The 288,358-nt window shown below is 41.8% G+C and overlaps 1 protein-coding gene and 1 long non-coding RNA gene across 5 annotated transcripts; one reads left to right on the forward strand and one right to left on the reverse strand.

Annotated features, from left to right (window-relative positions):
* Positions 1-748: 748 nt before the first annotated feature.
* Positions 749-216,372, reverse strand: LOC310754396. Its single transcript, XR_014543797.1, has 4 exons — positions 216,271-216,372; positions 200,081-200,188; positions 4,235-4,315; positions 749-998 (listed from the first exon to the last, which is right to left on the reverse strand). It is a non-coding gene; the product is annotated as an uncharacterized lncRNA (long non-coding RNA).
* Positions 44,532-123,941, forward strand: LOC310754334 (uncharacterized protein). Of its 4 annotated transcripts, XR_014543708.1 has the most exons (5): positions 44,532-44,598; positions 44,764-44,916; positions 45,036-45,068; positions 56,724-56,816; positions 58,235-58,567. XR_014543708.1 is itself a non-coding variant. In XM_083596185.1 (4 exons), the coding sequence occupies exons 1-4, from the start codon at positions 56,322-56,324 to the stop codon at positions 123,038-123,040; spliced, it is 357 nt and encodes a 118-aa protein (XP_083452311.1). In that variant the 5' UTR covers positions 55,398-56,321; the 3' UTR covers positions 123,041-123,941. The 4 variants fall into 4 exon arrangements, 1 of the variants encoding a protein (XP_083452311.1); XM_083596185.1 differs by lacking the exons at positions 44,532-44,598; positions 44,764-44,916; positions 45,036-45,068; positions 58,235-58,567 and adding exons at positions 55,398-56,364; positions 119,350-119,438; positions 122,909-123,941; XR_014543709.1 differs by lacking the exons at positions 44,532-44,598; positions 44,764-44,916; positions 45,036-45,068; positions 56,724-56,816; positions 58,235-58,567 and adding exons at positions 86,634-86,854; positions 119,350-119,438; positions 122,909-123,941.
* Positions 216,373-288,358: the final 71,986 nt, after the last annotated feature.

The following is a 288,358-nucleotide window of genomic DNA, read 5'->3' on the forward strand; positions in this document are numbered from 1 at the left end:
CCACTGTATAACACTTGAGGTGCCATTATGATACTGAAAAATTAATGCAGAATATTGGGAATGTTGCCCCACGTTCCTACACAGGAATGCAATTCTCTTAAGAGTTCAATTTTTATGCAAGTTCATTATCATTTATCTACTGGATATGTGAGCTTTTGGTGCACTGGGCCGAATACTTAAATGCCTCAATCAACATACTTTTGTCTCCTCTCCCCTATTAAATCGTTATGGACTGCTCTACACCAATGCATCATTTAACACTTAGATCCCTTACATTCCATATTATGCTCCTTGATGCTTTTCACAAATATGTCGGGGCTACACCATAAACCAGCCATGTCCTATTGAGCTTTACTGCTCTTCTGATTTTAGTAGCATCTGCAATATTTATCAGCATCTTACATGTGTTGAGTTTAACTAAATCAATAATTAAAGTATCGAGGGGTAAATGGCTGCAGGATAGAGAGCATGTGGAATTCCTCAACCTTTTAACCACAACACATGGCTTGCTTTTTCGTCTCCTGTAAAGTGTTTCATCAAATATATTCACCTCTTGCCTATATTTGGAAGGTTTATGCTATGGTCTATTTATGTGAGACATTATCTTAGCCTTCTGCTTTCACTGAATATTGAATGCTGGTTCATATATATTAAGGAACAAATCGTGTTTCCTTGACTAACTTTGTATTTCCAATTCCTTGGCTTGCTTTCTACAATTGATGCTGAGGTTTCTAAGAATACTAAATACCTGTAAAGATACCAAAGTTTTCTCAAGCTGCTAAACAAAGGAGGGGTAGTTGACATGGTACCCTCCAGATGTTGCTGGACTGCAGCTCTGAACATCTTTGACAACTGGCCTTCCTGAGTAAGGCTAATGGGAGTTGTTGTCCACAATAACTGGAAAATACCATGTTGATTACTCCAGGCATGGAACATAGACACTGGCTAGCCCAGGACTGAAGGGCTTGCAGGGATTTGAGGAGTCTCTGGAGGCAACACTGGAAAGAAAAATATGTAGTAAACTTTATACACAAAGAAAAAAGGAGATCCTCCCCCCACCAATATACAATATACAGAAAGAGTCTATGAGGCCCATAAACAACGTAAAAAATTACTATTGCTATTTCCAATAACATTCACTGTACAGTGGTACCTTGGTTTGCAACCATAATCCGTTCTGGAGGTCCGGTTGTAAACCAAAACAGGTTGTAACCCAAGACGCGCTTTTGCCAGTGGGGCCTCCCCACCCCCAAAAAGGGTCGTAATATAAAAAATGTTGTAATCCAAAAAAAGGGACACGCACTTCCGGGGTTGACGTGGTTGCAATCCAAAACGGTTGCAAACCAAGTTACCGCTGTGTATATATATTTGTGTGTGTGTGTGTACGTGTGTATGTATATATATATATATATATGTATATATACATATATACATATATGTATGCATATATATATTAATCCCACAATATTCTCATCTAAGATTCAGCTTCATAGGGGAATTCTGTATATTCAGTTCATTCAGTGGCCTTTTGACTACAATATGAGTCTCTCTCGCATGTGTTTTTATGTAGCATTGTTGCAATTTATATCATACAGTACACACTTTTATGCATTCCTGTTACTATAGATTGTATTGCTTTTTCCAGCAATAACATCCACTGTTTATTATATTCTTCACGGTCCCCATTGACTTTGTGTGTGGTATTTTTGAATAGCTAGCTTTATAAAAATGAGTAAACACTCTGTATGAAGATAGAAAAACTTCAGCTCCCATTGCCCTCCTAACTAAAGCGCAAGTCCAGCAAAGAGTTACTCTTTCATCATGGTTACAGCTAAATCTTTGTAACACATGCAATAATGATTAGGAATAGTAGGCATATCTCATTAGAAGAAAAAGAAAAATCAAAGTCACACATCCTGACCATTGGACAAGCTTTATAAACATTTGGAGAAGCTTGGTAGTTATCTACTAGGAAGCTAAGATCACGCTCCTTTTTATCATTTTCATCATTCTACTGCCAAGATCACATTGCAATGCCTGCATGTCAAACGATGAAACACTGGGCAATATGGTGCCTCAGTGTTACGACTGCCAAGGGGGAAATTTCATCAACCTGCAACAGTTAGCCATCCCTCTCCTGGCCTCCCCTTTATTGTTCATCCCTTGGAACTAATGGAAACAGCACATGGTGCCACCATCACTTCCAAAGGAAGAAAAGAAGCAAAGACAGTCATTAATAAAACAAACAAAAAACAAGACAAAACAACAACAACCTAACACCAGTCATTAGAGAAAATAAAAACTGGAGACTTGAAGGCTTTCTTTTCTCATTAGACAGCAGATCTGCAGAAAACTCAGAAAAATCTCGACTCCTCCTCTCTCTCGGAAGAACACAGTTGATGGAGCAAAACATTTTTATGGATGTGAGTTGTATGGGGTGCAATCTTCAAAGAGGATCATGAGCAGCATGACTGCTGCTGCTGCTAGAAACCTGAAGTCACATTGTGAATGTTATGCTGTTTGGTTTCTTTCTTAATGTTAATGGTTCAGATTTTTTTTCCCAGAATCATGGAATATGGGTGGGCAACAATGGGCTGTGAGAAGGACCTTGCTCTTCCCCGTTTTACTTTATCTGCTGGAAATGACTGGTCTGAAGATGATAGCATGGTATTGGATCCTGGAGGCAGCTGATCGTAGATAGATAGCGGGATAGGCAGGTAAGTGCAGTAGGCAGGCAGGTACTTCTTTGCATCAGCCACTGGCCTTTGAAATGCGAGTTAGAAGAAACAATACATACTCAAACAACCTAAACAGGTAAAATTGCCGAACGAAATTAAAACACCAGTCACTGCAATCTGAGTAAAAATACAAGCGTAAGAACACTACTGAGAAACTGAAATTACCAAGCTCAAATAGAATTTTCAGATTAGCCACCTAATAAACTATAAGTAAGAATGGAGTAATTAACTCTTTAAGTTACTCACTCTGTACCAAGAGCAAAATGCTGATACATGAACAACAGTTCCAGCACTTCTCTTTCTCTCTATCTGGTATCTGAAGAAGTGTGCATGCACACGAAAGCTTATACCCAGAACAAACTTAGTTGATCTCCAAGGTGCTACTGGACAATTTTTAATTATTTATTTTGGCTGCATCAGGCCAGCACGGCTACCTACCTGAATCGCTCTCTGTATGTATGTACACATCTGGTTTTGCAATGGGATTCTCTTACAATGACCTTCCAGCCAGTGGCATAGTGTGTGTGGGGGGGTACTAAGGGGGCCATTGTCCTGGGTGCATTTTTTGGAGGTGGCGCAACCAGGTGGCCCCACCATCAGAGCCTAGCTTCGGCGTGTGAGGGAGCTGTTGAGGCAGCTTCCTTGTATCCAACTGCAGCTTCACTCCCAGGTCAGTTCTGACCCGGGGGCGGAGTGGAGAGTTGGCAACAGAGAGCTGCTGCCCCTCTCCTCTACTGGGCTGTGGCAGGCTGCAGTGGGCTTCTTCCATGCCTTGCGCCCCTTGGGGATGCTCCCTGCGAATGCACCCAGGGCAGCAGAAGCATACGCTCCGCCACTGCATCCAGTAGTGCTGAAGGAATTCCATTCAGTCATGCACATATATGATCAGTAGTGGTGCATTTGGTAGAATGGTGCCACCTTCTCATCACCTGTGTCACAGCTGTTTGCCTGGACTGGGGTGGCAGCAGGGAGGGGCATGTAGCTGCACTTGCTGTATTATCTGATTGACAGCGGCTGTCCCACTTGTGCAACCATGTTGCATTGGCTTCACCATCACCCTACTTTTTATTCAGGAAGCAAGAGCAATAAAATAAAATAAAATGCTGCCCTACTTCACTATGCACTGCTACTGTCTACAATGCACCCAAAGAGGCTGTGAATCATGGGTGACAATGACATTCAAGTATACGCTAAGGGAAAAAGCATAAGGCATTGTATAATCATTCTATTAATTTCTCTTGATGTCATTGTGTAAGTATCGTCTCAAGGATACATTTAAGTGGGGAAAATCTTATAGCTGTGTTATAGAAATACTGTTTAGGAAGCTGATAACACTATACTTATGCCTGTATCTGCATCACCACCTACAACACAGCACATATTGAAATCAATGAATGCAGTGTGTGTGTGTGTTTGAGTATAACTCCTGTTATTTCTCCCCCTCTAGTTTTCAACCATTTCAAATTCTGACCTTACACTGGTAAATTTAAGGTTACCTCTTTTCATTGTGCTTTCAGGTATGAATTTCCAACCTGTTTCAACTTCAGATCCAGCTTCAGAGACAGAAACTCTTTTTCCTGAAGAACATAACAATGAAAACGACATGTTGAGAGAGACTCCATAGTACCAGATTGCTTTCAAAGCATCTTTCAACGCTGTAAAGTGAGAATTTGCAAAGTAGTTTGATTCTACAACAAGTGGGTCAGGAGCAAACTCTGTTGAATTCATTGGGGCTTATCCCTGGTAAATGAAGTTAGGATTGCAGTCTAAGTCAGCCTCCTCCACCCTGATGCCCTCCAAATGTTTTGAATTACAAGGTCAGTCAAACATCTGGAGGATACCAAGTTTGGGATGTATATCTAAATGTTAGGCAATGTACACATATATTTAGGTGGCACAAATTATAACAGCTTATTTTGTGTTTATTTAGAAAAAGAGGGAGTAGACAGTCCAACTTCCATGCTGTGACCCTCCAGATGCCAGTGGTTTCCAACTCCCATCAGCCACAGCCAGCATAGCTAATGGCCAGGGAAGATGGGAATTGAACAATATTTGGAGGGTCACATGTTCCCCATCCTGGCAGGATAATCAGGGAAAGGGTCAGATGAATCTTCCAGATCAGAATTCCATAGGCTGAGGACACTTCCAGACTTGCTACCTTCAGATGGGATTCAGCCACAACCAGAAAATTCAGGCTGCAGAATTATTGGTGATTGGGAGGTCCTCTGCAACAAAACTACTTGCCCAAAAGTTTATATTTGTTGTGGTAAGGAAAGTGAAGGGAAAATGCATAGCAAAATTCATAACCTATGTTATGAAGCAACATAATCTAACCTCCTTGCAAACAAATCAGAAGGAATGCTAATTATATAGCCAACATCATCTAATAGCCCTATAAATAAATAAATATTTTCAGGACAAATACTTACTAAATAGCCAACATCATTTAATCTCCCTATAAACAAATCAGGATGAATGCTCAATAAACAGGTCACCTGGAAGCATTCTGGGTGCTATAACTGAGGTACTCTGTCCTGCCTGCCAACAAACCATGCATTGGTGAGGCTCAGAGCAGGGCCTGCACTAAAGATCTGAGTAGGTGGGTAGGAACACATGGTTGGAGGTGAGCCTCAATATGTTGACACTAACTACTTAAGGCTTCAAAGATAATGGATGGCAATTTGAATTGCAAACAGACTCAGAAACAGACCAGAGACTGGCATTACTGTTCACCTTTAGACAATGTACACGTAATCTGAAATATTCCGGAAAGTGGGTCAAACAGCTTCCATCTGATGGCATATCTGCTTCTTACTTTGTAACCATATATTCACAGTTTTTTAAAAGTCAAAACCTTCCACATGGACTGGCTTACATGATGACTTGTAAAGTGTAAAAGGATGCACAAAGTGGTATCCATATTCAGACACTGAGCAAGGACCCATTATTTGGGTCTGATGAACAGAGAGAGACAGACAAAGACAGAAAAAGTTGTGGCCTCATCACCAGCTAGCTGTCTAGAGCATAAATGGTGGAACACCAAACCCAAAGTTCCTAAATAGCATAGAGAATTATGTTTCAGCAACCCACTATGACATGTCTGCTAGGGATTTTTCAGATTGTCCGGAAACATCTGCTGTGTGCATAATTCTTTAACTATCTATCATCACCATCCTCTATTACAATTATACTTGAGGATGCTGTGAGTAATAAAAAGAGGAGCTTTTGATTGCTTATGGAGAGACGTGAGTTGAACATGGCTCGACCACAGGCTACAGGAAGAGCTTGAGCACAAGAAAAACCCAGTAGGACCAAATCAAAGGTCTATCTAATTCAGCATTCTGTCCCCACAGAGGCTAGACAGATGGGAAGTCCAGAAGTAGGGGGTCAGTACAATGCGCTCTTGCTATTGTTCCCCAGCAACTGGCAGTCAAAGACAAGCTATCTTTGACCCTGTAAATAACATACAATCATCGTTAGAAGTAGCCACTGGGCACTTCAAGTGCCCTCCATCACTTCCATAATAGCCTTTCCTTTTTGTCTCCCTCCCCAATAGCTTTCACAATGCAAATGAACTGAAGTGGGATTTTAATCTGTGACTATAATGAAAGGTTTCATTGCCCCACTCCCAAATGCTGAACAATTTTAATAATTGGCAATTCAACACAGGCACATTAAAATTAGGGGATCCTACACTTTACATTTTGGCATTCCTTAAGTGGGATCCATGAAGGATAAGGAGCCTGAAGTCAAGAGTGTGATCTTACGGTATTTCCATTGCAATGACTTTATCTCTTAGGCTACCGAGAATAAATTCCCAAGTATGACAGATGGAAGGCAAGCTAGTCATACTGAATATATGTGTTTGATGATGTCAGCAATACAGATTATGGCTTCTATCCAGAATAAAAAAGTGTGATAAAGAGGTTCATTTACAAAGGGAATTCAAGCAAGACCTTCTCAAGTCCACAATCACCTTCTGTCTGAATTGCTTTTCAGTTATACCTAATGCAGTTCATACATTCTTTCTTATTAAGTCACACAGAAAGAGGGGGATATTTTCCCCCCTCTTTTCTCGAAGGGTGGTTAGTTAGAGGTGTAACTGTTGAGAAGGAGTTATTGGGACATTTAAACAAAGCTCAAGAATTTCTGGTCAAAGGTGTCATAAGTTAATGAAAATCACACAGTTGGACAAAATGACTTGGAAATGTGTCCTTGTGAATAGATTGATAAAAGCCAGCCCTCAAGAGGCTGTTGATGGAATACCTTTTCAAATCACAAAATGTTGTTTTAGAGGCTTCATATTTCTTCTGCTTATGTCAGCACCACCATTGATGTATTAATGTTCCCATTTTAATAATAGTGTATAGAAATTGTAAAAGGAATTTTGCATGGATGAACGAATCAGTCTATTACACATCTGTGCAATTTTCAGTTTTTAAAAAGCAAACCCATCCCTTCCCATTTCTATATTAATCTGATTTTTTAAAAAACAACAACAACAACAACCCACACAAGCATTCACTTTTATATTTAAATAGGCATCCACATAAGCACTCACATTTAAATAGGCATTTTACCCACCTCACCATATGCATTTCTATACAAAAATCATCTCAAAATAATAGATTCTTAAAACATGCTGATACACTTTGTAACCAGGAACTGCATCACAACATCTGAAGAAATGTGATATGCTATGGACAGCTCCTTTCTGACCTACGCTTTATACTCAGAGTTGTAGTCAGATCAGTTTAATTATGATAATAATTACATTCCCACCCTTCACTATAAGGTCTCAGGATGACTTACAACAATGTAATAATAAAGTAATAGTCAGTTAAAACAATTTACAGTTCGTTAGTATTGGAATTCACAAACAGCAAACTGCTCAAGCGTCATTAGAATTTTGCTGCTTTAACCACAGTCCGATGTTTAGCTGAAACCCACTTTCCTGCACTTTTCACCTAATGGTTTTGGTTAAGTAATCACATTTCATTCCTTTAAACACCACTTTTAATTGCACTAATTTTCTGATAAGTAGCTGCAATGTAATGGTGCCCTTTCCCATTTAAAACTTATTTCTGTGTTGCTTTGGCAGAGACTAGAGGAGTATTTTTCTTTTTACCAGATTACCCATCGTTTAATAATAAATAACACTGGACACTCATTAAATATAATAATAAATAACACCGGACACTCATTAAATATTTACTGCCTTTAAAGCAAGAAATCAAGCATTTTTGAAGAAGACACCAAAAGATATTGTATTCACTGGTATTCCTCAGAGTGATGGAAGACTCTGTCATCCATTGGATGGCCCTATTTACAGAACAAAAGGGAAACAGATTCTGGCAATTTCCCCTCCAGCTAATGCCCCCCTTCTGCCCCCCTCCTCTAGAGAGTTGGGGGAACTGTCAGAACTGTGTGGGAGATGACATGAAGGAGGGAAGTTAGCAAGATTTGTCTCCCCCTTCCTTTTAATGGAGGCTTCCCCTAGATAAAAGAGGCTTCTCTCAACACAGGAGACACTACCTGAGCTGGGCCTGTCATGAACTGCACTGAAGAACATGACTCAGGGGCAGATTGATAGGGGCTGTGGAATAAATATCTCCCATGTGCCTTGAGCCTACACTGGCGGAATAAGTGTTGACTCATCACACAGTTACAGACTCATTACTCAAGTTCTGAATGGCTAGCAGCAGCTGTTTGGCAGAGCTCTAAAGCAAAAAAAGAAAGAAAAAAAGGACCTTCTTGGTGGCTGCTCCCAGACTCTGGATTTTTTTTTTTAATAAAATATTTATTGAGATTTTAAAAAAAACATAGGTTTACAGAATACAAAAAAAAAAACCATAGAAAAAGAAAAAGGTAAAAAAAGAAAACATACAAAAATACATAAAAAAGAAAAAAGAATAATAAAAATACAAAATACAAAAAACGGATAAATAAATAAAAAGTTAAAAATAAATCCATTTTTTATAACTTTAAACTCATTAGCTTGTTTCCTTGACTTCCTCACACCTCCCCTTTTCGTATTCCCATTTCAATAATCAGATCAGCAAATCCTTACCCTCTTTCATTTATCTTAACTCTATATCTTAACATATTATAGCTCTATATTTTCATCCCTTATCAACTCATTTTTGCATATTCTCACTAACTTTGTTGCTAGTGCGTCTTGTTTTCAATCCAACATCATTTTTAACATTCATTAATTTTACAATGTTTCTGAAGATAGTCTTTAAATTTCTTCCAATCTTCTTCCACCAACTCTTCTCCCAGGTCTCGGATTCTGCCAGTCATTTCCGCTAATTCCATATAGTCCATCACCTTCATCTGCCACTCTTCCAGGGTGGGTAAATCTTGTGTCTTCCAATACTTTGTAATGAGTATTCTTGCTGCTGTTGTTGCATACATGAAGAAAGTTCTATCCTTCTTTGGCACCAACTGGCCGACTATGCCCAGGAGGAAGGCCTCTGGTTTCTTCAGGAAGGTATATTTAAATACCTTTTTCATTTCATTATAGATCATCTCCCAGAAAGCCTTAATCTTTGGGCACGTCCACCAAAGGTGAAAGAATGTACCTTCATTTTCTTTACATTTCCAACATTTGTTGTCGGGCAAATGATATATTTTTGCAAGCTTGACTGGTGTCATGTACCACCTGTATATCATTTTCATAATATTCTCTCTTAAGGCATTACATGCCGTAAATTTCATACCGGTGGTCCACAACTGTTCCCAGTCAGCAAACATAATGTTATGACCAATATCTTGTGCCCATTTAATCATTGCAGATTTAACCGTTTCATCCTGTGTATTCCATTTTAACAGCAAGTTATACATTCTTGAAAGTATCTTAGTTTTGGGATCTAACAGTTCTGTTTCCAATTTTGATTTTTCCACCTGGAAGCCAATTTTTTTGTCCAAATTATAGGCCTCTCTTATTTGATAATAATGAAGCCAGTCTCGCACTTTATCTTTTAATTTCTCGAAACTCTGCAATTTCAATTTATCTCCTTCTTGTTCCAATATTTCCCAATATTTTGGCCATTTGGCCTCCATACTGAGCTTTTTCTGAGCCTTCGCTTCCATTGGTGACAACCACCTTGGGGTTTTATTTTCCAGTAAGTCTTTGTATCTTATCCAGACATTAAACAATGCTTTCCTGACAATATGGTTTTTAAATGCTTTATGTGCTTTAACCTTGTCGTACCACAAATATGCATGCCACCCAAAAACATTGTTAAAACCTTCTAAGTCCAAAATGTCCGTGTTCTCAAGAAGCAGCCAGTCTTTCAACCAGCAGAATGCTGCTGATTCATAGTAAAGTTTAAGGTCTGGCAGGGCAAATCCGCCTCTTTCCTTTGCATCAGTTAATATTTTAAATTTTATTCTGGGCTTCTTGCGCTGCCAGACAAATCTAGAAATATCTCTCTGCCACTTCTTGAAACAGTCCATCTTGTCCAGAATTTGCAATGATTGAAATAAAAATAACATTTTTGGCAATACATTCATCTTTATAGCTGCAATTCGACCCAACAAGGAAAGCTTCAAATTTGACCATATTTCTAAGTCTTTTTTCACTTCTGTCCAACATTTCTCATAGTTATCTTTAAATAAGTTTAAGTTCTTAGCAGTCATATTAACCCCCAAATATTTAACTTTCTTAGCTAATGTTAAACCAGTCTCCTTCTGAAACCTCTCTTTCTCAATCGGTGTTAAGTTTTTCTCAAGAACTTTAGTTTTTGACTTGTTCAGTTTAAATCCTGCCACATGACCAAATTCTTGAATCAGTTCTAATAGTCTCTTCGTACTAGATTCTGGCTCCTGTAGCATCAAAACTAGGTCATCTGCAAAAGCTTTCAATTTATATTGTTTGGCTCCAACCTGGATACCTTGAATCAGACGGTCCCTTCTAATCATATTTAACAGAACCTCCAGGACTGAAATAAAAAGCAATGGGGAAATTGGGCAGCCTTGTCGTGTCCCTTTCTCCATCTTAAATTACTCTGTCATCACATTATTGACTATTAACTTAGCCTTTTGTTCTGAATAAATTGCACTTATACCATTTTCAAACCCTTGACCCACCCCCATCCCCCGAAGGTTTTTCTTCATAAAATTCCAAGAAATATTGTCAAAGGCTTTCTCCGCATCTATAAAAATTAGAACTGCTTTAGTATTAATGTTCACTTGCAACTTCTCCAATATGTTAATTATGTTCCTCATGTTCTCAGACAAGTGTCTACCTGGGAGAAAGCCAGCTTGGTCCTTATGTATCTCTTCCACTAATACTTTTTTAAATCTATTAGCCAAAATATCGGCAAAAATTTTGTAATCCACATTAAGCAGGGATATGGGGCGGTAGTTCTTAAGTTGTGTCTTCTCAGACTCTGTTTTCGGTATAAGTGTAATGTAAGCTTCCTTCCACGACTCTGGCGCTTTTCCCCCCTCCAAAATTTCATTACAAACTTCCTTCAGTGGCTGAATTAAGCAATCTTTCAAAGATCTATAGTATTTTGAGGTTAAGCCATCCGGCCCTGGAGATTTACCCAACTGCATATTCTGAATGGCACCTTCTACCTCCTGTTCTGTAATTTTGTAATTCAGCATTATCTTATTTTCTTGAGAGATTTTTTGTAATCCATTTGTTTTTAAAAATTGGTCTATATCAAACTCTTTCTGTGGCCCTTGTGTATATAACTCTTTAAAATACCCCTGGAAGCATTTTCTAAGTTCCACTGGATTCTGAATGTTCTTTCCTTCCACTTCCAAATTAGTGATAGTATTAAGCTTTTGTCTTTTTTTCATTTGCCAAGCTAACAATTTTCCACATTTATTAGCTGATTCAAATGTCTTTTGTCACATTTGTTTGATTTTCCATTCAATTTCCTGGTTCATCATCTTCATATATTGCACTTGATATAACTTTATATCTCTCAGAATCTCTTGTGACTTTGGTTTCGCTCTTAGTCTCTTCTCGCCCTCCTTTATTTTTTCTAAAATTTTATCTTTTTTTTCCATTTTGGGCTCTCTTCTTTATTGTATTCTGTTGAATCAGAAACCCCCTCATAACTGCTTTGCTTGCGTCCCAGATTATTCTTTTATCAGTAGTAGTATTCAAATTTATCTCAAAAAAGTCTCTCAAGGTTTTTTGGGCCTTCTTGATAACCTCTTTATCTCTAAATAAGGTGTCATTCATCCTCCATCTGAAGGAACTGCTTGGTGTTAGTTTCAACTCCATTTTCACAGCATTATGGTTGGAGCAAGTTTTTGGGCAAATTTCCACTTTTCGAGTCTTAGATGCCAGTCCTCTAGTTATCCATATTTGGTCAATTCTTGTCCATGTCATTTTGGCTTCAAAGAAGAATGTTCCCTCTCTTCCTAGGGGGTTCTTAATTCTCCAAATATCAACCAAGTCCATATTGTCAGTCAGTTCAAAAAAGGTTTTTGGTAGTCTGCCATCTTTAGTTACAATCTGTCTCTGCGACTTGTCCATATTTGTAGATACCACTCCATTCATATCTCCCATCATAATGATGTTGTGATCCATATAATCTAACAATGTCTCGTGCAATTTCTTAAAAAATTCAGATTTCCCCTCATTTGGTGCATAAACTCCTACTATTAAAATTTTTTCTCCTTGTGATTGAATTTCGATTGCCACAAATCTTCCTTGATCATCTTTAAAAATAAATTTCGGTGACAGGCTCTCTTTGGCGTAAATTACAACTCCTCTCTTTTTAACCTTATCCGATGAAATAAACTCTTGTCCCAATCTTTTATTAATCAATACTTTCCTGTGTAGCCTTATCACATGTGTTTCCTGTAAACAAATTAAGTCCAATTGTTCCTTTTTCAATAAATGAAAAACTTTCCTCCTCTTCTCCGGGGAGTTAAGTCCATGAATGTTCCAACTTAATAATTGCAGAGACATGATGTATTTATTCTACTTTCCTCCGACTGCTCCCAGTAATTCCTCTTGTTCTGACGGTGGTATCACTTTTTCTAATTTGTCCAATCCCGAAGGTGGTGGTACTATGCCTAGTACTCCTGGTTTTAAAGCTCTTAGCTCTTCTAGAACTTCTTTTTGCAAGTCTTCTTCATGGTCTCTCAGGAATTTTTCCTTGTCTTCCACTGATCTTATTTTGAACTTTTTTCCTTTAAAGGCAAAGGATAGGCCTTGAGGGAATTCCCACCTGAAAGCAATTCTGTTACTTCTCAACAAGGCCACCAAATCTCCGTAGTTAGTTCTAAGATCCAATAAGTATTTCGGAATATCCTTGAATATCTCCACTCTTGAATCTTTTATTTCCAAGGTCTTCTGGACCAAGGTCTTCTTTCGTTCGGAGGGTAACCAAACAGTCTCTCGCTCTGTTCTTTCTCCCTCCTCTTCCAAGTCTAAAAGCACTTACTATCTTGAAGTCTTGCTTAGCATCCAAATTCCAAAATTCTGCAAATTCCTTCGTAAGAAAGTCAGTCAAACTGTCTTTTTTCCAATTCAGGGACCGCCCTGATTCTCAGATTAATCTGTTTTTCCTGGATTTCTCTCCCTAGAGAAGCTAGACTGGCTCCCTCCTTGCTGTCCTTTTGCCGGCAGGTGAAGACCTTCTTGTTCCAACTGCTTTTAATGAAAGAGCTGGTGCCACACTGTTTATATTGTACTCATTTGTATGTTCTAAACAGATTTTATATATGTATATAGGTTTGATTCTGTTAACATTTAATTGTTTTTAATTATTGATTTCCCTTTTTCTTTTCTTTTTACTGATTATTGTTTTGCTCTGTAAGCCATACTGAGTCCCATCAGGGGAAAAGTCAGATTATAAATAAATATTTAATAATAAAGTGAGGCCCCATCTACACTGTACATTTAAAGCACCATCATGCCACTTTAAACAGTCACAAGGCAGTCTTTGAAACTGAAGTTTGCTAAGGGAAAGAGATTGCTTGTAAAATCAGTATGGGAGCTGAGCACCCCTTTGTCTTCCTGGTATCTACCACCCACTGCAAACATTTCATGTTTTGGCTGAATGAGGAACAAAGCCCGTCTTCCAGCCCCAACTCTCCTTACATTTTTAGTCTTGTACTGGATTATAAGATCGAGGGTGAAATCCAAGACTGTAGGGGTGAGGAAATGATCTCCAATATAATTAGGAGCTGCTTCACTTCTGTGGTCATCACGAGAATAAGTCACCATGATTCTGACAAGGTGAGAATTGGCTACCTTTCCTTCTTTTATTTGCTATCTGACATGCTGTCTCTTTCCCACCAACTGGGAATGGCCTGCAGTTATTGCTTAGTAGTGAAGTAACACCTGAAAGAGCACCTCAGCATGTCTTTCCATAGCTTCTAAGAGGGCAAACAAGCCTTTAAGTGCCCTTACCAAACTCAGCCGTGGTGCTGTTCTTTTTCTTTAACAAACATTATGCACTTGCACAGCAAGTTTACATTTCCTATTAAGATAGCTGAGAGGAATAAGCCAGCAATCAGTGAACCACATACAAACATTGTGTTGTCTATTGCATTTAGAAGAGCAATGCAGCTTCTCAGATTTACAGTCTTAGAGCAATAGTAGCTCTGAGGAAGTTACGGATCCACTCCCCAGTCCTTTTGGAATAAATCTGTCAACACTTGAATCTGAACTCAATCCCCTGAACCTCAAGGAGGTGCCTCTGCCATTAGGCTCTGATTAAAGGATCTCAGTGTATCAGTAAAGCCTTCCAGAGTTTTCTCCAAAGACGTTTCTGCAGCTCAAAACCCTGTTGCATAGAAGGAACCAATGACTGCATAAATTGGCACTGGACCTTTAACTATCCAGACATAGGACAGCACTTTGGTAATAACTTTCTAAGCCAGGCTATAAGATCCATGATCTTATAGGCTCTGATTAAAGGATCTCAGTGTATCAGTAAAGCCTTCCAGAGTTTTCTTCAAAGATGTTTCTGCAGCTCAAAACCCTGTTGCATAGAAGGAACCAATGACTGCATAAATTGGCACTGGACCTTTAACTATCCAGACATAGGACAGCACTTTGGTAATAACTTTCTAAGCCAGGCTATAAGATCCATGACTGTCAAAATGTTCCTTCTATCTCAGCTTCAGGGTTGTTAACTATGCTCCTGAGCCCCAGCTCCTGAACTCAGTACCTCAGTCCTAGCCTTGCCTCATTACTAAAAGAGGCTTTGAGACCCTGGGACTACTCATTTCCATATTGCTTGGGCCTCCCTGCAGTTGTGGAAATTCAAATTTATTTGATTGAATGCTGAATATATTGATATGGGAAAGACAGGAGTCTCTCTCATGCACACACACACACACACACACACACTTCAGAATGGTAATATAACTAGAAACTTGGGGTGCTATCCAGTGTTAGTCATATACAGATTAGGTTTATTGAAATCCATTGACTTAAGTAATTGATTTCAGTGGTTCTATTCTGAGTACAGTCATACCTTGAGTTGAATGTGCTTCGGGTTGAGCGCATTCGAGCTGCATTCTGCGGCAACTCGGAAGTACCGGAGCGTGTTACTTCTGGGTTTCACCACTCGTGCATGCGCAGACGCTAAAAATGACGTCACATGCATGTGCAGAAGCGGCAAAACGCGACCCATGCATGCGCAGATGCGCCGTCGCATCTTGCGTTCCATTTGGGATGTGAACAGGGCTCTGGAACAGATCTTGTTCGCATCCCGAGGTACCACTGTACAACTTTGCTGAATATTTCTTTTTTCAGTTGTCCACACCTGCCTTATCTGTAAATACTTCTGTATTTTTACATATAAAAACCATACCTTATTTCTTTTTGTTAATAGGCTTCCAAATATTAGCCCTGAAAGTGTTGGAATGTTAAATTTTGAACAGATCTTGTGGCAGAACTCTGAAAGCAGTGGTTCAAGATGACATCAGGGGAAGTTGATGCTGCTCTTGGAGATTTTGATTAAAGAATCAGATTCAATTTTTAGAAACTTATGTGTCTTGGTGTGTATAACTCACAGAAGTTGAAACAGCAAGAAGATAAACTGGAAAGCTCAATCGCTCTGTGATATCTTATCATAGCCAGCAGCATTATTAATGTCCCTCAAATTAAGTGATTTAGGAAACCTACAATTGCATTTCAGCTGGAAAATTTGACCAAAGAAATCAGACTTCTCAAGGACCCTTGAGTGCCTTTGAATATTATTGCTATCTATCAACTTTCTGACAGTTTGCATATTAGTGTCAAATTTTAGTTACCAACAGCATCACATTTTAAAAACTGAAAGACACTATGGTTTCTATTTCTTTTGATGGACAGGATCTTAGCGAGGATATTTCTACCCCAGCACAAAAAATGTTTTCTACCTTTTTTAAAAGAAGAAGAAGCAGCAGCAGCAGCAATATCCCAGTTCCAGCCATGCTTCATTTTTTGTAGCAGTGTGGTCGAAGAGGGTAGACTGTCAGTCATGGATATAAGAAACCGAGTTTCATATCTCATAAGCACAGTGACCCATAACAGATATTGGCAAATGACTGTCCATTAATTTGGACATTTACACCATACCCTTGAAATAACTTTCACAAAGTGGCTTGCAACAAAATAAAACTCACAAAATTAATGCAGTAATAAGACAATCAAGCAGCAGATAGGATCAGTATATCAAACATTAAGAATAAAAGTCTTTGGGACCACAGGTCCCAAAACCCTGAGCAACAAGTCTACAGAATCCCTTTTCATCACAATAGTGACTAGAGGTACTCACCAAGAACCCAGGAGGGCATTAAATTTTAGTCAATTTACATGACATAATTAATTTAGGACTACACCAAACAGGACTTAGTAGCATACAACCCACTGAAATTAATAGACATGACACTATTTCAGTGAATCTCCTCCAAGAAGAAATTAAATGGGTACAACTTTCCATTTGTAAATCTATGTTCCCACAATACTCTGCCACTGTGACCACCCTGCCTAATTATTCAGTGCCACTCAATATAAAATTCTTGTCCCATTGAATTAGTATGGTGTAGTGAATTAGTATGGTTATGTCCATGAGCCGAACATTCCATAGATGACAAACTGCTGTACCTACTTTACCACTGTTGGATAGATGGATAGGTAAGTACCATGAAGAGGGCCAATGAAGGAATGGCTTGGATTCATATAGCTCTTTTGGCCCTGCCACATTTGCCAGCTTGTGTACAGATAAAACATGACTTCCACATGGTTTCAGATGCCCCTCCAGCTTGGACACAAGTCCGTCCCGACCTGATGCTCTTGCTTAACTGACTACTGACAACTTTGTTGAGGAAACGGAATAATGGAAGCCACCAAGGTTGAAAAGGAGGACTTGCTATAGGTTATTTGTTTTCTGGAGTGTACTACTAGGTGCCAGTAACTTGACACTGTCTACAAATAACTATTGGTGGTTTCAAAATGAAAGAGCAAGTGTCAGAATAACCTGTATCAGTACTGCAAGCAACACACATATATTTAATACCAAATTGTGCAACTCTTAAAAGTGATCTACAGATGTCTCTGTCCAGTTGGAAAATATTGGCTCTTGGTCTTTAACCAGTTTATTGCTAGCTTGGAAAATTACTGGCAATGGACTCATCTGTCTCCTTCTGTCGGAGAAGGTCTATTTATAATTACGGACTCATGGCCTTTAGTGGATGAAATATTCATGTAAACTCAACTGCCAAACTGCACTTAACAGCACTGTAAACTGCAAGCATTACCATATTAAAAGTGATTCAGCAACGCGCCCCATGCCAACTTCATAAAACTATCACTTTCAATGTTGTTTAGGAACACTAATTCTAACAACTCTTCAACAGAAAGACCACCAAAATATGTTTATTCATCCTGATATATTTGGTGACACTAGAGTTTAAATGGGAAAGAAAAGGTTGACGCCAAGCATATCACTTCCAAGTCATGAAAAGCAATAAGGGGAAAGCTGTTCTATATGGGGAGGACATCCCTCTCTTCAATTGCCCCTCAATGTAATACTTTATCTTCTTTGTTTATTTTTGAAGAGTTCTCTACTTGGCAGACATATGATAAGAATCGCTTGCCATTTTCTATGCACAATAAATTCAGACAATGTGGATCATCCAGGAGATATATCTACAATGTGTTGTTTACACGAAGCATTCATAAATCTGTATTTAGTCCACATGTCAACTGTCAAGATCTGCTATCTCTCTGAAAACCAACTAGGTATAGAGAAAATGGGTGAAAAGAGTGACATATCTGATGCCAACTGAGCCTGCAGTGGAGGCATGTAAATAAGGATGAATGGCACACTGACCCAGCAACCTTAGTCTGCCCTCAACCAGCACCTACCTGCTTACTTATGTGCAGCTCAGGTGTTGACTTTGGCTGTTAGGTTCCTCCTCCTTGGTCTTGATGTTTCCCTTGTAGAAATAATTAGGGAGGTGGATGGAAACAAAACCAGAAATAGTCGGCTCTTCTTGTCATTGGCTCTTGGCTCTGTCTCTCACTGGCTCTGGCTCCACCTACTCTTGGCCTCTCTGGCTTCTGCCCTACCAGACCCAATGGTCACCAACCACCAGTGTATGCTCCATCCTGGGTTTTTTGTGTCAAGCAATACTGCCTTGCAGATTCAGGTTGTCATCCTACATACCAGGGCTAGGGAAACTTTATTCAGCCTGAGGCTCACAATATCATGGCCAAAACATTGTTTGGAATGGTTTTCGAACCTCCAGAAATACCATTTTTTGCTACTGTATCCAACAGTGGGATAGATGCAGAGCCATAGCTAGGTGATCTTGTGCCCCTGGCAGAACCGTCCAGACTGCGCCCCCTAGCCACGAACAAATTAGCTCTTCTTTGTGCCTCTCCTCCAACCCGCCCCCCCCCAATTCAATTCACCCTCTATTTAAAACTGTCAGGGAACTGCCATCGGAACTAGCGGAGGAGGCGAGGCTCCACAGCGATGCTGCAGAGGGGCCAAGCAGGGAGAGAGGCAGGTCTCCGGCTGGGGAAGAAAATCAGCGCAACACCAGGGATAGAGGGGGGGTCGATGGGGGGAGCAGAGAGGAGGCTCCAGGACTCTTCGCAGGAGACCAGTGAGGAGAGCACAGGTCCTCTGCTGCCCTCACCCACCCTGCGCAGAAGACTTCCGCGCGGGGAAATTAGGCGGCGACTTGGCGTCAAAGAACTTCTTTGCTGGAAGAGGTTCAAGAAACACCCACTGACGGATTCTGCCAGCGACTGAACAGCCATGGAGTGGATGGCTGTCCAGCGAGAAACGGTTTAACCAGGCAACTTAGCCCAGAGCGGCGGTAACTTACGCACAAGCAACCCCTAAAGCCATTACAAAAACCATTTCTTATGAGGCAATAATCAATATTTATATTTATGGACATATTTTTAGCCGATTTTGCACACACACACCCCATCGCCTGTGCCTCTGGCGGGGGCCCACCTCCACACCCCCTAGCTACATCCCTGGTTAGATGGACTCAGTTTGTCTCTGAATACCTGTTGCTCTGAATGACTACTGTGGTGCTCAGACCCTGCTTTTGGGTCTCCAACATTTCTGGTGCCTGTATAAAACTTTATTGCTTAGGCAAGCCTATTCAGGCACATAGATGCTGATGTTTTAGTCTCTTTTTAGTCTACTGTTAATTTTAATTATCTTTTAAACATATTCGTTATTTCTTTAAAACTTTTTATTGACAATTTTAATATTTACTGTAAATAGGTTTTGTTAATTAATTAAAAAACCACATACAGAGACACAAAAGTTTCTGGGGAACACATGGGGAGGAGCTGGATGTGGGCACCTCGCAGGTATGTTTGGCCATTGTGAGAATAAGATGCTGGATTAGATGGGCCTTTGGCATCATCCAGCAGGGCTTTCTTTACATTGTTAACCTCAAAAGGAGACGCTAGGGATTGAACCTTGACCTTTGATATCCAATGTGTGCACTCTAGCACTGAGTTTTTGCAGCATGGACTGGATATGGGTGCAAGTATATTTTCCCTTGTGCAGCTAATAACAGCTTGAGGAGAAAGAATTCACAATGGTGAGTAAGCATCAAGAAAAAATTAGATTGTCTTCTCACTATATAGTGGTGGATTTTGGGGCTTTCAAATTTCAGTGTTCCCCTGTGCAATGCCAAAATTCAGCAACCCCCACCTCTTGCCTTCCAGTCCACATCATTGTTGTGGTATACCCTGTGGCACCCTCTTGGCTTGGCGGGTAAACCTGTTGTGCTTCCCTAAATCTGCCTCTGACCTCTACTTCAGATCACATCCAAATCAGGGATCCTCATGGCTGCCTTTGGAATAAGTAAATTTCATGTACTGTTTAGCTGGGCCCATAGTTCTTGCCCTGTTTTTGGTGCTACTGTTAAAACTTCTATGCTTTGTTTTGGGGTGCATTGCCCTTGTGCACTGTTGATGTCCATATGCGCAGGCATAATCAGAAACTTTTTGTTGTTGCTTGAGTTTATTATTTCTGTGTGATGCAAGTCCACTTCCAGCATCAAAGTTGTATGCCAAATAATTCCTTTGAGTGTCATCATGACTTTAATTTAATCACAGCAGTAATTGATTTGGATAGTAATCTTCATGTTCTTATCACTTAGCTGTTTTGGAGAAGCTCAGAAGGAACCCTTCCTGGCTTGTGACAATGAAACAAAAACACGCTCTGCTCTTAAATACCACATTCTGTTTCAGATGTTCCTGTGTTATTGGCATATTATGAGGCTCTGGAGTTGACTACAGATGGCATTAAAAGTTGCCAAAAACCCATGACAATGAAAAAGAACCCTAGTTCAAAACTTTAAATGAACCTGCTCTGTTGTTCCATAAAGCTAGTTCGTGCAGCAGGGTCAAAAAGCGATAGCATTCCCATAGAAAAGTATTTTCATGTGATGGAGAACCGCTATCCATGATGAAAGATTTTGAGAACAAGCCTATCTTTTGATAATTGCAGTTCATGAAAATGGCAAAAATAGCAAAAAGAAAATAGAAACATATTTCAGATGCTGTTTATCTATAAATCTATAAATCTGTACTTACGTATTTAGTTTGCATGCCAACTGTCACTGTATGCTGAATCTCCAAAAATACAGGTGAAATGGTTGAATTGTGCATTGTGGAGAACAATGCAGTTATATTGATCCATCTATTAAAAAAATAATGTATTGCCCACCTTGCCTAGCAAGGACTGAAGAACAGGTCCCACTGGCAAAACAATAATAGTTGTAAAAATAGTACTGAAATTTGGGAGGCTTCATACCATCTGAAGGGGTGACCATGCCTGTAAATTATATCGCTCTGTGTTTGTGATATAGAAAGACATTTCCTTTTAAAAAAAAAATCCTGATCAAAATCTATAGGTGACTTGCACAGAAATCACCCAAAATATGTCTGTCTGCAATATGGCAGGCTTAATCCACTCTGGGGTGGCTCCTATATCTGCAAATTTCACCCACTTCTGTCAATAAGAGAAAAAGCTATAGCCATTATTGAGTCCCTATATTAGTAAACAATGGAAACAGATCTTCATTTTTAATGAAGCTGATTCAGACTCAAAATACAAGTTTAACCAACAGATGTCAGAACTCAGAAACTGATTGAACATTCTATGGCCTTTTAAATGTGTAATGGTAAGGCTGCTTGTTTGAGAATGAATTTTTACCTGATGACCTGATTGCACTTGGGGTAAAGGTAAAAGGTAAAGGGACCCCTGACCATTAGGTTCAGTCGTGACCGACTCTGGGGTTGCGGTGCTCATCTCACTTTATTGGCTGTGGGAGCCAGCGTATAGCTTCTGGGTCATGTGGCCAGCATGACTAAGCCGCTTCTGGTGAACCAGAGCAGCACATGGAAACGCTGTTTACCTTCCCGCTGGAGCGGTACCTATTTATCTACTTGCACTTGACGTGCTTTCGAACTGCTAGGTTGGCAGGAGCAGGGACCGAGCAACGGGAGCTCACCCCATTGCGGGACTCGAACCGCGGCCTTCTGATCGGGAAGTCCTAGGCTCTGTGGCTTAACCCACAGCGCCACCCGCACTTGGGGTAGGAATGGATAAACTTGTCAATTTCTGTTTCTCTGAGTTTCTAGTTTTTCTAAGCTTATGATCAGTTAATCACATTGCCACATCAGTTTGTGATTTATTTATTTTTAGAAAAAGATGTTTTCATAAAAATTCATCAGCATTTTATTGCACATTTTACTACACAGTTTTCCCCAATATAATGTATGTTTTGTATTGTATTTTCATCAATATGTGTGTTTTTATGCACACTTCTTCATAATATAGACAGTTCTTGTTTGGAGCACCGTATCACAATATTTTCCAAGAAGTGCAGATTTTGAAGGACAGCAGGCATTGTGGTTTGTTTGTGGTTTTGGGAAGTGTAACTAGGTCACAATTTAGGCAGGGCCATAAAATGACTAAGCAGGGTAAGATGATCACCCTGAGGAACCTTTATAGTGACAGGGCATTGCCAAGACTTACCCCTCAGTGCAATAGGAGCCATGGGTAGTGGTGGTGAAGAAACGTATTAGAAGCCTAACCAGAGTACACAGCCAAAGTTGTGGAGGTTGGGAAAAATGATTTGGTAGGTCCTCTGTCAACACCTGAAAAGTGACACATACTACTCAGGTCACATCCTACTCCTACAGATGTATTATTTGAGTGTTGGGCAATGCTATATTTACTTAGGAGCACAATTGCACTTTTTGGCCATGTCAACAACATCCCACCAGCTTCCTTAAGCAATTAAATATTCCATGTGGACATCTGTAAATCAGCACAAGGGCATCATTCACTTCCAGTGGCCACATGCCAGTGAAGCAGGAGCAAAAGTGAGTGGAGCAACCAATGGTAAATTTCACTTTTGTACAGTAGGTTAGCTTCTACGCCCCTCACACAATTCTCTTTAGTCTCCATCCAGGCAAGCAAGAAGCATCATCATAGTTCAAGGTTTAGCCAGGCAAAAACACTCCAGGAGTATGTGAAACAAGATCAGTGAGTGGTGTGGTCTGTGAAGAGGGCGTGTAGCTGGGGGGGGGGGGGAGTAGCCTGAGGAGAGTCCCAACAGTCAGTTAAACAAGAATGGGGAGATACATTTGGCCCCCAGGCCTGAAATCCCCCATACCTGAACTTGGTCATGTTTAAAGGCTCCAGTTGATCCGGGCACCCAGTTGTGCAGGTATTGCCCCCCACACTTTGGGCAATGTCTTCCCTACACTGCACTGCCATACACTTGAAAAATGCATGTATCCCTTCTGGCTTGGGACAGAGCTAGGTTGACTCATACATATGTGAAGAGAAGATTGACCAATATATCCATCACTAGTGATGAGCATAGGGACGCGGGTGGCGCTGTGGGTTAAACCACGGAGCCTAGGACTTGCCAATCAGAAGGCCGGCGGTTCGAATCCCCGCGACGGGGTGAGTTCCCATTGCTTGGTCCTTGCTCCTGCCAACCTAGCAATTCGAAAGCACATCAAAGTGCAAGTAGATAAATAGGTACCACTCCGGTGGGAAGGTAAACGACGTTTCTGCGCGCTGCTCTGGTTCAACATGCTGGCCAACATGCTGGCCACATGACCCAGAAGCTGTACGCCGGCTGCCTCGGCCAATAATGTGAGATGAGCACCGCAACCCCAGAGTCGGTCACAACTGGACCTAATGGTCAGGGGTCCCTTTACTTTTACCTTTAGTGATGAGCATAAGTCCATAGGTGAGTTATGTACTTATGGTGAGTTAGACTATTGGCAATGTATAATTCTTAAAATGGCTCTCCGTGGATTGAAGGAGGGGTCTAACCTAGCCCTATCTTCAGATTCAGCCTGAGACTTTCTGCATGCAGGGAAAGTGCTCTACAACCCCCATGTTGAAAAGAGTGATATATGCCAGGTGACTAAGTAGTTTTTGCATCAACGTATCATTCTGGACTTCAGGCAGAATCAAACTTGCACCTGGGACAAAGCTGAAATCAGTCTCCCCTCCTCCTCAAAGTGGGATCAGTCAAAATAGTAACATCCCTTTGTCTCAACAGGGTGACTGTGACAAAATCTGAGAACTCTTTCTCTACTTATACCTAGCTGTCTAAGCTGCCAATTAAGTGAAGGGTAAAATAAATGAAGGAGGAAAAAAAGAGTTGTAGATATTTCTGAAGTGTTGGCGAAACGGCTTTCATTTGTTTGAGTTCACCAGAGGGTGCTAAGCATGATTCAATACCTCAGCTCAAATGCCCTGTAAAATGGCCTCGTCATCTCCCTCCATTACAGACTGTGAAATGGAGTCCTAGATTTTCCTAAGCTACTCTTAAAATTGTTCCAATCTTCTTTAGGACATATGTCAAATAGCATATTCAACCTCTGCCCAGAGCAGTGGGAGATTGAACTCATTACATACAGTATTGCTATATCCTCTGATCCTTTTAAGGTATTCATAGTCAAATAGATCAAAAACTGAATGCACATTCTCTCTCTCTTGGTCTGATTTGATCCTTGACAGCAAACAGTTATATTGTGTGGACTGCCAACTAACCAGGATTTCTGTAGTCTAACCAGCTGAAAAAAATACTATAATATTGAGTTGTGGGTGATGCAATCAGAATACTTAATCAGAATGAGAGCAGGGGGTTCCCTCTCCTTTAATGAGACAGGATTCGAAGGGGGAAAACCCCCACCTTAAGCAATATTATTGTTGTTATAATCAAGAAAAGCATGGCTGCTGGCTAGCAAAGAAAGAAGTTCTATTACTTCTGCTTGGATAGCTCAGTTGGTTAGAGCATGATGCTGATAATGCCAAAGTTGCAGGTTTCATCCTTGCATGGGACAGCTGCATATTCTTGCATTGCAGGGGATTGGACTAGATGATCCTCAGGGTCCCTTCCAACTCTGCAATTCTATTATTCTCCCAGGGCCTTTTAACTGGGGACTGAAGCTGGGACCTTCTGTTTGCTAAGCAGATGCTCTATCACTGAGCTATGGCCCCTTCCATAACCACGCCCCAAATTATTATTATTTCATTACATTTACCCCCTACCATTCAAGGTGGGTTTATTCCATTTTATTCTCCAAACAACTCTATGTGTTAGATTGAGAATGTGTGACTGGACCCAAGTCACTTAATGAACACCATGACTGAGCATATTCAAATCACCATTGTTCTGGTTATAGTCTGACATTCCAACACAGCACATTGAGATAAATATTTTGTGCTCAGGGAACGCTATAGGCTTCTGGGAAACAGGATAGGGGGACACTGACAATTCTTGGGCTACAGATGTCCTATTCTCCACAAGATTGGACCAATAAATATGGGCAATGTTCGTGCTAACCGACACTATCTGAATCCCCAAAACAATGAAAAACTGGCCTTTGGAATTGCAGCTTCAATTTAAATACTTTCTTGTTTACACCCATCAAGTTGTGTTTTGTAAGTTTTATGATGGCAGTAACACTCTTTCATGAAGTATTTCAAACCCTCTATTCATGGGGTTAGGTCCATCTCTCATTTTGTAATGTGACGGTTGGGACACATTGTAAATAAAATGATTCTGATTTGTGTGATTTACACAGTATAATCTGGATTTTGCAAATTTGTCTTTCCCAGTGTCGATATGAATCATATCACAAGGTGAGTGTGTGTACATTTACAGCATTGCTACATTAAACTCACTGATACTGCAAGAAGATTCAGATGAATGAATGTGTTTGTCCCTGAGACATTCTGCTGATCAACTACTTCGGTTTAAAGCTCTCTAGCTGTCGGATTTGCTTCCCTAGTTTTCTGAAAACAAAAAGACACTCTGGAAAGAAACTTAAGGAGAAATAAACATTTAGAGAGAAAGAAAACAATGAGATTTGACTGAATTTAATTATATATATGGAAGCTGCCAGATTAATAGAAATGGTATGTTCTTCTTGTTGTAGGGGAAGGGGGCATAGCTAAGAGGTGCAGCATCTACCTTGCGTGCAGATTGTCTCTGGTCCAATCCCTGGCATCTCAATGAGTGGGTAGAAGAGAGCCCCTTCTCGAATCCTGGAGAGCTGCTACCAGTCGGTATAGATTATACTGAGCTAGGCAGATCAGTTGGTTTGACCTGGTCTAAGGTAGGGTTGGCAAAAACGGCACTACCAATGTGGGCTGCCATACGTCCAGATTTTCCCAGACATATCTGAAATACTGCTGTCTGCAGCAGTATTCGGACATATCAGACAAATGTCCGGGAAAATCTAGACGTATGGCAGCCCATATCGGTAGTACCATTTTTGCCACACACACCCCCAAACAGGTCAGAAATGGCAAAGTTTTCTTTTGCAAATTTGCTAGAAAAGCTCAACAGCTTTGGGCAAAAATAAAAGCTCGACAACTTTTCTGTCCAAACTTTCACTGTTTGAAATATGGCAACCCTATCTACAGCAGCTTCCGATGAAGCCCACAGGTGACATCCAACGATGTCCCTTTGCAGCAGAATAGACTTCTACTTCCTCTCCTCCCTCTGAAGCCCTCTGTTCAATGGCTTAGTTAGGAAGTCATGAAGAAATGATGGTTTGGTTGATTAGGCCTCCCCTGGGATTTCATACTCCTTCCTCTCTCCTTTTTTCTCCTCCCCTTCTTTGTATGCTTCAGTTCCCTCCCTCTGTCCCTAGTTTTCAATAAGGATAAGTAGGAATGGAGGAGAAGTGTGTTTTAAATGGATTTATATATGGAATGTGAAAGTTCTGACCTAATCTAGTTTGACTGCATAGGACTACCTCTTCCATTGTGTGCCTACTTAAGTCCAAACTGCTCATGCACCACTTTTTTAAAAAGTCCAATTTTATGCAAAATTATAAACAAAACATGCATTTTGTACATATAATATGTATGAAAAGTCAACCCTGCTTTATTTCTGCTGCATAATATTATAAATTTTAATGCATAAGTATTTTTACAGAGTTGTATGCATTGCACTCTGCATCTGTTTATGTGAGGGTTACTGTAGGAAATTTGTATATGTGCGCAATATTATATGTATAATAATGCATATCATAGGCAAGAATTGTTCCTATTTTAAGCAGATCCAGTTTAAAAAAAATGATCTAGTGTTTTAAAGTTGAGAAGTGAAATGGAAACAAGGAAAAAAAACAACCTGTGCTACAAGCTTAACATTAAGATTTTGAGCAAGTTCCTTCCCCAAGATATATTTTATCTTACTTGGGCAGACTATGCTTACTGCAAATCATAGCTCATTGCCAAACCTGAATTGGTAACCCAGCCCAAACTGCATTTCAAGATTGCTTAAGACTGTGCATAGTTGTAAAATAATGATAATAGTATGGTATAATATGCTTGGGAGGTAGACTGATCATGCTTAGTAGTCTTTGTTTTTGTATCTTAAAATTTAAAGAGTCAGTTTGGTGTAGTGTTTAGGGTGTTGAACTATGACCTGAGAGACCAGGGTTCAAATCCCCACTCAGCCATGAAGCTCACTGGGTGACCTAAGGCCTCTCCCTCTCAGTCTAACCTACCTCTCAGATTGCTGTGAGGATAAAATGGAGAGGAGGAAAACTACATATGCCTTCTTCAGCTTCTTGAAGGAAAGGTGGGATACAAATGCAATAAATCAAATCAAATGAACATGAACATGAAAATTCCTATATACAGAAGACAATTCTGTGCATCTCAAAAATATAAATACCAACAAGGAAGACAAAGAATCAAGGGGATGTAAGGGGCCTTGCAAGAAATTCAGCACGGGAGCATTCCTAACAGATGGCTGTCCAGTGGGGAGCCTCTGTTGAGGGGTAGCCTTCCCCAAGTATTGTATTTCAAGGATACAAATATCTTAACTAAAACCCATCTCAACCTGTTAAGTTCACTTGTTCAGTACAAATGTTCAATTGGTGATCACATCAAAAATGTTATAATTACTTAAGAAATTAATTACTGTCGCTGCAGTGTTCAGGGACTTTGAGTATTCCCCAAACTAAGTAATGTGAATGCAAAAGGGAATCCAATCTAATTGCAAAGTCAAAACTGTTAAGATGTCAGGGCAACCATTCTATATGCATCTGTTAATTTCCTATCTGCATTGCAAACATCAATTAATTAACACCAACCCTTGCGAGCATGCTCCAATTTTTGGCTTCAGTACTCAAACCACTTCCACTGAAGCAGGTCCACCAATTTAAGAGAGTTTCATCTTCAGCCAAAGAGTGTTAAAGGTTCAGTGTAAAAGCAAGTTAGTGCAAATATCTAACACTTAATGCTGCAACCCAAATCCCAAACCTACTGTTCTGGGTGGGGTGGAAGTCTCCTTCCACTAAGCCCAAACAACTCTGCCATTCCCCACTCATAGAATCATCACCCATCCAGGGTGTAGTTGCTTGTTTCACCCGCTGAAAGTGCAGATGGTGGAAGTACCACCAAGGAGATTCCAAATGGCAGTATCCTATGGAAAGCCCCCAAATGAGACATTCATTGGCAGGGAGGTGCTGAGCTAGCTCAGGTTCCACTGGATCCCAGGCCTGACCCATAGTTTGATGGCACTGATCCTCATAGGGCCCTGATCACTCTGTCAGCTCCAGTATGCAACTGACTTTTGCCTCCCTCCCTCCCTCCCTCCCTTTTACCCCAGTTGGCATGAGTGGCATGGGTTCAGATGCAGTATTTGCTATGCCACACCTGCTGCTGCCCAACTAAGGTTATGTTTGCTGTGTTAGTCTGGTTTTCCCAAAAAGACCTATTGAGCCTATTATGCTTCATATTACCAACATTTTTTTGCACCAAAATCTACCAGTAATTTTTTATTTTATTTTAATGATGGGTTCAAGGTTCATTTAAGTTAGTGGGGAAGAAGTGAAATGCCTATAATTATTAAATAATTTGATTTTGCTTCCTCAATTTACTTCCTTGCAATTTCAGTGACTTGATTGCTCAAATTATCTTGTTATGTTGAAGTTTGCTAGCAAATAGTAGGAACAGAATTAAAATTTGGATGGTGAAAAAAAAGGTGTTGCTTTTGGGGGGCAGCCAAGTGAAGTAATTCGTCAACAAAACATGGGGGGGGGGGCTGTTTCCTGCCGGCTTTGGAGTTCATTCTTCATAGGGCAAAATTGTCCCAGAAACCCTAGTGAAGGATTTGCTTTATCAGCTCTGCAACTTTTACAGATCAATGATCATTTTATTAGTTATATAATATAGACTGCTTTCTTGTAGAGAAGAATTCCCCATCATATATCCTTTGCTCTTAATTGATTCTTGCAGCACTGCAACCAAAAGCTAAATGGGTAACTTTTACTACATCCCTTGTCTGCAGGAGAGAGGCTGGGTATTAGAGAAACATTATCTACTTGGTGTCTCAACGCTGCAGGAACTATGTGTCTGCAGCAGCAATAGTAGTTTATGTTCCAAAAATAAATAACTGGCACCAGCAATGGTGCATTCTGGGCCAGAATGACAGTTTTACCCCCCTGGTGGCAATGGCAAGATTCCAAGGGTTCCAGGCACTCACCCAGGGTCTGTGTTTACTTTTGGAAATGTGGCACAGCCAAGACTGTGGTGTCTTTATGATATATGGTTTATGTGTGCATATATATAACCTGGACATATAATGGAGGTGTTCACAGTACATTGGTACCTCGGGTTACATATGCTTCAGGTTACAGACGCCGCTAACCCAGAAATAGTGCTTCAGGTTAAGAACAGAAATCGTGCTCTGGTGGCGCGGCGGCAGCAGGAGGCCCCATTAGCTAAAGTAGTGCTTCAGGTTAAGAACAGTTTCAGGTTAAGAACGGACCTCTGGAACGAATTAAGTACTTAACCCGAGGTACCACTGTATCAGCATTCCAATAGGGTCTTGCTTCCCCCATAGGCACAGCCTAGGATTCAAGCAGAGATCCAACATCATGCTCTGCCTCTTCCTCTCTAGTGCGCATCACAGCTCTCACCTTTGTCGTCCTAATAGCCTCTGTTGTCCTAATGGTCCTAAAGGAAACCTGGTTTAATTAGCTAATTAAAGCCTGGTTTAATTAGTTGTTAACACATGGTGATTCCAGAGGATTTAGAAGTATCTAGTTCACAGCCTAGTACACAGGATCTTGCTGTCATTTCACACAGTGTCAGGGACTGGACTGAGGAGGAATGGTGGGGGTCGCCGCCCCATTCCTGAACCTTTTCTGAGAAGAAGGGGACAGTATAGATTTACAACAGTGATTTGCAGAAGGTCATAGTTCTGAGGCTGCAGAGGGGAGAAGCTGGGAAGAAGCAGCAGGTAGAAGGCTCACCAGGGGAGAGACAGCTGACAGACTCAGTGTCTTTAGAAAGCATTTGTGCTGGTCCCGGGAGGTTACTGTGTGGCGTGGTCCGAGTCCAGTCCGAGGTCAATGGTGTGGTATGGGGGCTGTCCGTCATGGCTGAAGCAGGGTCCAAGGCAAGGAGTCTGGTGAGGTCAGAAACTCTGGCAGAAGAGCAGGACAGGGTGCCAGCAGGAACAGGTTACCAACAATGTTGCTCCCACAACCTGGGACTGGGGCTGACTGGCTTTTATCTGCCCCTAGGCATAGGGTGGCACCGGTCCACAGCTGACTCGCCTCTCCTGGCCTAGAGGTGAGCACTCCTCCTGCAGGAACTTAGTTCCCTCCGCCTCTCTGCCCTGAGCCTCTGTAGCTCAGGAGAGGCTGGAGGGTTACCGGACCCAGAGGCAACCTCCTCTTCTCCTGACGGGGCTGAGAGTGGACCACCTGCAGGCAATGGGTCCTCCATCACCTCAGGGGCCAGAGCAGACTCAGCTGGTGCCTGCACCGGAGGATCCAGCACAGGTGAGGACCCTTCAGGCTCAGGCCCCAGCCCCGGCTCAGCTGGTTCTGGAGGCGGGGACTCCTGTGCAGGCTGGGATTCCTCAGGTTCAACCTCTGAGTCCGAATCCCAGGCCTGACACCCCCTCTCCCAGGACTAGGTATGCATGAGAGTAATAGAACAGAAAGCTCAGAGGCAGAAAGCACAGATCATCCGATGCAGGGATGACATATAATAGGAGAGATGGAGGGGGTGGCACTTTACTCGGAGCAACGCCATTATCTAAGAGAGATGGCATTTCGATGTTCTCTGTGAATATTGAATAAAAGGCTTGGTAAGAATTCTTCTTGTTTATCTGCTTCTTGGCTGACACTGTGGGAGGGATCAGATTCCCTGAAGCCCAACACATAGTGTAGGAGGCTAGGCTAGCTTAGCTTTTTGACACCCCAAGCCTTAATTAAATTATAGCACCTACTGGATTAGGAATTTAAGGGAGTCTAGCACCCGCACACTCCTAACAGTAGTACTGTACTGATGTTAACATCAAAGTTTGTAGCAGAAAACAAAATCTGAGTCAGAGTTCATCATTCAGTGAGGCATTGAGATATACTCACCCTACACCATAACAGGATGGGCCTGGACTCTGGCTGAGTGGTGTAGCACCTTATTTGTATGTAAAGGGGGCCCTGTTTCAATCTTTGGATTTTCCAGTCTGTTTATTATCTCCTTAATTTACAGTCTGCCTGTCAGGGTTGGTCCTCTCAAGGTGGCTCCCAACATACAAAACAAATCTATAACATTACAAATCATCAAATAATAGACACATCATCTAAAACAGGACAATACATCGACAAACCAACACGGCAGGAGCTCAAAACCATACCAATAGACAAAAACTGATAGAAGCATCTAAAATAGCACATCCACAGATCCACCAGCAGAAAAGCACCAGCATAAATGCCAATTAAAAACACTTTGGAATACTACTGAAAGTCATTAGCGGAAGGGCTGATGTAGTGCAGTGTTTTTCAATCTTTTTTGGGCAAAGGCACACTTGTTTCATGAAAAAAATCACGAGGCACACCACCATTAGAAAATGTTAAAAAATTTAACTCTGTGCCTATATTGACTATATATAAAGTAATTCTCTTGAATAGGAATCAAATACGTTGCGGACCGTTCTCTGCTCAGCGGGGATCGATCCGCTGATCCCCGCTGAGCCGGCGGATGACAGCTCCGTCTCCGCACTGTGTGCGGAGAGGGAGATGTCAGAGCCCCGCTGCTCTCTATGGGGAATCAGATGAGAGCGGACCGCCTGTCCGCTCTCATCCGATCCCATCCGATCTGATCCTCACCCAGGACGGATGGAAAATAGGGTGGACACAGTGCGGCGCCCGCCTAGTGGGCGAAAATTTGACATTTGTTAAAAAAAAAATCTTTCAAATTTTTCAATTTTTCCCACGGCACACCAGGCAACATCTCGCGGCACACTAGTGTGCCGTGGAACAGTGGTTGAAAAACACTGATGTAGTGGGTGGGGAGTTCCACAGGCACAGGGTGTCAGGGTGAGTGTCAGGAGCAGGCCAGCACAATGTGTCAGTGAAGGTAACTTTATTCAAAGAAACAAAACAGCTCAGGCCTGCTGAGCAAAGGAGCTCCTCCCAATGAGGGACTTGCGAGGACTGAAGGTCCTTCTCCCCTGGGTCCTTCACAAGTAATCTGAGATGGAGGGGTGGGGGAAGGAAAGCTGATCACAGCAGGAGGGGGAAGACCCCCTGGCTTCTTCAGCAGCCTGCCTAATCTCTGCCTCTTAGTCTCACTCTGCTTCTGCCTCTGCCTCAGACTGCTCTCTGCCTCAGAGTCTTCATGCTCACTAAACTATGTTACAACTTCTGACACCTCCTCCTACCAGTTTTCTCCCTCTGACCACTCATTGTCATCTCACCACCAATCCCCTGGCTCTCAGCCTTCTTCCCCTGCATTCAGCCAGTCCATGACAGATGCTCAGTTAGGTGTGGTGTACTGGTTAGGGTGTTGGAAGAGAACCTCACTCACCCATGAAATGGACTGGGAGAACTTGGGATAATGACTAGGGTTGTATTCAACAAACCTTTACTCAGAGTAGCCTCATTGACATTAATGGTCCTTCTTTAGTCATGGCCATTAATTTCAATAGGACTGCTCTGAGTAAACATCAGTTGTATACAACCCACTGCCTCTCTTAGCTTCATCTAGAGATAAAATGGGGAAGATGAGAATCCTGTATACCACCTTAAATTCCTTATAGGAAGAATATGTAAATGATTGGTTGCACTATTGCCAAATTAATGAAATGTTTAAAGAGGACTTAAAGAAGAAGGCATTTGGTTATACTAAGTCAAAATTTGAAATGGAAATTTTAAATAATAATTTTAAAACATTGTCTAAAATGTATAAATTGCTGTTGGAATGACATTTGAAAGATGAAAAGGTTAAGTTGGTTATGATACATTGGGCCAAAGATTTTGGTTATAATATAGAGTTAAAAGACTGGGAGAAATTGTGGAAAGAAGGAATAAAATTTACTGTATGCAATACCTTGAAAGAAAATATGATGAAAATGATGTACAGATGGAATATTACACCAGTGAAATTAGCTGAAATGTATAAAATAAGTAACAAATGTTGGAAATGTAAGGAAAAAGATGGTACTTTTTATCATCTGTGGTGGGAATGTAAAAGAGGTGAAAGGTTTCGGGGAGATGATTTACAACGAGATGAAAAAGATGTTGAAATATACATTTATAAAAAAGCCAGAAGCATTTTTACTTGGGATTGTAGGTATGGACATTAATAGGCAAGATAAAAAAGATATATGCGACAACGGCAGCAAGAGTGTTATTGGCACAGAAATGGAAGCAGGAAGAATTGCCGATGAAAGACGAATGGCAGATGAAATTAATGGACTATGCAGAATTGGATAAGATGACAGGAAGAATTCGAAACTAGCAGGACCAGAAATTCTTGAAGGATTGGAGTAAATTTGCGGGTTATTTGAAAAACAATTGTAACCAGCTGACTATGCTTGTAGGACTACAAGAAGTTTTGTAAGGAGAACTATATGAAATATTACAGGAAAAATTTAGGAGAATGGACTTTAAAGTATGGATTATTAAAAGTAATTGTTAAGACTAGGAAATGCAAGACTAAGAGAGGAAGGTCGAAAATCACTAGACATGGTTGATGGAAGTATTAGGCTTATAGCCAAAATGTAGTATAAGATGAGAGATGTTATTTGGAAAATATATGTAAAAACCAATTAAAATATTATTATTTTTAAAAAAGAGTTCCTTATAGGGAAGTTGGGATATAAATGTTTTAATAATGACAGCTGCTTCCACCATGGGGAAAAGCACTCAGGATTTTGTGGTGGTGATGAAGGCTCTAGCCAGTGGTGACTGGTGCTTACTGGGGTGGACCAACAAGTGAAGGCAAAGCCAACAACAAGTGGAACAAACTAGTTATTCTCTTGTCCCTATCCTCTTCCCTGATCAGTTCTACAAAAGCAACTCAGAGACTAAGGATGAGGAAGCTGACAGACAGTGGCAACCTCTGGACAGGTTGTAAGTAAGAAGGCAGACAGGTAGGGGCAGGCTGAGGTTGTTGGGGAGACAACTGTCAATGTCTCTTGCAATAACTGGATGAAGTGTTACGATATTATAAATGAGTTCCTTCACATTAAGAGAGGAACTGAAGCCAGTGTTACCAGAACTACTTATAACAGCCATTTTGGACTGCCTCATATACTAGAAATGTAAAACATTTTTGCCTGGGGAAATTACTTACTTAAGAAATACTATGGAGAAGATGAATGGATGAATTGGTCAATATATGGTCCATGCCGCTTTCCCATGTGTTCATTCATAAATTTGTTCTGTTCTGTTCTTTTCCAGCGTTAATGTGATTTTAAATAAATGCTTATTTTTTTAAAAAAAATCTGCATCAAAAGTATTTACATACATATTTTGGAGTGTGTTCCCCCACCCTTTTAAGTACGTTTGGATATGTATGTATGTATGTATGTATGTATGTATGTATGTATTGCACTAAGAACTGTGTCACAAGATCTGGAGCAGTATAAAATCTGACAGACAGCTATGTTTCAATGCTCACATTAGCCTAGCAGGCAGGGGATCAGGTCAGTTCATATCACGATTCGCAAATACTGAATTCCTCAAGCTTCCCTACTAAGAACTACAGGCCAACAGCACTCTATGTATTGTTAGAAGTGACATTTTACTCTGACACGAGCCCGTTGTTATAATTACGACCTATTGCTGAATGGCTTGTTTTGCCTAGGATATGTCAACATGAGAGCAAGGCATAAAAGGAAATAAGATGAGTACACATTTTTAATTTTTTTTTTTTTGCAGGGCTGGGCTGACATTGGGAGTGCGGCTTTAGGAGCCAGACTTCTCATCTGTTTCCCTTTCTTTGCTGCTGTTACCTGCAGTGACTTCAGTGCTCATTGTGGTGTGCAGAGCCTCCATTTCTGCCTCTAGAATAACAATCTGTACATTGGGAGTTGCTTTATGCCAGGTCAAACCATAGGTCACTTTTGGCTCAGTATTGTCTACATTGGCTAGCACTGGCTCTGCCACTGCCAGCTCAATGGTCCATCTAGTTCAGTACTGTCTACACTGACTGACAGCATCTCTCTAGGTTTTCAGGCAGGGAGTGCCTCCCATCTCTAACTGGAGATGCCGGGGATTGAACCTGGGACCTTCTAAGCAAAAAGCAGATGCTCTGCCACAGAATCGTAGCCCATCTGGGACCTGCAGTTTGTTAAAGGTGCTGAGAGTTGTTTTCCTGTCCCAGAGCTACAATTCCTAGAGTTCCCTGAGAAGACTGATTGATTATTAAACTACTCTGAGGTCTCCTCTTAGCATGCTTAATGAATGAGAGCTCCCACGATTCATTGAGGAACATCAAGACTGTTTAAACTGGTAACATACTGCTTTAAACGTATGGTGTTAATGTGGCCCAGGTGGTGCTGGGCAGAGAGATATTTGGTAAGAGAGCCACTGCTGGTTGGTACAGTGGTACCTCGGGTTACAAACACTTCAGGTTACAAACTCCTCTAACCCGGAAGTAGTACCTTGGGTTGAGAACTTTGCCCCAGGATGAGAATGGAAATCGCACGGTGGCAGTGGGAGGCCCCATTAGCGAAAGCACACCTCAGGTTAAGAACGGTTTCAGGTTAAGAACAGACCTCAGGAATTAATTAAGTTCGTAACCCGAGGTACCACTGTATAAGCAATGCTGCATTTAGGATCAGTATAGGACCAATGATCTGACTCAGTGTCATCTGACTCTTGTGTTCTTAAATGTGACATTGATGGATGCATTTGTTTATTCATGTGTCTATCCCATTCACATGTAATGCCTAGACAAGAAAGAGGGCAATATTCTTCCTTGAAGAAAAAGGGAAAGGTGATTGGAACTGAACCCTCCGCTTCTTCTAAACATGTCTTTCATCCCAGATAGAGAAGGATAGATCTGTGCATAAATCATTTCTCTTATTCCTGGATTGATAATGTTTCTATTTTTCCAAAAACAATACAAAACAAAAAACCTGCCCGAAAACATAGAATCATAGAATCTTTGAGTTGGAATGGACCCCAACAGTCATCTAGTCCAACCCCCTGCAATGCAGGAATCTCAGCTAAAGCATCCATGACAGATGGCCATCCGACTTCTGCTCAGAAACCTCCAAGGAGGGAGAGTCCACCACCTCTTGTGGGAATCCGTTCCACTGCTGAACAACTCTTATTCTTAGAAAGTTTTTCCGTATGTTTAGTCGGACTCTTTCTCGCAACTTGAAGTCATTGGTTCAAGGCCTGCCCTCCAGAGCAGGAGAAAACAAGCATGCTTCCTCCTCCATGTGACAGCCCTTAAGATATTTGAAGATGGGCATCATATCTCCTCTCAGTCTCTTCTTTTCCAGGCTAAACATACCCAGCTCCTCTAACCGCTCCTCATAAGGCTTGGTTTCCAGACTCATGATCATCTTGGTTGCTCTCCTCTGCACACATTCCAGCTTGTCAACATCCTTCTTAAATTGTGGTGCCCAGAATTGGACACAGTATTCTAAGTGTGGTCTGACTAAGGCAGAATAGAGTGGTACTATGAATTAATTAGGGAAGTGGGTGGCACTGTGGTCTAAACCACAGAGCCTAGGGCTTGCCGATCAGAAGGTCAGCAGTTCAAATCCCCGTAACAACGTGAGCTCCCGTTGCTAAGTCCCTGCTCCTGCCAACCTAGTAGTTCGAAAGCACGTCAAAGTGCAAGTAGATAAATAGGTACCGCTCTGGCGGGAAGGTAAACAGTGTTTCCAGTGCGTTGTTCTGGTTCGCCAGAAGTGGCTTAGTCATGCTGGCCACATGACCCAGAAGCTGTACGCTGGCTCCCTTGGCCAGTAAAGCGAGATGAGCTCCGCAACCTCAGAGTTGGCCACAACTGGACCTAATGGTCAGGGGTCCCTTTACCTTTATGAATTAACTAAAAAGTATTTAAATGTGTAAATCACTTTCATCCAAGTCCAGGTCACTTTTAGTATCATGGCAGAAGGTAGTGAGGGCCTATTCTTCCTTCCTTTGTACTGTGTCTTTCAGGTTCTAAGTCAAATATTATCACACATCTCTCTCTCTCTCTCTCTCTCTCTGTATATATTATGTACAGATTGTTATTCTAGAGGCAGAAAAAGCTCAACAACTTGGGGGGTGTTTTTATACCTACCTTCATCTGAAGATGAAGTAGTTGCTTGGGAGAGCTCAGTCATCAAAGCATGAGACTCTTAATTCCAGGGTTGTGGGTTTGAGCCCCACCTTAAGGAAAATATTCCTGCATTACAAGGGGTTGGACTGGATGACTCTCAGGGCCCTTCCAACTCTGTGATTCTGTGATCACAGGGTGGTTCCCAAGATAAAGATACAAAACAAAAACACAAAACAAAATAATAATAAAAACAAAACAAAACAATAACACCCCTCCCACAGACATATCATGTTAATGGCGTGGCTTCTCCGCTGGCTGCCTATTAGCTATTGACCCAGTTTTAAGGTCCTGCTACTTACATAGAAAACCCAAAATAACTCTTGACCAGGTTACCTGAAAAACTGTCTTCTGCTATCTGGTAAGGCCACTACAATCAGCTGATGGAACCTAATTAGTTTTGCCAAGGCCTGATCATTATCAGCTTGTGGTAACATAGAGAAGGGATTTTTCACTGATGGCAGCTAGTCTTGTTGAACACCCTCCCTACTGGAAAATGAGAGGCCCTATCTAAGTTGGCATTTGGCTGGCTCCTATAGACCTGTTTAGGCAAGAATTCCCCTGAACTTCTGGTTTTATTGTTTTAACTCCCCCCCCAATCTGTTTAATTCTTATGTCTTTTAACTGTCTGTCTTTTAATTAAGGATGTTTTATATGATCTCAGTGCTATAAAAAGGGGTGTCAAAACTCACCATGAACTTCTCCCTTGCTCTCTTAGAATGGCAATGGTATCCACCTGAGAGGTGCTAGAACTGCGTTCTGGCTGGAAAAAAGCCCTGATTGATCTTGTAAGTTGTAAACTGCTTAGGAGCCATTTTGGCAGGTAATCAATATCTGAGGAGGATGGTATGTGCAGCCCACATCAGTGATGGACCCTGCATCAGTGATGGACCCTGAAGCAGCACTGTGGCATCAACAGAGGACAAGGGAAGCTGTGTGCTGCTGGTGGTGTGACAGATCTCAGGTGACTGCTTTAGCCATTTAACAGAGAACTTCAAGAGGAAAACCATTTTGGTGCCCATTTAGGAATAAGTGAATAGTGTGAATCTCAAGGGAATGTTGGGGGACTGCCAAGTCTGAATGTTATTTTGATGCCTGATATGAAAACCACCAACTCAGCCTAGCTTTGCATGCTTGAGTTCTAACTGAGATAGTAACCAAGGTTTTCAATGCCTTCATCAAGGCAAGGGGAGAGGGAGAGTGAAGGATTTGAAATATGAGACTGGAGGAAGCAACAGATGCACATCTGTTTGCTTACCTGCTTTGTTATTAAGAAGATTGGATTTTATCAGAGAAGGGAAATTAATGAATGAATTAAATCAGCATAACTATTGACTTTTGATCTATCCTTGTATTTGACCTTTTGATCCTGCTTGTTTTATACAAGAAGAAAATGTTTTAAAATAAAAGGCTAAAGTAAAGAGAACAGCCCCCATTCTTCTTTTCCTGGGCAATGCTATTTATTTCTGTTCTACTCACTTGAGATTATAGCTTCCCGACTAGTGAAACTGGTAGCTGTTAATGCTGCATACTCCCCAACTTCTAGGAAAAGGTTGTCACTCAGGTAGGAGGTCTTGGCCTTTCACACTGGCCCTGTGGATGTACAAATGTGCTTGCCTCCATCATGTGTCATTTGGCCTTAGATCAACACAACATGATTAAATCAAGGAATGCAATTTTAAAGTTAAATGTTCACTAGCTCAGATGTTCATCAGAGTTTTATGTCTTTGGTCTATCATTCAGTCTGTATCTATGCAGTCCATGTTCTTAAGCAAGCTTAGTTTAAAAGGAAGAACATTTGAGTTCTTAGGCACAGTTAGTTAAGGACATTTTACTTTCCCATCTCTCTGTATCTTGATTCCAGGTCCAGTCAGGTGAAGCGGCAGAAACCTTCCTTTCCATTCCAATACCCATGCCTAATCTCTCCTCAGCAGGGACTTTAATTTTAAATTTGGTATAAGAACTAGTTCAAGATTAGAGGAAACTGTATATTCAGTTAGGCTGAATGTGTAAAGTAAAATGGAATTTACAATGTGGTCTTACTTTTCCCTTAAGCACAATTATGAGACCAATGAACCAGCATTTTCATAGAAGGCTTCAAGTGTGTGCTTATTGATTTATTTCAAGGATGTATATGCCACATTTCAAAACAAATGTTTTTTCAAGGCCTTTTATAGTCAGTATCATAAAAACCCTTTAAAACAGTATCTGTAAATATTCTCCACTAGCTGAGGACTGAAGTTCAGTGGTAGACCATCTGCTTTGTATACAGAAAATCCCAGGTTCAATCAGTCAGCTCCAGCTAGGGCTAGGAGAGGCACCTGTCTGAAACGCTGGAGAGCTTCTGGCAAACAGTGTAGGCAGGACTGAGCTAAATGGACCAATGGCCTGATTTGGTATAAAGCAGCTTCCAAGATTCCTATGCAACCATCTTTAAAGGAGTATATTTAATAAACATCTCATGCAGTATGCTTCCTTGCCAGGCTTGGATCTCTATTGCCTGCTTAATCTCTATTGGCATAGTGTTCCACAATACTAGCCCAATGAAACTTAAGGCTTTATTTCTTGGTGTTATCAAATGAGTCTCACCAACTTGGGTAACACCAGTCGTGCTTCTGCAGATGATCTCAGTGATCGAGCTGGGATATAAGGGCTGAGGCAATCTCTGAGCTACCCTGGACCTAAATTGTACAAGGCTTTGTAATTAATACAAGGATTTGAGCCTGACTCGGTGGAAGATGGGAAGCCATTACACCTGTTTTAATCATGGTGTCACATGTTGTCAGCCAGTCTGGCCACTGCATTCTGCTGCATCTTCCATAGAGAATTGCTCTTTTTCAGACCATCTCTGCCCATTGTTTTTGTTGTTTGGGGGAATACACTTCCTTTACATCTATTTTCTTTTATTGCAATAGTTATTTGTGTTTCCAATTCTTGCTGTTATCTCATGAGATGTTATTCCGCCCAGTTTTCTGTCCTATGTAGTTGAATTATTGCCCTTTCCTCTGTGCACCTTGCTCTTGGCTAGCACTTCAGTCTTCTCTATTTCTACCTTCTTTCCTCACATCTGGACATACCTTTACATCGGTACTGCACAATGCAACTAATTGGTTTTGACAACTATACCTGTAAGGTGAACAGCTATTCTTACCATTTGACAGATGAGTAAAACTAAGGAACAAAGATTATGCATCTTAACAAGACCACTGAGGAATTTGCTGCTGGTACCCAAACACAGTGATTCTTAACACATTAGAGTTCCTCACTGGTATCTCTCCCTTCATTACTGTGGCTTAGCAAAGGAAAGTAGGGCTAACAAAGAATGCCAAATACACTGTGCTGCTCACAACAGCTTCCTCCAATTTTCCAATGCTCTGAGCTGTTTTGAAAAGGCTAATTAGGTCCCACCAACACCACACCAAATGGACAAAACTGCACCTTAAGAACACTCCAGGAATTCAACATGGAAACCAACAAGGAAAAAATAGCTAACTGGAAACATTTGCTTATTATTTTGAGGCAGAAAAACTAGTAGAAAATGTAAATTGAACTTGTTGCTAATAGAGGTTAAAGCTCAGCGAACAATGGAAAAACCAAAGTATAATGAAGTTTAAAAATTGGTTGCATAAGGTCCAGTTTGATCTGTAAAGCATTTTTGCACTTCTGTATGAGGCTCATATTTCCCAGGAAATCCAGACTCGGGGGGGGGGGGAGTTTCTTAGCTTTCTATTTTTAGAGAAACAAATTCGTCTGAGATCAGCAGTGGAACAGGATTGGGATATCATAAAGCAGGGGCTGGTGAACCTTTCTAGCCCAGCAGACCAAACTGTTATCTCCCTACTGCTAAGGGCCAACTTTGGCAGATGAACAGAGCCACTCGCCTGTCAATCACTTCTATATTTTTATTTACTTATTAAAAACACATTTATTCAAAAGTTAACACTTCAGCTTTGTCCACCATTTGTCCTTTCTCACAGTTACACAGATTTTAAAAGCTTTACCTTTTGTCCCTTGAACTTTTTGTCCACTCATGTTCACCCTTCCAAAACATCTCAATGTTCCCCATTGCATTTTGTACACTGCTGTAAACCACCCTGGGATCATGTTGACATGATGAAGGGTGGTCTACAAATTTGGTGGAACCAAAGTACAAAAGAGCAGTTTTGTTATCAAGTTTTAACATTTTACCCTCAAAGACCCTGAAGGACAGATTAAGGGCTCATTGACACTTCCTCTTGTCCTGTACCTCGAATATTATGTTCTGCACAACATTATGTGCTGGACAATTAGACTCCCTCGTCTCATGTAAAAATGAGAGTTCGTCATTAGCTGGCCTGCATAGCTCAGTATCTTTTGTTGAGAGCTGAAATTGGAATGGAATGAAATCTAGCTTCACGTATGTGAAGAGAAAGGAGGCTGTAAATTTCAAGGGAGTTCTTAGTCTCTGGAGAGCGAACTGGAATTAATTATTCTAGCGCACTAATTTTTATTAAAGTTAAGATCTTTTTATGTACCTTCTTCAATTCTGGAGAAGTGAAGGGCCCAATATGATAAGCCCACAATTTTCTCAGGGGTGTAATGCTCAGTTGATCCTTATGCCCTCGTTTCCAATGGCCCATTAAAAGGCCATTCGAGAAGGGGGGTGGAATCATTTTTGTCCAGAGTTTAATGGAATACATTTTCCTCTGTTGTGAACAAACTGCCCTCTGGCACAAGAACCTCAAAAATATTTGGCAACAGCCCTTCTGAAACCCATCTGTTTTTGAAATTAATTTCTTGGTAATGGATACATTATATTTACATATTTGGTTTTTATTTCTCAGTATCTAATTTAGGGAGGGAATAGTCTCTTAGGTAATTCATATAAAGCTCTTGACAGAGTCTTATATTTTTCAAAAAACAGAGCAATCTAGAAGGCATGCTAGTCTGTGTTAGACCTTTAGCACTAGAAATCTTTCAGCTGAAGGTCAGCATTAAACCAACCAACCAACCAACCAACCAACCAACCAACCAACTTCTGTTATCAAACACTGCTGGGGATCCTGGAGAGCTGTCACTGTCATTAAACCCCTGCCCCCATTTCAATTTCTCTTTTTTGTAGTAGTTTGGGAGTTAAGTTCACACAACACCAAACTATTTGTACTATTTCAATGGTGGGGAATCTTTAGGTCCAGGTACCAAATGCATCTTCAACTCTTGTGACTCCCCAAAGAGATCACCTCTTCCATAGGCCTCAGCTATGCTGCTCAACACCCTACTTTTGGCCTTATATTGGCTGAAATGTATCCCTGAACTGTGATAATTCCTATTCTGCACCTTCTTACACCCCTAATTCTGAGTAATGTAAAAGCCCTCATCCAATCCACCCCCCAGTAGGAAGGCTATGCTTGAAAAGGCAGCACAGTTGCACAAACGGAATACATTTCATTGCCTCTTCCAATATTAATGAAGGGAGCATGCGCACGCACGCGCGCGCACACACACACACACACACCACACACCGCCTTTGAAGAAGCATAAATGTTTAGGATAGTGACAAACAGGTGTTGCCACAGTATCCAGTAGAACAGAAAAATACAAAACTGAACAGCAGTTAAGATGTCACCCAGTGCTTTCAGTGGACAAGTGCAAGGCAGCAGTTCTGGCAAAAGGAAGAAAATGAATTTTGTGCTCTTGAATGCAGTGATAGGTCCTGATATTTAATTTATTTTCTGGATGCTTTAGAGAAAGGTCCACACATCATTATGGACAGATCAATGCCAACATCTCAGTTTTTATACTGATGGTCAAGCAAATGGAATATCCTGTCATGTAGGCTTCATAAGGGGAATGGCAATGAGTAGACTGCTCAGCTACTTGTTTGTTTCTTTGAGGTGGCTTATTGCAGTAGATGCCAAACATTGTCTCTACATACTATCAGTGGCTCTCCATGGTTTCAAACAGTGGCTCTCCATGGTTTCATACAGGGGTCTTTCTCAGCCCTACCTGGAGGTGACAAGAATGCAAAGCAGATGCTGTAATCTGAGCTATGGCCCCCATTGCATCCTCTATTCATTTTCTGTCAGGGGCTGTCACGTTCAAGGGAGCTTCCCGTTGCTGATTTCCTCCCACAAATGAAGTTCTGGGAGTGGGAGGCTTGTGCGTGCCTGATGGTGTACTGTATGGTATTGTACTTTAGTGTGATTGTATTATCTCCCATGAGGAGATAAGAAGAGGGCTCTTCCTGGATCAGAACCTGAACCAAAGAAATATTACCACCTGAGCTAAAGGATAAGAAAGCATTCTCAGCCCCACCACCCTTCCATGTGCAGATGGCAGCTGGTTGGCAACTGAATATTCAATTCTGACAACAGCACAGCATCATCCAGTGCAGATGTGGGCAGCTGTCTAGTTTAGGGGGTGCATGAGGCACCTCTGAAACACATTATTCTAATCTCTGGCAAAGAGGAATGTGCTGGGAAATTCGGGAGGGGACTGCCACTGCTACTCCACCCGGCATCATAGCCAGCCCTCAGAACATAAATCCATCTAGTCCAAAATCCCCATTTCTCCAGGTGACTAAGGCATGCTTCATACATATTTGAACTTTTAAATCTGTGATAGGGATATTATTATTATTATTATTATTATTATTATTACTACTCACCTTTGCAGTGAAAAGACCAGAGATAACAACATTACATGGTTTATAGGGTGGCCAGAAGCACAGGTTGCACACAATACTAGTCCTACTCAGAGTAGACTCATCAAAATTAACAGGCATGGCAAACTTAGGCCCATTAATTTCAATGGGTCTGAGTAAGACTTACTTGGACCCCCATGCTTTTGAAATCCCACTGAGCTCAGCAGGGGGTTCTCCTCAGAAAATGTGCATATGATTGCAAACTTAATGGGCAATCCTATGCATGATTACTCAGAAGAAATACACATTGCATTCAGTGAAGTTTGCTCTCCAGAAAGTAAGGAATGCACACTTACCTGGGAATAATCAGCACTGAATATGGCGGGGCTTACTTCTGTGTAAACATGCATAGGCTTGCGCTGTCAAGCTGTCATCATCCATCTGTTAAGTTTGTTTTTAGCCCATATTCATAAGCTCTAGTTATAGCAGTGGTGTGTGTCTTTTGAGCACCTATGCAAATGAACCATATTTATCCCATCCCAGCTCTTCTCTATGCACTCACTCTAGCACATATAATAAGGATAATAAATACTTGAAGATGTCTATTTCTGCATTATTCATTCTGGCTCACTACAGTATCATCAAGGTATCAATGCTTGCACTTTTATCTCCCAGTGTGACTGACAGTAATTTGATTTCTTTTGTTTCTGCTGCCCCCCTCCCCGCAAATATGCTTTTCCTTGCTGTTGTCAAATCCTTTTCATATCTACCACTTCACTCTTTCCTTTCCCTTTCTTTCTGTTATGTTAAGCTTTAGTCCTTGGCTACAGTTAGACCATTCGTTAAGGAAAACTCATGAAGGAGATGTATACCTGAAGAGGCGTCTCCACCCCCATCATTCAGCCCAGACACTGAGGTCCAGCTCTGAGGGCCTTTTGGCGGTTCCTGCACTGCAAGAAGAGAGGTTGAAGGGAACCAGGCAGAGGGCCTTCTCGGTAGTGGCGCCTGCCCTGTGGAACACCCTCCCATCAGATGTCAAGGAAATAAACAACTATCTGACTTTTAGAAGACATCTGAAGGCAGGGCCTTGCAGAGCCAGGCTGAGACCCGGGCCAGGTAGATAATGTGCCCCCCTTTTTTTACCCTGGGGATAAACGCCTCTGCGTTCGCCCCAGTGGTTGTGAATATGCTGACTGAGGCCCCCTTTGGAATCAGAGGCCCGGGCCAAGTGGCCCATATGCCCCCCCCTCTGTCTGGGCCTGTCTGAAGACAACCCTGTTTAGGGAAGTTTTTAATGTTTGGTGTTTTATTGTGTTTTTAATATTCTGTTGGGAGCCACCCAGAGTGACTGGGGAAACCCAGCCAGATGGGTGGGGTATAAATAAATTGTAGTAGTAGTAGTAGTAGTAGTTATATCAGTGGTGCACATTCATGGAACCTCCATGAGCAGAAGTAGTCTATCTCTGAATACCAGTTGCAGTGCAGAGGCAACAGTGGGCGAGGACTAGTGCCTTCACATCTTGCATATGTGATTCTTGGAAGAATCTGATTGTTGACAGCTGGAAAGAGAACACGTGACTTGATGGACCGTTTGATCTTATCCAGCACAGGCAACGACCAATTAATGTGCATTCAAAAGACACATGCACACAGTGTCAAACCCAGAGTCTCTTAAGTCAATATTTTGAGTCCAGTTATTTTTTTGGAAATCCATGGGCAGAGGGGTGAAAGGAAATAATTTGTAGAGGGATGGCGGGGGACATTCAGAGCATTTTACAAGATTGGATGAATGGCTTTTCCTTAGTTTATTGGATAAGGTGGCCTTGGGGGGGGGGAGTCTAGCTTAGACCCCATCTACACTATACATTTAAAGCAGTATCCTACCACTTTAAACAGTCATGACTTTCCCCCAGAGAATCCTGGGAGTTTTAGCTTGTTAAGGGTTCTGGAAGTTCTTAGCTGGACCCTATTCATCTCACAGATCTACAATCTACAGAGTGGTTTAACACTAGAAGATCATCTGAACCCTTATATATTTAGCTGATCACTATTCTTTGCAAGAGGGGGCCTCTAGCAGATTCCATCTCATCAGAACTTCCACTCCATATTATGTAGGAATTAGGCCTTTAGCATAGTGTTCCCTCCCCAGCACCAGCGTACGGTGCTAATAACACCAAGGTTGCAGGTTTGATCCCCATATAGGACAGCTGCATATTCCTGCATTGCAGGGGGTTGGACTAGATGATCCTTAGGGTCCCTTCCAACCAGCGGCGTAGCGTGGGTTGTCAGCACCCGGGGCAAGGCAAGTAATTTGCGCCCCCTAACCCGGGGCAAGGCAGGTAATTTGCGCCCCCTAACCCGGGGCAAGGCAAGTAATTTGCGCCCCCTAACCCCTAACCTGCCGCCGCTGCCAGCTTCTTCTTGCTGCTGCCTGGGCTGGTCTGGTGTGGTTCTCTCCCGCGCTCAGCGCTGCGCTGGGCGGCCACTGCACTGTCCCTCCCCCAGATAGTCCCTCGCTCTCTCTCTGCCTGGCACCCACCCCCTCCACAGTGGGCGGCGACCCAGTGGCTTGGATCGGATTCACACAGCCAGCACTGCAGTGAGAGAGAGTGAGTGAGCCAGGTAGGGGCAGAGAGCTGCAAGTGCGAGCGCGCCCCCCTAGATGTTGCGCCCGGTGCGGCCGGCCCCCCCTGCACCCCCCACGCTACGCCACTGCTTCCAACTGTACAACTCTACAATTCTACAAATGCTAGATAGGTACTGTCCTTACTGTGTTTTTTGTGTTTATTTCTGTTTTCAACAAGTCTTTTAAGTGGAGTTCTTTTTCTCAGTCTATATTGGAATTGAAATTGTTTTTACATATCAAATTGTTGCAATTGTTTTTATATATGAAATTGTTGTTTTTATTGTGAAATTCCTTTGAGATATTTTATGCAAATTCCTATAAAAACAAACAAACACATCCCTGGATATATATATATATTTATAAATTTTGATCTCTTGATAATGTTGTAGCTTTAACATTTTATGTTGATTTTTAATAACCTCTATCCACCTTATGGATTTTTTTTTTAATGGAAGGATGTTTCAAATAGATAAATAAACGTTCCTGTGCACACACAGAGGTGCAAATGGGCAATATGTGGCACATAAATCATGAATCCTTATTCCATTAATGTATTATAGATGAAAAGAATGCAATATGAACTTCTGAAGTACAGCTTTCTCTTGTATGAACCTGCTGATTCCTTAAGATCTTCATCTAAGGCAGAGTGAGAAACCTTTGGCCCTCCAGATGTTTCTAGACTACAAGCAAGCATGGCCAGTGACCAAGGATGAGGGCACTTACAGTTCAGCAACATATGGCAGGCCAGAGGTTCTCCATCCAAGTTTTTAGTCTGGAAACCCTACTTTCAGGAAGCTAGGCAAGTGGCAACGGGAGTAGAAACATTTCTGTGTAGGTGACCCACCCCACAGAAATGCCCCTCACCTACTTTCATTCACAATTACATCCTTACATCCTATTCAGCAGCAAGCCCCAGTGAGTTCCATGGGACTTATTCCCATTCCATGTGTGTGCACAGCTGCAATCTTTGGTACTAAGTCAAAAGAATCTTAGAATTCAGCAGGTATTTCTTCCTCTTCTTCTTTTTCCTATTATTATCTTGCTGCTGTTGATATTTCTCTTCCAGGATTATGGTACTTGGATAGATTTTAGTTTGGTTTCATTTGTATAATATCATGTGTCAGGGAATCAGGAGCAGGAGCACTGGGGAGAGAGGAATTGTAGAGCGAAGGGGAAGAATCCGAGGGAAGCGTAGGGGAGTATGACAGTGGCCCGAGAGATTCCATGAGCTTCTCCAGCGAATCAGAAGATTCCCAGAAGGGGGCGCCGATGGTCAGAGCAAGGGGGGTCCCAGGGGGGACGCACCAGAAACAAGGAGCCAGAGGGGAACCCCAAAGCAGCAGTGGGGGATCGGGACCAGTTTCCCCACCAGAGCGTAGTGGGGGGGGGAAGAGTCACATGTGTCAGGGCCAGCGTCCCCTCCAGCGGGGAGAGGAGGTGAGTCAGGGCTGACCACGCCTCCATCGGAGAGTGGGGGAATGGAGGGGAGGTCAGTTGCAGCTAGCCCAACCGAAGGGGGAAGCAGTGACAGCAGCAGTGAAACGGTTAGGAGGAAAACTGCTGGCTGGGCGCGCGCGCCAAGTTCAAATGTACAGGCGCACGGGACAGCAGGAGACCCGGATGGGGAACCAGCTCCTAAAGCCCGCCGGAGGGAGGGAGAAGGCTCAGGGGAATCAGCGTCAGAAAAGGCTAGGAAGGGCGAGACCCCGGCGGGCAGGCGGACCCAGAGGAGGAAGGAGCAGCGGAAAAGGTGGAGCAAGGCGAGGGTCTTAAATTGGTGTACAGGGGGAGGAGATTCAGAAGGGTCATCAGCGGTCTGACAGTTCGAGACGTGGGGCTGCGCGCTGCGGCTCTGGAAGTGAAACTGAACTTCAATAAAGACTTTTGTATTTAATAAGAAAGCAGCGTTGGTCCTTTGTGAGCTGGGACCTTGGGCAGCCTTGACATCATGAATGGTTTTATTTTGGGTTCCTAAGCTGCCTTGAGTGGGACACAGGTGGTGCTGTGGGTTAAACCACAGAGCCTAGGACTTGCTGATCAGAAGGTTGGCGGTTCGAATCCCCGCGATGGGCCCTCCAGATGTTGCTCGGTCCCTGCTCCTGCCAACCTAGCAGTTCGAAAGCACGTCCAAGTGCAAGTAGATAAATAGGTACCACTCAGGCGGGAAGGTAAACAGCGTTTCCGTGTGCTGCTCTGGTTTGCCAGAAGTGGCTTAGTCATGCTGGCCACATGACCCGGAAGCTGTACGCCGGCTCCCTCGGCCAATAAAGTGAGATGAGCGCCACAACCCCAGAGTCGGCCACGACTGGACCTAATGGTCAGCGGTCCCTTTACCTTTACCTTTAAGCTGCCTTGAAGGCTCAATAGAGGAGAGGACCTTACCCATCTGTGCAACTTCCACACATATTCACTCATAGGTTTGCTGCATCCCATTTCCACATGCTCTTTTTTAAAAAAGAAAACCTTTGACATAAATTTGCATTTAAATAGTGTTTTTTAATTAAATAGTTATTTTTATCATTCACTTTCTCTCAAGATATTTTAAATTCATCATGCTACTTGGGAGTGGGAGCTGAAACCCTTTGTTAAGGGTGGGGCTGAAACCGCTTTGAGGTTTTCCTTACCATATGAAATAAACAAAATAAAATAAACCTGAAAGAGAACATTCAGGAAGTATGAAAGAATGTATCGCTAAGCATTGCATCCCATGTCAGTCCTAGGCTACATACACACTGCAGTTTATTCTGCTTTCCTTTTATTTTGCACATTATATTTGAGTTTTCATACAGCGTAAAAGCCATTAGTGGAACGTAATGGATTACCACGCAAGTTCAGTGCTCATTTGGTGGTATTTGATTCAAGGAAAAATCCATTTGCAAGCCTGGAATCTGCTTGCAAGCCTGGAAGTTTGTACAAGGCAGTGCACCAACTGAAGCCCTTCAGGTTCCTCCACAGATTGTGGAGCCTCATTCCCTGCTCTTCCATTGTCTCCTCTCTTCAACAGGTGATTCTGCAGCCCATGAAAGATTCTGCAGCTGGTTTCCTTACAGAAAGTTGCTTGTGGAATCCTCCGCCCCCTGCATCATCCACTCCAAATAACTGCTTGTAGATTATCATCTCCATCGTCAGATCCATTGCTCAACTGGTGGGTCAATCCTGCTGTTGGTGGTGATGCTGCACAGGCAGATTTCCTAAAGGAATGTTGTTAGTGTGGCATGCCCACCCTGTCCCCAGGACTGTCTGAACATTTAAGTAGTTGATGGGTCGTGGTAGTGGTGGTGATGCTCCACAAGTAGGTTTATTTTATTTTATTTTTATTTTTAGGAAAGCTATTTGCAAAGCCTCACTCAGAACCTGCAGGATCACAGCTGCTATGGGGAGTGGGAAATGTGGGGGGGGGAGAGATTCTCCTGGATCTCTCTGCTTATCAGCTGTTCAGCAGAGACTGGATTCTGATATTTAATCTTCCTTTCACACTGCAGTACCTACTGGTGTGAATGAAATTTTGTGCAACATGGAGGTATACAGGAACTGCAGTATGAGAAAAACATTAGAAAATGCAGTAAACTCAGAGTAGACCCTCTGGAATAAATGTGCATGCCTGACTTATATTCATTAATTTCATTGGGGCTACTCTGTGTAGGACTTAGTTGATACAACTGTAAGTTCTGATCCGCACATTACTCTGGAGGTGCAGGTCAGCACAGCTTGGCAATCTTTGTATCAAAACCAGAACTGTCAATTGTTCAGATGTGGGGTGTGTTGACCTCTTCAAATGAATACAATCCAATGTATCTAATGCAAACTTAAAGCAACAGAGCTATCTCTCAACAGGCAAAACAAATATTACAGAGTGATGCAAACACTATCTTAAGTATTTGTATGTGTCTTCCAAAATATTTTATGTATTTCTAAAAGCAAACATCCTCACAATATTTTTTTGGGGTCGGGTGGGAGGGAGTGATCAGGGTTTTTTCAAAAGTCCCCTTTAAAAAACCTATCCCTCCATACAAATTGGTAAAGTCTGTGTTGGAGAATTCGGTCTTTCTCCCATCTGATTCACCGCACAGGCTTGAGAGACTGTAGATTTAGTAGCAGTATTTGAAGAATCTCAACATATGAACTCACCCAATGCCCAGAGGGATTTGTTTTTGAATGAACCAGATGCTCCCCTTCCTGTACTGTCGGAGACTATGAACTTTGCAGGCCACTGCGCACAAAACTACACCAGATTCTGAATTGCTTTTAATTTTAGGAGAGCACCTATTATGGTTTTTTATAATCTTATGCTGCAGGAAATCTATTCTGCAAAGATGTCCAGCAACAATTCACAAAAAATAGGTGTGTGTGTAAGTATGCCTATTCCTTTAGTGGAATGTCCTCCCATCGGATGTCAAGGAAATAAACAACTATCTGACTTTTAGAAGACATCTGAAGGCAGCCCTGCTTAGGGAAGTTTTTAATGTTTGAAGTTTTACTGTGCTTTTAATAATCTGTTGGGAGCCACTCAGAGTGGCTGGGGAAACCCGGCCAGATGGGTGGGGTATAAATAAACTATTATTATTATTATTAGGCATAATGCACAACTGCATTTTCAAATGTATTCAGTGATCAAGACATTACTGGACAACACATGTACTAAATTTTAGTTCTCCAAGTTATGGATGGGGAACCTCAGGCAAATGCAGCTCCCAGATCCCTCTATCTGAACTCTCTCCAAGGCACACCCTTCACTGGTCTTGCTTTGCACCCTGAGTGCCTTTCTGGAAAGTGCATTTAAACTCTGATAATGCTTCTTGCTTGCCTGCATGGAGGATGGATACATAAATGTTGCTCTATCCACTGTTGTGTACAACCCACTGACATGTGACTATCATGGGCAATTTCTACTCCTGTTTTTGTCAAACTTCTCAGACATCTTTAGTTCTTCACTTCCTGATTCTTGGCTGACCACACATGTGGAGGGAACTGAGACAGTCCACGTGAGTGCAGCACAAAGCCGGCAGCTTCAGCCACTTATTGCAGAGAATGGATTGACTACCCCAGATGCTGACATTGGCACTTATTTATGGTCTATTATCCTGAGATGACAAAAGAGCTGAGGACGCAGCTTCCAGTCACTGCCTTTTAACTCACATCAGTACTGGATTTATGTCCTTGATTGTGAAGCTAAATCAGATCTTGACATGAAGACTTCTCCCTCCAACCCCCAGGATATTAATGTCAAAAGGCTCTTATTGGGTCCATAACATAAGTGATGTTAATTTTCAAAGGCAAAGAGGTAAAGATGCAAAACTGTGAGGCTAGAACAGCAATCAGAAAAGGTAACTAGTGATGCTTGACGCTTTTGTGCCAAAGTTGGGGGATGGGAAGAAGACCACCTTATCACGAGCAACTCCACTTCAATCTCTAATCTCTAAAACATGTTGCTCCCTTTTCCTGATTTTTGTTGCTGCTCTTCTCCTGAGTTGCATAATAAACATTGTCATGACCTACAACCAGGGATGTAAAATGTTTTTTTGAATCAGCTTGCATTTAAAGGTGAACCCGCCTAATTCTCACTTTCTGAAACAATATGCGAACCAAAACAACTAACCTTCAAAATTCACACTCTTCCAAATTTTGCAATGCAGTTCTCCAGCCAAGTCATGTATACTAAAATGAATAAACTAGGGTGACAAAGGCATACATATGCAAGTACAGTGGTACCTCTGGTTAAGAACTTAATTCGTTCTGGAGGTCTGTCTTTACCTGAAACTATTCTTAACCTGAGGTACCACTTTAGCTAATGGGGCCTCCAGCTGCTGCTGTGCCGCTACCGCATGATTTCTGTTCTAATCCTGAAGCAAAGTTCTTAACCCGAGATACTATTTCTGGATTAGCGGAGTCTATAACCTGAAGCGTATGTAACCTGAAGCATCTGTAACCCGAGGTACCACTGTATTAGGGAGAACATACAAAAAAAAAAGGGCATTGTGTTAGGAAAAGCAGGATTGCAAGAATTTTGTGTATTAGGCAAAATGGATACATTTGGAGAAAATTGTGCTAAAATGTGGAGAACTGAACATAAGATTGGGATGCCTACCTCCAAGTTTTGCAATGCTGTTCTCCAGCCAAGTCACGTGTACTAAATTGCATAAACTAGGGTGATAAGGGCATACAAATGCAAGTATTAGGGAAAAGAACATACAAAAAAGGCATTGTGTTAAGGAAAGCAGGATTGCAAAAATTTTGTGTATTAGGCAAAATGGGTACATTTGGAGAAAATTGTGCTAAAATGTGGAGAACTGAACATAAGATTGGGATGCCTACCTCTCTCTGGGATAGGGTTATGGCTGCTGGAAACCTCATTGTTGCATGTAATTGGGCGAAATTGGATGACATGTTCCCTGGTAAGTCCCATGCATGTGCAGGGGAGTGGCAGCAATATTGTGCCTTTCCTTCATGCCTACCCATCTGAGCTACCACATTGAGTTGACTGCAGAATCTGGGCCTATAACCCTGAATGGACAGCTGCTGATGTTGCAGATTGGGGAGGCATGTTGGGCAGATAGAGGGCAAGTGTGCATCTCACTCCTGCATGAGTGATTGGCAACACTTGTGACGTAATCAGCTGTCTATGTGGATATGGCAAGCTATGTGTCTGCATGTGGTTACAGGCTCTCAGTGGTGATTGGTGCTCCTTCTGGGCACATGCAGACTTCCTTTTGCACTGCACTTTCCAGGCACAGGTCCGTGCTCTAAAGCTCTGTGTTCAAGCAATGCTTTTTTCTTTGTCTCAGTGCTTTCCTCAACAAAACCTGTGTCTTACTGCTGAATCAGAGCAAATGGCAGTCAGAGGTAAAATGTGGGTTTTCCCAGGGAAAGCACCAGGACAAAAAACAACAGCATGGAGCTTTAAATTGCAGTCCTGTGCCTGGCAACACAACAAAAAAGAAGTCTATGAGCCTAAGACAGGTACGGCAGCAATCAGGGACGCCAGTGGTAGGTGGAGCTAAAGTCAGTGCTATTTTTCTAGAAAAAGAGGTGCTGGAACTCACCATGAACACATCCCTTGTTCTCTGAGAGTAGCAACGGCACCCACCTTAGCCCTGGCTGGAGTCAATGATAGCCAGAGGTGGAGCCACTGACATAGTTAACTAATTCTGGTTTTGTTTCCATCCTACTTCCTGCTGAGTTCTATAAGGGCTAAACTGAGACTTTAAGGACCAGGAAGCTGAGAACCAGGAACACACACTGGACTAGTGGTAAGTAAGAATGCAGGCAGGTGGGGGCTGTCTTAAGGCAGGGACGAAAGTAGGCTTTATTTCACCTGGGCCAAATACCCAGTTTGGCACATCCCCACACACGTGCATTTGCATGCACACACACAGGCTGGGAGCCTCAATGGTGCTTCTCCGGAGGCAGGGCCGGATTTAGGTTTGATGAGGCCCTAAGCAACTGAAGGTAATGGGGCCCTTTATTTAGCAGGCGGGGCCCATTAATTACATCACAGGAGCCTACACAACACAAAACACTGTTGCTGTATGTAGGTTTATTTTATTTGTTTTTTACCTTATATTTTGGAAATGTACATCCACTTGTTGTTTTTCCTTTAATTTTTTCCTTTAAAGCTATATTTCCATATAGCTTGTTTAGCTTATATGTAAATCCGGCACTGTCTGGAGGCTTCACCCAGGGCAAAAAACCAACCACCACCCCCATCTCTGTAGCTACAGCACTGCTCAAGGAAAACTGAGATTGGTGGGGCAGTAACCCATCCGTCCTAACTGAACAGCCTCCACTGCACACTCAACCATTGCATAAAGAATATTCAAGGTGGTTAATAATAATAAAAACCATAATGGAAAATAACTTGTCCTCACAATGTATTAAGCAAAAAATAATAAAAATCTGATAAGAGATGATTAAAAGGTTTTTTTTTAAGCAGGCTTTTAAAAACATAATTAAATTAAAATACAGATTAAAACACAGGGCAGAAGAAAAGAACAGTAGGCTAAATACCTATGTAAATTAAAAAAGAGGATGCCTGCTGGCAACATCCATGGACAGGGAGAGAAACCTCCTTCATGGAGAGTTCCAAAGCCTTCTTCAGCTTGCAGAGAATAAATAGGGAGATTTATGAAAGCTTTGGAGATGATGTTGATGATAATGATGACTTTGCAACTCAGCGAACAACAATGAACCATGTAGTTCATTGGACAGGGGAACTGTGGTCCTGGACTGCAGCCCCATTATCCCTGACAATAGGCCATGCTTGCTAGGGTAGTTGGGAACTATAGTTCAGCACCATCTGGTGGACCCCCCGGTTTCCATGCCTGATACAGTACACCAGACCCAGACAGCCCACCAATAAAAACCTTTTAATTTTACTACACAGGCTTCCACCTAAGGTATTTCCTTCTTTGCACAACAAAAACATAGCATAAGTTCCTCATCTTTTCCCATTAGCTTTTAATACATCTCGCTGCAATGGCGTCTGTGTTCCCCTCCCTGTTGATTTCATTTGAATAGCAAGGCAAATGAAACACATTCCTATTTGGAGTGGCTCAGAATGATGCCTCCTTTTCTATAAATTCACGAAGAAAATGATTATCATTTGTTGCCTGATGGCTTGCAAATGAAACAAAAATAATAACGCTTAGCAAAATCCATTAGAATACTTTCAGCATGAGTCATACTGCCCTTGAAGGTGCAGCTTAAAAAAGCAGAGAAATAGATTTGACACCACTTGGACTTGAAGCTCGGACATGCTGCATTAAACTGTTCAAAATTAATTTAATCTGAGCATGGAGAATAATAGCCTCTCAGTTCAAGACTTCAGATAGCAGCAATTTGCACCCGAAAGTACTTCCAAAGGGAAAGAATAAATGAAGGACGACTCTCCAAAACCGAGTGAGCAAATGTATTCAACTCAATAAAAGCCACTTGATCACCCTGTAAAAAGATCAGCCGCCGAAGCATCTTTGGAGGGTTGGGTGGCTGTGTGACGGTGCATGAGCTGGGAAATTTTCTCCTTCAAAGTCTGAATCATTCCTGAGGCGCATATATAACAGATCATTCAGGGAGTTTCTTTGAATATACCCTTTCAAAACCAGCCTTTCCAACAGGTAGAGTGATACGGCTTCCTGTAACCACCTAATTTGGGGTTTCATAAAATGGAAGCAAAATCACTGCATTTTTACTGCCAGGCGAGGGAGAGGCACTTGTGCGCTTTTCTGGACCTGACCATCCTTGAGGTGCCATGCAGTTTGACTTGGGAGGAGGGTACTATCTGTTGGGGCCAGCTCTAACAACAGGCAGAGTGAGTCAGCCATCTTAGGCAACTGATAGGCGGTGTCAATAAAATTCAATTTGTTGTTGTAATTTTACTTCCTGGGGGAAGAATATTTTTGTTTCCTCACCACCACCATCCCATCTCAGATGTCAGAACAACTTGTGTCAGAAGCCTACTGCACTATGTTGATAGACTTAAGACAGGTGGGTAAAGAGTGGGATGCCATTTGCTATTGCACCTCAGGGACCAAAATGACTTTGGCTACCACTGCACACTCAGAAGCAGGGATGATGTGGGGCCTGACTTAACTGTGAGTCTAGCCACAGGCAAAGCTCCTATGGGGTGTGGAGAGGGCACTCCCCCAGGACAATTAGTTACGGATGGGCTTGCTGCTAGGGAAGAGGCTGGATCAACTGGGGTTGTCGTTGGGCATGTGAGTTAACTTGGCTTCTGAACGAGAGCTGGAATGCTGATAAGCTGCATCTGTGGTGAAAGCATGAGTGTGACTGGTGAGTATTTCATGACTTAGAAATTGGTACTTGAGTTTTGATTTTCCTCTTCCTTCTTTGTCCCCTTTGCCTTGTGTGCCATATTTTTTAGATTGTATGTCTTCAGGTGGGGACTGTCTTGTTTTGATCGTTATATAAGTTGCTCTGGGAGCCTTTTTGGCTGAAGAGGGGGTTACAAATGCTCCGGATAAATAAATATTTGCCCAGGCTTTTGAGTGACCACTAAAAAGATATGTTGACAGATTGCTCGTATTGCCATGCTGCATTTAATTTCAGTTAAAAAAAATATTTATATTTTCATTAATTTTCAGGAAAACATTGTTACAAATAGTTTCATTTCTCATGTTTTAAATCTCTAGAACCTGATGAGCTGTACTCAAGGGTACTAAAGGAGCTAGCAGGTGTAATCTCAGAGCCTCTGTCTACCATCTTTCAGAATTCTTGGAGAACAGGTGAGGTCCCTGCAAACCGAAGGTGGGCAAATGTTGTCCCCAGCTTCAACAAGGGGAACGAAGCAGACCCAGGTCTGCTGGACCAGTCTGCTTGACCTCAATACTAGGAAGGGCCCTGCATCAGATAAACAGTCTGCAAGCACTTAGAAAAGGATGCTGCGATTACTCAGACTCAGCGTGGGTTTCTCAAAAACTTTTTTCTTTTATAGAGTTACAAGCTTGGTGGATTAGGGGATTGCTGTGGATGTAAAGTAACTTGATTTCTGTTAGGCTTTTGACAAAATCCTCCTTGTTATTCTTTCAGAGAAGCTGACAAAGTGTGGGATGGATGAGACAAGTGTTAGGTGGATTTGTTGCTGGGTTGACTCACTGAACCCAAAGAGTGCTCACTAATGGTTCCTCATTATCAGTGGGATGCCAAAGGGTTCTGTCCTTGGCCCATTGTTGCTCAATGTCTTTATAAACAACCTGGATGAAGGAACTTTAGTGGATGATCACCCAATTTGCAGATGGCACCAAGCTGGGAGGGGTAGCTAATGCACGGAAGACAGAATTGGGATTCAAAATGACCTTAACAGATTGGCGAACTGGGCCCAAACTAACAAAATGAATTTCAATAGGGACAAAGGTAAGGTTAGTCAGGAATAGCCAGCTGCACAACTACAGTGGTACCTCAGGTTACATACGCTTCAGGTTACATATGCTTCAGGTTACAGACTCCGCTAACCCAGAAATAGTGCTTCAGGTTAAGAACTTTGCTTTAGGATGAGAACAGAAATTGTGCTCTGGCGGCGCAGCGGCAGCGGGAGGCCCCATTAGCTAAAGTGGTGCTTCAGGTTAAGAACAGTTTCAGGTTAAGAACGGACCTCTGGAACGAATTAAGTACTCAACCCGAGGTACCACTGTATAAGACAGGAGACATCTAGTATGTAAATGGAATCTTAGTAGACTACAAGCTTAAAATGAGTCAGCAGTGTGAAGAAGCAGCAAAAAAGGCTAATGGTATTCTAGGCAGCATCAATAGAAGTATAGCATCCCAATCAAGGAAAGTAATCGCACCATTCTACTCTGCCTTGGTCAGACAGCACATGGAGTACTGTGTCCAGTTCTGGGGATCACAATTTAAGAAGGATATTGACAAGCTAAGGTGTATGCAAAGGAGGTTGACAAATATGATCAAGGGTGCATTGTGGGGGGTGGTTACTTGGTGCACAGTTTTATGGAACACACAGTATTTTTCTATAGAAAATAAAAAGAATGAGATTATGCAAATAAGCATTCACCAGCATCTTGATGGAACAGAATGATAAAAAGAGCTAACAGCAGTTCTTTCTCCCCTTTTTACCTATTCAATGTACATGCAGAATGGTGATATATAGTTTTGGTATATTAATTGTGAAGGCTTTTCTTCTGTTCAGAGATATTATGACTCTGTGCAAATGCACAGCAGAAGTTCCATCAAGTGGCAAAGGGCACATATCATATCCACATTAAAGTTTCATTTCTAGTCCCTCACTTGCCTTTTCCTTTTTGCAAATTTGCAAGAAGGAAATGCAAAAGGTCTTTTAAATTCTCAAACACCACATAATTTCTTCCGAATTGCCTGCCACTTGCTGTTTGTTCTATAATAATTCAAAGAAGACTGGTTATGCCAAGAACCTAAGAAAAAGTGACTTTGGAACATATTAGAAAGTTAAAGGAAATTGAAAGCCTTCATGATGTTAAACTGCACAACACAGCTGGGGCTGAAGCACACTGTCAATTACAAGTACTTGTAAAAGTACAGAAAGATTTAAAAGAAGAAGAAGAAGTATGATTGTGGTATTTCCTGCTAGGCCCAATCTAGAAGCTATATCACTAACTCTGCTGGTTTCTTTTTTGCTTATATCATAGCCATTTTCATAATGAAATATCAGGTTCACCAAAAGCATTGGGTGGGGGGGAAGAGAGAAGCACCACACTCGTTGTGCCCCCCTCCCCACAACCTCCAAGTGCATAGATTCTGTATGTGGTCTTGGGGACCTTGAGAGGCAATCAGCTGTGTTTTACTCAGAGTAGACCCTTAAAAATAATAATTAATGTGACTAAGGCTGCATTCAGACATGTAGTTTAGTGTTTTACCGTGCTTTTCTTCTGGGGGTACTCAAGGGTATGAATGGCCAGCACACAGAAGCCAGTGCTTCTGTCCCGATGTCTTATTGTTCCTTTTACACAGCAACGTTTGTTGCTTTATGGAACTGTGGAACACCAGGACACATCAAATTTTAAATGGCAGGAAAGAACCGTATGTTGGGATTCTGCCCCAAAATTAATCCACGTGAAATTACAATGCTAAACTCCCATACTCTTCTCAGTTAAAACAGTTTCCCCGCCCCCGGCAGCAAGCAGGATAGACACGACAGGACAAGACAACATGACATGCAACAGGACCATAAAGAAAGCAATGCCCTAGAGACTATTACACCAGTCTCTACATCCTTGAACCAATGGGAGGGTGAATGACCCAGCAAATCCTACACTCAATCTCTGAACATCCAGAGGTGGGAGATATGCTAACTCAAGACATGGAAGAAGCCATTGTTCACATTACACCAACAATGTGGAGGTCGGGAGTGGGTGCAGTCAGTGAAGTCTGGCCCATTAGGGTGGGTAGGATGGTACGTCACAGTATAAGCCTGCCAATTTTCCAGCCCCCAACCATCTGCCCTCTGATGCTGGTTCAGTGGACAGGTTCACCCCACTGATCACAGAATAGAATATGGGGCATGTTCTTAACAGATGTGTTTCCCCCACTGCACTGTTGCACGGAAAAACAGGACCTTATGCTTTCCCATAGACATGAATGGGAATCATTCTCTATGGTGTTCACTGCGGTGAGGACTTTATCTGCTTGATGTTCCTGGGTGGTTTGCAATATAAAAACATTAAAAAATCATAGTAGCAAACAAAAACAATACCCCACCCTAGTTTAAAAGGCCATGGATTGTTTAATTAGCCAAAGGCCTAGGAGAAGAGGAATGTTTTGTCGAGTGCTTAAAGATATGTAATGAAGGTGCCAGGCGAGCCTCCCTGGGGACAGCATCTCACAAGCATGGAGCCACTGCAGAAAAGGCCCATTCTCATTTTTCTGTCCTCCAGATTACGAGGAAACATTCAGTTGCATAATAACAGGACCGAGCTCCTGACAGAACCTGAGACTATACATTTAGGCCTGTATAAGGTACTAAACTCACACACTGAAGTCCTGCATGCACTTCAGCTGACATTAAGGAGGATTTAAGCATCTGAGCCATATGCACAATGAACAGCCAAAGCCTTTAAAATAAAAGCACTGTGTAGTTCTAAAATACTGCAGCATAACACTCCCTGTTCTATTCTGAAACGTGAAATTAGGAGCTACTTTTTTATAGGTTTGGAAACATTCTTCAGTCTTGGCTTTACCTTAAGTATTTATAGTTTAGAGAGGTAAAAATAGGTATGTTCCCACTGCTAGTCGTAACACCTTAATTTTGTTATACCATAAAATTTGATAGCCCTTGTACATTTAGAAACTAAATGCTGTAACACCAGTTGTCAGGGATTAAATGCTTTAAAGGGGTTTAGTCTAAACATCATAGCTCAGCCTTAAAAAGATAAGTGGGTGCAATTAACCCATTCAGTGACCTATGGCTCTAACATCTAAAAAAGGAACTCCCTCGTGGCTCCACGCAACCATCCCTCATTCTATTCAGGTTACAGTGGCTACATTAAAGCAGGCCTAGACCCAGAGTTCATCTAATGTATGGGTGCTCGAGTAGTTAATAATGCAGGTTGCTGTGGAGATTTATTTCTCCTTGTGGTAGCTGGTGGGGTGAGGTGTGTTGGGGGGGGGTGGAATTTGTACTCTCGGGTTTGTTCTGCAAAATCGCCACCACATTTATACTCACTGGGGAACAAGATCTTGTAACAAGTTATTCCATGGGCAGGGCTATTTCAAGAGGTCTGGTGTCCATGTTGTGAGTACCTTTCTTCCTGTAGCGACAACCACTGAACAGTTCAGTTTACGGTTGTTTCTTAGGCACAGGATATTAACATGAATGCGCTCCAGCAGTTTCTTGTTGGATATAGTCTGAGGCATCACCCTGTACCCTGCCAGCCCCTCAAGTTCCTTCACAGCACCTTCTGCCTTCTGTGCTTTGGTTCAATGGTGGACACATTGGCACTATACATTTAAAGCATTATCATGCCACTTCAAACTGCATCCCTCAAGCAACCCCCAAAGAATCCTGGGAAGTGTAGTTTGTTCAGACTGCTGAGAGTTGTTAAGGTACCCCTGTTTCTCTTTCAGAGCTACCATTCCCAGATTTCCCTGGGAAGAGATACACACTGTTAAATGACTCTGTAAACCATAGTTCCGTGAGAGGAATATCCTAACAAGGCCCTCTTTTTGTCTCATGCTTTCACTTCCCGCTTGGTTACAAGAAACTCTGATGTCTCACTGTCCACAGCTGCATCTCTCCCCAGCTGTTTCTTACCTGCCTTATCAGGCCTCCCTGCATGGAGGAGAAATAACATGGTTTCTCTAGCTGCAGGCTTGTCTGTATGTTTGGACATACGATTTATTAAATGATTTATGACAGCAGTAGCAGCAAAATACTGTATTTGTCTCTGGTGGTGATCAAGGAGGAGAGATTACTTACTTGGATGGTGGTTTAGGGCCAAGCTTCACTTTATGCAGCTTGCCCATACCTCGATATCTTAATATACATGGGTGGAATTCAACATCTTGCTAACCTGATCGTTCCACATGCCTATGTAATATATGGAGAGGCTGGCTAAGCCCACTCCCTGGTGGCCCGTGCCCTCACGTGATTCGCTGATTAGGCTAGCAGGTGGGACCAATTACCGAGGCAACAAGCTCAGCCCAGACACTTCCTTTCCTTGGGAAACAGTCCCTGGGACTTCTCATGTCGGATTCCAGTGTGTGTGTGTGTGGGGGGGGGAATGCCAGTCTGCACTGGTGCCCACAAGAGAGGGTGAGAGGACTTACCAGATGGAAAACAACAACAACCTCCCTTCTCCTCCTGTTTCTCCAGAATGAATTTGGGGGAGGTGGGAGCAGGAGACAGAGAAACCCCCATTATATTTATGGGAGTGCTTCTACTAATGCACCACGTTAGTTAAACTGGGCCCATTATTTCTTTTCCTAAAATCAGCTGAGGGCACATGTGCCATCTTGCACTGAGTATTGTGGCTACCCGCAACAAAGTGCTTCAACTTTGCCCACTGACTTTGAGGAGGCCCAGCCCCAGCAAATATATTATTGTGAGTGTTGAATCACCCACGGCCCCCTGGAGTTGGCTCCAGTGGCTGAGGGAGGGGAGGTGAATTTAGGATTGTCACTTTCATGCCTCAAAAACAATAACCAGAACAAAGTAGATGCAGATTTGCATAAGCCTTGCATATGCTGATTTACATGTATAGATAAAATCTAGAAATATATACAATAATGCATATGGAGATGCAATATATCTCACCACATTGGGGAGCACTATGACCAAATATGTCTACTAAGTTTTCTGTCCAGAGGCTCACTGTTGACGGGCAACATCAAGGCCCCTGTAGGCTCCATTCTCATCATCCATCATTTTATCTGGATTTACATTGGGCAGCCCATCAAACAGAGGATATCTTCAAATGATGAACAGTCCTCCAACCACCCTTCTAATAGAGGATTGTCCTCTGTGAACTAGGGATGGGAGAAAAATCTCATTTGGCTGGCATTTTAATATGAACCCATGTAAATCTCATTGCCCGAAATACCGGTAATACACAAACTGAAATGCAGTTAGCCTTTGAAATTCACATAATGCCAGATTTTGTGATGCAATTCACCAACTAAAAATGGGTATGTAAATTAGGGGGGAAGCTCATAAAAATCTATACATTGATGAAAACAACATACATAAATGCATTTTATTAGGAAAAATTGTACAGAAAAAATATGAATATATTAGGATAAATGTCCACCAAGATGCTGAGTTCTCATGAAAGAAATATTAACAAACAGATGCAGGAATATGGAAAACTGAGCATAAGAATGAGAGAAACTGTAATGGACAGCTTTGTTCATCCTTACTGTAAACTATAACACATAGCCACTCTGACCCTACATTTTGTATCAGGGCTGCAGTGTGAAAGGAGGGGATTTATTCTTTCTGCAATGCAAATCTCTCCTTTTCCTGAATCTCCCTTGAGCCACAACAGGAAAATACAGAGGTAGAGTAATGGGTCCAGAAAAGCAGAGAACATATTAGAGAGGGTTGGGGTGTTTTGTTTTTGTTTTAGGGTGGAGGGAGCTTGTGTATCTTCGAAGGCTTCTTTCACATGCTTAAAGCCAGTAGGCAGAACCAGTTCTTAGATGGGATGACTGGGCAATTGAGAAATACATGCCAGAGTGAGCTATGCAGTAATAAAGCAATGGAGGATCTGCCTGCAATTTCTGGGTCACACAATGCAACCTCACAGCCAGCTGGGAGAAGGAGACTGATCACGCTCATCTTCCATTACCCACTTCCTCTGTGAGTCTAGGGCATGAAAGCAATTGCCATTATACTCTGACTTCAAGGCCTAGAAGTTAAATATTGACTGTGTTTTTGTATCCAACTGTAAGGGACAGGAGTCCATTTTGAATCAACTAGCCACTCATCCAGTATCAACATGGTCTCAGAAACCTCTGTCCTTGCCATCCTCCAACTCAGAAACTCTACTACAACCTGGGTCTCATGCACTGTGTTGATTAGCTGATCAGTGGTGCCTCAACCCTTCTTTTGCTCAGACATTTCTCTGCCCGCTCCACATATAGCATCAGGTGTAGGGCAGATGGGCATGACGTGGCATAAATGGCCTCATGTGCAAAATAAGGAAGTTCCTCACTCTTGCCTTGGCCAAAAGTGGTCAGGGGCAACATACCGATGGCAATGGACGGGGTCAAAGCAAAAAATATATGAATGGGACACTCCTTCTCTCCCTGCCTCCCTTTCATTAATCATCCATACAATATTTTGTCTCTTTCTCTCACACAAATGTACATTCATACCAGGTAGAGGGCCTTTTTGGTAGTTGCACCTGCCCTATGGAATGCCTTCCCAACAGATGTCATGCAGATAAACAGCTATGTGATTTTTTAAAGATACCTGAAGGGAAGTTTTTAGTGTGTGATGTTGTATTGTGCTATTACTACTTTTTGTTGGGAACCACTCAAAGTCACTGGGGCAACCCAATCAGATGGGAGGCATAATAAATCATCATCTTCATCATACACACTTATTCATTCATCCAAATGAACCACAGTCATCCTCTCTCTTCAATCATTTATCCATCACTTATTCATTCTTTCTCGGCTGGTGGTGGGGGTGAGGAGTGCACCAAAGGAAGTGGAGGGCTGTGCACTTTTATGTCATTTTTACTTTATAGGCTCCTGGGATGATGAAAAGCAAGATACACTTTTTAAATGACCACAACACACCTTTTTATGCAGTTGTGCAACATAGGGTGTATCTGGGCAAGTGTTCCAGCACTGATAGCCACTGTTATGAACAGTATGACCCCCACACAAACATGGTGTGATACTTGATGTTATCTCTGACTGAGGGATAAATCACAATGTAAGGCAGGAGATATCCCACAAACACCACAACAAAAACAACAACTTGCTTCTTGCTTGCATAAAATCTAGTTGCTATTTTTGCTAGGTATTAATTGTTTTATGATAGCTTTTCAAACTGCTAAAGAGCTGAAATGATGGGCATACTCTGTCTCAGACAAGAGGCTTAATTGTAAAATTGCACAGTGTTTATTGATTCTCCCTGACCATGCCATGTAATTATTTGTCTGGCAAAAGCTCTTGTCCTAGTAGGCATCTGAAGAACCAGCTCTCCTTGAATATTAATATGAGGTCATCATTGCAAAAATAAAAATAAAGAATCCCACAGCAATAAACCTGTTTATGCACTGCCTGCAGAGAAAGGAATATAACCACAGCTTCCCACAGCTTCTTACTCAAAGCCTTTGATCACAAAGTGAGACCCTCTTGTGGGGGGCACATGTCCAGGAAGTATATTTAGTGTGATTCTATCCATTACTTTGGAATACACTCCCCTTGGAAATTCAGGTAGGACATCCTTTTCCCCCCAACCAGGCTTTTTCAGGACAGCATTGTTAGATATGGTTCCTATAAGCTTTGCAAATGGATTTAATTTTTTTTTGTTTTAGCTCTTTAATTATTTCAATCCTTTTGTTGATGTTGTATTTTCAAATGGTGGGTATAGAGGTGGATTTAGGGCAGTGTAACTGGTCCCCCCCAGGGCACAGAGGCCAACTGGGCAGGGCGCCTTTCTGCTTCCTTCCCAAAGCCTAGTTAGTGCGTACTCTGCTTTGGGAAGGAAATAGAAGGGCTCTAGAACCCTGCCAGAGCCTCACACCTCTACGCCAAAGCCCAGACCCTCTCCTACAGGCATTAAATTTTGGCCTTGCACAGGGCACCTGGTGGGAAACTTATAAACAATGGAAGGAAGGAAAAGGCAATAAATTTGAGAATGTGGTAATATTGCAATTCTCAAAACACTGGGGATGAGCTTAGTAGTAGCCTCATTCTTAACACTTATTCTTAACACTAGAACCCGGAGTTTTCCAACGAAGCTCAATTTTGGAATATGAGCTCTGGAATTTATCACTGCAGGGTGTTCTGAGGGTCTTCAACTTGAATGACTTGAAGAGGATTAGACAAATGTGTTGGTTTATGTATGGATGAAGAAATATCTACTCGGAAATAAATCACACGGAGGGTGATTGGTCAGTCTTACTCTTGGGTAAGTGGATAGAGGATTGCAGCCCAAATCTGCTAGAGTTCTAATTGGAAACCACTGCTGGCTTGCATGAAAAATAGGGCAAGGAATGCCTAATTAGTCCTAATTAGTGAGATATTTGCCTAAAAGTCTCTAATTGAAAGCTTTCTGCAACAAGTGGTACAGTTGTTTACTTCCATGAAATATTCAGCAATCAACTGACAGTAGGAAGGATAGAGCAGGTTTTTGTTGTTGTTTGTACACAGTTCCATCACAAACCTATGAAAATATTTTCAGAAGGAGAATCAGATCATGTTGTAATTTCAAAAATAGTAGGGACCTTCTTGAACTTTTCTTACAGTAATTGGGCATGCATAGCACAAATTGGGGACTGTACTTTAATTCCTCATTGGGCCCTTTCTAGTTGTTGATAAAATGACCCAATAAATTAGCAAAAAATGATTTAGCATTCATATGGAAGGCATGCTACAGCATCCTGTCTATATAAAATAAAAATAAACGTAGCATGCAAATGTGTTTCAGAATATAATGCATAATGCAAGGACAGAGAATATCTAGAAAAGTGGTAATATTAAGATAAATAACTTTAAATATCTGCTTTTTCAAAACAAAACAAAACCTGAGTGATATTGTGGCCTTGCATATCAATCAATTTCTCAAAAGCCTATCAAAGATGGTGTTCATGATCTATTTCTGATCCCTGATTTCCCATTCTATGATTTCAAGAGAAAATTCTATTTCACCAGAGAAGGCACCCCCCCCTTCCTCAAGGACCTTTAACGTTAGAGAAGTGTTTGCTCTTCTCTTTTTCCCTCCTAGGGAAAAGCTTTGATGCCCACGACACTTATAAATATTTGCAAGAGGCTTCAAAGAACAAATTCAACCCATAAAGTACTGCATGGAAGCCCTGGGTTTTAATGACTTCTTGGTCAAGATTACAACCAGTCTGCAACCGAAGCTCTCTTTTGAACTGTGCTGACACAAGGTGAATGCAAACTACAAATAACCAATTTTAAGACCTCTGCAGAGATACATTCCTTTGACAATTGACAGAAAGGCTGCAAAATTAGCATTGTGGTAAAACCTTTATTTGTGTAAGATGCCTCTTTGCCAAGGAGAGTGTCTGTACAAAAGGATTAACCTATTGACAATGACTTTCAAAATCCAAACTCATTGAATAACAAGTACTGAATATGTTTACCTTTCTAACACCCACAATTCACAATGAAGCAAGCTTTCTCTAAAAGGTCAACTTCCATGAAGAGCTGAATCTCAATAGAAAAACACATACACATCCAAAAATTCACCGCCAGGGAAAGCATTTTAATTCAAGAGACGCAACAGTGGGACTAAATGAATTGTAACTCTCCAGACAGATGGAACATTTTCAAAATTGCAAGAAAATAAAACCCCAGACTTTTTCCTCTCTTTTTTTGCAACTGTGCTGGCAACACATTAGAAGGAAACAAAGACAAACACTTAATCACCAAGGTCCACATTCATGGTGACCTGGAGGGCTTGATTTACATTTGCATAATCTGCACTTTTTATTTCCCCATCATAAAATCCATTTGCATAATATGTGTATGAATGTAGTAGAGTGCAGGTCAGTGGATTTGGTGGAGACCCAAGATTTTCAAGGTATGAAACTGGCCTCCCTAAGGAGTCCTAGGCAATTGCTAGGGGAAGCAAAAACAAACAAAAATCCTCCTCTCTGACACTTTCCAAGCTGATGCATACTCATGACATGCACACACACACACACACGTGCACTCACTTTGAGGAATATATACCTAGGCAGTGGTATGCATTTCATCAATCAGATGTTTATTACAGTTGACCCTATCATTAAACTGTACTAAATATAAAGTACTGTTTTTATATGTGTGTGTGTGTGTGTGTGTACTGTACTAAATATAAAGTAGTAGAGAAGCAGAGCTGCAGTAAAAACAATTATTAATTATTAAGACTGATAAGCTTAAGCACTAATAATCATGGCAGGTCTGGGAGATATTGCAATATTCAGATATATTCAGTAATAGATTAGACCACCTCAAGGAAGATTCTCCAAAGGCTCTCTAAGGAGGTATGAATCTCTTTTTTAAAAAAAGAAATTGACAAACAGAAGCAATGGTATAATTTCTTGTTCTGCTATAAAGATTCTACTTACCGTAGGTTTCAGGGTTGTACCCAACCCCAAGTACCCAATACCACCAAGGTCTTCTCCCTTTGCAGTGGGACTACCTCTCCTTCCACTCCCCTGAAATCTGTTATGGGGGTTCTACAAATATTCCAAGGCAGATTGGTGGGGATGTTGGGGTGAACAGGGAGAGGAGAGGAAGTCCTTGGAATATTAGGAAAATTATATTGGATGCAACCCTCTGGGTTGTATTCAGCTAAGTCCTACTCAGAGTAGACTAATTGAAATTAATGAACTCAAGTTGGTCATGTTTATTATCTTCAATGGGACTATCCTGAGTAAGACTAGCATTGAATACCATCCTCTGTTTCCAACTATTCTGATTTTCTTTTCTTTTTGTGCCCCAACACCTGGTATTCGGAGAGCTCTTCTTATGCATGTGGAACTTCAAATTGGTTATCATCACTAATACCAATTTAGGCTAGACCTGACCTCCAGGAAACAGCCTAAACTTGCCATGTCCCATCACCATCCAGGCACCACCAGCCCAGAGCTGCTTAAGATCTCAAAAGGAGCTATTGCCACCCTAAAAGGAGACTATGAGTGATTTTGTAATGTCCTCATATGTGTGTATACTTATTTCTGAGGAAAGGAATAAGCATTGGTCAGGGTGTAGTCTGCAAGCACTATACTACACCAGTGCTGCTCTCTGTTGCCTAAATAATCTCTTTCTCCACACTTAACGATGACAATAAGTGGCTGAACGTCTTCACACAGCACGTAGTTAAACTATGGGATTTGCAATATGTAATGATGGCCACCAACTTGGATTGCTTTAAAAAGAGCTTAGACAAATTCATGGAGGTTAAGGCTCTCAGTGGTTAGTAGCCATAGATGTGTTCTACCTCCACGGCTGGAGGCAGTATGCCTCATCGTTTGCTGGGAATCACACATGAGCAGAGTGCTATTGTACCCAATTCATGCTTTTGGGTTTCTCACAGGCATCTGCTTGGTAACTGTGAGATCAGAAAGCTGGACTAAATGTGCCTTTCGTCTGATCCAGCAGGGCTAGTACATTCTTACGATAGCTACCAACTTGTGTTGCTAGAAACTTTGCATATTCAACACTGGGAATGATTACAAAAGGGATTGAAAATCAAAATGACAAGTAACATGGTGCCATTATAAGAATCTATAGAGTTTCCAAAAATTACTTATGAAATTGCAGAACTGGAAAGCAATTTGCTGTGATTTGTACATAATGTGTCCTAAGATAATATTTTATTATTTGTGAGTCATTAAAGGTCCTATTAATTGGTTCTACCACATTGCTCGAACAGTTTGCTTAACTTTATCTTATAATTCTGCCCCCCCCCCAAAGTAATGAGATATCCCTTGAGCCAGCATCACTTCTAGGATTATATATTGCTACAGCCTGTTGACTATACAATAATATCATGATTGAGAAAACTGGGAAAGGTACAGGAAAGAGCAAGTTGAATGATGGAGTACTTTCTCAAGTGACATAAAAATTAGAGACCCAAGGTGTATATTTTTGATTTTAATAATGTTTCAGTGTTTCACTTATAATTGCATTGAAACTTTTAGATGGAATGCACAAAGGGAGAGGTTTGATTTCTGTATGAGGTCCTAGGTTTTTTGGTTATGGCCTAGAGAGTAAAAGGTTGTAAAATGCAGGCCCACATGAACCTCAGGAAAAAAGGCGAAAGTGTTTGTGGCATTCTAGTTTAGGAGGTTTTTTTCCGTTTTTTTTTTAAGCAGATAGTGGAATGAGCAGTCATACCAAGACTACTAAAGAGCATGGGGAAAAATGACATAATGCAACAAAAGCCACAGAGTGGCATTACTATGTGGTTTTATTCAAGTAGCCATTGCATTCTGTGCAGTGTAAGCAAGTTGCAGTCAAGTTATTTTTTAATTGCTTAGGATTCTTTTTAATGAAGCATGTGGTGTTGATTAAAAACCCATACATGCCCCAATTTCAAAGGATGTGTGCGAATATTTATATACACACTAAATTTGGCATCTTCAATCTGCCTTTAATCTGATGTTCAAAAATAGCTGGCACATTCTCACAGATTTTAATGGAAAATACACATTTAAAGCACATTTAAATACTCATTTAAAGTATACAATTCCTAGCACCTTTAACAAACTACACTCCACAGGGTGCTTTGCAGGAAAACGTGCTTTGAATGTATGGTGTGGAACTGCCCTTTCATCCAAAAGAGCTAAAGATTAGGGGAATTACACATTTATGGCAATCCATTTCTGGTCAGGGATGGACTAAGTAGCCTAACTGAATATTGTTTCATTTTGATAGATGCTCAATCATAGGTGCTCAATCATAAAAGATAAAAATCTGTTTTATGCAGACTTTTATCTTAAAAAAAAAAATCTAATGAAAAGTCTGTATTTAAATTGTACACATTTTTGCATGTACATTTTATAAAGTACATAATTCCCAATGTATTTTCCTATAAAATATGCATTCTGATCACCTTTAAAAAAAACTTACTTATGTGCACACTTTTTTTTTGCACCAAAACTGTATTGTAAGATTGAGAGAAGTACATAATCTACCTGTGTTCTGACCCACAAAGCGTGTTCATCCCTAATGGATGGCCACAGGCAGTCATTGGGCAATTGAGTTTCTGGGGAGATGTTGCCAATTTGGGGGTGGGGCACAAAGGTTTTAAATACAGGACACCAGCTTTGGGCGTCCTCTTTTGCTGCGTGCACCAGATCACCCGCCCACCCTCCCTGAACTGGGGGTTTTCACTTTGACCTTGCTATGCCTGTCATGGGGCTGCCTGCTTTTGGGGCAGGGGCCTGGTAGGAATTTTGTCCATTTGGCTGATTTGCTGGTGCCATTTGGTTTTTGCCTACTGCGTAGCAAACCATCACAACTTGTAAGGTTTGCAGTTAGGCATTGGTTAAAAAATTGGTTGGTGGAGGGGTAAGTGCCTACCCCTCCAATGCTCGTGCTGCAAGGGAATTCCGTTAAAGGAATCCAGGGGCTCTCCATGCTTTCGTCCAAATCCCTGGCATCGGACTTGGGCCGCGCAAGCCCCTGGGAGCATGTGGGGAGAGGTGAGGGTCTGTTGCCCAGCTTCATTTCTCCCCAATATTGTTTTCCCTGACTGGCTTCCACTGGAATCCGGAAGTCAGTTCTGTCCCTGGGCGGGGACAGATAGTCATAACCAATGCCTAAGCAACCACTCACATTTGTGTATTTAAATAAAGTTGTGGCCAAAATTACGCCAGAAACCTTAAACAAAAATTCTCTGTGAAGTGTGAGTTAATTTTGGGGCGGCTTGGGAACCTTGACACACAAACAAATCTACAGCTGTTGAATCAGGTTAGTCCACTGTAAAAAGCAAACCTAGGTTTGAGGGTCTTGTCACTTCAGTCCAGGCATGTCCAAAGTCCATTTCAGGGGCCTAATCTGGCCTGCCGGTCGGTTTAATCCAGCCCCTGTGGCAGTTTATTTCCTGGGGTAAAATCCTTAAAAAAACTAAAGAATTTCAACCTGTGGCATCTGTGGTCGGCCTTCACGGCCCTTCGCTTCATCAAATCTGGCCCTCTTTGAAAAAAGTTTGGACATCACTGCAGTTTAGTCCATACGAAATTCTTACTTTACTGTTGTTGGCACTAATAATAATAATAATAATAATAATAATAATTTATTATTTATACCCCGCCCATCTGGCTGGGCCTCCCCAGCCACTCTGGGCGGCTTCCATAAAAACCAAAAATACAATAAAATATCACACGTTAAAAACTTCCCTGAACAGAGCTGCCTTAAGATGTCTTCTGAATGTCAGGTAGTTGTTTATCGCTTTGACATCTGCTGGAAGGGCGTTCCACAGGGCGGGCGCCACTACCAAGAAGGCCCTCTGCCTGGTTCCCTGTAGCTTTGCTTCTCGCAATGAGGGAACCGCCAGAAGGCCCTCGGCGCTGGACCTCAGCGTCCGGGCAGAATGATGGGGGTGGAGACGCTCCTTCAGGTATACTGGACTGAGGCCGTTTAGGGCTTTAAAGGTCAGCACCAACACTTTGAATTGTGCTCGGAAACGTACTGGGAGCCAATGTAGGTCTTTCAAGACCGGTGTTATATGGTCTCGGCGGCCGCCCCCAGTCACCAGTCTAGCTGCCACATTCTGGATTAGTTGTAGTTTCCGAGTCACCTTCAAAGGTAGCCCCACGTAGAGTGCATTGCAGTAGTCCAAGCGGGAGATAACCAGAGCATGCACCACTCTGGCGAGACAGTCCGCAGGCAGATAGGGTCTCAGCCTACGTACCAGATGGAGCTGGTAAACAGCTGCCCTGGACACAGATTTGACCTGTGCCTCCATGGACAGCTGTGAGTCCAAAATGACTCCCAGGCTGCGCACCTGGTCCTTCAGGGGCACAGTTACCCCATTCAGGACCAGGGAATCCTCCACACCTGCCCGCCTCCTGTCCCCCAAAAACAGTACTTCTGTCTTGTCAGGATTCAACCTCAATCTGTTAGCCGCCATCCATCCTCCAACCGCTTCCAGACACTCACACAGGACCTTCACCGCCCTCACTGGTTCTGATTTAAAAGAGAGGTAGAGCTGTGTATCATCCGCATACTGATGAACACCCAGCCCAAACCTCCTGATGATCTCTCCCAGCGGCTGCATGTAAATGTTGAAAAGCATGGGGGAGAGGACAGAACCCTGAGGCACCCCACAAGTGAGAGCCCAGGGGTCTGAACACTCATCCCCCACCACCACTTTCTGAACACGGCCCAGGAGGAAGGAGCGGAACCACTGTATGACAGTGCCTCCAGCTCCCAGCCCCTGAAGACGGTCCAGAAGGATGTTATGGTCGATGGTATCAAACGCCGCTGAGAGATCCAGCAGAACTAGGAAACAGCTCTCACCTTTGTCCCTAGCCCGCCGGAGATCATCAACCAGTGCGACCAAGGCAGTTTCAGTCCCATGATGAGGCCTGAATCCCGACTGGAAGGGATCCAAATGGTCCGCTTCTTCCAGGCGTGCCTGGAGTTGTTCGGCAACCGCTCGCTCAATCACCTTGCCCAAGAATGGAAGATTTGAGACTGGGCGATAGTTGGCCATCGTGGCCGCATCTAAAGATGGTTTTTTAAGAAGCGGTTTAATAACCGCCTCTTTCAGCGGATCTGGGAAGGCTCCCTCACGGAAGGAAGCATTCACCACCCCACGAAGCCCATCGCCCAGTCCTTCCCGGCTAGCTTTTATAAGCCAGGATGGGCAAGGATCCAGGAGACAGGTGGTTGGTTTCACTCGTCCAAGCAGCCTGTCCACATCCTCGGAGGTAACAGATTGGAATTGATCCCACTCAACTTGACTAGACAGAACTCTAGCACTCTCCCGCCCTGGCCCTGCTCCCACGGTGGAGTCTACTTCTTCCCGAATCTGAGCGATTTTATCTGCAAAAAACTTTACAAAATCATTGCAGGAGAACATGTGGCCCGTACTGGGCCCCGATGTTGCAGGTGGTTCCGCTAAATTGTGAACCACCTGAAAAAGTCTCCTGCTGCTGTTTTCTGCAGATGCAATAGAGGCGGCGAAGAAGTTCTTCTTCGCCGTCGCTATCGCCACTTGGTAGGCTCGACGTTGAGCTCTAACCTGTGTCCGGTCAGATTCGGAATGAGTTATCCGCCACCGGCGCTCTAGCCGTCTCAACGATTGTTTCATTGCCCTCAGATCCATGGAAAACCACGGGGCTGTCCGGGCTCCATGCAATCGGAGAGGGCGCTTCGGAGCCAAACAGTCAATAGCCCTGGTTAGCTCCACATTCCAGCGGGCCACCAGGGAATCAGCTGAAAGGCCATCAACATGGGATAAAGCATCCCCTACCACTCTCTTGAAACCATTTGGATCCATTAAGTGGCGGGGGCGGACCATCCGAATTGGTCCCGCAGGAGATGTTGCATGGATAGGAGCACATGAATCGGGTCCCCCCTCCAATATGTGACACAGCACTCCCCCTCCAAAGACGGTCACCTGGCACCATTTTTGGTAGAAAATGAGGTGTCAGTATTCCTTCATTGACAAAAGTGGCAGGGGGGCCAGCAGAAAATGGCTGCCATGAGCAGCAAAAAAAACCCCGAGGTTCTGGTGAGTAGCATCACAAAAATAGCCCTGATTAATTTTAGATAGTTGAATGCTTTTCAGCAGTAACAAAATATAGCGACCTCTGCAAATTACATTTGAATGTCATATGGAATGTACCTAAAAATACTCAAATACAAAAATACACAATTGGTTGATTGCTATTTAGATTTAGATTTCTCTGCATTCTGAATACTCTTGAGGGTATCAAAGCCAAACCCAGCCAAATGGAATAATAGTTCATCTAACTCAGTGAACTGTCGGCACTGTTTCCTAAGTAACCTATTCCCAATTCTAATGCCAAACGCCAGCTTTTAAGGTCTTAACAAAGCTCCCGAAAGGTGCTCAGGCTTGAATCTGCACTGTGTGTGTGTTATGGGGAGGAGGAGGGATGCAAGGAACCCACTAAATATAAATCTTTGTACCGCTTGCTGATTAAGCCCTAAAGTGTGGATGGTATCATTAAAGCAATTTTAAAATACACCAGCTGAGTACAAAAAAGAGGGGGGAAACCAGTTTCAGTAGTGTGAGGGAAAGCTATTTTACGTAAAAAGGCTTTCACATGTCAGATAATGCAGACGCTCTCAGCATATTATCTCATCAGTAAGAGCTGGGTTCTCACAAGGAACCAATTTCTTTATTACCTAGAGGCCTGCAAGGAACCTTATCTTGGTCAAGAGGAAAACCTTTTCTTGGTAGGGGCGGCTTTCAAATGGACTTGCAAACAGCCCCACACTATTCCTTGAAACTCTGGTTTCCAGAGGTTTGAGGAGCAGCGTTGGGAGGCAGAAGTGGCTTCCAATAAATGGAAACTGCTTACTGCTTCTGGAAACTGCTTCCCTCCCCCAGCTGATGGGTGGTGGAAGCAACTCCATCAAAGGGGCAACCGGGAGCTCACTTTTTGCCACCAATGCTGCCCTTGAAGCCTCTTCCTTACCTGCCCAACCCCTGGTGCCATCTTTAGGGGATGGGTGTAGCTTGCCCATATGGTGCCATGAGCCAAATGGGGAGGTCTGGAGGGCCATGTTTGGCCTGTGGGTTGGAAGATCCGCAACTGTGCCACATACAAAGCTGAGCTAGGGTTACCAATGGTCTGACTTGCTATAAAGCAGTCTCCTGTATCCCTGTGTCAGTAAGGCCACTTTGTCATAGCTCCATTGCAACGACAATTTCCTAAGCAAATGATTCCTCACTGACTTGGGCTCATAACCCATAAAAGAAGCCATTCATGGGCCATTTCTGCTGCTACCAGATGCCTGGATATGTGTGTGTGCGTGTGTGTACACACGCACACACACACATTTTTAAGCAAACACACGTGGTGACATAACTAGTAATTAAAGCATTTCACAGCTTGGGAGGAATTTATTTCTTAACAGATGGCTGGATATTGTATTGAGACCCTCCCTCCCAAAAAGCAAACAGCCCTAAAGCAATAACTATATGTCTTTCAAAGCAATTAAAGTCAACGCATATTTATTATGGAAATTAAGCAGCTGGGTTATATTTTATTATTAAAACAGATTTGGATATTATTTATCTTAATGGTTCTTCTACTTTGTGTTGTATTCTTTCATCCTTTGTGAAGCGTCATTTTACTAAATATTGGATGACAGGGTGAAATCTAAAGTCACTTCAATGTCAACATGCGTCAGTGAGAATGATTGATGAATCTTAACTATCCAGTACAGTAGCTAGAACTTGAGATATGCAAACTTATTTTTTGATTCTTCCCCTCCCCCAAACTACTCACACAAGTTTTCCAGCATTTTAGTTCATAGTTCCCCTAATATACGTTTTTCACAACATTTTATGTGTATATGTGTATTAACTGAAGTATGTGTTTTGATGCAAACTTTCCCGATACACACTTTTTATTTTAAGTTGGAGAACAGCACTGCAAAATTCAGAGAAATCCAAATCTTGAAGGACAGAAAGCTGCATTCCAGTTCACCTTGCTTTTGGAGGTGAAATGTAGGTTCATATTTAAGGGTGAAATCAAATATCTCCCTTACCTCAACTTCTGATCAATGACCAACCACTTGTCTGTTAGTAATGGGGGATGCCTTTTGCGTGGTCGCACACAGCCCCCCGGATCCCAGTCCGGCTCCTGATAGTTCGGGCTGGCTTTGCCCTCCCCAGGCAGGATATCTGGAGGTCTCCGCCTACCTCAGCCAATCACCCAATCCCACCTGCGGAGGCATTGCCAGGGGATCGGCCAGGTAGGGGGAGGGACCGCCTTGCCCACACAACAGAAGGTGAATCTTACCTGCAAAGCGTCAGTTGGCTCCAGAGCTTCTCCCATCCTGCCCTCCTTCAATTACCGTATTTTTCGCTCTATAACACGCACCTGACCATAACACGCACGTAATTTTTAGAGGAGGAAAACAAGAAAAAAATATTCTAAACGAAACAGTGGATGTATGATTTTTGTGGTTCATGCTGTGGCCACAGACACGTGATCTGACGGTGAGTTTGGGGTAGCCCAATGCAAAAATCCTGAGAATCCATGTGGATCCATGCTTTGTAACCATGTTTTTGCGCCATTGCGGCCCCATGAAACAGTGGGTGCGTGTGTGTTTTTTGGTGCTGGCTGCAGCCATGGACATGCTATGTGATCTGATGGTGAATTTGGGGTGACCCAGTGCAAAAATCCTGAGGATCCATGTGGATCCGTGCTTTGTAACCACGTTTTAAGTGGGGAGGGAAGGAAAAGCACTCAAGGGACAAGGAACATGTGTGGGGTGGGTGAAGAAGGAGCTTTTCGGCGAGCTAAGTGGGGAGGAGGGAGGGAAAGAGCACTGTTGCTTTAAAGGTATACATAAGGTATTTGCCCTGTGCCTGGGGTTTTTTTCCATTTAACAGTTTGCTGCCTCTTCCTTCCGCTCCTTGTTTTGAGGCAGAATAGATTTGAGCAAGTGAGGAGGACTTGGATTGCAGGGGATTCGCCATTAGCTGTGTAAAAGCGCTCCTGCTTGCAGCCTTCTACTTTGTTTGTACACGTGGCTACTGGTATCAGGTTCAGTTTGAGAGATAAGCAGCCACCAGCAGCAATAGAATGGAGCACAAAAAAGCGGTAAGGGCACTAGGACCCAGACAATGCTCAAATCTATCCTGCCTGAAAACAAGCTGCAGAAGTAAAAAAGCACACTCCAGCTCCCGTCCCCAGCGGATCAGCTGAGGGGGGGGGGATTTGCATAGTTTTCCCCTCTCCCTCATCCCTTGCCTTCCCCAGCCTTTTTTTTTTACTTCCTGGTTTTCACTGCGTTCGTGGCTCAGAGCTCGAGGTTGGGTTTTTTTTTGCTGCTGGTTGCTTAATCTTTTCCCTTCCCAATCCAACCCCTCCTGTGCCCTGCCGTCCCTCTGCAGCCTCATTGCTCCGTTTAGAGCAAACGTTGCTCCGTTTAGAGAGAGACCTTTGCTAGCTGAGGCTGCAGCAGCTGTTGCTGACTACGCAACGCTTTTAAAAGCGCCTGCTGGCGTTTAACCGCCTGCCTCCTTCCGGCTCGCTATGGCTCCCGTCTGTCCCTCCTCCCGTGTAAGCGGCTGCTTCCCGCTTTGCTGCCATGGCTCTCCTTCACTCCCTCCTCCCCGGCTCCTCCGTAGGTTGCTTTAAAGCAAGCAAAGCGAGAGCCGCGCAAAGCGGGACAGACGCTTTGCTTGACTGACGGCAGCCAGGGCTCCAGTCCAGTGCATTCGCTCCATAACACGCACAGGCATTTCCCCTTACTTTCTAGGAGCAAAAAAGTGCGTGTTATAGAGCGAAAAATACGGTAAGCCTTCTTTTGCAGGTTAACCTCTTCTTCACAGGTATGCGGGCGCTGCTACACATGGTTGCTGTTGAAGGGCCAGAAAACCTTTCCCGTAGCAAAACGTCACAACTTTGGTGGTTTCAGGCCTTGGGTGGAATCCTTTAGTCTATCTTCCTAAATGGGGGGGTGGTGAAGCGGTGACCCCTCCCTTGTGGCGGTGATCCCAGGTTTCCCCGTTAAAGGGGTCTTGAGGGGAGGCATTGGCCATATGCCGAAGGTTGTCATTGCTCTCCCCTGCGACGGCAGCGAAACGGGAGGCGGGATCTCTGCTTGAACATATGTTCTCCAGAGCCAGCCCAATCCCCACACATTCTGGATAACCCTGAAGTCTCCCAGATCCCCGGCTAGGGACTGGGAAGGATAAATGCCCCATGCCTGAGCCAAGGTTTCCCTACATCTGAAACTTTATAAAGCTGTGGCCAATTTTAATCCCATAGCACGTTGTCTTGAGTCATTATTCCACTCGGGGGTCGCCTGGGGTTGGGGGAACCCTGCCTGTCCACGCAAATGAGCCATCATTTTTATACTAAAGATAAAACAGTGCTCTAATATATAATACTCCTTATACAGTGCTTTTTCTGGGGGGATGCAGGGGTACGCATATCCCTAAATATTTTGTGAATCTTTGTACTTTTGTCCATTTACTATATTTATTTTTCCCGATTTGAACTATAAAATGGTGGTTTTCTTGAGTCAAAATGAAAGTATCCCTAAACATTTTTTTTTTGAAAAAATGTATCATAATATGTATCATAATAGGATAATCCTTCCACAAGAACATATGCAGCACTATCTAGTACAATGGTTCATCCTCAGGCACCTTCCCTATACAGAGCAGTATGGGCAATATGAAAGCTAGAGCTCTCACTCTAGCTGTCTTTGGCATATTCTTCTCCCTGTTTCTCTCCTGTGCCCTCAAGTCAACTGAAGACACTGTGAGAAGGAATGGCGGAAGTTTGGTCACACCAAAACAAAAGTGTGATAGGTCCTTTTCCAAGAGATGTTGTTTGCAGATAACGGAGCCTTGACAACCCACACTGAGGGAGCTCATCAACTGTTTTGGCCGAACCTGCTTGGAGTTTGGCCTCACCATCAGCCTGGCAAAAACCAACATCCTGGGTCAGGACATCCCCAGCACTCCACACATCAGCATTAGTGACCACAAGATTGAGGTGGTAGACAATAGTTCTACCTGGGCACCACCTTTCTATCGACACTGAGGTAGATAAGTGTATTGGCAAGGCAGCTATGGCAATGGCTCGCCTCTCCAAAAGGGTATGGAAGAACAACCAATACCAAGATGAAAGTCTACTTTGTGGAAGTGATTTCTGGACAACTTATAACCATCAAGAGTGAGGCCTCAATGCCTTCTATATGCACTGCATCAGGAAAATTTTGGGCATCGCATGCAGGGTGGAGTCTCAAACAAAGATATGCTCTCCCAAGCCCATATTCCCAACAGGTTCACACTTCTGTCTAAGCAACATCTATACTGGCTTGGTCATGTACAGAGAATGGAAGGTGGCAGGATCCCCAAGGATGTGCTCTATGGACAGCAGGCTTCAGGCACCAGGGCAATTGGAAGACCAACTCTGTGTTACAAAGATGTCTGCAAACATGACATGAAGGCTGGTAACATTAACCCCACTGTGTGGGAATCCCTTGCAGATGACCACAATGCTTGGAGACAAACAGACAGGTCATGTGTCCATAACAGTGACCAGAGGAGGAATGACTGCTGGGAGAAGCATAGAGAGAAGAAATGCCAGGGTACACCTTCATCTGCCCCAACTGCAATAAAACATGTGGTAAGGTGGTAAGGGGACAGAAAAACCAAGATAATTTTTATACTGTATGGTATGATTTTATTAAATATACACATGAAACAATACATGAACAAGAAACGCCTACAACATATACCGCAGTATGGCGGAGATAGACAGGCAATTGTTTTCCAAGATGATTTATTGAAGAATTCATTGAACTGGTTTATTGTAATCAGTTCATTATTATGTACTGTAAAATAATATGTTTTGTATTTAGCACCCTAGTGATCCATTTTTTTCCAGTCTTGTCAAGTTTTATGATTTATGTACAGTATGTACAAAGAAAGGATAGCAATTGTTTTGTTACAGGTTTTGTAACAGTAATCAATAAAAAAACTAAAAATACCTATCAACATTTGCAGAGGAACTTTATTTTATTTATTTATTTATTTAAAGTGGCAAATAAAGAAAAGACATGAAAAATCCTGTATAAATAAAATTAATATAGGAAGCAGAGTTGTGGAAAACCCTGAAGAAATAAGAGATCAATTTGTGAGTTTCTATACAGAATTATAACGAGCTAAACGGGGTAATATAGGAGAAATACAAAAATATCTAGAGGACAGTGGAATATCTATAATATCAAAAGATAAACTGACCATCTTGAATGGACCAGTGACAGTGGTGGAATTACAGCAGCCAATCTCACAGGAAAAACTTGCAAAGGCACCTGGACCTGATGGGCTCTCAGTAATATATAATAAGAAGTTACAAGATTACCTAATACAACCATTAAAGGACATTATGAATATGATTTTAAATACAGGTGTGCTCCCAGAATCTTGGAGGAATGCCTATATAACTCTGATTCCTAAACAAAATAGAGACCCTGAGCAGCTCAAAAATTATTGACCTATATCTTTGTTGAATAACGATCATAAACTTTTTGCAGATATATTAGCAAATAGGCTGAAAATGGTACAAAAAGAGGCTGGATTCCTGCCAAGAAGACAAATGAAGGACAATATTACTAATATAATTGATATACAGTGGACGCTCGGGTTGGGAATGTGATCTGTGCGGGATGCACGTTCGCAACCCACAGCGTTCGCAACCCGCAGCAGTGCTTCTGTGCATGGGCAAAGCGCAATTTAGCGCTTCTGAGCATGCGCGACCGCCGAAACCTGGAAGTAACCTGTTCCGGTACTTCCGGGTTTCGGCACGTCCATAACCTGAAAAAACGCAACCTGAAGCGTCTGTAACCTGAGGTATGACTGTAATAGAATAGAATGAGAAATGAAAAACAAGCGGCTTAAAAATAATTTAGATGCAGAGAAAGCATTTGACAACGTCTCCTGGGATTTTATGTTTAAAGTTTTAGAATAAATGAGCTGTGGAGACACTTTTATAAAAGAAGTCAGGGCAATATATACTGAGCAGTCAGCCAGATTGATAGTAAATAATGTCCTGACTGAGAATTGCAAAATAACTAAAGGAATGAAACACCTGTTGTCTGTTGTCACCCTTGTTGTTTATATTAGTTTTAGAAGTATTGCTGCAAATAATAAGATGTAATCAAGAAATTAAAGGTATCAGAGTGGGATAGAGACAATATAAATTAAAAGCATTTACAGATGTGGTGATATCTGTAGAAGAACCAACAGAGTCAATCCTGAAAGTATTATAAGAGATGGAAATGCAAAGAGAAAGAAGGTATTTTTTATCATATGTGGTGGTCTTGCAGTAAAGTTAAAGCTTACTGGGAAATGATATATGATGAATTGAAAAAGATGTTTAAAGTAACATTTGTAAAACAAACAAACCAGAAGCTTTCCTTCTGGGAATTATAGGGGTAGAACTACCTAAACAGCATAGAAATTTATTCATGTAAGCGACAACAGCGGCAAGAAGGTTATTTGCCCAAAAATGGAAAGAGGTCCTGACTAAAGGAGATTGCATACAAAAACTCATGGATTATGCAGAAATGGCAAAACTTATCAGAAAAATAAGAACTCAAGGCAACAAACTGTTTCAAAAAGGAATGGAAGTGGTTTATTGAGTCTTTACAAACAAACTATAAACAGATTAATAATAAATGATAATAATAAATTTTTATTTATACCCTGCCCTCCCCAGCCAAGGCCGGGCTCAGGGCGGCTAACACTGAATATAAATACAGTAAAAACATTAAAAACAAACAAACAAAAAAGATTAAGATACTGGCAGGATTATTGTAAAAACCTGCAGTTTCATAAGAGTAAATAATTAAAGTAGATGAATAAAAGAATAAGTTAAGTTAATTTAGAATATGCAGGAAATGATAAATATAAATTTAAGGAACAGCTGTAAATGTAGGAAGTAGGTCGAGTTTTGAAATATTTAAATGACTATTGAAATGTATATAATTGAAAATCACAAATATTTTTTTAAAAAAAATAAATATTTGCAGAGGAACTGCTCCCCAATGAAGCAGTGCTTTTTGATGAGAATCACACCATGGTTATGTGTGTGTGTATATTTGAGTGAACTATTGAAGAAAACCCCATCCTTAATTACATCTTTATAGAAAAGAAGATCAAAAAGAAAGCTCAGGTTGCAAGCCACAAACAAGTCAAAACATGATGCCTGAGCTTAAATAAGCATACTCTCATTGGGACTAACCTACTTTAAAAACAAACGCAGAAGAGGAGTCTTGCACTCAACCTGCTACACCTGTGGTTTTCTATCCCTGTGTGCTTTTTTAAAAAACTCCTTTCAGGAAGGTTAGTCTGCAGCATATACCGTATTTTTCGCCCCATAGGACGCACCGCCCTATAGGACGCACCTAGTTTTTTTGTGGGGGGGGGGAATAAAGAAAAAAAATATATTTCCCCCCCCCCCCAGGCACGGGGCTGGCGCGGGGGAAGCCTGAGCTTTCCCCGCCCCCAGCCCCCAGAACAGCCTGCTATCCGCAAGCCTAGGGAGCCGCGCCGCTCTTCAGCGCGCCTGAGGCTTCGAAATGCAGGCAGCTCTGCGCAACCCTCCGGAGCCCGGCGCGGCTTGGCGCCGGGCTCCGGAGGGTTGCGCAGAGCTTCCTGAAGCCTGTATTCGCCCCATAGGACGCACCCACATTTCCCCTTCATTTTTGGAGGGGGAAAAGTGCGTCCTATAGGGCGAAAAATATGGTAGATAGAGCATCAAAACAGTAGTCATGCTTGTAAATAGTCCTGTTTTCTTCAATGGTGTCTAAGAAACAACACAAAGATCACTCTCTTCCTATATACTCAGGAAACAACATACAATTCACATGATTACAGACCTGAACACTCTACTTTTTCAGAGATTTGACTGTCAACCGTATGTTATGAGTAACCACAAATGATGTATCTGCATAATACTGTATATCTGTGCATACTTTTTTTTTTTAAAAAAAGGATCTCCCCCTCACAAGAACCCTGTGAGGTACATTAGGCTGAGATACAATGACTGACCCAAGGTCACCCAGTGAGTTTCATGGTTAAGTGGGTCACTAAGTCCAACACTCTGACCACTGCAACCATACTAGCTAGCTCTCACCACACCAGATACAGAACGTGAGCTGCGTACAACTAAATTCTACCCAGAGGAGAGCCATTAAAATTAATGGACCTATGTTAGCCATGTTTATTAATTTCAATGAGTCTATTATAAGTAGAATTTACACTGGATAGGACTCATTGGTCCACTCATTGCGCTTCGAGGCCCCCAAGCCCTTCCCCTGAAAATAACTTCACACTGACACGTAATTTTAGTGTAAGTTATTGGGCAAAATTTAGGCCACAACTTTATTGATTACAGCAAAGTGAGCGGTGTTGGCTTAGGCACTGGCAACAGACTATAACTGACTCCTGCCTCTCTGGCTGGAAGTCTGAAAGGGTAAAACACCACATGAGGGAGCAACATTGATGAAGACCAACCAAAGCTCACCCTAGGGTTCCTGTGGTCCTGGCATGGCCCTAGCCCCTCAAGCGGACTTCGGACCAGATCCAGGACCCCCAGATTCCTTTACCGGAATACCCTTATTGATGGAGGGGCAAGTGATGGCTGCACCTCCCCTCCCACACACTTCAATAAGCCAATGCCTAGCCGCCAAACCTTACAAAGTTGTGACGATTGCTAAGGGGGTAGGCAAAAACCAAGTGGCTACAGCCAATCTGCCAAATGGAAATATTCCTACCCAGCCCCTGCTCCAAAGCAGGCGACCCAATCCAAAGCAAGGCCAAAGCAGCACTGCCTAAAATTAGGGAGGAAGGGCAGGTGATTGGCAGCACGAATCAAGTGCCCCCAGTTACGTCGTGCTGCCGCTTTTATAGGGCCCAGGAATTGCGCCAACCACCCCGATTGCCCCAAACAGCCTGGTGTGATCCTGGGGCCTAACGGTTAAGACTTGGGCCACGCCCGGCAACAACTCTCCCAGCGGGGGTGCCTTAGGGGCCCGAGCGCAACCATTAAGGAGGATCCCATTTGTATGACCAACATACAATGCAACATACACACCAGAACATGATGCGTTCTCAGGAAATCATTTGCATAATGAGTCAACGATTTCCATTGGTTCATATGGGAAAAACTATAATCTGTTCCCAACCATTGAATTTTGAACCCCAAATGCCCCCAAAACCACACACGAAAAAGGAAAACCCAAGGAAACCAAGGAGCTTGGTAAGCAAGGCACAGAGTTCAAAGCTCTTTTTGTGGCAGGAAGACCTGCTAGGATGAGAAAAAATAAATAAATGGAGAGTGAGGAATGGCTCCATTTATTTACCCTCCCCTCCCCCCTCCCCAGTATAAGACAGTGATCATGTAAATAAAGTGAGCACAAATTGCAAGCCCACTGTACTTAAGACTTTCAGAAAGCTTTTGGTGAAGTACCTTGCCATAGATCCTAGAGTAAGTTTAGCAGTCATTGATTTATTTTTTTTAAAGTTGTCCTCTTGCAAATCAGGAGCTCATTAAGAAACAGAAAGCAGATAGAACAAATAAATGAACAGATCTCCCAATGGAAGGTTGGAAGAGGTGGAGACCTCCAAAAATTCCACCTTGGGGCATCAGAAAAGGAATTGAAAATAAATTTGTTACTATCTTAATGCCATTATGCACAACTTAGGTCCAAGCTATCTAAAATACCACATTCCCTCATACGAACCTGCCCTGGTTTTGAGATCTTCAGGGAAGGCTAATCTCTTGGTCCCACCACCCTCATAGGCACGTTTGGTGGGGACACGGGAGAGGGCCTTCTCAGTGGCGGCTCCCCAACTTTGGAACACCCTCCCTAGAGAAGTTAGACTGGCTCCCTCCTTGCTGTTCTTCTGCTGGCAGGTGAAGACTTTCTTGTTCCAACAGGAATTTTGGCAACTGACTTCTTTTAATGAAAGTGCTGATACCATGCTGTTTTTTATTGTAATAACTGGTATGTTTTAAAGAGATTTTATAGATGTATATAGTTTTAACTCTATCAATGTTTAATTGTATTTTAAGGATTGGTTTTTCTGATTTTTAGTTCTTATTTTTATCTGTAAGGGGGAAAGGTGGGGTGTAAATAAGTATATAAATAATATTCAAATCTATGGTATGATCACACTTGGAATTCTGCATACAGTTCTGCTTAAGAAAACGGATATAGTAGAGGTGGAAAAGATTCAGAAAACGGCAACCAAAATGATCAAGGAGTTGGAGCAACTCCTCTATGAAAAAAGATTACAGCATTTGAGTCTAGAGAGAAGGCGAGCAAGAGGAATAAAATTGTGCATGGTGTGAGAGAAAGTGAATAGAGAAAAGTTTCCCTGCCAAAGCCCCTGACTCTAGGCATTGGGGCAGCCAATTAAGCTGAATGTTGGAAGATTCAGAACAGACAAAAAGGTCTTCAGATACTTCATAGTATACTATGGAAGTTGTTGCCACAAGATGCAATGAAGACCACCACCTTGGATGGCTTTAAAAGAGGATTAGACAAATTCATGGAGGATAAGGCTATCAGTGGCTACTAGCCATAATTGCCATATTCTGTTGTACACATTATGCCACAGAAAACCAGTTGCGGGAAATAGCAAGTGGAGCGAGCTAGTGAGTACTGTTGCACTCAGATCCAGCTTGAAGGCTTCCCTTCAGCCACTGTGAGAACAGGATGCTGGACCAGATGGGCCATTGTCCCACTTCAGCAGGCTCTTCTTCTGTTCTGTTCTGTTGGGTTTCTTAGAGAAACAGAATGCTCCAAGTAAGCAATGTAAATAAATCAGCTTTTTGTTAAATTTCAGCAAAATTTCAAGAGGCTTCACTGTAGAAATGCCTCCACGTATCAAGAAAGGTTTAACAAAATATGGGAATTACTTACATCGGCGAAAACATTGCCCAGTCATAACGTTTATATTGTGGTTTTTAAATGTGTATTATCAATTAAGTTAATCCCTGGCAATTCTGAAGAGAAAATATGTAAGTGAAAACTGGCCTTTGCATTTTAAACAAATGCTTAGGTGTAACCAGTGGCCCTTTAATAAACCCACTGAAAGGAATGAATCTAGTTTAGTCGTGTCCATTAATTGCAATGGTTCTACTACTCTGAGTAGGCCTAACATTGGCTACAACCCATTGCTAGTTTGTTCTTGAAAAAACATAAAAATGTTTATACTGTAATAACAACAAAAACGCTGCCTAACAGTATAGGGAAGTGGAACAGCTCCACATTTTGTAAAATGTTCAAATATTGTCGAGCATGAAGTTCAAGGAATACACTTCTTTGATTGCCCATCTTCATTGAATGCACATCAATAAAGTTATAAAACCTCATTCACTTCTCAGTTTGTAGCGGTTAAAATGAGTAAGAGGCAGTGAGAGGGAGAAGAGAAACTCATTACAAGTGGGAAACTGTACCTTGCAATGGCAACAGGGATGGCTGGAGGGACAGGCGATAACATGAGCTGGTCAGGGCTTTCAATTGTCAGAGGAGAAAACTGCCTACACTGAAACCTTTATGATAGTCTTGGCAGTGCTTGCCATTTCCTAGGTGGAGGGAAAAAGAAGCTAAGATTTGAGTGTTGGACATAGGTGAACAAAGTCAAGCAATGTTATTTCCTCTCTTTTTATGCAGGAAAGAATTTGAGCTTTCATTTTAGGGTTGCCTTGTCTTCTGAGTGCCATGTGCCAGTGGTGAGCAAGGCCAGAAGCAAAAGTGGGTGCAGCAATCAATGGAAACATTACTTTTGTACAGTAGACAAATTTCCACACACATTCAAACACTGCTTTCCATCCTCCATCTAGGACACATTCTAGCCAGGCAAGGATGAAGTGGGATGAAGTGAACCAAGACTGGTGAGGTATGCATGCTAGCAATGCAGTACCGTTTTCTAAACTGCATTGGAATATGCATTCAAGATATGTACCTCTGGAAGTATAAAAGACAGGCTGTAAAAGAAAAAAAAGTGTAAATCATATGATTGTTTTTGGATTGCTTTACAAAAATCTTTCATCCATATATTAGCTTTATGGGGGGTGGGGGGAGACATTTCCCTTTCATTGCCTTAACTAAATCTTAGCTTTATGCAAATAAACATCTGCTCTTTAAAACAATGCTGGATAAATAATCCAGATTTCCTGTGAAACAGTGAAGCAACCAAGGGTATTGCTATGTAAGTTTGGTTTTTAAATTATTTTCTCTGAGCGGCATCAAAGGTCTAATGGTGATTAATTTTATTGCTGTTCTCCTGACAATAAACATATTTCTTCAAAGGGTGAGAACCATAATTAGAGTAAATGCATACGAAGGGCATGCTACGAGCACCACACGGAATCTAAATGCCGCAGATCTAGTGAGAAAGAATGGAGACATAGCTGAGTGTCAGAGCACATACTTTGAGTGCAAGAGCTTCTAAGTTTAGTCTCTGGCTTCTCCATGTAGGTCTCTGAAATCCATGTAGGCCTTAGATCTTGGAGACCTTCTGGTCAGAAAGAACAGATGGATGTGCCTATTTCTGGTTCATCTCAGTTGTGAGTGTGTTCACATCCTGTTTGTGCATCATTCTGGATCTTGCATAAAACAACAGCAAAGAAACACACAAAACAGTTGCCTCTCAAAATGTATTTTGTACAAAATACTCTTCTTTGCACAATTTTTATCCTAAAATATGTACTTTTCCATGCAACTTCAAACATCCCAGCACATCTGTAGAAGTGCTAAAAATCAAGGAATAACTGTCCCAACCTGCATTAGTCTAGGAAGTGTGAACGAAGCTGGTTCACTTCAAAGTGTGGACCAGGGGTCACCAACCTTTCTGGGCCTGTTGGGCACATTTGCAAACCAGAGAAACTGTTGTGGGTACCACATGTGCACCACAACTGTCCCCTGCCAAGCTGTATTCTGCCCCAAGGAATCACGCCAACACCACACTTAGGTTTGCAAAAAAGAAGAAGAAGCCATTTGCTTAAAAAGGACTTCTTTTGGTGGAGAGAGAGGCAAGAGAATGCAGCAATGTGGGCATGGGGAGATGCCTTTCAAGGGCACATGGACATCCATGGCTGCCACAATGGTGACACATGACCAGAATAGCCCTACTATTCTGTGTTAACAATACTGGAACTGATGGACCAGTGGTGACAGCTACTTAAATGCATAATACTTTTGAAAAAAGAATGCCTCAAGAAAGGGAATCTATATACAAAAACACAGCTTGGCTGCTCTTAGTTCAAGCAGTAGTTTGGATTGGGGAAATAAATAACGGGAAATATGAAAGACGATTATGAAATGATGCAGTCTGTGTTCTTCCTCAGTTGCTGAGGTCTTCTGTTGTGGACATGTTTGGAGGTCCCACGTGCCCCTAAAGTCTGGCCAGCTTTTCCCCTGGGTCTGAACATTTAGAGTGACAGGCCCTGTCCTGTGGAACTCCTTGCCCACAGAGATTCTGTAGGAGTCATCTCTACTGTTTTTTATAGGTTTTCTAAAAACTATTATTTAGACAGGGCTTTTGAACCAGATTTTTTTTTGTCTACCATCTTGTACTAATGTGGCTCCCCTCCCCCCTTTCAATTTTAATTGACTTTTAATTGAAAGTTTTCAACACAGAATACAATAAAAGCCTAATCTAAATAAAACTAATCTAAATAAAAACAAAGAAGAGAGAAAAGATAGGAAAAGAAGAAGATAAAAAGCCCTCTATAGAGGTTGTATCTTAACCCTTATTTCACACAAAGAAGAGTCAGGTTTTTATTGGGAGCCACCCAGAGTAGCTGGGGAAACCCAGCTAGATGGGTGGGGTATAAATAATTTATTATTATTATTATTATTATTATTATTATTATTATTATTATTATTTGATTGTTTCTTAAATTTGTATACCATCCTTTATCCAAACATCCCAGGGTGGTTCACAACAGAAAAATACAAAAGGTGATGGGTTTGATCTTGTTCTTGTAATAGTGTGTTTTTAGTCTGTTTACTGCCTTGTGATATTTTATATAAAACTGTGGTTGATTGGTATTTAAAATGGAAAGATTTAAAATAAAAAATGATAGAGGAAAAACTGATGTTTTAGGTACTCCACAGTGCCTTCATGGGAAGGATTTGGTTAGTTCAGATAGATTATTGGCAATGTAACACTGAACATGAATACTGAAGCATGTGGCAAGAGCATTTCTTGTGATGGTGTCTTATTTCTGGTCAGAAAGTATTGTTTGCATTAACTTTGTATTTGAGGAATGCTAGATATTTGTGGATGTCACACACTCTGAAATTATATCATTGCGGTGTGGGAATTAACAGATGTACAACAAAAGTGAATCCCATAAGCCTCTGTGGTAGCTTAGAAACTTCTGTTGCAAAAGCTGGACAGATGAACACCCAACAGTGGTCTGCAGATGTCACTGCCCTTTCTGTTTTCGAACACATGGCTTATAATCACCAGTCTTGTTTACACTCCTGTTTGGACTGCTTTTATTAATCTATACATTTAAATAAGGATTGTTGGAGTGTTCGGGTTGTTAATGTGGGCAGGCAATGTTTTTGTTTTGTTTTTATTTTGTTCTGTTGTTCTGCTGCATTAGCTTTTTTTAAAAAAAGAAATTTAAAATAAAATTAAAAGAGAGTTAAGGATCTCTGGGCCTAAAAAATGCAAGTTCCTTCTAATCTTTACAAATATTTTTCATTACATTTATTAATGTACATTTATTAATACATTTCATTTACATTTATTAGCACAACATGTTCAATCACAGCATTTTATTTATTTATTTATTTTTAAAAAAGAAATGGGGCTTTGTTTTAAAGTTTTGTATGTTCAAGATTAGGCAAAGTTATACAACTCTTCTTGGAAAAAAATCGATGAGATATTTATTATCATTTATATTAATCTATTTGTGATATAATGAGGAGAACGGCTGACCTCATTGCCCAGCAATGCAGGATGTGTGTGAAGTGACAGACTAATTTGACTACTGGAAGTTTCACTGTAAGCTAATTACATGTGGTAATTTAGTCTGGAGGAAGACCAACTTGAAAGCGAATCCAATTTAACGGTGGGGAGATTGTTATAAGAAACATCTCATTGTGAACTCAGAAGGCCCTTAAAGTGCTAATTTTTCACTTCAATAACCAGATTGCTGCAGCTAGGATTTGAAAATTGCTTAATATTCACAGTGTATTACTGGCACTAAGAGGAAACAGAAAGTAAGAGAGTAGGGACTTTTTAAATTCCAATTTTATGTGGGCTATTAAAATGGCTGAGAGGAATTAGTAATATGCATTTTAGAAATTTCGCATAGCTTGCATACCAAACTTAGTAGGATTAATGGTAATAGTAAATAAATTATATATAACATGTCATGATGGGCAGACTCCATCTATCATGTATAGATTTGAAAGAGTCCCATTAAACTGGATTAATTTGGAGAATGTCCACTGGACATTTGAAATCAATTCAATTTTATATACCTGTTATTTCAAATCAGAGAGGCTTCCAGGCTTTGGGGGATACCCATACTTAAAACCAAACCATTCCAGATTGACTCAGACATCAAGGAGGGATGTGGGATAGCTCCAAAATTGTTCTGGGAAATGGCTGCATGAAATCTTGCATCAGACTGACCTTCACTCACTAACAGAAGAGGTAAGTCCTTCCACATGTTGATCTGTCTGTTTCATCAAAGAGGAAATATACCTGTGATAGCATCATCTTAGGATTTAGAGGTACTTAGTTCAGGTATGGGAAACCTGTGGCCCTCCAGATGCTGCAGAAGTACAACTTTGATCATCCCAAGCAAGCATAGCCAATGGTCAGGGACAATGGAAGTCGTAGTTCAGCAACAGCTGGAAGGACAAAGATTACCTACAACTGATCTAGTTGGTCACCCTTTTAGCTCAGTGACAGGGCTCATGCAGTGTTGAGATTCAAAAGAGAACAGGGATCCTGCACCTTTAATAGTGAACAGAGCAGGGAATTATAGCAGACATAGCTTGTCATGAAAACTAGACCTGTTGAAATTCCCTCTTCTGCACATCTATTACAGATGCAGGAGCCTGATCTTCTTTTGCATCTGGCCCCCTTTGCATTGTACCCAGAAGATCTCAGTTACAATCCCTGGCATCTCTTGTTAAAATAATTAGGGAGCAGATGGAAAATATATTTGTCTGCTTGAGACCTTGTGGAGCTGCTGCCAGTCAGAGTAGGCAAAACTGGACTATGTTTTTAGCTAAAGTGGTACCTCAGGTTAAGAACAGTTTCAGGATAAGAATGGACCTCCAGAACGAATTAAGTTCTTAACCCGAGGTACCACTGTACATGAAATCACATATAGTGGGGAACACTATCTAAAAAGCCAATCTCCACCAAAAAACCACCACAATCGCTCCCTCAAAACCTCCTTTTCAAACCCCAACTCTCCACAGGCCTCAAAGGTTGGTGCAAAGGCTCATGGGATGGCAGTTGCAAGGGCTCCTGGAACTGCTAGCTGTTTCACCACTCTTTTCAGTCCACTTTTGTCCTTTTCATACCTTTTTACAGTTTTAATCAATTTATTTAATTATTTCCCAGTTTTGTGCGAGTCGAACGTGCATAAGTGGTGAGACGCCTGTATGTTTTTACACTCATAAATTTTGACGCTCCTCTATTTGAAGGACTGTTCAGTCCAAGTATGGTATAAATATAACACTAAGAAGTGAGCAGTGGCGGAGCTTCACGCTCTGGCACTGGGGGGGGGGGTAGAGAGCAGGCGGGGGCAAGACTGGTGTGCGTCCCGGGGGCATGGTGCACCACCCACAGGGGCATGGCACACGCCCAGTGTGGGTGGGGGCACAGCCGCGATGGCACCCTACCGGGATCACGCTGCCAGGGTGGTGCACTCCCCCCGCACTCCTCTTCCTCTGCCAGTGGAAGTGAGAACAGGCTGGGCTGGGGTCTTGAGGTTGCCCATCAACAGGTAGGAGACTGAGCAGACTCACAGATCACCTGCTCACAATCTTTCCCACTCTGGTGAGATGTATTTCTATTTAAATTGCAATACACATAAAGCATATGCACATTTAATGACAAAACATTTTTTGTTCTCTCCAGTGCTTTTTCTTTCTTTCTGGGGGCACTCAAGGGTACATAGTAGCGGCACCCCCCGCCCCCAAGAAAAGCACTGGTTAAAAATCTGCCACTTACTGAAATACCTTCATGGTGAGTGCTGGCACCTTTTTTTTTTCCCCTAGAAGAAAAGCTCTGTTTTTCTCTTTCCCTTTTCCTAGTGATGCTTCAATGGCCACCTACTCTATACTAGACTGAACCAATGGATTAAATTAAATTACATTAATTAATTATTAAATGAATAAAAGTTCAACCTGGTACAAGGCGTCTTCTTATTTTTCTTTCATTTTTAAAAAACAAAGAAGCAAATAAGTCTCACTTGCCCTGAATTTCTTTAGAGCAGTGCGCTTTTTTTTCTTAAAAAAATGTTTAGGGGTACTCTCATTTTGACTCTAGAAAATCACCATTTTATAGTTCAAATCGGGGAAAATAAATACAGAAAATGGACAAAAATACAAAGATTAACACAATGTTTAGGGGTATGCGTACCCCCAGAAAAAAACACTGCTTTAGGGTGAGTGTCATTCTTTGAAAGCTTAGCCCCAACAGAAAAGTAGCTAGAAATTAAAGTTTTAGAGCAGCATACCAGGCTACATCATGTCAGTATGTTGAGGCTACTATGAATGTTGCTGCATTTAAGTATGCAAGTACCCTCCCAGAAACCAATGTCCCCACTGTGGAAGGACGTGTGGATCTAGAATTGGCCTCCACAGTCACTTACGGACTCATTGTTAAAACTGTGTTTATGGAAGACAATCTTACTCGGTTACGAGTGATCGCCAAAGAAGAAAGAGACCCTCTCTCAGTGGGCTATTGCAAACACTCATTTTTTTCCTCTTGAGCAAATTCTTACTTCTGTGTGTTCCGTCTTTAACTTTCGTTTATGATCTCCAAGACATATTAAATTAATTTTAATAGCACAATATTTTCATTTGTACTCCCAGGCAACGCAGATTAAACTAATTTATTTAAAAGATACAGTTTAGTGTTTTTTGTTATTAGATGCTAGCACAGGACAAATACAAAGTCATTTGTTCACACATAATGTTTTATCTTGATCGCTCCAACAAAAGGGCTTTGTTTCTCTTGGTGCAGAAGGCTTATAGAGCAATAGCCGTGGCTGCACAAAGATTCCATGGGGGGGGGACACACTCACAGTTTCTTAATTATGAGCGTATATGGCGCCTACAGGGTTACACGGGCAGAAATTAAATGTCTCTGTTCTCAAGGAACCTGCAATCTGAAATAGTCAACTGGGGAAAGCAATGGTGGTGGCTACTGTATGGGGCAAATGGGGCACTGCTGCACCAAGCTCAGTCTGGTCACAGAGAACCCCCATCTGTATGCTTCCTTCCTTTCATAGGACATTGCATGTGACACTGGTTGTCAGCCTCCTCATCCATCTGCCATTGGCTCTGCCTCCTCTTGGTCTCCCTACCTTCCCACTGGGCACCAGTCTCCACTAGTAGAGAGGGAGAAGCCAAGGGACTAAGCGGAGGAACGTGGGTAAATGCCGTTACAGGTGCTTAACAACTGCTTACAGTTTGAAATGAGGATTGAGAATTTTAGGCTATATGGGCCACATTCAGGAATTACAGTGGTACCTCGGGATGCGAATGGGATCCGTTCCGGAGCCCTGCTCGCATCCCGAACGGAACGCAAGACGTGATGGCATGTCTGCGCATGCGTGGGTCACGCTTCGCTGCTTCCATGCATGTGTGACGCCATTTTAAGGGTCTGCGCATGCGCGAGCGGCGAAACCTGGAAGTAACACACTCCGTTACTTCTGGGTTGCTGCGGAGTGCAACTCGAACGAGGTATGACTGTACATTAAACGTATATGTACGGGGCAGGGCTGGTCCAAGACATTTTGTCACCTGAGGCAAACCACAGGATGCCTTCCTGACCAGGGAAGAAGGTGTGAGTGAAGTTTCCCATCATGAATAAGGGAGGAATAAAGATCTACATCAGAAACAAGGGTGGGACTCTTGCCCAGCAGCACCTCCTATTCATGGAGAGGCTGCTGTAGGGAAAACTGTAGGCAGGCTGCCAAGGAGGCAGAGGATCCAGCCTCCAAGGACTGTGCTGCAGCTGTCGCTGCTACTACAGCAGCAGCAATGGGTGATATATTCTTTGGCGGCTGGATCTGCTGCCCCTGTGGATCCTGCCGCCTGAGGCAATCAGCTCACCTTACCTCATTGGGTGGGCCAGCCCCGGGTGGCAGAATGAATGCACTAACCCCACTCTCGAAGTTGCATGCCCCACAGTTCCAAATGCCCATGCATAGAGCAGAGTGTCTGCAAAGCCAAGGGGAACCAATGCACCAGTAGAGGTTCGTACATTAGATCAAACTGGGTGCTTCTCCACTAACCTCATTCTGCCCACCTGTCTGGCTTCTTACAACCACTGTTGGGGTGGCTTATTTGTCCTTAGTCTCAGTGTTGCAATTTGTAGAGCCCAACAGGGAGGAGGAAGGGGACACACTAGGATTACAGGCAGGCAAGCATTGATTTATGCATGTTCAATTGCTGTGTAACTGCAACTGCACACATTGTGGCAACCTGGAAGTGGCCGGAAAACTCTAAGTGGCATACAAACAGTATATCGTTCAAACATTAAACCTAAAACATAACCGAAAAACAGTAAAACAGCTGTATAAAAAGCCAGTGTGGGACAGTGGCAGCTATTCTCAACCTTGGGTCCCCAAAGGTTGTTGGACTACCTAGCTAGCAGGACCAGTGGTTAGCATGTCTGAGCAAGACCTGACCAAATTCCCACTCAGCCTTGAAGCTCACTGGGCAACATTGGCTCAGTCAATGTCTCTTAGCCTAACCTACCTCATAGGGTTATTGCAAGGATAAGATGAGGAGGGGGGTGGGGGGGCGACAACAACAACAATATGCCACCTTGAGTTCACTGGAGAAAATGGTGAGATATAAATGCAATGAACAGAATTATAACTAAATAAATAACATGGGGAAAGCAAGCTAAACAGAAACTCAGAGGAGTCAAATACATAAAACAGGGCATGAACATATGGGTTGGGGAAAGTCTGGGCAAAATGTGCAAGATTTCTGAAGCAACTGAAATGCATATGGGAGAGGGAAGGGAATTGACAGTGCAAAGGGGTAATGGCAGAACATGTTGATTCTTTGGTCCCTGTGAGATTCTGCAAGGTGTGGTACCATGAGTATTATAAACTACTTTGAGTTTTTTTCGACAATCAAGTGGCATATAAACTTTACTGAACAAACATTTATGTATTTATTTATTTAAATATTATTTCTCCAAATAATCTAGTCATTTTATAGGTCTATACAGGGGCAGGTAGTCTTCAGGTAACCTGGTCCTGAGTTGTCCAGGGTTTTGTATGTTAACAACACGGCTCAGTAGCTGACTGGTAGCCAATGCTTTTGACTCTGGCTGCTTAGTCAAGGTTTCTGACAGAGGCCTTTCCCACCACTTATGCTACTGTCACTCCACAAGTGGTGGTTGGCAGAAGCCAGCAGGACAGTGAAGAGAGATACCTTCACCCAACCCTAGAGCAGCCTGTCCTCCCCACTGCACAGAGAGGGTTTGGATTGTGCCTCAGAAATTAAAAAATTTCCTGCTCCTCTCGTTGTTATAAACAGCACTCTCCATTGGCTCCCATGAGATCAACATAAATGATGTTCTGGATAAAATGAATACAGCGATCAAAAGCTATTATCTAATGGGGAAAGGAGAAAGAAAAGCTAGCTAAGATACCAAGGAGGTAGCAGTGTTAGTTTGCTGCAACAAAAACAGAGTCCTCTTGTGACACCTTAAAATACTAGCAACTTTTAATACGGCATAAGCTTTCATGGGCTAGACTCCATTTCATACCATAATAAAATTTGTTAGCCTTTAAGGTGCCACAAGCCTCTTGATTGTTTCTGTTGCAGCGGAAATACATAACCTTAATCTCTGAGCCTGGATTTTCTTTTCTGTGAAATTCACCCAGCAGCTCCTGTCACCATGCAGTTAAAGAAAGATACCCCTTGGTAGCCAATTCACATCACGTTGGGAAAGCCACTAGCAAGCCTCCAATTCATTGCTTTCTAGTCTCCAGATCTATGCAATTTACTTGTGAGCACTGAACTATAACCACCTATCATCCATCCTGATTGTGTTATTGTGAATTCAATCATTGTATCACTTATATTTATCTTAGGGAAATTGTCACCTTCGAAAGCCGAGTGACTGGCAAGATCTATTACATTACACAAAACATCACCTGAAACGCCAAGCAATGTAATATATGTTATAGACTGCAAGTGCTCTGGGAAAAACATCTATGGACTCCTCCCCAGCTTATTGGTAGGGCACATGCTTGGCGTGCAGAATGTTCAGCATCCAGTTCCTGGTATCTCCACCTATAGCATTCTCATCTTCAGAGCAGCTGCCAGCCAGGGTAGGCAATACTGCACTCAATGAAGCAATTCAATTTAATAAAGCCATTTCAGAAATCACGTCAGCAACTAAAATGTTGACAGTATATTGCAAGTTACTGTAATTTAGATGACCACAACCTGTTAGGTTTGGGGAAACTGTCTAATCCTGAGTTATCAGAAGAAGGAGAAACATTTTGGCCCTTCATCCTAAGATGTCATGGCCTTAATTTTAAACTATCCCCTATGATTTCAATTATCGGCAAGCAGAAATAATGAGTTGAGACACCCTATATGCATAGAGCAGGGCCACAATTGAAATATGCGCAGGGTTGATATTATTTGCAAACTAACTGGTTTGTGAGTTCCCAGAATTCTTTGGGGGAAGCCATGGCTGTTTTAAGTGGTATCCTAATGCTTTACATGTATGTTGTGAATGCAGCCTAGGACATGCCTCCTCTTGCCTCTGCCTGCAAATTTACTCACCAGACACCATACAGTAGGTTGGGGAGTGTATTAATGTTAATGATAGCCTCTCCTTTTTCAAGAATGAATCATATTTTGCATTCCATGCTTGTCTCAACTGTCTCCAAGTCACTGAAATTATGCTCTCGTTTTGAATATGATCTCATATTTATTATGAAGTATCTGGAAAGATTAAAACACAATAACTTGCAGGGAAACATAAAACTGTGCTGGCATTAACTCCTGCATATGATTACAGTGGTATACAAATTATTGTTTCCTTTGACAAAAGAATCAATGAAATGGATGTTTATGTAGTCTTATTTCTTCAGCATAACAATGTGATACTATCTATATTTTGCTTGGCTATTGTATTCGTTATTAAATTTTCAAACAGTAATACCCCCCCCCCAAAAAAGTTAAAAATTCACAGGCGGTTGTAAATACAAAATAGCTGTAAGATGGAAACTCAAGGGATCACTAAATTATGCATTACTTACTGTGGGTTGCCCCCCCCTTTTGACCAGACTATTCAGTGCAGACTGTTAAGTGCAGTGCCACCTATAAATAAGTAAACTTGATGGTCCCGTTTTATTCTATTTTCACTAGGAAAATAAATCCACATGCTCAAATTTAAAAATAATATCCATTGGCTCTGAGAAGGGATGAGGAACACTACTGGCACGCCAGATGTCATTGGATGGCCAGTGATCATGGATGATGGGAACTGTAGTCCAACAACAAAGAGGAAGGGCTATTACCATAATGACAATAGGAACAGGGAGAAAATTAAATTCATTTCACATTTAAAGGCAAATTTACCTAATTCATACTTTGCAAAAACAGTACGCAAACCAAAACACAGCCACCCTTTGAGATTCTCAAATCTCCAAATTTTGCAATGCAGTTCTCCAGCCAAGTACATGCACTGTGCTAGGTTAAAGCATGCACAGAAATGCATGCATAAGTGAAAATTACATATGAAAATACATTATACAGTGGTACCTCGGGTTACAGACGCTTCAGGTTACAGATGCTTCAGGTTACAGACTCCGCTAACCCAGAAATAGTACCTTGGGTTAAGAACTTTGCTTCAGGATGAGAACAGAAATTGTGTGGCGGCGGCGCGGCAGCAGCAGGAGACCCCATTAGCTAAAGTGGTACCTCTGGTTAAGAACCGTTTCAGATTAAGAACGGAGCTCCGGAACAAATTATGTTCCTAACCCGAGGTACCACTGTACTAGGGAAAATATGCTTTACAAAAACGTGAATATTAGAAGAACTTCAATTTTCATATTTTTTTTAAAAAATTGCAAACTTAAGTTGAAATTTATTATTGTTGTTGTTGTTGTTTGAATTTATATACCGCCCTATACCCAGAGGTCTCAGTGTGGTTCACAGAAGTGTGTGTGTGTATGCATCTAGTGCTCTAAGTGAGTAGGTGGTGGCAGGCCCTGAACTCACACCTGCCTTTTTGTAAAGCATCTGAGGCAGACCTGTGCGTGTGTGTGTCTCAACTGATTTTATTCTTGTTTCATCACCGTGTCTTTTCTCGTGACATTAGCTTGCTTTAATGGCTTTCTAAAAAAACATTTTGTTAGTTGTCTTTTTGTTTTTAAAGACAGAAAAGAGGGATGTAAAATATGCATTATTTGTTACCCCCTCTCCCCACTCCCAGAGCAGAATGTTGGGAAAGTCTAGAAACCAGTATTAGTTGCATGTCACTGGTGGCGAAATGGTAAGTGGCCAGCAGAGGGAGACAGTTAGGGCTATAGGGCTAGTCTAGGCCTTTGTCAAGGTCACTGGGCCAGACACAGCTGTCCTTACAACAGATACACACATGTCAAAAGGAGTGAAAAATTTAATGTGTGAACACTCAGTAATGTGAAGAACTGGACTTAGGACTGGAAAGTTGAGAAACTGAGAAAAACTGCAGTGGATTCATGTGTTCATAATGGAAAAACATGTGTACTTCATTTGTAGCTCCAGAGAAGAAAGTAAATGATCCGAGGATCATGATCTGAGGATATCCCAGGACCCTAATCTGTGTTCCAAAGCTTTCAAAACAACATAGGCAAATATACATTGGCTTGAGATAGTTAAATTGGTTGAGCTTGAGGCTCTTAATCTCAGGGCTGTGGGTTCAAGCTTTGGGCTTTGGGGAAAAGATTCCTGCATTGCAGGGGGTTGGACTAGATGATCCTTGCGGTCCCTTCCAACTCTATGGTTCTATGATTGGATTATGATCAGTGTTATCCTGAGCTACAGCAATAAATCTGCAGTTATGTATCAAGATATGTCATGTACAATGTAGTTGAGATTCCTGCATCGCCAAGAGGTTGGACTAGATGACTCTCAGGCTCCCTTCCAAATTCTACAATTCTGTGATTCTACATGAAAGCTCTTTGTGGCAAAAATCCTTCAGTACAGTGGTACCTCAGGTTACATACGCTTCAGGTTACATATGATTCAGGTTACAGACTCCGCTAACCCAGAAATAGTGCTTCAGGTTAAGAACTTTGCTTCAGGATGAGAACAGAAATCGTGCTCCAGTGGCATGGCGGCAGCAGGAGGCCCCATTAGCTAAAGTGGTGCTTCAGGTTAAGAACAGTTTCAGGTTAAGTACAGACCTCCGGAACGAATTAAGTATTTAACCCGAGGTACCACTGTATGTCTTATTATAGAATTGCTTGAAGGAGGGGATGTGTAAGAGGATAGGGGCAAGAGAGCATGAAGCTTGCTAAATAATCAAGCCAAATACATAGCAGTCTGGAAGGCGGAATTAAGGTCAAAAGTCTAAGAGGAATGGAACCACTGGCTGAAATGAAGAGTTCATCATGTGTACTGTACCATATTTAGGCCCCATGATAGGGGAGGAGGAAAGAACTTCGATACAGGGGTCATGTGAGGGACACTTCACAGAAATATTGCATTAAGGTTGGGAAGTGGAGAAATATGTTCCTTTTAATGCATCACCCACAGTAATGGGCATATATAACGGCAACCTGTACTCCCCCCCAGTTCTTTCAGAGTCTGCTTTTCAGAGTGTAATATAATGGAGACTAAAATACATTTCACAGCAATCTTTTTTTGGTCTCACGCATCAGGATAACTGTGGTACCTTTTTGCTTCCCAATTCTCCGCCCCCACCCAACAGACACTAAGAAAATCAGTGCACAGAACACTTTGGCCTTTAACCAATGCTAGTTCTACTCAGATTAGACCCGCTGAAGTTAATGTACATGGTCCACTTAGATCCATTAATTTCAGTGGGTCTACTATGAGTAGAGCTTTGTTATAAAGTGAAACTTACTAAGAATAAAGCCCAACAATGCTGTGCAAAATGTTGTTTAAAAGGGTTGTGTATGATATAGGTATCAGAAGTCTCAGAGTGTGAACGTCAATCAATTTTGACACAATTAAGTCCCCATTGCATGAGGCTTGACTTGCCACTCTGAGAGGAAAACTTTTTTAAAAATCCACCCCCATATGGATGCAGACCTTGACCATTCAACTGAGAGCGTGTAAAACCTCCCCAATTATTTTTGCAGATATTTTCTCCTTGCCTTGAAATAGGCATCTGTTTGGGGATCTTCCAAAACAGGATATGTAGTTTTCACAAAAATAAGGGTTTCCCCTCCCCCCCAAAAATGGTTACTTACTGTGGTCTTTTGGTGTTTTTTAAGTCAGAATGCAATAAATGGCTTGCCATTTCAATTAGAGCAGGGCTATTGGGTGGCGCTTTGGGTTAAACCACAGAGCCTAGGACTTGCCGATCAGAAGGTCGGCAGTTCGAATCCCCACGACGGGGTGAGCTCCCGTTGCTTGGTCCCTGCTCCTGCCAACCTAGTAGTTTGAAAGCACGTCAAAGTGCAAGTAGATAAATAGGTACCGCTCTGGCGGGAAGGTAAACGGCGTTTCCGTGTGCTGCTCTGCTTCACCAGAAGTGGCTTAGTCATGCTGGCCACATGACCCAGAAGCTGTACGCTGGCTCCCTCGGCCAATAAAGCGAGATGAGCGCCGCAACTCCAGAGTCGGTCACAACTAGACCTAATGGTCAGGGGTCCCTTTACCTTTTTATTGCTCCTTACCATTTGACCTTCCAATATCTGACAATTCTCCTCACGGTGCAATAAAATCTTCCATAACCATTTGTGGGTGCATATATCCAGACTAACAGCGCATTATTTTCTATGAAAGCCTGACTTATACATAATAAAATAAATAAATCTGTAGCTTTGTTTAAGACACGTCCCTAAAACTAGACATATGTGACTTTCACCCCCCTTCTCCTCCCAAATATTTTTTTACATATCTGTCAATGGACTGTCCAAAGCACGTCAGCTCTGCAAAGGGAAATACCCACAAACAGAAATCTTATAATAATGATTTTATATTTGAACAATAAATGTTAGAGTAGGCTATAACTACACTCTTTTTAATTTCTTGTGAAAGGGTCTTTCTATACTTCTACACTTCTATTTTATTGTAGTATCTCTGGAGGCTGGGGGGGGGTGTTAGGAGATGCTGCCATATAATGTTGCCATCTTTCAGCAATTATGGAATCATGTGCTCATAAAACCACTTTTTCTTACATTTCTGAAATATACGGTATGCATCCTCAGTATTTTCCATTTGTGTGGAATATGTTTGTGCATAGTCCCACTTTCTGTGTGGCGGGGTTAGCAGGCACTGCCCTATGAATTTTAATCTGTCAGGCTCAGCGTTGCACTGAGAAACTACTCAGGCAGACACTGGTATTGTTTCAACATATTACCCATGGCAGCGATCACTGGCTGAAAGTAAAATGTAATCGTGATAACTTTTCATGTGCTTGTTGCAGTATTGTGAATTGAATTCTACTGCTTGGAGAACTCCTGGACCCTATGAGGAGAGTTTTTTGATCTAGCTGTTTATACACTTTCTAAACAAATAAGTAAGAACAGAAGTATTGCTGTTCTGAGACACATGGATCCTTTTCACAGCTCAGCTGAATTGCTCACATGATGTCTGGGGGTTGTACCTCCCAGACCCAGTTGCCAAATTCTGATTCCAAAACAGACTCACCAGATCAACACCTCCTGAATTAATGTGTGGGTCAGACTTGAGTGCTGCTTCACAATTCATAGCCCCAGATAATGTCTTACAAAGTGATGCAAGGGAAGGGCTATTTCCTCCCTCTTTACTTTGCTACACATTGTGAAAATGGGGCACACATGCCCGGTGGAAGTCATAGGATAGAATGAAGTCCTCTTGTTGGCAAAGACCACCATGTCTCAATAAGGATACTGCCCCCAAGGGACAGCCATATATTTCCTCCGCATACAGTGTTCCTGTGAGATTGTTTCAAGACGCACATGTTTGAATTCCCAGAGCATCCCAACACCCTACATCTCACTGCATTTTCTGATATGGATTGTACTTAAGGAGTAATTCACTGCACCTGGATGCAACACAAACTGAAAGATGAAAGTGTATCTGAAGATGTGTGCATGCATCCGAAAGCTTATACCCAGAACAAACTTAGTTGGTCTCTAAGATCCTACTGGACAATTTTTTAATTTATTTTGACTGTGTCAGACCAACAAGGCTACCTACCTGATTCTTGAAAGATGAGATGTTATTTATTGTGTACCAATAGAAGCTTCTGCCTAAATCCCTCCAAACTCTTGTAAATTAATAAATATTTCTAGTTTATCAAAGAAGTGTATTAGGGGTGTTCTGCTCATCTCAACACAATATAAAATTTCAACTTGTACAATTATTCAGATTGTGTGTGTGTGTGTGTGTGTGTGTCAAAAGGCTAAGAAGGAGTAGCATCAGTGATGTTAAGTTAACTATGTATCATCTCTCCCTCCTCTCTCCTCTCTCTCGCCTTAATAGCAGATTCTCTTGGGATTATAAACATATTAGGCTATTAAATTCTCAGCAGTTTACTATAAATAGCTCACATTACAGTGGATTCAAGACCCATAAATCCATTTCTACTGGGATCCATAATACACAGCACTAAATTGGTGTGTTTTTACTTCCACTGCGCAGTCTAATAGATTCACATGTGTACTGAGAAAGTAGAACAAAAATAGTGCTCTATTACCAAAATTGGAGAAAATGTTCAAATCACACAGGAATTCGAACCCTCACTTTTTCACTTTTCAAAATTGCAGAAGCTTAAAATGGGAGCTGTTGGATACAATTTCCAAAATGGTACACATTTTTCCCCCCAGCAACAGAACAACCTTGTAAACTTGGCTGCTGGGAAAGATAATTCCCCAGCTGTTGATGTTTTGAAGCATTGTCAGCCATTTCAGTTCACATTACATGGGAGACCAGGCATTTATAAACACATATGTATAAGGAAATGTAGTATTGTATACACACCAGGGCTAAATCAAACCCAGTGACCTCCTAGCCTGAACGCTGTCTACTTGCCATGTATTCTATAGTAGTCTGTCTTTTGCTTTGTTTTCACAGTCCCCAGGAGGAACTAAACATAGGCCGTTTATTGAACCACAAGTGCCCTAACATGGATTGAGCTTGCCTTCCTGGGTCACAGCTGTCACTTCCTGCAGATTTGTGAAGGAGAGGGGAGGGCCAAAGAGGCAGGTGAAAACATAGAATAGTAAAAATAAGAACCAAACAGCAGCAGGAGACAAACACAGAGCAAACTTTCTTCCTGAAAGACAGGAAGGAAGAAAAGAAAGTGCCCTTGAGCACATGCAGAGGTCATTTTCATTGCAAGGGAGAAACTGAAGGGAGTCCTTTGTGCAAGTGGACAATTGCATACCTGCCAGGTGCCCTGGAAAAAATGAGACATCAGAATTTTTTTGTGCAAGACTATGGTAGCCATTTTAGGTGCTGCACTCTTGCCCCCAAAATGCACTGTTTTCAGGGTGAGAGAGAGAGAGAGAGAGAGAGGCACGGGTCACATGACTCATCTGGGAGCACGTCCCGGAAGACACGCATCCCAGTTTTGGTCTGAAAAAGTTGGGTGGTATGCAATTCTGGCAGCCTTTTCCAAAGCTTTTAAAGTGTGGATGGAGGGTGACCCCCTCCAGTTAAATGGGTTTTGGGCAAGGGTACAGGCCCGTGGTGGGTGAGGCCAGAGGTAAAAATGGGCAGAGATAAACAAATGTAAGGCTAGTTTCTACACAAACATTCTCTCTATATTCTCCACTTAGACAACCAAGATGCAATATCAGAATTCAAGGAACATCCCAGCCAGGCAAAAACATTCAGGCAATGCTAGTGACACTGAGGCAAAGCTAGTGAGATGTCCTAAGAAAAAGAGGGACATTCTGGGATCAAATCAGAAACTGGGATGGCTGCTGTAAATCCAGGACTGTCCCTGGAAAATAGGGACACATGGAGGGTCTGTTAATGTTTTATTATGTTTTTATATATGTTAGAACCTGCCCAGAGTCTCGGGGCAACCCAGTCACATGGGTGGGGTATAAATAATAAAATTGTTATAATTATAATTATTGAGTAGGACACCACTATTTTCGTTGGAGAAATGTTGGAGGGTATGTGATAATGCCTCTTGCTTGTCTGGCTAGAGGATGGAAATATGTGTGGGGTGTTGTGTATGAAGGATCCTCTGGTTTTTGTGCAGCTGGAATGTAGCCTGCTGAACAGAGGCCAGAGTCACATTTATCGCTTCACTGATTCACTAGAATGTGGTCCCCAGAAAGCTTCCCTATAAAGGAATGGAGCCCTCAAGCTGAAAATCCTTCCTTACCCAGGAGCTAAGGTGTGTACATGTGACATCCTGTTGAAAGATTCCTTTCATTCCTAGGGGCAGGCCTTTCTCTCAGCCCCACCACCCTCACAGGAATGTTTGGCAGGGATGTGGGAGAGGGCCTTCTCGGTGGCTGGTCCCACACTTTGCAACTCCATTACTAGAGGTGCTAGCCTGTTTCCCTTCTTGTTGTCTTTATGCCAGTAGGTGAAGACCATTTTATTACAGCAAGCTTTTGGGAACTTACTGCTTTAAAGGAAAGGGCTTTTAATAGGGCTTTTAATCTATCATCTATCTATCTATCATCATCATCTATCTATCATCTATCTCTATTATCTCTCTCTATCTATATCTATCTATCTATTTCAGTTATAGTTTAATTACTTTTTATCTATTATCTTTTATATGTTTTAGCTATTTGTGTTCATCTGTGTTTATATTTATATATTTATATCCCTCCTTTTTTTCCAGAACAAGGACTCAAGGTGCCTCACAAACATTAAAACAATGTTTGTGAGGCACCTTGAGTCCTTGTTCTGGAAAAAAAGGAGGGATATAAATACGGTAAATTAAATAGAATCAATAAATCAATAAAACACCTACTTACCTAGAAGGAAGCGTCATTGAAATCAACGGGACTTACTTCTGTGTAGACATGTACACTGTTATTATACATTTCATCCATTAAATATTTCTGAGGGTCAGTGATTATTTTCATTGTCAAGCCGTTTTTAAATTGCAAATGCCTCTGTCCAGATCCCATGCATGCAAGCAAATTCCACACACATAAATCAGATGCATAGTCTCATAATGTCCGTCTATCCACACCACATTGATTTCAGTGATATGTGCATTTGGATGCTTATCTGAGCGCATTTTTCTATCCTGGTCCTGATGTGATTCAGGAGGCATACTCAAATGAATATAGCACTAAAATCGATGCAGCATCTGAACTCAAATAAACATTCCTATGCATGTGATTTACATGATGGAAAAACTAGAAACACTGCTCATGTCTTTTTCTGGGTCAAGGTGGTATTGTTTTAATTGGGACATATTTGTCATTTAATATGTTAGTTTGTACATTTGTAAAAGTGACCCCTTAAGTCAGGGGTCAGCAAACTTTTTCAGCAGGGGGCCAGTCCACTGTCCCTCAGACTTTGGGGGGAGCGTGTCGGACAATATTTTGAAAAATAATAATGATGCAAGAGCACCACAAGCCCTGGTGGCTGCTTACCTGTGTCTTGCGAGTGGCAGGGGCTGGCGGTGGTGGCAGAGGAAGGATGAGCGGCGCACGAAAGGGCTGCTTAAAATGGTGGCCGCTTGAGCGCTGCTGCTGCTGGCACCAACAAAGCCCACCCCCCTTCCTCCTCTAGGCAGTGCGGGGAGAAGCCAGGAGGAGGGAGGGAGAAGCTACCACTGCCACTGTGTGAGGGAGGGAGAGGGAAAGACCGCGCGCGCTGGCGATCCACGTGGCGATCCCTGGACCGTCCGTGGGCAGGATCCAGAAGGTAATTGGGCCTAATCCGGCCCGTGGGCCTTAGTTTGCCTACCCATGCCTTAAATAAATAAATAAAATGCTAAGTAAAGATTTGGACTACGTTTCTTTCAACAGTAGAGCTGAGGGCTCATCCACCCATGCTTTCTAGGCACAGGTCCCTGCTTTAAAGTGCTGTGTCTGTGTGAGTTTTTGTTATTGTTGCCCTCTGTAACCGCTCTTTAATGCTGCATCAGAACAAACAGTAATTTGGGTTTTCTGCGGATTGCCATTTGCTCCAAATCAAAGCTAAAGAGTGGGCTTCCCCAGGGAAAGCACTGGGGGAAAAGCAAAAAATGCTCTGATGTAGAGATTTAAAGCCTAGAAACACAGCACAAAAGGAAGCCTGGATTAGTGTAGAGTCTCAAGCCGACTAAAGTCACTTCCTCCTTCCTTTGCTGAGCAAATATGATAAATTGAAGAAATTAATCAGATTTATTATGAGAAAAAAGTAACGGTATAGAAAACGTTCTTTTGCATAGTCACAGCTATCAGGACATATAAGGCACCAGCCACCAGTAGATGTGCTGAAATAGATATGAAGTGGGTTTATGATATTTTCCTCCATTTTTGCACATTGTATATCCACTTCTGCAGGGAAATGGGACTACACATAGCAATGCTGTTTAAATGGAAGTGTCACGGATGCTGCTGTTATAGATGCTGGCCTCTCCAAGCCCTATCTTTTGTTAGGGATCCTGCATTTAATGGCTCTGAATCTCAATGGGAGCTAGTGGTCAAGATGCACAGAGATCATCCCATGAATGCAAGAGCTCTTTTGGGAAGGTGACTCATCCTCCCTGGAGCCCCAGTGATGGGTCTTAAGGGCTTTGTGTAAAAGAAGCAGCAGTTTGGAGAGAGAGAAAATGAGACAGGAGCTGAAGGGGAGATAAGAAGTGAAGGTAGCTGGGAAAGCTGAATAGTGGGAGATTCATGATAGACAAAAGGAAGTACTTTTTCACACACTGCAGAGTTAAACTACCGAATTTACTCCCATAAAATGTAGCTGGTCACTATTCTGGTCAGCTTCAAAAGGGATTAAACAATTAAACAAGGAAAAGGTTATCAATGGCTATGAGTCATGATGGCTAGAATGTTGTTATGAATTTTTTGGGGGGTGGGGTAGGGCAGACAGTTCCAAGCAACTCCAGACAAGAGATAATATTTGGGAAGGACAAAAATACTGAAGTATACGGGGGGGGGGGGTAATAGAAAACGATATTATTTCTAAGAATTGTCTTCATTAGTACTGCAGTTTCTACAAGGCTCTTAAAAGGAAAAAAATGGAGACTATCAGCTTATCCCAAAGAAAATCAGTAAAGCAGACATGACAGGAAAAAATTAGTTTCAGTGAGAACCAAAATCCCATTAGAAATGAAATCCTTGATGGAAAAAGAAAGGAAGAAAAGTCTTCACACTGGCATTTCTGCATTAAAAACCGTTCACATTATATTCTCACTCTTACATTATGAGATGTAGATGTTTCTGCAGCAATATTTAAAAGACAGAAGGAAAGGGTTCTCTTGGTACTTATGCCAGTGTCAGAAATGTAGGGAATTGTGGCCTTGAAGAGAGCTTTCTTTGTTGCAGCCCTTGAATTGTGAAACTCTCTCCCCACAGAGCTGTGTCTAGCATCCTCATTATACAGTTTCTGTCATATGTTGAAGATGGACCTCTGCACCCTAGCCCTTAGCAAAAAAAGTATTTTTGTGGAACCCATAAGTCTTCTCTTCTCTTCATCTCATCTCACCTCACCTCACCTCACCTCACCTCACCTCACCTCACCTCACCTTATCATCTTTACTGTGCTTTTTTGCTTGGAATTGTTTTACTTGCTTATATAATTGTGTATAAACTACTTGTATGGTTATATTGCTGTAATCTGCTCTGGGACGTTGCACTGAAGGGCTGGTGAGAAATCACACCTATAAACAAATAAATGTTATCATAAATGCACCCTCTGAGTAATGCCCTCAGAGGTGAATGCCTTTATCCAATATTTTGAAATTCTGAGACTAAGTTCTCATGTAATGCCAAGCCATAGTTTGGTAAACACTCCCTCCTACCACTGAGTGCTAAATTCAACAAATTATTTCTTGTTTAACACAAACCATAATTTTCTGCTTGCCCTCCAAGCCAGACTGGAAAACCATGAATCAATAAATAAAACTGATACAGTACAGTTAAAACTATAGGATTTGCTGCAAGTGGTAGTGATGGCCATAAACTTGAATGGCTTTAAAACAAGGCAATTCATGGAAGATATCTCTATCAGTGGCTACTAAGCATGATGCTTATGTTCTTCCACCACTGTTGGAGGCAGTAAGCATCTCAGCACTAAGTGGGATGATTGTAGATCCACCAGAAAGAAGTGGGCTGCAATCACACCACACTTTGACCTCTAGAACAAACAGATACTACAGAGATAATAGGCTGTATCTAATTGAGTTATAGTTATTAAAATTAACAGCCCTAAATTAGTTGTGTCTCTTAACTTCAGTAAGTCTACTCTGAGTAGAAATTGCATTGGCAACAAGCCAACAGCTGCAGGAAAAGAACCAGTGAAAAGTTATGGTAAAAAAATGTCACGAAATCTTCCACAAGTCATCCACCACATTTCAAGTTTACACAGTCCTTTCATCAACAAATGTTCGATACAATCAAAGGCAGATATGTGTCCTTGTCTTTTCTCAAGTTCCAGAAAGCTTTAAGGCTTATGGAAGATTTCATTATAGACATTTTTAGACTACATAAAAGAGGCTTCTTGTTTTCAGGCTATGGTACTACAAACATTTCTTGAAAAAGCATTGTGAACTGGTTACAAACAATGCTTTAAAAATAGGGACAAAGAATCTATGTATCTTTTTTATTGAAATCCTGACATTTTCAAACTTTGACTTCACCATCAAAGCAACAAAGCTTCAAATGAAACCAAGGCTGTCTTGCTCTTAGCAATAATATTTTTCAACAAATAGACTTTTACAGCATGGCTAAACTTTGAGGATTGCAGTTTGATACTATTCATCAGTCTTGGCCATAGAAATGAACCTTTCATCATAGTTATGAGAAAGTACTTCTTTAGGAGGATGAAGGGGTTCCCTATTTCCTATAGATTGCAGCCCCCTTGTTTCTTCTCAGTCCTTGTGCAAACATGCCTTAGGAAGCAGGTCTAAGTAGAAATTTATGCTACTGAGAAAACCAGTCAACTACCATAGACAGAATAGTTTACAAGAACTACAAGAACTAGAAAGAGGTTATGAATGCTCAGCAGCTTGGAAGCAAACATTATGCTGGGGGGGAGCGGGAGCAGGGAATGGAATATTGCCATTTTAATTCAATCCTAAATCGAGGTAGGCTAAATCTGTCCATATTAAGTCCTGCTTTGCGAAGTGGGGCCCATGACCTAACATTACTGCCTTAACACAGACCAGATCCAGGCACTCTTGGAGGAAACTGATTTTATATATCTTTTTCAATCAGGCTTTAGGCCTAGTTTTGGCACAGAAACTGCGTTGGTTGCCCTGTATGGTGACCTCTGTTGGGAAAGAGACATGGGAAAGGCATCCCTGTTAATTCTCCTTGAGCTCTCAGCAGCTTTCAATACCATCAAGCATGGTATCCTTCTGGAGCAGCTGTCTGAGTTAGGGGTAGGTGGAACCAATTTGCAATAGTTCTGGTCCTACTTGGATGGTCATTGGAGCCTTTAATGTGGGATTCCTCAGGGTATAATTTTACCCCCCATGTAACATCTACATGAAACTGCTGAGTGGGGTTATCTGGAGTTTTGGAGTATATTGTCAGCAATATGCTGATGACACACAACTCTACTTCTCCTTTACATCTGGAGATTTACCTGTGGAGGTGCTGGACTGTTGTTGACATGTAGGTGGTTTCCCACAGAGCGAGATACATTAACAGCAAGAACCTTTATTGACTAACAGAACTGGACAGCAGGGGCAAAGCAACTGCTTATATTCATTTCTGAAGGGCTGGGCCACTCCAACTCTCAATGTTATTGGCTGTCTAAACTCCTAAGCGATGAATCATAACTCAGAGTTTAAGGACCATTGTTCTCTGATTGGATATCATGCTTCAAATCAAAACACAGGGGCTCAGAATCCTTAATCCAGACTCAAGCTCAGGCAAACACAGACCACTGAACACATAACACCCCTCTCCCTTAGTCATGGATGCTCGACTGAGGACCTTCTTCATGTGCCTCCTTCAGGAGAGACATAAAGGGTAGCAACATGAAAACAGGCGTTTTCCTGCAGTGGCTTCCTGAATGTGGAATGCTCTCCTCAGAGAGGCTCGCCTGGCACCTTTGTTGCATATCTTTAGGTGACAGGCAAAAACATCATTCTTCTCCAAGGTCTTTGGCTAATTTATAAAAAAACCTATGGCCTTTTAAACTATGTGTATGTGAGTGGGGTGTTGTTTTTGTTGGTTACTTTGTTGTGCATTTTTGTGGTTTTATATTTTTTATGGAGCATATTATAACTGAACAATAAAAAGCAGAAATAAAAAGTGAATAAAGGGGAACAATATTTTCAATCCATTGACTGAATAGGACCATAGATTTCTCTTTCCAGTTCATCAATATCAGTCTTTTGGTCATAGTAAGGGCACAAAGAATCCAGTTATGTTGTCCAGTTGTCAAATTCCATATAGTAGGAACGTAATTCAAAAGAATATTTTCATCTGAAAATTTTAACTTTTTCCACACAGTCCTGTTTAAACAATCTAATACTTGCTCCCAATACTTAGTAAGCAAAGGACATTGTAAATCATGTGTTTCAAAGACGTCTTATCATTATAACATCTCCAACAACATGCTCTATTGGACATTCCTTTTCCATTTAAATGTAATGGAGTTCAGTAAATTCTAAATATTATTTTATGTTGTACAGGTTGTAGTTAGATACCTTTGCTACAGAAACCAAAACACTTTCCCACTGTCTACATAGGAACCTCAAATTCTTTGTTCCACTAATTTCTTAAAAGTAGTTGATGGTAAATATCTATAACAAGTAATTGCAGACCTTTTTTTTAGCTTCAAAGGATTTGACCAATTGTTCTAATATCTCTGGTGTCTCAGAACCTTTAAAAGCTGCTGTTGTTACCAAGTATTGCAGCTGCAAAGATTGCCATGGGGCTACATCTGAAATAATAGTACCTCTCTGTTCTGCCTTGGTCAGACCCTACCTGGAGTACTGTGTCCAGTTCTGGGCACCACATTTAAGAAGGATAAAGACAAGCTGGAACATGTTCTGGAGGGTAGGACCCAAACCAATGGATTCAAGTTACAGGAAAGGAAATTCTGACTAAGCATCAGGAAGAACTGATGTTCAACAGTGAAACAGACTCCTTTGGAAGGATGTAGACTCTTCTTCCTTGGACGTGTTTAAACAGAGGTAAGATGGCCATCGGTTATGGATGTTTTAGTTGACATTCCTTCATTGTAGGAGGTTGGAATAGATGACCCTCAGGGTCCCTTCCAACTCTACAATTCTATGATTCTAAACAAAACCCCAAACCCTCTGGTATTAAAACCTGATGATTACAACATTCCAACACTCTCAAAGAGGCTGACATGCTCCTTTTTCTCTTTTATTTGCCTTCCTTGTACCTTCCTTGTGAACCCACAGTTAATAATAAAACTGATATTCTTGAAAACACAAGATATCATCAAAGCTTCCGCACAATTCCTATCATAGTACATCCAGGCTTTGTGCAAAATCAAAGAACTTTTGAATCTCACTCATCCACTGTGATTTGTCAGAAACGGCATATGATTTTTAAAAAGACAAGGAGAAAATGTCAAGACTCACTTGAAGATTTCAACTGAGGGGTGCACTTCTTATTCAGCTCCTGCTTTTGGTCAAAGTAAATGATACTGACTAGATAGGGAAATAGTTCTGCGGGGGGAGGAGAGAGAAAGCAGTGGGGGGATCCAGAAATGCTTTTGCTCTCTCCTCCAGCCCCCAAATTTCCACACACCCTCCAACAATTCTCCATGAAAATAGGGATGTCCTATTTATGCCCCACCCATCTGACTGAGTTGGCCCAGCCCCTCTGGGCAGCTTCCAACACATTTAAAAGCATAATAAAACATAAAACATTAAAAGTTTTCCTATACATGCCTTCAGGTGTCTTCTAAAGGTCATAAAGTTACTTATCTCCTTGGCTCGGGGGTCACATAACTTTATACCCTCCAACATTTCATCTTCAAGGAAAGTCAGACATTCTGGGATCAAATCAGAAACTGGGACAGCTTCTGTAAATCTGGGACTGTTTCTGGAAAACAAGGAAATTTGGAGAGGCTGTTTCCTTCTTCATTTCACCCCCCCCCCCAGCCTGGCTTCACCATGTCATTTGACTTCCCTGTTTCACAGTATCATACTTAATATATTTCCAGTGTTATAAAAATATATTATGAAAAATGCTTTGCAAAATGTGTATATTAGGAAAAATTTCATACAAACATGTGTAATAAGGATACATAAAATGCTAATGGATTTTCATAAGGACTTAACATTTTAAAAAGCTACAAACTGATGCAGAAATGTGAAGAACCAAACTTAAGAGTAGAACAATGAGAAACTAAAAGAAATCCAAATAAAAATGTTTTCTCATCCCTAGCAGATAATTAAACTGTGGGACTCACTCCCAAAAGATACTGTTCATGATGGCCACCAACCTGGATGGCAAATTCGTGGAGGATAAGATTATCCATGACTATAGATCATGATAGCTATGCACTACCTCTGGTATCAGAGGCAATACACCGCTGAATGCCACTTGTTAGGAATTACCAGTGAGATCTTATTTATTTATTTGAATGTTTATATATGCTGTCTCAGAAAAAATATATCACAGCAGTTGACAACTATATGAAAACATAAAATCAAACAATAAAATCATAAAAAGAAATTAAAAACAAACGTCAACAGACCTTTGTTGGGGGATGTGTTCTTCTTAATTTCCCACATAGACCTGGCAGAATAGAAAAGTTTTCATCAGGTATTTAGAAGTTGGCACAGATGGTGCCCGCTGAATTGGCAGGGTGTTCCACAGAACTGGGCCGATGGCACTGAAGGCTCCATCTCTCATTGTTCTCCAATGAGCCTCACCAACTCAGGGAAAGACCAAAGATGCTCCTGCATATGATCTTAGTGAGTGATTGACTTGGGATCTAAGGGTTCAGGTTATCCCCAAGTTGTTCAGGGCTTTGTCAATCAATACATGAACCTTGAACCTGGCTTGGTAGCAGATAAGACAGGCAGAGCTTGCAGGTTTCCCATAGGTATCTGGTTGGCCAATGTGAGAGCAGGGTGTCGGTCCTTTCCTGCAGGGCTCTTCTGTTGTCCTCAATTAATTGTTATAAAGGAAGCATTCTCATATGCCTCCATTAAAACCTGATTACACAGGCCCAGGAAGTGTTGATATTTCTGCCAAACGAAGAAAACATTTCTCTTGAATAAGATAAATTTGACTAACCTACTCAACTAAATGAAAAATCCTTGGAGTCGGTGCTAAGAAAGCCCACTGGAGTTAAGGAAATTGATTTTTTATTTTTTTTGTTCCAAAGGGCAAAAACTATGCCTCTTTATTATTGAACTACAACCAAAGTAGCAAAGTAGCAGTATTGGAACATTCCTATTTTAAGCAAAACTAAGCCCCACTGTGGACATTTAACCAACAAATGAAAAATATTTATTGGTTTCCATAAGTTAACTACAACTCCACAAATTGCCCAGCTGTGTAATTAAATATTTTGAGTCTGTGGAGGGATGCTGCAGTGATAAAGAAGGGGAGAAAATGCTTCCATCAGACATCACTAGCAGTAACTACAAGCATCCTCAGGTGCAATGAGACTTCCATGGTTTCCTTCTACTGTTGCTATCTTTTTAAGGGTAAGGGGGAAATGTGGAAATATGTATCTCATAAAAATAGCTCTTTTGTTATTTCGAAGACAGATTGTTTGAAACATCCTGATGGCACATTCGTAGGGCTGATCCGTGAAGTGTTGGGATAATTAATACCTTTGCAGTTTCTGTGAATTGTCCCCCCCCCCAAAGAATCTTTCTGTAACAAAAAAAAAGTTGCAAGTTTTATGCCAATTATTATTTCCCTTCTAAGACTCAAACTTTCTGCTCTTTTGACAATAAATATATGTCTTCAGTTTCAGTCTAAAAATGAGTGTTTGAAAAGAACTTTGTCAATTTACCTAAATTGAATACCACTTTACAAAATGGGGTGAAAATAGACCTTAACTAAAAGCTATGCTCAATAGCTTGTCTTTATTTCATTTAACATGGCTGGCTCTCACTGTTATTCTTAGAGCACACAAACTGGGATGCCTTGTTCCTGCCTGTCAATAACTCCCTCTTTTTCCATTCTGAAAACTGTTAAATTGTAGGGATCTCAGTGTTTTGGTCGAAGATGATCAGGGGTTTCTAAGCTTTTCCTTTGAGTAGTCACAGAAACCAGAGTTTTGGTGAGTGCTGGGGGGCAGGAACTGCTCAGAGAACCTCAGGGTGCCCATTTAACTAAATGGAGAAACTAAATGTTTCTATTGATTTCAGATTGTAGGAACATGAGAAGCTGTTCAGCACCAAGCCGGGTGACTGGCTGATCTAGAATAGGAGTGGGGAAATGTTTTTAATACAAGAAGCACATTTCCTTCTGGGCAGCACTCTGGACAAAAGTGGGTGGAGCAACAAATTTTACCATTCTACACACACTCACACACCCTTCTGTATACTTCATCCAGGCAAGTAAGAGGCGCTATCAGAGATTCCAGCCAGGTAAAAGTGCCTATGGAGTGTAAGTGTCTACGTGTCCCTATTTTCCAGGGACAGTCCTGGATTCACAGAAGCTGTCCTGGTTTCTGACTAGATACTGGAATGTCCCACTTTTCCTTAGGGCATCCGTATTTTCATTTGAGAAATGTTGGAGGGTTTAGAGTTATGTGACCTCCGAGACAAGGAGATAAGTATACACCCTTTAGAAGATATCGGAAGGCAGTTTTGTATAGGGAAGTTTTTAATGTTTGATGTTTTATTATGCTTTTATATATGTTGGAAGACGCCTAGGGTGGCACCTCTCAGGTGGGTGCCATTGCTATTACAAGAGAACATGGGAGGTGCTCGTGGTGAGTTCTGGCATTTCTTTTTCTAGGAAAACAGCATAAGTGTGGCTAGGGAGGGGAAATGGTGTGGGGAGAGTCTCAAGGTCAAGACAGAAAGGCTTGGGGTCTCACTTGGGCCCCATGCCTGAGGTTCCCCTCCCCCAATCTAGTTCAATTTTCACCAATGCTACCTGGCAGCAGATCTTCGGCATTACACTCCTTCCTAACTTTTCTTGGATATGTTGGCAATTGAACCTGAGGCCTTTAAGACACAAACTGTGCGCTCTGCCACTGAGTTACAACCTCTTCCCCCATTGTGATTTGTTTTGAATGGCTGGTGAGGAGAAAAATGTGACGCATCCCTGAAGACCTCTGGGCCAAGAGGGTCTCCAGGGAAAGATTGCCGCCACAAGTTTTCAGAGCTGCAGGCTTTGTAGCTGAAGATCAGGGTATGGACATCAATGTCAGCAGCTACTATATAGAGCTGCAACAGTCAGCCATCACAGGACTGTCTAAGGAAGAGGAAAAGAGGAATGGGGTACAAGAAGAATCAATTTGGGGGAGGCTACTCAAGGTGAACCGTGCTTACTTTGATCAGGGTTGGCTCAAAATATTTTGCTGCCTGGTACAAGGGACAAGATGCACCACCATAACTCTGTACAGAAGACAGCTGAACCGTGTTTGAATTATTTCTTCACGACTGGGAAACCTCAGGCCTGGGGTGGGGTGGGGAATATTGGATAGTAAATGGTTAAAAAGTTAGCGCACACACCCTGTCAGGGATTAATGTGTGACTGACATCACACCAATGCATAGCTGGTCAGAAGTGGCTACATGTGGCACTACTAAGCGCAAAAGAAGCAGTATAACATTTGCTCTCAATGTGTGAATGACTTCACATTGTTTTACTCAATGAGGGGTGTGTCACCCAAAATGCCCATTTCCCATCCAATCCAACTTGCTTTTGTGTTTCCTAAAACTGCTTCAGTGGTTTTTTCTAAAAACACAAACCAGTGACCACTGTGATGCATTTCATTAAATACCATCCACTTCCATCTGAATAAATTATTATAAGTTAGCATTAAAATAAACTGCTGGATGGGTTTTGTATCTCAAGGCAAAAGAAAAAGAAAAAAAGAAAGAAGCCCAGGTCTGTTATCAATGCAGCTTAACTGACTCAAGTTAGAAAATACATTTTTAACAGTCTTATCCTTGTTCCCTCCAGGAATTGCTGTACAAGAAAAGATAAGGCTATATGCTTTTTAGGAGCTTCTAGCAATATTGGAAAGTGGTCATCTTTCTCATTAAAGGAGCCAAGCTTACTAGTTTATAACCATAGTAGAGGTGTGTAGAGGCTTAAAGATTTGCCTTGCATACACATACAAATATCTGATCAGTTTCTGGGTTGTTATACGCTCTCTCCACTCTAATCTGTGCTTTGGGTTCCAAACCACTCTTTATAATACAAAGCTCTGCCTTTCCCATTCACAGTAATAGGGGATCCATAACCTCCCCCTTTTTTTGACAAAAGTGGATGGAATTTACAGGCACAGGAGCCCCTTCAAAACAAAGACCAAGTCTATAATGTTTTAAACCTCTGCCAGAATTATATAAATTTACAGAAGCGGTTATCCCTTCATTTGAGGAGATGGAGCCTGGCATATTTCATAACAATAGTTACAGTAATTCTCTTGTAAAGACAGACTTTAGTGGGGTCAATAGGTGGGGTCAATTATTCCTTTTGTGTGAGAACTTCTTGTGGGTATATGGTTAAGGGTTAACACATCTGCATAGCAAACACACATAACTCTAGCAAAATATCCTATATCTCTTGAACTACCAAAAGTGTGTGAATAAATGTGAGTGGTGGGAATGCCTGTGGGTTCAGATACATTCACTGGAACAACTCCTTCCCTTGCTGTTGCTTAGATTATGTTAAATTTTCCATGCATGGAATGGGCAGGAAAGATTCCAATGCAGCAGGGCTGACTAACATCAGCAAACTTGACCAATGGTATTTTGCTAGAAAAAGAGGTGCCGGCACTTACCATGACCACCTCCATTGTTCTCTTACAATGGCAATGGTGCCAACCTGAGAGGTGCCGGAACTAAAGGAACTAAAGGTAGTATGCCTCTAGATACAGGCACATCCAACTCCCAAGAGACTGCAATCTACTCCCAGTATAAAAAAATCTGGCCGTGATCTATCCATTGTCATTGGAGGGAGGAGGAGCGTGGGTGGAAGGGGAAGACAGACCAGAGTTGTTGAGCTTTTTTGTGAAGGATAGAAAAGAGTTGCTGAGCTTTTTTTTACGGGGAAATGCTGTACATCACTCACTGAAAAATCCACAACTAACAAACGCACACACTGAAATAGACAATCATTGTATCCACAATCAACATCAACAAATGCCAAATGACCGCCTACATGATGCAACGGAGGAACTGAGAAAGGGGGGAGGGGAGCAGAGGCTTTCAACCCCCCATTTTTAATCCTGTGATCAATAAGGATTCCGCGATTGACCACGATCACCCGGGGATCTACCTGTTGATCGCAGTCGACCAGTTGAACATGTCTGGACTAGATGATCCTCACAATCACTTCCAACTCTATAGTTCTGTGATTCTATGATTCACATTTGAATGAGAAAGAAAATAGCAAGACTTGATTAATCCTTTCCATTCCAGATCACAAATCATTGTAGACTTGAATAGTTTTTTTGTATTGCTTGTGTTTTTTAAGTTTCTTCACATGGTACTTACTGAATTATTCAATCAGGTCTTCATTTTGAACCCATTTTCATTAAGATGCCCACTGAGCTTAATTCTGCCACGAGTTGCTTTTTATGTTATGCTTGGTTAGCATTAGCTATTCCACATTGCTTAAAATAGCAAAGAGGCAATGGTGAGAAAAGTCTGTACTGACATTCTGGAACGTTTGATTCCAATTTACATAAGTTCCTCATCTAAAGCACCACATTGTTTCATGTGTATGTTAGTGTTGCCATATTGGCTACAAGGATAAGATCTGGTGACATTCAGAGAACCTGTCCTTTCAAGGAGATCAGCTTGCCCTTTCCTTTGCAAAGCTTATCCAAAACATACATTAACACATTTTCGTAAAATATGCATTTTTGCATGCATTGTAATCTAAAACACTCATGTTGGTGCGCATTTCTGAGCTGAGCCTCAGAAATTTCAGAGCAATGTGAAAACCAAATAATAACTGCATTCCAACTCTCCTAGCAATTTGGAAAGTGTGAATCGGTTTGCCTAAGTTAAAATGATGCAGAACCTTCAAATACTCCATCATATGAAGGTACTTTCCTCAAACCTCTGCTGTTGTTTTAAAACCACAATTTTCTTCTCAGTTCCCTCTCTCATCCTTGTTTTACTGAAGCATCTGCCATTGTTTTAAGCCATCACTTTCTTTGGGGACTAGATGACCCTGGGGCCACATTCCAACTCTACAATTCTATGATTCTCTCTTCTCACTCCTATGCCATGGCTATGGTGTTGTGCAACCTGCATTCTGTTTTACTCATTACTCTGCCCTGACTTCATGCAAATCCAGGATTGTGATGAAGCATTACAAATCCTCCAATAGGGGCTGCATGATGGCAGCCTTACACTCTTATGTGCACATGCATGTGCAAACACACACCTGCAACTCAGGCTAACATTTCATGTGTCAGTAGAAATCAACTGCTCAACATTTGTGCCATAATAAATGTGGTTTTCTTAAAATGTCACAAACCCTCTGTTGTTTATAGTACTCAAATGCCACATAAGATTCTTTTTAAAGATACTGCCTATTGCATTTAAAGATATTTAGCTCATAAAAAATCTTTATACATATTATTGTACTGTTATTATCTTTGTGGTGTAACCGCCCCATTATCAGTCACCAGCTGTGAAAGAAATAACTGTTTCTGTCTTGCATATTTCCATTTTGTTTGTTTCATACCAAAGAGAAACAACTGGTTAAAGGGAGAAGGACAGAGGTTGTATTGCAATGCGTGCAGCAGGCTCTGCATCTCAGCTGGAAACTGGATTTGACAGTGAGTACTTGTGATTGTCTATTTCCTGCGGAGGATATCGCGAGGCAATGGGCTAGCATTCAAAGCAGCAGTTTCTCTAACGTATTTCTCTGGCTTCATTTATCTGTTCAGTGAATAGGAAATCTGCTTAAGCCGCTCTGCCAAGATATGCTATTCCTTTGGCCTCAAATACATTTTTCACTTTGCCATATAGGGACGAAAAAAGTGCTATAAACAACACAAATGTCTTTTATCACAAGGAATGCTTAATTTGTGCAGCAAAGTTTCTCTTTGCTGCATTTTAAGGAAGACCTTGAATACATCAAGCTTTTGGTTCTGGCAAAGCAGTTTCTCTGAATTATGTGGATTGTGGCCTTGCTAAATAAATTTGGTATCCCGTGAACATGGAAATTATCATATGCAAACAGTGTCTTCATTTGCTAACAATGCATACGGCTTTCATGTACTCTCCATTCATTTTCCCCATAACTTTTTCTGCACAGTGAAAAATGATTGAAGCATACAGAATTGAATCTCATTGCTTGCACACATCTCTTTCTAGAACTGCCTACCTGTCACAAGGCTGGAACCAACCACCAGTGATTATACCTCTGTCAATTCATACTTGGCTACACTGTGCTTAAGCAAAACATCTTTTTCAGAAGCTACATAGATCAAAGATTTAAATTTCTCTACCTCAGTTGCATTGCTTTGGTTGCCTTATACCATGTAAGGGTTATACTCTTTATGGCACTTAAGAAAAGATTTACCCTCTGTACTTGTATATTCAAAAGCCTTTCATGGATTAAGAGGAGGAGAAATGACACCCCACCCCCCATTCTAAGAACAATAAGTTAGGATTTGCTTGTGCTATGAGAGTTTTATGATATTGATTCATTTTGTTTATTCTCCCTCTGCTGTTCTTTGTTGTCCTTTATGCTGCATTTGCCTTTTTATTGTTTTAATATTGCATTTTCAAAAATAAAAAAATAATGGACACCACCCAGAAATCATTGGCTATGAGGTTACATTGAAATACCATAAATACACACACACACACACACACACACACACACACAAACAAAACTGTAAAAATAACAGAAATTTGGGCTGTTAGTGTAAATTTGTCTCTTTTATGAACTCAGAGCCAAAGGATGCTCCGTAATACAAAGGGACAACCAATGCCAATGGTTGTCAGGTGTACGTAACCTATAAGATCAGGACATCTAGATGCATAAAACCTGAGTTGTTATTGCGGACCCATGTGTAGGAAGCATGCAGCATGGGCAGGGCCACTGAAGGGCAGAAATAAGACGCAGGGCATTAGTGCTGGGTTGACATAGGCCACAACTATTATTGATTGCAGATGTAAGTAGGCTTTGGTGAAGGCACTGGGTATGTATCAGGTATCAATCCTGCTGGTTGATGGATCAACCCTAGACTGAGGGTCATACATTAAATTGGAGTGACCTGTCAGGGTTACCACCCAGAAGGGCACAATGGCCCATCAGTCCCTGTGTGGACCACCAGATGAGAAACCCCACCGCAATGCCTTATCCGCCAAAAGTTGTGACGATTGCTATGAGGTAGATGAAAACCTTCAGACTGGCCAAATTCCTCTCTGGACCCAAATTCAGAGACCAAGTATACCATAGCAAGGTCCATACACAAACTGGCCCATTCAACTTCGGGGTGGACACTCGGAACAGGGCAAGTGGATGGGAAGTCCAACAAAGGTCTGAGCTGGGAGGCCCAGGCACAGCTTGGATTTATAGAAAACTCACAGGCCTGAACAAAGTCAGGTCCACTGCTGTGTTACGCCTCCCAGCTCCTCCTGGATTAGACAATTCAATTTGGTGCTTCCCACAAAAATCACATGGCTGTAGGGGGAGGCTCTGGTACCCCCCCCCATGGCCGTGAAGAACACTGCATAACTTTGGGACCAGGCCATGGCCATAGAAACCACACTCTCCTGGAGAACCAGGTAAGTGGCAATTAGCTGCTCCCCCACACAGAGGCAATGCACTCCCCTAGCATTTGAGTGTGAATCTGCTGCCGGAGTGCACTCACTGTCTTCTCTCTAGAATTGTAACCATTCTTTGCATATAAATTACAAGACTAATAAACAACAAACAAATTATGATTCCCCTCCATGCACTAGAAACCACACACATTTAAACTCTATGTGTTTAAATAGGCAGCTACAGTATGTCATTAACCCTCCTCTTTCCTTGCTTCATCACCAAAACATTGACCCGCTCCTGTGGAACAGCCTGCCAATGGAGATTCAGTGACAACCTTCTGTGCCAACTTTTAAATGCCTTTTGAAAACTTTTCTATTCTGCCAGGCCTACGCAGGCCATTATGAGTACACCCCACACAATGCTCTATTGGTGTTTTTTAATTTTAATTTTAAGTATTTTAAACTTTTTATTATTTTATTGTTCAGTTTTGATTTTATATTGTTGCAAACTGCTATATCTTTATGATCCAGTTGTATATCGTGTCCTCCCTAAAAGAGGACACATGTTGCGGTGAGACCTGGAGACTGACCTCCTGGTTGTGGGTGGGTATATTGGACAGGCACAACTCCTGATTGGTAGGTCCCTTGTTGCTGGGTTTAATCTAGCCAATGGGGTGCAGTCTAAACGGATCAAGGGACCTATTTATGACCATGCACTGACCCACAGCTTCCTCTTTCGGCATGTGCATTCGGAACACACGCCCACCTCTCCCTACTTTTGGGGCATGTAGTGATTGACCTTGCTATGCCGTCATGTGGGCACATGTCGTTGGGACAGAGGCAGAAATTTCCCCCACTTGCCTGATTGGCTGTTGCCATTTGGGTTTCGCCTGACACGTAGCAAATCATCACAACTTGTAAGGTTGCGGATAGGTACTGGTTCAGGTGATAGGGATGGGAGAACGGTCTCGCCATCCCTATGTGAAGGGTATTCCGTTAAAGGAATCCAGGGACTCAGCTTGGTTTGGTCAACCCCCAAGAGGGGGTTGTGCCCGTGCATGAGACCAGGGGAGCATCTGGGGAGAGAACAGAGTCTGTTCCCGGGCTTTTCACCTACCTCAGGTGTTTACCCTTGGCTGACCTATGCTGGTGCCCTGATAGTCGAACCAGAGCTTACGCAACCACTCACTTTTCTGTAATCAATAAAGTTGTGGCCTAAATTCTGCCAAAAACCAAAACTAAAATTTGAGTCAAATGTGTGTTTATTTAGGGGGGAGTTCTCTGGGTCTGAACACACAAATAAATACTTTTAAATAAGTAAATAAATGTATATATTAACTAGTGTCTCATCACATTTTACAGTTTTGATGAGAAACTGAGAAAACACATGGTGTTTGGTAATTGTTTTTAACATTTTCAACAAAGTTTGTTAAAAAAAGGGGGGGGGATAGATATATGCCCCACTTTGTAAGTAACATTATTTTTACATTTTCATGTACGTTTCTTCTTTTTCTGTTTGTTTTTATAGGGTCGCCATATTTTGAAGAGCAAAAAAGAGGAGACATTTGCCAACTTTTACTTTCAACTATGGATCGCTATGACAACTCTACCCATGAAAAAAGAGCGTGTCCTGGAAAAAGAGGACATATGGCAACCCTAATAGAATCTATATCATCTGTCTGTCTGTCTGTCTATTGAGGGTGGGGGTAACGCAGTGTAAAAGAAGTGTTATAATGCAGGATAGAACCACTAGCATTATAGTCAGGACAAGTAACACAATAATATTCACAATAATTCTGCCAGGGCTGGACTTTGGTCTTTCAAATTTCAGCGGCACCCTGTGCAAGGCCAAAATTTGGTGGCTCCCAGACTGTCACCTTCCATTTTGCTCAGTTCACTAAGTTATAAACTGTAACACCCCGCAGCACCTCTAGGCTCGGTGCCCAGTGCAACAGAACTGGTTGCACTGCCCTAAATCCGTCTCTGATTGTGCATTCAGAAGTGGGAATATTCTGTTACTATTTCAAATTATAATGCTAGGGTTTCTGTCCCAGTTTTGAATGTTCTTTTTACATTGCGTTGTGTTGTGGAATGGTGGCTTTTTGTCCTATGTGCTGCCATGTCTCACTAAATTTCATTCAGGCTAATGGGTGTGGTATGGCACAACAACGAACATGGTGGGACAATTTCGCTACTCCTTCACCCTTTCTTCCCCCCCCCCGAATGAAATAACACAGAAATGAGAGCTAAACATGCACTATGATCCTTTAGTTTTCCAGAAGTGGTGATTTATCATGTGAAAGCTCGAACGGAATGTGGAAATGAACAGTTAGGAAAACAGCTGGGAAATGAAATAAACTGCCTGTGAATGCAGCCTGAGTGTACTTGATGTCAGTTCTGCAGATATTTTGTATTCTCCGCTACCAGGGAGTTACAATCTGGAGACTCACTACCTCCTGAGGATTTACGCTATAACCATGATTTTTGGCGGTCCAGGCTAAAAGTTATAATAGTCTTTTTAAAAATAAAATAAAATAAAGACAGACTTCTTTTTTCTTTTTCTTTTTTCTTTAAAAAAAACTTCTGTGCAAACAGTATTTTATTAAGGAAGATAATAGATTTCTCAGAAGTATTTATTGATAACCACCAACACATGATTCACAACCCTATTATAAATATACTTGCTTAGGTCAATGATGTGATGGAGGTCAACTTGTTCCTCATTTTCAAAAATCATGGGTTTGCTTCTTTGTACCTGACTTCACATGGCTGCCTACATACAAAGCAAGTGTTCAGTGCATTATGGGCTGGCATCATAGATTGTTTATGTATTTCAATTGAATAGTGGGGGAAATGAAAGCCCCCCCCCCAACTATCTTATTGTGTATTCTCTACAATTAGAAACTATTAGAGAGAGTTACTGTGGTAGTCATAGCAAACACAAAATGTGTGTTTCATTACTCATGCCCTGCACAAATCACAAAAACTTATTTTATGGCATTCCAAGCTCTGGAAAGCAAAATGGGAAATAAAACCATTTAGCAGCTTGAACTGAGTGAAGCTCCTTTCAATATTTCTTCAGAGGAATTCGAATTTCAACACTTCTTTCTTTTCTTTTGATAGAGTGCTATTCTGGTGCAACTACTGGAGAATGCAAGAGGGAGAAAAGTAGAAATGATTCAACATCTTCAGACATTACATAGTGTTTCAGACAAAATGGGGAACACAAAATCATTACTTGGACCTTCAGCAGTGAATAAGGTTAACCAATAACACAATTTTCACGGGAGGCTTGCATGGGAGAACTTTTACTGTGGTGTGTACATTTGTTTTTCAGTGCTGCAGTCTAAATCCTATGGATGCTTCTCCTTGGGCTGACTCTTCCTTCCCAGCCAAAGTATACTCTTTCCTGATCCTCTCCTTGGCAGCCATGCTTCTAAGTTATGCTGCCAGCTACATGCTTAAGTTCATTTGCATGGATTAGCTCACTATAAACAGTTTGCTCTGCAGTTAGCAAAAATCAAGGTCCCACAGAAAATCAATGACACTTGGAAATAACTTAACCTTGTCTGTGTTCTGCCCTTGATTTACAGATGGGGTATCTTAGTATGTGCTAAAATGTACATTAGAGTATAAAGGGTCGTTCCTGTGGTTATTAGAATCAACAAGTTAACTGTGGAGATATGGAACCAGCTGAGGTATGCCTTTCCAGCCCTCTGAACCAGGAAGCGGAAGCATCCAGCCATGTTAGCAGCAGAGCCACCAAAAGGAAGATACTGTACAAGGAGGTACTGATCCACGAGGTAACTACTCCTTTCCTCCAATGACCTCAATGTGTCATACATGGTTCTTGTTTTCTTTTTATCCTCACAACAACCCTGTTAGGTAGGTTAGGCCAAGAAACAGTGATTGACCCTTATTTCCTATCATGCTTCTTCCTGTGCCCTCTGCTCTTCCAGCTTTAGCATTCCTCTGTTATCCTGCCCAATCTCTCCTTCTTCCCCTATGGATGTAATTTCCTCCTTGAACAGGTATGTGGTAGCACCCCTCCTCTTATCTCTCTCTCTCTTTCTCTTTCTCCTTCCTTTCTTTGTCTCCATTAAAAAACTATTTTTACTACACAATCTTCAGCTTATCCCTCATAATTTTCAAAGGTCTTGCCAAAACAATCTTAGGAATTAGTGCTGCATTTGATAATTGTGCTATTATGCTAAAATGCAGAAAGCATCATTTATGTATGTAAGTGCAGGGCGGAGAACTAAAATTTCTGATTAGACAGGTGGTCAAAACTTACTAATTAAATCAAATTGAGGAAAGGATGATAAAAATAAAACAGAGTTTTTTCACAGCTGCATATCATATATTGAACATATGAAAAACCAAAGCATTCTTCAGTAGATCTTGCATGTATATTTAGCAGCGGCATGCACCAGATTCACTTTGTATCCTGCTTTGGAAAAGAAGAAGAAGAAGAAGAGGAGGAGGAGTTTGAATTTGATATCCCGCTTTATTACTACCAGAAGGAGTCTCAAAGAGGCTAACATTCTCCTTTCCCTTCCTCCCCCACAACAAACACTTTGTGAGGTGAGTGGGGCTGAGAGACTTCAGAGAAGTGTGACTGGCCCAAGGTCACCCAGCAGCTGCATGTGGAGGAGCGGAGACGCAAACCCGGTTCCCCAGATTATGAGTCTACTGCTCTTAACCACTACACCACACTAAAGCACTTTAGATGTTTCTGATTCAACATGAAGTCAGAATTGGAATCCTGAGTGAGCAAAAATGAAGTTTTGTGCCTTTCCATTCACTATTTTGAGGGATTTTTTAAAAAGAAAGCTTTAACTTGATTTCATGTTAGCATATGTGAATGTAAATGAAATCTGAAGGCACAATAACTCCACCAGAGAAAAAACAAAGCCTTCCAAATTAAAGACAATGAGCACTCACACTTTACATTGTGATGCCCTTTGTGGGATTGCACGCGGTGCTACAGTTCCCAGGGAGCTTAATGGCAAACAGGGGCTGGCCTGCCTCTCAATGTTAATATCTGGAGGTTCACGCCCAGCCTTGGTAGTCAAGTTTCATTGCTGGGAGGTGGGGCCAGTCCCATTAATAAATAGGGGGTGCAACCAACAGTAGCCAGGCAGTCGACTCAGGAGATTCCCCCACCCTACCCTCCTTAGTTTAATGTTTTCTTGTTTGCAGGTCAACTTTTTCTTCCTCTTTAGCGGGCGCTGCTGTGGTCTTTGACTGGTTGCTGTTGAAGGACTGGGAAGAAATTTTCCTGCATTGCCAGGTTTTGTCTTCCCCGTAGCAATTTGTCACAACTTTGGCAGTTTATGGCCTTGGGTGGAATCCTTTAGTCTTTTCTTCCCTATAATGGGGTGCTGGTGGTGGTTTTGAAGTGGTGTCTCACCCCCTGCAGCGGTGATTCCAGGGTCCCCCTCTTAAAGGGGTTATATATATATGGGTGTCACTGGCCATACACTGAAAGGTCGTCAGTGAACTACCCTGTGTGCGGGGATATGGGCTTGGCTGCCTGCTCATACATCTCGCAGTGCACCCCCATATCCTATTTACCCTGATGTTCCCCCAACTGGGGGGCTGGGAGGGGTACACACCCAAGGCCTAAGCCAAGGTCTTCCTAAATTCGGAAGTTTAATAAAGTTGTGGCCTAATTTAATTCCATAACACGTTGTCAGAGTCTTTATTCCTCTCCTACGATCCCTGGGGCCTGTGGCTGTCGTGGCCTGGTCACACAAATTTGTGTGTGTCCATGTGTGCCCTGGACACCTTTAAAAAGAAATCCTCCAAAAGTAGCCATCTATTTTTCATTATTATTTTTGGCAGAATTGTATGGTGTTTGTAGGCATGGCAGACCCTTTCGAGGGCATGAAACCTGTCGAATTTCAGTGTGCTAACTTTTGTGGTAGTCAAAAATAATTCACTTAATCTCCTTTATTCATTATGGGCAATTTGTATGAAAATGGCATACTTCAGATAAGTACCCGTACACAGTAAACCTGCCCAATTGCAGACAAATAGCTACAGGGGTTATTTGTGCTAGGACCAGTTTTTTGTTTGTAAAAAAAACATAACTGACATGGTTTTTATGTTAATTTTGCCTGGGAACTTTTCATTCTAAAAAAAGAAAACTCTGGGCACTTAAATCTGCATCACAGGAAACAGTGGATGGCAGTGAGGGGAAGCACCCCAACAGCAAAAAGGAGAAGACTACTTGGGATACTGCTTGCCCCAGGTGCTTTCTGTGCATTTTTTGTGCCTTGAAGAAAAAACAGTAACTTCCAAATAGTTGACTTCTGCAGCAATGGGGTGAGGAGCAATTACTGCTGTGCCATTAGCAACACGCTAGAAGGACTGCATGCAGAATTACTTCTGTGTAAATTCTGTCACGAAATTCTGCAGCCAACAAATGCACCAAGGGGCCTAGGGTAGTTACATGGGCTCTAAATTCATCCTTGTGTGCGCTTGGTGCCATTTTAGCAACATAAAGAAAACTGCATATCAGAAATAAAGGGAGTCTTAGCACTGAGGTTTCAGAAATACATGTCTGTTTGACCGCCCTCTCTGTTTGACCCAAGTTTTTCTTTCCTCCCAGCCAGCCTTTACCTTTATGCTATGAATGGAGTCAGTATCCCCCACCCCGTCACTTGGTTACCTTTGCAACAACCAACTGGCTGGATCCCAATGGAATTAATCATTTACCTCACAATGGAATCAATTGTTATTGTAGTTTAGCACACTCTCGTAGTTGGCTGGAGGCTTGCCCAAAGTATGGTAACCATCAGTTCCCCCGAGTCTCTCTAAAAATGACCTAATGACATGAGAGTCCATGCATCTGGTGGCAGCAAAACTCAAAGAATTGAGTGTTCTAATCCCAGCCTTCTTGTTTCAGAAGGAATTCGTTTCAGAGATGTTAAAGATGCTTCCAAAGGATTTGCGTAATGGATACTGCGTTTGGGTAACACAGGAGTGGACAGCATTTATTTTTTCTGTTGAGGGCCACATTCCATTTGGGATAACATATTGAGGACTTCATATTTTCTCTCTTTTATACAAGGCAATACAAAAGTACTTCCTCCTTCAATGCACCCTCGAGAAAGTCACTATAATTTCCCAATACAAAATTATTAAAAGCAGCCACCACTCGCCAATTAAACCTTAATTATGAGTGAAAAGCAGCATGCTAAAAATTATCCCTTTTATATTCTAGGACTACTCTAAAGTATGGATAATATTTAACCTTAGACAAGTGGATTTTCTCATTAATGTTCCTGTGTACTTATAAGAAATGTCAATTTTATTTATTTATTTAAACCTTTTTCTTTTTGCCCTGCTCTTCAGTGAAGAGGCTCCCAGGACATCTTCCAAATCAATAAGAAAATGAGATAGTCACTGATCTCAGATATACAATCGAAATTACATGATGCAAAAGAGGGGAAAAAAGGATGAAGAACAAGGGGGAGGGCAGGGAATAAACTCAAGCACCAGCTGTTACAATCACAAAGTTCTCAATAAAGATGAGCTGGTATGGAAACAATGCTGGAATAAAAGGAATCAAATTGAGTTGGCTCTCAACAGAGCTGATTTCAGTTTGCAAAAAGACAACATCGAGACATTAATTAATTTTCTAACCTATGTCTTCTGTACCACCTGGTCTTAATTCACAGTATGCACTATAATTTGATGGAAACATCATTGACTTGACATGGCAATCATGAATGCCTTTTTTTAAAAAAGAAGACTTGCAGTAAAATAAAAGAAAGGGCAATATAAACCAGGGATGAGGGACCTTTGACCTCTCCAATGGTCTGGATTACAACTAGGGCTGTCTGAGAATTCTGAAGAAAACAAAAATTGGAGCAGAAACTGGCAGTGTTTGTTTATTCATTCCATGTCTGAAACAGAAATCATTTCAGTGAATACGATCAGTATTCACTGTTGCTGTTGTTGTTTTCAGTACACAAATAACATGTAACTGATTATATTCTCCCTCATTTGCATTGTTTTTCCTTAGCGCTGAAATGAATGGGATTGCATAATGTAACAACAGCATGCTTTTTAAATATAATTTAGCTACTTAATTATGTAAATTACATAAGCTACACAATTTATCCACAGCAGAAGTCAAACTGCAGTGGAATATAAACAGTGCTGCATGAGACGAATACAGGGCAGAATGGAAAGTGATGCCCTCTTACATTTCTAGCTACCAGTCTCATAATCTCTGACCTCCGGCAATTACAGCTGAGGCTGATAGGAGTTGGATTCCAACAACTTCTGGAAGGTCAGAGGTTTCCCATCCCTGACTGCCTATGCTGAGCATATTCCATTTTGGTGTGAACCATAGACATTCCATTGCATCCTGGAATATTATTATTACAAGCATTTGATGTATTTAGCAAAAGTCCAGATAATATGAAAGTTTTAAGTTAAAAAAGGGTTGCATTGCTGCCATTCCCCCTTTGCCCAGTTATTTGCCACCATTTAATGATAAAAGAAACTGGATTAAAAAAGCACACATGGGGAGAGAAATTTTTGATGATCCTCATGAGTGACATGTGAGGTTGCTTGCCTGGCTAAAAGTACTGTGGTTAGGAACAGCCAAATCTGACAATTCCAGTCTCTTCTATTTTCTGTTTTGTCCCCCCCCCTAATCTACCACTCACTATATTTCTGCATATATATTTTTAAAGGGAAGCCCCCTGCAATTTTGTCAGGATTCACACAATTTTGTATGCAGTTTTGCCTAATATGCACATTTTTTGCAAGCAATTTTACCTAATGTAATATTCATTCATGTTTAGAAAAGTATTTCTGTACCTCCATATTTTAAAATATCAAGGCAGTGGTACAACAAAACACCATTAAAACAATGAAAATAATCACGAAAACGGTAAATGAATTAAAGCAACTGCAAGGGCCTGCCAGCGAAAAAAGGTCTTCAAGAGATGCCTGAAAGTCAAAAGCAAGTATGTTTGACAAAACAAGCCTGGAAGAGACAGTTCCACAGTACAGAACCAGCAACACCTAAATGCTGTAGAGGCTAGTGGAGGCTAGTTGTTTTTCCGTAACATGGGATACAACTAAAAGCACTCATCTTGATGATCTCACTGATCAAACTGGGATATAAGGGCTCAGGTGGTTCTTAAAGTATACTGAATCCAAGTTTTTCAGAGGTTTCTATATCAACACAAGAACGTCGAGCCTGCCCCAGTAGCATATGGGCAGTCACTGAAGAACTTTTTAGCAGATGTATCACATGTTGTTGGCTGCCATCATCATTCTAGCTGCTGCATTCTGCACCAGCTGGAGCTTCCAGGCCAGGCCCAAGGGCAGCCCCACACAGAACTCATTGCAATAATCCAGCACATGTGTATATGTAATTTACTCATATAAAGGCTTTTCCCACCACACTTTCTCCCCAGCGGGAAAAGGAGAAACCTTTTCAAAGGGGATGAAAGCTATTCAGAAAGTAGAAGGCAGATTTTGGCACAGTAATGCCAAAAAACACCAGCATTTTACTGGCACAAAATATGGCACAATGCATTGAACCCTGAGGCAATCCTTTATGAGCTGTTTCCATGGAAGAGCAGGGATTGTGCTTATCTGCAAACATATGTGCAAATCCTCTGAACTAGGTATTGACATTTATTCTGCAACTGGTAATACTAATTAATACTGACCTGTAATTTTTCAGAAAACAGAATTCTGGATTTTGTGGTGAGGGGTTAATTTTCAAGCTTCTCCTGAGAAGTTGGAGAGTTTCAGTCCCTTCCTTCCTGGAAAACTTTGGTAGACCACTTTTGGCTCAGCCCTAATAGCAATGCAGAGTTAATATCTACACTTGCTAGCAATAAAAAGAAGTGGGTGTCCAATTTTGTTTTATATTATCTCAGGAAAGAGCAAGATCTTGCTTTAAATATCTTTTCATTATAAACCCGCACTTTGGATCAATGAGATTTCTCTGAGATACCAGAAACGATCTTTGTCAGGAACAGTAATTCTTCCCGAACCTTGATATTAAATGTGATGCAAAGTAATGTATGCATTCATCTTGCTATCAACCATCTTGCCAGGATATGTGCTTATCAGGGTCGCACAGTACTGAATTAGGGCAGGAATGAGATGCATCTATGGAAAAGTAACACAGAACTAAGTTCTGGTTCCATGTGTCAGGAGTCCTGTTGATACATTTGGGTCGGAGTAGTCAGATGGGGAGGAGAGGTGGGAGATCAGAGACTTGAAGAATTCTGAAGGGTGCAGTGGGAGGAGAGGCAGTGATCTGGGGCCAACAGAATGGTTAGATCCTGGGGAGAAGCCAAACAGATTGAGAGGTTGTGATCTGGACCCAGGGATCCAGCAAAGCAACAGCAACCAGCCAACAAGGGAGCTAACATAATGACTTGGCTTCATTCATTGAAGCGCTGCTATTTAGTGACCTGTCAGCCTGGATCCCTTAGGCCAATGAGTAATTCAAGACAATGGCATGCATATTTGTTGGCAGACCAGCTCTGCATTACAAAGATGTCTGCAACAGCAACATGAAGGCTGGCAACATTAACCCTGCTATATGGGAATCTCTTGCAGATAATTGCAGTGCCTGAAGACAGACAGTCAGGTTATGTATCCACAGCAGTGACCAGAGGAAGAATGACTGCTGGGAGGAGCGCAGGGAGAAGAAGCACCATGGTGCACCTGTAGCAGCAAAACCGGATGCCTTCATCTGCAACACCTGCAATAAAAGAGTATCTCCCATATCTATTTCTACAGCAGCAGCATGCGCTGTAACTCTCTAATGGTTTGACTTTATCCCCACAGGCACATTCTTCCATTGTCTCCTGAGACAGATGGGTGCCAAAAACAATATACATTTGTTTGTCTCTCCACACTTTGCCCTTTTCTTAGTGATGACCATGGCCATGCCAGAGACTCTCTATTATTAATATATACCATCCACTTCATTCCCACTTCTCTGTTTGTATGTGCCATGCACATCTGTCCCTGCACAGCTGTATGGCCTGCTTGTTCGCCTTTTTTCCATTCCTGTTTCACCTCAACCACATGAACTATATTTCCTTTTCGGACACAACTAGCTAGCTGTGCATCTCCCTCCTCCCCTAAACACCTTCATGTGCCTAAGTCTGCAGTCTCATGCTACTGAAAGAAGTTACACATTTCTCCTACAAGACAAATTTTTCTATCTGTCATGTGAATATGTTCTATTCATGTTTACTCAGAAGACAGCTGCAATTATTTCATTGATTAGCTAGCAAGTAGGCTGTAAGGATGCAGAGGACTGCAGAGTACAGCCTCAGCTGTTCAGATGTTGCTGAACTCCAGCTTCCATAAGCCCTAGTTAATAGTCAGAGATGATGGACATTGTAGTCCAACAACATCTGGAGGGCAACAAGTTGCCCATCTCTGAATTCAAGCAACTCAATCCAGAATCTATTTTCTAGTGTATTCTGAGGAAGACATTTGCTAAACACACATTGGAATATCTATCATCTATCTATCTATCATCTATCTATCTATCTATCTATCTATCTATCTATCTATCATCTATCTATCTATCATCTATCTATCTATCTATCTATCTATCATCTATCTATCTATCTATCATCTATCTATCTATCTATCATCTATCATCATCTATCTATCATCTATCTATCTATCTATCTATCTATCATCTATCTATCTATCTATCTATCATCTATCTATCTATCTATCTATCTATCATCTATCTATCTATCTATCATCATCTATCTATCATCTATCTATCTATCTATCTATCTATCTATCTATCATCTATCTATCTATCAATCATCTATCTATCTATCATCTATCTATCTATCATCTATCTACAGTGGTACCTCGGGTTAAGTACTTAATTCGTTCCGGAGGTCCGTACTTAACCTGAAACTGTTCTTAACCTGAAGCACCACTTTAGCTAATGGGGCCTCCTGTTGCTGCCGTGCCGCTGGAGCACGATTTCTGTTCTCATCCTGAAGCAAAGTTCTTAACCTGGGTTAGCGGAGTCTGTAACCTGAAGCGTATGTAACCTGAAGCGTATGTAACCTGAGGTACCACTCTATCTATCTATCTATCTATCTATCTATCTATCCATCTATCTATCTATCATCCATCCCACAGCTTACTCAAAGGAGAATCACTTTACACAAATAAATTATAATTGATAACTGTAAAATATTGTTATTCTTTCATTGCTACTGTTTCTTCTTGTAAACTGCAATCTCTTTCTTGTAACTGTGGGTTATAAAATGTTTATGTTGCCATACCTTTGTATTTGTTCTTGCATTATACTGTTGCATTCTACATCATTGGGTTGCCTATATAAATACAGTTAAAAACAATAACAACTGAACAATAAACTGGAAATTAAAATAAGGCTACAATCCTAAACCACCCAATTAATCAGCCACATGGTCATTACAATATAAATCACATACGCAAATAAAACAATGGGAGATTAAGTTAAAACATATAAATTCAAAACTGGAAAGGATCAAAACTTAAAATGGGAAAGTTCCCCAAATCATTTAGATTATTATTTTTTAATCCCATTGGTGGTCAACACCACTTTCTCATTATTAGAGCATGTAAAAGTACACTATAGGCAACACATTTGATTACATCAGCCAGCTACCACCTAATTTTGAAATTACCTGGTTTATTTTCTAGGAAATGCTGAAAATAATAGAATAATCTATTCCTTGGTGCAAGGTATAAAGGATGTAGTGCATGAAGTATTTGATCTGGCCTGATTCATATACACAATAATTTGTTGCCCTATTGAAAGTATTTACTGGTTAAATATTCTGTGGGCATAGTTTGAAATCTAAGTCAAGTAAATGCATATGTAGCAAGGGAGGAAAGTTAATTCTCATAGATAATTAAACAGTCCTTTAAATTTAATTTGATTTTGTATTATAATCTTTATAAACTGCTTAGAGCCTAAAAAGTTAAGTGGTATATAAATTGTTTAAATAAATAACACACACACACACACACACACACACACACATGCCATATATATATGCCAAACTGAGGATTTAGAATTTGTCATATATTGCAGATCTTGTGGTCAGAAATATCAATGAGATAACATTATAGCTATCTTTAGGAAAATCCATCAAAATCAAGAGGATTTACTTGACCAAAAATATGTTTAGAATGGGTGTGTTAATAAATACTTACACTTCCAAATACAGTTTGCCATTCCCACCCCCATTGCATTTCTTTGCTATCTAGCCTGATGAAGACTTCAGGAGAACTTGAAAGCTTACGCATCATGTTTTGACATTTTTGCTGACCTAATAAAGATAAAGGTTGTCTCCAACTAAGACAGGGCCAGCGCGTACATTAGGTGGAGTGAGGTCACCTCCACCTGCTGATTTCAGGCAAGATCTCGGCAATTTCGGCCAAGATCTCACCTGAAATCAGTGCTGGCATCTTCGGCAGCAGCTGAGCAGGTGGTGCAGGTGGCAGTGGCAGGAGCAGGTATGGTGGAACTGGTGTAACAGCAGGGTAGTGCTGCTACCTGTTTCATCTCAAGCGGCAAAACACCCTGAACTAAGTCATACTCATAGTAGAGCCACCAAAATGAATAGTTATATCTATTAATGTCAGTGGGTCTACTCTGAATAGGGCATTGGATACAGTCAATTGCCTTAATATGTATATTTGTACATCTACATAGTGTCACCACAGGCTAAGTACATGTTATACCCAGACGTAAGTCAGGCTGGTAAACCCAATTTCCAAATGGAACTGTGGCAAGCTGCAACCAAATGGTGTAATGAAAGTCCTTTTTGTTTTTGTTGTTTAAAAGCAACAACAAACCTCTATCAATTTGCAGTAAAATGTTATAATGTGACATCAAGGACAATACATAGCACGATTCAGACAGGGATGTATTGAAAAAAAGAAAGGGAGAGAGTTTTATTTGCATGATTTAGAAACATCTGACAGGCACTGTAATTATTTGAGGTACTTATGACAAAGTAGCCTAATTTGTCAGTATTGCAAACATCCCTGCAATTGCAGTAGTCAAAATAATTGTGATTAAGCCACTTCTCCAATAGTGTTTGGAAGAAGATATAATGAGAAAGACAAGCACTCCAGAGGCTGACATTTGGAGCTCTTGGAAATACTTGTTCAAAAGCCCTCCGGGATAATTTGTATATGGGAAACATTTTCCCATTCTGATATTGAAAAGTTTTTTTCATAAGACCGTGTCATAATCTTACAGCAAAACCACATAAAACCATTTCCTGAAAAACGACAAAGAGGAAAACAAGATGATAGCATCCACCTGGGAAGCCATTTTGTGGCTTATAGGACTAAAATGTATGTTGCTTGCCTTGTACAAACTAATGAACTGATTGTATATTTTATTATAAACTGCACATACTCTAATCCTGGAATGAATTTTGGAATGAATCCTTGAGGAGTAGAATGTAAGGTAAAGTGAACCCATAGACAGAACAGTCCCCAGCTTGTTGGCCTGTATATGTCTTAGACTACAATTCCCATCATCCTTGATCATTGACAATGCTGTCTGGAACTGATGGGAGCTGTAGGACCAAATTTGGGAAAGCTGCCATAGTACATAGGCAGTGATGACTTTAAAAGTTGATTGGGCAAATTCATGGCAGAAAGGGCTATAAATGATTCCTAGCCATAATGGTTATGCTCTTCCTCTATGGCTCAAGGTGGCATGCTTCTGTATACAAGTTGCTTGAAACTGCAGGAGGGAGAGTGCTCTAGTGTTCAGAAATGGTTTCCTAATCTAGGAATAAACAGATATTCCTGGCTTGTTCTTTCTTCTATCGCACCTCTCCCCAACCTGGTGCTACATGAGCCCCAGCCAGCATGGCCAAGAGTCAAGGAAGACTGAAATCATAGTCTACAACATCTACAGGGCACTAGATTGATGGATGCTGTTCTATTTGTGGTTTCCATCTGCCTTGCATTCTACTCTTCATGGATTCATCTAACAAGGAGAATTCCTAGAATACATTCCAGAATTAAAACAGGTGCAGTACTTCCCTCTCTTTGTGTGCAACCATTGTGTGTGCGCACATGAATAAAACACATCTCAAAAAAGGAAATAGAAGTTCTGATGTCATTGTACCCAGTAGCCCCATTCATACTTTGGGGCCAATGTAAGCAGGCTTAAAGTGAGGGGGGCAATGGCACAGGTCCCCCCTAAAGTTTCAGCATGTGCTAGCGCCATTGCAGGTCACTGTTCCCAGTTGCAAGGAGGTGTCTAAGCGTAGTCAGTTGAATGTGCGAATGATCCCCTTTCAGGTCATTGTGCACAAAACATGAAGGGTGGAAATGGAGTTGGTACTTGAGTGTGGGGTTGCAAGGGCAGAGCTTATGCACATGTGTGTTCTCTCCCCCTGCCCCCTTGAAGTCCTCACTCATACATTATTCTGAGCATCTGCTTGCTTTACCGGTGCTTGTCCATTTTTTAAAGAAAAAATAACGGGGTTTGATTTGCTGCTGTTGTTGTTGTTGTTGTTGTTGTTGTTGTTGTTGTTGTTGTTGTTGTTGTTTTTGCTCAAGTGCTAGATGATTGACCACCTGTCTGCCATAAAAGTGTCTCATATATTTTGCCCCCTTGGCACACAAAAGTTTTGCTTCAATATTTCAGAAAGTGCTATCTCCTAAATTACATTACAGTGGTACTTTGGGTTGCATACGCTTCAGGTTACATACACTTCAGGTTACAAACTCCACTAACCCAGAAATAGTGCTTCAGGTTAAGAACTTTGCTTCAGGAGGAGAACAGAAATTGTGCTCCGGCGGCGCAGCAGCAGCAGGAGGCCCCATTAGCTAAAGTGGTGCTTCAAGTTAAGAACAGTTTCAGGTTAAATATGGACCTCTGGAACGAATTAAGTACTTAACCCGAGGTACGACTGTATACCATTTTTGTGCATTTAAACCCTTTGTGGCTTTCTAATTTTTAGCTATCAAGATTTTTGCTGACAATTTGCACAATTAATTATGTAAATTGCATAATTTACATAATTTTGCCACAGCAGAGAGAAAGTCAAATAATGTAGTTTCTGGCAGAAGACAACTTGTAGCTGAATGGAAACAGTGCTTGCTGCATATGACAAATACAAGGCGGAACAGAAAATGATGGCTTCTTACATCCATAAATAAGGGTGTCTCCAAATGTGGTGTCTCCAGGTGCTGCTGAAGTAAAACTGACTATTGACCATGGGAATTGGAACCCCACAACATCTAGAGGGCCTGACTTAGATTTTGCCATAGGCCAGAGATGGGGTAGCTATGGCGTTTCAGATGCTGGTGGATTTCAGCTCCCATCAGTCTGGGTCAGTATGGCCAATAGTCATGGATGATGGGAGTTGCAGTTCACCAGCATCTAGAGCACTCTGTGCTGGCTGTCCCTGGACTAACCTTGTTTTGAACATGGAAGCATTGGGAAAGGGGGCAGAACTCACTAGTGCTTTCTCTCTTTTTGCTTTATTTAGTCTGCAATAGAGCTTTTAAGGTACATTGCTGCCTCTCATTGTGAATGTTGGTGCTTTTGTTGTATCTGTATCTCATAGGAATGGTCTGATCCATGCTCATTGTTCACTACCATGGGATCCATTTAGAGGAAAAGCAAAATTTAAAAATAAATAAATAAAGTTATGTCAAACGCATGATGTCGCTCTCTGTCTACCACTAAAAAAGTGAATAGAGGTGCCTCAGTTCACAACTATGGCCATTTTTATGTCCCTTACAACTGTGCTCAGAAGACTACAAAGAAATTTTTAAGCCAAAGGTTTCTTAATGCACCTGAAACATACAAACAAAATGCACTTAAAGTTAAAAGGTGTGCTTCTTATTTATTTATAACTTAGCTGGAAATATGAGATACAGGTGTTCATGGAAAAGATATTGGCTGGTGGTTCATTTTAGAAGGTCACGCCATCGTTTCAGCTCCATCAAAAGCATATATACAAATAGCCTGGTGGAAAGTGCATGCTACATTATCCAATTCCTAATGGAACTGCTGTGCTCACAAATCCTCAAATTCTAAGGAGAGCAGCAGAAGTCAGAAATGCATGTGCCATTTTAGGAACGGATATCTAGGCTCTTCAGCTCTAAATACCAGGCGGAGATACTATGAAGCTGTGTCAAAGGACTATCTTAAAAAAAGAGAGAGCGAGAGCTGTAATCACTCAGCTTTACACTAAGCTCAGACATCTTGGGTGCCTGCAATTTTTCAATAACTACATTGCCAGCACACTTTCAGAGCAGAATCATGTTGGATCAAGCCATATCTTCAGAGGAATTTGGCCACTCTCCGGGTGCCCGGCTTGATACCATGTTGACCTCCCCGTCAGCGACTCCCGGCAAGACAAGGCGAGGTCTTTATCGGCCGATCCTTCTTCAAACGTGAAAGAAGAACACAGCCACTCTCCTCCTCCCTCACTCCCTGCCATCCCCAGGGAGGGGAAAGAGACAGACAGAAATGTATTTACATGCCTTTATTTCTGTCTTTCCTCAGTGCAGAGAACAACATGTCTGCACCCTCTGATACAGCAACAGCAGAGAGAGAATAACTCCACCCATGTACTTCCAGTACAGGGTCATGTGCCACTCTGAGCTAACATCCGGTGCTCAGAGCACATAATAGACTGTCCCTGGTTCCCACGGTACAGTCCCATAACATAAACATCCTGTTTGGCTTTCCAGCCATCTGGAGCACTCAGCAGCATTGCTCCTTTTTCGTAACATCCTCCCCCAAAAGAATCAATGCGTGTTGCGGCAAGCAAAGCGTGATCCAGAGAAGAAAACAAACAGTTGTTATACACATAACACTCCCCTGTTGTTTCAGTTCCACCCTTGGAACTCCCCGCCACTGGTTTCCCCAGTGTACCTCTCTGGTTGTCTGGTTTCCAAGGAACGAGTGCATCTGCATTACCTTGGCTAGTAACTCTCTGTTGTGTCTTTGTCTCTGACTTAGACACAGCTCCAACCTGTCCTCGGTTGTTTACAACAGCAACACATGCAACAGCTAAGTTAGCAAACTCTTTTGAGTACCTTTTGGGTGGTTCACCCTTTGTGACTCTCTCAGACCTGCGCAAGAGGTGCTGATCCTCTCTGCTCACTGGTTCAGTCTCAGGACTCTTAGGAGAACCAGTTCCAACAGTAAACAGTGGTTCCTCCTTCACCTGTGAAGGTCTATCCATTGTGTGAGATTTCCTCTCAATGACTGTGACAACAGAGCTCTCTGAGCTATCACTGTCACTCTCAGTACCACTGTACTCTGTGAAATCATCATCATCTGAATCGTCCTCTGTGGGAAATGTGTGAACTATCACTCTCTCCTGTTCAGGAGAACTCTCTAGAAATTTTGTGAGAATCACCTGACCGGATTCAGACAAAATTACTCTGTAGAGACCCTTTTCATAACCCACAAAAATGCCTCTGGCATTCTTTACTCCACCTGGAGCTTCTGTCCTCACATGAGACCCAAAAACCTTGAAATGGGCAACAGAAGGTTTTCTCTGGAACAGTTTCTCAAAAGGAGAACTTCCCAACTCTTTCGAAACCTTTCTCACCCACGCATAACTAAACGACATGAGTGACTCCGCCCAGAACTCATGTGGCAGATGTGAACTAAGCAATTGCGCATTCATTCCCTTTTGCAATTCTTTGTTCACTTTTACACAAACACCCCTGTTCCACGCTTCCGCTGAAACAGCAATCTTGTGTCTGATCCCCTTCTTCTGCAGGAACCTCTGGAAATCCTGTAAAAGAAAAATCTGCTTCTCGTCTGTGAATAGACAATCAATGTTAGCATCATGCATATCTTTAACTTTGTCACAAAACTCCTGAAACCTTTCTAAGGCTTCCTGTGGCCTCTTTAACACATAAACCCAGACAAAGTTAGAGAAATGATCCACACACACAAGATAATATCTTGCATTGCCTCTAGATGGTTCTAGAGGACCAATCACATCAGCATACACCCGCTGAAACGCTCTGTCGACCCTGGCCACCTTCTTGGCGCTCGTTTTGGTCACACCTGCAAGAGAAATCATGTTAGACTCAGAATTACATTCCATGTAATCACTTTGCTTAAAGTCCAACAAATACAGTCCACCTTTCTGTCTGGCAGAAAGATATAACTCTCCATCTTTGAAGATCTCGCAGCTCTTATCATCATAGGACAGTTCCAGTCCTTTCTTTGCAATCTGCGAAACACTCAGCAGATTGAACTTCAATTCAGGAACCAAGTAAACATTGTGTATTGTCAAGTTCAGACTCTTAAGATACACAGATCCAACCCCAGTCGCCTCCAGCTTCTGACCGTTGGCTTGTTCCACAGCGAAGCTTTGCTTCTTAAACGTCGAAAAGAGTCCTCTGTGCGGGGACATATGAAAATTACAGCCCGTGTCAATTACAAACGAGTTCCCAACATCTGGCGTGGTTCCTTTCGCCATCAGAGCCCTTGCAGGTTCCACCATAGACTTGGTATGACCTTTGCCTGACGCCTCAGGCTTTGCTGAGCGGCCCTTCGCTCCCTTCAGCTGGCGTGGCTTCTTGCAGCTCCGCTGAAGATGCCCAGCCTGTCCGCAATTGTAACATCGGACAACGTTCAAAGCTACAGCATCCTTTCCAGTAGCCTCATCAGTGGGGGAATTAGAACTCCGTTCTTCCCTCCCCCTGTCCTTGGCATCCATTTTGAATCCAAGCCTCAGCTCCCTCCTCTCGAGCTAGTAAAAATCCAAAAGCTCCTTTGAGCTGTTTTTCTGCCTCTCCCTCAGGCAGGCAGGCAATCTCCACAGTCTCACAGTCAAAACAACTTTCGCTTTCCCGGCTCTGACTGAGCCAGCCCCAGGTGTCAGTAGTTTTCCACTGCCGACTGTCGTTGCTTAGCAACCTTCCCCGGGACGGGAATCCTTATCTCACCACAGGAATTTCTGGTATGTAAGCCTTTCTTTCAGAGCTTGTTTTTCCAAACGCAGCTCTCTCGTGAACCAGAGAATAAATCAATCTGCATTCACACTTTTAGCCCGATATTCAGCATACCTTTTGGGGCTCCGTTGCTTGGAAAACACCCCCTCTTGGGGCCAGCCGTCTGTTCAGCTTCTGGCTGCAATTTCAGACGTTATCTTCTTTCCTTGGTGCAGAGGATGGCACACGATCCATCAACCTCTCACCTCTCATGCTGATTCCCATGGATCAGATAACCAGCAGCGTCTGCTACCATATGTTGGATCAAGCCATATCTTCAGAGGAATTTGGCCACTCTCCGGGTGCCCGGCTTGATACCATGTTGACCTCCCCGTCAGCGACTCCCGGCAAGACAAGGCGAGGTCTTTATCGGCCGATCCTTCTTCAAACGTGAAAGAAGAACACAGCCACTCTCCTCCTCCCTCACTCCCTGCCATCCCCAGGGAGGGGAAAGAGACAGACAGAAATGTATTTACATGCCTTTATTTCTGTCTTTCCTCAGTGCAGAGAACAACATGTCTGCACCCTCTGATACAGCAACAGCAGAGAGAGAATAACTCCACCCATGTACTTCCAGTACAGGGTCATGTGCCACTCTGAGCTAACATCCGGTGCTCAGAGCACATAATAGACTGTCCCTGGTTCCCACGGTACAGTCCCATAACATAAACATCCTGTTTGGCTTTCCAGCCATCTGGAGCACTCAGCAGCATTGCTCCTTTTTCGTAACAAATCATAGTCAGAAAGAGATAATAACAGAACCCTGATAACAGATATAATGCTAGTTATTGAAATCCATCTGACATGATCCTTTCTGGCTCTGCCAAGAGCCTCTCACTAAATTTCCCATGTATATAGACATCATTAGCTATTTAATTTAATAGACATTGCTGAAATACATAAAGAAAAAAAGGAAAGCAGTAGTTACCAAAAACAACACTTTGATGTGTTTGTTTATTTTATTAAATATATTTGAACACCTACAGCAGAAATGGGGAACTTCTGGCCATGGGCAAATGTGGCCCTTCATGCTCCTGTATCTGGTCCTCAGGACTTTCCCTAGGACCACCTCCTTCAGTGGATTTGCTTTGCAGCAGAAGTTTTTTTGCTTGACTGGGGTGTGTCTATGAACTGGGATGCTTCCATTCAACGGAAACCACTTCTCCCTCCCAGGGCTACTCTTTGAAGCAATCCCACATGGCTCTTTTCCACCTCCGACATTGAAGGGGACCATTTAAAGAAATGGTTTTCACTTCTGAATTATTACACACACAACAAAACAATCCCAAAAGAGGAAAGGGTAATGAAAATAGACCAGGATAAACCCATCCGGCTAAAATTCTGCTAAGCCAAATTCATTTAGGGAGAATTTTTGGGAACTTAAAGTAAATTAGAAGCCCTTTCTTCCTCCTCCATGCTCTTTTGTTCCCTCCAAGATCCTCAGTCCTTTGTCTCCACAAGTAGCCTTCTTCCTCTATATTCCATGGGTCACCATTTTTGTTATGTCCCAATACAGAAGCAAACCAAACATCAGACAAGTACCCTTTTGTTACTTTCGTGCTGTTAAATTTTGTTTTGCAATGGTCTGATGACTAGATGCAAAGAAATCTGAACTCTCACCTCCAGCACAGAACTAACTAGAGCAACATTTTGTAAGTATGCTCTTTTCTTATAAGGTGCAGGCCACATTATTATTCCTAAGCAAAAAGGCACGTGAATTGGTGGGTTAATAAAGTCAATCTGCCACCTCCCATGTGGCAACACATTCTTGCTGCTGGTGATTTAACAAGCACAGTTCAAAAGTGTAGCATATATTATTCATATTCAAATTCCTAGTTTGCAATCTGAATGTTCTTACACAAAAGTGAAGGGTGATTTAGGAGTCTGTTTGCTATAAAGGATATTCTGTGTTTTCTCTAACAACATTGTAACAAATAATAAGTGGGGGGGGGGGGGAACGATAGCTTCAATTCCTTTAGAACAGGGTTCATTGTGTTACCTGTGAGATTACATTGTCAGGACATAAATAGACCACTGTTGCTTTTGTCTTGGATGTGTGTATTTTAAATTGAGAAAAGCAAAGACTTTAAGCTCTATTTGATGTGTTACCTCATCACTATAAATGGGTTCTTACACAACATCCTGAACAGCTATGACAGCAGAGGCTATGAGAAGGTAGATAACCTGGACTTCCAGGTTGGCGCCTCTGGCAATGGCGGAGCTCCTCCGTTCGGGAGGAACTTGCTCCGTGAAAAACAGGGTCTGACCGCCACGGCAAAGGTGGAGACCCATTGAAATCACAAGCGGGAGAAGCTTGTGAACCTGGGATTCGGCTGGCACCTTTTGCGCCTCCTCTACTCTCGGGGAAACCCTGTTTTGGGGATCCGGAGCGACGTGGGGTGAGTGGCGCGGTGCATTGAATCGACTGCTTCTTTCACGGAGTGAAGCCGCATTGCTGTTGCCGGAGAGCGCTGACTTTTTCCTGTGGACAATTGGATTTTAAACAACTACCCGTGAGTAGAACGGAAAAATGGATTTTTAAATACCTTAATTTGACACTAAGCGGGAAGGTCATAAACAGGAAGTCTGCTGTGATGGGATGGTGAGCTGCTTGTGCGTAAAATCCTGATCCCTCAGAGCTTGGCTAAGTTCCCAAACCTCTGTCTGTGATGGAGCTCCTTAAGCATGGCTCCATCAATCGCTCGTTGAATCGGACAGTGGGCGTTTACGGAACTTCTTCCAGCATAAAAGCTCCTTGACGGAAACGCGTCTTCTGGACTCTCGGCGTGACAGTTTCCGCCGAGGAGTGGGTGTGCCTACGGGAGGTCCTGAAACCTCTCCACTGTTCCCGCTTGAAGTATCTCTGAGCTCTCCCTCCGACTCACTTTCCCTTGTAACTCCACTTCTCCCCCTGCTGGTCCCCTCCTCCGCTGAGTGGTCTCTCTCACCCTCCATGAGCCCTTTCACCTCCTTCGTCTCAGATGACAGTTCCCTGACATCCACCTCCCCTCTAGGGCCCCCTTCACCCCCTTCCCTCCCCTCCTCTGCGGGAGGCGAGGGAGCAAAACCCCTGAAGGAACCTCCCTCATCTTCCGAAGTTTCGAACACTTCCCTCCACCTTTTGCTGTTCCCGGTTTCCAAGTACTCCTCCTCCTCGGAGTCTGTACCCTCTTCCAACTCCGATTCCCTGAATCCCTCCAGTTCCTCCTCATCGTCGGTGGTGCCAAAGTACTCCCTCCGGAACCTCGCTACTGGTTGAGGTTTCCTGAGGAACCTTTGGTGGAACGTTTCGATCAAGACCTCGTCATGGACCTCCTCTGCCTTCACCCAGGTGTTTTCCGACTCCGGTTCCCCTTCCCATGCGACCAAATACTCCACCTGATTACCCTTCCACCTGGAGTCGATGATTTCTGCCACATAGTTGCGGCTTTCCCTTTCTTCTATGGCTGGCCCCCGTGTGGATACCCCTTCACCTTCCCCCCTGTATGGTGACAGTAATGACCTGTGGAATACTGGGTGCAGTTTCATGTGGTTCGGTAACCGGAGTCTGAAAGCCACTGGGTTGACCTGTTGGATGACCTCAAATGGTCCCAATCTTTTGGGTCTCAATTTCTTGCAACTACCCTTGAACGGCAACCCTTGGGTTGATAGCCAGACCCGACTCCCCACCCTAATTGTTTCACCTTCCCTTCTGCTCTTGTCTGCCTGCCTCTTATATTCTTCTTTGGCCCTTTCTAAGTTGTGTTGGAGTTGACGATGGATCGCTTCCATTTCTTCTACAAAAAGTTCAGCGGCCGGAACACTCCATCTCTCTCCTCCTTCCCCTGGAAACGCCCTGGGGTGGCACCCATAATTAGCCAAAAAGGGGCTCATCCCGGTGGACACATTCTCTGCATTATTGTAAGCAAATTCCGCTAGTGCCAACTTTTCGACCCAATCGTTTTCTCTGTCATTGACATAACACCTCAGGTATTGTTGAAGGATACCGTTTGCCCTCTCCGCCTGCCCATTGGTCTCAGGGTGCCTGGCAGTCGAAAAGTTGACCTCTACGTGCAACAAGCTCATAAGCTTCCTCCAGAATCTGGACGTGAACTGTTTCCCTCTGTCGGAAACCAGCCTCAAGGGGGCGCCATGCAGCCTAAAAATATGTTCTACAAACAATTTTGCTGTCTCTTCCGCCGTGACTGCATGTGAGCAAGCTACAAAGTGACCCATCTTAGTTAACTGGTCTACTACGACTAGTATGGCGGTTTTCCCCTGGGATTTGGGCAGATCAGTCATAAAATCTATCGACACCGCCTCCCACGGTCGTTCTGGTGTGGGTAACGGTTCTAAATACCCCGCTGGCGCCCGCCTTTCTCCTTTGGCTCTCTGGCATTGGTCACACCTTCTCACATACTCCCGTACATCCTCCCTCACCTTGGGCCACCAAAACTCCCTGGTCACCAACCACATGGTCTTGTGTTGCCCAAAATGCCCCGCTGTGGGATTGTCGTGCAGCTGTTTGAGTACTCTCCCCCTCAATTCCCCTTCAGGTATATATAGCGCCCCTTTGTAATACAATGCCCCGTTTCTTTCTTCAAAACCTCCGGGGTCTTCTCCCTCTCCCCTTAAACCTCTGAGCTTATCCTGGGCGTACTCATCATTTACCGTTCCCTCTACCAGTTCTCTTTGCCCCACCCAGGCCGCACCACACACCCAGTGGTCCTCTGGGATAATATGTCTCTCTTCTGGCGCTCCCTCCCCCTCCAAATATTCTGGTTTGCGAGAGAGAGCGTCCGCTCTGATGTTTTCTGGACCTGGCACATAGCAGATTTCAAAATGGAATTTGGAGAACTCCTGGGCCCATCTCACTTGTCGTTGGTTGAGCACTCGTGCCGTTCTCCAATACTCCAAATTCTTGTGGTCCGTACATACTTGTACCTTATGCTGTGCACCAATTAGTAAGTGTCTCCATCTCCGGAACGCTTCGTGAATGGCGAGTAGTTCTCGGTCATATACCGTGTAGTTCCTCTCGGATTTGTTCAGCTTACGCGAAAAGAAGCCACACGGTCTCCATTCCGACTTATTGCTCCCTGGCTGAAGCAGCACCGCCCCCACCGCGCGGTCTGAGGCATCAGTCTCCACTCTCATGGGTTTTTGTAAATCCACATGCAGGAGCTGTTCTTCCGAAGCGAATGCCTTTTTCAATTCCTCAAAAGCGTGCTCCGCCTCCGCCGTCCAAACGAATTTCTTCTTGCTGCTCAGACAGTCCGTGATGGGAGCCGTTAAGTGGGCAAAGTTCTTGATGAATTTACGGTAAAAGTTCCCAAACCCTAAGAACCTTTGCACATCTTTTTTCGTTTTTGGTGTCTTCCATTCCAGCACCGCATGTACCTTGCTTGGATCCATGGCTAATCCCTTGTCTGATAGGCGGTACCCCAGGAATTCCACCTCCTTGGCGTGGAACTGACACTTCTCCAATTTCACCCACAACTGGTTTGCTTGCAGCTGGCTCAGCACTTCCCTGACATCCTTTACATGCTGCTCCTCATTCTCTGAATATATCAGCACGTCATCGAGAAAGGCCACGCAATTCTTGTAGAGCAAAGGTCCCAGTACATGGTTCATGAGCGATTGAAAACAGGCGGAGCCTGCTTGTAATCCAAAGGGCATAACGAGATATTCGAAAGCCCCTAGGGGGGTGAACATCGTTGTCTTCCATTCATCCCCCTTCTTTATTCGTATCAGGTTGTACGCTCCTCTCAGGTCCAGTTTCGTGAATATCTTTCCCTTCCTCACCCTGGTCAAAATGTCATCAATTCTGGGCATGGGGAAAGTCACTGGTTCTGACACGGCATTTAGCCACCGGTAGTCCACGATCAATCTCGGTTTATCCGTGTTTTTTTTGTCCACCGCTCTGGACTCTCTGATGAAACCTCTCTTCAGGTTTTTGTCAATAAACTCCCTCAACTCCTGCATTTCCCTGTCTGACATGGCGTACAGCTTGCCCACGGGGAGCTGGGCCCCAGGGACCAGGTTAATTTGGCAGTCAAAGTCTCTATGCGGTGGTAGTTTATCTGCTTCCCTTTCGCTGAAGACCTTGCTCAGGTCAGCGTATTGTTTGGGCACCTTCCCTTTGTCCGCCACTTCCATCCCTGCTAGGGAGGCTTTTGCCCCTTCTGGCACCTTTCCCTCTTTGCAGTGTTCCAGGCAATGTGCTGACCCAAAGGAGACCACTCTCTGATGCCAGCCCACTAGCGGGTCATGCAACGCTAGCCAGCTCATTCCCAAAATGACTGGCGCCCCTCCCAGGGTGGCTACATTGAATGCTATCCTTTCAGTGTGCCTTGCTACCCTCATTACCATTGGGACGGTCTGTAGGCTAACTTCTCCCCCCAACAGCTCCCTCCCATCGATCGTGGTGACCTGCAGGGGGTTGCTTAAAGGGAGTGTCTGTATCTGGTGTTCAGCTGCAAACTCCTTGCTCATAAAATTACAGGAGCTGCCTGAGTCCAACAGCGCCTTGGTCTTTAGTGGGTATCCGTTTGCCAGCTCTAGCAGCACCTCTATTACTAGAGCTGGTCTTGGAGGTTCCGGAGTGGGCACTTTTACTGCTCCTTGGCCTGTCTGCAGTGCCCTGACAGCGGCAGACAGGCGCTGGCTTTTACTGGCTCCTGGACTTCCTCCTCCTTCCCCCCAACAGCTCCCGCCATCCCTTGCCATTCCTTTCTTTGTGGGCAGACTCTGGCAAAGTGACCTGGCTGCTGGCAGAGGTAACATTTCTTGGCGCTCTTTCCCTCCTTCTTCCTCCCTTCACTGGGATTTGAAACTGCGCGCGCGCGCGCTGTTCCAACTTCCATCGGCTCTCCGGGCGGGAAACTGGGTTCTGGAATCTCTGGAATGCGGAAATCCCTCCAACGCTCTCCTTTCCCCTCCCGCTTCTCCAAGGCTCTTGCCTCCTGGCGCGCTCCAATGGTCAACGCTGATTTGGTCAGCCGGTCCATAGACTCCGCCCTGGGCGCCCGGGAAAGTTCGTCTTTCACCGCCGAAGAAAGCCCCTCATCAAAGAGCATTTGAATGGGTTCCGCCGATAGGTCCCACCCCAATTTATGTATCAACATTGTAAACTCAGTCCAGTACTCACGAACCGATCGGCTCCCCTGTTTGCAAGCCATCAATTGTCTGCGCACCAGTCCCTGTTCAATCTCGCTGGAAAACATCAAATCCATGGCGCGAAAAAACTTCCTCGCGTCCTTCAGCATGTCACTATTCCCTGCCATCAGGGGCCGGACCCAGTCTCTCGCCCCCCCTTCGAGATGGCCAATCACAAACGCCACTCGCGATGCCTCATCGGGAAAGTCGTTAAACTGCAGTTCAAGAGCATACTGCATCTCTGTCCTAAAGGCTTGGTAGTTCCTGGGGTCCCCCCCAAACTTCTGCACCATTCCTGGCATCTTTCTTGCTAGTGTAGCGCCTTCTGCCTTTTCTGCATCCTGCGCCCTCCTTTCTTCTAGCCTCGCCGTTTGCATTGCTAGCTGGAGTTCCAAAACTCTGCACCTTTCTTCCAGAGTTGGACCTTCTCCAGCTCCTGCTGCTCCTCCGGCTCCAGCTGGGTTGCTCATGATGCCTCTCTGCACAAGCTGCTTTCAGGGACTGTCCGATTGCTGTGATGGGATGGTGAGCTGCTTGTGCGTAAAATCCTGATCCCTCAGAGCTTGGCTAAGTTCCCAAACCTCTGTCTGTGATGGAGCTCCTTAAGCATGGCTCCATCAATCGCTCGTTGAATCGGACAGTGGGCGTTTACGGAACTTCTTCCAGCATAAAAGCTCCTTGACGGAAACGCGTCTTCTGGACTCTCGGCGTGACAGTTTCCGCCGAGGAGTGGGTGTGCCTACGGGAGGTCCTGAAACCTCTCCACTGTTCCCGCTTGAAGTATCTCTGAGCTCTCCCTCCGACTCACTTTCCCTTGTAACTCCACTTCTCCCCCTGCTGGTCCCCTCCTCCGCTGAGTGGTCTCTCTCACCCTCCATGAGCCCTTTCACCTCCTTCGTCTCAGATGACAGTTCCCTGACATCTGCCTTCCGCTTTTGTAAATAGACTGAAGCAAAGACGTTACAAGCTAAAGTCTTTGAAAGCTTTTGGCAAAGGATTAAGTTTCCATCGGTTTAAAATACAAAACCCCCCTTGGAAGCAGGAGAAGAGGGGGAAATTTTGGACCTAGTGAGCCTGCAGGAGAGAGTGAAAAATCAAATTACCACTGCTCTGAACCTGGGAACGGGCTGCCAGATGTCGTTTGGAGAGAGTGCATTGACAGAACGGATTTGACAGCTAGTTAAATAAGAGTAAGATACTGTTTCCATTGTCCTCTTCTGCGTTTAAAAAGGAGGAAAAGTAACTGAAAATTGAAACTATCTTTAATGCTTGAGTTGTGCCTGAAAGAACTAATACAAGTGGAGACTGTTTCCCTCTAGAGGGAGCTTTTGAAACTGTTACAGGAGTGTAACTGGGGGATTTCCAGCTGCAGATAAGGATTCTGAGAACCAGAGATTGACCTTGGACCATTTAAAAATGTTGACAGGAGAGGCCATTGCAAACTGTTTTATGTAAGATAAGCTGTTCGCTGGGACAGCTTCACAAGAAGATGGATGACATGACTTTTAAAGTTGATAATTTGGAACAGAAAGTGACTAATTTGAGTCAAAAAGCGAACACCAACACAGAAATAATTCAGGACTTGGTACAGGAACCCACTTTGGCAGGACAAATGGTGGAGGAGAAGGAGGAGAAGGAGAAAGCTGCTGTTGTTGAACATAAAGTAATACAAGCGGGATCCGTGGCTTTACAGAAGCAAATTGAGGACTATAAGTTGAGGCCTTTTATGATTGAATCTAGGAAAAGTCAGACTTTGAGGATTGGATCCCAGCTTGGACTGAAGAAGGAAAGTTGGAAAGATCCCTCTATGCAGGGATTAACTGACTTCTGGGACAAGGACTTGGGCTTGGAGGAGATTGAAGTTTTGGGGGCCTTTGGATTTGGAGGAATCTTGAAATATGTCCTGAAATCCTTTATGGACTTTAGCTTCAACTATGGAAATTTGGCTGACCTGTTCAGAAGGAAGAAAAGTATTGATAGGTTGGAGTTTCCCCGAGATTTGCTCTTTAGCATTAAAGAAAATGAAGAAGACCTGCAGAAGGGACTTGGAAAAGAGTTAAGAGCCTCGGACATCAGATCACCAGGTTGATGGACTTTATGGAGTTGACGGAAAGGACTGGCAGAGTCCGAAACCAGGGAGAGGAGATGGTGGAAGAAGATTGAAAAATTTAAAGTTTATATATAGACATATGGTAAAATTAATGAGTGATAGAAAAATGGTGGAATGAGTTTTTATGGGCTTAGCAGAAATGTTATAAGGAGTTAAGCATATATAAGTATTTTAGTTTTAATGGAAAATAAGGTTAAAAAATAAGTTATTTACAATATGATAGAAAATGGAGAAAGATGGAAAGGATTTGCTGAAACAATTAATAGAAGTGGAATACAAAAAGGGAGGTGAGAGGAGGTTGAGGAAACAAGGGAATGAAAGATAGAGTACGGAAAAGGGATGATGTATGTTTTTAAATTGTTTTTGTTTTGTTTTATTTAGGGTTAAGGTTAGGGAGTGGGTTTTGTTTAGTTTAGTTTAATGTGTTTAGTTTTGAGTTTAGGTTGTGTTTTGCATTGTCTATATACTGTATTGTATTGTTTTTTTTCTCTTTTGCTTTTTCTCCTTTGTCTTCTTTTCTTTTTTTCTTTTCCCTTTTTGTAATCTATAAAAGTAATAAATATTATTTTAAAAAAAGAGAGAAGGTAGACAACCTGTACCATGAGTGGGAAGGAAGGCAACCTAATCATAACGACACACCACTTTCTTGCTAATTTCACAGCTACCACCAAGTCAATATCTTTATTATCCTCTGGTTGCCTCCACTAAACAGCTCTTCAACCTTCTGAACTTTAACTGTCCCAACCTATTCCTAATACTAGGTAAAGTGGTATAGCAAGGAAGCAGACAAGTTTAATAAATGAAAACAGGGACATTCTTTTTTTAAAAAAAATAATTTTTATTAACTGACCAATCAAATCAAATCACATCACATAAATTCTGAATTACAAAGCCGAATTTTAAATTTTTGTTGAGGGGACCCATATTTCAAGATCCGAAGGAGGATTCCGATCATCTTCTTGTTACTGCGTTCATATCCAAATCAGTCCAAATAAAGTTCATAATTCTATCCAGTCTTAACTTGCTGTTTCCACGTCTCATCTTGTTCGTATATTTTTTCTTTTTTCTTTAAGATCTCTTCTGATAATCGCCTTAAGCAGAAAAACACCAATTATATCCTGTGTGGATTTTTCCGTTCGTCCAATCCTCATATCGGGATGGTTTCCATATATCATCACTTTCATAAATAACATTGCTCTTTCCATCATTAATCTCAGGATCTGTTGTTCTTAAGTCCCACTAAGAAGTCTCATCCACAATACAAAGCCAGCTCTTTTCCTTCTCCCATACTCAAGTCCTCCGACAGAGCTTGCAAATATGGCGACGGTATTTTTAACTGCGTCATTCCAGAGCTCTTAAACCTTTCACGCTCTTCTTAAAACATGCTTTGGTTAGAAAATTTATCTCCACACAGTCGTAAATCCACAGCTTAAGTCATTAAAACAGCATTTCTGACTTGTGAGGGGGGGGGGATTCTTGTTTAATCACATAGAGGAAAGAAAGGAAAGTTTCCCCCCCTCCCCCATCCAGTCCCTTTGCCATACCGAGTCTTGGCATATCTTCTCATGATTGATTCTTGTTCCTCTGACTCGTCTTGTTTATCAGATAACTCTTCAGTTAGCAGTCTTTACTCTCCCTCCTTCCTTGAAATATGTGCATTCGCTTCTTCCTAATTGTTCCTTTTGAAGTTCTTGCAGCTAGCGGCGCGGATCAGAGACAGCATCCAGGAGCACCGAAATCCACAGGAGGGCATTCTGCCTAGTGCCCCCATCCCCACAAATTCGGGGTGGTATAGGGCACAGCAGGCAAGGGCAGCCCCCCACAACCTTGGGGGGGGGGGTAGGGAGGCTATTTACTCCCATCACAGCCTCCTAATTACCTCCCGTGGGTCGGAGAGATGTTATTGTCAGCCATCTTCCGATGCGTCCCTAGTGGCCCCTCGAAAACAGGGACATTCTAGGCCTGGGAGAACCAGTGTTCTGCCCTCCAACTATACAACTCACATCATCCTTGACCACTCAGCATGCTGACTGGAGCACATAGGAGTTGTAGTTAAAGATATTTAGAGGGTGCCATATTGACTAAACCTATTCCAGACTGAGTCCCATTATCACATCAAGAACTGTTTGGCCATGTCCTTTTGCCCCATTTACACGTTGCTCTAGATTTGTCCCTGCCCAGGTGACATTATATTATGCTACTATTCAATAACCTGCCTTCACTGTACTCATTCTTGTTTAGACAAGCCTGCCTAGATGATTAGAAGCTGAGGTAATTTAATCTGTTTTAGTATTTTAACTTTTGTATGCTTTAAAGTATGGGACGCGGGTGGCACTGGGGTCTAAACCACAGCCTAGGCCTTGCCAATCAGAAGGTCGGCGGTTCGAATCCCCGCAACGGGGTGAGCTCCCGTTGCTCAGTCCCTGCTCCTGCCAACCTAGCAGTTCGAAAGCACATCAAAGTGCAAGTAGATAAATAGGTACCGCTCTGGCGGGAAGGTAAATGGTGTTTCTGTGCGCTGCTCTGGTTCGCCAGAAGCGGCTTAGTCATGCTGGCCACATGAACTGGAAGCTGTCTGCGGACAAACACCGGCTCCCTCGGCCTATAGAGCAAGATGAGCACACAACCCCAGAGACGTCCGCAACTGGACCTAACCGTCAGGGGTCCCTTTACCTTTACCTTTTATGCTTTAAAGTATAGTTGTGGTTTATTTTATTTTAAAGTTTTAACTTTTGTCAGCCACTTTGAGGTTTTACAATCAATTGGTGTGTAAATTTTATGAATCATAGAATTGTAGAGTTGGAAGGGACCCTGAGGATCTTCTAGGCCAACTCCCTGCAATGCAGGAATATGCAGATGGCCCGTATGGGGATCAAACCCAAGACCTTGGTGATCCTTCATTTCTTCTACCAGAGATCATGGATGTGCAGATAAACTTCCACAAACTACACTGGACATTTGGTCCATGCATAACTGACTGTTGCAGAATTTACAGATGAAATTTCATCACTTGGATGTGTTTTCTGGTATCTGTCATTTGAAGTCATAAATCTCATACAATTCCAGGTCTTGCATACTGGATAACATTCTTATTGTAGAAGCACATTTTTGTTCTTGTAAGCATATTGCTATGGGAAAAGGAGGAGGGAAGGTTTCATTATTCTTGTTGTTTTCCATTCTAATACGCTTTGTTATATTTTCTCAATAAAAACATTTTTTTTTTTTAAAGAATAGGTTGGATCCCAAGAATCACATCTGCAAGAAAACTCATGCAAGGGGATTTTTCTGCATCTTATCCACTGCTACCACCTTAGGCACCTAAAAGTAATTGCTGATAATGTGAGGAGAAAAGTGGGGGGTGGGGAGTTCCTTTTAGAATTTTCCTTCCTGCATTGCTTTCACTATTATCCGGACCAACCTTTCTTAACCTTGGGTCCCAAATGGTGTTGGTCTACAACTGCCATCATCCCTGACCACTGATCCTGCTAACTAGGTGTGATGGGACTTGTAGTCCAACAACATCTGGAGACCCAAGATTGAGACAGGCGGATTTTGACAAATAAGACTTGGGGCATGTTTGGTAGGGAGGGATGCTTTGGTGGTTGAGTTTGGCTCATGTAGAACTGAGAATTCCCTTTGATTTGGATCTGAGCCAGAGAAGGGCTTGGGGGACTCTCATCTGAAGCAGGCTTTTAAGAGCCCCCAGAGACTGGGCTCACCCAGACTTCCTTTTGTGCTGCACTTTGCAGGCACATGTCTGCATTTTAATGCTCCATATCTGGGCATTTCCCCCCCCCCCCGGGCACTTTCCCCAGGAAAACCTATGTTTTACCTTTGAATCAGGATTGATGTTAACCAGTGGAAAACCTGATTGCCGTTTGCTCCAGTCCAGCAGTAAAACATGGGTTTTCCCAGGGAAAGAACTGGATATGGAACTTTAAAGTCCAGACCTGTACTTAGAAATATGACACAAAATAAAAGTCTTGATGAGCTCATACTTTCAAGCTGGGGGTAAAGGACCAAAGCACATTGGTCAAGAACTTGCTTTGAACTAAAAAAAGGCTCAATCCATGGTGTCCCTTGTTATTAATCTGGGCCCTGCCAAATGGATCAAAATGGATGACACTATCTGGATCATCAGAATAAGACAGATAGGGCTGGGAAAGACCCTTACCTGGAACCCTGGAGAGATGCTGCCCATTAGTGTGGACAGTTCTGAGCTAGGTAGACTTCAGTATAAGACAGCTTCCTGTGCCAGCATCCCTTGTTATGTTGTAACTGTTAAAGGAGCCTCAGTATGCATAGTCATTTTGTAAAATTATAGCAGCCGACAGGTATTCTAATTAAAATGAGAGCGCGAGAGATCCAAGATTGAAGTCAACCCACCTCCTGGGCTAAAAATTGAGGAAAATTTCCATAGCATATTTGCAGGCCACGTACTAATGAATGCTTACAATTTGATGCCTTCCTCTGCTGTTTTTATAACATGTTGTGGATTTATACTGCAATCACATTAACAAAAGGAGCCCATCACCATATTTGCTTATTACACTCCATTACAGTACCTGTGCTCCCTTGTTAAGGTATTCATTAACCTTTTCTGAGCTCATAATAAGAAATCTGAACTAATGGAGGTGATAAACTGCATTCTGAAAATGAGAACAGTTGTCATATATAGAAAGTTTAATACACTTACTAAATTGGCCTATTTTTTAAAAAAATGGAACAAGGTGCACCCCTTTTTAATCAGTGCTAGCTGTACAAAACAGAGATGTTTTCTGCTCATAAAGAACAATGAATATTTCTGAAGTTAAATGCCACAGAACATTTTAAATCTTTCTAATGAAAGGTTTCTCATTTATTATTTTTATGTCTCATTGTTCCCCCACCATCACATGAATTCAAACTTGATTATTGCTGAGTTCTAAGTATGTATACTTAGAATTAACAACTACAGTGGACGCTCGGGTTGCAAACGTGATATGTGCGGGATGCACGTTCGCAACCCACAGCATTCACAACCTGCGTCTGTGCATCTGTACATGTGCGGGTTGCGATTTGGTGCTTCTGCGCATGTGCGAAGCTCTGTTTAGCACTTCTGTGCATGTCCAACTGCTGAAACCCGAAAGTAATCCATTCCAGTACTTCCGGGTTTCGGCGGTCCACGACCTGAAATAACGCAACCTGAAGCGGCTGTAACCCGAGGTATGGCTGTACTGCAATACATAATGCATATCCATCTAATAATATAGACATGGTGAAAGGAAAAGGGAAGAGAGGAAGGTGATAGGGCTTGCAATCAGAGTATGAAATTTTGCCCACCATATGTGACATCAAGTGTGGGGCCATGTAGAAACATGGCTGCTTCCGTAGTAGAGAATTCACATACAAAGTTGGTCTCTGCAGCTGATGGGCAGTGAGTTCAAGCCTAATTGGTTTGGCTGTGTGGACAACCTTCCCATGAGGAAGTAATGTATGCAGCTGATCGCTGCAGAAACCAGCCTTGAACTATCTGCCTACCTGCTGATAGGCAGAGCATTTAAGCCCAATGATCAGCAGCTACAAAGAACTGTGCAGGGCTTCTTGCAAGCCGTGAGTGGTCTTGAAAGTGAAGTCACAATCTTCCGCACACTTCCATGGAGCACCTTTAAGAGGTAGGTAGTTTGTCTGATGTCAGACGATTGACATGTGGGTGGTCTCATCCATCTGTCTAAGTTGACCTATGAAGAGAGACAAGTATCTGGCCCACTGGGATAAAAATAACACCCACCCTTAATGTAGGAGATACCAGATCTCCAGGTAGGGCTCAGAAAGCCGCCTATCTAAAAGCCTGGAGAGCAACTGCCAGCCTTTATAGGCCAGGTATGAGGGACCTTGGACAAATGCAGCCATCCAGGCCTCTCTCCAAGGATTACTTTCTCCATAGCCACCAGGATGCATCCTCCATGAACTCTGATAGTGCCTTTTGCTTACCTGTAATGGAGGGTATAGAAGGGTATGTAAATGCATGTAGAAACTGGCCAACTGTAGTAAGGTAATATTTGCATTTGTTGCTCCACCCACATCTGCTCAGTTCAGCAGGATTATAATTCAGGCCTCTTTGTGATCCAGGAAAGGATTTGCATAGGAATCTTGTTAAATGAAGGGCTTTCAAATTTTCCAGCTCTCCTGTTTGAACCTTCCACTCACCTGTCAAATTTGGTCTGCTAGGGGAGGGGAAATAAAAAAAACCTGCCCCCCTGCCAAAAAGCTTCCCCACCTCTACTCTAGACTCATCCCCATGACACATTTCCATGCATATTCTCACCATTTAGTGTGCATTCCACTATTAATAAAACCTTGATGGATATGTGATGGTTTGATGCTCTTATATCAAATTCCTAAAAGAGGCCTACAAGACAACAACTGGTTAACCATTGCTAATTATTCAACAGATTATCTCACATACATAATTACAGGTTTTTGGTCCACTGATTCTATGTAAAATATTGGCCAATAAAAGCCCCAGTTAATCTGACCTTGCTGTAAAAGGTATTATGAAGTGTCTAAAGCTATTAGCGAGGACCAGGATATGAAAGACAAGAACTACTTCTACGTTAAAATACTCTGATTATTTGATGACAGTGCATATGAAAGCAAGGTCAATTACTGGTTCCTGTTGGCAAATTCATTTCGAAACTCGGCTGTGGTTGAAAGATGCAGCAGAATGAGGAAGCAAGGACCCGAGGTGGTACAATGGATGGACAGTTCCATTCGAAAGTGCAGGTGGGGATTATTATTTTTCTACTATCTTCTGTTTAAAAAGCCAGCTGGGAGAAGAAAACTGGCAACACAGCAAATAAGGTATTCAGGTTATTTATGAATTTGGGGAAGTGGCCATTGGTCCATCCAGCACAGTATTATCCACAGAATGCAACAGCTCTCCTAGGTTTCAGATTCCCTGGAGATGCCAGGGTTTGAACCTGAGACTTCCTGCATGTGAAGCAGATGATCTACAAATGAGCTACAGACCTTCCCCAATCTCTCTCTGTGTGTGTGTGTGTGCACGCACACACACACACACACACACACACACACAGACACAGAGAGAGAGATGGGGAGAGGGAGAAGTTAATAATAATATCTCTATCTGCTTGTTGAGGTTGCGTGGTCTATTTTGCCATCACAACCTATACAAAATCCAACGTCAGCTCTTAAGAGGTTTGCCCTGGGTAGATTCAAGGCATTAGGTCTGCTCCATACCTTCCCGTCTATGCATGGAAGAGGACGAGGGCAGTCCCAATATCCATGAGTTAAGTGAACTGCTGTTAGCTGCTCCATTAAAAAAAATGCAATTGTGGTACCTGGCTAAGTAGAGAGTCTATACATGCACACAGCTGTAGGCATGTAGACTCGTTTTTTCTCAAGTGTGTAGACTTTCCACCTACAACCTTGGATCCTAGATGCTACTGGACAACAACTCCTGTCATCACTGTCTATTGGCTAAGCTGACTTGAGGTAAAGGGAGTTGTACTCTAACATCAGCAGGGAGGGAGACAAGGTTGAAAAAACACTAGTGTGGACTATGTGTATGAAGGTGAACATGAACATAAGTCTATTCTGTACAATTTTATATCATTATTATGCAAAGTTGGACATGATCCATGGGGTTTCCATTTGTATCCAACATTTGATGGACTTATCCCCCCACCAAGATATTTTTCCCACCAGGGATATACTGAACTAAAGAATGAGGGAATCTTTCTGCTCTTTGGCCCAGTGCTCTCCCAAAGAGATGTAACATATCCTCCAGCATGGTTTGTGGACTGGCCATTGCCACAACTCAAAAATACAAGAACTGGCTATGCTGGAAACCAGTGCTTTTTTTCTAGAAAAAGAAGTGCAGGAACTCCCACCTTGTTGAGCTTTTTTTGGAAAGTGCCAAAAAATGGGGCGGGAGGGCAGAAGTAGTATACTGGTCCTTGCACCTACCTCACCTGTTGTTTTACCTTAATTCTTGAATGCCTGAAGAGGGCTATCATCTTCTAAAATAGTTCTACTCTACACATGGAGACATTCTAAAAGGCTTCAAATGCATGCAGCCACATTATTTCTTAACCTGCATCTTACAAAACTCACTTTATTTCTTGTATTCCTTTTCACAAAGAGCAGTGAATGCAGAAAGCATATACTATAGTTTTAACAACATGCACCAGCTTGTAATACAGCAGCCAGGTTCTTGTTTAAGGCATTTCAGCCTATTCCACTGTTGCTGGGGTATAGACCCCCCCCTCCAAAGACCACATTCTCTTCTGAACAACCTTTCTAGGGCCACATGTCGGAGATTGGCAGGGCCAGAGGTAAAAGTGGGCAAAGCAACAGTAGGCTAGCTTCTACATACACTCACACAGCCCTCTCTGTCCTCCATCCAGGCAAGTAAGAGGACACATTCAAGATAAGCAACAACACTCAAGAGGATGCAAATTGCAGCCAGTGAAGGACATGGCTTAGGGCAGGGTGTGTGACTGAGGAGTGGGTCTGGTCTAGGGAGAGTTCTGAGGGCAAGATAGAAAGGTATAGAGGGCCACATTCAGGCCTGCATATCCTCATTCCTGCCCTATTGTCTCCTACTCACACCCTCCCCCCTCTACTCCTTTGCTCTTCAATTTCCTGCCTACTTTCCCCTTCATTCCAGACTTGCATGCAAATTTCTCAAAACAAGCCCTGGCTTGCCACAGACTCTGTTTCCACAATTGACCTTCCTGGGTGTCTGTCCCAGCACTATATCTGGCTCTGATCCTAAACTCACTCTTTTGCTCTTGTTGGTCATTAGACAGCTTTTGTATGCATGCTGAAACTCCTCTCTGTAGGAAGGCATTACAAGCATTAGTATAGTCACAGAGTGGAGTTTAATACCGCTGTTCCATCCTCCATCATTCTTAGAGGGGATAATGGCAATGGACACTTTTTATGTCTGAAAAGGAGCTCCATTAAAACTTAAAAGCTTGCATTTCCTTGCCAATGGCTGGTCCAACAAAGATATTGCCTTCTGTAGGATACTGAGCCCTCTCAAAGCATCCTTCCCTGATTTCTGTCCAACCCATGGAAGGATATCAATTCCTCCCCCCCCCTCCACCATATGTCTCACTGTGAGCAATAACCCACTGTGTCCAAATTGGCAGTATCATCAGAAAGACGAGACCTTCTTCTCTCTTTCCAGTGTTTCCTATCTGTGGCCAAAAGCTCTGCCTTACCGAAATTGTCAATTCCATCTGCCAGTAGCCTCTCCGACTTGCATTGCCATCTGTCAGCTATTGACCTATTATTCCTCCTGGTTCTGATACCATTCTGCCTTGTATCCATGGCATTTCAAAACATTCCCTGCTGCCTAATTCTCCTCCCAGAAATAAAGGCTGACTGACAATGCCATGTTATATTCAAAAACTAAATCACAACAGTGCACTGTTGCCTCTTTTGTATATGCAAAGCTCCCCAATGGATTCCAAGAGTCTCATGCAGCCGGTTTAATGTAACATCCAAATTGCAGGATTTCTTATGTATTCCATTTCCACAATTGATATATACCCACAGAGAAGGAGAATATGTGAATCACATTCACCCATGGCTCCTTTCCCTCCTTGGTTTTTGAAGTAGGTGAAAGTGTTCTTGGGACAATTAGAGTGGCTAAGCCAGGCATAGGCAAACTCGACCCTCCAGATTTTTTTGGGACTACAAATCCCATCATCCGTGACAACTGGGCCTGTTAGCTAGGGGTGATGGGAGTTGTAGTTCCAAAACATCTGGAGGGCCAAGTCTGCCTATGCCTGGGCTAAGCCATTCAGGAGAGATAGGTGATATTCAAAGTCAGATGTACTGATACTGGTTTCGGTTGCATTAAAGCAGGGATCACCAATACAACACCCGTAGGAACCAGTGTGACCACCAGTATGCTGCTGCTGAAAAGCTCCACAATGCATCACAGATTGTTTGCTCTTTCCATTCACTTCCTATGTGCACTGGCCCATTCCCTCCTACACTGAGCATCCACTATTAAACATTGTATATTTCACTGGATGCCTGGATTTAACACCTACCCTCCCTTCCATGATGGAAGGTGAAAAATGCTTCTCTCTGTGAGTGGCCTGGAGGTGGGTGATATATGTGCCTTTTTCCATGGGGGGTGTGTTTGGCTGACTGGAGGCATGCCCACACCATTTGTGGTTCTATTTTTTAAAGCTCTTTTAGATGTGGCAGGCATTTTGATTTTTTTGCCACACCCACCCGGGGCCATTTTGTGAGTGCCACCCACTGCACTTCCACCCCCACCCCCCAAAAAATCCAATATGTCTGCTGACCCAAGGAAGGTTGGCAGCCCCTGGATTAAGGTGGTGGTTCTATTATCGTGCAAAACATTGATTAATATTTAAATGTTATTGCATGTGTTTCTTTAACATTGAACTTACAGGTTTTAACCCTTTTTTAAATGTATGCCACCCTAGTATTGTAACTGATGAAGGGTAGTTAACAAATTGACTGCTTAAATAAATAAGTCTGAACGAATATTTCATTGCAGCCGGCAACAGATAAATAGCAGGTGAAATTAGTGGGGGAAATGTGGACTTTAGATTTGGGTTAGCAACCTGTAGCAAAGGGGGTGTATAATCCCTTCTGTTCCCAAGCTACATACTTCAGTGATCCTGCTCTGCATCTATGTACGGGAGAAAATGTCAATGTGGTTTCACTCAGCATTCCCCCCCATCTTTTTGTTTGTTTGTAATTTTTTTAATTATCATTTCATTTTATAATGTATATACATGTATATAATGTATATGGCTAAGCCACTTCTGGCGAACCAGAGCAGCACACAGAAACGCCGTTTACCTTCCCGCCAGAGTGGTATCTATTTATCTACTTGCACTTTGACATGTTTTCGAACTGCTAGGTTGGCAGGAGCTGGGACCGAGCAACGGGAGCTCAACCCGTCTCGGGGATTCGAACCACCAACCTTCCGATTGGCAAGTCCTAGGTTCTGTCCACAGCGCCACCCATGTCCCATATAAAACATAGAGAACTATTATAACAAAAGAAGAAAACTAAAAGATGAAAAACAAAACTATAAAACAGGCACATAGAATGAGTAGTTGTACATGAGTTAAAATAACAAAGCCCAAGCAAAGACTATTGACTTTATCAGATCATCTAGTTGCAGATTTGTCAGGCTTGTAATGAGGGTTGTCTTGAAAATGATGGTTCTGCTATATAGGACATAAAAGAATGCCAACTATATAAAAATGTGTCTGGAGGTTCTAGTCCTTGTTGAAATCTCAAATTACACTTGATCTTGTCTACTATATTTAGAGTGAACTGTAGCAAGGAGTGCCTGGCGTGCTCTGGTCCATGGGGTCACGAAGAGTCAGACACGACTAAACTACTAAACAACAACAGTAGCAAGAGTTCAGATTTTGGGCTGTTTTCCGTTAAGCTGCAGTTACTATTTGGGCTGTCTATATCTTTTTTTTTTTTTTTTATAATATATTTATTAAAGTTTTCAAATAAAGCATATATTAGATAAGCACTTATCATTGTCCATTTAACATCTCTCAATTGTTACATGGGACTCCCCCACACCTCCCGCATACACTTACATCATTATTAAATTAGTTTCAAACAAATTATCATTTAATTCATCTTAATTAGTAATCTTAATTTGGTTTGACATATAATTCAACCTTAAATCTAATTTAATGGTAGACAATTGTCTGCACTGGCATCCAATTCAGCACTCAGCCAAATTACAATATTTTTGTAAATAAATCTTAAATTTCCTCCAGTCTTCTTCCATCCTTTCTTCTCCCTGGTCTCGAATTCTGCCGGTCATCTCGGCTAATTGCATATAGTCCATCAGTTGCATCTGCCATTCTTCCACAGTGGGTAGCTCCTGAGTTTTCCAATTCTTGGCAATTAATATTCTTGCTGCTGTTGTTGCGTACAAAAAGAATGTTCTGTCCTCTTTTAACACACTCTGGCCGACAATACCCAGGAGAAAGGCCTCTGATTTCTTAGTGAAGGTGTATTTAAACACCTTTTTTAATTCATTATATATCTTCTCCCAAAAGGCCTTCACTCTAGGGCAGGTCCACCAGAGGTGAAAAAATGTTCCTTCATTTTCCTTACATTTCCAACATTTGCTATCAGACGAATGGTATATTTTAGCCAGTTTAACAGGGGTCATGTACCATCTATACATCATTTTCATCACATTTTCCTTCAACGCATTACATGCAGTGAAGTTCAGCCCAGAGGTCCACAACCTTTCCCAATCTTCAAACATAATATTATACCCAATATCCTGCGCCCATTTTATCATTGTTGATTTTACCATTTCGTCATGTGTGTTCCATTTCAGCAGCAAGTTATACATTCTTGAAAGTACCTTAGTCTTAGGTTCTAACAGTTCAGTTTCTAACTTTGACTTTTCCACTTGGAATCCTAGCTTTTTGTCATTTTTAAACACTTCTTTAATCTGAGCATAGTGTAACCAGTCTCGCACTTTGTCTCTCATCTTTTCTAAACTCTGCAATTTCCAGTTGTCACCATCCTTTTCTATTATCTCCCAATATTTTGGCCAGTTGGCCTCCATATTGGCTCTTTTCCGAGCCTTAGCCTCCAGGGGTGACAGCCACCTCGGAGTTTTATTCTCCAGTAAGTCTTTATATTTTGTCCAGACATTAAAGACTGATTTTCTGACAATATGGTTCTTGAAGGCCTTATTTATCTTAGCTTTATCATACCATAAATATGCATGCCATCCAAACGCATTATTAAAACCTTCCAAATCCAAAACATCCGTATCTTCAAGAAGTAACCAATCTTTTAACCAGCAGAAAGCTGCAGCTTCATAATACAACTTTAAATCTGGCAGGGCAAAGCCCCCTCTTTCTTTCGCATCTGTTAATATTTTAAATTTGATTCTGGGCTTTTTGCCCTGCCAGACAAATTTAGAAATATCTTTCTGCCACTTCCGGAAGCACTCTGTCTTGTCTACAATCTGCAGTGTCTGAAACAAAAATAACATTTTTGGCAATACATTCATCTTGATGGCAGCTATTCGGCCTAACAAAGAAAGTTTTAGTCTTGACCAACTATCCAAGTCTCTCTTAATCTCTGACCAACATTTTTCATAATTATCTTTAAATAAACTCAGATTTTTTGCTGTTATATTTACCCCTAGGTATTTAACTTTTTTAACCACATTTAGTTCTGTCTCTTTCTGAAGCTGTTCCAACTCAATATCTGTCACGTTTTTCCCCAAAACTTTAGTTTTTTGCTTATTTAACTTAAATCCTGCCACTCGACCAAAGTTTTGAATCAGTTGTAGTACTCTTTTCAAACTAGACTCCGGCTCCTGTAATGTCAGAACTAGGTCATCTGCAAAAGCTTTAAGTTTATATTGTTTCGCTCCGACCTGAATCCCTTCCACCAACCGGTCCCCCCTAATCATATTCAGGAGCACTTCCAGAACCGAAATAAACAGTAATGGGGAAATCGGGCAGCCTTGTCGTGTACCTTTTTCAATTTTAAACTCTTCTGTAACCACATTGTTAACTATCAGTTTAGCCTTTTGTTCTGAATATATTGCCTCAATCCCGTTCTCAAACCCCCGTCCCACTCCCATTTCTTTTAAATTCCCCTTCATAAATTTCCAAGAAATGTTGTCAAAGGCTTTCTCCGCGTCTATAAAAATTAAAACTGCTTTAGTGTTTATGTTTGTTTGTAAAAGTTCCAATATGTCTATGATGTTCCTTGTGTTAGTAAACATATGTCTGCCCGGGAGAAAGCCTGCCTGGTCTTTATGGATTATCTCACTTAAAACTTTCTTAAATCTTCGTGCCAAAACATCTGCAAATATTTTGTAATCCACATTTAAAAGGGAGATGGGACGGTAATTCTTGAGTTGTGTCTTTTCAGTTTCTGACTTTGGAATCAATGTGATAAATGCTTCTTTCCACGATTCAGGCGCCTTCTTCCCCTCCATTATTTCATTACTGACCTCCAACAAAGGTTGTATCAAATAATCCTTCAATGTCTTGTAGTAGTTAGAGGTCAGTCCATCTGGCCCTGGTGATTTGCCCTGTTTCAAACTCAGGATGGCCTGTTCAATCTCTTGTCGTGTTATTTTGCCATTTAAAATTGTTCTATTTTCTTCTGACAGCTTTGCTAATCCATTTCTCTCCAAAAATTGTGTAATCTCTATTTCATCTTGTGGCCCTTGAGTATATAACTTTTTAAAATACCTCTGGAAGCACTTTCTAATCTCTCCCGGGTTCTGAATGTTCCTTCCTTCAACCTCTAAGTTTGTTACTGTGTTTAATCTTTGTCTCCTTTTCAACTGCCAAGCTAGCAGTTTCCCACATTTATTTGCCGATTCAAAAGTTTTTTGTTTCATTATTTTAATCTTCCATTCTATTTCCTGATTTATCAGCTTGGAATATTGCGCCTGATAAAGTTTAATTTCTCTCAGAATCGGTTGGGACTTCGGGTTAGATCTTAACTTCTTCTCCAACTCTTTGATACTTTCCAGAATTTTATCTTTCTTTTCATTTTGCAGTCTTTTCTTTAAGGAATTCTGTTGAATCAAGAACCCTCTCATCACAGCTTTACTTGCATCCCAGATAGTTCTTTTTTCCACCGTAGTGTTCAAATTAATCTCAAAATAGTCCTTTAAGGTTTTTTGGGCCTTCTTTACAATTCTTTGATCTCTAAACAGGCCATCATTCATCTTCCATCTAAAGGAGCCGATTGGGATCAATGTCATATCCATTCTCAAGGCGTTATGGTCGGAGCATGTTTTGGGGCAGATTTCCACCTTCCTCACCTTAGGTGCCAGACTTCTAGTTATCCATATTTGGTCGATTCGTGTCCAAGTCAGTTGAGCTTCAGAAAAGAATGTTCCTTCTCTTCCCAGGGGGTTTCTAACTCTCCAGATGTCAACCCAGTCCATATTGTCAGTCATTTCAAAAAAGGTCTTAGGTAGTCTTCCCTCTTTAGTAATGTTCTGGTTCTGTGACTTATCCATATTTGTTGATACGACCCCGTTCATGTCCCCCATCATGATGACGTTGTTGTAATCCAGATAATCCAGCATGATCTCGTGCAACTTCTTATAAAAGTCCGATTTTCCTTCATTTGGAGCATAAATTCCTAATATCAAAATTTTTTCTCCTTGATACTGTACTTCTATTGCGAGGATTCTTCCACTTTCATCTTTAAAGAGAAATTTTGGTGAAAGGCTCTCTTTTGCATAGATCACTACACCTCTCTTTTTAACTGTATCCGATGATATAAATTCTTGACCAAGCCTTTTATTTATTAACACCTTTCTATGGAGCCTAATCACATGTGTTTCTTGTAAGCATATAATGTCCAATTGTTCCTTTTTTAGAATATGAAAAATTTTAGACCTTTTTTCGGGACTGTTACAGCCATTTATGTTCCAACTCAAAAGCTGCAGAGACATCCTGGATAGATCTGGTTATTCTTTCTGGGGTGGTACCTTGTTCTCCGGTCCTTGAGGATCCGAGGGGGCGGGCTCCCCTGGAAGTTCTGGCGTTGGCAATCCAAGTCCTTTGTGGAGGTCTTCTCCGTGTGCTCCCAAAAACTTGTCTCTATCTTCCACTGTTTTGATTTTGATCTTTCTCCCTCTGTAGGTAAAGGATAATCCTTGTGGAAACTCCCACCTGAAGATAATTGCGTTGCTTCTCAACAGTCTTGCCAATTCCGTGTAGTTAGATCTAAGGTCCAGCAACTGCTTAGGAATGTCCTTGTAGATTTCAATTCTCTTGCCCAAAATGTCTAGTGACTTTTCGTAGTGCAGGCCCAAAATCTTGTCCCTTTCCTCCTTTGATCTCAGTGTTATCAAACAATCTCTGGGCTTCTCTGTCCTTCTGACTCTGCCAAGCCTGAAAGCAGATACAATTTTAAAGTCTTTTTCCTCTAACTTCCAAAACTTGGCAAATTCCTTAGTTAAAAATTCAATAAAATTATCTTCTTCCACCTCTGGTATTGACCGTATCCTCAAGTTGGTCTCCCTGTTTCGCAGTTCTGTCATCAAAAAGTAAATCTGATGTTCTCCAACTTGTTTGCTGAGTGGTCTTACTTCTTTCTCAAGTTCTTCCAATCTTTGACTAGTATCTTCAGCCAGTTTACGATTTTCACCTACAGCCTCCTTTAATTCTCCAATAGACTGGGCATTCTGTGCAACTTGTCCAGTCAGCTTATTCAAGCTTTCTGTGTTCTGTTCAATTTTAGCTGTATGCAAATCAGCCTTCTTGTCCAGAGCCTCCAGTTTCTCCAAAATTTTCTCCAAGACAGAGCTACTTGTCCCTGAAGCCATATCTCCCAGGTGCAGCTCCTCTGTCTCACCCTCCCCTGCCTGTATTAGGGAGGCCGCCTCTATGTCTGGAGGCAAAGTGGAAGGCAAGGCCGGCACAGAAGATCTACGCTGTGAGGCTGCAGATAAAGTTAGAGTTGTTTGTTTAGTCCTTCCTCTTCTCCTTGCGCCACTCATTCCAAAGTTATCTGTAATCCAAGGTCAATCCAAGTTGTTCCCATGAGAAAGCAGAGTCCCAGATACAATAGTCAATCAGAGGCCGGGAAAGGGAAAGTAAAACAAAGTCACTGCTGTAAGTCCAAAATCCTCTAGAGGGAGCTTAATACGTCTTCAGGGAAAAGATCAAATCCAAGTTAAACTTATAAATTTAAATCCATGTCTATCGCCTCCACATGTATTATTTTTAGCAGAGTAAAACTTAAAGCAAAACAGTGTTTCTTACAGTGCCTTGACTGCAACAGTTTCAAAGTATCCAGTTCCAACTCAGAATGTTTCAAAATCTGAATTCAATGTATCCAAAGTTGCAAACTGGTGCTCATCCAGGCAGCTCCAGCATCAGAGATTCTTATTTATTTTATAATCCACTGGTGCCACAGAAGAAGAATATCAGTGCACCCCGAATATAACCAGCAAAAGTCAATAGCTCAAAGTCTTTCCCTCAGAAAACTGCTTTAACAGGGTGCCAGCATTTAGTTAACGCATAACTTTTTGTCTCCACTCCTCCTGCTCTTTGCTTAAAGTTCAGTATAGCGGGAGATGGGCTTCCTGCTTATCCTCACTCCGTTTTCAGCCAGATTTCAACTTTTTTAAAAAAGTTTTAAAAGTTTCATAAAGTTCTCAAAAAGTTTCAGAAAGTTGACAAAAGTTTCAGAAAGTTTTCAATGTCCAAATTTACTCACGGGTTGTAGTTTCCAAAGTTCAGAAAAGTTGCAGGAAGAAAGGACAGCGCTGACCGGCAACAGCAATGCGGCTTCACTTCGCTGTTTGCGCAACGACCCACAGCGCCGCTACCCCCTCCGCGATCCGGAGCCCCTTACGGGGTCCCTTCAACGTTTTGGGGGCTGCTTCTGGCGCCCGCCGGGTCCCGAGACCACAGGCTTCCGCCACCTGTGGTTTTCCTGAGTGGGTCTCCGCTTCGCCGTAGCGGACGACCCGTTTACAGCGGAGCTCCCTTCTCCTTACTCGGAGAAGGCAGCCATTACCGGTCGCGCCGCCTCCGGAAGTGGGCTGTCTATATCATATATAAAACCAATTCTTTTGACAATATATTTACATTATCATCAAGGAAATATTCAGCAACATTAATTTTGGACAACAAACTATAGTTTCTTTAGTAATATTTATCATTTCTGTCAAAATTTAATTCCCAAAATCTTGCACCAACTGATATTCCCAGCATAAATAATGATATAAACCAAGTTTATTGCAACCCCATCAACAATTATATGATATAGAAGGTAGGTGTGTGTGTGTGTGTGTGTGTGTGTGTGTAATCTATGTAATAATTTTAAGGAGTTTTCCTTAAGGAAACTGGAAACTGATTTTAAGGGTCATGGTTTCCAACTTTTATTCCAATCCTTGATTTCCCACCAGACTTAAATTCAGTTTCCCACATGACCACACTACTGTGATTTTTTTAAAAAAAGTTCCCAGGAAAATTCACCAGCATTTCAGTGTAAATTACTTCCTAAAACGCACTTTTATATGCAATTTTGCATAATATGTGCATTTTTGCAAAACAATTTTCTAATACAATTCATTTTGGCATGTTATGTTCATGAAAGCATGCATTTATATACAGACTTTACCCTGGTATGTGCATTTTTTGTATGCATTACTTGGCTGGAAAACTGAAATACAAAATTCAGAGAAGCGCAAAATTTGAAGGATGGTTGGCATTCAGTTCACATAGCATTTAGGGAAGCATAAATTAGGTAAGTTCACCTTCAAATCTGAACTGAATCACATTTATTTCTCATTCCTGTTTGCATCCTCATTGGGTTTTTGCCTGCCTAGATTGTGCCCTTGAATTGTGCTGTTGCTTACCTGGAGAGGAAGTATCTGCCTGTCTCTCTCTGTGTGGAAACATGGCTTTTGTGTGCCTAAAATGTAACCCAATGCATAATAGGCAAGAGTCGCATCCATCCCTCTGCCTACTTTTGCCTCTGGTCCCACCCACCACTGACATGCAACCACAAGAAGTTTGCCCACAAGACAATGCTGTTCCAAAATTATTTTGTCATCATTAATAGAAGCCCCTGGGGACTGTTTTGAATGGAGGAATGACGGAAAAAACTTCTTAAAGACTATCCATACCAGTGATTTTCTTGCTCAATCTCCCTCCACATCTCCCTCCCCATCTCCCTCCACACAGTGATTCTCTCCACTTCCTTTGCAGGGCTCGATATTGCTACTTGCATTGGCATGTTCTATCTACAGTATATTGTAACCTCAAAGGAAGGGAAGCAGAAATAAAAGGCACTTTTGAGCAGAAATAATAGACGGCAGGAAAAGGGTGAAGTACTTCTTCCCCTCTTACTCCTCTGCTGAAGAGCCAGCCTCCTGAGGCTGCTTTTTATTTTTTTAAAAAATTAATAATTTCTAAAAAATAAATTTTAACTTTTTTTTATTTAAAATTAAAATTTGCATGTTATATACTGTTTACTCAAGACCACAGAAAGCTGTTTCATCCTGAGTCAGACTCATTATTGCCAACACTGACTGGCAACAGGTCTTCAAGGGTCTGAGGCCTACCTAGAGATTTAACCTGGGACTTTCTGCATACAAATCAGATGCTCTACCAGTGATCTAAAGTCCTTCCTCAATACTTTTAGGGATCAAGATTACTAACAAAAACATTTTGAAATATAGCTGGGAAGGGTAGGAGCCATGTATTTATGAAAATGAATGCATTTCCTCTACCCCAAATGAATGTTTTCTTTTAAGGGTTTTGTTTTGTTTTAAAATCAAAAGCCAGTTGAAAAAATACATTGTGTTCACGTGTTGTGAGCCTACCCTTTTGTTTTCTGAAGTAGATCTCATTTTGACGGCGGTGGAAGCCTTGACTGCTTTTCTGTCTGTGATCTGTGATCCTATTCAGTTAACAAAAATCACTGAAGTTCTCTGTTTGCCTCATCAGTTAAGAAGCAAATAAAGGACAAATGCATATGGGGGGATGTGCAAAGATATCAGTTTGTGCTCTGAACAATTAATTATGCAGACAGCATATTAAGAGGGGTTCTTTTCTTAATCAGAATGTGTTAAAGTAGAAGGAAAATATTAACCCTTTCCCCCTGCACCATTTCCCTTCCCTGAATTGCAAAGGTGCAAACAGCAGCCCATGGGGGAGTGTCTGGGAAATGGCAATCACACACTGTGTTCCCAACCTGCACCAAAAACCTATGCCATTGCTTTGTTTGGAAAAGAGCGGAAATGTTTGCTTCTGTTTTAACATAGACCAGCAGATGTCACAGAAGTGATGGTAACAATACAAAGAAGGCCTAGCCATAGGAGCTTTGTGGAGATCACATGAAATACAAGGGTAACTCATTTAGTAATAGCCAACTGAATATTAAAAAACTGTGCAGCTAGCACTGAATTTGGAAGTGAAAGGGCACTTGTGCTACTCTCAAATCCAGAAAAGCAGACAGATATTTTTGAAGCTGTCTTGTAAATGGTCTTGATAAGAAGCTCACAGGGCACAACAGGGCAATATAACTTCCAAGTAAATAACTTGCTGCAATGAAGTCTAACCTGAGTGAAGTCTGTTATGTTTCCAGGGCCTCATCACCCTTTCTAGGCTTCACTCTGTCCTTGAAGGCCTATTCACTGGAATTGAAAGCCTTAAAGGCATTTGAACTGGAGTCTAGCACTCCTGCTTTTCCCCAGACAAACCCCCTCTAGGTGGGGTGGAAGATGCTTTGCCCAGTTGACACAGAGGGATAGGTCCCTGGCATGGTGGTTGGGGTGGATCTCAATTTAGGGACACCTGAATCAAAATCCTCTGACCCAAAGGGCTCAAGCTGTGCCTTGGGCCTGAACCTTACGCTGGGGCCTGGGTACGCAAACTCAGAGCCCAGGCTAATGATTAGGGAAATGGCAGCTCATACAAGTAGCTATCTTAGCACAGACTCCCAACCCATCTTTCCTTCAATATTAGCATTTATAGTATTAGAGCATCACACTGCCTTTACCCTACCTTGTTCTGATGTGCTTTCTTTTGCACATAATCTAAGTAACCATCAGAGCATTTCCACCTTTTAAAAGCGCCTTTCCTTTGAGGCCTATTTCTGCGCTCTCGCTGAAACAATTACTCCTCCTGTTGCCGAGATGAGTGTTCAAACGACTTTATTGTTGCCATTGATGAAGCATCCTCCAGATTTCATTAAAAATTAAATAAAGACCCAAGGGGACGCAGGGAAATGGATTTTCCATTTTTCTCCCTTTTGCTCTTGAGAGTGATTTGTGAAGTACAAGTGCGTTCATAAACTGAGCTACTACACCCCAGAGAAAACAAACTAGGAATTATTCAGTTGTTAGTGGTTCAGGTTATGAAGTAGCCTCCACCAAAGCTGCATTGGGTGTTGAAACCATTTTTATCTGTCTAAGAATATTTCAGTCCCTAAGAAAGTGGGTGGTCAGAAGTACTCCAGTCATCATTTCAAGAACAAACTTCTGCAGAGCAATTGAATTTATATATTCATTTTGAATTCCTACAGTGCAGTCATGTATGTCTGCTTAGAGAGCCAACTGAATTCAGTGGAACTTACACCCAGGTAAATGAGTTTAAATTTATACCCACTCATTTGGTACTGAGCCCAATTGATCTCAAAGGGAGTTATATCTGGATAGACATGTATAAACATTGCACAGAGCAGATATTGTGCTGATACACTTACATTTATATCTTCTATATAGTTCTTTGTGCATAAAAGATGGTGGTTTCTCTCTCTCTCTCTCTCTCTTGTTTTTATTTTTGTAAAAGTCATATTTCATTTTTCAGAAACCAAATATCTACCTTACCCAGTAAAGATTCAGATGCACAGAAGTGGTGTAAGAAAATCTGTTGCATCCCCTACACCAAAAAAATGTTTTTTTAAGACCTCAGGAAAACATTTTCTAGCCTGAGGGACACATTACTTCAACAGCAACCTTCTATGGGCCACATGTGGGTGCAGCCAGAGGCAAAGGTGCATGGAGCAACATGCATATGCACTAGGCTAATGCAAAAGCCATAGGTTGTTGTGGTGGTGGGGTCTTTTTTATGTATCTCCCATTTTACACACAGATCTCTCCATCTTCATCCATTATCAAGAATTCTAATTTAAGGACACATTCCAGTCAGGCAAAAACACCCAAGGACAGTGTGAAGCATGGCCTGGACTTAAGGGTAAAAGTCCCAAGGGCCAGACAGAGCAGCTTGAAGGGTTACATCTGGCCCCCAGGTCCCCCACTCCTGCCCTGCAATCTGCAAGACACTGATTTCCCTTCCTAGCTTGTTCTTAAATCCAAAACCTTTTAAAGTGTGGGCCAGAAGTGGGCTTTTACAGAAGGAAGTCCTCATGTGCAAAGTACAAGGAAGCTTCCTTGCAATATAATAAAATGTTAAAAGGGCTCAGCTGTTTGAGGCTCCATGTTTGCCATCAGCAGATGATGACACTAGCGAGGATGGCATGACTCTACATATTATGGCTCTGATTTAGAGAAAAGATAGTTATGCACTTGCCAGACAAATGGGAACAGAATCAAAGGAGGGCAATGGTGACAGTCAAGGATGTGGGAAATAAGTCATACAAGAAACATTTGAAGAAACTAGCCTGGGCAAGAGAAGGGTAGGGAAGGGCATGACAGCACTCTTCAACTACAACTACCTGGAGTGCATCACACAGGAGAAGGCAAAGACTTGCATCTGCTTTGCTGCATGTCAGGACTAGATCTAAAGAGCTTATGTTTGTTGGAGATTCCATTCCACCTTTTGTTGCAGACATGAGATTGTTGCGTGTCACATGTCTGTTTACATTCCAGCACAGATTGCTGGGTCCTGTGAGCAGAACATCCGCTCTGTGTATTGCTTTTGTTTTGAGTCTCTCTCCAAGAAGATGACAAGAAGAGACGACATGTTTCTTTGTCCAGATTTATGTAAAATAAATCTGTAGTTTTAGTATGTATCCACAGCCTCAGCCTCTTCTGTTGTACAGTTTACTCTGTGACGTATAATGTCAGCAAGCTTGATTTGCTGATTTACGTCGGAGCCAGAGGTTGATGAATCTCCGCAGCGTGAAGGCTGAGAGAGAGACGATCCAGCTGGGGCCTAGCCAGCTGGCCTTTTGACCTCCGGATGCTGACTATGTTACCAGAAGCTAGATTGCAGTTGAACATCAGGAGAAGCTTCTTAATGGTTAGAGCAGTTCAACAGTATAACCAGCTAGTTATTTTAAGGAGTCCTAGTTTCTTCTCACTGAGAGTTGTTGTTTTTTAGCAGGGAGTGGAGATCAATCTTTTGGAGAGTCTCTTGTCTGGATTTCTTGCATCCAAGAAATGGATTGAGAAGATGGCCTACAGACTTCCGGGGTGGCGCCATCGGTAATGGCGGACTCCCTCTGAATTGGAGGGACCAGCTCCGCATGAAACGGGTCTTTTCCGCTACGGCGATGCAGGGACCCTTCTGGAAATCACAGGCGGATGAAGCCTGTGACCGTGGGACTCAGCGGGCACCCTTAGCGCCCCCCCAACCCGCAAAGGAACCCACTAACGGGCTCCGAAGCGACGAGGGGGAAGTGGCGCGGTGCTGTGAGTCAATTGCTTTTTCTGCGGAGTGAAGCCGTATAGCCGTTATTGGAGAGCGCTGCCTTTTTCCTGGGACAATTTGGCATCTAAAATAACCACCTGTGAGTACTGAAACACTGAATAATTGGACTTGAATTAAGAACTGGCGAAATAGAAAGGAATTTGGACTTAAAATTTACCCTAATTTGGTACTGAAATGGGAAGGTCTAAACAGGAAGTCAGCCTTCTGTTTCCTTGTAGCCAGAACAAAGCAAAGACAATGTAAACTAGAGCTTTGAAAATCACTTTTAAAGGATTGGCTTTCATCATTTAAAATCGCTGAACCCCCCTTCGGCAGCAGGAGAAGAAGGGGGATCTTTTTTGGGCTGTTTAAACCTGCAGAAGTGAGTTTAAAGCAAAGTAATTTTCCACTGTCCTGATCCTGGAGCGGGGTGTCAGAATTGACGTTTGAAGCTCATTGACCAGAAACAAATGTCTCTGACAGATAGTTAAGAGAAGAGAAACATAATTTAAGGACTATCTTAAGAAACATTGCAAAATTATTGAAGGCTAGAGCGATGTTGATTTAGAAACTAAGGAGTTAACAGCTGTAATGAATATGTGACTAAGAAAAGAAAGGTTAAAAAGTGTATAGAAATTGGGGAAAGGATTTGCTGAATTGACTTAATTAGAGAATGGAATACAGAAAGGGGAGGTATGAGGAGGTCGGGAAAGTAAGTTTTATGAATATAAGAGATGGAAGCTATACCTGTTTTGTATGTGTGTGTTTTTTCTTGTTTGGACTGTATGTATTGTTATTGTTTTTGTTTTTATTGTTTTGTCTATTCTGTTTTATATAAATTCCTAAACTTTAATAAATATATTTTAAAAAAAAATAGAAGAGAAACATAGTGATTCCATTGTTTCCTTTCGCATTTTAAAAGAACAAATATGGACAAAATATCATAAAAAAGAAACTTTGTTGCTATTGTTATCAAACGAAAGAACAACTAGAAGCTTTCCCCCTAGAGGGGGACTGTGAAATTGTAACTAATTCCTGGGAGCTTGCAGCTGTCTCAGATTACAACCGTGGGAAAGGATTTGTGACCTTGCAGGACAATGTCTTCAGAAGCACTGTTGGGTGCTTTCTGTAAAATAAATGCCCTATTGGATCAGTTAAGCCAGAAGATGGATTTAATGACTAATGCGGCCAGAACCCTTGAACAGGTAGTGGGAAATTATATGGCGCCCACCCAGGAACTAAAACAGGAGTGTGCCATGACAGAACAACTGAAAGAAGAGGATGTTGCTGAATCTTGGGCGCCAGAGACGGAGGGAGCAGCGGCCCAGCAGGAACATAAATTTTTGGAGTTGACAAATGAACTTGGAAAAAACCAGACTTGGAAAGATAAAGTTTGGTTAGGTTTGGAAATGGGGGGCTGGATAGACCCCCCTTTACAGGGAGATTTGGACTTTTCGAGTCTGGCAATGGGCCGTCTGATGTCTGGAGCTGTGGGGGCTCTCAATTTTGGAGGGAATCTGGAACATGTTTTTAAATACCATATGGAGTCCAGTCTGGTCTATGGAAAAAGGGCTGATTTGTTGAAAAGGGTCCAAAACATTACCAAGCTGGAGTTCCCGAGAATGAAAGGAAAATATGAAGAAGAGCTGCGGAAGGGACATGGAAGAGACTTGAGGGCCTCGGATATAAGGTTACCAGGTTAATGTGCTAGATTAATAGGTTAAAAAGGACTGACAAAGCCCGGGACCAGGAGGAAGGGATGCTGGATGAAGATTGGATTGTTTTTCTCTTTTTATATATATATAATTAAGATTGTTCTATAAAATTAATGAATGTTAGAAAAATGTTGAAATGAAATTACTTGGCTCTTGTAAAAATGTCTAAAGAATTAGGTAAGAATGTTATGGTTAGGAGAAGTTGGTAAAAATAAGATTTAAGCTTTAAACTTTAAGGTTTCTATATGATAAGATGAAAATAGATTAAGGTAATGTAATGACAGAATATTATGAATTAAGGAAAGGATTTGCTGCGATTATTATTTATCAGGATACAAGAAAAGGAAGGAGGAGGAGGTCAAAGAAAGAAGGTATTGAAAGTGGGGAATTTGAGAATGATGGTTTTATTTTTTATTTTTATTTTTCTGTCTTGTTTTTTCTTTGTGTGTGTGTAATTTTTTTAATTCTTTTTTTTTTAAAAAAAACCTTTTTTCCAATAAATATCATTTAATAAAAAAAAAGAGAAGATGGCCTACAAATCTCATTTCAGCTCTATGACTCCATTAAAAATTGCACGGCAAGTTAACAAACTTAGTTCTGTTATTTTTAACAAGGCTAAATTTGACCTACATGGGGAAAGGCTTCTTAAGGGACATAAATAATTGTCCGGGGGGGGTAGACTAAATGAGAGATGTACATTATCTGGACATATAAAAGGATGATCAGAAATAAAAAATAAACACAGAGAGGACTGGATCTAGAGAAAAGCAGGTGGAGCTCACTACCACCACCTGATGTTCTCCCAAACACATGAGCACTGACAGACCTTCTGGAACAGTCTGGAATAGGGCAAGGATTGCCAGTGTGGTGGCATTCAGATATTTTAGACTACAACAGTCCTCATCCCTGCTCATTGACCCATGCTGGATGGAACTGATGGGAGTTGGTGCCCACAACATCTGGAGGCCACCATATTTACTATACCTGAGATAGAACTTGGGATGGGACAGGAGCATGATGGGAAATTTTTGTGGGGCTGCCTTGTGCTAGCACCAGTTTCTTCCTCCTCCTCACATAAGAAACCTTTGGATTCAAGCTAGAGATAAAAACTGCTGATAAAAGCTTACAGTCATTATAAGTAATAATGCCCATCTTGGGAGGGGAAGCAGAAGTTCAAGTCACAACCTGTTCTGGCTTCCTACTTCATTTGTCTTTCATTTTTGGTTTTAAGTTGTATTTCCCCTCCTGAAATCGGCATCCTAATTAGCATACAAGATTTAAAAACAAGAACAATCTTAAACTAGTTCGACCCACTCACCATTGCTCATATTTTAAGGGATAAAGTAGTATTAGGGATTGGTGGCAAATTAGATTTTGTTTGTATTTTAATGAGCATATCTAATTTGCACTTCTCAAATGTGTGCTTTGTGTACCAAAGCAAGGCTATCCTTTGAAATTCAGACTGTTCCAAGTTTTGCAATGCAGTACCTCAAACAATATGTACAAAAAAATGAATATATTAAGGGGAAATGTGCATGAAACCACATACAGTATATTAGTGAAAATAATATGAAAAATGCACTATATCTAGGTAAATTGCTTGCACAAATGTGTATATTAATTTTTAAAACATTTGTGTTTGTTAAGAGAAATGAGCACTAAAATACTGGCGAATTCTCATGAGGATTTTTTTTAAATGGCAAATTGCTGTGGAAATGTTGAGGTCTGAATTTATGATTTAAAAAATGACAAACTCAGAGAATCAAAATCAACAGATTTGTACATCTATATTTTTGCAGAAATACCATCATAGATAATAATAGGTGTCTAAGATAGGACACTGTGCATATTAACGTGCATTTATGGACATGTATGTGTATGCAAGGACACACATAGGCATAGGTGGGGGGAGCAAATTTGCCTGAATGTAAGATGCTTTAAACTTCCTGTGGTTTGGGGTTTGTTTTTTTTAATGCTAAGAATAAGGATACAAGGTCCTCCAGAAAACAGTTAACTGCTGTGAAGAATAGTTACAGCATAATGAGCAGCAAGAAAAAGGCTAGGAAGCCTACCATTTAGATCATTCCATTGATCCAGGTATTGACCATTTTATGAGAGAGTTCTGCATTTTAATACCCCCTACTGCAATCCAAGTGAAATCACATTACCAGTTTCTTTCTCCATTTCCATTACAAGCTATCCATCAACAGCTGCCATCTCTCACTCTCCTCCTACAGCATTATGGAGATCATTATGGACACATGGCATTCACCGTGTGTTTATGGACATATATTTTCCTTTACCCTTATTAAATATCAAAAAAGATAAGGAAACGGTGAACCATCAGTGGCATATATCCCATTCCTAGTATGCTAACTTCTTTCCAGTTAATATTTTTAATGCACTGTTCCATGTACTACACTTAAGACGTATGCTTAAGATGCTTAATATGGCTCGGGTGTTAATAAAAGCTGCAATTAAAGCTACCAAATATCAGATGTGGTGCCAATTCTCACTTCCCCTACCCCCCCCCCACGTACCCCGGTACCCCTAACAGAAGAGTGAAGGGCAAATACCTGTACCAGCCTGCAGGGCTGTCTCCCCCATGGTCAGGGAGGCAATGCTAGACAGATACTGTTAGTGACTTTTTTATTATGTTATGGAGGCAAGCAATAACAAGAGATACTTTAATCAATCAATTAAATTAAAAAACAAACAAACAAACTTCTATGCCACTTTTCCTTTATAAATCTCCAAGAGATTCTCAAAACACATAAAGCCATTAAAAACAACAACTAAAGGTAAAGGGACCCCTGACCATTAGGTCCAGTCGTGGCTGACTCTGGGGTTGTGGCGCTCATCTCGCTTTATTGGCCGAGGGAGCCGGCGTACAGCTTCTGGGTCATGTGGCCAGCATGACTAAGCTGCTTCTGGCAAACCAGAGCAGCGCACGGAAACACCGTTTACCTTCCCCCCAGAGCGGTACCTATTTATCTACTTGCACTTTGACGTGCTTTCGAACTGCTAGGTTGGCAGGAGCAGGGACCGAGCAACGGGAGCTCACCCCATCACAGGGATTTGAACTGCCAACCTTCTGATCGGCAAGTCCTAGGCTCTGTGGTTTAACCCACAGCTCCACCCACGAAAACAACAACTAGCAACCATTTAAAAATCCAAGTAGACACACAACAGCCAGAATCACCACCCCACCAAAAAGAACTCAGTATCAACAGCCTGGAAACAGTGGGGAAGATGGGAAGGATTTTAGTAGTCTGCAAAAGCAGCCCATTGTCAGTGCTTGCTGATCATATCACAAAATGGGTGCCACAACAGATGAGGCCCTCCTTCAAACTCAGAAAACTGGACTTTTACGTTGTGGTAGTGTCAGGAGAGTCCACCATAGATCATAGCTGAAATAAGACCCATCAGTTGGATCATACAAAGTGCCTATCTAGTGCAGCAATTTGTTTTTGTAGTGACCAATCAGATGCTCATCCTGGGAAGCCCACTATCAGAACATGAGTGCAAGAGCACTCATCCACTTGTGATCACCAGAAACTGGCACGCAGTTCAATGAACTGGTATTCAATGAACTTGGGTGTGCTACCACAATCATTGGATAGAGCAAAAGGGGTGCCCCCCTTTCCATGTATACCCCACCCTATTCCCAAAACTGCTCTGGAGGACTTGGGGAACCCCCATATGCTTTACAGTGAAAGGCACAAGAGAACATTCTGTTGCACAAGGATAAATCTTTGCACTGATGGTCTTAGCACTACTTTCAATGCTCTGATGCTGTGGGTAATATAAAGGTAAAGGTAAAGGTACCCCTGCCCACACGGGCCAGTCATGTCCGACTCTAGGGTTGCATGCTCATCTCGCTTAAGAGGCCGTGAGCCGGCACCGTGCGAAGACACTTCCGGGTCACGTGGCCAGCGTGATGAAGCTGCAGCTGGCCAGCCAGCACCAGCGCCGCACACGGAAACACTGTTACCTTCCCGCTATAAAGCGGTACCTATTTATCTACTTGCACTTAGGTGTGCTTTTCGAACTGCTAGGTGGGCAGGAGCTGGGACCGAACGACGGGAGCTCACCCTGCCGCGGGGATTCGAACCGCCGACCTTACGATCAGCAAGTCCTAGGCACTGAGTTTTTACCCACAGCGCCACCCGCGTCCCTAGTGGGTAATATAGTCATTCACAATAAATAAGGACTGAGGGGGATGCAGTGAAATCCCAAGGCCATGGTCAGTAACTGACACTACAGGGATGGTTAGCGTTTTGGTGGTGCAGGGGAAAATGTTGATCTTTTTTTAGGAGAGCCAAAGTTTTTGAGCTTCTTTGGTGGGAGCCAGTGATCTACAGTGATCTACCACAGACGTCCCGTGATCTACCAGTAGATCACCATCTACCTGTTGGACATGCCTGGACTAGAGGATACTTTGGATGTCTTCCAACTCTACAATGATTATTAGTCCCAGTAAGCAGAAGCCTCCCATGGCCTGTCATCACCACATAATCTAAAACAGCCCAGACAGGCAGCAATTCACGAATGCTTCCTTGCAATGCACTGATTATTAGCATTGATTGACAGATGCATCTGTGGATGGGATTGTGGTCTTGTTGTGAACAGTTTGCAAGAAAGAAAAAAGGGCAGCTTTTGTCCTCCCTTCATGTTGTAGTTTAAAGTTATTGGGAAATGTTAGGTTTATTTGTCCCAAGGATTCACTGTTTCGTTCTTTTCTTTTCTTCCTTTTAGGATTGTGATGCACTTTAATAGTGCATTTGGGTCTTTGAATTATTTTGTTCATTAGCTTCTCTGAGGAACACATGATGTATGAACAAAGGCCGCCACAATTCTGACATTAGCATTTCTTGCTAAAACCCTAGTGCACTAACATCCCCTTGACAGGCATGTAAGCAACACCTACTCACTAGGGTAATGGGGAAAGTTTGTGATTATATATACCAAAGTGATGGAAAGAACAACTGCTCTAATGGAGGGAGAAAGCTTGATTAACAGCAAGTGCCATGGAGAGAACTGATTGTTTTATGGGGCGAATGAATCACACAGAAGGAAGATAGCAATTCAATATGTCTCTGCCCATTGGCAAAAGATGTAGGGAAGGAAAGAAAGAGAGGAAATAAAATGCAGCTCTTCTGCAGCTACTAACTCAGAGATCTCAAAATATTAAGGTCCCATTGTAAATTACTGAGACCGGACAAGGAAAATATTGAAAATCCTTGCTGGCTGAGCAGATTACGCAGGCAAAATTATTAGGTATGATTATTGTACACTGTAATTTGTGCAGATCTTATACATTTTTATTTATAAAATTTTATACCGCCCTTCGTTTGAAGGTGACAGGGTGGTCCACCACATAAAATATGAAACGAGATCTCAAAAAAAGCAAGTAAATATCTTCCCATAAACACATTTAAAAGCCCATAAATTGTTTAATTAGCCAAAGTCCTGGGACAAGAGGAATGGTGAGCCTCCCTGAAGAGAGCATTTTACAAGTGGGGAGCCACCACAGAAAAGGTCCATTCTCAGGTTGCGACCCACTTATGGAGGGGACATATGAAAAAGGGCCCCAGATGATGATTCATTTCATTTCTCTCAAAGTGGTTTACACAGGGAATGGAACCCCCAAGTAAAATGCTCGTCCCCTGTAGATAAATAAATCAATTTGGTAAAGTCTTTAGGGCAGTGGCAAGGAACCCTTTTCAGATTGAGGGCCAATTTTCCTCCAGGGGCCACATATCTTTATCCAGGGGATAAATGTGAAAATGGGCAGAGTAATAGATGTACAGAAAACCTTTGTACAGAAACCTTTGTACAGAAAACTACTTTCCAACCATGCAATAGCTAAAAGTTTCCACACACGCGTAACTCTCCTTTCCCCTTCCAAGCAAGCAAGAAGCACTTTCACAGTTTAATGATACATTTGAGTCAGGCAAAAACGCTCAAGGATATTATTATTATTGTTATTATTAACGTTTCTATACCATTTTATATTTTTAAGAAAAAAATCTTGAAGTGTTTTACAGCCTCTTAAATCATCAAAGAAAACAACTCAGATTACTGAATAAAGCCAAGTATACATTCAAAGCAACATGATTAAGAGGAAACTAAAATATTATCTTTAAAATTTCAAAAGAAAACATTTATTATCATCATCATCATCATCATCATTATTATTATCATTATTAAAATTATTATTTATACTCCGCCCATCTGGCTGGGTTTCCTCAGCCACTCTGGTTGGGTGGCTTACAGCATATATAAAAAATTGTAACACATCGATCAGACATTAAAAATTAATAAAGGAAGGTGAATATAAAATGTACATTTAAAACAACATAATTAGCAGGAGAATAAAAGCATAGAACATATCTGCAGTTGTCGTTGCTAATCCAGCCAGTTGTGGTTCATGGCAGGCGGCTGTGGAAACTCATGCTCCATGACCTAGGTCTGTAATAAGAGATAGCCAAAATAGTCTCTGGCCATTTCAATAGGTTCAGCTTCTGTAACTATTGCCAACCAGGGCCCTGCTCTCCCAGGCCAGGTGGAAAGAAAAGGACTAACATGTTAACTGCAGGGTCTGGGTCAGTTCATATGGCAAGAACTGGTCCTTGAGGTATTGCAGTCCTAAACCGTTAAAAATGTTATAGGTAAAAATCAGCACTTTGAATCAGGCCCTGAAACTGGTTGGCAGCCATTGCAGTCGGGCCAGGATCAGTGTAATATGATCCTCAAACCGTCTTGTCCCAGTGAGCAACCTGGCTATTGAATTCTGCACTAGCTGAAGTTTCTGAACTGTATTCAGAGGCAGCCCCATGGGTATAACCCCCCGATCTACATACCTGCTCCTTCAAAGAGAGTGTAACCCCAACCAAGAGTAGGCCACTTACCATCCATCCAATCTAGGGAACCACCTCAGTCTTACCTGGATAGAGCTTCATTTTGTCGGCTCTCATCAAGTCCACTATTGAGGCAAGACATGGAACAATGAATCTGTTCCAAATTCATTTTAAATATACTAATGCCGACCCTAATCTTTCAGTTTAAAAAACGAAAGAGAACTTTTCAATGAGCCACACACAATTATAATTGCCTTGTTTAATATTTTTGAAAGTTACAATTCATTACCACTTTTTTTAAAAAAAGTTAATTCCATTGTTTTTCAACTGTTTTTCAATACCAGTTAACCAATTTGTTTTTGTAATTAGCACAAGTATCAGTTCTATTGATTATTAGAATACTCTTTTGTTATCATAAAGTTAATGCTTCAGTTGTGCAATCTGATACATGTTTATTCATAATTATATCCAATTACATTTCTCAGACACGTGTGCATAAGGTTGCAGCATCAAATATTTTTAGATCAATGTAATTTCCAACCTTGGCTCATCTTTAATTATTAGCATCCAGTGCCCAAAAGCATCTGGCTCAAGTGCATATATAATAAACTATTCACACAACAATTATCCAAATATTACAAGGAGTCAGAATATACTACCAGTCACTGAGTCATCCTCTCTATTCCTGTCACAAAGCCTTTGCCTTTAAACTTAGATTGAGGTTTAATTCTGGATCAGGGTGAAAATGAGCTTCCTGAAGCTGCTACATTTGCCTCAAAATCAATTCTTTCAATTTATCACTTTTTTCTGGAAAATAGTAAAATAAATTTATTCTCTCTCTTTCCATCTCTTTCTCTGCCTTTTTCAAAACAGATACATGTATCTGAAGAAGTGTGCATGCACACGAAAGCTCATACCAAGAACTAACTTAGTTGGTCTTTAAGGTGCTACTGGAAGGGAAAAAAATAAATAAATTTTGTTTTGACTATGGCAGACCAACACGGCTACCTATCTGTATCTGCCTTTTTCAGTTTCCTTTTCTTTCCCCCTTCCTAAGAACCCTTCTGCAGTTAAACATTCCATTGACATCATACATTAAAGGAGGGGTTGAAACAGTCTGTAACTGAAGTGTTTTAAACAGAGCAGAATTATAAAGTCACATTGTCATGTGCAATCCCATTGTGTTCAGCATAAATTGAGAGGGGACATTTCATGAGACTGTTTCTCCTTGAACTACTGGGTCAATCCCCCCCTTTTTTTACTTTAATCACGGTTTCTCGCTCACTCTAACTCAAGGTAAGCTTATGTTCTAGTTCCTCCAGTATTGAGTCTAACCTGATAGGCCATTCATCAGAGAATTTCACTGAGGATCAACAGCATTCCTTATAAGAATGTAACCCGTTTATGATTTCATGAACTGCACTCATGATTTCTCTTGTGTTTACTGTATTCTTCCAGGTATGCCTGCTGTTAATAATGTCAAGATAACATTGTAGACTGGGAACTGCCACATTAACACATAACCTCTAAAACATTTTGTCATTTTAAATGAATACACAATTGTTAGGAAGCAAATGTATTTTGGCAAACAGGGCCATAGAACAGAGATAATTAAGGGTATAGCTTAGTCCTTTGAATGACTGAAATCTGCATCTCTAATTTTATGCCCATTATTTCCATATAATATGGAAATTATCTGTCTGTCTCTCTCTCTCTCACTCACTCACACACACCCCATTTTAATATATAAAAAGGAGGAATAGGAGAAACCAAAATAAAATCCAAGCATTAAAAAGTTTGCTTCTACTAGGCATTGACTCCTTTCGGAAATATTCAGTCACATAGGTTAGGTAGATAATGTTTGGGCCTGTGATGCTCTATGCAATTGTGACCTCAAATCTCTGCTTACCTCTGTGCTGATAAATATCATTTCTGGGATATCTGCACCATTGCTTCCATCAGGCCTTCATTCAAAGCCTGTTAACTGGCTCACTGAGAGTGATTGTGGTGAGTGTGTTGGACTTACTAAATCACACTGAGAGTGGACCCACTCTTAAATGGGTGAGATTTGGATTTAAAACCCTGCTCAGCTACAAAGCTTACTTGGGCTAGTAACTAGTTACTTATCTGGGCTAGTACGTATCGACCCAACCAATCCACTTTCTCTCCGGGAGGGGGCTGCTGCAGATACCATTTCATCAGAAGGTCTGATCCATAAGATATAGGAATTGGGCTTTAAGTGTGGTAGCACCTACACTTCGAAACTCTCTCCTGGTACATATCAGACAGCTGCCATTCTGTTGTGTTACTGGTGCCTACTGAAGACCTTCCTTTTTCAACAAGTCTTTTAAGCAAGGATTTTTATCCCAGTCTATTTGTATTGGAAATAAAATTGGTATTTTTTTTTTACACACATGCAATTCTTTTTAACTGCCTTTATAGGTGGAGGTGTGCTTAATTGTTTTTTAACCATTGTCATAACTGCTTTTATATAATAAGTTGTGTAATTATTTTTATTTCTGGTTTTAAAAGTTGTGAAATCGCTTCAGGATCTTAGACGGGAAGCAATTCATATGTGGAAACAAACAAACATGGCAGTTTGACTTAGATCACAGGGTTGTTGTGCGGATAAAAGCATATACATATGCTACCCTGAGCTCTTGGTAGGAAGGTTGGGAAAACGAAATGAATAAATTGGTAGGAATCTTACCCAATTAGTGTCAGGGAAGTCTTTAGAATGAACACTGGTCCCAGGACACCTGAAAGATCATGTCTCCTGTGTGGGTGCTAAGGTCTCCAAGTGAGCACCTTCTCTCAGTCTCATCAGCACCAGAAACCTGGCTGGTAAAGAGAGCCTTTTCTGTGGCTGCTCCCATGTTGTCCAATTACCTCCCAGGAGAGGTTAGATTGTCTCCTTCTTTGTTATCTTACTGTTGGCAGGCTTAGACGTTCCTCTTCAGATAGGCCTTGGGAAACTATGGCAGAGACAATGCTGATCATGAAGCTGCTGTCAAGGCAAACAATAGTTTAACACCAGAGCTTCAAGGCTCTGTCTCAATGTATTTTAACTATTGCGCTTAACTAGCTTAGTTTCATCACTTTGCATTTCATAATGATGTTTTTTAAAATCTTGTAAGCCGCCTTTAAGAGAGAGAAAGGCAGGATATAAATACATGAAATAAATAAACAGAATGAAAACAACAACAACAATAATAATATAATTTATTATTTGTACCGCACCCATCTGGCTGGGTTTCCCTCGCCACTCTGGGCGGCTTCCAACAAAGATTAAAAATACATTAAAATGTCACACATTAAAAACTTCCCTAAACAGGGCTGCCTTCAGATGTTTTCTAAATGTCAGGTAGTTGCTTATCTCTTTGACATCTGATGGGACGGTGTTCCACAGGGCGGGTGCCACTACCAAGAAGGCCCTCTGCCTGGTTCCCTGTAGCTTTACTTCTTGCAGTGAGGAAACAGCCAGAAGGCCCTCAGTGCTGGACCTCAGTGTCCGGGCAGAATGATGGAGGTAGAGACGCTCCTTCAGGTATATTGGGCTGAGGCCGTTTAGGGCTTTAAAGGTCAGCACCAATACTTTGAATTGTGCTCGGAAACGTACTGGGAGCCTTTCAGGACAGGTGTTATATGGTCTCGGTGGCCACTCCCAGTCACCAGTCTAGCTGCCACATTCTGGATTAGTTGTAGTTTCTGGGTCACCTTCAAAGGTAGCCCCACGTAGAGCGCATTGCAGTAGTCCAAGCGGGAGATAACCAGAGCATGTACCACTCTGGCGAGACAGTCTGCAGGCAGATAGGGTCTCAGCCTACGTACCAGATGGAGCTGGTAAACAGCTGCCCTGGACACAGAATTGACCTGTGCCTCCATGGACAGCTGTGAGTCAAAAATGACTCCCAGGCTGCGCACCTGGTCTTTCAGGGGCAAAGTTACCCCATTCAGGACCAGGGAGTCATCCACACCAGCCCACACCCTGCCCCCCAAGAACAGTACTTCTGTCTTGTCAGGATTCAACCTCAATCCATTAGCCGCCATCCATCCTCCAACCGCCTCCAGGCACTCACACAGGACCTTCACTGCCTTCACTGGTTCTGATTTAAAAGAAAGGTAGAGCTGGGTATCATCCGCATATTGATGGACACCCAGCCCAAACCCCCGATGATCTCTCCCAGCAGCTTCATGTAGATGTTAAAAAGCATGGGGGAGAGGCTGGAACCCTGAGGCACCCCACAAGTGAGAGCCCAGGGATCTGAACACTCATCCCACCACCACTTTCTGGACACGGCCCAGGAGGAACACATTATCAACCCCCTTCTCTATATAGTACCTGAGATAAACCATCTTCCTCACTAAGTGCAGATTGCTTGAGATTTTCTAGGCTTTGTGCCAGCTCCTATAATCTATATATGTTGTGTGCACACAAATACACACACACAGAGAGAATTTCCCACACAGCTCTCCTGCTAGAATCAGAATACATGACCGTAGCTCCTAAAACATTAACCACAGTGTCACACTATACAAAATCAATCCAAGTGTTTTATTTGTTGCTTGACCTTTTTCTTTTATTCAATAACATAGTATTGATAAAGGTATCACATACTGAATGTGCATTTTTCTCCAAAATCTTCACATCTGGAGAGCCATTCTAATCCTCCAAGCATTAACAATAAGAGGATATTGACCCTGGATTTATTGAGATTTGTTGCTTCAGAAGAACCTAGTTACAGCAGGTCAATACTTGAGCATGATAGCTACCAAAATCTACAACAAGAACAAAATAAAAATGGAACTTACATATTCTTATTGCTCTTTGTTTCTATACTGAATACATATTTATATTTAGTCTATTCATTTTTTATGAATTCTGTTTTTTATATATTGAAATTATTATTCTTTGGCGATCATTCATAGCCGAGTAAGGTTGTCTTCCATAAACACGGTTTTAACAATGAGTCCGTAAGTGACTGTGGAGGCCAATTCTGGACCCACACATCTTTCCACAGTGGGGACATTGGTTCCCGGGCAGGAGTTGATCATGGTGTGGATTTGCCAAGCGTGCCTTCCTCTTAGCATGTTTCTCCCTTGCATTCTGAGTTCGAGTGTCTTCAAAGTCCATGACACTTTTGGTAAAGGCTGTTTCCCAACTGAATATTGAAATTATTCACCCTATCTTTGGGAAAAGAAATAGCTGGGACCATTTCAATACATTTCTCCATGTGGGAGGAAAGATTCTTGACATTGAAGCTTGCCATTAGCAGAGGCAAAGAGATGAGAATTCAGGTGACCATACCAGACTTAGTAAAGAGTGAGTTATAGTGGTATTAGATTCCTCACCATACTCACTGGCTACTGGAGTATATGAGACTGAACTAAGCTTGCCAGACTTCCAGGTCTGACCTGAATTCTCCCAACATTGCATGGTCCCCTCCAGGTAACAGGTAGAAGGCTTGAACCTCCAGGTGGGTGAGAGTGCCAGACCTACCCCAGAGGAGCATGTGTTTGCATTCCTGACATTTTTGCAAAGTGAGTTTTGGAAGTAAGCATGTCACTTTTCCTCTTTGAAAGCTTGGCGAGTGGACTATCGAAACTGCTGGGGCAACTTCATTGCTTCTGTCCAGTTCTGAATCATTCCTGAACTCTTGAATTGTGATTTCTAAACCCCATGTCTGCTGCCAAGCCTGTGCTTTTATTTGCCAGAATAAAGATTTCCTTATTACTTACATGTAAGAGCTTCTGTCTTTGTGCATTGGGACTCAGCAGAATAGGTAGTTTCCCATGTTCTTAAATAAAATTGTGGCTATCTCATAGTTCTGGTGCCTCATCTCATTCTTCCAGAACATAGAAACAAATTAAAAATTTGTAGTAGGTGAGGAAACGAGTTAGGCTGCTCTGGAAAAAGCCCAGTGCCTTCTCTCCTGCTGCAGCCGACCCCATTTATGCAACAGACGATCAATCCTGCAGACTACAAAGCCTGCAAAGGGTCCATAATGGACCAGCAAGGTCAGTTTTTGTTTGAACTTCCTTCTGTTGGGTATGTTCATCTGGATGTGATGTCCTCAACATCCTGTGGGTTATTCTAAGACAGAATAAAGGCTTTGTAGACCCCTGCCTACACAGTGCCAACCTCTTCCCACATATAAAATAGAACAGGATTCATCCCCTTTCCTGTGATTGTTTAAAATAGCAATAGCACTTTTAGCTAGAGGAATACAAAAAGCCCACAAAGGAAAACAAATTGCAAATGGGAAATAAAAGGAGATCACATATACTGATTCCAGCATATTATTAATATATGACCTGCTCTGAACTCGTTTTGTGTTATTAAAAAATAATGAACTACACTGTTAAGTGGATGATATACAAGTCTCAGATGAAAAAATTGTAAATCAGTATTTTCATTTCTTTTTCATCCCCCACCCACCCACATTTTAAGGTGGGGGGCTATATAAGGCTGATTTCACATTCCAGTCTTGCTTTGCTACTTGACCTTTTATCCAGTTTCAAAAGCAAGCTCTCTTAATGTAGAAAGTGTTCTATGTGCTAATATAGAGGGTGCTCTGTGTGGGACTGCCTCTAATAAGCAGTTGGGAGATTCAGCTAGTGCAGTATTTCTGGATCCTGCTTTGCTGATATAATTACCCAAGTCTTTGTTCCATGTGCATCATCTACATGGAGGAAGAGCCGTAACTCAATGGTAGCACCCTTGCTTTGCATGAAGACTGTCCCAGGTTCAATCCCCAGCACCTTCAGAACTGTGCTGGAAAGGATTCCCTGCCTGAAATCTCAGAGAGCCACTGCCAGTGAAATGTTGATGATATTGAGCAAGATGGAACATAAGAAGGACCTGCTAGATCTGCCCAGTGACCCACCTAGTCCAGCATCCTGCTCTTACAGTGTCTAACCAGATGCCTGTGGAAAACTTGCAAGCAGGACCCGAGCACAACAGCACTCTCGCTTCTTGTGGTTTCCAGCTACTGGTATTTGAAAGCATGAAGTGCTCACCCCTTCTCAGTAGCATGGTGTTGACTCTGCAGCCATCCTCTGCCCTGTCCTGTGGTCTTAGGCTCCGGAAGCTGTTAGGAGAAGCTATAGCCTCTCATGTCAGCAGCAGGATTCAAATTTGCCCACCTGAGATTTTAGATCAATTGCGGGCAGGCTTGGGGGCGCAGCCATGAGGGGTGGACCTGGGTCAGACTCCTGCAGTCTTCACTCTGGTCCACTCCCTGTGGATTTAAAGTCAGGCTGGCCCCAGCCTGAGACCGCAGTCAACTTCAAATCTCCCTCTCATAATGCATAATATATACCATATTGGCCCGAATATAAGACGCGCCATCAAATAAGCCACACCTTTAAAATTGAAGGGGGAGGGAGAAAAAAAAGAAAATAACGGGGTTGCTTCCTGGGGGGGGGAGCAGGTGGCCTTCCCCCCTTCCCTAGGTGGCTCAGAGGAGGTGGGAGCGGCGGGTGGGCACCGCGCCGTGTAAGGTCACGAATATAAGCTGCACTTATATTCTGCATGGGAGAAACTTGGCGGGGAAAGTGCTGCTTATATTTGGGCCAATATGGTACTCTTCTGCTCTGCAACTGTGTTGTTCCTAGATCAACCTTGCTTTGGTTCTTATGGTCACCGTATTTGGGGCCAGAGATGGATTTTTCCCGGTTGAATGAATTGGGCCTGTCTGAGGGTTTTGCCTACCTCATGGCAATTGTCACAACTTTGGGTGGATAGGACACTGAGTAAGTTTCTAGTTGTTGGCAGACACTGGCCAAGCCTAAATCAGTCTTGAACCCCAGCATCCCTCCAGCAGGTGGGCTGGAGGAGTTGTTGGCTACCCAATGCCAAGCCAAAACTCACTTACAACTGTAATCAATAAGGTATTGATTTTTAATCCAATAATGTTGCCTGGGTCCTTGTTTACTGATATGGCCAATGGGGCAGGGCTCACAGCGCTTGGGCACAGCATGGCTAATAGTCATCAATAGCCCTCTTCCCCCTGAATACATATATTTTTGGAGAAAAGTTGAGATAATTCCAAATGTTGTTCTCTTGTATTGGATGAATCTAAGTTTATTATTGGAAAAAAAAAGATGTGAGCTCATACTGGCTCAAACAATTTGAGAACAAAAAAAAATACATATTTTAATGAAAAGTGACAAGGTTAATGATGCTTGCTCTCATTTCTTAGGGATGTCTAATTAAACATCATTACATTTTACAAGGCTAACTTACTGATGGTGTAATAAAGAAACAGAAATACTAAATTGCATATCAAAGCAGCTGGAAACATTCAGCATTAAGATCTTGAGGCAGAGTTTCTGTTTAGTGCCAAAGTAAAAAATGAAAACAGAACAAATAAGAAATGGGAAAGAAAAGAAAAAAAGGTGGGGGAATCTCACCAGACTTATTAGCCAAGGGACAGCTAGATGGGGGGAAAATACAGAGCACTTAAAAGATCTAGTTTGATTGTAGTGCATGCTGTCTGCCTCCTTACCCTGCTGTGCTTCAGATAGAAATCTAAATAAATGTCCAGTAATTAAATTAAGAGCTTAAGCAGGCTGCTTGCTGTGCTCTGGGAGACTTCAAAGTGAATGTGGTACTCAGGACTTAGGCAGCGTTGTATAACATTTTCTGCACAAACTGACCACACTTTGATACAATATTGTGGGAGAGGGAAAGAATATTTGATGCAATATTGGGGAGGGAGCAATCCCACCAGCCCTATATGACACCCAGTGGCAGGAAGTGCTCCTGCAAGCACAGGCTCAAATTGATCACCATAAAACAGCAAGCACTGAGAAATAAGAGAGGCAGAGGAAGGGAGTGAGAGAGGCAAGCAGAGAATTATCAATACAACAAATGCTTGGTTGTTGTTTTTAAAGACCAGTTTCAAGCAGTTACTGAAATACATTAGATTTGAGGTGAGGCACAACTCCCTTCGAGGGGGTACTTTTAGAGGAAACTGGAGAAGAAATTGTCACCAGTTCAATTGTTTTTCTCATTTCCTCAAAGTAATATAGCTAGCTTTGCTCAGGGTAAGCATGTTGTCAGACCTTGAGCTACCACACAAACGTGCTTGGACAGGTTATGGAACCCAGGTGCATCCAGCCCTCTCTTCCCTTCACAGAAGCCCACATGAAGGAAAGCATGATAACAACCTTACAATTTTATTATACAATAAGAAAGCATTGCTCCACATTGCTTCACCTGCCATCTGATGCAATCGCTTCACCTTCCCTCAGGGTGCACTGGCCCTGCTGGGAGGTGGGGACTGAATATGAGCCCCACCTCCCAACACCACTTTGAGAAAAACCATTGCATTCCCTATCAATTGAAGCTTCTGGGCCATCTTCAGAGACATTCATGTATGGAACATATCAAGCCTAGAGATTACAGAAGCATCAACTTGCATAGCAAGATATGCTGAAGACTCACCTCTTTTTCCTTACTTTTGACGCTTAAGGTATTTTGTGTAGAACTCTTTTTTTGAATTTATACTGCTGCCCACAAAAGATCAAAGAGATCCAAATAATTGTAGAGTTGGAAGGGTCATCTAGTCCAACCCCCTGCAATGCAATAATCATTTTGCCCAATGTGGGGCTCAAACCCATGACCTTGAGATTAAGAGTCTCATGCTCTACCAACTGAGCTAGAATCCTGGGAACTATAATTTGTTAAGGGTGCTGGAAATTGTACCTTTGTTCTGGCTGGAATGGATTTTATAATTGTATAATCTATTGTAAAGTAAAATTTGTTGTTGTTACTACTACTATATGATCCATCTTAGGTGGGGGGAATTCTCTTGTCCGTCACAGATGAGAATTTTGGGTTCTACACAACTAAGTTATTCTCAAAGTAGAGGCACTGAAATTAATGGAGCTAAGTTAGTTATCTCCATTGATTTAAATATGGTCACCATTTGGATCCCTTCCAGTCGGGATTCAGGCCTCATCATGGGACTGAAACTGCCTTGGTCGCACTGGTTGATGATCTCCGGCGGGCTAGGGACAAAGGTGAGAGCTGTTTCCTAGTTCTGCTGGATCTCTCAGTGGCATTTGATACCATCGACCATAACATCCTTCTGGACCGTCTTGAGGGGCTGGGAGCTGGGGGCACTGTCATACAGTGGTTCCGCTCCTTCCTCCTGGGCCGTGTTCAGAAAGTGGTGGGGGGGGATGAGTGTTCAGACCCCTGGGCTCTCACTTGTGGGGTGCCTCAGGGTTCTGTCCTCTCCCCCATGCTTTTCAACATTTACATGCAGCCACTGGGAGAGATCATCAGGAGGTTTAGGCTGGGTGTTCATCAGTATGCGGATGATACCCAGCTCTACCTCTCTTTTAAATCAGAACCAGTGAAGGCAGTGAAGGTCCTGTGTGAGTGTCTGGAGGCAGTTGGAGGATGGATGGTGGCTAACAGATTGAGGTTGAATCCTGACAAGACAGAAGTACTGTTTTTGGGGGACAGGAGGCGGGCAGGTGTGGAGGATTCCCTGGTCCTGAATGGGGTAACTGTGCCCCTGAAGGACCAGGTGCGCAGCCTGGGAGTCATTTTGGACTCACAGCTGTCCATGGAGGCACAGGTCAAATCTGTATCCAGGGCAGCTGTTTACCAGCTCCATCTGGTACGTAGGCTGAGACCCTATCTGCCTGCAGACTGTCTCGCCAGAGTGGTACATGCTCTGGTTATCTCCCGCTTGGACTACTGCAATGCGCTCTACGTGGGGCTACCTTTGAAGGTGACCCGGAAACTACAACTAATCCAGAATGCGGCAGCTAGACTGGTGACTGGGAGCGGCCGCCGAGACCATATAACACCGGTCTTGAAAGACCTACATTGGCTCCCAGTACGTTTCCGAGCACAATTCAAAGTGTTGGTGCTGACCTTTAAAGCCCTAAACGGCCTCGGTCCAGTATATCTGAAGGAGCGTCTCCTCCCTCATCGTTCTGCCCGGACACTGAGGTCCAGCTCCGAGGGCCTTCTGGCGGTTCCCTCACTGAGAGAGGCCAAGTTACGGGGAACCAGGCAGAGGGTCTTCTCGGCAGTGGCGCCGCCCTGTGGAACGCCCTCCCATCAGATGTCAAAGCGATAAACATCTACCTGACATTCAGAAGACATCTGAAAGCAGCCCTGTTCAGGGAAGTTTTTTAATATGTGATATTTTAGTGTATCTTTCATCTTTGTTGGAAGCCGCCCAGAGTGGCTGGGGAAACCCAGCCAGATGGGCGGGGTACAAATAATAAATTATTATTATTATTATTATTATTATTATTATTATTATTATTATTATCATCTCTGAGTAGGACTAATACAGACAGTCCCCTGTATTATACAAGAAATCTGCTCTGCTTCTCTAGGAGCAGAACTGGGTACATAAGACACTTCTAGACTTTTTTCTAACAGTGGTTGTTAGAATGATGAACCTTACTTGATTTTGGCATAGCAACAAACCACTTGATACTTTCCAAAGACTAAAATACACGATTCCCAATTCTGCTCCCGAGGGTTGAGAGGAGAGAGAGGGGCAGTTCTATTGTATGAGCAGAACTCATTTCACTTGGATACAACCTTTGTTTGCAGTGATGGCTCTCAAAGATCAAACAAAAAAGCAACTAAAAGTATTTTAGCAGCAAAATTCTCCAAGCTAAGAGAAATTACTCTGCTGACAGTAAAGGTGTTCCAGAACAAACTTGGCTCAAATTAATCGCAATATCAGAGTATTGTATTAATCTTTTCAAAGTAGTTAATTTTTTCCAAAATATGATTGGATAGTCAAATTGCTGATCGGCTGCAGCACATTGCTCCCCACAGAGGCTTTGATGAAGTGAGAAAAGATTTAAACAAAGAACTGCTTCTTATAATTAAATAGAAAGACTCCAATAACTTTGTTCTTTGGGATGAAGATGGGGATAATTTTCATTCAAACAGAGCCCTGTAAGCAGGTCCCATGTTCAAAATTCTAATTAAAGCTTAAATTAATGTCACTTGATAGGATTTCAAAGTAGAACTCGCTTTTTGACATTTAAGAACCTTCAAAACTATATTTCATCTAATTGCATTTCAGGGTTTCGATTTTAATTGATCCATATCTATGGTTTTAAACGGCTAAATATATTTCTGTATCTTTGTCGTTTTGTTGAAATAATAACCTCCCCACCTTCAAAAGATGTATGTTACTATAATCTTCCATCTTCAAGCCACCATTATTACTACAAGCCTCTGTAATTACTACTGCTTCAAGCCAGGAACACTACTGAAATTCTTACACTGCTTAGGGGACCTTTAAGGAAAGTTTCCTATGATGTAGGCAAGGAGTGCATGATGAACTGATGCAGAAGTCACCACCACCTGCTCCAGTGGGACTGTCCTCCCTGCCACAGGGCTGCCACCAAGTGCCTTGTGGGAAGGAGAGGAGAAAGTTGATGGGCAGGCAAAGAAGATATCAGGAGTCTGCTCCTGTCACTGCTGGATTCTCTCTGCAGTTTACCTGGTGGGAAGGATCCTGGTGACTTGCTGTGTGTGTGTGTGTTGCTGCTGTTACATATTGTTGCTGTTGTTGCTTAACAGCAGCAGCAGCAACAACAACCACAACCCTGTATTCATATTACTTGTAAGCCACATTGGAAAGATCTGTATCATGAGAAAGTGAGAAATAAATAAATAAATTTTAGTTAAAGAATTTTGCTACTGGTTGTCTAGAGCAAATGGTGGGGTACCTCTGGCCTGCAGGTTTAAACAGGCTCTTCAAGGATCCTAATTTGGCTTGTGCAGATGGTTTACACAAACAACGCATGCCTCCTTTCACATCTGCAATGGAACAATTGTTCCCAATGGCTCCCAATTGTTCCCCAGAAAGCTGGACTCCTAATAGGCACCTTTCAAATTTGATGAAAACTGTATGACCAATCCCAGTAGTATCTGCAGTAATCATTGATGTGGGGCCAAATGTACCCTTTGGAATTAAGTACCAGGGAATGGACACTACCCCGAGAATCCCCTTTTCTAAAATCCTCATCAATCTTTCTGTACTAGAGCCTCATCATTAATGAGTTTCTGTAATCAGAAAGATACATGGGGTGTGGTGGGGAGATAAATACTCTCTCAAGCTTTCTCTCTCTCTCTCTGTCTCTATACTAGATAAAGTCGAGGGAAGTTGTCATGAATGAGTATGAATCACGGAAGTACATTCTCAGAGAATGAGGAACAGATGGGAGCTGATCCCCTAAGTCCATGGTCTAGGCGTATGGGGGGGGGGTCTTCAAGACAGAATATGTCACAAGAGGAAGTTGGGCTGTTTCTGGTCTCACCGGAAACACCCTCCTTAGAAGGGACATCTTTGATTTATGGACAGATGGCTGTGATCACCGCTCCGATGAACTCTGTTTGTTTTTGCAATGAATCCTCTTTTTAATTAACAATGCTCGTTTGTTATCAAGACTCCCTGACAGAAGTGCTACATCAGCCCTTCCTTATGAGCAGTGCTCCCCGCCCCCTCTAAAACAATGTTTAGGGGTTCTCTCATTTTCCTACTCATATTGAAAAACTGCCCCTCAATGAGGCCAAACTTAGATCCACAAAATGTTTAGGGGTATGCATACCTCTGCGTCCCCCCAGAAAAAAGCACTGCTTATGAGTATCATGTGACAATTCTGCAGGTTAGGGTTGTATGCAGGGCACGGGAAGCATTTTAGGATCTAGTGCTGTGGATGTGGGCTAGAGACAGTATTGCTCTTTCGTAGCTTCACCCCACTACTCTAGTCATGTCCCTCATCCCTGAAACTAGGAAGATATAACCTGGTCCCTCCAGTGCTTTCTCAGAACCATCAGGTCCAGCCTCGGACTTGGGCCAAGTACCTTGCTATCCCAACTACAGTGATCATTTGGACTAGGGGTAGCAAATGTGATGCTCTCCAGATGTTGCTGGACTATAGCCCCCATCATCTCTGAGCCTTGGAGGCACTGGCAATGGGATTTGTAGTCCAACATCTGGCACAGTGGCCACCCATGAGTTAGACACACCTTAAAAATGAAGCACACCCAGAAGCTTTCCCACCTCACCTGGCATTCTGTTTTAGAACTGATTGAAGGCAAGAATCATATTTGCTTAATGCTTCCTCCCCTCCCCTCCCCACTCTGGAAAATAAAATAAAATACAGTGATGAAAACTAGTCACTACTGCAAACAACATAAGAATCAACAACTCCACAGAATATGACAGATAATTAGCAGTAGGAACACATTAGCTGCTCTTAATAAGAAATATGCCACTTCCATGCTGGAAAACCTTACTTATGAATGATTCAAATCTATGAGAGTCACCAAGTGATTCATCTTTTCTTATCAACAAGATTAATTCTTTGCTTTATTTTTTAAAAAAAACTTTCTATGCTCTGACTAACCTTCTTCAACAATACTTTTCCTTAACCTTCAACTGAGCTTCTTTAGATTTTCAACAGAAAGAGCTTATGTATGTTTTCTTTTAAGAATGACTTTCTCTTCAATCTAACATTTGCCTACTCCCTAATTTCACCTCATATGAAACTGCAGGCTTAAAAAAAAAATATTGTTGGAAAGTTTGGCTTGTTTCTTCAGTCACAGAATTAACCTGTGCCCAAGTTAGGCTCAGGAATCTTCAGTTCTACTATTACCACCACCTTTTCAATTTTCCACATGCCAAATCGAACTTTATGTGCAATTTCCTATATGTCCAGTGCAGTTCACTATGCAATAACAGCAGCAAAAAACCCAACCATATAAATGCATCATTACAAGAAACAGTCAAATACAAATTCATTTCAAAGTGCAATATACCCATCTCAATAGAGAATTCATTTTGATTATATCGACATTATAGCATTTAAACTCATTACAGAGGATGCAATATCAATCCTTAAATCGCACACCAATATTATTTATCAATTGTTAAAACATATAAATATGAAAACACCTCTCAGTTCAGTCAGGTATTACTAAATAATATAACCAGCAGTCATTTGTTTATTTATAGCTCACATTTCTACTGGGATACTTCAAGATGGTTTACAGTGGAAGCTATAAAAAACCACAGCAGGTGTGGTGTAGGTATGTGTGAAGATATGTTGCAAATATATAGTATAACATTAAGGCTTAACCTCAATAAAAAACAGCAAGAAAAACCTAGATCAGACTACTAAACTAGCCGATATAAACTCACAGAAGCAGAGAAAGAGAGCGAGAGAGCGGATGGGGTGATATAATTATGGCAGGGGGCTGAGACATGGACCTGTGGTTGTCAGGAGAGGATGCCAATAGCAGGTCAGCAATAACTTACACAGCTTCAGTGAAGCTAACTATTCAAAGAAACAAGACAGCTTGAGAGGCCAGGCCAGGCCAGGAGAGCACAGAAACACTTCCTGCCCTATGAGGCAGTTGGTCCCCACCTTCCCACAGCTGCCTAAGTCTCCCCTTCACCGTCTGACATTTCCTCCTCCCACTCTGTTCCCTCTTCTCACTCTGACCGCTCATCATTGTGCCACCACCAATCACCTGGCTCTGAGCCTTCTTCCCTTTGGGATTCCCCAGCTGGTGCCCCTACCACTCCACTGAATCCTGCCAGTGGTTCCCCAGAGGTTGTTGCATGGCCAATGGTCAGAGATGATGGGAATTTCAGTCCAACAACATCTGGAGGGCCATAGTTTTCCAATCCCTGGCTTAGTATGATCCAAACGAGCATCTGTCTGAATGCTTTAGTTGAAATTTCTGCATTGCAGAGAGTTCCACAGGGGTCCCTTCCAACTCTACAATTCTATGATCTCCAGTCAAAGATCTAATATGTAAACCAGTTTTTCCTGTTAGCTGCTGTTTGTTTGACCATATCACATGGCTGAAAGGAGTCCTCAGTTTTTTATTTAACAATTTGGTTCAATAAAGCAATGTTTATCCTTATTTCTGTGGGAAGAATAACTCATAAATTAAGGGTATCTCGGGGTGCAGCTAAACCTATGGATTTTGCCTCCATTTGACAACTATTTGTTATTTATATGACAAGTCAAATACAGGGATGGCAAATCTTGATGAAACATGGCATTGTTTGGTATTCATAACATTTGTATCAGGGCCAGCCCACCCATGAGGCAAGGTGAGGCAACTGCCTCAGGTGGCAGGATCCACAGGGGCATCAGATCCTGATGTAGATATTTATTTCCATCCTTGTTGTTGATGTAGATTTTCACTTGCCCCTTCTTCCCTGGCGGTGAGGGGGCACCATTTTGGCATTTGCTTCAGGAGCCAAAATGTTTTGGGCTGGCCATTTTGTATTCTCTTTGTCTCAGGTTGGTTTTTGTTGTAAAATTTGATTTATTGTGTTGTCTCTCAGGAATGTACTTCATTTTATGTGGTAACAGCTGTGAGCTCAAGTTTTTTTTTTTTGGTACAGTTTTTCATTTTTTTCTCCTTTTGTTATTTTATTTAAAGTTATATTTCTTGCTAGACTGTTATTTCAACTTCATAATAAAGCTTTGTGTGTTTTTTAATTTTCCTGGTGATCTCCCCCCAAATACTTTATGAAAACTTGTATTCCTGTACATACATACAGCACAGCTAGTAACAGTATACATCTGTAAATACTGTTCTTATTAAGGGATCTACAAGAACTAGTCTTTGGTTTCCTGAAGAATGTGTAAAGGAAATTATGTTCCACCATTCTGCCACAAATGTTTCTTTGTTTTGCTCTTCCTGCCAGTCTTAATTTGTGAGTCAGTTTTTTCTATAAGGGCAATACACCATGCTCTCTTGTACCAGGCATTCAGGTTTACACCTTACAATATGTGACTATAGCCATATGTGCAGCCACTAAGAGGAGTCCAATTATTAGTTTATCCACCAAGTCCCAATTCTCATTTAAATACAAATTCAGTAATGCAAACCCAGATAGTTGCATTCTGAACCGATCGAAGCCTTTGGGTGGTCTTCAGTTATCCTCCTTTTAGTAAGACCTTTAGGTGATTCTATACCTTGTCCCTTCAAGTCATGCTTTTATCATGGGTCTGGCCAGCATAATCACCCCCAAAGGACTTCAGGTGTTTCGTCCTTTGCTTCCAGCAATGTGTAATGTTGTCCCATCACTGAGGAAGCCCAGACCATGTAAGGAGGCAGCTGTTATGAAATAAAACTGTGGCTATAGTTCATAAGCTTTAGAAGCCGCAGCTGAATTATACAACTCACAATGGCAAATTGAAGAGCCAGCAAACAATACATACTCCCCCCCCCACTCCAAAGAGCTTCTTCAAAACTCTTTTCAAACCTTAATTTGTGTAGGAACATGCTCAAGAACTGAAAACATCTATGCCAAAGAACAAATGACTCACTTAGCACTACAGATTACCCTCACCCAGAATCAGCCTGAGCTTTTTATGTACCCTCTCTGACTTTCAGAGTATCTGATTCTACATACAAGTAAACAAAACCCAGAATGCTTGGATAACTATGGCAAACTCCAGTTTGTAAAAATTAGGATGCACCACATAAATACATTTATCACCCAACAAATAAAGTCTGAAAGTCTGAATGTCACTGATCTTGAATTCTTTACTATTATTATTATTATTATTATTATTATTATTATTATTATTTCCCGAAGCTACTCCCAGCTCTCTTTTGACAGATGTGTTATGCTGCATTTCATTACTTTCTGTCCTTACCTTGTTCTTCTTTTGTTTCAGATAAATGATGATGCTTTCAGGAAAGATTAAGCACTGCCAGGCAATAAAGCAATGGTCCAAACATAGCTTTAATTGGAACTTCAGATCCTGCAGGAAAAACCAGAAATTAAATCATTAATAATATGATTTTTACCAACTGACACAATACTTCCACAGATCTGGAATTTTAAGCAAGCTTTTGTTGTTGTTGTTTCCTGATCTCAAATGCTTGTTACCACTATGTGCTCAACATTATCAAATCACACTGAAATCCTCACCAATAAGTCGTGTCCGTTGCTCTGGAAACTGATCACTGGCTCAGTTGGGTGGGACTACAGCTGCCTCCCCACCCTCTAACATCTGCTGCCTGAAGCAGCCATACCACCCTGCCCAACGATAGGACTGTCTCTGCCCTGCATACCAAAATGGTGTTTACTGCTGTCAGCATGGTCAGAATAACTGCATGCACACCAGTGCCAAATGCTACCACTGTCAGCTACCATCTTTGTCCCTATCAATTACACATTGCTCACCCAGCCCCAAGTGGTCATGACTGCAAAGCTGAAGCTCTAAATGCATGAAGGCTTTCTGTTTTGTAATAAAATGTGGGACACCCAGTGGATTAGGCATCTTCTTTTGATTTTGGGGTGTGTTGGGATGCATCTGCAGAAATATAGGCAGGCACTTTTGAATGGCACATAGCAGCTATGCAGGGAGTGTTGGGGAAGGGCCTTAACTCTGTGATAGTTCATATGCTTAGCATGCAGAAAAACCAGGGTTCAGTCCCTAGCATCTCCAAGCAGGGCTGGAGATTGGAATAGGGAAATATTCCTGCCTAAACCCCAGGAATGCGGCTGCCTATCAGTGTCAATGCTACTAAACCGGGTGGATAAATGATATGACTTTCTTACACTGGCATACAGAACCTTTCATCTGAACACAACACTACATTAAAACATACAAAAGTTAAAATACTACAGCAGATTAAAATCCCTTCAACTTTCTAAGCATATTTATTTCTTTATTGATAAATAATAATTTTATAAATAATAAATCAAGATACACCAGGATGAGTGAATTGGAAAACAGGAAGACCTTGGACTGTCAGCGATCAGGTGGGACTATACTGGCATAATTACTTCAACCTGGATCAGGTGGGGCTATGCTGCTTTGGCCAGCAGAACTTAAACTGGTGGAGCTTATTGTATTTATTACAATTATATCCCATCTTTCCAAGGAGCTGAAGGTTGTGGCAGTAGTGGACCCTCAAGCTTGAACCATAGCTGTCAACCTTTCCCTTTTCTTGTGAGGAATCCTATTCGGAATAAGGGAATTTCCCTTTAAAAAAGGGAAATGTTGACAGCTATGGCTTGAACTGTTGTGGGGACCCCTTCACAACCAGCAGCGAGGTCTGGGTAACCACGGTTATCTTCCTCAGTAGGGTTGTTCCAGGACAGATACCACAATTGTTTGGGTTTTCCGATATCCTCTTAAGTAAGGGCCGTGGCAGGTGAAGGGAGGGCCACAAGAATGACCCAGGAGACTGGTATTGGGTTGAAATAGGCCACGACCTTTTTGATTACAGGAAAGGAGTAGGTTTGGCAAAGGCATTGGGTATGCATCCTGCATCAGGCAGCCCGCCTGCTACCTGATAGGAACCTGGTGGGGTTGAACTTGTGCTAGGGAGTTGCCCCCAACATGGATTGGAACCCACAACCCCACACAGACCACCATTGGGAGAGGTGTACGGGCCCACGATCGGCCAAAAGGGTGGCTGACACCTGGCCACCCCATTAAATAGGCTGGGGTGGGCTGCACACATCCCCAAGCTCCAGCTACTGACTCACAAACTTTGGGATTGTTGAAAAATATAAAACAACAACAACTACAACAACAAAATAATCAATTTGAGTTCTGCAAATCAAATTTGGTCTACTAAACCCAAAATTTTAAAGCAATGTGGATGAAAGTCACTTTGGGGGCCACACCGTGAATAGGGGCCCCAAAGCTTAAGCTTCATTAGTTTCATATTAGATCCACCCCTCTTTCCCCCCTTCTACTTCTTGATTCCTGCATTACAGGGGTTGGATGACCCTTAGGGTTCCTTCCAGCTCTACAATTCTGTGGCGCTAACCCTGTGAGGAAGGTTAGGCTGAAAGTGAGGGACTGGCCCAATGTCACCCAGTGAGCTTCATGGCTGAGTGGGGATTTGAACCATGGTCTCTCAGGTCCTAGTCAAGCACTGCAATCACTATACCACACCTTCTCTCAAGCATAAGCCTCAAAAATGCTGAGGGTGGGATGGGGCAAGGAGAGACATTTATTCCAAACCTGTTTTAGCTCAACAAAGCCCAGTGAGAACAACACCAGTGAAAAGGATGGCGTAAGTCAAATGCTGTTTTAAAGGTTTGTTTCCACTCTGCCAGCTCAGCCAGCGATACCCACACTTCTGAACACAGCTTGGAACTTACGCTGACTTTCTGTACATATGATTGCTCTGTTAATATCAGACAGTAAATTTGCAGTCAACCTGAGCTTCTTTCCTGGGCATATTGTGTCCTATTTATTTATCCCATCCTATCTCCCTGCTAGGCTAAACCAAGAGCTCTCAGGACTGCCTTATAAAAATATAGGTTATCACCCCCACCACCCCTCCCTTCCCCTGACCCAGGGAAGAATTTAATCAGTCTCCTGAGGGGGAGATTTCATTGTCTGAGTCATTGCTGTTCCTGCTGTCAGCATGCTTAATTGAGTTCTTTCATAGTTGCTACACGTGTCCACTGGCACTAATTATACAGTGATCAATTCCTCTCACTAACAGTATTTGATCCATAGCCACTCCTTGACAAACTGAGAGTGAGTATTGGACTACACTGTTGTGTCAGTCACCTTGATTGAAATGTAAAGATTGTTTTGAAAGGAATAACAAGAACAATTGCATCACCTGTTGCACATTGATTGGAATGGGGGAAATGTTAAATGACCATTTTTCTGGGTGTTTCGGAGAATGCATTTGCCACTCTCCATGACACTGGACAACAATGAAGTAGGCTTGTAATGTGACTGTTGAAGGGAGGACAAACTAACACTTTCAAGAAAAATCTACAGGTGACTACAAAAAAAAAGGGGGGGAGGAAGGAAAGGAAAGGAAAGGAAGAGCTTCTGGAGATTTGCAAAATATGGATTGTTACAGTGGAATCTACAGCTGTTAAACTGCATGTAAGGACTTTTCTTGATTGATTGATTGATTTGATTGATTTTTGATTGATCAAGAGGCATTGGTCACCTCCCTGACCCAGCCAGCTGTTACCTCCCTGCTGCAAGTGGTCGCTCTGGCCAATCCGAGCACCTTGTCTACATCCTCAAACCTTACCAACTGAAACTCATCCAACACAACAGGACTATACTGTGCTCTGGACACCCCATGAGATTCATCTGCTCTAATAGCAAAGTCAAGGTCTTGGTGGATTCAAGCGATTTTAGTTTTGAGAAAAGGCAAGTAAGAGGTGACATGATAGAACTTCATAAAATCATGCATGGCATGGAGAAAGTGAAGAGAAAAAAGTTTTCCTTCCTCTCACCTAAGACTAGAATTCGTGGACATCTCAATGAAGCTGAATATTTGAAGATTCAGGACAGACAATAGAAAGTACTTCGTGCAGTACATAACTATGGAATTCACTCCCACAGGATGCCACCAACTTGGATGGCTTTAAAAGAGGTTTAGACAAATTCATGGAGGATAAGTCCATCAACGGCGACTAGCCACGATGTAGGCTACATTCCATAGACCTTGGAGGCAATGATCTGCCTCCATGGTTGAAGGCAATTATGCTTTTAGCTATTAATAGCTGGAAAAGCTCACGTCCTGATTACAGATTTACTGCAGGCATCTGGCTGGCCACTGTGGGTCAGGATGCCGGACTTCATGGGCCATTGGCCTGATCCAGCAGGGCTCTTCTTATATTCTTATTTAAGATTCTTTTGAGCTGCCAGGAGCTAAAAATGGACATGCAACACATAATCTGAACCACTAAACTATGGCCTACTTCAGGCGGGATCTACCCACTCATGCAGCATCCTGGGTCCTGCGGCTTACTGCAAGAAGAATCAGCTAGAATAAGTGGTGTCTCAACAGACAACTACAGCTCTGTTGCTTTTGCCAGTGGCTGAAGATTGGCACTACACTCGGTATATGACCATCACCATCTAGGTCATCCACTTTTCACAGCAAGTATGAGTAATGTTGGGCATCACTACACACAATCAGAAAATGAGAAAGTGTTCCAGGACCAGCTCAGGTCTGAAAGATCTAGAGATAACAAATTCAACAATGGAAGGTCTTGAACAATCCCAGCTTACAAAATTGATGCCTCTTTTTCAACCTTCTTCCCCACTCTATTTTGATGCATCTCTGAAGGGTCAAGAGTAGGGATGTCAGAGAATTGCATCAGAAACAGAAATGGGGAGTGGAAATATCTGCCATTTTCATTTTCATCCAAGGTGAGGAATGGAAATCACACACATCATTATTATTTTTTTTGCCCACATATGCTATGTCAATAATTATATTACTTTCTGTAAAGTTTTTGATATTTCCCTTCCACTGAAATGCAATTACATTAATTACATACATTTTGGCTATTGCAGATAGTGAGATGAATGATATAGGTTTTTGTCAGATGACCAACTGCATAGCTGAACAGAAGCAGCACTGATTGTGATCAACAGTGGATGGAACAGAAATTGCTGCCTCCTTATGTCCCTAGTCAAAGGGCACCACTAAACAATGCTTGGTGGGGGTTGCTGGGGGAGGATGGATTTACCCAAAATCAGCATTGGACCATTGCACCCTAACAGAAGGATTGTTTCCTAGCTCATCCTTCACCTGAAGACCACTGCTCCATGACAGAGTTTTCGTTACTCACAGCAGGCTGTGGTAGGAAGGAGGAGACAGGAAACATTCCTTCTGTTAAACTTTCATAGGTTATCTTAGGATCAAGCCCTGGTGAATAAAATAATTTTTTGGAACTAAATAAGCCACCTACTTTGTAAAAACAAGCACCATGCGTTTAAATAATCTGCTTCACTTCTTGTGGTGGTGGTGGGGTATGCACAACTAAGACATCTGTCCCTTCATTGTTAATTAGCTGAAGATGCCTGAATCTTATAATAAATCAACATATAGACATTCCATCTGTCCTAGATACAATTTTGTTCAAAAATCTGTGTGAGAGAGACATCTACTACTTAAAAATGGTGTGCATCTCACAGTTTCTCCTTGCAACACATGAACAGTCCTCCTCAGCTTGAAGCGAGACCATCACACTCATCAATATTATGATCCATATATTTTAGTGTATTTGCAATACAAACTCCTTTCATAAAAAAAACAAATCCTGGCTGTGATCACATTTGTTCTACCGCAGACTTTGACTTATAAGCTTTTAGTTTAATTCTAGAAAGCCAAATATTGGAATAATAAACTCCTTTTGATGATCATGAATAAATATAATCTACAGAAATAGAATTAATGCACCTCTATCAAGGAGAGAATATTACCTTCTTCAGGCATTATAATTCCTTGTACTAGTGTCATCATGTGAGGGAGAATGGGGATGATTTCAAAAGTTCCACCCTACTCCATTGCTGCCTATAAGTTAGGGGGTGACTGCCTTGAGAAGGGGCTGTTGTGGAGGTTTAAAGCCCAGGAAGATCAGAACTCATGGACTGTAAAACCTTGTAGGGAGCCTCCATCTTGCTCCCACAAAATGTTGTGATAGCCCCCAGATCGGACAGCATCTAGATAAGAAGTGAGGAGTGAATGGTCAGTGGTGAGATTACTAAGAAATATTTGATGGATTGATGCAGTTGTCATGCTCTTGAAGAAAGGGGGCATATACCATTCTGTACAACTGTAATGGACAACATGTGAACCTCTAGATGAGGAGCCTGTGAGTCCTTAGCTCCAGATGGGGTCAAAAAATTGTCACCTGTCCAATAATTGTAAACTATCTGCATTGACTAGTTCAAGAATGCGGGACAGTCCTCCAAATGTCTCTGGGCTGCAGTTCCCACCACTCCTGACCATTGGCCATCCTGGCTGAGGCTGGTTGGAGTCAGAGTTTGGGAACATCTGCAGAGAGGGCAGAGGTTTGCTGCCACTGTATTTATTATTTATGATATCAGCACAACTATATTATCTACACTATAATGTGATATCATTCTGATAATTTACTGAGAAGCAAATTCCAAAGAATTCAATTTGACTTTCGTCTAAGCAAGTGTATTAAAAACTGCAACCTGTGGTTTGTTATACATTTTAAGTGGTAGATAGAGTTGGCAACTGTACCTAAGGCATTGGGCAAATGCTTTAGGTTGCTAACTCTGAATGGGGCTAAATGATTGCCAGTTGGAAGCTGAAATCAAACTTCTTTTGCAAACTCACAAATTTATCACCAGATCAGGAATGGATAACCTGTGACCCTGAAGATGTTGTTGAATTACAATTGCCATTAGCCACAACTAGCATAGGCAATTGTCATGCGGGTGGTGGAGCCTGTGGGGCGATCGGGGAGGGAGGTTCAGGCACCAGAAGGAAAGGCTAGATAAAAGAAGGGTAAAAGAAGCAAAGAAAATTGTAAGCTTAATCAGCTAAGGAGAGGTATAGCTACGGCCTCAAACGATGCAGATGAGGAAGATCCCCAGCTCTGATCAGCAGTGTGAAACAGGTGCTTGGCACACATCGGGCTGTCACTTTTATACCCCCCCACAATCACCCCACTCAAAATGATTGGCCAATAGGCCTGGGGTATTGTGGTGCCACCCAGGCATGAGGGTATTACTCCGCCCACAACAGGGTGGGGGGAACTAGGTTGAGGGCCTGCCCGCAACCAGGACCATCTTTTAAGATGATCCCACTTGTTGAATTACAATTCCCATTAGCCACAACTAGCATATCCAATTGTCAGGAATAATGGGTGTTATGGTCCAACAACAGCTTGAAGGGCCACAGGTCCCCCATTCCTGGTCTACAACTCCCATAATCTCTGAGTGTTGACCTTGCTTTCTGGAGATGACAGCAGTTTTAGTACAACAACATGTGGAGGGCCACGTATTCCCCATCCCTCACTTTAGTGATTAGGGAAGGCAATATAACCTGTTAGGTAAGACTTGTGACATTGGTGGAGGGGATCGCCTTCCATTATTGCCCAGAGCTCCATAGATTCTGGGTATAGTGCTCCAAATAATGAATGTTTCAGATTAAATGGGTCCAGGAGACAGAGACTTTAGAAAACTGTAAAAAGAAATTGTCAGAAGTCTTAAAACCCATTAATAAATAAATGCAGAAGAAAGAACATTTAAATAGATCTTGTTAATTGTGTTTATCTCAGTGTGATGCCATGTCAAAGAGCCTGCAGCTAATGTAGTTTGTTAAAATCCCGATTTGCACAGCAGGAAGTGAACATTAGAAAGGAAACTCTTGTCATTACTGGCAGAAGCTGAAGAGGCTACTAACACTTGATTAAATCATTAATATATCTTTTAAAATTTGAAACACTGAATTAGAGATCTATTTGCATAGAACATCATTTTATAAAACTGCTTTCATCTTGCATTTGCTCCTCTGGTATAGCTCCATAAGCCACCATCTACGCAGAAGGAGCTCAATATGGCCCTTTTGAGGTTTATGACTTGTATTGTTGATTACTTCTTATTTAGTTGGGGAAACTCATGACTGCAGCTTAGAGCTCCAATATTTTTTTTAAAGCCAAAAAGCTCCCCCCAAAGCAGAGGTTTCTATTTTGCCTGTCAATTTTTACTATTATTAGGCTGCAATCCTACACACCCACCATGTTGATAGCTGAGTGGTGGTGGTGGTAGTGGTGGTAGGATACAGTACAGCCACCTCTCCACCGGACTGGTAAAGAGGAGTGGCACTGGTGGCGATGGCATGCTAACAGTGGTGGTCCTCTCACTGATGGTAGCCTGCAGAAAGTCCTAAAATAGGGAGTTTGGGGTGGGTGCAAGTCACCATACTTGTGTCTCTCAGGGGTACCAGCCAGGAGCTGACAGAGCACCTTCCACCTGCAACAGTCCATAGACTGTCCCATGCCTCTTAGGACCCTTCTTAGGAATGCTCTGTTATTAAATCACATGGCAGAAAATGAAGACATCTGTTTAAAAGGTTTTTCTCAGTTGCTTGCAGCTATTTCAAGAAAGAAGAGGAGAATGGGAATTAAGAAATTATGCAGAAACATTCAATGCATAGGAGGTGTGTTAGAAGGGAGCTGCCAGTTTAGCTGCTCACATATATAGGAACAACGAAGTTGTCACAGAGAACCTGATTGTTGGTTGTTCCAGAGTTTAGAACATCAGCACTGGACATACATTTCTCAACATGCCAGAGTTTCTTTCTTTCTCTTTTCAAAATTAGCAATCCTGCTTGTAATTTCTGCAAAGCAGACTGGGTTGTATCCAGTTCTGAATCATCCACCATGGGTTTTAGTCCTGTCCAGTCATTCAGCCCCACTGAATCCACAGGACTCAATTTTGAGCAGACATGGTTAAGATCACACAAGTAGCACAGCTCTTTGGATTCCAGCCAAGGTACAGGGATGGCATTACTGTTTGTATGCAAAACTATGCATCTAATATAATTTTATCTTTTTAGCTGGCAGTACAAAATGCTTGACATTGATCTAAGATTTTCTAGGCCTGAAATAATTCAGCAAAATTGTCTGCTTACTGGAAAAGCAGCTCAAAGCTGTTTCCAGGAAGCAATCTCTTTAGCCTCCTTAGCAATAACAAAGCTCAAGGCTCATCACTGAAAATGTATTAGTTTGTACATTAGCCCTCTTCACAAGAATATGCCACTCTTGGGGGCATGGAGAGCTGGTTCTCACGAATGTTTGCACATTACATCAGAAGACTTCCTTCCCTCAGGTTTATCTTTCTGCTTTCAGGAATTTTGGGGTGCAGGGATGGAATGCCATCAGTCTGAGTATTTTTCCAGCATTCAAATCCCAGCAGTTAGGGGTGTAACAACACAGCCCTTTCTAACCCGAACTTGTCACAATCAGTGATGTAAGTTACATAACTTGCATTTGTTTCATTGTAAAGGAAACATCAAAACAAATGTTTAAAAAGTGTTTAATTTCATTGCAGACTTCAGAATATTAGTGATGTGAATGAATACCAGTTATATTCACTTGACTGATTTCCGTTCCTGACCACAGACAAACATGCAAACAACAGCAATTTTCACTTCCCTTTCCATTTTTGGCAGAAGCATCTGACATCCCTAACAGCACCATCTCCAATCATGCAGGAATGCTCTCTAGTTCTCTTCATTTATTCAACATCCCCACTAATTGTATTAGGGGAATTATTAGCTCATTTGCCCTGTCTAGACCTATAGACCTCCACAGCTGGATGTGCCACCTTCCATGTGTTTGGAAGGGAACTTCTGTTGTAGTTGTATAGACTCCCTATGCAACTCAGAACCATGATCTTCCAGAACACTGCCTTCAGAATTTCCATTTATAATGTGTGGAAGGCAATGCAGCTGGTGACAGGAATGTGGCAGAAGAGGTAGGGGCCATTTGGCTCATCCCTGCTCTCCTTCTCATTGCACGGAGCTTGAAAGAGGGCTGATTTCTAGAGCAGGTTTAGCCAACATGATGTCCACTGGATGTTGCTGGGCTAAAGCCACCATGCTTGACATTTCAATATGCTGGTTGGGGCTGATAAGAGTTGTATTCCAACTATATATGGAAGAGATCGCATTAGGTACCCTTCTCTAGAGGTTTGGAATGGAGACAGTAGATATGATCCCACTCTCAGCCCATTTGTTCATGACATACATATTTCTAAGTTCTTATAAAGGGTTCTTGGACCTTCTGGGGGGGGTGTTTCTTCAACCAAGGACTTGGCCTTTTGAGCTGCAGTGTCCAAGATCTGGAAAAGCATCCCCTCCACTGCTTGCGTTAAGACAGGAAGCAAGAGACAATCTTATCTCAATGGGCTTTGATTGTTTACCCTTCTTAAGTTGTTCAATGCCCCTGCTGCTTTTTTCAAATTTTAAAGGTTGCCATTGGTTTTATTGATATTTTGTTTTTTATATTGTATATGCTTTTTACTAAATAACAGGCTACTGTTATTATTAAAACAACTCCAACAGACAAGAAAAAAACACTCACAATTACAATATTAATTAGTCCAAAAACTAATATTTGGTGTTTTTACAGCCCCCCCCCAGTTGCATTACAACATGCCTTCCATTGCCTCAGAAAGTTTCCCAAATGGAAGATGTATATACTTCTCCATTTGTTGCTTGCTTAGGCATCATTAGGGGAAATGCATGTTGTGTGTGTGTCCTGAGCATACCCAGCCCAAGGAGGACACAAGGCTGGTAGTTTAATTCTTTGTTGCCAAAGCACACACAGTAGCTCTTAAGGCACACAGTACACACATACACACTTCTTGCAACTAAATAGCTTGCCTCCACTCCACAGGCTTGTGCTTGGAGCTGGACTGTTGGTGCAACAGCATCACCCACCTCCACCCAAACTTAAGTACCCCTATCTGACAGCATGCATGCAAGCAATCTACAACTTCTCCTACATGGAAGTTGCTTTGTGTCTGTTGCTTCAAGCTTCTCCTGGTGCTAGGTGACAGCAGAGGAGGGGATTCTGCTGGCCTCCACCCCAGACACCATCTCTTCCTCTGCTCCTGATGTGTCCTTTCCTTCTTCCATCCCTGGCTCCTGCCCCATCTCCTGCACCCCCTTCCCCATCTCCTTCTGTTCAGACTCTTCCCCTCCCTCCAGATCTGGCTGCAGCCTCGTGGGAGGCACAAAACTCCATAAATTGCTGCCCCATTCCCTCAGGTCCCATAGCTTCTGCCACCCACTCTTCAGCACCCTGCCAGTCCTTTGGATTATAACCTAGAACCAAGTATTCCAAAATTTCTTAAATATATTTTAGTAAGGAAAGCAAGCTTGGATAAGTAAGAAGAAGAAGAAAAAGGGAGAGATTTCTACGCATATTAAACATGCCAGTCAAGAGAGAAAGTGCTAAAAGTAGAATTTAGATATTTTAACAAATGGCCTAATAAGGCTCTGCTTCAATAGTCTCTGAAATGCAATCTATCTCAGTTCAATAACTACAGATCATGACCAGTTAACAGTCTATATTACCAGACTTAGTTTTAAAAGGTCATGCATTAATTAGCAGGCGGCAGTTCAGTAGCTGCTCTTGATATATCCCACGAGCTTTAGATCGTTGCTTGCATTTGTGCCTGGATTAATTATGCACCTTTAAATACTGATTTTCAGTATCATCACCTGAATGACCAAGTGTCCCCAAGAGATACATTTCAACCATTTCTTTTCTTTTCCCTTTTTTTTTAAAAAAAAGGTTGATGTTTTTGCAATGGTGTCTTACACTTTCCTTTAACCTCCTCCCCCCTCCCCAGGAACATTGTAAGCCCTGAGCACATGTTACTCACTTGCAAGGCTTAAGAGAGAACAGAGTTCCACATTTATGCCTACATCCAATGTTCTGTCTCCTTGTTTTAGAAAAAGAACAACAGCCTTATATTGCTTCTCCACATCTGTAGGGGACTATGCTATCAGAACACCTGCTTTTTGCGGGGGCCTGATCCTATAGAACCCCTACAAGTGAGGAGGAGCTCATATGTTGATTTTTGCCTATTCAGACAACCATGCACAACGGGCAATTGTTAAAAAAAGGAGACCCTGTGATAGGCATGGGGCTAAAAGCATGGTCCCACTCTGCTCTGTTCATGCCCTTGTGTGTTTTTCAAGAAAATGTTAAATATGTGGAGGACTGTGGTGGGGGCAAAGGTTGAATCCCTTGCTTTGATTCCCCGCCCCCCTGCCCCTGCAACTCATATTTATCATAACAAGCATATACTAATGACGTAAACAGTGTTTTACCTAGTTTGGCCCTCAGATTTGCTGGCCACAAAGATGACTTTATTATCTCCAAAACTTGATTTTTTGTCATGACTGCTCACAAAGCAAATTAACCTTATGTTGGTTAACTCTTTTCTCCTGACATATTGGTTTTACCTTTGCATCCTGCTGACAAACTCAATAAAGAATTATGAACATAACAAAATAGGCTGAAATGTCATATCTTGTCATATCTTGCCGCAGTGACGATATCTTGTAGCAGTGACCAGATGTTTGTGGTCCTTGCTCCAGATTATTTTCCTTGGCTTCTATCATTTAAATTTTATATCATAATGTGATGATGCATGAACTTAAACAGTAAGACCACCTAATTGCATCACACATAAAACATGAACCCCTTTCCAGTCTTCCAGACCATTAGCAAACTGAAAATAGATATACATTAGAATGTACTGTGACTTAGTCAAAGTTTTATATCTGAAGCTGTGCTAGCCCAGCCATATCCTACTGGCACATGTTGAATTTTAATATACTTTATTATGGACCTTCAAATTAAAAGCTGTCAGGAGAGATAAAAGGTTGGGGATTTGGATATAAAAGTACTTTGATTAGACATAAAGGTCAGCCCGTGTGGCAAAAAGTCAATGCATCCAAATTAAGTGTAACCCTTTGTAAGGAAATATGCTAATCTCTCGTGTAAAGTACTTGCATGATTAATAGTTAGACTATTTTCTGTGATGAAATTTTAACAAGAAGATAATCCACATGTAATTTGCCTGTCAAGAATGTCTCATTTCTTGGGCTTCAGTTTATCTAGCGTGATCCAAAAGTTCTATCAAATCCATTCTCAAACAGATTTGCCTCCTGTCCTGAACACAAATCTACTTTTTAAAAACAACAACAAGAATAACACAGGATCCTAGGTATTTGTAAAGGTTAAGTATAAATTACCCTTTAATTAAATTGCTGATGAAATTGCTGAGAGTTACAATATCATTTAGTATTTCTGGGAGTGATATTAAGATTCTGCAGAACTGCTGCTGAAGAAGAAAACTTATTAAAGACTTAAAAGGGTGGCAGGATGAAAAGGGGTTTACATTTGTAGAATCTCCTGTAAAATTATGGAAAGTGACAGATTCTGTTTTTTGATCTCTGAGTCAGGGCTGCATGCTTAAACCATTGTGACACTTCAGCTGAATCTGGCATAGCCGAGAACTAATACGAAATTAATAGAGTATAATAAAGGTCTATTGGATTCCAGACTAACTTTGCAGCTTTGAAGTGAAAGAACAGAAGGCATAATTTCAATCTTTGTTTAGTGCCTTGGACAGCCAGCTCGCTGGCATTAAAGTATGGTCAGGATTAAAAATCTGATGGATAGTAGCACAGCCCCTTCTTGACAGCTTTTCTGTTCAAATACAAATTACTGTCAGAGCTCCAGAATGTTTGACGGCACATTCAGAGATGAAATATCATGACTGAAACAAGCACCGTGTGAAGCTATTATGTTTTGAAAGGAGAAATAATTACATACTGTACATCTCCTAGGCACAGATCTGAATTAATAATGCATAATAATAAGTACAATGAAAAGTATACTAATGAAATGCTACTGAACGTAACAATTTTGAAAACCATGGTATTATCAGCCTGCCATGGAAAATGTCAGTGCATGTATTTTTTATTTTAGATTTTGTTATTTTCCCCACCTTCTAAATAGATATAAGCAAATAAATGCTGCATTGACCTCATGATATATTATGAGGTATTTAAGCTTCTGCAGCATTTCATCAGGTATTTGTGTGTGTGGTTGTTGTTGCTGTTTTTTTAATATGGGATATATTTCTGAAATTTCTATTCATATGTTTGTCCTGTAGACAGTGTACCCCCTCCTCCCATAAAAAGGTATGTGTCTGTTAATCTAAAAATTGCACTGCTTGCTACAAACACAGTGCATGGGTTGTAGAAATGACCTGAAGTTGGAATGTTTTGATTATTGGTACAAGGGGAAAAATATAGGCCACATTTTATAGATCTGGCTTCAAAATGCCTCTCACAAAAGGGGCTGAGAAGTGTAATGGAATTACAAAAATTGAAGAGCTAATATACAGAGCACTGTATTCCCCATTGTGGCTGGTCTTTAATGGAAGAGAGGGCCATTTCCTTTTTCCATTATATTATGTTTTCAATCTCCTTGTATAAAAATCCAGCTGGCAAGCTCACACATTGTTCCCTTCGACACTGCTTCAGTTTGATTAGGAAGAATTTTCCAACACTTCCCTCTTGTGCAAAAGCGTCTATATATAGAATGGTTTCAGCTGAACCTCAGAACACAGATGTCTCATCCTTTTGGGACTTACACACTTTTAACATAAATAAATACAATAAAATGCCAAAATAATAATCTGAGAAGCACTCCCATCAAACTGCTTAATCTATTACTCCAACTATTCAGATTAAAACTATAACAAAAATTTAAACTCAAAATCATGAGGCTGAATACTTTGCTACAGTGCAAAGAACTTTGGAGAAGCTGCATGGCAAAATTATAATTTTGTCACAGATTTCCATTTTTGCCACATGTATTCAGGATTCCTACCATAGAGAATTTGGTAAGATTCTCCTTAGTGGTACATGGTGTTGTATCCAGTGTGAGTCCTACTGAGAGTAGACCCATTGAAAATAATGGACATGACCTACTTGGATCCATTAATTTCAGTGGATCTGTTCTGAGTAGGACTTAATTGGATACAACCCGTTTTACCCATTTCAGTTAAGGCCACAATTCTAGGCCCACTAACTTGGGACTAAACTCAAATGAATTTATGGGTTTAAAGTTAATAACAATGTAACCTGAAACAAGTCTACTCAAAACTGATGGTTTGATAGTCAATGTAAAGCGGCTAAGAAAGTTATGGCTAAGACAATTAGGAATTCTCATAAGAGCCCGATTGAGGAATCTATGAAAAATTTGATCAAATGTAGGTTGGAATACAAGAATAGGTTCAAAAACAATAAACCTGAAAACCCAGTATCTGGAATTGGGGACGATCAATAATGGAACAGAGGGAAGACAAGTTCTGGGAACTGGTTTCCTGGGATTTAAATGAAATGAGATCAGCACAGGTAGCCTCAACGCCTGTCTCTGATAGGGTTAAATATTTATCCAATATATTTGGTGGTCAATCTGGGCAAACACATGTACCAGCAGTGTGTAAGGATTTTTTGAACCTACCTGAAAGGAAATCAATCTCCCATAATGAGAGGCCCTTGTTGTTCAACTTTTAGCTTTTAAAAAACAAGAAACCCTACTGGCCGCTTGTTATGTTATGCCTTATTTATATGCCACATATGGGTCAAAAGCCCCACCCCCCACCCCCAAGCAGTGAACAGTTTCTTTTTTATAAAAGAAACTAAATAAAACTACAATACATATGCAATCACTCAAAACAGTAAAAAAACAAAAATGAAATCGCAAAGTACCCATTAATCACACTGGATATAGCCATTAGGAATTGTCATTAACCCTGTAACGTGGAAACAGAAAAACCATCAGTCAAGCCACCTTATATCTCAGCTAGGTACATACTCTCACCCAATATGTTCTCACCCTCTGGCACAAACTACTGCAGCCAGTCAGCAAGCCAGCAGACAACACTTAGTGTTGTGTTGTCTACAAAGGTTACATCACTCTCCATTAGGGGTGGGGAGAAATTTGATCTAATTCACATTTAAAGGTGGACCTACTTAATTCACACTTTCAATTCAAACCAAAACACAGCAGTTTTCAGCTAAGTAGTGTGTACAAAAATGCATATACAAAGTTAAAATATGCCTATAAATGCATATATTGGTGAAAATAACATTCAGGAATGCATTATATGAGTGTTTCCCATACTTGGGTCACCAGCTGTTTGGGACTACACCTCCCATCATCCCTAGCTAGCAGGACCAGTGGTCAGGGATGATGGGATGATGGTTCAAAAACAGCTGCAGACACAAATTTGGGAAACACTACATTATATTAAGAAAACAGCTTTCCAAAAACCAGTATGGCAAAATTGTATGCCGTACAATATTAGGTGAAATTTGCATGAAAATGCAAAATAATTTCCATTGTGACTTTTAAAACAAACAAACAAATAAAAGGGGGGATATGAGAATCCAAGTCAAATTGACATATCAATCTGTCCCTACCTTCCATGGATATGCACTCTGGTTTGGACCAGAAGTGAGAGACTGTGCCTACCTTCAAAGCAGCCCAGTGAAAGAGTCACATGCTGCATCATAAAGAGAACACCTGAGCTGTGTAGAACTAGATGGATAAGCCTGGCACATGGCTAGTGCAGACATACCCCTCCCTCCCACTTTAGAAAGCTGCAGCTGCAGACCCCAATGAGCAACAGCAGCAAGCATTTGTCTTTCTTTTATATACTCCTGTTGTTCATCTCCCTCACACTTCCCTTCCCATATTCGTTATACTCGGAGGCTGATTTGCTAAACAAGCATAATTTCTTCCAGTAGTTCAGCTGTTTGAAAATTGCATCAGAAGCTTCCAGAAAACTGTTCCTCCTAGGCAGATGTTCATAAAGTTTCGGTGTCATTTTCTGGCACTGCAGTATAATGTGTGCTGGGGAGAGGTGCTCTATGTCAGAGTCAATAAAACCCGAGTTCTTAATAAAATATAAATATTAAAAAAGAGAAAACCTGCTTTCTTTTGGAAGCAGCTACCAGACCATCTTCACAGTCTCTATGCTACACAGAGATGCTTCATACACTACAAGTTTTCTGACCCCCCCCCCAAAATGCATAAGAGTTCTACATTACCCCTATCCACTCATCACACACATTTTCAGTGTTCTGGCCAGCTAAATTCATGGGGTAAGGTGAGAGGCACAGGGTGGGGGGAGGGAGTGGACACTCATTTAGGCTCTGAACATTACATGCATGCATGTTGTCCTGCCTTACTTGTGCTTAAGGCAAGGGTAGCCAGTATGTGCCCTTGCAGACTTCTCTGCCTTCCACTTGGATCTTTCCTAGGGCCACCTCCCCCCCCCACAACCCAAGGCTGTGCCACTCATCAGTCCTGCTCCATAGCCTCTCATGTGCTTTTGCTCACTGGGATGTGCCCTTGAATAATACTTCTTGCTTGCCTGGATGCAGAAATATAGATTTGGGTGATGGAGTCGTCCCACTCCTTGCGCTGCTTATCACCCACTTCTGCCCCCTCCTACTCTTCTCCCTCTGCTCCCTCTCCCCCCCTCCATTTAACTCATCAATAAGGAACCTTTTGTGCCCCATGGCATCAGTGGGGTAGAGAAAAGCATGACACTTATATAGTGGTGCCTCGCAAGACGAAATTAATTCATTCTGCGAGTTTTTTCGTCTTGCGAATTTTTCGTCTTGCAAAGCACGGAACTGCACCTCTTCAAGCAATGCACCCTGGGTATTAACGGTTTTAAGAAAAAGGAAACAAACTTGCAAGACGTTTTCGTCTTGCGAAGCAAGCCCATAGGGAAATTTGTCTTGCGAAGCAACTCAAAAAACGAAAAACTCTTTCGTCTTGCGAGTTTTTCGTCTTACGAGGCATTCGTCTTGCAAGGTACCACTGTATAGAGGTCTTATATCTGCAGCATATTTTCTGGCTGTAACACTTTCAAGGCAAAGGGTGAGCCCAGAGGTCTATTCTGGCTTAGGATTTTTTAAAAATATATCTTATATTCACAAGGTCACAAAGTGATGTGGGAAGCATACAAAGACCTCCTAATTCTCTGAATTGCTCTTTTTGCTGCCTCTATATGCCCCCCTGAACTGAGGGGGCAGGTAAAAATTGGGTTTATTTGAACCCTGTAGGGATCTGTCTGTACTCAAGTGCTGTGCCTGTATCATACTGAATGAGTCATTTAAGGGTTTTCTCAAAGGTTCCCATGTCCAGCAGTAGGCTGAAATCCTGTGAACAGCCTGTGCTCTTTTAGATTAGGGAAAGGACATGCCAAGCCTAAATCTAATATGGTTTAGGAGAGAACTTCACAGTTTTGAATATGACATGACATAAAGAAAACAACAACAACACCCTGAACCAGTTATAATTGCCCACTCCTTAGGGAGATATTATCATTTCAGTTAATTACATCAAAATGTCAATGAATACAAAGGAAATTGAACTTTTCCTCTTAGATTTTCCAGGGTCTGAAGAGGATTCTTTAAGTAAAAAAAAGAAAAGAAAAGAAAAAAAGAAAGCAATCACCTGTGTAAAGTATAATGTGCAAGATAGAAGATTGATTATACAAACCGCTTAGTGTCATGTTTTATACACACACACACACACACACAATACACACCCACACACCCACACACGACACTATTGCATATATATATATATATATATATATATATATATATATATATGCAATTGCTTATGAACAATATTAAAATATTCTCTTTTCCTCTTTGTACACCAGTTTGGACTGAATTGAGATAATCTGCTGTGATCACGATATATTACCAGAGAATGTAATAAATGTAATACAGTGAGCCCGCAACTTATGTGGGGGTTACTGTCTGGGGATCACACCTAAAGCTCAAATTGCATATAGCCAAAACACAGTGGGTACAATGGCAGGTAGGATTGCCAAAGCCCTTTTCCCTCCCTCTTTCTAATTTGTTTTTCTTTCTCTGCCACCTGCTTAAAGCTGAATGCACACAAGTTAAATGTGTGTAAGTTTCAGGCTTAATCTATTACCATTATTCTACTCTGTTTCCTTTCATTCTTATAAATGTGAACTCTCACAACGTTAGATTAAGATTCAGCTGCATCCAATGCTACATTAATGGAGTAATCCTATTGTATACTCGGATATAAAATATGGGAGCATAGGAAACTGTCTTATACCCAATCAAAGCATTTATCAATATGGCTCATAACTGTATACCCTGACTGGCAGTAGCTCTCTAGGGTTTCAGGTGAGCAACATTCCTAGCCCCAACCTAAAGATCCCAGGGAATGAAGCTGAGACCTTTTCCATGCAAAACAGATGATCTACCACTGAGCAACATTCCTCTGCACTGTTTTAAAGGTTACAAGATATGATTGAAGCCCTTCAACACCAAAGATACACAGAATATGCTTTGGACATAACAGTTATACACTGGTGAACACTCCATGGAGACAGCTGTTCCGCTATTGAAAATACACAAGTGGAGTTGCTATAAGATTGTATAGCTGTTAATACCAGGGGCAGGACAATGGAGGACCACACTTATGTTGCATCCAGAGGTGGAAGACATGTGGCCCTAATCAGATGTTCCTGGATTAGAACTCCTTTAATCCCTGACCATTGGCCAAGCACAGAATTTGACTGGACACAGGTTTCCCATCTCAAAATCACAGCCATATCCCCAACAATGATGGAACTCTGCATGGGCCCTGGAACTAAAGCAAATAACTTCCCTCCCATTGACCTCAGTGGGAAAGCAAAAAAGCTGCCCTCTATGATGCTGACCGCCCCACTATAACAAAATGGGGGCTGTCGAAAGTCACACTCATATCATAGCACACAACTAGTGGTACATAAATGCCACACAGGGGCACCATTACACAGATCATTAGGGACGCAACATGGGGCAACCTCTCTTTGGCCTTAGATTGCACACACTTCAGGCTACTCAGAGCTCAGAAAGGGGAAGCCTGGTGGGGGAAAGAAAAGGTGCTTTGCACAAAAGAGAGCACATTGCTAACACTTCTCTGCCACAGGCATTCCAGACACAACAGCCAACAAGAACTCTCACTCTACTCCAACAGCAAAGGGAGCTGGAACTGAGTACCCCTCCAGCAAGAGAAAGGGACAAATGCTTTTAACTCTGTTTATTCCCAGGGATTCATGTGTGCAGGGAGGGAGGAACTCTATTTGCTGAACCCACCCTATCTCCACAAGTTCATCTGAAGCTGTGAACAGAGACTATAAATATTGTCCACAGCAGTCTTCCTCATCCTGGTGCTTTCCGGATGTTTTAGACTATAACTCCCATAAACCCTGACCTTTTGCTACACTGGTTGGGGGTGATGAGAGTTGTAGTCCAACAGACAGAGGGTTCTGGGTTCTGGAAAGCTGATCTATGCACACTTTATCCAGCATTCTTCTTGATGTTTCTGTTCACTGATGCTGTCTCTGGGTGGATGGTCTTTAGATTGAATGAAAACAGTACATTCTCACACAAATCCTGTTATTCTGAGCAAATTAGTCTTGACATCAGACTCTCCCTCCCACCCCGACCTCTTGTAGCCAAACTGTGTTAAAAGTAACCTGGCTGGTTTTGATAACCACCTGCACCTAAAGCTGCACGTGTAATCCTTTTTAATCAGCCACATGCAATATTGGATATTTCGTTCTGGCTCCCATTTGAGGATGGTCTAATACTTTAATTAGCTATTTACACATAGTTAAAAATTACAGGCATAATTAAGGATATTCAGATTAATTAAAAGCATTAGGCAGTATTAAATGCAAAAGAACAGATTTTAATTAAATCTTTAGAGTGTTTTCCCCCCATAATCTCTTGGTGTTCAGGAATAAATGAACACTGAACAATCATATCTGAATCAGATATGCCACCCGAGCAGGGCTTCAGTTAAACAAAGGCCTTCTGGCTTGTTTTTTAAAAGTCTTTACTGTTATTGATTTAAAATTTTTGCCTCTGTCTATGTGTATGCATTTTTAAATCTTCACTGGTCTTGAAATGTGAAAGCAAACAGACTGCAGGCCAGGTTAAAAGATTTCTAGGTTGGGTTTCATCTCTGTTTACACTTTTCTGAAAACTGGTTCTTGAAAAATGAATTTGCTTCCCAAGATTCTCCTCGAAAAATAACCTTTAAAAATGATTATGTCTCTGGATACTCAAATATTTTATGTGATACCTCTGTTTGCAGCTTAATGGTGTTTGATTACAGTACTTGACATCTGATGGTTTTTAATCTGCAATAGTAGTTAATTGATAACCAATATGCAATGGTGTATCACAGCAATTTTCACAAAGATTGTTCCAATATATTTTTTGGGCTGGTCACAAGGGAAAAGTGAAAACAAATCTTCCCGAGAATGGCTTTTATAAGTCTGTTTTTTGTTCCTATAACAATAATTGAGGAACTTAAACCACTATGTAATGAAGCTATGCTTTACTACCTGTGCATCTTTAATAACTGATGTGTGGAAAAGCACATGAATCTGATCTTTAGAGAGTTTGTAAGTAAACCATTTTTAAGTTACCAAACATGTGGTTTTTCCCATGCTGGGGGAAAAGGGAAACTCACCTTAAAGGGCATATCTTAAATGTGTTGCAGCCTAAGAGGATGTCAGCAATCTTATGTGGGACACTGGAAATATACATTAATTTAAAACGTTTCCACATACAAATGCTGCCTTTGCTACAAAGCAATTTCTAGAGGACCCTAACCCACTCCACACTTCCCCAAAGACCTTTCTTCACCTCAAAACAGCCTCAGGCATTCAGAAGTTTAATATTACAGCAGACAGAACACTGTAAGTAGATAGATTTCCCCCCAGCTTTTGTTTTCTTTTGTTCTCCCAGTTACCACGTGATGGGAATTGAGCAGCACTGATGTCTGAAGGGGTCTTAGTGAACAACAGGCTCCACAGACAGTATTCGTCTGAAAAGCTTCAGGCAGCTTAGCTGCCCTCAATTCCCAGCAAAGAACAACTGCAAAAGCCAGCGGCCACTGGGAAATAAATGGTTGTCTGAATTTACCCTGTAAGGACCAGCTGATATGCCCTCATTCATCATGAGATAATTGCAAGTGTCAAGTGATAGGTAGAATAAAAAGAGCTCTCTTGGACAGAGTTTTATCATCATGGGAGAACAGAAACTGTGAACAAAGTTAAGCTCATGAAGTGATATGCTGCTTACCATTTCCTCAATGGCTACCTCAAATAATCCTATGAAACACCCTTGAGTGAGATGGGTAGTGGGGATAGAGGAGATGTTTTGTTAAGCCTACATACAGATCTCTGCAATCCATGTCCATGAAATGTAAATTGTATTTTTCTCAGTTGCTGCTGCAACTTTCTGTAACTAATGGGGTTCCAATTGGACCAGAGGTTTTATTTATACGTTGTATCCAATTCCAATCCTACTCAGAGTAGACCCACTGACATTACTAACAGGTTCATTAATTTCTATGGATCTGCTCTGAATGGAAGGAAGTAAATGGGATACAACCCAGTGATTCCCCCCCCCCCAATTATAAAATGAGAAGTTCAAATGCAAATCTTGGGCGTGAAATTTTCAACTAAGAATACTCCATGCTCCCCCCCCCCCCAGTTCTACCCCACTGACCCTCACCCTACCTCTTTTGTCTTCCTTGGCTCTGGTATTACATTGCAAGTCCATAGGGGCAGAGAACAATTATGCATATACATAGATAATTTATTCATTATTATGTCCTCCTCCTCTAGTACTCCCACTAGTTCTACATATCTGTGTGTCAGATTTGGATATCCCAGTCTGAAGAGGAATCAGAGCTGTTGCTTAGAACACCCTGGCTGGTCAAGACATATGCTCAGGACTGGCCCAGCCATCCAAGTTGGCCATTGAAGCCTCTTGAACAAGAAAGACTATAAAAGGCTTGTCTGAGTCTCTGCTTGCAGTCTGCTGAACTATGTCTCCACCCAACACCTATCTTGCAGCTCAGTCCCCAGGCCACATCCACACGATGCATTTAAAGCACTATTATACCATTTTGACACTCATGAAGAATCCCAGGAACTGTAGTTTGCTAAGGGCAATGGGAATTTCAGTTCTCTGAGGAACACACTCCCTAACAAACTAGGTTTCTCTGGGTTCTCCATGACTGTTAAAATGGTATAACGAGGCTTTGAATGTAAGGTGTGAATGAGACATCAATGTGACACTGTGAAATACAAAAATTAAACAACAACATTTAAACATTTACTGATTAAAACAGTAAATTTCTGCAAACCAAACTGGAACTTTCCACTCAGGAAGCTCCTGCCAAAGGAAGATACTATCTTCCAACCTGTTATCAGCTGGCCTGAGAACAGAAGGACACTCTTGCAATCTGTAACAGCCTTTACTAATCTAGAGGCCTCAGGGTGTGTTGGACTATAACTTCAGCTAGCATGGCCATGTTGGCTGGGGTTGATAGATGTTGTAGTCGAAAAACATCTGGAGAGCACCAGATAGGTAAAGCCTAATCTTATTATCCCAGCAATATGAGAGTTAATATTTCCTTCGCAACTTTCTTGGCAGGAATACACATAATTTATTTTCAGATCAATTCCTGTTTTATTGCTTAAGATGGCCTAATCAATTGCTAATGTATTTTTAAACATGTTCATCATTATCGATTACATGCTGATTTATGCTTCCAGCATAATGTTTTTCCTAATTATGAAAATGTGTACAAAAAAATAAACTACACACTATAGTCATAATATAGTTCAATAAGGTGTTGAAACAAGCAATCATTTCCAAATTCACAAATCAACCTTGGCACTTCAAATGCTTTGATTAACATTAACTGTCACCTAATTTGAAAAAGATAAAAGACATTTCAGTGCCTCTCATTAACTCTACCTTCAAACATTCAAATGCATATCCATTTTCCCCTCCAGGAATACTAGGGCTACCTACACATTACTAATTTCTTAATTCTGGTTAGTAATATTCACAAGATACATACACTGCAAGTATCCTGGAAAAAACAGGACATCCTGTTTTATCGTGAGAGAACACAGTGGCCATTGAGGGTGCCATGATGTCACACTATTTTGTGCCAAGATCCCGTTCCTTAGAAAAAAACACTTTTCAGGGTCATGATTTCATGTGGTGCCCCAAAATACGTGTTTTTGGGTGCTGTGCATCTCACGCAGGCCATGTGACTTGCACGGGCAGCAAGATCCGAGTTTCGGTTTTGGGACTCAAGATGTTTGAGGGTATGAGACAGTTACAGTCAGCCAATGTGACAGTTTGCAGCAGTTACAACTAGTATAATTAATCTACATGGGAGATTCAAGAATGCTGTATGGAGGTCATGAGGTTTTGCCATTTTTCTGGAAAACTTTTGACTCATAAGGCAATTATTTCCTATGATACCACATCACCCACAAGAGCATGTCATTTGTAGGTGTGAGGAACTTTTGACCCTCCAGATACTGCTGAACTTCTGTCAGCCCCAGACAGCATTGCCAAAGGCCAAAGAGGGTCAGTGTTCAGAAACACCTGGAGGCTGAAAGATCCCCCACACCTGGTCAAAACCCGTTGTAGGGAAACTCTTGATTACTACATATTTTTACCATCTGTTTAATTCAATGACAAATATAGCTCAGTCAATAGAGCATGAGACTCTTCATCTCAGGGTCATTGATTCTAGCCCCACATGGAGCAAAAGACTGCACTGCAAGGGGTTGGACTAGATTACCCTGGGGATCACTTCCAACCCTACAATTCTATGAATCTACGATTGCAGTTTTTAACACAGGAAAGGCCACGTTCAATCACAGACAGCCTTCCAGGGACAACATGCCAGTAGTAGATAGGATCAGGAGCAAAAGAGACTCCTATTACCTTTATACAGCAAGCCACATTTTAACCAAAAGTGTTTAGTTTCGACACCAACACACAGAGAATTTGAAAGCTACATGGAGCAGTGCCAATGAGGTGGTGGCCTGGGGGTGTACAGCTAGGGGAGAGTCCTGAGGGCCTGATATAGGGGTCCAGAGAACAATATTAGCCTCGGGGCTGAAGTTGCTCACCCGGGTCTAAAGAGTCAAAACAGTGGAGTCATTTCTATGTTAAAATTGGCCCTTGAACTTAATATATGGTAAATATCTGAAGGAACAAAGCAGGTTTGCTTTCAAGATCTGAATATTTCCTCACAGTTGAAGCTAAGATGTGCAGGAGTCGTCAGCTAAAATATAAATTAGCCCATTAAAATGATTCAGGCTGTAAAAATGTGAATGAGGCTTTGCAGCTGCATAGAAATATGTTTGAAAACCCAGGATTTCTATTTCTCAAAATGCAGGAGGATGTGAAAAAGTAAGGTCTGAAGCAGGGAGGAGGAGGAGGAAGACAGCTGCAATGTATTGTTGGAAAGGAAAAAGTGACTGATGATGAAAAATTGGAGGGACAGATGGCTCTGTACACTGTAAAAAAAAGAGGGGGGAAAGAGTTGCATGGAAATCAATAACTTCCAATGTTGGGTCTTCAAGACTTGTGGAATGGCAAAGTTAATTTGCTTTTTACTAATGTACATGTGAGCACACACATATAGGCCCAGACTCTAAGTTAGGGGTGGAGAACCTGTGATCCTTCACATGTCGGTGGACTGCAACTCCCATCATCCATTGTCCATGAGAGTTGTAGTCCGACAACATATTGGGGCAGGGGTGCAACAGGATCCCTGCTTTAACTGTATCAAAAGATGTTCAGAGATTGGGGTGTGGGTAACAAGACTTCCCATGTGTATGGTATACTTCAGGTTTTCAAAGCACTTCATACATAATATACTGCTGTAATCCTGACAACAGACATGGCAATTTCAGAGACAGCAGCAATTTTTAAAATGTAAACTTTTAAATGCACAACAAATTAGCAGCATAATCGAGGCAGATAAAATCACAAATAACAATGTGTTAATTTTCCTGGTTATAATGTTAGTGATTCTGTTCAAGTTTCTAGCATTCCTTTCCCACTGCACTACCTGATGTGTTACTGAACTGTGCTTTTTGGCTGATATATTGCCATATCACTCTACATTTTATTCACACCAGTAGTCATGGTAGGACACAACCGTGGATGGCATTGGACATACAGTCGTACCTTAAAAGTCAAACAGAATCTGTTCTGGAAGTCCGTTTGACTTCCAAAAATGTTCAGAAACCAAAGCGCAGCTTCCTGCAGCCAGTCGGAAGCTGCGGAAGCCCCATCGGATGTTCAGCTTCCAAAAATAGTTTGCAAACTGGAACAATCACTTCTGGGTTTGCAACATTCAGGAGCCAAAACATTCGGGAACTAAGCTGTTCCAAAACCAGGGTATGACTGTAGTTCCATCCTTTATTAAAAAGCATTCTTCTGTTCTCCCATGAGTCAGCCATGAAAAAAATGGTAAAGAACTGTGCACCAGGAAACTGTCCCAAATTTTGTTACATGGCATGATCCATGAAAGCAGCAGAAAAATTCCAGTGCAAGATTTCTACAATTTCCTGGGTTAACAGGGTTGCAAATGGATTTTTTTTTCCTGGAAGCAATGAACATGAACATGAACACTAAACTTCTGCTGGATTTCCAGAAGTGGCTTAATGTCATATGAAAGATCACACAAAACCCAGAAATTATCAGGTTAGGAAATTTTCGGGAAATGCAATAAAGTGCTGACTGAATGCTAGCTTTCAGGGTTTATTTATTAACTGAATCTACAAAGGCAAGTTCAGCCTTCAAGCCCATCTGCTTCAACAGGCATAGTATTGAGCCGGAGCATTTTCCAGTTAAACAAGCCAGTGAATACTTGAGCTGTTAAGGATACTTCAGGTGGATAAAAGCACAACATTATTATTATTATGACAGGTATAACAGAAAACAATAGCAACAAATGACCTTTCCATTTTTTATCAAGTGGGTGCTTCAAAGAGACAAACTACGCACAAAGATATGTAACAAAAGCAGGATTTGTTTCACATGAAAAGCAGGCTTTGAAAGTTCTGAGAATGATTGGAGGACCATGGAGGACCATTAAAACCTCCAATTTTTATTTATCCCTGTTTTTCCTCTCCCCTACCCTCAATCACTTATTTACCGCATAGGGGGAAATAAGACACAAGGACACATATATTTTAGGTTAATGGGCAAAAGAAGGCCACAACTTTATTGGTTACGGCATGGTGGTATTGGCTTAGGCATTGGATCAAACAACCTATATGCGACCCCACCCCGCGTTGCGGCGGGTCATTTGAAGGTTAACAACCAGTGGGAGGAGCTTGTTGATATAAATACAACTGGAAGCTTCCCCTGATGTCACCGGGGGTCATGCCATGGCCATAGCCACCAGCAGGGCATCGGACAGGATTCACGACCACTGGATTCCTTTAACGGAATACCCAACAAGGGGAGGGGTAGGTGATGGCCTCACTCCGCCCACCAATACACGACACATATTCCAATGCCACGACTCCAGGAAGTAGAATGAGGCACAGGGCTGCCGCGGCCGCTTGAATGTGGCTGGACCCTGCCCCCAAGCCAACCCTATTGGCTTGCCTGACAGGCACAGCGTGGCAGCCAGGAAAATGATGCAGGGGGTCGAATACGCCCCCCTACTGACATGGGAATGGTTCCTGCTCACAACACCTCCCCTCTGGGAGAAGGAGAGGCTTTCTAGAGCAATTAGGCAAAAGCAGCGATAGTGGCTTTTGGGTAGAAAAAATTGGCTTTGGGTAGAAAAAAACCCTGCATGCAGTGTCAGGATTACATCGGTCAGAAGGTGGTCTGGGAGAGTAAACTGGGTCCTTGTGCCTGGTAATCTAAGAGCCCTTAACTCCGTGCCTATCCCCTTCTCAGGTATCTTTCCAGACCTTTCAAGATGCAATTAGTGTAATGGCTCACAGCTAAGGTGTCACAGAATAATCTCCTGACTGGGGGCTAAATCCAGCCCCTGAGGCCTGGCTGGTGGGTCCTGTCTCTGGCGTGCGAAAAAGGGGTACAAAACCTTATTTACCTTATGTTTGATGCTTTCCTCACACACCTATCTTTCTGCTATCCATATTGATTAGTCTACTTTTACAACCAACCAACTTTTTGCCTTGGGGCAGGATCCAGGCTGGTGAGCAGGTTTCTGGTAAGGCTAGCTAAGTCAGTTCTCTTTTTTATTTTTATGTGGTTTTTTTTATACTCCAAATGCTCTTAAACTGTTGATTTATATTATTTGTAATCAAGTTGACACCCCTGACAATGGTGACTGGTCATAGGAAGAAGAGACAGCAGACTGGGAGGAGGAGGTATTGGAAGCAGAAGAGGTAACAGGGTTTATTGAGCAGAAAGAGTTTGTGGCAGAGAGCAGCCCAGTTGCTCTGCTCTCTAGCTTTGGCCTTCTGAGCTGTCTTGTTTCTTTGGATAAAGAGTGAACTTCACAGAATTATTCTCCCCAATATTTTTATTTTCACCAGTATAATACATTTTTATGTTATTATTTTTACCAATATGTGAATTTTTAATGCACAGGTTACTTTAGTATATGGAAGTACATATTTTTTGGCTGGAGAACTGCACTGAAAAATTTGGAGAAGTGCACATCTTGAAGGGCTGCTGTGTTTCAGTAAGTGCAAATTTAGTAGGTGTGCCTTTACGTCCAAACTGAAGCAAATTTCTTCCCCCATGTTGCCAGTGGAACAGGCATACCACTAAGTGACTAAGATTGGATACACCCCAATCTTTCTAACATGAACATCCTTGCTTTGAATTAGGTGGCAAAGCTTACATTTCTCCAGCATCTGATAGAAATCAAGAAGAAATGTTGCTATTTGGTTGGCAATGGGATTCACTAAGAAAACATCAATTTTTCATGCTTTCCCCAATAGTTCTACTAAGTTTTATGAATGACTGGCAAATGTAAACGTTAGCCAGGTTTTCCAAGCTATAGAACAAGACTATAGTAGCAGTTTTGCCTCTTAAAAAAAAAAAGTACTTAACACCCCCTCAATACATTATCTTGTAAGGTCTTATTAAAAAACAAAAAAGCCACCATTTAACTATCTATGTGGCATGATAATCACCATACAGAATGATTGAAATTTGACAGGTTTCAGAAATGTCAATATTGATCAACAAGGGTGGTTGGGAAGCGGCAGGCTTCACAGTAGCAACCTATCAGTTTAATCCCCTTTACTCCATTGGCACTCACCATCTGATAAGATTTGACACTGCCAAGTCAGCTGCAAAGCACTGTTATGTCTTCCTGGAGGCCAATCACTTTATAATGAGTTTAGTGGAAAGTACCTATGCAATACATCATAGCTGACAGCTGCTCAAGGGAGAATCTAAGTATTCAAAATTAGCAACCAAAGGATGTTCCATCTCATCCTTTTGATGAGAGAAAACAGATTTCCTTCTATAATGCAAGTCATTTAAAATACACATAACTCAGAGCCAGGCGAAGAAAAAACATTGTTGCCACAAGCTTGTGTGTCAGTTTTGGACCTCCTTCCCTGTGAGACAGACAATATATAGGCACTAGGGGATTCAAAATACAGGAGAATTATGCTGCATGATGATGGATCATTGCTTGCAATGCCTCTGGCACACAAATTTAAAGAATGCATTCAGTAGCAAAGACTCTTATATGGTGACTACCAAGAGAGATGAAAATTGAAACTGAGTTCATTGGCATGTGGAGCAGCTTTTAAAACAAGTCTTGTTTCTGCGCCGAAATCCTGAACGCAGACCAGCTTCTCATGGTCTTCTTTAAGGTGTGGAGGCCCCTTAAAGAAGGATCCTCACTGAAAGGTGTGGAGAGTAGGGATGGATGAATCTGTTAAGTTTCTCATTTTTCCAGTCATCAGTTCAGTTCTTCACATATCTCCAGCAGTTTAAGATTGTCTTTGGGTTTTTTTAAACTCCTCATAAAAATTAATCAGCAGACCAGTTTCTTTGTTAAGGCAATCAATGCATCACAAAGTTTGAAAGTGTGCAGATTTTGAAGTATACCTGTGTTTTGATTTGCATATACTCTTGGAAAGTTTAAATTAGGTAGGTTTGCATTAAAATCCTAACTGAACTCCTAGAAAATAATTGCTGTGTCTACAGGCTGAAAGTTGTTGTACTCAGGTAGCACACACAGAGAAAGAGAGAGAGAGAGAACACAAATAGAAGCAGATTCCCAACATCACTTTATTTCATGGAATCACCAGTCTCAGAGCAGCTCTGGAATGACTGGAAGTCACCATTTTAATTTCCCATAGTGCTTCCAAGGTAGTGATGCTCCAAGGCATTGTCGGGAATTAAAATGGCAGCCCCTAGTCAAAGCTACGATAATTGCACAGTGGAATAGAGGAAGTTGCTTTATGCTGAATCAGACGATTGGCCCATCTGCTTTAGTATTGCCTCCACTGACTGATAAATCTCTCTAGGATTTCAGATAGGGAGTCTCCCCTCCCTCCCTAGAGTTGCCTGGGATTGAAGACATTTTGTGTTCAAAGTAAGGGCTCTATCACCTTCTATAGCATGGTGGACAGCTTAGAAGGACTCAGTAACAATGGTTACATGAAAGAAGAAATGGAAATTACAAGGGGTACCTCCAGACTATCAATATTTTGTGGCATTCACATGGAAACAGGAATTTCAGGTTTCCTCATTGAGGTTGCATTCACATGGCAGTTTATTCCATTTCCCCAACGTTTCCCTGTTAATTTTCACATGATATTTGAGCTTTCAGACAATGTAAAGGCCACTTTGAAGAAAACCTATCAAATATAGTGCATGTTTAGCATTCATCTCCATGTTATCTGAGACCAGAAAAAACTCTTTGCAGCCCACTTAACCCTGAAAACCACAAGAGTAAAGTGAGGAAATTTGGGGCGGTATACTGGCATGTGGGAATTATGGGGAATAGAAGAAAGCATGTGCGAATGTGTGGAAGGCATGCGAGTGTTGAATGAAAATTAGGGTGATTTGCCAGTATATTGGTCAAAAATCCACAATTCCTTTCAAAAAATATGATTTGATATTCTCTTATGACATATACAGAGAATCCATAATTTTCAAGAAAACCCTTACCGCAAGCCTGGAAAATCTGGAACTATAGTTGATAACCTCATAGTTTTTACCTAGACCAGTGTTTCCTAAACTTGGGTCTCCTGCTGTTTTTGGACTACAGTTCCCATCATCCCTGACCACTTGTCCTGCTAGCTTGTCCCAAGTTTGTGAAACACTATTTTAACCCATACGTTGTTTTTTCATCTTTTAATTTTCATCTGTTGTTTGAATTGTTCTCTCTTTTATAAACATTACAGAGTGAAATAAAAGAAATTTTCCAAAAGAAAAGAAAAGCCACAGTTCCATAACATAGCAGGTAAAGGTAAAGGTAAAGGGACCCCTGACCATTAGGTCCAGTCGTAGACGACTCTGGAGTTGCAGTGCTCATCTCGCTTTACTGGCCGAGGGAGTCGGCGTACAGCTTCTGGGTCATGTGGCCAGCATGACTAAGCCACTTCTGGAGAAACAGAGCAGCACATGGAAATGCCACTTACCTTCCTGACAGAGTAGTACCTATTTATCTACTTGCACTTTGACATGCTTTCGAACTGCTAGGTTGGCAGGAGCAGGGACTGAGAAATGGGAGCTCACCCCATCGCGGGGATTCTGATCGGCAAGCCCTAGGCTCTGTGATTTAACCCACAGCACCACCCACGTCCCGAACATGGCATGTACTGTGGTGTGAAAGGAACATTAGAAAATTGGACAAAAGCACTAGAAATATAACCAGGAAAATGAACACAATATTCCCCGCATCTGAATGCACCATTTTAGTGGATTAAAGCACTCTGTTGCCATGGTGCTTTGTGAACTTTTTACACTTTGGGTTGTGACAAGAAAATGCATTGCAAAGTGGGATGGACAACTGCTTAATGGATGATTTATAACCACCAGGGCTGGACACAGACCCACTCCAATCCAACTTAAGGCTCTGATTTGTAAATATAGATTAGGCCTGACCTGGTCCACATCTGAATATGGATTTTACAAATCTTCAAAAGTCCCATTGACTGAGATAGTGAAAGTAAAGTAGCCACGATTTTCTTGTTTTTTGACACAGAGACGTGGAATTTTGGGATAACCCCTGCCAAATTCCAGATAAGTAGCATCAATGATTTAATTCTAGATACCTTTACATTTTTTGTTTTTATCTTTAAAAGGTGAATGATATAAAAAAAGGCTGTGAGTGCTAAGTCACATCGATTCTCCTGCTTCTATGTTTGCCTAATAATAAAAATAATGAATTCAGAAGGCTATAATTTGGCTGGCTGGCTAAAAATTAATGAAATAAAACTATGTAACCCCATTAGGCTACAAAACTCCAATTGGGTCCCTCTTGTGTTTTGTGGTTAGCAATTGTAAATAATAATAATGAAAACAACAATAATAATTCTGAGCAGTGGTAGAGGATGCTGGATACAGCTCCATATTTTTTTTAAAAAAATTAATCAGAAGTTATGTTTAACCTCTTTGCTAACATCTGTCAGGTATGTCTAGTGCTATGCAAGGAAAAAAGCATCAGACAAATCAGTTATTCTGGTTGGGTACTTAATTTTTCTGCTGCATTTAGATACAGGATTCTATTTGTCCCACTAGATAAAACAAAAACATCCAAGTCTCCCAGGGTTAAATATAATGAAAACACCCTTTTCCATAAAATCAGTAATACGAAACTACCCTGCACTTTGCCTTACTGCTAAAGAGCCCATCATCATCCAACTGAACAATCAGTTCAGTTTAGATTAAATGAGTCACAGCAGGACTACTGGAAAGCTAACATATGATTTAACAGCAATTCCGGTGCTATTTGGACAGCTAGACAGCTGCATCATGTTTGAATGTGAAATTCTGGGATTTTTAGGAATTATCATAAAGGTTGGCGGTGGCCTGATAGTCCAGCTACATCTGTGTCAATCTTGATAAATCCCTTTAGCTTTTTGTTGTCGTTGTTAAAGTGATGTGTGTTCACAGCTCTTGTAGCCCTCTCTTCAGCCCCCCCCAACACCCCTCACTAAGCTACGTACAGTGTATTTAAAAAATACAGTCTCTGCCTGCAATCTCATCTACAATTTAAAAATTCAAGGCTCACAACTTCCATCATCTCCAGACAGCTGATTGGACTACAGGTTAGGGAAGCCTAGGTTACAATTTCTATTTCTTTCAAGCAACCCAAGGGGATTCAATGTACTTTTCTGAAGGACATTTATCCTTATTTATCCCACCCACTGGAGCTGCCTAGGTTTATATCTCATCTTTCCACCATTTCAAAGTGGCTAACACTGGAGGAAGGGATGCAGCTCAGCGGCAGACCATCAGCTTTGCAGGCCAAGGGTCCTACCTTTGATTCCATGGCATCTCTGGGTTGGACTGAGAGATACTCCAAAACACTGGAGAGCTACTGCCTGTCTGTAAAGGCAATGTAGATCTTGAGGAAGAAGTGGTCTGATTTCGTACAAGGCAGCTTTTGGTGTTCCTATGAAACATCACAGGACCATGGGGTCCCAAGTTGAGATAGAGACTGCTTTTGAGGCCACATGCCTCAGCCACCAGGAGTTATGGCCCCCTGGGGAGAGGTGGCTGGGAAAGGAGTAGGAGGTATCACTGTATCCCATTTCCCACAGACAGGTGTTGTTGCCCCTTGGCTGCAGGCATCACCTAATATGTTTAGAGTTAGTTCCCAGACTAACAGCATTTTCCCCTCCACAGTTTGTGTTGTTGTTGTTCGGTTTAAACATGAAACTGGCCCATAGCTCCATCCAGCCTAGACATCTGCCTCTTTATTCAGCTCTCAGATGGCAACTAGTATTCACTCTGGCCACTGCTTTCAGTTTACCAATAGTACGTTATTGATTGCATTTCCCCCAATTTACACTGGGTTTCCTTTGCATTGACATGATGGGGGTGGAACAATATAATTCATGAAATTAATTTAGTAAGTTGTGTGATTTCACCACCGTGGACATCAAGATGAATAATATAGTTCTTGGTGGAAAGTGAACTGAAGAAGAATGGAAACAGCAGTTCATGCGACAAATAAAGGATGCTATGGAAACTGATGCCTTCTTATATTCCTACCTTTTTCTTTCTATCACCAAGTGCCCTGGGGCAAGGATCCTAATAAATTGTTATATTTTAACATCACTGTACAATTTTGTTAATTAATCTTAACATTGTATGTTGTAAGTCACCTTGGAAGGATTTATAAGGCATGGTACGCTATGTAATTCACCCTCACAGGGATGGAGTGTGTGAAAGTGAGACAGTGGTGGCTACCAACCAGGATGGCTTTAAACCTGGATTAGACAAATTAATGGAGGATGAGGCTATCAATGAATCCTAGGCACTATGGCTATGTTCCATCTGCACTGTCTGAATATCAATTGCAGGGAATTGCAGGTTGGCAGAGTGCTGATGCACTCAGGGCTGTTTCTGGGTGTCTCATCTACTTGGCCATTGTGAAAACAGGATGCTGGACTAGATGGGTCATTCACCTGAACCAGCAAGGTCAATTTATATTCTTAGGTAAATAAACATTATTCCTTCTCCTTCTCCTTCTCCTTCTCCTTCTCCTTCTCCTTCTCCTTCTCCTTCCCCTTCCCCTTCCCCTTCCCCTTCCAATACGAAGCAGGGTTAAAAATCACAGGGGGCTGGGGATCTCTGAGGAAATGAAGGCCTTTCTTCCAAACATTCTAGTTATAGTAGGTATGAATTTTACATCCTAGCAAATCTGTCTAAGGTTCTGCATACATTTGAGATGTCAAATGTACTGCAAGAAGGGGTCAGGGTCGGCAAATAGCTTGGGAGAAATGCCAAACATGTCCATAGTCAGTTCTCTCTGAAAGTTTAAGTCAAGCCCTTGAAATTGACTTAGTGTGGAGTGATACCCCCCCTTTTGATTTTTGTATCTGAGAGCCTAGGCAAAATTATTCAGCCTTCTTAATATTTCCTTGAATAAAACATTGTATAATATTTGAAAAATCATCCATTACAAATTGCAGTGCAGAAAGTCAGTGCAGCAATGGTTACAATTTCTGCTATTGCCTTTCATTTTCTGACTAAGGAAATCACAATATTCTGACACCAAGGTGTGTTAGAAGGCAGGTTCAAAAACTCTTTGAGAATCTATTCAGGCTTCAGAAAAGTGAATTTGTTAAAGTAGTTACACATCATCCTTAAAAAGTGCAAGATTTGCTTTGTAAAAAAGGAATATTCTGTGTTCTGATTTTTATGCACAAACCATAATTTATTTATTTTTTAGTGTGAGCAAATGAAGAAACCACAATGCTGGAGAAGTCAAATAACTAGCAGTTAAAAAATATTATCAGCCCTATCTTTGTTTACAGGTGGAAAGAGATTATTTGAGCAATATCACATCTTTGTCAGAGATAACAGGCTGATTGATGAGGTAATATATGGAATGCGCTATCAAAGACTGGGAAAAACCTATTTGGAATTTTCTTATTTTCTGTTGCTATGCTACTAAAACAAATAAGGTTAAATAAAGAGAGGGATAGGAAGACAAAACTGTGACAATTATAATCCAAAGATAATAAAACACACATACTTGCTTCATGAATGAACACACACACACATATATATGAGAGAGAAATTTTTTTCCCTTTTTACAGGCCACACATGCAGCAGTTCCCAGTGGGAACATAATCACAAGGAAGAAACAAGATTGTGCAGCCTCAGCAAAAATGGGGAAGTTTATGTACCACAAATCAGTTAGTTACACAGTCTCATTTCTTTTTTACTGGCAAGCAACGAACAAGCAGGTCAATGCATTTTGGCACCTCAACATCTCCCTCAGGACCAGATGTGGAAGATACTTGCTACGGTTCAGTCAGTTTTTGCCACAGAACACTAAGTTGCTTGTGCCTCTAAATATTGCATACATTTCCATGTCAAGAGGTCAAGAGAAGACCTTTCCTTCAAGTGATGCTGACTCAGCACAGTACCAGAGCCCCTTAAAGCCTCCTCAGCTTCTTGAAGGTTGTAGAAGAAGAATAAAATTTAAATTGTAGAGAGAAAGCAAACATTTGAATGCATGCCTGTGGCACAGATATTTGGTCACACATAGGGATGGGAGTTAAATATGAATTGGTTCATGTTTAAAGGTGAACCTACCAGATCTGTACTTTACGAAGCAATGTGATAATTGATGCACAGACATCCTCTGAAATTTGCACTTCTCCAAATTTTGCAATGCCAAGACAATTTAAATATATGATAAAATCAAAGTACAGTAAGCCTAATCGGATAATATAAATAAATTAAAAATCACAATACTTTGTAAAGCACCCCATAATTTAAAATAGCAATTCAGCAACTGGGCAGGATAGCACTATCAAGCATTTAAATAGGCCAGAGTAAACAATTGAGTTTTTAGATGTTTGAAGGGATAGGGTTGATACCAAGCAGGGGACAATATTGTTGTGAATTTGCTGGGTGGGGAGGAGTACCGTGTATGCCTGAGTCCTTTCTAATTCCTAGATTCAAAAAGGATTAATTGTTGGAATAGCCAGGTAAATTTCTTTTTAATGGCCCCCTTAAGTATGTACCCTGGTAGTTTGAAAGACAAAGCCCAAGAAATCAGACTTTTAATGTCCCCATGCGAATCAGTCCCTGAGGACAGCCAGCCAGGTGTATCCCCAGCAGTGTGTCACCTGCAAGGGATTCCCACACTAAAAGTCGTTTTTTGCAAATATGGAACAGGTATAATGTGGCACCTGTTAAGAGTGTCAGTTTGGAAAATCGGAGGGGTCAAGTGGGAATATGTGAAGCTTTCTTTTTCCATCCAGAGCTCACTGGAGCTCAGTTCCGGCACCTCTCAGGTTGGTGCCATTGCCATTCCAAGAGAACAAGGGAGAAAGTCGTGGTAAGCTCTGGCACCTTCTTTTCTAGGAAAACAGCACTGCTCACAAGTATATATGGGATGTATATTTGGACACTCAGGATGCTTAGGTTACTTTTACCTATTTATATCCCACTTTCCTTCCATGAAGCTCAAAGTTTTTATGGGGACCCCAGGAAACCCCATTAAAAGTTTAACCAGAACCATACCTACTTAGCTTCAGCAAGGTCGATAAATTATGTGCCTTTTCAGATATTATTCTGAGCCAGCTAGTCATTATATTCAATTACTTCATACACAAGCATTTGTACTGGGCTTGTTAAAAATATGCTTTTGTAAATGATGGGTCCCCCCCTTTTAATTTATTCATGGTACTACAGAGTTCTTTGCTATGTTGTCCCTTTCCCCCTTCACCTTTCGTCTTATTCCCCCCCCCTTTTTATTTCTTTTCTTGAGAAACAACGATGTTTGATTATAATGGTTTTGGCTACAAATTGTAATAATATAACATTAATAAATTTATTTTTAAAAATGCTTTTGAAAACAGTGTACCGAAAAACATAGAATTAAATCAACAGATTTTACCCCTAAGGTTCCTCCTCCCCTGCCACAGAAATCAGATTTCAAACCTTCTCCTGACTATACCTACATGGGGCAGGGGGTATGTATATATAATATGGACATCATTGCCTGCTATAACATGAAAAATGTTTAAAGATATTAGATTTGCATCCTCATCAGAATTAAATGTTGCATCCTATTGAAATATTTATCACCAGAATCATCATGCAGAAGAGCAAGTGTGAGAGCAGGAGTCAGACATCATAAACCTGACCTTTGGATCTTCTGTGGAATGGAAAATAATGCTGAAAGGCACTGAAGTATATTACAGTCATTCACATACTCTGTTGGACATCAACACTGCAATATGTTAAGACTCCAAGAAAAGCAAAAAGACAGAAAATGGAACAGCATGATCCTGTTTCCTAGAGAAGAATGTCTAAGCATAAACAACAACACAAAGAAGAATCATGGGTGGGTATTGTCCTGTTGAGATTTTTCTCCCCTGCACTGTTTCAAAGAGTTCAGCAAAAGTGGAAGTCTCTTGTACAGTTCCCAAGTGCTAACAGGTTTAAGTCATCCAATGAAGAACAAAGAGGCATTGCTGGATCACACCAATGGTCTGTCCACACCAGCGTCCTGCTTCTCAGAAGGAGCCAATCAAATGCCTTTGGGAATATAAGAAGGGTATGAAGGAAATAGCCCTTCATTCATTCTCCCCCCCTCGGAACAACAATTCGTAACACACCGCCTCTATGACTAAAAGTCATTCATATATATATATATATATATATATATATATATATATAGGAGTTACAGACTGCTTAATCACAAAATTCTTTAATTCTCTCTATGAATGTGTCTAATCCCTTCTTAAAACTTCAACTGAGACAAAAATAATTCTCAGAATACATTTTCTGAGATTTTCCTCCCCCAATCTCCTGGGGTGAAATACAAGTGAAGATAGGAAAAGCCCACCTGGATCAGAGTAATGTCCTACCTAATCCAGCAATCTGTTCTCACAGTCACCAAACGGATGCCTTTGGGATGCTCACAAGCAGGGTTGGAGTGCAACAGTACTCTTTTCACTTATGATTCCCAGCAACCTGTATTAAGAGGCATATTGCCCCCAATACATTGTTCCAGGTAGCCATTGTTAGTATTGCCCCCTTTTAGAAAGCATTCAGGTAGTAAAGCCCACAGTGTAACTTTTCACTATGTGAAGAAGTATGGTACCTCCCTTTGTCTGCCCTGAATCTTCTAACATTCAGCTTCATTAGAGGGGTTCTAGCATTATGGTAAAGAAAAACCTTTCCCTATCCATTTTATTCACAACATACATAACACTATACAGTGGTACCTCTAGATGCGAACGGGATCCGTTCCGGAGCCCCATTCGCATCTAGAAACAAACGTAACCCGTGTCCGCGCGTCTGCGCATGCGCGGGTCACGTTTCGGCGCTTCTGCGCATGATGTCATTTTGAGCGTCTGCGCATGCACAAGTGGCGAAACCCAGAAGTAACACATTCCATTACTTCCGGGTTGCCGCAGAGCGCAACTTGAACGTGCTTATCCCAAGGCACATTCAACTCGAGGTATGACTGTACACCTTTATCATGTTCTCCATTACTTGCCTTTTTTCTAAACAAAAAATCCCCAAGTGGTGCAACCATTCCTCATAAGGAAGTTGCATCAGCTCTCTGATAATTTTGCTTGCCCTTTTCTGAACCTTTTCCAGGTCTGCAATGTTTTGAGATTCAGCAACCAGAATTGCACACAATATTCCGAATGTGGCTGTATCAGAGATAATGGCACTATGATACTGCCAGCTTTATTATATTCAATCTCTTTCTTTCTTTTTTGACAAAATAATAATCCTAAATAAATATGAATAATATTGTGCACCCCACCACTGAGACCATTCCATTATAACTATCCAACCTCCCAAAATTTCAACACCTTGTGTGATGGTTTGACCCCTTTCTGTTTTAACAGTACAAATTCTACAAACACCCTCCATATCTCATTAAAATAATTTCTCCTGCATATTCCCCATCTTACCTTAATGGCACATGTTAATTTATTATTAATAGCAATTTCTTTCCTAAAGAACCCCTAGCATGGAATTCACCTTTTCCCAAAGCTAGGGAAGCTAGACTAGGCTGACCATAGAAAAAGTTAATGTACCAGTGCGTTCTCATTTCTGCCTTCATTATTTGGGTGAGAGGGAAGCAGCTGCTATTAATGCTCCCAGAATGGCCCTAGACCTGGGACATCATGGAGGCTGCAAAATGATGGCCAGGTTAACAGTATGCTGCTCCCACCATCCCCTTGCAGCTACAGAATAACAGGACACCTTTAGGAAAGCAGAGATTATTGCCACTAATGGCTCCTTGTTAGAGCTTCACCTTCCTGCCTCTCTTTGCCAAGTCAGACATGTGACTATGGGGTGGGCCTGTTCAATGCCGTGCTGCTGCTGGAACTGTGCAACTTTAGGACAGAGTCTTTTCAGTTTCCTTTCGGACAGGTAGGTATTCCTGCCACTCCACTTGGAAAGGAGCTCCCTTGAAATGCTCCCTTTATGTTCAGTTGTGCGTACGGGATGTGCTCAAGCCCTGCGGGTGATAACATATAGGAGTTCAAAAGGTCCCTGGTGCTGATAAAGGAGTTCATTTCCTACGTTTGTAAGAAGCAATGCTAAAGCCTGTTAAAATAATTTCCTTTTTGTAGGGTTTTTTTCTTCTTCAAAAAAGAAATAAAAAAGAAAGACAAGAAAGACAAATCTTCTCCCTGCTCTGTGGGGTGGTTAACTTGTACCAGCTGTTGAGGATCACTGCAGGTGGTAAACCCCCTTAAAAGTCTGATTAGATGAGAATTAAAAATGGAGGGATTAGCATGGTACTTAACTCACTCCATGGTGCTCAAGCCTTAATAAGAAGGAAGAGGCTGAGCAGTATTCTTACATTCCAGATGCATGCCAGCAGCATTTCAATATTTCAAAAACAACAAGGAGTCCTGTGGTACCAAAAGAAGCTGGCAAGCCTACTGCAATATACAGAAGGCTTTGTGATCTAGAGCCCAGTTGGGCACATCTTCAGTTGGGGTACTTGTGTGTGCGTATGTGTGCAGAGTATCTCCGCCCCCCCCCCCACTGCATTATATGACAGTTGCTAGAATTGTGTTTATGGCTGTTCTAATGTTATTACACTCTTCTATGGGATTTTTGTGCTTCCAAAAGAATGAGGAGTCAGACCAATTTTTCTATGCAGCTCGCTACTGTCTACACCAGAGGTCGATCACTGGTGTTATGATGATCATGAAGGTCTTCCTTGATGCCCCTAGGCAGGGCACTCAAGACACTACTCTCTCTCTCTCTCTCTCTCTTTTTAAACCTCTAGCCCCTCTCTATAAAGTCATTTATGAAGCAAAACATGCAAGTACTCATGTAAGTGATTGCTGAGAAATGAGCTGGCCTGCCTTCTCCTCCCTATCACTGTTTTTAGCCAGTTAGTGAAGTCAGAACACTAACTGATAATGAGTTGTTTGAATAGCCATCCATAGGAATACCTGGGGTCTTAAACAGCTGCTGTTTCCACCTCTCTTTTTGTACATCTCCCCTTTATTACGAACCTTTATTATTCATTGGACATCCAATGAAGCTGAATGTCGAAAGGGTCCAGGCAGATAATACAAAGTATTCCTTCACAATGTGCACCATTAAACTATGGAATTTGCTCTCACAAGAGGCAGTGATGGTTGCGTGGCAATACCCGCCCCCTCCCACTGATGGAGTAAATAAAGACAACGGACACAGAATTTTAAGTTAATGGGCGAAAATGGCCACAACTTTATTGATTACAGGTAAGAGCGGTATTGGCTTTAGGCATTGGCCCTAACAGACTATCCGGTCTAACCGGGAAGGGTTAAGCACCAACAGGGGGAGCCCCCGAGATGCACATCCCTAGGCGCTCCCCAAGGGGTTACCACTCGGGAGCGCGCTTTAGGCCCTAGCCTCCGTAGGTTACGAACGAGGAGACGCCCCCCGGAGTCCTTTAACGAACTACCCTTCAGGATTTGGGGGAGGTGATGGCGTTCCTCCCCCCCGACTTCATTTGCATAACAATACCCCTGCCAATGCCTAACCGCCAAAACCAGGGAGTTGTGACGTTTTGCTACGAGGTAGGCAAAAAAACCAAGTGGCTTCTAAAATACAGCCAATTAGCCAAATGGAAAAACTCCTACCAGGCCCTTTGCGGCGACCAGCCGAAGCCCATAGCAAAGTCCGCAAGCGAACCTAAAGGGCGGGTGGGTGGGAAACCGCTGCTGCTGAAGAGGAAGAAAGGGGCGAGCCAGGGCTGCCCTGACCTTAAGTGCACCTAGAAACCCCGCCCCTGCCGCCAGCCGATTGGCTGGGGAATCCCGGAGTCCCGCGGGGCTGACGGCAGCCCCGCGAGAACGTGGACGGGGGCGTGATCCCGCAACCACCCCCCTCCTTAGGTCGGGAGTGGCTTTACCAACTTGAATTAGTCAGATTCATGAAGGGTGAGGCTATCAGTGGCTACTAACCCTGATGGCTATGTTCAGCCGCCACTGGTGGCGGCAACATGCTCCTGAACACCAGTTGCTGAAAACTGCAGGAGAATATGTACTTCCTTGCAGGCTTCCTTTAGGCAACTGGTTGGCCACTGTGAGAACAGGATGCTGATGGAGATAGGCTACTGGCCTGATCCACCAGGCTCTTCTTATTTTCTTTTTGACTGAAGAGTGGGATAAGAATGCTTCAGATAAATGAAGTTTTCATTGGAAATTTGTTATTATTACATCAAACTAACATGGCTACCCTAGTGGAATACTGATAAAAAATAATAATGTTGAATGAACTCTAGTTAAGTGGTTGACAGTGACTTTATTTCATTTTCTCCCTTTCCTCTTGGAACAAACCCTCCTGCTGATGAGCCTTCTGCTTAATCTCCATTTCTTGTGGCCACAAAGTGTGGAATGAAAATAGTGATAATAAGCTAAGGCTATTATTACTTGTCAACTATCACTGACAAAACAATAAATTAGGTAATTATGCTAATGTGATCATATTCACAGTACATAAACCAAGGGATTATTATGTAAATCAAGCCATGAATAAGGAATGGAATAAATAAATAAATAAAGAGCAGGCTCCCCACAGCATAGAGACAAGCAATATTTGGAGATGGGGGGCATTTTTTAAATCTAAATTTTACTGAGAATGTTTAAGAACAAAGATGCATAAGAAATAAAATGCTGTCTATTCAATGGAGGCCATTACAATGCTTGCGTTGTTTCAGATACAGAATAGGCCTGTTCAGCAAACAGGAGTAATGAAATAATAACATACACAGTAACACAACAACAAAGCATCCAAATTTTCAACACAAAATGTTCAGGTCAAACCACTGTGTCTTACATACATAGGAGGAGAGATACATAAGAGTCGGAGGGGAGGGAGGGAGGCTAGCAAGTTAGGATCAACTCTAAGGGGCCCAGACACCTTCATGACCCCCCCAAATAGACCATGCCAAGCTGCCCCAGCCTCCTTCTCTGCCACCACCACATGAGAGCACAGGTAAGGCACATAATCACCCACCCTCTCTCTTGGGGAGTCCTCACCCCTCTTCCCTCCAGCAGCCTCAGCCTGGACCCAGCGCCCCATGAACTTCATGCCAGGGAGAGGACTTGGTCGCCACCTACTGGCATATAGGTGGAAAGAGGAGGGGTGGTACCTGGGCTAGGCCTGCTGTCATCCGGGAAGCCCCCCCCCCCAGCTCAGCCTCCCACACCTAGAGCCCAGCTGCCCAGGCCTCTGAAGCAATAGGGAAGAGAGGAAGGCAATACAGCCTCTGCTGGTCAAGGAGGGGTTCACCCTGGGCTGCGCTCGCTTGGCTCCGGCCTCCCTTCCTCCATCCTTCCTGCAACCTTCTGATGTGGGGTGGCAGGCCCCCCAATATTTTATTAAAATTGGTGCCACTGATTCTATGAATATCTCCAGAGTGAGACTTGCAACCCAGTGTCAGGCCTGAGAGGGCACCTCTGAGGCCAATCTTAGGGCACAGACAAGTTCATTTGGGTGTATGCCCTTCAAATATACTTTAGCTAAATAATGACCTTATATATGTATGGGGGCTTAAACATACTTTGCACACTCCCACACATGATACCTAGGTATTATATTAGTATAAGTCATACACCCGAGGATGGAATGACGCATTATTAAGTCTGAATCAATATCAATCTTTCATGAAAGGAAATTCTGAAAAGATTTAGAGCTTCTTTAATGTATCTCCTAATGAGGAGGAGGGGATTGTGATATGATGGAAGCTTCTCTCATTAAGCTGTCAATTTTGCACCTTTTTAAAAAAATATATGAAAAGGAATATATCTACTGATGATCTTGTGAATTTCAAAAGCTTCAAGTCAATCACACCAACATGCTGGCAGACAATTACAGCAGGTGCATTTGGCCTAGCTCATTTGAATGAAACTGGGTGTTAACACAAGAGGAAGGAAAATAAGAGCCCAACACATATCTTCATGGAATGGATGTAGGGGGAGATTGAGGCAACCACCAACCTCCTAGGAATGTAAAAAGGCAGTGATTTCTTTCCCAACCTATATTTCTCACAACCTGCATCCATTTTGTTCTGCTGCAGTACTTTGTTTCTGCCATATTCTACATTCGTTTTGCTGTCCACTATTTTATGAAAGTTATGCTCTGAATGTAAAAGGAAAGCCAAAACAATGCAAAACCCTCATAATTAAAAATGTATCATTTGCAGAATTTAAAAAACAACAATATGAATGAATACCAATCATTATTGCTGGGCTGATTTCCATTCCTGTCTGTTGGGGAACATGGAAACGCCAGCCATTTCCACTTCATTTTCCATTTTCATTGGAATTCTCTGACATCCTTAACTTCTGTGCACTTATCTGTGTGTGCAAGCATGCCCCACACAATCAAGAATCCTGAAAAAAGTAGTCCCATTTAGAGATGACATACATATTGTTGCAAAGGCTTTGTTCAGAACTTCTTAAGACCGTTTGGAAGTTCGGAGCTGGATAAAGCCAAATTCTAGCAACACAGGGACATGATATGCAAGCTGGAAGCTAGGGCTGAACAGGTTTTTCCATCTTCTATACAGTCTTCTGACAGTCTTCTATACACACAGAATGTGTACATACATAGAAATACAAGTGTACAAAAGCTAAGGTACCAGGCTGTGTACCCTTACACACACAGTGAAGCTGCTGAGGTTTATGTAGAACACTATTGTCAAATAGTTGTGTTTCTTTAGTATAGATTTGAAAGAAAAGTAGGGGTGCTTCAGATGCATTTAAAGCACTTGTGAGGGGGTTGAGCTTCTCCAAGTGCAGACATATTCTGAATGGCAGAGGATCCCATCTCACATGGAAGAGCTCTACATGTGCACACATTAGTTTAGACTATACATTCAGGGACGCGGGTGGCGCTATGGGTTAAACCACAGAGCCTAGGCCTTGCCGATCAGAAGGTCAGCGGTTCGAATTCCTACGATGTGGTGAGCTCCCGTTGCTCGGTCCCTGCTCCTGCCAACCTAGAAGTTTGAAAGCAGGTCAAAGTGCAAGTAGATAAATAGGTACTGCTCCGGTGGGAAGGTAAACAGCGTTTCCGTGCGCTGGTCTGGTTCGCCAGAAGCGGCTTAGTCATGCTGGCCACATGACCCGGAAGCTGTACGCCGGCTCCCTCGGCCAATAAAGCGAGATGAGCTTCACAACCCCAGAGTCGGCCACAACTGGACCTAATGGTCAGGGGTCTCTTTACCTTTACTTTTATACATGCAGGGGAGAGGGCAGAAAACTGGAGACACTGGGTTTAATGTTATGAAAACTGGGGAAAGCTACTTTCATCCGTGGAAATATCAGAGGGTATGCAGAACTAGAAAAGGGCTTTAAGTTTTGGAAGATTTTGAACTTCAGCAAGTCTCTAATGGGAGAGGCATCCCTCTGTGTGGGAAGCAAGGCAATCTCTGGAAATGTGATAGTGAAAGACAAATGGTTACGTTAAATGGATGTGAGCTGAACAAGAAGTCAAGGTTTCCATATTCTGTGGCAGCTGAAATGTCGAGGTAGCTGTTGTAGCTATGGGGGATATTATCATGTTGCTGGATCCCTGGGCCATAGTCCACGCTAGAACATCTCCTTTGCATGCAAAAATCCCAGGTTCAATCCCTGGCATCTTCAAGTAGTGCTGGGAATGTCCCCTGTCTGAAACCCTGAAAGGCAACTGCCAGTCCCTGTTGGTGGGAAATGTTGGGACAAGGGACACCAAATACCTTTCTTTCTGGCCTTTGAGACTCCTCACAAAACTGTAATAAAAGCTGCTTTCCTGATTGGAAAGATGTATATGCAGATTTCTGACTTTTGAGTTTCTGGCCTGTAGCCTACTGTCTGCATCTATTGTCCCACTGGCACGTGCCCCCCAACATCAGAGGCATATTTAGGGCAGCACAATTTGTTCCACTGCACTGGGCGCAAAGCCTAGGGGGCACCACAGGGCATTGTGACTATGAAGCAATTGTATGGCGCAGAATGGAAGGTGAGAGGTGGGGGGCATCAAATGTTGGTCTTGCACAGGCACAGCTGAAATTAGAAAGACTAAAGTCCACCCCTGCAGAAGTTCACCCCATGTGGCCCCCAGGCTGAAAATGTTTCTCCACCCCGGTGTAGACACTACTGAGCTACATAGACCAAAGGTCTGACTCTATATAAAGGGAGCTTGCTATCTTCCTAATAAAGGGAAGGATATTTTCTTGCAGTGTTAAGTTTGAATAAAACATAGTTGAGGTGGGGCAGAGCGGGGTGTGTGTGTGTGTGTGTGTGTTGATACCCCTTTCTCATAAAACAGCAGAATTAGCACACAAAAGTTATAGAGAAATCTTCTATCAATGAGACCTTGATTTATGAAACACATCTTGTTAAATTTTATGGAGAACCTTTCCAGTTATAGCTAGGTTTACTTCTTCTTTTTGTTTTTGTAATAGACCTCTTCTCATTTGAGATACCTCCATTGTAATAAAACCTTGATTTTGTTTGTCTACCTGGCAATAACAAGATTGTCTGAAGGATGAAATGTGTTTTATGGTTAGCATCTTCATTAGGTGAAAAATGAGATTCCCGTTACGATGAGAAAGGCATTTGTTTTAATGGGCCGTCCCTTTTTGTGCAACAATTGTATCAAATCACTATGTCAGGTGGATTTTTACTGGCTGGATACAAGTAATTTTGGACCAGGTTACTGCCTGGCAAATCATTGCCATGACTGTATCAATTTCAATCCTGTTTCATTATTCAACACAAATGTAAAAGATTTAATGAGAAGTCCTGGGGTAGAGTGCGGGAAAGACTCATACTGCGTAACATATCCAGATTGAAACAAAAGTTGGATCTTGATACATTTCCCTGGTTTGATAAATAAGCATATGCAGACACACATTTTAAAATTTTTTCCTTCCAGTAGCACCTTAAAGACCAACTAAGTTAGTTCTTGGTATGAGCTTTCGTGTGCATGCACACTTCTTCAGATACACTGAAACAGAAGTTGCCAGATCCTTCTATATAGTGAGAAGGTGGGGAGGGGTATTACTCAGAAGGGTGGTGGGAATGGGTGATTGGCAGATAGCTGTGATGATAGCAGATAGCTGTATTTTAAAATTTGATTTTGTTTTAAATAACACTGTGCCATCTTTTTCTATGAGACAGGCTAGATGTTGTGATAAAGTCAACACATCGTTATTAACATCTAATGTAAATACCCTGATAACATAAATATCATGGCTAATGTGATTCCACTGTGAAACGAAGAGCATGTATGTTTATGTATGTAACGTGCATATTAAGCTTCACTAAGAAGAGCTGTATGGAAGCAGTGTGGTAAATGGGAAAGATCCAAGATATTATCCACACACACAAGTAGGGATCTCTGAGGATTTCTTTGTGAATTCCAGTGCCAACTAACCTGATCCACACCTCCTAAATCAACATCTGGACTAGAATGTAGTTATCCATTGGTCTTGCTTTTTACATTTGTTACTATATAATGTAGTATCATCTAGCAGAAGCTAGAGAACGTTGTGGTCTTACTATAATGTTCACACACGACGGTGGCCTATTCAGCAAAGGTCCCCTGAAACATTAATTAACAGTTTCCTCCTGGATGGTTTAGCCTGCCTGTTGAGCACAGCTGGATACTTCATGATGAATTACACCTTCATTAGTCTGCTTCTGTTCCCTATTGGTGATGATGGACTTTAATTACTGGTTTCCTTTATTTTGCAGAAATAGTTCCATTTTGCTGTAAAGTGGGGAGAAATCAAGGACACCAGTAATTAAAGTTTTGTCCCCTCTTGGATGGAAAACAGAAGTGAACTCATTAAGGGCATTTCATAACTAATACTCCTGACATGTCCCATAGGAACAAAAAAACCCAGGCTAAACCAGCAAGTTTTGATTTAAAACAACAACAACAACAGTTTGTTTAAAATATTTTAAAGGCCAATTCTTAAGTTTATGCTTCACAAGGAGGTTTAGAAGTTATCAAACCAAGTAATCACAATTTTAAAACCCTGCAAGACTGTATACTATTCATTTTAAACAGGCATTTCTAAAACCAGCACAATATAAACAAATCCCCAACACACCATATATAATAATAGAGTAAAGGCATGTTAGCCCTTAAAGGTCTCAGCAGTGCATTACCAATTCCAGAAGCAGCTCACCAGTGCATAGCCAAACTTGCATGTTCTGGTTTCTGGTTTCCCATAGGCATCTGTTTCGCCACTGTGGGGAGAGGATACTGGACTAGATAGGCTGTTGGCGTGATGCTGCAGGTTATTCTTCTGTTCTAAGGGGCGCAACAGCTTTTCTAGCTTCCCAGCAGGCAGGTCACTGTTGCTTACTAGCAGAGGGAGGAATGGAGAGATCAGCCCTGGATCCTGACAGTGCTTTTGCACCACACTGACCTCCCAGTTCCTCTGCCTGCTGGTAAGCAATGGTGACTTGCCTGCCAGGAAGCTAGAAATGAGAATCAGCACTGAGCACTGGACCTCCAAGCTCTGGAATCACCACCACTTACTGGGAGGGAGAGGCAGCAGGGAAGTTGCACTGGACAAGCTGGTGCTGCAATGAGGCATGCTTGAGAAATTCAGTATCTGCAAATTCCAATATAAAGGTTCCTAATTCACCACCTCCCAGTCTAATATTCAAATCAGAACACAATTTCCTTTGGAATTTTGCCCTTCTCTGAATTTTGCAATATAGTTCTCAGATAAAATAATAATGATCAAAATGTGTATGTTGTAGATGTATATTTAAATGAAGTTTCAGATGCGCGCGCGCACACACACACACACACACACCTGTTTGGTGCTCAAATCTTCAGCATGATTCATTAGACATTAATCAGGTTGTGAAGTTTACAGCATTAGACTTCATTATAGTGCATTATAGTGTTTGCAGGCACATCAAGGTGTAAACTAAAACTCAATGAGTACCATTTACATGAGATGACAATTCAGCAAAGACCCTTCTTTTAAGATGGTGTTAATTGCAGTTGTTACTTTGTTTTTCTTTTGTTGCATTTATAGATTTTACTTTTTTAGACAATGTTTATTTTGCTGCTTTAGGATTTTTGTAATCACATTTTAGTGTTTTGATAGTTTAATAAAAAAGTATGTTGTCTTTGTTAGCCCCTATTTTTGGCAGCTATGAAAAGCATACCCATCTTTTAAATTTTTATTTATAAAACAAAGGTGTGAATAATCTAGCTACAATATTATTTGTGAAGTTTTCCTTCTCCCTGAGCCACAAATGCATCACTGAGGCCAAAACACAGTAGAGGGTCAGGAATAAGGAAGCTTCAGAAGTAATCAAAGCTAACCATGAGATAAAACTATTGAGCAAGTAAACCTTTTCTGCAGGAAGCAGTATTATTTTATGCCTTGTTTCAATATAATGTCCAAGTTTACTTTATTTGCTTTTAATTTCTACATAATTAAAACTCTCCAATCCTTTTACAGTCCAGCTAACTTTTCCACAGCCATTCAACATAGGAATTAATTAGTTAAACCTTTAATTGAATATTGTAATTGAACATTGCACAGCTTAGAATGCAGCCCTGCACAAAGTCAAATTGCTCATTCAGCTGTTGACTTTAAGGGCTGGAAAATAATTTTGTGAATTTCAGCCTCCTGTTTATAAAGTAACATTTGCAAACTTGCTGATAAAGTTGAGTTGAAGTTTTTGACTCAGCTTTTCTTTTGTTCCCAAGAGAGAAAGAGTAACTAGAAATGCACTGCTGGGAGCGGTGACTTTTTGAGGGTGGGTGGAAGGGAGATCTTTTTAAGTTTTAACCCAGAGCTTTGGGAGTATAAAAATCACACCACAGGTAAGGATGGAGGACACATGTGATTCAGTTTTCTTTCAAAAGTGAACTCACTTTATTCACTCTTTTTGAAGCAAGACACAAACCTAGTTATCTTTCAAAATCTGCAGCTCTCCAGCCAAATAAGGCATGGAAAAAGAAACATGTAAAAGTTCACATATAAATGCATGCTACTGAAAATAACATGCACAGATATGTTATGGAACATTGTTTTATAAAAATGTGTGTATTGGGCAATATTGCTTGTGATCGTGTGTATATTATGAGAGCTGGACGATGTTAGGTTTTCAACATGGTGTTGTTTCACTGGCCAAACAGCACAGTTTGGCGATAAACTGCAATATTGAAACAAGCTGCTTTGGCCCCAGCTGGCGAGGCATGGGGTGAAACTGTGTCAACTCTCACCGTGGACTGGAGCCAATGTAGCTGGCCCCAGCTTGCTGCCCAGCTGAGGGATGGAAAGTCTGCTGCCCCCAGCTGAGCAAGCCTTGACATCCCTGCCACTCTTGCATGAGCAGCAGGGTTCCTTTCTGAGGCTTCCTTCACCTTCACTTTTCGGGGTGGGGGTGAGCTACCTTGCCAGCTTGCCACCCACTCCATAAAGATGGATCAGGTGGCAGTAGCCAAGCAAACCGAGCCTGTCAAGTGGCAGGTTGGGACTCCATAAAACTGCTTGGTTGAGGCAAGGGCAGTAGCGCACTCCTCAGCCAAGCAGTTTAAAGAAGATCAGGCTCTCTTGTCTTTTCTATCTAGCTTAGTGCTGTCTACTCTAACTGGCAACAAGGCTCTCCAAAGATCTCAGAAAGGGTCTTCCCCAGCCCTGCTGCCTGAAATCTGTTTCACTATGGCAGCAATTAAATATAGGTCCTTTGATGCGCAGATCATAAGCTATACATCTTTAATTTAAAAAAAAAATCCTGCTTGATTGGAACAAAACCTAGGGATGGTCAAGTAAGTCTTCAAAAGACTGAATTCCTCAAGCATTCCTAGTTCTGTTCATGTGCTACAGACCCTTCCTTCAAAGCCAGAGGCTGTGTTCTGTAGCTGGGCTTGATCTGTTTTTGGGTTCCTGGAATCCCACACTGTGGAGCTGTGCATAGCTGTGTAGGGGGTTATGGTGTTGAGACTTTTTAAACTGGCTTTGCAGACCAAGTCACAGCTGTCCTGTAATGACCAGGAACATCACCAGGGAAGTGAAAACTTTGGTAAGAGATCTGGCATAGTTGAAGCAAATACTAAGCAAAATAGACAAAGGCTGGAGCTTTTGAAATAAGAAAATAGTTAAGATGAAATAAGTGTTACTAAATAAAATGCTTGGAGAGGCTTTCCTACTTCTCTCTTGTAATGTCTTTTCCTTGGAGAAGTCATCACAAAAAGTCATGCTGACTGATCAATAGCATTATTGAAGCACCTAGTCATCTCTTTGTTCTCCTTCTCATTGTACCTAACTTTCAAGGACTTGCTCTCTTCAGATAGCTTCTAATTGCTATGGCGGTAACTTGGGACTGAAAAACAAGGTCAGGTGGCTCTTCGACTCCCAACTCTGCTTCAAAGTGTGCCCAACCTCCCTTTGCTTTTGTGCATCTTACCCCTTAAAATGTCATCATAAATAACAGGAACACTTAGGTTCTAAATGAGAAATGAAAGAATGTATGAAAGGAATAAGTGAATAGTTGGGTTGCTATCTATCATGCCACAGAGCATTGCGACAGAATAAGCTGGGCTCACTTTAACTGGGCATTATCTTATCTGTGTAAAACAAGGATAGAGAACCTGCAGGGCCCCCCCCCCAATGTTGTACAACTACAATGCCAATCACAGGCTGTGTTGGCTGTGGCTGATAGGAGTTGGAGTTACCTTGGAAGAGGAATTGATGGCTAAACCACTCTGAACAGGAAACCGACCATAAATAGTTGCGTGGCAAGACCCTCAAGCTGACCCACCTTAGGATAAATAAATTCACACGGACACGGATATTTTGTTTAAGGTTTTTGGGCAAAACTTTGGCCACAACCTTATTGATTACAGGAAGGAGAGCAATATTGGCTTAAGCATTGGCAAGACTATAGCTGACTCCTGCCCCTTTGCAGGAAGTCTGTAAGGGTAAATCACCCAAAGGGAAATTGCTTCGGGGGAACCCGCCTGCACCTGGTGTTCCCAGAGGCCTGGCATGGCTCTCACCCTCAAGTGGACTTCAGACAGGATCCAGGCCCCGGATTCCTTTAATGGAATACCCTTGAAAATGGAGGCCTCCCCTCCCCTCCCCCATTCATCATAAGCCAATGCCTAACCACCAAACCTTACAAAGTTGTGACGATTGCTAAGAGGTAGGCAAAAACCAAGTGGCCCATGCCAATTTGCCAAATGGAGAAAATTCCTACCCAGCCCGTTCCAAAAAAGGCGACCAACTAAAGTCCAAAGCAAGGCCAAAGGATCTAAATTAAAGGGAGGATGGGCAGGTGTTCAGCAGCGTGAAGCAGGAGCCTGGCACACATCGCGCTGCTGCTTTTATACTTCCCCCCACTATCACCCTTTAACATGATTGGGCAATAGCCCTGGGTGATTGTGGTGCCACCCCGGCGTGAGTGTGATAGCTCACAACCTGGGGAAAACCAGGTTGAGAGCCTGCCCACAACCAGGACCATCTATTAAGATGATCCCATTTGCCCCCAGTTCTCTTGCAGAAGTCCCTTCTGTTTCCACACCCGGTTCTGTGGCTGGAGCAACTGCTTCACCTGCAAAAGGTTCCGGTTTCAGTCCCTGGCTTCCCCAGGTTAAAGGATGGCAGTAGAGCAAAGTACCTGCTCAGGAGCCTATAACATTGCTGCCAATCAGAGTAGATGTTATTGAGCTGGATGGACTCAGTATAAGGCAGCTGCTTATGAACATAGGAAAGTTGGATGCAGGCATAAGCTGAAATGGCCTGTAGCCTGGTTTCCAGGGTTCAGCCCCAGTGGTGTTCTTGAGGGAGGTGCTGGGCGAGATGCCCTTCGTAGGTCCCCAAATGTGCTGACCTCCTCGCTGCTGTCACTGCTGCCCTCTCTCTGGGCACAGCCCATAGTTTTGACCTGAGGAGAAGGTAAATATTTGGTCCCTGATACTGCTCCCCATCAGCTTAGCCCTCCAAGACCCAGCTGCCCCTCAACTCTGCATGGCCTTGCCAACAGATATAATGTAGAGAGCAGTAACTGACAGAGGCAATAGAGTCTTAAGCTCTAGTCCACAAGACTGTCCCTTCAAACTTTCAACTCTTCAGGAAGGGGACAAACCCTGGAAGGGGCAGTAGTCCAAGAGTCTCCATACTGCTCCAGATCTCATTAGAGCAAATTGCAACCTAGGAGCTATACATGGTGCTGGAACTTCAGCCTAACTGAAGTTTCTGGTCTTCAACTGATGAGTTGGGTCATTACCTGATCCAAGGTGAATCACAACAGGAGCATCGTCACCATGCAAATATATGGTAAAAGATTTTCATGAGAAAGATTAAGAAATGAGTCCCCCGGTGCATGTTTAGGTGAAAAGTGGGTCCTGGGTCTGGAAAGGTTGAAGATACCTGAACTAAGTCATGTGTCAGACACTACTTATAGTCAGGACAGGACAACTTATATGACTTGTCAGTTCAGACTAGAGAAGACACCAAAGCTTTGTGTGCGTGTTTTTTTTTTTTTATGTTGGCTCAGAAATAGGAGTCTTCATGGTTATTAACACTTTGGTACAAGAATTACACCCTCCCCCATTATTCTCTGGCTTGAATTGTTATTTTCAAGATAATTGTGTGCCTGGAGTCCTGCTGCACAACATACCAAGCTCAAGCAACCATCAGAAATACATTCCACAGACCCTAAGGACTGCTGCGATGGCAATAACCATCTTTGGGAAAACTGTACTTCCCAAAGGATTATTGTGCTTGGTACAAACTCTCAGAAATAACTCATGATAATACCCAATCATATTTTGGTTGTTTTGTCAGCTTTTTGCCTCTTTACCTCTTCCTTGTCTTTGTTTGTCTTGTCATTTTCCCATATCCTTTCTTCCTTTTTTGAAATACCACAATAGAATAGATTCGTGGGTGCACACCCTAAGGAATGTGTTGTGCATGCTTATGATGTGAACATTTTCAAAGGGTCATAATCATATAAGTACTTGATGTGCAGTCTACAGAAATCCAGATACCCTAAATGATTCAATGCCTAGCAATTATCCCTCAACAACTGCAAGGTTGGTAAACATTTGGAGCCATTTATGCAAATACCAAACATGATTTAGTGCTATGTGAAATCCAATGCTTACACACTACCCTACTCTTCACTCTCCTTGCACACGTCCTCATTGGATCAAGTTCGATCATGTTTCAGTCAAACCATAGTTTACTGTTACATCCAAATCAGAACATTTTATTTAGTGCTCTCTGCCATCCTCACACCCCAAAAAATCATAAATGTGCTTGCTCTGCAACATGGGTTGAAATGTTATTTTTGTTATTTAAGGCATTTATGTAGCCCTGAATCATTTCTATTTCCAAGTGATGAAAATCTTGGTTTTGAGGCTAGCACAAACCATGGTTACACATTTGCCATTAATGGCAAACAGTGATTTGATCAAACCAAGATGTAACTAATTGCAGAGTATAAGATGAGGAAGAAACATGAGCATGCACAACACATTCACACGGTAACAAAGCACTTTATGTTTGAACGGAGTCTTTGCGTCATCACAGAGTCATGAACAATGGCGGAAGTGAGACAAACAATAAGCAGCAGATTCAGGTCTTTTTGGAGTACAAGATAAAAAAGTGTTATTGTTTCTTAAACAAAACAATATGACCTTTCTACTCTTCATTATGCCTTGCTTAATGCTTACCTCACTTCCATCAGCAACTCATCAGCATCTCCTGGAGCTCAGAGAGTGAGTAAATCAAAGGCATTGTGGAGCCTGCTTTTCAGAACTTGCTGCTTTTGACACACACTCCCAACATGAATTAAAACAGTACAGTGGTACCTCTAGTTACAAACTTAATTCGTTCCGGAGGCCCGTTCTGAACCTGAAACTGTTCTAAACTGGAGGTGTGCTTTCGCTAATGGGGCCTCTTGCTGCTGCTCTGCCGATGGCACACTATTTCTGTTCTCATCCTGGGGCAAAGTTGTCAACTCGAAGTAACTCTTCCAGGTTAGCAGAGTTTGTAACCTGAAGCGTTTGTAACCTGAGGCATTTGTAACTCAAGGTACCACTGTATTGAGCTCCCCTGCCCAGAGGAAGTCAATAATTTTTTTAAAAAAGAAACACATATTATTTTTAGGACACCATTGTCTGAATGTCTGGTATGTTCCCCCACCCCCCAATCAATTATTAATATTTCAATTTTTCCCCTTAGAATTAAATGGTAAATAAAAGGAGCACATCGTGGACATTGTAGTAGACATATAGAAAAATTACTTGGCAGCATCTCTGCAAGGAAGGAGAATTAAAGTGAATTTTAAAGTAGCAGCAGACCTACTTAAAGGATGCAATCTAGTTTGCAAGATGCACAAAGTATGTCATGTCAGAGAGCCACCTGCCAGTTGTTCATGAAAGGCAAGCGAGCAGACAAGAAGTCTGAACAGTTGGATGTTTCATCTTAATCCTTCTGCTCAATGAGGATCCTTGAAATCTAAACTGTTCAAGCAGGCACTTCATTAATTGAGAAAGTAGCGTCTTGGCTGTGGCAGTTCTGCTATAATGCCCAGGTGTCCATGCACATCAAATCTTATTTTAGCTACTTTTTTTTGCAAAAAGTTACTGCTGCCGTCTGCCTGAACATTTGCAATCCACTTATACAACTCCAAGTAAAAGCAAACCTGGCAGGCACATGGTGCCTAATGTCTCCCTTACTTTGGTCATGGGACAAGCAGCTGGGATGACATAGAATGTTTGACCATCTCATCACTGACAAAGTCTGATAAACTTACTTAAAAATGCCTTCCAGATATTGGAACTGAAATGTGCCCAAGTGGTTTGTGCATCTAACCTTGTGCTGAACATTTCAACTGCTCCCCTACCAACCAATCTTCATCTAAAAATAAATAAATAATAATTATTATTATTTTGGGGGGAGAAATGCATTGGGGAATTATCAAAGAAGTGTGAAAATGTCCATGCCATTCTCATGGGTTGGGTGCAAGGTTGTTGGTCCACTTTGTGGTAGCCTTGGAGGTGTTTGTGAGTGTCCTTTATTTCATTCTACAAGTAGTCTCTCCAGTGATCTGCACTCTGCAGCAGGTGCCTGCAATACCAGAAATCCACTTGTTGTCCTCGGCTGGTAAAAGGTAAAGGGACACCTGACTGTTAGGTCCAGACTCTGGGGTTGCGTGCTCACCTCGCTCTATAGGCCGCGGGAGCCGGCGTTTGTCCACAGACAGCTTCCGGGTCATGTGGCCAGCATGACTAAGCCGCTTCTGGTGAAGCAGAGCATGGAAACGCCATTTACCTTCCCACTAGAGTGGTAGCTATTTATCTACTTGCACTTTGATGTGCTTTCAAACAGCTAGGTTGGCATGAGCAGGGACCGAGCAATGGGAGCTCACCCTGTTGCGGGGATTCGAACCGCTGACCTTCTGATCAGCAAGTCCTAGGCTCTGTGGTTTAACCCACAACACCACCCATGTCCTGTCCTCAGCTGGATCCACACCTTCCACTTTCCACTGCCCTCACAGCACATTCAACTCCCCACCACTTCATCAGCTCCACAATTCCCCCACCAGCTCATTTAACACCCAGTACCTCAACCCCCGCCACAGCACCTTCAACCCTGCCCGCATTGCTCCAGTACAAAGCTGCACCCCCAGATGTTTTACCCACAGCACCTTCCTCTCACCCCGACTCCACCTCACAGTTCTGTCCCACCAGCTCCTTTCCCCCTCTACCAGCTCCCTCCACAGCACCTTCAACTCCCTCAATAGCACCTTCAACTCCACCCTATCAACTCATTCAACCTCCCCAGCTTCTTTTGTTCACCTCCCCCACCCATCTCCTATTTCAGGAGTCCAGGTCCCAGCTTGGTAACACAGTAAGCATAGGTAATTAAAAAGAAGGATTTATTGCAAAAACAAACAGATAGCTCCAGACAGCTCTGACAAAGCCTCCTGCATCATTACTCGAGTCAACCCTTCTGAAGACTCCTTCCAGCATCGACAGAAGATATTGAACTTACGACCCTTATGCCTCTTGTTTTGCTTCCTATCTAGCAGCCCTCCCATTTGCTGACTCTTCGGACTTAGTGAATCAGCTCCAACCTCTTCCTGTTCTGAGAGGCTGTCTCTGAGTCTATTCATGTCTATTTGTGCTTCCTGCAAGCTTTGGCTGTGTTCTAGCCTGCTCTCAGCTACTGCCTTATCAGCCTGCCTGTCAAGGACAGGAAGAGCCAAAGTCTGCAGCTGCCACTCTCCCCTGCCTCTCTGTTCCTGGCTGCTTTCTGCAGTTGGCTGCAAACCTTCACTCGGAGCTGGCTCATTCCTGACATCTTGCAACCTCCCCATAACACTCCTTGAACTCCCCATAGCTCCACCACAGCCCCATCCACTCCCTGCCATTGATGAAGATGTGATCTCAAAAAGTCTTTATCCAGCCTGGTTTCCCTGCAGATATTTTTGGACTACAACTCCCATCAGCCTCAGCCAGAATGACCAATAGCCACGTATAATGGGAGCTGTAGTCCGAAAAACATCTGGAGGACAGCAAGTAGTGGAAGGGTGTCCTAAAACAATACTCAAGTAGGCATCTCCTTAAAGAGTTTTTCCAGCCTCTCATTGGAGAAATTGAACATTTCTTAATTAATGGAATGAGATGTCCAGTATAAATGTTTATAAGACTAATCTTATAAGATACTGCACTTACACATGAACAAAATAAAGAGAGATGTTTCCAAAGCAACAACTTTCAATCAGTCATGAGTTCCTTTGCATTTTTTCCCCAGCAGTATAAATTCAATTAAAAAGATCTATTAAGATGAGATTTCCAGGGGATATTATCCGATAGCTGCTCATTTAAAAAGAAAAAGAGACTTTAGACTCTCTAGGCTGAATGTTTTTGTAAAATTAATGTCTTAAATAAAAAAAGAGTAGAAGTAATAAACCCAGGAGATTAGCTGTACAGCATCTGCTAAGTAGTATATTTTTTATGCTAGCATAAAATCAGACAAGGAGGTCAGCCAGAGTAAGTGTGAGTCACAAGTTGCAAAACACAAATTTCAATACATTGTAAAATATTTACCATAATGTGGACTGTTGCCAGTATTAAATAATTCCATCAAAGTCAAATGATATAAATCCAGCTCTCTGCTCATTAGAGTTACAGGGGAAAGAGTATCCATCTCCCGAAACTCCATACATTTAAGCTTCTTTGGGGGAAAAAAAGAGGAAAAGAAAAAAGACCTGCAATGTATCTTTCAAATTAGTGCTTCCATAAAACTTAGTAACAATTTGAAGATCTCTCTTTTTGTAAATTTAAGTTTGTATAACTGAGCTAAAACTGCATCACTTTATAGCTGGGACTAAGGCAGGGAAATTGCAATTTGCCCAGTGTCATTTAATGCTTTCATGGCTAAGCCATGATTTGAAGCTAGGTCTTCCAGACCCATCTGTAGCAGCTCGTTCTGTTTTACACAGATATTGGATGCTCCAGATCTCCACGAAATCTACCCTAACAAGGCAGACTAAAATGCAGTGTTAAATTATTTATTTCAACTCTGTGGCTCTCATTCCAAATGTCAGTTTATTTTGCTGGCATGTGATGACATAGCTTGTATATTAACGTGGCAGCATCTACCCCTTTGGAACTCCCTCCTGTTACATATCAGAAGGCGCCAACTCAATTTGTCTTTTATTTATTTATTATTTAAATTTTATATGCTGCTTTCCCATATAAATATGCTCAAAGTGGCTCATAACTGAGCAACAAAATTGCTAATCAATACACCACGACAATAAAAACCAAATGCTAAATAAATTCAAAACATAAACAAGACAATCCAACATATAACTCAATTTGATGTTATGAACATTACAACATTAAGATTATTTTCAGTCCTTATTGAAGATCATTCTTTTCAACAAGGTTGTTGAGTGGCAATTTTTACCTACATACCCATACAGAAGACTCGAGAGACATAGCATTGGCTAGAAATGGTTCTATCTTTTAATATAACAAATAGAAGATCTGCAACCAATCAAACCAAATTACTGAAGTGTGGGAAAGTGGAATCTGGATAATTATTGCAGGGACATGGTGTTCCAATTCCCTGGGCATGTTCACAACAGCAGTCTCTAGCTCCAAAGTGTTGGAAGCATAGCAAAATACTCCATCTCCGCAAAGGAAACACCAGGTACATGTACCTAACATGTAGCACCCAGCCCCTCTGTACAACATTTATCAAGGTGCACGTGCAAAGAACCGTCCAATAGCCTACCCAAGTAAAGGCAATGAAAAGTGGTTGATGAGTGCTGTTAACCCAACAATGCCTGAGAGTGCCATTTCTTGAAATCCACTCACCTGCATGCAATAAATGCCAATCCAGGAAAACAACAGTGGTAAATGAACCACTCATTTCCAGAAAGGCAATTAAAATTCCAGGCAGTATGGAGTAGGTGGAAAAGGGGGAGTCCAAATGGTCAGTCTAAGATGGACACTGGAAGAGAAGGGGATAATGACCAAATTTAGAGGTAAGTAGCCAGATACTGGCCACTTATCTCTAGAGCCCTCCATGTCTGGCCCAAATGACCTATGAGGTCCTGTTCCACTCCTCCCTTTGGGAAGAGGTCTCTTGCAACTTTCTCTCACTTGCGTTGGGCTGCCTCATCCTGCTTTTGAGAAAGACTGGCAACATCCCAGACTGTCTTAATTTTAATTACTTAAATATCTATAAACCACACTTTCATAGAAAATATCTCATTATATATAAACTAAAACCACAGTTTTGTAGTAAAACAAACACATCACGTAAGAGCTTGTTGTTACCAATCATTAAGTTTCTGCACACAGAGCTTGAAATTGTTTCATTGTTAAATTGCTTGAGGGTCTTTTACAGGAAATGTTTCATAAAATAAAGCAGAGGACACCAACCTTTAAGGAACTGTCATGGATACCACACACACACACACACACACACACACACACACACACAATTTAACAAACAAAAAACTGGCAATGCCCTTTACCCCTGCAAAAAGAAAAACCCAAGCAAGACCCCAACACCATGATATAACAGAAACGAAACACCCCCAGAAAGAGTTATGGAAGCTGTTCTCTACCCTGTAGTTTATAGTTACAATTGCTCCTAAGAAAATGTTTCCCATACAAACTGTTGTGAGTTTGAGGAAGGCTAAGACTGAGCCCACTTCTAATGGCTGGATTCAGCACGAGTTCAATTCCTGGAATAGCCAGGTTAGCTTCCTGGTGAGGTAATGGCCAATATGGGTCATTATGGCAGCAAAGGTAGTGGCTCAGCACCAAAGGGCAAATAGCGAGGGATACCCTCAGCTGTATGGTAGTTAGAAAGACAAAAGGCAAGGCCAGAGTTGAGTTGGCGGTAGAGGCTAGAGGCTAGAAGCAGGCTAGGCATCTGAGAGACATAGCTATGCTTGATCTGTTTGAATCCAAGGCTATGAGAGAACCAAGGCACTCTTGGAATGTTAATGTTTTGAGCCCCTCCACTGAAGGCTTGGGTTGTATATATGTGTCAGTAAACCATATACATGCTATAGACAGCACAGTCTCTGCTGTCCCTCCTTCTGAGCAAACCAAACTGAGTAAGCCCCTGGAACCCCTGGAACCTCACAGGGATTGTGGTGGACAACAAAACAATTCTTTTCCACTTAACTTTGTATGGGTGGTGCTGGTGGTGTCCTCATAAAAATTCACCTGCTTTTTAGTGCTACTTTGTGCCAGTACAGTGGTACCTAGGGTTAAGAACTTAATTCGTTCTGGAGGTCTGTTCTTAACCTGAAACTGTTCTTAACCTGAAGCACCACTTTAGCTAAGGGGGCCTCCCGCTGCTGCTGCATGATTTCTGTTCTCATCCTGAAGCAAAGTTCTTACCCCAAGGTACTATTTCTGGGTTAGCGGAGTCTGTAACCTGAAGCATCTGTAACCTGAAGCGTCTGTAACCCGAGGTACCACTGTATACATATTTTTGTATGAACTTTGCCTAATGCACACATTTTTGCAAATCAATCCCCCCACCGATACAATGCATTTTTGTACAGTAATTCCACTAATATCATAACTGCCAAGTGCCCTGGAAAAAAAATGGGACTTCCCATTTTTCCGCACAAGATTGCAGCAACCATTTTGGGTGCCATGCTCTTGTGTGCTCTTATGCTGTGCTCTCACCCCCCAAAAAAGCCCTTTTGGAGAGGCCCTATCTTTCACCAAAAAAATCATGTGACTTGCCTGGAAGCACCCCAGAAGATGCACATCCTGGTTTTGGGGTCTGAAAAATTTGGACGGTATGTAATTAATGATTTTTGTGTGTACACATTACCCTTGTAGTTCCTTAGCTGGAGAACGCTTCACAAAATTTGGAGAAGTCCAATTTTGAAGTCACTGAAGTCATGTGTCATGTTTCAGTACACATATTGTTTTGGAAAGGGCAAGTCAGAGAGATTTTCCTTTCAATGCAGACTGAACAGAATTTCTCCGCAATCCCAAGATTCCACCCCACCAGAAAGTAAAATAGTTATGTATTGTATCATAAAATTGGCATGGATGATAAGATGACATGGGTGGTTTCATTTTGGCTTCTTTGATGGAATGAAAGAGAAACGTTTGAAAACTGAGCTCATCTTCCTTTCCCCATAGTGAATATCACCCTCAGCCCTCTCCCCATATGATTCCTTGCTATTTGAACAAGAGAAAAACAAAGGAAAAATACTCAAATTCAACAAAACTCTCCCCCCCCCTTTGCTACAGTCTGATGGAGGAAGGGACATATATTACCAGTCAGTGCACAACCATTATTATTTGAGGGCCATTCAATTTGCTGCAAAATACAAGTTCCATAACCCTTCACGAAGCTTTTCATTAGAACATAAAGGAAATGCTGGCCAGATATTTGTGGGGACCGTAATCTGAATGTATGAATAGGAAGTAGATGCTCAAATATGAACCTTATTATAAATGCTTGGCTTCAGATGCTCGACTGGTACAGATTTCACACAGCTTCAATAACAGTGCTACGTAGTGGGACTTTCATTTAAATTATGCATCTGAGATAATACAGGGCAGAAGGGGGAACTGAACCAGACTTTACAAGCAGCTGAATGTTTTAGCAGAATCTAATATTTAAAATAGTGATTTGTAAATCAAAAGGTCATTATTTCTATTATCAGCTTTGCAGATGAGGCACTCACACTGGTTAAATAATAGGCAAGCAATCATGAAGATTGGAATCCAACTTGAATGGCAGAGGAACTGAACACCAAAGCACCGGTACCAATGTAATAATGCTACTCTCTCACCCAATAGCTTCTTCAATGATTCCATTTCAGCCACTGATGAAATGCACAACACCATCCCTTAAAGAGTCAGAAATCTGAAGGTGTTAGAAACCACAGAATAGTGTTAATCTCATCCACAGGATGTGAAATGAGAGCCCCTACTGCAAATTTCACAACAAATGCCATGACTTTTCTGCAGGCACATAAGAACCTAAGAAGAGCCTGCTGGATCAGGCCAATAGCCCATCTAATCCAACATCATGTGCTTCCCTGTGGGAAGCCCACAAGCAGCATCTGAGTACAAGAGCAGTCTCCCCTCCAGCAACTGGCATTGCTGCCTCCAGTAGTAGAGGCCAAGCATAGCCATTGTGGCTAGTAGCCATCAATAGCCCTCTCTCCAATGAATTTCTCCAATCATCTTTTTAAGTCATGTAAGTTTGTGCACATCATTGACTCTATAGTTTAGCTATGAGCTGTGCATAAAAGTACTTTCTTTTATCTGCCCTGAATTTGTTCTGAGAAAAGGAGAAGAAACTCTTCTCTATCCACTTTCTCCACACGATTCATAATTGTAACCTATTATTATTTAGACATATTAAAGCCAGCTGCAGATCTGAGGGGCTCTCTGGCGACCACCGATCTACCTTGGTGATCTAGCTGCAGGCTTCCCCAGTGGCAGCAGTGGCATTAGGCCACTTTAATATGCTACAATGCCATGGACTGCCCAGTGTAGGGTTGTTCTGGGACATTATGGGATAATTATACTGTTACCCAGCCTTATGTGGCATTTTAATGTCCCACAAGGTCCCAGAATAAGGCTACACCAGGACATTGTGGCTTCCCCCTGTTGCTGTCACCAAAGTAGCCTGAGGCCAACAAGGCTTGAGATCCAATTACAAGAAATCATGTGGTTGGCCCTCTTATTTCCTGGTTTTAAGAAGCAACAAGAAAACTATGGTTTTTCTAAAATTCCAAGTAGTAAGGGAGTGAGCCTTGTAGATTTCATCACCCCCTCCCTAGGTTTCCCCCATAATTTGCACACTGGTGAGACTTTATCATTCTACTCACTATTTTACCATGCAGTTGTCTATAAAACGAGGGGGACTATTTTTCCTTCTTCACAATAATGTGATCGCAATAAACAACATGCACCAAATATGAGTTATTAAAAACAATCCATTAAAAAATAAAATTAAAGCAACAGTATGAAAACAATAAAATCAGAATGGTTCCTTATTTACTCCAAATGTCTGGGAGAATAAGATCTGTTGCACTTGACAGCAAAAACCCATCGACATCACAGCCATCCAAACTTCCAGTAGAAAAGCATTCCTGAGCTAAGAGACCACAACAGAATCATGAATAAAATCATAGAATTGTAGAGTTGGAAGGAGGGAACCCTGAGGGAACCCTGTGATGCAGGAATCTCAGCTAAAGCATCTGTGACAGATGGCCATCCAACCTCTCCTTAGAAACCTCCAAGGAAGGAGAGTCTACCACCTTCTGAGGAAATCTGTTCCACTGTCAAACAGCTCTTACTGTCACAAGTTCTTCCTGAGATTTAGTCAGAATCTCCTTTCTTGAAACTTGAATCCATTGGTTTGGGTCCTACTCTCCTGTACAGGAGAAAACAAGCTTGCTTCATCTTCCATGTGACAGCCCTTTAGATATTTTAATATCTCCTCTTCTTCAGGTTAAACATACCCAATTCCTACAACCATTTCTCATAAGGCTTGGTTTGCAGACCCTTGATCACTTTGGTCACCCTCCTCTGCACACATTCCACCTTGTCCATATCCTTCTAAAACCATTGTTCATTCTGCTATCACCAGTTTGGGCTCTGCTTTCTTTTTGAGTGAAGGCAGAGACTGAGTAGGTGTTGAGCCAATAGCATTTCTCCATCTTCTCCATGCAGCAGACCTACTACTTGCTCGTTATAAATAATAACTATTTACACATAATCAAAGAAGCAGCCGATGGAAATGACAAAGGAGGAGGAGGAGGAGAGTTTGGATTTGATATCCCACTTTATCACTACCCTAAGGAGTCTCAAAGCGGCTAACATTCTCTGTTCCCTCCCCCCCCAACAAACACTCTGTGAGGTGAGTGAGGATGAGAGACTTCAGAGAAGTGTGACTGGCCCAAGGTCACCCAGCTTCATGAGGAGGAGCGGAGACGCGAACCCGGTTCACCAGATTACGAGACTACCGCTCTTAACCACTACACTTCACTAGCTTTGAGAGCCAGTCTCAAAGTTGCTGAAGAGTATTGCATGTTTTCTTAATATCCAATGTGTTTTGGCCTTCTTCAGGGGCTTTATGTACACACACACAAACACAACAAAACACAGAAAGGACAGTTAATGAACCAAACCTTAAATTATATATTTTAAAAAAATAATTGAAGGACAGCCTCAAAAGTCACATATCTGTAAAATCCTCATTATTATCATTCTCACAGAAAACACTCAATGCTAAAAAAAATCATTTTCTCATTTTCAGGCATAACAGCTTACATGATTCCTTGTAAACAGCTCAAAAACATCTATTTTGAATTTAGTGCAAGGCAAGACTCCCAAGGAACACACAGAAAAATATACAGGAATATATACCTTAGGCAAACAATACTCAGGAGTCAACGTTTTGTAGTAAAAAGTTCAGGAATCATCATTAAATAGCAATATTTTTAGCGTGGAGAATGCAGCAATATGGGGAGCTCCTCTACTTTGTCATTTAGATCTTTAAAGTAGTTCCTACCCCCCTTTCTCAGCCATCCAGATTATGACTGTTCTCTAACTAGAGGGATACCAATCACCTTATTTCTATTCCCCCTCCACCTAGTAATAGTAATTTATTATTTGTACCCCGCCCATCTGGCTGGGTTTCCCCAGCCACTCTGGGCAGCTTCCAACAAAGATTAAAAATACATTAAAATGTCACACATTAAAAACTTCCCTTAACCTTCAGGTGTTTTCTAAATGTCAGGTAGTCAGGTATCTCTTTGACATCTGATGGGAGGGCGTTCTACAGGGTGGGTACCACTACTGAGAAGGCCCTCTGCCTGGTTCCCTGTAACTTGGCTTCTCACAGCAAGGGAACTGCCAGAAGGCCCTTGGCGCTGGACCTCAGTGTCCGGGCTGAACGATGGGGGTGGAGACACTCCTTCAGGTATACTGGGCCAAGGCCGTTTAGGGCTTTAAAGGTCAACACCAACACTTTGAATTGTGCTCGGAAACGTACTGGGAGCCAATGTAGGTCTTTCAGGGCCATATATAGTCCATATATATAGACCATATATATGTTATATAGTCTCGGCGGCTGCCCCCAGCCACCAGTCTAGCTGCCGCATTCTGCATTAGTTGTAGTTTCCAGGTCACCTTCAAAGGTAGCCCCACGTTGAATGTATTGCAGTAGTCCAAGTGGGAGAGCCAATTACCTAAGGCTAATTGTATGTTTATTTGATTTTTAATATTTGTTCTTGTTTAAAATACACCACTTAGAATATTCAGTAATTAAGTCGTATATAAACAACTAAAATAAATAAATAAATAATGTTGCAATCATTTTCTCCTTTTTAGCATTTTGCATGTTTTACTAACATAAAATTTCTTATAAACACATTGGACAATATATAATAGTGATGATATTATACGTAGTAAATGCTCTTAAATAAATAGCACCACTTGTTACAATGATCCCTGAAACTTGTCATTTTACATCTGCAATAGCCACATGCAGTGCTTTTTTTTCTTAAAAAAAATGTTTAGGGGTATTCTCATTTTCCTACTCATGTTGAAATACTGCCCCTCAGTGAGGTCAGACTTAGATTCACAAAATGTTTAGTGGTATGCGTACCCCTGCGTACCTCCCAGAAAAAAAGCACTGGCCACGTGGATTATGAACCTTTGGAATTGTAGTTCAAGGTAAAAACCTGTTGGTGCATAAACTCCTTTCACTTAAACTCTTGGTTAACAAGAATCTGTCTTGCATTTGTAGTGCTTTTGATCAAAACTAGTGCCCCCCCACTTGATAACTAGTATTCCCTTTAAAAGAACGATATATTTGGCAGTTCCTTTGCAAAATATTGGTTATGTAATTTGCCTAAGGTACCGTATTTTTTGCTCTATAAGACTCACTTTTTCCCTCCTAAAAAGTAAGGGGAAATGTGTGTGCGTCTTACGGAGCGAATGCAGGCTGCGCAGCTATCCCAGGAGCCAGAACAGCAAGAGGGATCACTGCTTTCGCTGCGCAGCAATCCCTCTTGTTGTTCTGGCTTCTGAGATTCAGAATATTTTTTTCTTGTTTTCCTCCTCCAAAAACTAGGTGCGCCTTATGGTCTGGTGCGTCTTATAAAGCAAAAAATATGGTATACAGTCCTCTATTTTTATGTGAGTTCCTTGAGAGTTTTGCCTTGCAGTAGTTCCAAAACAGAATCACTGTTTTTGAGGTGGTACATGTTACAAGGAAACACGTAAGCTGTTTCAAGAATAAAAGATGATGTTAAATGAGTCCTGTCTAGCCCAGCATCATGTTCTCACAGTGGCCAGACTGCAAGCAGGAGCTGAGTGTAACATTACTCTTCTGAACTGTGATTCCTAGCAACTGGTGATATTCAGAGGCATACTGCCTCCAGCCCTAGAAGTAGAACATACAGTGGTACCTCAGGTTACACATACGCTTCAGGTTACAGACTCCGCTAACCCAGTAATAGTGCTTCAGGTTAAGAACTTCGCTTGAGGATGAGAACAGAAATCGCGCAGCAGCAGCAGGAGGCCCCATTAGCTAAAGTGGTGTTCAGGTTAAGAATAATTTCAGGTTAAGTACGGACCTCCGGAACGAATTAAGTACTTAACCCGAGGTACCACTGTAGTCATTTTGGGGAGTAGTGATTGTCAGCTTTATCCTCCATCAATTTGGCTATAAGAACATTATGTCTGTATATGGGGGAAAAATATTGTTTACTGTTACTAATAAGACATTTCTATAAGAATGACGATTAAGGTATGAGGACAATGAGGGTTTACAAAATGTGACCTTTGAGACTGTTTTCAATTTTTTTAAAGTATCTGTTAAGTGTGGTTTAATAATTTCCTTTTTGTAGGAAAGCCTTAAGGCAAGTTTGTATGATCCAAAATGCATTGGACATTAATCAAAAGTGCATGTTGTTTTTATATTATTGTAAACTGCTGTGATACACTTTTGTGATAGAATGGTATATAAATATTTTTTATAAATAAATTACTCTTCAGCATTTTTGAGATTGGCTCTCCTTTTTTGTTCTTTAAATAATGAGCCAGTATTATTATTATTTTTTAAAGGAAATTGTCAGAAATGCTGAATGCCATATATGGTAACTTCTAGTGAAAACACAACCTTATATATTTGCTTGCCTATTTTAATCATTCATTTCTCCCTACTCTCCTGGAGTCTCTATATACAAAAGAGCATTGTCAAGAAATTTCCAATTGCTTTATTAAATTCCTTTTCATGAGGATGGATCTGGTAAGTCCTGTGTTCAAATAAGAGCCTGGGTTGAATCTGCATGGATCAGTTATTGTGCTTGATCAGCATCCTGGCCATTTGCTCGAGTGTACATGATAAACAGTAAAAGCAATTTATGTAATCATAATAACTAATGTATTTCAACGTGTATTACCAAGCGTAGATGGAATACTGAAGCCATTAAACCCATTAAAATAAAGCTTTATGCTTCGAACTGAGAAACATAAGTATAACATTAAAAAAACCCCACTCTTATTCTTCTTGCCTAATGAGCTTTTTTTTTAATGTACTCATTTTATTTTCATGAATGTGTCTAACTTTAACTTTCTGTGTTCTCATTAAAGTGGCAAGGACTATTTTCAATCTTATCTCTCCTCTACCCCCATCAGTGCAAATGGCAGTGACTGAAACAGGTAGGGCAATATGCATTCATTAGAGACAGGAAAGCATTTTCAAATCCTGCCTGCACCTATTTCCCATAGCTTTTAATTTCATCTCTTAACACTTTGCAAAATTGCCCTTTCATCTGCACCCTCATAAAAGGTTTGGTTGATTATCAAGGCAAGGTTTTGTTTTGTTTTGCTCTGCTCAGTCTGTGTTTAGAACAGGTGGCAGTAGTGAAAATGGCTGCAAATCAGTTTGCTACAGAATCCTAAGAAAAATCTTAATTGACATCTGATATATTATTTACTTGCCTTGCATGGATATATTTTGGCTTCATAAACAAAAACAAAAAATACTTTTTTCTCTAATTTCATGTCACGTAAGACCTGCAGCAAAATGAACTGGTGAAGTTCAATGCCAGATAGAATCAACTAATTCTCATTGTGTCCCTACCCTCCTTCCAGCTCAGTTCTACAAGACAACACCAAGGCCATGTACGCATTAGCAGCTTATAATGTAATAAGGCACTTTCTCCCGCAGCGCATTAACTAGAAGCTCAAGAGAAGGAAATATATTTGCACACTGCTAAACTCACCAGAGAAGAGGGTGTGTCTTTGTTAGGAGAGCTTGCATCCAGCTTCAGTTTAACTAAATACAGTTTCCTCAAGAGAAACAGCTTTGAATTCAAAGCAGAATGTTGATGCCAGTTACACAGTGCATCCCAAGCCTGTGGCATGTTGCAATCCTCTGATGTGTACAGGCAACTCTCCACTTGTGCACGATCTACTTGCATACGACCAAGCATACATGCAGTGCCAGGAATCCCAAAGTGGAACCTGGAAGTGGGGAGCACCCTGGAGAGTCCTTGTGGTTCATAAGGAGGCCCTCCCCAGAGCACAAAGAGGACATCTCTTCACAAGCCAAAAGCACAGTGGAGCTTTGTTGGGGTTGTCCAGCTGATGTGCGGGGAAGTGGCTGCTGATGGAGCAGGTCGATTCTGTGTCCATGGCAGCTGTTTACCAGCTCCATCTCGTACGCAGGCTGAGACCCGATCTGCCCGCAGACTGTCTTTCCAGAGTGGTGCATGCTCTAGTTCTCTCCCCCTTGGACTACTGCAATGTGCTCTACATGGGGCTACCTTTGAAGGTGACGCGGATTAATGCAATTAATCCAGAATGCAGCAGCTAGACTGGTGACTGGGAGTGGCCGCCAAGACCATATAACTCTGGAGGCGGCCCTGTTTAGGGAAGTTTTTAATGTCTGATGCTGTATTGTTTTTAATATTCAGTTGGAAGCCACCCAGAGTGGCTGGGGAAACCCAGCCAGATGGGCAGGGTATAAATAAATTATTATTATTATTATTATTATTATTATTATTATTATTATTATACTCTACCCTGCATGTCACTTCTTAGGCGGGGAGGCTGAGCAGTCTCAACAAAGCCCCACTGCCCCTCTGGCTCACGAGGAGATGCTCCCCGGAGCCCGAAGAGGATGTATACATTCCAGCCATGGTTCTCTATTTCTCTATAATGTCCTGTTCTCAGTAATACAACTGTCTTATGCTTTTGCAGATTGCTTCCTTTGTTCCTTGCAGACTGCTCTTTCTTTTTAGCCAGGTCCAACCTTTCCCCTTCACCACTTCTATTGTTTGCTTCCATTGAAATCCACTCTCCTTCTTGCTGGTTTTCTCACTGGAGAAGTGCAGCTGGGATGGGAAGGCTTTAGGGAGGGAAATTCTGTTTGAAGTTCCAAATCAATGCCTGGGCCCATAACCTGTTAGAAGACCTTGCAGCTTACTGGATGAGTAGAGATGAAGTACAGAAAATAGCAGTGCGGCTCTCTAAGCTCTATTGGAGACATATTGTTTCTGTGAAGTGCTAACCAAGACAAAACAATGCCCTTGTGTAGTTTAAAGTAACACATGCATTAACTATTAGCTCAAGAGAAGGAAATGTATTTGCTTTTCTCCAAATGTCTTCACCTGATTCATATTACCCGTTTGTTTTCCGTGCCTCTGCCATTTCCCTCAGCTCCTATTCATGAAGCTGGCATCTGTGCATGTGCAATTGCTGTCTCAAATGCACACACCTCAGCTTAATTGTGACTTAAATTTCCCTTCTGGATAGAAGCTGGTTTGAGGGGAAACACATCAAACAGCAGTATTTCTCAAGAAACTATGGGACAGCTCTGCATCCTAGGTGGGGCTGCCAAACGTCTGGACATGTCTGGGAACTGGACTGTCAAAATGGCATCCAGGCAACTAGAGCGATTTTTTAAAAGAACCCCCCCCACAACTTTGACCCCCTCCCCCCCAAAATGGTCAACAACTTTGTCCAGATTTTCACTTTTGGGAATATGGCAACCCTAATTACAGGTAATGTGTGTACATGAATTCCAAATCCAACAGCGTTAGAGTGCTGGAGCCAAAGTAAATAGCAATGTATAGAGAGCCTGAGACTAACAAGGAGGCAGAAACTGGCAAGCAGTGCCACTCCTGGAATAGTTGTAAGAAGGCAGGCAGGTGGGTAGTTGGGGGCTGACTGGGGGCACAATGAGGTTGGTGGTGCAGTGACCCATTCACCTTGATGGAGTAGCCACCACTCACTTCAGGTAGAAACAATCAAACCTTACACATTACAAATAAATCTTTTAGCCCAACCACTTCTTAGCTGTGCTTTTTTTTTTTTTTAAGTGAGAAATCTAATTTTGTTAGCATAAATGGGTCTTTATAAATATGATCTTTCACTTGCAGTTGGACACTGGTATGGCCCATCCGATTGCTTCACTGTTAAGAAGACTAATCTTTTATTATAGTTGTTAACATTATTGGAATCATCGCATTTTTTAAAAAGGCATATTTCAGTCTCCTCTGTGAACCCCCTAGCCTCTTTTTAAAGTAATAATTTTATTTTCTGTAATTCAGTGATCTATCCATTCACAGGATTATTGTGTGTGGGAACTGGGCCTATAATTAAGAAAGATCAAAGCGTAAATGTAGCAGCCTTGTGTCATGCTGTTGATGAAGTAAACAATGGATGTGTAAGGTTTCTGTTTCCATATTGCGCTTCATGCTTCACATGGCATTCATTACTTGGGCTGTATTCAAATGGCAGTTTTCCATTTTAACTATTTCCCACTGTTAATTTCTACAATACAATTGAGCTTTCAAACAATGTAAAAGCCACTTTGGAACTATACTGGAATATAGTGGAACAATAGTGGAATGTATCTTCATCTGGTGACTAAATGATCGTGTGATCCTTTTTCCCAAACAAAAATGTGTCTGCCTTTAAAATAATGGAGAACGATGCAAACTCTTCAAATATCTGCTCAACCAGCGTAGTTATCCTGCAAAGTGTGTCTGGTCACAGACATTTAAAAAGGGGTAAATACAAACAACTGGAATCCTTACAAATTATTATTTAATGAAATGCAGTAGATTCTCCTGTAGAAGATGACCACATAATTAATTGTATCACATATAATAATGAACAATGCAAGCAGACCTTCCATAAAACTACCTATGGGAATCTTGAACATAATAACTTAGGATGTAAACCTCATTTATCTCAGAACATTCTCATTAATACATATTACCATCATCTTCACGAGATGAATAATCTAGGTTTTGCTGAAATATTGAGCCCCGATAATTGCTTTTCAATATAAAGTCCCTAGCATTGGTTGTAAAGAAGAATTCTACTTCACCCACTATTCAGAGACATTGTAAGGTTTATTAATTTTTGTGTGATGACAAGAACCTATTATTAACACTGATAGTTTTGGAACAACGAGAAGTGGTGGAACTTCTACACCTTCATTTCTGTTCATAGACAGTTCTAGTTTTAACACCCTAATCTATCATTCCTGAAATGAAAAATAGAAAGTTCTTAGTTAAAGGAACTGATCTCTTATCTGCTGCAACCTTTTCAGAATTTTCAGGTCTCAAATGATATAGCTTGGGTGACCTGAGATTAGTGATCAGTGAACAAAAGGCTACATATCAATTCTTCCTCCATTTAGGAGCAATTTGGGAAGGGGGGGAAGGGGGAGAAGGTCTTTAATAGAATTTCAGGCTGGAGTGACAAAGTTCCCACCATTTGAAAATGCATCTTGAAGAATATCTGTCCTATGTGGAGTGAAAATTGAGCTTTTGCTATTTTAACTTTCTCCCAGTTTTTCCACATTTGTCTTTCTTTGGTATTAATAACAGCATTTGATCACTCATTTACTTCTGAGAATCCAGATGTTTCCCCTGTTTTCCTGCCAGAACTTAATAAGAACTGGATGAGGCCAAAGGTCAATCTAGCCCAGCATCCTTTTCTCACGGTGGCCAATCAAATACCTGTGTGAAGCCCACAAACAGGACCTAAGTATGATCACAATTTCCCTGTTTGAGAGTCTAAGCTACTGGTATTCAGCTACTGATGTTTACGAGCATAATGGTTTTCACAGTACACAGCCACCATGGTTAGTAGCCACTGATCTCCTCCACAAGTATCTTCCATTAATTCTACTCTAATGCCACCTAAGTTGGTGACCAGTTCTATCTTCGGTGGGAGCAAATTCCCAAGTTTAACTATGCACTGTGTGAAGAACTACTCCCTTTTTGTCTGCACTGGGTGGCCTCACACTCTAGTGTTATTATGCCCTGTTTGCTTTCTCTACACCATGCACATAATATATACTTATATATAGGTGTTCAGCACTCAAGGGGAAAAGGTTCATGTTTACAGCCCTTACTCCCTCCACTTCCATGTGCTTGACATGAAGGTATGAAGGAAGCTGCTAAGCACATTCAGCTTAGAACCCTCCTCATGACTTGGCAAGTGGTAAACCTGCATGTTGAAGTTCCTGGTTGTGAGGGAGCTTCAGCTGGACACATGTCAAAATCGCCAGACTTTCCTTCTCATTACAGGGTGGGACACACAGGGGCTTTGGGTCACCACTTTGCACCATTTCTCCCTGCACATTTTTTTACATTCTTTTGATCAAGTTGAATCCCTAAAGAGAGATAGACATAGACACACCCACACCCCATCTATACTTAACTGGAATTTTTATCAAAAGTTTGAATGGTTTCATAGGAACCAACGCCTAGGAGCCGAGGACCCTTCAGCTCCCCTATAAAATATCTGAGGGGCCAGGGTAGACCCCCAAAATTGATGGGCATTGCTGTGCACGCACCACTTCATGTGATTGATTATGTGGGGTTGGGCTTTCCTACCCCCCCCCCAACATTTTATTCTAGTTGGCACGCCTGAATGGCTTCCGTGTAGTGGGGGAAAGGAAACTACAGTGTTATCATATCTTTTCAAATAGGTACAATCCCTTCCATGCTGCACTTGGTCATAAATTTGTATATAATAATAGTATGCCAAATTTTATCAATCCACTGTTGTTTAGACGGCTATCTTGGAGACTTGCAGGAGTTTGTTGTGTATACAATTGCTTAGGCAGGCCTTTTGAAAGAAACTCAAGCTGGTGTCCATTGCCAACTTTGTTTAGAACCTGATACAATCTCAGTGTTCTTCTATTGATATCTAGTTATCAGCCTACCTCCCCACATATAAAAATTGATGGAAAGCAAATCAGATTTCCACACCGCAAGTTACTTCTGAAGAGACAAGTCCCAAGTAACCAAATAAGATACTGTCAGTTTGCATTAGCATGAGTCCAGAATGTCAATAACACAAATGTCAGGTCTAAATCTATATAATGATTAATTTTGTTAATAAACTGAAATCTCTAATCCACTATAGAGGAATTAAACCCATCTAAAGGTCAGGCTGAATAGATCAAAACAACTGCTTTGTATTGTTTGTTTGTGTGTGTGTTTCTGTCATGGTACAATTAATATATAATCCTTGAGACTGCCCCCCATGGATGGAACATTATCAAAATTCCAGATGTGCCCTACAGCCCCCAAACATTGGAAAATCCTACTGCATATATTTCAATGCACGTCTTAGTATGTGTACCTAGGATTGTATGCTTATAATGGAATAAAGCAAATAGGAAACATCTATCTGTACGCACTATTTAAATCCTTTCAGAAAAGTAGTATCTGCAGTTAGAGGGGGCCAGATCAGAACTGGTGGAGATCCACAACACTTCAGTGTCATTTACAAATAAGTGCCCAGCATGGAGTCACACCCCTGGGAGTATCATCACACCATTATCTGGGATTTTGTTTTAACATGTGTTTCATTACTGATGTCACTGCATCTCACAAGACCCTCGATCTTGAAAGGTTGAATCCTATGCCTGCACTAATACCTACCAAGGGTATTGTCAGGCTGAGGTTTGAGACATAAGCAGCTTCTAAGAACTGCAAAATTAGATCACTTGCAATAATAGGAGTCCCCTGAGTTGCACTTTTTTTTTTTTTACTGGATTTCTAATCATCCCCTGCTCTTCCCACCACAGTCTACAAATAAGATATAAATTATAGGAAGTAAGTAGGGCAACCTGTCTTTGTTTGCAGTGTAGACAATGGAAATAATCTGGGCAAAGGATAGCAGACAGTGGCTCAGTGATATTGATTTCCTTTCTCCGTTGTTGTGTGCGAGAAATGTTTTGAAAATAAATTGCACACACTGACTGTGGGAATGAAGGCTACTAGTGAACATTCATGATTTGTAATTTGGCTTTTAGCAAATTATACCACTGGTAACAACTGACAACAGCTACAGCTACCATTTGTACAGCTCTTTCTAACTTGAAAAGAGTTTCAGACTAATTATTGTGTTTGCTCTTATCACAATACCAGGAGGTAGTTGACTTACGAACCTGCCCACATCCTAAGAACCTCTTTTGGTGCCCTGTTTTGAGTGCTTCAGAATAGGCTGAATGGAGCAGATAATTTTGTTTCATTCGCACTGGCTCTCAAACATAAGAAAGTTCCATCTCATTTTGCACCATTGTACATATTGTGTGTGCACTTTTTATATAAAATACACATTTTTTTCAATGCATTCAGCAGTAAAATACACATTTTGAACACACTTATTATGTAAAATACATATTCTAGTGCATTGTTTTTATGCACTGATAAGGCATTTCAAAATTCGGAGAACTGCATAATTTGACTGGCAGTTGCAAACAGATTCATAAGCCTCAGTTTGGGTCTGTGGGTAGCAAAATGCATCCTGCATTTCTTTGTCAGAGAAATGACCTATGGGAAGGACTGTAGCACAGTGGGAGGTGATGGGGGAGCCCAGACACTAGCAGGCAGATATTGATTTCACTAGCCATATACCGTTATGTTTTCTGGGATGCATTTGAAACAAAATGCCAATTATCTAAACAAGCTTTGTTTACAAGAATAAGAAACAAAACCTCACAGCGATCATTGCATTCTGGTTCAATTCCTGACCAGTTCAGTGCTCTCTTTCTTAGGGGGGAATAAATACTCCAAACAGTGCTTTCCCCCTGCCAAAGAAAACAACCTATAACATTCAGTTTGATCTTATTCCAATATGTTTGCTTCACTCTAATGCTGTGGTTCCCAATTAGCTAAGTACTGCTAATCCCCTGCCTTTCAAAAGCCCCTACTTTTGAAATTTTTGATTTCTCTATGATAGTTTTTGCTATGTGAATGTTGCCATGGACTGCCTGGGTGGGTTTCGCAGACCCCCTGGAGCCCACAGACCACCTGTTGGGAACCACTGCTCTAATGCATAATAATATCCATCATGGATACTATTTTGAATGGCTTTTTGTATTTTTCTTTTTTGGCCATCTACAGGTATAGGTCTTAATGCTTTTACTATTGACCCTTGCCCACACTAGCTTTTAAGATACAGTCACAGGAGATTGGCTAGGTGTGTGGGGTGGTAAATGCAGCCTTTCAGAAAATGATGGTACCAATGGCCCTGAAAAAGGCATTGGTGCATCCCTTTCTCAAGAAACCTCTGCTAGACACTGAGGTATTAAATAGCTTCCATCCATTGGCTAATGCCGCTCTTTTGGTGGGGGAGAGTATATAATGGCTGAGGTGTGCTCAGATGAAACTGATCACCTAGACCCATTTCAACCTGGCTTCATGTTGGATTTAAATTGGTAATGTTTGATTTAAGTCTCACTGATTAGTGAGTCTACTCTATAGATGCTTAAATCTGGATTCAATCCAATGTTGCCTGTGTATTGTCCAGTAAGGTGAGAGGGAAGCAACAGTGGTTTGTATGAAGTGTGGAAATAGCAGGAGAAGAGAGAAAGATAGTGATATGGTGAAGATAAAGAATAAATTTATGAGATCAAAGGATGGGTGATAGTCATGTGACATATTTATCACTGGGCAGAGCAAGGCAAGGCCTTGAGGGGAAGGATAGAAGGGTCAAGACAAACCTTACCAGATTATCAAAGTAGAAAAGATGTGTCAAAGATTGCGACTAGGTAGATGGTGTAGTTATATTGCTTGTACAAAGACATAGAAAGGAGGTGGGGGAGAAGAAAGAGCATGCCAGGTTCCTGCTAAAGCTGTGTACTTCAAATTCCCACTGGTCCTATGGAAATCACATGCTTAACTTTTTTATTTGTACCAGTGATAATCATTGGCTTGACTGTGCCCCATGGATTTAACATGAAAAATAAAATAAAAACAAGCCAGATCTTTTGTTTTCCTGCACAGGTGCTTAGCAGCATGACAATCCAAATGAACATGTCAACTAGAGGCAAGAAAGCCAGAGCTCAAGGTTGAGCAGGTGAGTGGGATAGCAAAGCAAACAAAAGAACAAGCTGAGAATAGGGAAGTATTGAAAAGAGACATTTCGGAGAAGGCAGAAATGACAGAGGAGATATCAGAAGTGTGCAGTGCTTCTGAGAAAGTCATAATATCAGTAGACTACAGGCAGAGTAGGAAGAAGTCAGGTAACACACAATTTTGACAAGATTGGTGGCCAAAAGTTACAAGTCACCAGTCTCTGCAGCCACAGCAGGAGCTGTGATTCTTTGGTGGTTTGACTTCACCTCTGGAGGAGCATTCCATTATCTCTAGAGACAGACAGATGCCAACAAATAGGCTAGAATTCATTTGGAGATAATGTAGAAGGGAACAAGTAGGTTTGGGTGGATGGGGTATTTCATACCTTTTGTCTTGGGCCGAAATACTTGGCCATATTTTTTTCCTCCATTTTAGGAAGTGGAGTGGTGCAAACCGCCCTCCTTCCCAATTAACCTGATATTTTCATTAGAATAAAGAAAGAATAAACAAAGGTGGGACAGAAAGTTTCTTAAAACACCCCCACCTTTAAATTCGCAGAGCAGAAAAATCCAGGCTCCAGGCTTTCCCTGACTCATAAGATTGGACTCTGACTGTTATAGATGATCTACTTGCTTTTATATTGTTTTATTGGTTTTAGGTCATTTTTAAAAATGGATATTGTTATTATATTGTACATTGTGCACACTACTTAAAGATTTTTAAAATATTAAGTCGTTCAATAATGCTTTTAACCTTCATCCAATTTTGTGGTGTAAGACACTCACCCCAAAGTGCACTTTTCATTGTGCAATTTACACACAAGTAGAATGGCTGGTAGTCCTCTTAGACCATTGTCAAATATCAAATAACTGTCAGTGTCCCCAAATTAGAGCCAGCAACTACTTACCATTTTCCTCCTGGAAACAAGCAAACAAAAAACCATCTGTGGCATGGAATGTTCCACACATGCATTAACTCAGCCAATATGAATGGATTGGGGAAGTAAAACATCCCATCATTTGTTCATAGACGAATGGTAAGGGAAGTGCTAGTTGGTTGACACAAACCAAATAATGATGTTTGGGGGCATTTCTCTACTCAAAGACCAGATTCTTCCAAGTTTCTTAAAGAGGTTAGGAAAAAACCCTCCATAACTATAAACATCAGTAAACATTAGTTCTCAAAGAATCACAGAATCGTACTGTTGGAAGGGACCATGAGGATCATCTAGTCCAACCCCCTGCAATGCAGGAATATGCAAGTGGCACCATTCAAACCAACCAAGCTAGCAATAGGTTTTCTTCTAAACATTTTTTACAATATTTTCAGAACATTTTTACTGTTTTTGTAGTAATTGCTTGTAACTGAAAATGAATATAATAGTTTATTACAGGAGCAGAAATGGTGTTGTTTACTCAATATGCAGGCGCAGGGGCAAACATTTAATACACAGAGAAGATCTACTTCCTCTGAATTAAGTATTTTCTGGCTCTGGGCACCATTAAGCACACTACATCTGACACCACAGGCTCACATATTGTTTGGTGGAGTCTAAGTTCTACCTTATCACACAATGGAAATCCACACTGATGCAGAAAATACATCCCTAAAACCATTATGCAGTCGAGTTTCCCACATTAGGGAAAATCACAAGGGTCGGCACACCCGAAGTTCAATGGATGAACTTCACCCTGGGAAAACCTCCTTCACAATCAACGTGTTTCCCCTGCAAGGTAATTAGCATGACTGATTCCCCCATCCAGAGAATGGATTAAGGTTAGATAAAGAAATAAAATGCAGAGATTTGCCAAGAAGGAATACAAAAAAAAAAAAAGTGGCTCTCTAGAGGGGACAGGGGTCCTTCAGACTTCAAGAATTTTGTGGAAGGAAATCAAGTGCACACTTGAACTTTAGGTTTGTGGCTTCACTTTAATTCACTTTAAAGGACTCAGTCACTGTAGTGGATCTTGGCAGTCGCGGAGGAAGGCGCTTCAATACCTGGGGTAGCGTGGCACATGTGAGCGTCCCAAGGGGGAGGCGCCTGCCTGAGCGAGTGTCCCAAGGGGGAGGTGCCCGCCCACGGCGATGTCACCCCCCCCCACAGGCTGGCACCTGGGATGGCCAACCCCCCTTCCTTCACCACTGGATCTTGGGAGAAAGATGCATTAACTCATTTGCTGTTTCAAAAATGGAAGAGAAAGTGCTGGGGGAATGCATAGAAAAATGTGGTATGGACAAATGGATAAAAGGAAAACACGAACATCTTGCAGGTGGAAAAGGATGGATTCAGAATGAATGCCCATTGTAAAATAACCGGCCTGTAAACAAATCAGAACAAATGCTGCTTTTGCTACTCTAACCTCTGCGTAAGTTTTCTGCGACCAATTCTCAATACACAGAGTTGCCTAGAGGAGCCCATAGTTGGAACAGCTGCTATGATATCATTTCCTTTGCTTTTTCAGTATCTAAATTGCATACTTTGGAAACATGTACCATTTTACAGGTTTTGAGTTTTTCTGAAAGTGGATTACCTCCCCACACTCTCTCCCTTGGCAGACAGTAGCTGCAATGTGACAAGTGGCAATCGTAACTCCAAGCTGCTGGCTGCCAGTCATGCATTATCTTATTCCTTTTGGCAATCTGAGCAGCAGAACAGAAGAGCAGGCAAGCAAAGAGGCCTCAGATAGCGGGGAGCAGGGTAGAGCGATAACATCACAGAGAGTGACTGCAGTGGCTCTTCTGCTCTGACTGCTTTATTTAGCATTCAGAACTCCTGTGTCACATCTCCACAGGCATACATCAGTGAGACAGTGGGAAGGCCAAATTAAAAACCGCACTCCTTCCTGCGGGCATATTTTAATGTGCTCACTGAATCATTTGAAATATTTTCAGCTTCTGATTGTTCACTTAGAGGAAATTGTGACTAAACAAACTGAGCTGAAAAAGTCCAAGCCGTGTCTCAATGGAAGAGTCAAGTGTCAAATGGCTTCAGTCCTGCCATCTATGCAACTATGGGTAGACAAATCCATCAGGTTTGTTTACTCTCACTTTCTTATGTTCCCAGTCTAAAGTTCACTTTGCCCCACTTCTGCACCTGTTTGCAATTTTAAAGGTAAAGGGACCCCTGACCATTAGGTCCAGTCGTGGACGACTCTGGGGTTGCAGAGCTCATCTCGCTTTGTTGGCCGAGGGAGCCGGCGTACAGCTTCTGGGTCATGTGGCCAGCATGACTAAGCCGCTTCTGGTGAACCAGAGCAGCGCACAGAAACGCCGTTTACCTTCCCGCCAGAGCGGTACCTATTTATCTACTTGCACTTTGACCTGCTTTCGAACTGCTAGGTTGGCAGAAGCAGGGACCGAGCAATGGGAGCTCACCCTGTCACGGGGATTCGAGTCACCAACCTTCTGATCGGCAAGTCCTAGGCTCTGTGGTTTAACCCACAGTGCCACCCATGTCCCTTTTGTTTGCAATTTTACACACACACATATTTGTGCACATTTTGTGTATGTGGCGTTAACAAGAGCTATGGGTTTTTAATGTTTTGTTATTGCAGACAACAGGGTAACAGAGTGACAGAGCACTCTGAATTTGTGAGAGCCCTGATTCAACTTGTGGTGATGGGTTATTGACACCATCTAGCTTTGTGCGACCTGGTTGCCTTGCTGGCGGCACTTGTGATGGTCGTGGCGTGGCAGGCACAGGAGCAGCAGAAGTCACCAAAGCCAGTGCTACGAGCCCCGGGTATCGTATGGGAAGGAGGGAAGCTTTGAGGAATTGCAAACTTGGAAGGTACCCTAAGGGTTATCTAGTCAAACCTCATGCAATGCAGTTGTGAAGGTTAGTACCATGGCCAGCACCAAAACTGTGAGGAGAATCAGAACTTACAAGGTTAAACAAACAGCCCTTACTGTAACAACTTCATGGTGAGTACTGGCACCTCTCCCCGCCCCCCATAAAAAAGGCACTGGCCAAAACTAACAAAATGAATTTCAAGAGGGACAAATGGCAGGTCCTACACTTAGTCAGGAAAAACCAGCTGCACAAATATAAGAACAGGGACACCTGGCTTTCCAGTAGTACAAGTGAAAAGGATCTAGGGGTCTTAGAAAACCACAAGCTTAACATGAGTAGCAGTGTGATGCAGCACTAGTGAATTGAGCAGAGTGGACTCCCTTCCATGGAGGTTTATAAGCAAAGGTTGGATGGCCATCTGTCATGGATGCTTCAGTTGAGATTCCTGCATCGCAGGGGGTTAGACTAGATAAACCACAAGGACCCTGCCCCAACTCTACAGTTCTATGATTTTACGATACTATGATTCTGTGTCATGAAAAAAGAGAGGCAGGGTGGAATAACAAATAATTCAGTTCAAAAAGCTAAATCCTAAAGCTATGTAATATGGGTGAGTCATGGAACAAGCAGCTTCTCCTTGTTGTTGTTTGCTTTTATCTTTCAAAAACTTTTAAAAATGATTGCTTTTTAAAAAGTCTACTGTTTGAATTGCTGGGCAGATTGATGACTTTTCAGCGGCTTTGTGACAATATACACAATATTCTTCAAATAACAGAGGGCTTAAAGTAAGGAGGATGAATCAGAAGATGATTAATACTTGCTTTTCAACATCTGCAATTGGAAATGTACTTGAATGATTGGCTAAAAATAATTTCCAAGAAAGCATCCATTGTCTCACTGCTTTGTGATTCTTAGATTACTGAGACAAGGGAGCCTTATTAAATCTGAAACAGTTGCTTGATATGTGATAGCTTATTAGCCCCTGTCATATCATAACTTTTTTTCTGAGAGAGAGAGCTTCCTCTGGCATTACCAATGTGGTGAATACTGGTTAAAGTGACAGACTAGGACTTGAGAGACCAGGGTTCAAATCCCCACTCCGCCATCAAGCTCATTGGGTGACCATGGGCCAGTCACTGCCTTTCAGCCTGACCTACTTCATAGGGTTGTTGTGAGGATAAAATGGGGAGCAGGAGAACATGTACATCACCTTAAACTGCATGGAGAAATAAGGTTGGAAATCAATGCAATAAATAAATGTCCAGATACATATTCTGTACATCATTCTGTGAAATATAAAAACAATTCCTCTGTGTGATGTGTTCTTTTGTTTTGCAATGGTAACCCTGGAGCTTGTCAGCAAATTGTTGCCCCCTTTACTGGGCAAACTACCAGAAAAGCCAGTTCAATTTTATGTTAACTGCTTGCTGGGAGAAAAAATCCAGTGGGCCTCAGTAGTGGCAAAATTTTGATCAGTGGCTGTGAGGAAAAGGAGGCAATTAACCATCTGAAATTGGAGGGGTCACTTTGGGGGAGCTATTCAGGTCATTTCTTGCCTTGTAAATACATCTACTTCAGCCAGTGGCATTGCTAGTTACGCTGTGTATTTCATTCCAATCTGTACTTATGATTTTCCTGCATAGTATGTTTTTTGGGGTTTTTTAGACTTACTTCTCATAAATTGGCAATGATGATGAAAAACAGGAATCCTGCAAAAGTGAGCCCTGATCAAAATGTGACTTGGGGAGGCAAGAGCTGGAAAGTGTGTAGCATTGAATGTCCTTAGCATTTCATTTAAGTATGATCCTCAGGACCAAGCTGAATGCTATACCATTAATTAATTTGATGTATGTATATGCCACCTTTTAGGAAAACTTTCCTTACTATGCTGGTTACAAAAACAAATTACAGCTGGCCCCTTTATTTTGTTTGTGTGATTGTTTAACAAAGCAGTCTGAATTAGTAGTAGTAGTAGTAGTAGTAGTAGTAGTTGTCATCATAGTACCCCACCCACCTGACTGGGTGTTTGACTAGGACCTAGGAAACATGAGTTCAAATTGCCACACAGCCATGAAGTTCACTGGGTGACCATAGCCTATCTCACAAAGCACCCTTATTGGGATACTACTACAAATGATTCCAGAAATATGAGCATGCATAATTTTGGGATGGTAATTTCACCTGTGCAGAGTTGGGGAAGAAACATGACAATGCAGCAATCATCAGTTCTGAGCCTTCAGAAAATTCTGTTATTGTTAGCCAGAGTAGACATTTTCTAAAGTGGCAATAGTTATCAAGTGAAGCACATTGTTTAACCAATGGTTTCTTTCAATAATTTGTTTAAAGAGTATTTTGAGAAATGGATCTTTCAATTCAATTGCCCTATACACAATATTTTTATCTTCTTAAACAAACAAACAAACAAACAAACAATTTTATATTGCAGTACTCTTGTTTTGATTTACAAACATAGACACTCTCCCAATGTTCTTTTGGAAAAATCAGTTTCGGAAATAAGAGCACATATAGAGTAATGCAATTTGAGAAGGACCTACAACTGCTGGAGCATTTAACTGGCTATGGAGAAATGAGATATGGTAATTCAAGGGCCATTTAAATGATGGCCCAAGCCTTGCATTTTACTGGTTATACTGAGATGCCAGAAAGAGCATGCCACCTCAATATTCCCATAACCTCTCTTGTGAGCCTGATGCTCTGGTTTACACATCCTAATCAATCAGGCTGATTTTAATTAATCCTAATTGTCCTATTAGGCTTCCTAGCTAACAATACTACAGGAGAGAGGAGTCCCCAAGCAGCCTAATTGACTTAATCAGCTGCTTAATCAGCTTCCTCAGGTCTTGAAACTGTGCTTGCCTATAGTTCATTTTAATAAGTCTAAAGAGGTGGAGTTTCATGTCAACAGCTTCCTCACTTGTGGAAATCTGCTGTTTCTCTCTCTCCAACATCTACCTCACCCTACCCTCCAAAGCCATGGAGCGTCAGATGATAGAAATGCCAGGGTGATCCATAAAAATGAAAGTAGTTTCATTTGAAGACTCCTCTCTGACTTTTTGGAAGAGGAACTACTACCAGCACCACAGCCATTGACTACAATCTGATAAGACAGAAGCGCCCCATCTGGATGTCCTAACAGTAATGATAATTGTGCAACAGTGCATGTCTTAGTTATGAACACAGCACAGGGTCACACTTGAAGAGCCACACATATTAAGATGCTAGGATACCTAGGTGCACCTTGCATCCCTTTCCCCTCCAGATGCAATAGTTGCTGATCATGCTGAACGGTTTCACTTCTTTTTTATTTTGTACTTTTCAAATTTGCTTAATTTTAAATTGGAAAAGAAAAGATGGAGAGAAACGAAAATAGTCCCAAGTGGCACAAAGGAACCATCACATCATTATGGATATGTTATGGAGTACTTGCTCTGAATTACATGCATTTCAAAAAATAACAATGTGACAGATTTTAAAAAGATGTCTTAACCCCTTATTACAAGTGGTGACCATTTTGCAGGGTGGATGGGTGCATGCTTTGGCAGAGTGCACCTAAGTGCTCCCATTCCGCCCACTTCCGGGTCCAAAAGCACCCGCAAGTCAGTGATCGCACATCAATTGGACATGCCTAAAACAGTTGCCGCGTGTATAGCTAACAAATCATTGCACTCTGTAAGAAGGGGCATCCTGCAAATACCATCCTATCCAGAGGCCGGCCCCATGTGATATAAGAAGTGGGCTTTTAGTGTGGCAGCACCTGCCATTTGGAACTCCCTCCTGTTACATATAAGGCGTGTGCCATCTATTTTGTCTTTTCAGCACCTATTGGAGATACTCTGTTTTCAAAAAGCCTTTTAAGTGGAAAGCCTTACCCCGGTTTATTAGTCTATTGGATCTTTAAAAAATTAAATACGTGGAATTGTTTTGAATTGTTGGTATATATGAGGGGTTTTTGGGTTTTTGTTTTATTTTGTTTGGAAGTGTTTTGAATTGTTTTCATTGCTGATGACTATATTTTATGGGGAGTGATTCATATAGGGAGTCAAATAAATCAGACTAATGTTAGGATGCTCTTACACTTACAGTATTAAGAAGAATAGTTTGGCATTAAGGTCATATTCAGGCCATACATTTAAAGCACATGGCTTCCCCATCCCACTACTGCAAAAAAACAAAAACAAAAACAAAAACAAAAAAAACTAGAAAAGGCTAAGGAGTAAATCCTACATACCGTATTTTTCGCCCTATAGGACACACTTTTCCCCCTCCAAAAATGAAGGGGAAATCTGTGTGCGTCCTATGGGGCGAATACAGGCTTTCACTGAAGCTTGGAGAGCGAGAGGGGTCGGTGCGCACCGACCCCTCTCGCTCTCCAGGCTTCAGGAAGCTATCAGTAAGCCTGGGGAGCCTGCGGGAGTTCCTGCAGGGCTCCCCAGGCTGCGGATAGCAGCCTGCTGCCCGGTGCGCGGGGCGCCCTGAAGCAGAGCGCCCCTTGCGCCAGGCAGACATCGGCCAGCCCCACAAGCTCGGGAGACAGCGGGGAGGCGGAGCGCCGCCATACTGCTGTTCCCCGATCTGGTTTTGGGGGGGAAATAAAGGAAAAAATCCAGCAGTTGGATGGTGCTTTGTGCACCTCTTTCCAGCAACTCCTGCAGCCAAGCTGGCACCAAACATATTGCTCTGCTTTCCTCTGGACCACATCAGCAAGGCCGAGAGGGACATCTTGTCTTCTGGGAAGCCCAGGACCTCCATATACACTGCCTAGGCTTGCACCCTGGGGAAGTCACTTCAGTGCTGCTAATGCAGCAGTTTGACTTCACCCCCAGTGCTGCACTCCACTGTCTCTTGAGACAATCAAATGCCAACCACAATGCGTGGGAGTGGAATAGAGTATCAGAAGACAGAATGAATGAATGACTGGAACAGGAAAGAACATGGGGTCCCATTTATAGTTTTCTTAACAATGATTCTTATGCAGCTCATAATTCCAAAAATGTTGCAGCTGAATGCCTATTAGATGGAAATGAACTCTTCAAACCTCAAATGGATTTTAATGTAGTCACTTTATATGAATAACATGTGAAATCACTATGAAATTGTGGCTGAGATGGAAGTATTGGAACTGTACTGGCATTCTGCCAAATAGAAAAGGTCAAATGGCTAGATGACTGTCATTAGCTATAGTCCTATGATCACTTAAAGGTTATGAAAATATAAAGTGAGAGAAAATCAACCATTAGAAAGCAGCATCTGCCCCTTGTCCTTATAAATCTTTTGCAATATTATCCCATATTGTTCTTTGACTGATACAATAATAATCATGTGATGTGTGACAGCCCACAGAGCAAGCTAGTTTTTCATGATTTTGAAACTTTCCTATTGCCGCTTTGCTGCCTGTACTGCCATTTATTGAAGGCCCAGCAAGCAAAGAAAAAAAGAAAGAAAAGTGAATCTGTGTTTAAAAATAGCAGTGATCCAGCCTCTAAAAATGATGCCTCTAGCCATTTATCCAAGCTCTTAAAAAAGTATGGCTTTCATTATTAGGTTACAATAGATCGAGATTTATGTTCACACTAATATTGCCCTCATTTCCATTTATATTAAACTGGTATTTGTTTTTTTTAAAAGCGGCACACGGATGAACAGAAACTTGCCCAATCTCTGTTTGTTCAGCCTGTAACATGCACAATAGCAAATTCAATCTTGTTTAAGAGGCTTATTGGCCCATTGTGAAACTTTCTTGAAATGCAAGGAAGTTTGCATCTGCAAAGGGTTAGGCCTTTCATTGTGAGAGAAAATCAGGTTAAGCAGCAGGAGTTTTGCTTTGCTCTAATAAATTGCTCACGACTGCTTGGTTTCAAATCTCCTCTGCCCATTCCATTACTGAACGGGAACATATTCCTTCATCATGACAAAAGCAAATGCCAGCTCCTTTGACAAGCACTTCATGAATATCAATGAATTTGAACCTCTCTTGTATGTAACAAGGGCAATTTGTCAGCCAAACGGTCACACAGACCAAGGATGAGAGACATAAATTGTTAGCAAAAGCCCTCAAATGGTACAATTCATGTAACAACCACAATTGGAATAATGTGGTATGGTGGTGATGTTTGCAAGTTTCAGGATAAGTTTGGCTAGGGATGAGTGGGTATCTTCACTTCCATTCCACAGTTGCATCAGAGGGGTTTGCTGCACCCTGCATTCAGATTGTTTCAAATTCTGGTTTAACTATGGAAAAAAGTATGCATATTAGGAGATATGTCTGTAAAGTCACTTGTGATGACTTTAAAGAAGTTGCCTACCAGCGCCAAAGTGTGACAAACTAAATTTACATTTGGAAAAATGAGGAACTGACAGATGTGTTCGTCCCTACTTAAGTTTGCTTAGTCATGCATAGGCACTGAAAATATAAATTAGCCCACATTCAAACTCATTTTTAAAATATGCAGGAATTGCTGATACATTTGGGAATTATTAACTGATTTCACTTGACTTATGAACAGAGTAATTTCTGGTTTTACAACAGAATCATGAAATACTAAATTTTCAGTGATAGTATTTTGACTTCAATTACTGCCTTATGTATTATCCGAATAGAGATGTGAATAACCACTTAATAAAATTTAGCAACTACATTTTAAAAAGAAATTATCTGACAATTAACAGCATAGTTTATCTAAGATTGTGTCACTGAAAAATGTTTGGAAATACCAGCCCCCTGTAGAGGTGCTATCTAATTTCTTAATATGGTGAAAATGCTCTTTAGATGAAAAATGTTTCTTTCGAAAAAGCAGTTTTAATAAATGATAGCACTGACCGAGCACTTAAAGAGTGTTCAGTAGCTTCTTGTGGATTATCTTGTACTCTTTACATCAACCCTATAAAGTAGGGAAGAATTCTGATTACCTGGGAGCAAGAGTTCCTTCAGGTACATGAATCCCATTCCATATAGCACCATACCCTCCAACATTTCTCCAATGAAAGTAGGGACATTGCATCCCATAATGATAATTTTACTATTTATACCCCACACATCTTATTAGGCTGTCCCAGCCACTCTGGGCAGCTTCCAACATATATAAAAACATAATAAAACCTTAAACATTTTTTAAAAATAAAAAACCCCTTCCCTATACAGGATTGCCTTCAGATGGTTTGGGGGTCGGATAACTCCATACCCTCCAAATTTTTTCCAATGAAAATAGGGATGCCCTAAGGAAAAATGGGACATTCCAGGATCAAATCAGAAACTGGGACAGCTTCTCTAAATCAGGGACATCCCCTGAAAATTGGACACTTGGAGGGTCTGTAGTGCTTTAATGGTAAGTGCTATCATATTCAGTTAGGGACCAGAAATTGTGACTCTCCACATGTTGGAGTACAAGCTTCCATTCCCCCGCCATTGATGCAAAAATTCTCTAAAATTATGACATAAATATGCATTTTGATACATTTAAACAAGGCTCAGAAGATTCTTCTCCTCCTTTTTCATGGGACCATGCATCTACTGCAAAGGTAGTGCAATGTAATGTTAACTTCTGAGTGGGAAATACTTACAATTTTATGAGGTACGGGTAAGTGGTTCATCTTGTAGTTTCATTCCCTGGGCACTCTGGCTGCCAACAAGAGTCAAATTGCAACTTGGAGTGTCTTAGGGTTATATTTTTTTAAAAAAGTTTAAAATTGAAACCAAACTTACTACCTATAGAACCCCCAACACACACCACAATCTGATCTGGAGGGAGGTTTTTCACTTCCATTCCAAATGCGGTGGAAAACACTTGGCTGAAGACTTCGATCCAGTACTTATTTTAACTTAT

Source organism: Podarcis filfolensis (assembly GCF_964270895.1).
Source record: "Podarcis filfolensis genome assembly, chromosome: Z".
Classification (NCBI taxonomy): Eukaryota; Metazoa; Chordata; class Lepidosauria; order Squamata; family Lacertidae; genus Podarcis; species Podarcis filfolensis.

What these genes read in the sequence shown, in the direction of transcription:
- LOC310754334 (XM_083596185.1), top strand. Translation starts at nt 56,322, where the DNA reads ATGCTGATAAGCTGCATCTGTGGTGAAAGCATGAGTGTGACTG. An exon ending in TGAAAGCATGAGTGTGACTG is followed by an intron (nt 56,365 to 56,723) that starts GTGAGTATTTCA and finishes TTAAATCTCTAG; the next exon opens with AACCTGATGAGCTGTACTCA. An exon ending in GCTGGAAACTGGATTTGACA is followed by an intron (nt 119,439 to 122,908) that starts GTGAGTACTTGT and finishes TTGTTTTTATAG; the next exon opens with GGTCGCCATATTTTGAAGAG.